Genomic DNA, 227,791 nt, shown 5'->3' with positions numbered 1-227,791 from the left:
AGCGAGCATGAAATACTGATAAGCAAATTAAGCACATGAAATCTCAGTATTATTTGGCCGGATTTGTACCCGCGATAGTCGTTATTTACAAATATCTATCATATATATATAGAGCCGAGATGGCCCAGTGGTTTGAACGCGTGCATCTTAACCGATGATTTCGGGTTCAAACCCAGGCAGGCACCACTGAATTTTCATGTGCTTAATTTGTGTTTATAATTCATCTCGTGCTCGGCGGTGAAGGAAAACATCGTGAGGAAACCTGCATGTGTCTAATTTAAATGAAATTCTGGCACATGTGTATTCCGCCAACCCGCATTGGAGCAGCGTGGTGGAATATGCTCCAAACCTTCTCCTCAGAGGGAGAGAAGGCCTTTATCCCAGCAGTGGGACATTTACGGGCTGCTAATGCTTAAAAAAAATCATATATATAATTGAAAACAGAATAATTTATTTACATAAAGGTTTGTCTACGGATTATTGAAATCCTTAATTTAACATTATAAGTATGTGAATTACTAAATAAATTAATCCGTGTCGTTCTGTTTCTATGTTTAACCACTTTAATTTACTTCCATTTGAATCCAATCTCGTGCTTAATTGTGCTTCACCCACAATCTACTATTGTGAACATAATGACGTAAAATGTAAACTCTACGTGTACGAATACACCTATATATATTTTCAGATATCTTCTTAAATGATTAGATTACCATGCGAGATTTTATAAAACGACCCGAATGGATGTTCAGAAAATGATTACCTTGAAAAGGTCAAACATATAAAGGATTTATACAAATTGTGATTGATGTTAGAAAAGTTCAATTAAGTGTGGAAACGGTCGTGAAAAATGAATACTCGTATTTTCAGTAATGAGCTGGCAGCGGCCGTCTATCTGAACGTCGGTCTCCGGAGGCAGAGAACGATTTGTGGTCAGCGCTACCTCAGTATTAGCAATTATATTAAAACGACACACATGTTCTCATATAACCTAATATTTAACGTGAATTTATTCAATATTTTTTTAGAAAATCGTCAATTATAGAAGAATAAATAAAGTTTCCATGTCCTTCTTGTCCATAATAGTCAAATTTCTATGAGTTATTGAAATGTATTAGTATCTAATTTATCTGTTTATTTATCCATTAAAAAATCCAAAACAAAAATGAATAAAACTACTTTCAAATTTTTTAGATATATGCATGCATGTTAAAAATGGAAATTACCTTGACAAACCGAGAGTTAGCTGTTTTTTCAAGAAATTCTAGTAGCGAGACGAATTTATTATAAAAATGGTTCTGAAAAACATTTCTGTAAGCAACGGTCATTACAATGATCAATTTTTTTACAAATCTTAAAAATTATAAAATCAATAGACTTACTTATAAGATTAGAATCTTATTGATTGTTTAATTAACTTAATGAAGCGTAGCGTAGCGTAGTTAAAAATAAATGAACATCATCATGATGTACATTTATTTTTTTGCAAACATAAGCTGTCTATGAATATGGTACTGATCATTTCGAATTTGTTATGATACGCAGCAGAAGACAAAATAATCTACTCAATAAAATTTTAAAATGATATACAACGCTCCGCCTAAACCAGTGGTTCAAGGTGAAATTTCACAAAGGAATTCCTTATGGAATATATTAGTGAATACTAGGAAATAAATTTTCAAAATTGATCTCCTAATGGGATTTAATATAGGATAAAATTTTGCATGAAAATTCTTTATTTTTGAAATAAATATCAAAAATAAGTTTGAAGAAAATTGTTGTAAGCTTCTATTTATGAGGACTGAAATTGGGGATGAAGATTTGCATAGTAATTAACCTTTTTTCAATATTTGAAAAATGGTGATCGGTATTTGGGCTTCTATTTATGAGTAAATGATCGTTTTTGAAAATCTAACCCTTAAGATTTATTATGAGGATAAAATTTGAAAATATAGCATTCGGTCAGCATTTGGTAATTTTAAGTTTCTGCTTTCTGTTTATTATTAGTAAGAGACAGTTATTTCATTATAAGTAAATATAGTTAAAGAAATTAAAAAAAAAAAAACTAAATAATAAATTTAAAACAACTGCTTTTTACTCTGTGGTAAAATGAGATTGGGTTGGAACAACGAAGATTACCGACTCTAATACTTAAGAAAATTCGGTGATTATCTGACGATTGTTTTCGAGGAGGTATCCCAACGACTACACGGCTAGTGCTAACAGAAATGTGTGTCTCTTCAAAAGTTTCCGTATTATTACATCCAAAACCGTGCGCTTCCAGAGGTGGTTTATGCGTCGCACTTTAAAACTATGTAATGATCTTCCCTCCTCGGTGTTCCCTCTGTATTATAATATATCATTCTTAAAGCGAGGCTTAAGAGGAGTAAATTCCCCAGGCAGCGGCTTGGCTGTATTCTTGACGTTGCTGACGCTCATGGACGACGGTGACCTCTTACCAACATGTGGCCTATTTGCTCGTCACCCTTGATAGGTAATAAAAAAAATAGAGAATCTATAAATCCTTTTGTATTAGTTTCTAAATAATAACTCTTCATGATTTTTTCTTGTTTTATAAATTGTACCTGAGTATAGAGCGTTGTTATATAGAAGAGTCGATTCATCGAGTTGATTGAATGCAAATCATTAAGTAAACAGATATTGTTATTTTCAATTTTACCTTTTTTCCTTTTATATATTTTATTATTGATTAGATATTTCTGGGTGTATTTTTGGTTTCTTATGATGATGAACGGACGCCGTTATATGAGGCTCATAGTCCATCATTTTAAGTGGTATAAATTATATTTGGGTGATTTTAGTGTTTGTTTTATTCGCAAAAGATTCTTTAGATTATATATATTTAAATAAAACAGTACTGTCGTCTGATTATATACTTTAGATATCTCGTTTCTAAGCTTTGTGCGGACCTCTTTGTTAAAGAAACGCTCTCTCTGCTCGTTATTACATTTATTCTAGATTCTAATTCAATTTAAAAAGTATATTTAATAATGAAGTAATCTTTAATTGAGGCATGTAGAAGATTGTTTATGAATACAGGCTATAAATTATAATAAATGAAAATTCAACGATTTTTTGTCTTGATAGCGGAATAAGCGGATAATTAACGTTGAAAGTTTTCAGATTAGACGCTATTAATATATTCCTTTGTACATAAGTAAAATGATATTCACATGTCCACATGACTTTATTCTAGCTTAAGACAGGTTCAGCCGAAGTTCGTGTAATGAATACGTGACTTATCTCCAAGTCGCAGGCTGAAGTGCCGCTGCTCATACTTCGCAAATGCTGCGCGCTTACAGCCCTGAACTGATCCGCTACCAGACACACGACAGGGTATTGTTGAAGTTTTATAAGGATCGCTTACAATCTACTTAGAGTTTATAAATGTAAGACTAGATTTTATTCTTGCGACTTGAATTCAATATTAAAGAAAAATAATTTTAATAAACGAAATTAATTTATGTTTGAAAATAAGTTGCAAGTATTTTAGTTAAATTAATGTTTAAATAGACTTCGTAACATAATATAACTTTTAACGGTTTTAATTTTATTAATATCACGTTGTGGTTTCTGCTTTTAGCGGCGAAATGCATGTTTCAACAGTGGCGGTATCATATGGTTAATGGATTCACATTGAGGAAATAAGACGTCACTCACACGTTTGGTCGGCGCGTGGCGGATGTGTCACATATTGTGTCATATTTAAAACTCAGTTTAGTTGTTATGCTTACTATATCACCAAATTATCACTCACTACATTTTATTATAAAACAAACTGTGCCAGCGAATTCGTGCGCGTTTGAATAAAAAAAAATTGTTGTATTGTTACTCCTCATTACAACAGCTTTTTGTCGGTAAAGGCTCGGCAAAATCGGTCCAGCCGTTCCAGAAATTAGCCGGAACAAAGAGACAGTCAAAAAAAATTGAATTATTTTTTAGTTTTTTTGGTATTTGTTATATAAACTCTACAACTATTTGGAGAATCAAAAAAAAGTACCACTATGATGCAGAAGGTTATCTCCAAAAATATGAATAGAGCCAAAATCGACAAGCAGAACGTTGTCAAATTAATATTTAAAATATTAAATTGTTATAGTCATAACTAAATCTTTAAGAGTAAATACTTAATATATTTTATATGGATGCAGTTCCTAGAAAAACAAGGCGTTACCTAAAAAAAATTGAAGACAGCACTAAGAAAATGGCTTGCACAACGCCATTTACTATTTTAATGAATTTCTTAGGCCTTAACCATTATTCATTAAATTTACGTTCCAAAGTTTAAAAGAACATTTCATTTGTATTTTTATATAGTTTTGTTTTAAGATATACGATAACGTTAATTCTGACAATATTTACTTTATAGAGTTTAATACCATATTGTACTATTATTGTTTTTATCTGAACCGTTACTTTACCGTCTTACTCATAGTTATTTAAAGGAAATATTATTGATCACACTTACATGAGATTGTTAAAAATATAGTTTACTAGATAATTTAAGACTGGAGAAAATTAAATTATTTTATTAAATATATCTTGTTGGTCAATATCGTTAAAGTCATTATCTGGAAATTGTAATATCAAACATCTACCTCAGGGTAAATACCAAATCGCCGACATAAACTAAAAGTCTTTTGCCAACCAGACAAACCCAAAAAAACTCGGAACCCGCGCGTCGGTACACGCCTCGCTGATGATGGTCGAGTCTTGGACCATCGGCGAGGCACCGGCGACCTCAGAGGTCTCTTAGAAACATTTTTGGGGAAGAAAATCACAGGGACACTACTTGATACATTACTGACACATTTTTTTTTTTCAATTTTGTTGGATTTTTTTGATAGGTCTGGCGTCTCTAAACGCACACTGGCACCTGTATTTCAACAGCGCTGTTACTCAACATGATCAATTTCTGGATGAACGATGTCCTGATGTTCCTGTCGCTCCAACTGCTTTTTGTTTTATAATCCGAGACCGGGCACTTCGAAAGTCATAACAAAATTTACAAACTACAAAGACAATGCAAGAAATATGTTTACATCATATTATTTATTGTTGTCGTGGTTAGTTTTACATATGGCAAAATATTCGGTTCTTTCATATGAATGTATTTTTATTATTTTTTTACATAGATTTTAAAGATGATAATGTGCTCTTAATGCAAATAAATTTAATAATTACATCGATACAATAATGTGTCGATCAAATATTTTACATATGACAACTTTATCAAAATATTAATCATGCATACTTATCGTATTTCATATTAAATATGTTAAAATTGTTAACCATGAAAGCGAAGAATAGAATTGTATGTTAACATCACGTTCTCTAGGTAAGTATAGAAATCTGTAATATATTAAAAGTTCAAGACAGAATAGTCTAACATCTTTTTCTGCTCTCTTTGTCAAAAGATTGTCTTTATTTGTTGTAAGATAGTAATTTAATCGCTTTACTATTAAAAATAAGAGTGAAATACATGTTTTTTTTTTATTTTAAACAAATTGAATTGAGTTAGAGTGTAGGTATATATGTAATCTGTATTCAATGTAGAAACGCGTCTGAAATATTACGTCGCACCGCGACAAATATTTCCGACGGTGTAAATATTTACTTGAACAGGAAATCGAAGTCGCTTCACTACGATAAAAGCAGTTCTATTTTCAACTTGTTTCGGAATAGAAGCATAGTTGTTATTTTTTGAAATATAATTATATATTTATGTAATTTTGGTAATATAGATATATTATTTAATTATTATTATTATTTAAAACAAACATTTTTTTTAACAGTGACGTTGAATTTTATTGTCATGTTTAAAAAATCCATGTTCGATTACGTGAGCGAATTCTAACAATGAATGAATCTTAATTGTATAAAATATGCCTAAAAGTATAATTGCCTTGGATATTAAAAACTTTGAGAATGTTAAGCTAAAATATTACCTTATATTACATCAATTACATTTTATTGGGAATAAATTCCGCTAATAGGAAATTATTAAACGAACACTTACAATTCCCGTAACGCAGCTGCTCGCTCTTAAACCTTGGCTTTATGTTACTTAGCGTCTGCGGACTTAATCACAAAGCTACCTTTGAATTTGTTCTAGTTTAAAATAAACGTAGATACTGAATGGAAATTTGCATTTATTCATTATAGTCACAGCAAAAGATACGGATTATACGATTATTAGTATGATACGCTTATCGTTTTAGTTGGATAATTTGTGTGTCTGTTAATGAGATAACAACGTTTATTACATAATTAAACAAATAATAAATTAATATAACATTAAACAGACTTTAAAAATAATTGAAAATGCGAAATGTTAAAATAGTAATTTATCACTTGAAAGAAAGTTCTATAAGAATAATAACCTAGGTATATTCATAAAATCTCTCCTATACCGAGCTACAAGTCAGGAATTTTTTTTGATGACGTCAAATTGTGAACCAGAATTACTTAGCAATTTTATTTAAAAATAAGCAACACAATTCAAATTTAATTAAAAGGCTCACGTTATAATTTAATTTTAAGTATCTACTTAATAATATTTAAAATGACTGACTGATATACAAAGCACAGCCTAAACCAGTTGGTCTAATAACGTAGGTGAGCACTAAAAAGGATTTTTCTTAATCTATTACAGTTTAGCCCTTAAATATTTTTAAAAGTTGATAAAATTTTATATGGAAATCCATCATTGCTGAAACATCAGAAATGATTCTAACAAGAATTAAAAAAAATATAAAATCGTCACCATAGATGGTGACATTGGCTACGAACGTACGTCGTTCTTCTATATTATTATTATGGTAATCGGGTTTTAGACTTCTGTATGAGTTGAAGACAGTATCTTTAATCGTTAATATTTGTATAGAAATTTGTTAGTTTTGATTTTAGGGTTGAAAAAAATTTTTTTTTTTTTATGGCTTTGGTTGGCGGGCGAGCATATGGCTGATGGTAAGTGGTCACCACCGCCCATAGACAAAGGCGCTGTAAGAAATATTAAACATTTCTTACATCACCGATGCGCCACCAACCTTGGGAACTAAGATGTTATGTCCCTAGTGCCTGTGATTACACTGGCTCACTCACCCTTCTAACCGGAACACAACAATACAGTGTACTGTTATTTGGCGGTAGAATATCTGATGAGTGGGTGGTACCTACCCAGACGGGCTTGCACAAAGCCCTACCACCAAGAAAGCCCTACCACCAAGATAAGATTAAGAGCTAAATAAGGGTACGTTTGTGTAGATGTTAGTAATTTATCAAATTAAAGACCTGAAATTTTATATTATTTGACATTAAACGCATAAATTGTTATTTTAAATATTTTGAGAAACAGTTATTTTATAACAGTGTTGTTATTATTAAAATTTGATAATTTATTTATAAAGACCGCTTAGTACAAATTGCTTTAAAATGTAAACTGTCGCCAATAAGTTGTTTTTAATGACAAAATAAGGCGGACTGGCAAGTGAGCCATCTGAATTTCCAATAATCAACATTGCCCAAAAACATTGGCTATGTAAGAAATTTACAACAATTCTTTACATCACCAATGCGCCACACCCTTGGGAACTGACATGTGATGTCCCTTGTGCCTGTAGCTGCACTGGCGCACTTATCTTTGGTCGAATATATGATGTGTGGGTAGTACAAATAATGTGCGCTCTTTAATCACACCGTCTAGGTCTCTATTACCCAGATTTAGAATTATATTGTATATATAAACGTATGCATGGTATACAGAAATTTATGACGTTTGAATAAAAACTATTAAACATAAGTGAAATAGTGCATTGAACCATCTAATCCCTTGCCTACGGCCAACCGTCTATCGTCCATAAAACATTGATCAGATTATGATGTAAATATATTATTTATTGTGTGTTTGTTCTTCAACATAATAAGCGTTTTTTATAGATTCGACAACACTTGCCAGGAGCTGAGATGGCTACGATTATTATTGAAAATTGTTGGTATTTAAATCCTAATTTGGAGTCGGTGCCTGTCAAAGTAATCCAAAGAGAACTAATTTAGATTGATTGATATCATATTTCTTGTTGGTTTTTTAATCTTTCGTGGAAAATAAGCAGCATCGTTTGTGTTAAATAATATGGAATTGAAAACGTTCTTATTTGGAATCAGCTAAATTTAAATGTACGAGTATTATCTTGTATTTATTTTCTATTCGAAAAAAATTATAGATTTTAGGTTTAAACTATTAAATCTATGCTCAAACTATGGCCCTCAGAAACTAATGGCTGAGTCTGCACTTAAGCTTAGGCAATAGGAACTATACACTAAACTAAATGTGTACTCAGGTATATTTTAGATAAAGCGTTACAGTATTTCGATTCGTAAATAAAATTGTTTGAATTTGCTTTCAGTTGCAATTTCATTTTACACATTCACATTTCGAATGCAAATCAAAATTGCACATTCTCGTAATTAAAACTAAAAAAGTTTTAACGAAAAATATATATTTTTTTATATATAACTAATTAAATTTAGGTTTAATAAGCGATATTCAAAATAAGTTATATTATAAAATGACCTACAAGTGAAGGTTAGGTTAAATAAGATAATGGCAATTCGTTGACCAATATAAGGCAACCGCAAAGCGTTCTTCAAAAGAATTAGAACGACGTGCCACTAAAAGGATATAAATCCTTTAAAAGCATGACCGTCGTGGATCTAGGAATCAAAAGAAATAACACTACTAAATTTACAAAAAGTTTTTAAAATAAAAATATATGTACTCTAGATTATCACAGTTAATAATTCGTTCGAGTAGATAATTTTTTGTAACTAATATTTTGCTACAAAAACTCTTTAATAAAAAACCTAATTAGGACAGCTGTTATTAAATTTCAACTCTATATATATTTTTAAATTATTAATCATGTATTTTAGTATAATTATTTTGATACAAGATATGACAGTAAGCGTAGTTTTATCGATCGAATATAAACGAAATTCATAGTAGATAACCTAAATATAAATCAACTTCAACAAAACAATTATATAATAATAAACGGAATATATGGAGTGTAACAAAACATATGTAATACATAGTCTCACAGCATATAGCATAGTATTAATAAAAAGTTGTAAATAATTACAATACTTAAAGTTAAAGTACTTTGCGTCAATCCTTCCCAGTAGAAGGAACATGAGGAAATCCAAGGAGCACCGAGCCAAACTTTATAATCACATATACCTACAGCGGCAAAGTGTTTACGGAGGTCCTCGGGGAGATGTCGGTGCTTAGCCGTCTGTTGTGACGTAAGCAGTCAGTGACGAGGATCGTAGTACGGCGACGTCGATTGGCCGCGAGCAATGACGCTTATCAGCTATATATAGGAATGGTTGTAAGCGGTGCAGTTGGTCGGGGATGCGATGAGGTTGCAAGCTGTAGGTGATTATAATTTTCACTTAAGGGATAGCGTTAAGCCGCGTGTCAGTGTGTTGTCTAACTGTAGTTAAAGTAATAATTAAACAATTGTTTGTATTGCTACGTAAGACGGAATTTGCATCAATCACACTATTAATATGATTGAAACTCTATGACAATTGTCATCTAATATACATGTAAATTAATTGTCTCTCACGACTTCGTTCGGGTAAACAAAGGTACTTACCAATTCTTCCCTTTAAGTTCTAAATATTTAAATGTCCAAAAATCCTTTCGTAGTGGACGTCTACATCGCGCGAAATGAGTGACCAGGAATGATACGTATATGTAATTTACGATCTGGAAATGGATAAATGGATATATGAATAACTTATATCAGATATGGTTACTGATACGATTTTTTTTTCGGATTATCCAATTGTTTCGGATAGTATCAGTTACGAATATAAGATTATTTAGAAATTGTTAAAGATAATATTAACATGTAACAATTAGACTTTATTTGTAGATTATAATATGATATTAGTAGTATAATGTCAGAGAAAAACAAATAACCTTAAAAACAAGGAGCTACTTTAAAAGAAAAAACACTGTTTTGATCGGATTCGGTAACGAGTTCGGGTAGATTTTTATTTCGGATATCCAATAGTTTCGGTTACGATTCGGAGCTCCATATCATTCCAAGTAGTGACTATACTTAAACTGAAGTCGAATAGTGAGGTATTTCCCTTAGATTATTTTATATAGATATACAATTAAATTAATGTATCCTGTATTCAAATCAACAAACACTTATCAAAGCTCTTTCTAGCAGCAATCCCTTTAACGCACAACCACCATTTGTTTACGGGAGGTCCACTCAGATGGGTCGTTGAACAAAGGCTCTGTAGGATCTCTAACTAAACATCAGCCTTTTAGTAACATCGGTTCACGCAAACAAGGTCGTGATCGTGTCACTGTTAGGAATATGTCAAATATTAGTTAAATTTTCTATGTCTACATCACATTATCTTTAATTCTTCTCATCAATGTTGATTCTCACCACTTTTCACATAATTTGTAAGATAAAACTAAAAATATTAAACAATGTTTTATTTTAAATATAATGTACTTATAAAAAATCGTTTTAATATGAAATAATCTATCTATAATCGCAACTAAAGCTAAATTTTAATACACTTGACGTAAACATTACAAATTCAATTATTAATTTAAAAATATATATGTAGTCTGTATGTATTCGTATATTTATTTGTTACATTATACATTACGAATAATAAGAAAATATATGATTTTATTTAAATTTAATAAATTGTTTATGGTGTATAATATGATCGATTGTCATATCCAAAAGTTTATTTAATTTTATACATCTTGTAGGTTATGTCGCGATCACGTGCGACGGGTCCATTCAATTTTTACGTTAGTTTTAACGTAAGACCACACTTCGAAATATTGTAGTGTCATTTGTAATAACAGACATAATTTTAAGTATTGTATGATATTACATATTTTAGAGGGATTATCAACGTTGTTTATAAATAGTAGTTAATTTTGTATTTACCATAATAACAATGTATTATTTTAAAGTAAGTCGATCTAAAAATTCGTATCTTATTCCAAATTATGTCTTTGCCCCATTTGCAGTTATAACACTTGTCCATTAGAAAGTAGAAGTATCCTCGTATTATTGCAAAACTGATGACGGATTGATTTTTTTTGCCCAGAGGATCGGTTGAGTATTAAAAAAAAACAAATTTTTGAATTCACCTGGGTTAATGTTTTTCTTGATGGTAGGGCTATGTGCATCTCCGTCTGATTAGGTACCACCCGCTCATCATATATTCTAACGCCAAACAGCACTACGCAGTGTTGTGTTCTGGTTGGAAGGATGATGAAACATAACATCTTCAAATCCCAAGGTCAGTTTCACATTGACGTGAACATTTGACTTTATCATATCACATTAGTGAATACATAAAGACAATCTTAAATTAGTAACTCATCACGATAAATCAACCAACTATATATATATGTAACTTGAATGTAAATTGTAATTCTGTAACAGTTCACAAACGAGCAATGCATCAGTAAGTACGTCAAGACGATCATTGTCTGTGCCGTGCTATTGTAATATACGCTCACAATCGAATTATCTGTTATATATTGCATGTGAACGCTATCTATAAAGCCTCCTTGCTTTGACGTTTCAAATTATAATATAAAAAGTAAAGCAGAACAAGTATTGAGTATTATAATATTGAGATTCTATAGGTAAGATGCTTAGTCAATATTTTAATTAACCCTTTCCCTGTCCTGCGGATCACTGCGAATGGGTTTAATACTGTTAATATTTCACAATAAGTACTTTTAAATATTTTTTTAATTATGACGGTATTAATAGTCAAATATTGTCCTCAATCTTATTTTATATTAATAATTAATTATATAAAAATAATTACATACCATAGAGAACGTAATTTCTATGTGAATTTAGTATAGAAAATAATTAGTAGGTACTTCCAAGTCAACTGTAATGATAATTTACAACGTTTAAAACGCGTAACATTTTGCTACGTTTTTTTCTCATTAAATAAAAACATCATACGGTGAAGTTTGTAATAAGTTGTAAAGTATCAACTTTCAAAATTACACGTCGACCAATATCATGTTATCTCCGGTCATGGTTTGTTTTAACTAATGATCAAAAGATCTATAATTAATGAAACTACTTATGTTAAAGTATTTTTTTTAAATGTTGTTTTGTCTTCGTTATTTGTAGAAAAACATGTTATTGCAATTTTCGTTTTGCATTGTTTGTAGTTTGCAATGCAATGTAGTTTGAAAAATGATTTTCTTATATATAATTGATAGGTAATTTCTTACAATATAATTGTATGTGAAATGAAGAAGAAAGCTAGAGGGTAAGGATAGTCACATATATAGGTATACATATATAAGGGTATATAGTATTATGAATTATTTTTGTTTAGTCTATTCTTCCCATAGCCATTGACGTTCTAAGAAATATTAATCAATCCCTACTTCGTCATTGTGACACAAAACATGGGAACTACGTTGTTATGTCCCTTGTGCCTCTAGTTAGCTCACCCTTTATACCAGAACACGACAGTACTCAGTATTCCTGGTTGACAGGAGAATATGTAATGTGCTGGTAGCCGGATGGGCTTGCACAAAACCTTTGTTAAATGTTTCATTTGAACAACACTTATTATATGCACATTATCCATGATTAATATCCAAAGTTTAAAAAAATATATCACAAAAAGTTAACACATAAAATTATACTTAAAAATAAAATCTATGATAAATTGAAGGATCCTAAAACTAAGTCCGAATGACTATATCAACTAGATACCGACGGTAGAAATACTAATTGTCGAAGAAAAAGAACGTGCATTTAGTACGCGTCGGAAGTCAAACTTCTTTATAATTAACTTGAAAAGTTACTTATAGTAATAGTTCTGAGTCAAAATAATGAATAAACGACTGCATTAACTACTAATAATTCCTTAATACTATAGCAGTAATTTAAAACAAAAAAGTATCAAATCCTAATACAACCTATTCGGTTTCTAAACCATTTACTTGTTCAAATTTTATTAAACTATAAACTTAAAAAAAATAATATGAAAAATGAATTTTGTAAAAGTGAGCATAAATCAGCGATTATAGGACAGTCATTTAAATAACCCTATTTTAAATTTGGAATAAATATACTTTCTTATATAAAAATTTATATACGCAACAGAATAGAATTGTGTACAGTCTCATACATAAGTTAACAAAGTCAGTGTATTTAATGAATTGAGTCAAACATCTCAGTAACGAGTTGGTATTCTGCTGTTATACTATACTTCGAATTTCTGAACCGTTAAACATGTCTTTGTTATATATCTCCAGCAAAGCTGAAATGCTCATAGTGGTGATACAAGGGGACATAAAGGGACAGGGTGAGAAGATGCAGGTATTTCTTGTACCGTATATTTTCATTAAATACAAGACGTTTACAGCAACGCTTTCACACATATGCAATTAAGATTTGATATTGTCAAACTGCCTACAGAATACTAGGGCATTATATTTAATAAATAATTTTAAATATCAAAGAAACCGATAATATTGACTCAAAATTTGAAATGCAAATTTTATTTGCGTAAATCACTAATGAATGTAATTAATTGTCTTAATAGTAAGTTAATTTGAGGAATAACATTTATAATATAAGTATTTCGTTTGATATTAACTTTATAATAAGTTTATAAATAGCGATATATAATTTATTTGGTTACAATGGTCATAGTAGTTGTTTCTGCTTTATAATTTTGTTCGTCTATAAAACAGATTTACAACTTTGTTATAATTCTCTAATTATAAGGCCGGGGGCTGAATTTTTACATCTACACTTTTGAACTTAGTTACTTCGATCCAGTTTAATTAGTAGATAATTATATGTTATGGGAATCATGATGATTTGCAAATAATAAATGTAGAATAGTTTTTTTTTTTCTATTTTTTGTTTGTAAATGTATAATATATGTATGTACAGTTTTCACAAGCAACTTCTTCTAGAATAGTGCGATATTACATAATGTGATTTTATATATATATAATATATACATACACATAAGGCCCGGTTTTTGAAAAAAAAAAATCTGGTTTTGTAGTTAAGTATCAAATAAAGTTTTACCTAGTATTATTTTTTAATTACTAGTCCGCAGCTTTTATACATCTGTTTGCTATCTATGATTTCATCTTTATTATATAAAGTTCAACTAACGCACACATACAACAAAGAAGCTTGAAAATAAAAAAATAAAAAATAATGCACGAAGAGACAGATAAACCGTCTAATCTCGCTAATTATCCTTTAAAAGAACGTCGCCTAAAATACGTCTGTTTCGGAGCGATATAAAATACTTCAAATGTTCTAATTGCTGGAGTATTTAAGTCGTTTCCCTAAATGATGCATTCGTTGCAAAGAAAAACGAATAAAAACGTCGCAGTGAGCGGGATGCTTTATATGATAAAACAATGGATCCTAAAATTTACACCAAAACTATAGTTCTTTCAATATTTTATATTTTTTATTATTCTTGATATTTACTTAAAATGTCACTTTGCCTCTAGGTTCTTCAAAAACGTTATTGCTAAGGCAAAAACGGAGTACTTTGGCAGAATTGGCGAGAGACTGTTGCCCCTCCTTTCAGGAACACGGGTATTCTGGTCTCTCGCTAAGGCTGTCTTAGGGAATTTCTGTCAGCTTTCTTTTCCAGCACTGCACAGGGAAACTGAGTCAATGGCAACCCGATAGATAGGGCTTCCTGCACACACTCCTCCCTTTTCAGTAAGTAGCACACTATACCCACTATACCTGTACAAGATAGCTTGATCTTTTTGATAGATGTAAATTTTTCTGATCGACATAACTTTTCAATGACAAACATATTATTCTATTACGTTAATGATTTTAAAAATTATAAAAATGTATAAAAAAACACATATAATACAAAAGTTCCTAAAGATTCAAGTGTTATCCGAAAATTTTAAGACTTTTTCTATTATATATTATTGCTTCAAAATAAAATTTAAATAGAAACACTAAAATAATAGACGCTTGTAGAATGTAACATTGGTCGAACGGTAGGGATGCGAGTAACAGGCAGTAACTGTTGCAAATATCGATTACAAAAATCCTTATTAAAGATCATTGTTAAGTAATTGTTACGAGGGGGTCCTTTTGGTTGGGGTCTCTTTGGCTAATGGTTGGGGTGTCTTTAGCTGGTATAACTGTTTTTAGAATAATAAGTTAAAATAAAATTGAATTTTAATTTGAATTACGCATTCCATCGTTCCATCCATTGTTATATATATGTTATATTTTCTATTTCTCATCACTAGCCCGTCTGGCAAAAAGATCAAGCTAATTTGAACAGGGTATAAGTGTTGTGGTTTTGACAAGCAAACAACCAGGAGTTGGTGCATAAAGCGCCAATGTCTATGAGAGGTGGTGACCATCTAGTTGACCATTTATCGATACTTATGACAAATAATTAATATATTTATATGATAGATAATGATGCAACTAAAACTAATTTCTAAACTTGGTTAAGCAATATGCGTTTCTGCTAAAATTAATAAACGAATATTATTTACCCACAAATATGTTCATATAATTTATAGTTCCGTGCAGGTGCATATTTAGAAGATGGTGATATTAAGATTTGATGCCATGTTTATAGTTTTCATGGACAAAGTTTCAGTTTATTACTTTAGTAATATTGATTATTTCAGCAAATACAACGTCAATATGATGCACAAGAAATTAATAGTATGTTGCCCTTTTATCTTTATGTTTTAATTTTGCTATTATGCATTAACGGTGCTACTATCTAATAACTTTTAGTGGTAGATTAGTGAATTACTTCCTATCATAATTATAGGTGTAGTGCCTACTCATATATCAATGGTGGATGCATGGCAAATTAAAATTAAAATGGGGAAGTGCACTTTACCTATAATATACTTTACAAATGACGGTATGGTGAGCCTTCATATGAATATAAATAAATAAATATACAATATAAATTATAACAATAAAAAATAATGTAAATCCACTTCAATGATTCCTACGCGGTAATCTATGAGTTTCATTGAATATTATTGCACTATGGTTGGAATTATTATGTTTTATCATACGAAATATAGGAAATAAATATCATAGGAACGAAAAACGTTTTGCGTGCATTAGGCCGTCTGACGGTCGTGCACTTGAACTGGTATGAGAAACAGTGATTTAATGTAATGATAATCCAGGGTCTAACCCATTGGCTACAGATTTCCTCAGCTTAGACGGATTGACTAGTTATGGGACTTTGATCCTTATTTTTATTATTATTGTTGTAGCATTGGCTACTTTATAAATACCGCAGTTATTACTATGCTATTCGCTGGACTACTATCTAGTTTATTTATAAGACCTGATGAGATACCTGCTGGACTTTAGTTCCAGTTCATATATTATTTAACAAAGTGTTGACGCACTATAAAAATGCACGTCCCATGTTCGATGAAGGTTCACCGATATATGGGAAGCTACACTTGATGGCGGGCGCGGGGCCAACCGCAACCTCTTCCCACTTGTATATTAAAACAGTTAAATATATAAAGATATATCAAGAAGAAAAGGAGCGACATTTTTCAGCCACTCATAAGACGTGTTAATGGAAATGGGACCGGTATTTCATACATCCGATTATTATTATTCAAATTAATTAAACAAAAGATTTATTTTAAAAACCTATTTAAAAGAGAAACCTGGTTTTATTTGACTCCTCTATAGTCGATTGAACTTATAGTCTCTGACGCTCTAAAAGGACACGGTTATTATACAAAATCAACGTGGAATCTTGATATGTCAAATCAAGATTCCAATACAAAAATGTGGCCAACACTAAAAAATAGTTTCAAATCCATCATTGTATTTTAGCTACGAAAAGTGTAGCCGTGCTTATAAACATAATATTCTTTGAACATATTTTGAATTTTATTTCGGTGTGAAACAGTAACGGCTCACTCATACCGAAGGATAAAATAAGACCTAATTATAAATTATTCTATTTTTTATTTAAGTTTATGTTCAAAGGATTCTAAGAGAGTAATATACAAATATAAAATAAACTTAAGATTAGTACTTAATAGGAAAAAATAAGGGAAATGGTCATCTTGCCAAGTGAACTCACAAAATTTGCTGTTATCTCACTGGTGCAGTTCAAGTGCGGTTTGCTAGTTTCACCATTTCACTTATTGCGGTGCCTAGCCTACCTACTCGCATATAAATAAGCGATGGTCGACGGCAATGGTAGTAGAACTTCAACTAGTTTATGATCCCCTTTAATTCTACGTTTTTTTTTTTTAATATATTTTTCATTATTTATTTCTAAATTCATGAAGTTGGCCTGAAGCCATATATAAGCTATAAGCCTGAATACTTGCTATACGCTTTTTTATATGTGTATAAGACATATTCAAAGTAAAGTGTCATAGTAGCTTTCAGTGTTTACTTAAATATAAATCATTGCGTATTTTAGTACCGATAGTTCACATGCTGATAAGCTTATTCGATTTGTTTGTCAGTCTTATTTATGGATAAAATGGGGGATAATTATACAATTATACATTCTTCACGGAATCAGAAAATTTAGTTTGATAAATAAATATTTTTTAAGATCAAACGTCAAAAGTCAACACAATAGAAAGAAAATACGTTATCATAAATATATAAATTTAACGTAACATATAATTAAATTTGTAAGGAATGCTCGACTAATTTTACTTGATTACCATAATTATCATAATTCCATTGCAGTAATCTAGATCGGAAATTATGAGTGATTTAAATAATGAGATTTCAAACAGTGGCTGTTCTATAAAGGTAAAAGTGATTATATTACGCATATGAACATACAAATATCGGATGAATTTCGATTTAGGTATAAACCTGCAATCTAAATTCATGGGTTGATCGTTTGAGCTTCACCGGCGCATTGCTGGTTGATATTTCTAGTGCGATGCACTTTTGGTTACGAAGGATATAACTATTTTAGGCACAACTTCTAAAAATGCATTGGTACCATTACTTAAACATTGTGCAGAGAAAATGTGTTATTATAATTCTATTACTGCTTTTATGGATATCGTTTTGTGGATTGATTTAATTATTAGAAACAATGAAATTTTTAAGGAGGTTCTTATTGACATGTTATGGCGATAATAGTCATAAGAATACGTACTATTATGACCGATACAAGATATATTTAATAACAGTATATATTTTGAAACGGCTGAATTATTTTGAATATTTGTAAACAACAGTGTTTGGTCAAATAATAGCAGCATAAAATATAGTGACAATGAAGTCGCTATCTTGTATGCATGGCGGGAAACTCACGGGTGATTGAGCTGCAGTCGAATGCAAACAGAATGCACTATGCTGCATGATAACGTATGCCACAATGTAACGCAATAACATTTACTCATTTTTTTTTAATGATTGGCTGGCACACAACGCGTTGCACCAACACGTGAGTCTAACAGGATGTAATTTAACATAAAAAATGCTTATGAAACGCGGTTTAATAATACAGGAGGATTTTTTAAAATTGATCTCCTGAAGTTAAATTGGGGATGAAAGTTTGTATGGAACTTTAATATTTTTAAGTTAATTTAAATACGTTTTCCGAATGGACATCCCATCGGATTCACGCCTAATAGCCAAATAAAAAAAGTTTCTACAAATTTAAATTAAATTTTAACGGATTTACTCAATTAACTTCGTTAGTGGGTGATTTGTTAAACCATGATTTCTCCCTCCCTATCATCATTGATTTGACATTAGAAAGAAGAGTATACAACATATAGTTACACAAAGTTAAATAATTTTAACTGAACTTTGATATAGACTTTCAAATTGTTTTAATTTGTTTAATTTTTTTTTTAACACAATGTTGGATATGGTTAAAGTTAGTGCTAAACCGTCGTTTATTTAGTAAACACAAACATGTTTTTAGTTCGGTCAGAAACATTAAGGAAATGCGATTACAACAGAAGCGGAAGTTAGTTAACTTCGGCGGGAGAGTATCCGTGGAGCCTCCGCATTTTGCGGAAAACGCTCTGTTCCATTAAACGAAACGCTAATTTAAAGTTCTATATAAATATTACCACTTTCACAGTTCTATAGGGCTATATATTGTTATGTACGTTACATAGATTTTATTTATATTAGAGTTATTATAAATGTAAATAATAAATTGCTTCATAAATATTTTAAGACAGTGAAATAATCATATCTAGCTTCTTGACATTTACGACCACTTGATTATAAGTAGCACCTTGTAAATATTAACTTCCCACAGTCTGCGCTGTAAGAAATATTAACATTAACATCCTGCACATACCTTTTACGTCAACCTTGGGAGCTAATATATTATGTACCTTATACCTTTACACTGGCTCACGCACTCTCAAACCAGAACACAAAAATACTAAGACATTGTTATTTGGCAGTAAAATATATGATTAGTAGGTGGTGTCAATTTAGACAAGCTTGCACGCGTGCATATTAACCGATGATTTCGGGTTTAAACCCAGGCAGGCACCAATGAATTTTCATGTGCTTAATTTGTGTTTATAATTCATCTCGTGCTCGGCGGTGAAGGAAAACATCGTGAGGAAATCTGCATGTGTCTAATTTCAACGAAATTCTGCCACATGTGTATTCCACCAACCCGCATTGGAGCAGCGTGGTGGAATATGCTCCAAACCTTCTCCTCAAGGGAGAGGAGGCCTTTAGCCCAGCAGTGGGAAATTTACAGGCTGCTAATGCTAATGCTTGCACAAAGTTTTACTATTAAGTAATATACATATAATTATTTTAGTTTCTAACGATTTTTCTCATTTCAAACTGTTATCGAAAATTAGAAGCGTTGAATATTTATTAATGAAATAAAGTCTTATATCGTATATTCATAATATCGTAACAAACAATTGAATACCACTTTCTCCTAAGTTTTTAATCCTATTTATTTATTTTTGTTTGTTCGCTATTGTCGAGAAAAAAACATCAGTTTTTAATAAAAATCGAATCATACAAATTGCAAATTCATATAAATATTTCCATAAATTTTCAATAATTTCTAGTATTGATAATAATTAACTGAACGTTTAGGTCATTAGAGTATAATAATATGAAATATCAAATGCATAAACAGCATTGCATGTGTACTGACTAGTAGATTTGTGATCGATTTGCGGTGTGACGAGCAGGCATCATGCGATGTCACGCGTGCATTTGCTGATACCGAACACGATAACTATCGTATGTTAGATGTAAGGGTGAAAGGAATATCATTTAGCAAATTAAGGGCCGAGTCAGTTGCCAGTATGTATAGAATATTATTTTTAACTAATCATTTAGATAAAAGTTATAATAATAATAAAGAAATAAAAGCGTAAACAAATAATTAAAATAAAATTCGTTTTTTTTTAAGCTTTCATAAGATGGGAATATCGTGCTATTTTTATTTCCATACAGGATTTATAATTTGATTGTATTTTTTTAACATAATATAAAATAATTGTTCAACATTCTGTATGAAAAAAGTAACCATTGGAAAGAAAAATCTACATTCCGAACGGTTTTCCTTTAAATTATTCCAATAAAATTATGATTTAAAAGAGCCTACTCAATTATAATTTATTATGATTTGAAAATAATCTTGGGAGCTGAATCTCCTTCTCTGCATAAGACAATACTGTTATGCTGATGTTATCTACATAACTATACATTTCATTCATTTCATTCACTAAAGAAGGCGCGCCCCTCTATAGTCTTTTCCAACCACGAGAGGACAAAGGCCAAATAAACTGTATTTGATATCGATTGCGGACGACCAATTGGGCCACCTGATGGTAAGTAGTCACCACCACCCATAGAAAATGGCGTTGTGAGAAATATTAACCATTCCTTACATCACCATTGCGCCATCAACCTCGGGGACTAAGATGTTACGTCCCTTGTGCCTGTAGTTACACTGGCTCACTCACCCTTCAAACCGAAACAGAATATAAAACGAGCTATTACAAAGTCCTACCACTGAATAAATCTATGCATTGTTTATCTACATTCCTTCTTCAATTAAAATGGGCTTGCATGAGTAACTAGTGTAAGAACAAATACAGCAATAATATTTGTTAACGAACGCCGATAATAATTTAAAGTCAAGGGGCGCGCGCGCCTTGCGCGAATGAACAGATTTATAAAATGTATGCAAAATTTAACATTACCTTCCGTTTTAAAAATATTATATTTCTTGCTTATTATTCTAGGTAAAAATATATGAGTAGTAGTAAAGAACAGAAAGTAACGTTACAGGTTTCGAAGTAATCCGTAAGTATTTGTAAATTTCGTAAAGTTAGCTTACGATCAGGACCTTAAAAGAGGCTTTATGACATTTTAAGGATTATAATATGATTTTAAAAAATATTGTAGCAAAACTCAAAAGTGACTAAAATAATATGAAATTTTTTAAGATAAATTAAGTCAAGGATACGGAACTTCTTCATAGGGTTTCTGATATCATGTATTGCAAAAGGCAGTACCCGTTCGAACCTTGAAACTTTTCTTAACTGTACGTTTATCTTCTACTGGGTCATATTTAATATATATAATACGAAAAGCTTAAGGACTAAAGTTGCACAATAATACTATTTGGAAAGTATTTTGAGAGGCACATTACTATTATATATTAAACATAAAGTATCTTAGAGATTAAAATCATTATCGTTACTTTAAAATGCGTATTTTTTATACGACAACGACGTTAAGGTTTAAATGAATACATAAAACTTTGTTACACTCTTTTACATAGTTATTCGCGTTTGTAAGGTTTCGTAATCTTTCACTGACAAATCATCTTTTAACCTAACGGACTTATTCCAGAAACCAATAAAGAAACGCGTTTAAATAAATTAATAATATTTTATATTATATAATATATTAAATTTTATATTTATTTATGATACTTGATGATGTAAAGCTTAAGGGAGCATTTAAATGATTTGGCTTAATATCAAAATATTATCTGAACTATTGAGCAAAACTGAACAAACTGTTAATAAGAAACCTGTCTAACAATATCAAATAATCCCAAATTCTCGGAATTCCTTTCAGTCAAAAACACGACTACGTTTACATTGAACGTCAAAAATACTTTTTAATATTAATGAACAAGTAATCCTCTCACGGTTTTTTGTCAAACATAATCACTCTTTTTATTTGTTTTCGGGAAATAATACTTGTCTTATGGATCTAGTGTCTAAGCTATCTTTGTCAAATCAACTCCTTAGTAGTCATTCACTTAGCAGTTCAGGCGATATGCGTAAATAGAAAAACAACATTTTCAAATACCGTTATAGTGATGGCATATTGATGTCTCGTGAAATGCAATTGACATTCAATTATACACGAGGTGAAATTGTCCAGTAGATAGAATGCGTTGGAGTGTCCCGCGTGGAACGCGGAGAGTAATATCTTGATTCGAGAGGTTAGACGAGAACTCTCCCCTCCAGCAACTATGTTGGCAATTCTCCGCATGAAAACTGTGTGGTGGGCCGTATCCTCCTCATGTGAGACCGGCATGGTCTAAATGAAGACGGTGGGACAATGGGAAAAGCCGAACCCGCTCGGTCGAGACATAACATTGGACCCATAGACGCGGGAGGATAATAACAGGGAGAGGTTCGCAGTAATGAGGAGAGTGGGGAGGCCAAGAATACCTTTACCTCCGAGAAGAGCTCCACCAAGCCACTAGAAAAGCACAGTGGGATTATTCTTAGTTCGCATGGTTAGCGGCATGTAAGGAATGGTTAATATATTTTACATTGTTAATGCCTTGGATTGGAAAGTATGATTACTTAAGTAAGTAGATATATTATAACTCGACTAAATATTATATAAGATTTATATAACATAAAGGATTTATAATATGGCTCGTTAAAGACATATATTTTAATCCTATTTCTAAATCCTGTACATGAACAAAGCTTTGAGTGAAACTTTCTAAAGCATCAAAATTTATTATCTACACAATATTAATTTATCATAATATGATTTGCTTTCTTCAAGGAGGCTACTTAATAATGCTTACAATTCAATTCGAAATATATCACTATCATCTCAGTGGTAGAGAACTTACCTTCTTAGTTATGATTGCTGGATTCGATTACCATTAGTTTGAATAAATATTCGAGTTTATAAAATATATATTATATGTATAATCAAATAATCTATTGTCAGAAAACAAAAAAAAAGTGATATAAAAATGACATTGTATTTCAGATGATTAACTTCTGTCTTGATGATCTAGTTACCTAATAAGCAGAGGTATCTTGTAGTATTAGGTTTATGTTGATAAACTCTTAGTGCTACTAATAAGAAGAAGAAGCCCGTATTATGTTAGTTTGCGATGTTTAACACTTTTCAGAACGTAAAGCCTTGATTTTGATAGAACCTTGCATCTGATCTATCCCTGGTCGTATCAGATATTACTCGGGCAAAGTGAAAATGAGTTAATAAAAACAAAAGCACCTCGTTTTTTTACAACGTAGGCAAGTGGACAGAAAATTCGGTATGTGAACACTGCCTACAGAAATTTTAAAGATTTTTTACATCGCCAATGCGTCACCAACCTTGGTAACCAAGTTGTTCCTGTACACTGGTTAACTTACCCCTCAAATTGGAACACAAAAATTTCTGGATTATCACCCAGGTATCGTCCAGACCCATCTAGGTAGACAGGCTCGCTCAAAGCCTTACCACCAATCAAAATACAATTTGTATGCATGTATATATATGAAACTACAATATAGAATAAAGAGTACAAGTATAAATAGTAATCCATAACAGCGCGATTTTTAATATATTTTCTGCCTCGCACAACCGCTCCGTAGAACGAGCTTGCGCCGGCGGTTTTTCCAAACTGATACGACTTGGGGACTTTCTAGAAAAGAGCGTACTCATTCCTTAAAGGCTGGTAACGCACCTGTGAGCCTTCCGGTGTTGCAGATGCCATGGTCGGTTGTAATTACTTTTCATCAGGTGAGCTTGCTCGTTTGCCAACTATATCATTAAAAAAAAAAACATATTTTTCCATACAGTTGTGTACTTGTGAAAGGCAAACTACTCTAGCAAGATGGGCGCTGTTTTGGTGGAAATACAATCTTACATATACAAAATATAGTCAAGAGAAAAAGTATTCTAATATTGTTTTGTGTACTCATGAAAGAGTTGCCGAAGTGAAATGTCAAAATGCGTTAAACTAATAACTTATCAAAAGTGGATCACAATAAAACCTGTTCTTGGTACTTTGCCAAATCTAGTGATATTGAATATGAAGCTCTCTTAAACTCGCATTTTATATGATTATTTTTATTGTGGCTGTAATGTAATAAGTGAGTAGTTTAAAAACTTCGTATTTCTCTTGTCAGTTATCTAATTCATCATGGACCCCAGTATTTTACTATTATTGTTTTTGTATTTTTTTTTATATATATTCGATTTCACAAAAAGGTCGTACATAGTAGGATACAAATTGTTACCTATTTTAGTTACAACTTTTGTGTGTGTTTTGTTAATATAGTTCTTGATTAGTTTTCAATTCGTTCTTTTAGTTGAAAATTTATTAAATTAATATAAAATTTATCTTTATTAATATTTATTATCTTTATATAATTCCTCGGTAAGTTGTTAAATTATGCATATGGATATAGTGTTTTATTTAGCTTTTAATTTTTGAACAGTTGGCTGATCAGACGAATCAATAATTTCAATTCAACATATTTTTATTCATTTATTGTCACTTATTATATATCATAACAATTTATAGTAGCTTTATTTAAGACGACAGTCACATTTTTCTTTTCTTACTCAGCTGGCAGTGACGATAGTTTTCAAAACGTTCCGTCTCTTAATGAATTCTTAATCACATTTATTACAACACACTATTGAAACACACCTAAACATTGCTTATATTAATGCTTTGAGTATTCCTGCTCACTATCCTGATCTTCTCGTGTCACTTGATAATAGAAACCTCTATGCTATTCTTTTTAATGAACCATTTTTCAGCCTAACACAAACAGTAAAAATTTTCGGTGTTATCTTTAATAAACACCTATATTGAGTACCTACCATAAATAAATTACGTTAATAAAAAAATATTCGCTGCCATAGAAGCCTTCTTAGAATATTGATTCGGTTTCTACCCATTCCAACTAAAGTTACTTTAGCACTATGTTTCCCTCTACCGGAAATACCTATTGGCTAAGCTAACATTTTTAACATTAATTTAAGCGTAGAGCAATTAAATAAACTTGAGTGACTGCAAAACCTATGTATACGATTTATATTTGAATAATCCATTTATCCGTATTGCATAAAAAATCTAAGTGACGCTATATACGTCTTGGTCAGGAACAACCACATTTTACCTCTTCTTTTCCATTTTTTTGAATCCAGTCACTCCCTTGTTACTCAGTGCGATTCCAGCTTTGAGTCGGAAATGATGCGATCATTGTTGCCAATATTATTTTTATTTTTGAATTTCAACTTTTCATTTTAAATAATATTAAAAATTAATATAAATGTGTAATATAAATGTTTAACGTTATTGTGTGAACATAAATAATAATTAACAATAGTTAAGGTAAGAATTTCCAAGACTAAAGCTGATACTCGTAGCAACGTCTATAGTTAGATCGTAACGCGGTTTGGAAGGATTTATTTGAATTTCTCATTTAAGAGCACAATTGAAGTTTCGGTCGTAGTATTCCAATAAAACGACGTGAATGCTTCTTTAAACTGACAACAAAGGCTCCGGTATAGTTTCAAGCTCGGTCAGATCGAAAGACGAACTGTTAAGGATTGGTATGATAGCTACAGCAGTCCATTTTATAGAACAGCTAGAGTTTGATCGCGTTTGTATGTGTACTCGTGTGTGTGGGTATGTATTTGTGCTTGTGTAAGTATGTGCTTATATGTCGTTAGTATTATTAATCTTATTTTTTGCTATTTACATATATTTTATCTACAGATGGATTCATTACCCATAAACATTGCCGCTTTAAAAAACGTAACCATTACCTATATCGCCAAAGCGTCCCCAACCTTTGAAACTGTGATGTAATGTCCCTTGTGCTTTTAATTACACTGGTTAACTTACTTTTCACACTGGAACACAACAGTATTTAGTATTGCTGCTTGGTGGTAGAATATATGGTAAGGTATGATGGTACCTATCAAGATGGTCTTGTAAAAAGTTCTATCACTAAGCAAAAGGTATTTGTTTATTGCTGTAATTTTAGTTTAAATATTATATTGGTTTGTAAGTTATAAGATAGCATGTAATGCCTACAAACTGTTTAAAAAAAAAAAACAAATTTTGTAAAAAAGTCTTGAACGAATTGTACAAAACAAATATTCCGTTTATTATTACTCATTCGATTATTCTTTTTTTTAAATAACAAACATTTCTCATATCAGACAGAAAAGTAAAAAAAAAAATACAAACAAATTTTGTAAGTGTTTCGGCGTGGCAGCTTGTTTACACACTGTTCGCTCCGCGGCAACTTCCGGCCGATGCACTGAAATGTTACCGTGAAAATGCTACCGAGTACCCCCAATAGCACGTAATTTGTTTGCTTACGAAACTCGTGTAGTTATTTACTCTGAACTTTGGTTAGTGTGAGAATTAAGACGTGCTCGTGGAATAAGGTTTTAGTTTGTTGATTGTTAGTTGATGCTCATTTATACTGTGTAGATAAATTGACGACAACAATTAATGAATTATATTATGATCGAATCGATATTCGAAAATTCAAGGTTTTGAATCAATAAGTTTAGAAGAATTTAATACTTATTTTCTGTGTTTTATAGAGGAACGGCTGTGTATGTAAATATTTTGTAAATGTATTTTGTTCATGTATGTTGTTCATTTATAAAGATATATCGATGTTTGACTAACTGTTGTGTGAATGGCTACAACTTCATTTTATTAAAATACGAGCCAGTTCATTTAAATTTATAGAATGAATAAAGATGAATACTGTTTCTGAGCGTATTATCCTTTCGATACCATTATCGACTATTATCCTATGATGATAATAGGTAGAACCCCTTAGTAAAAAATACCATAAATATTTAAATTTTCTATAATTTCAATCTCTGAAGAATCGGAAGACGCATGAGAACAAACCTAGTTCAAACATGATTTTTTATTGTTAAATTAACGTGTAATGGTCAGCTTCTTTATAGATATATATTTTTAAAGTAACATGAAATACGGCTGTCCCGGGATGGCCGACAGATGTAATACATCGAAGTTGATGTTTATTGAAAGCATTTATTATTAAAGGAAACCAATAAATATGAATATTTCATTAAACAAAAACGAATCAATATGTGACTCACAAAAGTGAATACAGATCGTCGCTAGAGAGGTATGACGGCCTAAGAGAGTCGTATGTCGTTTGCCGTCACGACATACGCGACGTTCTTACCCTTAAGGTGCACTAATAGTATTTCCCGTTACTTTTACTTTTACTTTCACCACGCCTACCATGCCTATGCTATAAAATTAAAATTCAAGAATTATATATAAAATTTTGTTGTTTATTACTTTTTTATAATAACATTTACTGAAATAATTTAATTAACGAAAACACGGCAACTAGTATAAAGGGGAATATTCATTAAAATATAAAACAATAGACAATAATAACTTGAGGACACTGATTAGTAGTCTTTTTTTTTATTTATCTCTGCTATTTGAGCAGAGTTACGAGTAAAAGTGATGACGCATATACAATAAATGGGTTCAAATTTTAAAAAGTAATGATGTAAATTGTGATGATGATGATATTGAGTAAAAACTAAGTTAAAAAAATACTTAAAAATATTCGTTTAAATTGATGGTATCAGAAGCGTCAACTGCTAAACACAACGTCAAAACATACGTTCTGATGTGACGCGACCACAAAATGGCAACAGCTCTTCTGTTCCCAGCCATAAAATAAAAAAGACCAAAAATTTGGCCAGGCATAATTTAAAAAGTTTTTAATTGTTGCAACCTCGTTGACTTTTACTTTAGCTTCACGTTGACTGAATAAACAAACTCTTAAGTAATAGGCTAAAGTAACCTTAAATCTTTAAGCGTTATTAATATAATTATTACACACGCATACATACATACACGTTAATTGTTATTACATACATTTTAAATGCTTTAAAGTTTTTTGTTGGCATTTTTTGAAATCAGTAATTATCCAATTAAAATAAATTATTATTCTTATTTTATCTGTGCGCCAGAAAAACGCTGTGGACTTATGATTTATTTCCAATAAATATATTGGTATAAAGTAATAAAAAAAATATTGATATATTCTTTATAGTTATAGAGCGTATATTAAGTTACGCTGAAGCCCATCAAGGTCTGTTTGCAATGAATTTGTATTCATATAATATCTGATCAAAAACAACGTAGTATATAAAAAATTAAGTAAAAGATATATTTTTTTATGGTTTACTTTATTAAAATTCGCTTGAAAGCTTTTAAATGATAAAAACGCACGGCCGGGCGCCGCACCGATAATATTATCGGCTGCGTAGTTCGTAAACAAAGTAGTGAGATGCGCTACGCTCAAAGCGCGCTTTAATGAAAACGGTTGGACAGTGCTGTATTATGTGTACGAAAACACCCGTTTATTGACAAACTAAATTTGCAAATTTAAATAAGTTTATACATTTTTTTATCTAGAATTATGTCGACTATACTTTAATTTGTTTTTAAAAATACAACGATTTATCCCGATCTCTCTTACATTTTATGATATTAAATCTATGTTTATTCCGGAAAACTAACATGGGTCACAATAGAATGTAAAATTATAAAGAAACACATGCTATATAAATAGGTCCAAGCCATTCAAGACATTTTTTTAATCTTTTTTAAAAAAAGAATAGTGTGCAATGTGCATACGTTGTTGCAGAGTAAAAGCGCTGGCATGCTTTAAAAGCTTACTCGAAGGAGAAGAAAATTTTAAACAGTACAATACACGACGTAACGTTGCATAATATGGCGCGTGTTCAGCCAAAGTATTCGTTATGGTATTTGCTACACCTAGCCAACCGGGGCATATGTTTCGCGATATGACGCCGAACGTCAGGTGTTCATCCCATGCGATTTAAGCTAGAATCAATTTTATTACAATGAATCTAAGTTACAAAATCAAATGGCATCGTCTGTGCTACATATGTCAGTTTCGTATTAATAAATAGAAAACCCTCCCTCTCCGAACGAGCGCTGCCAACTGTGAAGAGTACTTGAGACTCTGGCTAGAAGATCAGAGCGGCGATATTCGCGGGGCCGGGGGTTAGTTCGCTGCATCCTTTTTGCTCACGGGAGCGCGCGACGCTAGGCGGGCGGGAGGCCCTGGTTCAGCGTCACTCACGTCGACTCGGTCTCCTCGGTCGTGTGTCCGAACCTCTCCTGTCCGTGACGTACGATATCCAAATCCTACCGGTACTAATTTGAGCGTGCCGTTTTCCCGAAGTATCATTTTGAAAATAAATAAACCTCTCATTCATTAAAATAAATTTTCATCGTTTTCATCTCGTTTCCGTTTTTTAACAGTTCATTTCGTAGTTTTAAAATTGATTTTGTTGTGTCTTTAAGATTAAATAAATTGAATAGCTTAACTGTGACTTTCGACTAGACATTTGTGATTGAGAAAAAGAATATTTGGATTATAGGAGAAGTGAAAAGTGTCCCAAGTCAAAGGCGCCAGTTTCAAGTTGCCGATCTCATTTACATCTTTTAAGTAGGTAAGAATTCCTCTTGGTCTGCTTTTTTTAATATCTACCGCTTTAATTTGCGTTTTAAAGATGCAAAGATCCCTGAAGTTTCCAGCAGAAACTTTACTTTGCTCATTATTTGTGTTATTTTTATTTTTATTTATGTGTCGTTTGTTGTTTACGTTTTATCTTCTACTACTAGGATAGTCTATCCTTATTCAATGCAGGCTTGTTTAATTAATAGCTTTAAAATACAAAATTGTATATTTTTATTTGCTTACGAATGTTAAAAATAATTATTAAACAAGGCAAAAAGACGTCATGAAGTTTTTAAAGAACAATAAACATATTATACGTTAGTAATTATTGTTACAAAAAAAATATATAAAAAAAATCTTAATTGTCATATTAATGATAATTTCCAGTAATTTACTTGTCAATAAAGCCAATCCATCGATTAACACTATCGAAGGCGAAGCGCGCCAAAATGACATTGAAATCCTTGATATGACATAAAACCAATTCTCTTAATCGCCCGCTCCACCACAGGCTTGAATGACATGATCGTATCATACATCAAGCATGGAAGCGTATGTTTTCTAAACTGAGGCAAAACTGTATGGTTCCATTTTTAAATATTGTTTCTTTTTTTTAAAATAAATGTTAGATGAAGGTAAGCTAAGTTAGGTGATATTAAGATTTAATATTTTATGTATATATTTAATTTCACCCAACAGTGATAGCAATATCAGCGATAGCTTCTGTTTATTAATAAATGAAAAATACACAAAACGATTTTTTTTTCAAATTCGTATAAATTTTGTTTATTGCTAGTAAGTTGCGATAAACTATTTTTTTTTTGTTGAAATAAATATATTTAAAAATTTTCTCGCTCATCAAAGATTTTCGAATAGAAAAATGAGGTATTGTTTTTCACTATTTTAGTTGTTGTACAAAAAATTTAACTATTTGAAAGCACCAACATTACCACACCGTTTACAAAATTCGCGAAAAGAAAACTTACAGAATACGCTTTCATTGTTTTCATTCCAAATCGAAATAACTTTACTTGCTGACTTTAAAATTTAAAAATATTGATTTAAATTACTTCGTTAACGTTTGCGATATTATTGAAAATACAAATGTAATTAATTATCTAATTATTTATGTCTGATTGTACGATATCTTATCAACCTCTCTCGATTAGAACGTCTAATAGACAAATAAACCCTCAAATCACTGTCTATAAAGATTTGTTATTTTTATTTGGTCTATCTTATAAACAAATAACTAAAAGTTGTAAAAAAATATGGAGAATAGCTCAGTACAATTATAATATTAGAAAAAAAAATTAAGCCCTCAGGAAAAATAAGAGACTACATAAAACGTCGATATTGAAGTCACTCATCAAAGTTTCATTCCAATCGACTGAATGTTTTCGGAACATAGAGGACAAACTTAGGAAGAAAAATCATATTTATTTATTAATACAACATTTATTTCATGAATTTATTATTTAATAAAAGTACCAAGAGCATTAACTGTTTCGTTACAAACTTTTTCTGAAAATACACTTAGTGCGTTGAAAACTTTCTCCCTTACGGTCTTTATGGGTTAAATTATATACGCTCAGGGGCGCAAAAATGGAGACAAATTTTCCTATTGGGACTCTGGGAGCATTGTTGTCGACCTAGAAGCCCTGCTACTGTAGATACTACTTTATCTCATTCATATTTTATACACCATGACGTGCTGAAATTATGTTTTATTCAATTCCAGCAGGGACTCTGATTTTATGCATCTTTGACAGTTTTGTTTAGAGGATTATCGTTCAAAAGATTAAATATGCTTGTGATTGTCAATGTTCAAGTTTATTTATTTGTTATTGATTACTTAGATTTTACATAAGAATCATACATACACATAGTTGTTTAATCATATAATATTTTCGATCATTATATTATTAGTTCAAATCGTTAACAAGTAAATATTGTATTCAATGAATTAATAAACTGTATAAAGCAATAATAAAAAATGTAGTGTTTAAAATATTCATGTCGTTTTGTACGTGTTCACAACCAATGGACAAATACTTATATAAATTTGCAAACGCTTCGCTGTTTAAAGCTGTTTATTAATATATATCTTATAAATAGAATCGTACGCGTGTTCCGAAATACTTGCAACAGACTGCTACTTCACGCGTTGGTATAATTTATTATCACTAAATATGCTTTTAAATTCAATGAATTATTTAAAACCTTCTTAATATGTATAATATAATTAATAAATTACTTAAATTACTTGACGAGATAAAAATGTTTATATTATTTTAATAATTAACACACTTTAAATTATCATTACGATATATATATAACATGGGGTGGCATAATAATTATTATTAAAGCGAATTTAAGTAAACTAAATAATTATTTTTTTATTTTTTATTTAGTAAAAAGGATTAGATTAATTAATGGTAGAATCAGTCTAGTGTATGTTGAGTATGGAGTATTTAAATAATATATTATTTTAATGTGTTTGTTTCGATTTGAGGTTAACTTAAGCTATTATCTGCGCCTGTTGTTGGTTTTAAGTAAAATTTGAAATTAAGATAATTGACGTTTGTTAAATTGTATCGTAATTGTATCTTTACTCTTGATAAATTAAGTAAATATCTTTAATAGCTACTCCTTTAATAAGGATAAGAAGTATGCAGCCAATATACTGTAATATATAATACTCTATAATCTATGATACGTATGAGGTAACTGACAAAAAAATAAAAACGGAGTTTTTTTTTATATTTATATCATTTTCACACATCCATTTTTTTTTTCTTAATATACTTCGAGTAAAACTACCTTATTATATTCAATTGCACTAAAGGAAATGAAAAACACATCTCTTACAGAATCCTAAATAACACAGAACGAAATCCGTTAGTGACATGCTATCATACAGTAAGGATTTTATTACGTATAGAGAGACGTAGTATGTTACCTTATAAAGCAAACATCTAATTCCGAGTAACAGGCGCGACGAGTCCGACAGTACGGTGAAATCCGGTACCTACTGTGAATTGAAAGCCGCAACGCGACTTAATACCTCAGTTTTTATACAACAAGACGCATAGTATGGTTGGCATATTACTCTTGAGTACAATTTTCATTTAGTTTGAAAATGAAGTAAGTCAATTCATATTGGCTACAAAGGTGGCCGCTCTTTGTATTAAGCATAAATTACGATGGAAACATAGTTATGCTGCTTTAGTAATAATAATTATACTGAGATATTCATAATTCATTCAGATATAAAATAACTGTTTGAGAATTGTGAGTGGTAGCCGAGACTAAATTCTGTCATCAGATTTGAATAAAATTGCTATTATTAGAATTATGACGTCATTTATATTAAATTATTGTCTGTTATGATCTTCACTTAAAAGATATACCAAATATATTTTCTTATCTTTTGTAATAAACAAGGGCTGTCTGTTATTTATAATGGACTAAATTTTTCTTAATATTTCGCATCGAAAATTTCGAACTCCTGCTGTTATGGAAATGTGTTTTGATCATCTTTAGATTATTCTGTTTATTATCAAAGTCCAAACAAAATACATCTGAAGAGAGTCTATTGAACTTCTGTACACGAGAAATTTTTCATATCGTTCTCGCTTTGTAAAACCACTCTTCCATAAAGTCAAAGTTTTCATCTCATCAAGTTTGAAGTATGTTATAAAAATGCTTTTATTGCTTTCCGAGCATAAATTTTCAAATGCCATGAATTTTATATCGATCGCGATACTGTTCAGGGAACTTGAGAATCTTGAGGGTCAAGCGGCATTAATACGGGTTTTGTGAGAGCCTTTATTTGTAGGATCCGACGTAATTAGTGGCTTGTGAGGTTCTGAAAACGTTTAGGCATTAACATATTCGCTGACCTTATTAAATATATTTGATTAATCGTTAATACGAATCAAGGTATCATATATTGATATGAAAGTGTTTAATGATTTATGAATATCAAGGGTTGCCTAACATTTTATTGTTTTTAATATATATATATTTGTGTTCGTTGCTCGCTCGTTTTTTATTAATATTATTTTTAATTAAGGAATTTATTTTTTACTTTTTATGTTTTATTAATAAAATATACACTATTAATAGATCCCATGAGACATTGGTGCCTTGTCTATATATGTTAATAAATATTCAGATGAATATCCTTAGACACATAGCTTACCCGTATATTGGAGTCAAATATTATTAACAAAGGAACATAGTAATAAAGAAACTAGCTATTAAATACATGGTTGGAATATATTGTTAAAGTTAAAGGAAACAGCACCAAAGTTTTAACAAAAATTATAAAAAATCATTACAATCCTTTTTTTTTCGAATAATTCTGTCGCCCCTACAAATAAAATACCAAACTAAATAATCTATTAAAGCTAATATAAACTAAAGCTCATCGAATTGGGTTTGAAAGTGTTAAACATATCCAAAATAATTAATGAATTGTGTAAAATAAAAATATAAAATAAGTTATATATTTTTTCTACCAGTACTCGAATAACTGTAAGGGCAGCTTAAGGAAGACGATAGTGTGAATGACCTAGCAAATAACTAGTAAGCCCTAGACAGGTTTACGGAGACAGGCTATAGTTGATTCCGTTATAAAACTGGAACAGTAAATTCATGTGATTGATAAAGAAGTCGTATTAAACGCATTGATTTATGTTAATTAAAGAGGTTTTATATGCCATATGATTTTAAGTTAGTACTGTAATACGAAGAAATTTTATATAAATAATATACGAAAAGATGAGATCACCAGAAAAAAAAAAGTTCAATATTTAACTACTGTTGTTTTAGTATAAAATTTCATGAACTACAATGATCAAGACGTATAAAAAACATGAATATATTTAAATTCAAAGCACTTTGGCTTCGTGTGCTATTACGATACATATAACGCTATACTTATGGTTACGCTATACTTTGTACATTTACCTAGTACATATTTTGTAACTCGAATTAATATACTGTGTAATATTGAGAACAAATCGAGAGATCGTATTGCGCACCAATACATTTTTCACATTAAAATATTTAATTTTAATTAAGTGCAAATGATTTGATTAATGGTTTTATTATTAGTTAAAAGTAACGAATTTTACAGGAGTGCGTCTGTTATTGAAGATGTTTTGTCCCACTGACCGGATTCGACCACTGCGTCCATAATTTAAGTAAATAGTCTCCCCATTTATCTAAGAAGGATAAATGTTAGTACACAATACTGAGCGCAATTTTTGTGTGTACACACACAAAAAAAAACCCGAGTCACAAATTAAGCTTCCGGTACGGCAGTCTGATAAGGCTGAGACGGATCAGGTGCAAGACCAAAGGCTTAAAATTAACAGCCTGTAAATTTCCCACTGTTGGGCTAAGACCTCCTGTCCCTTTGAAGAGAAGGTTTTGAGCATATTCCACCACGCTGCTCCAATGCGGTTTAGTGGATACACATGTGGCAGAATTTCGTTGAAATTAGACACATGCTGGTTTCCTCCCGATGCTTTCCTTCACCGCTGAGCACGAGATGAATTATAAACACGAATTAAGCACATGAAAATTCAGTGGTGCTTGCCTGGGTTTGAGCCCACAATCATCAGTTAAGATGCACGTGTTCTCGGCTCAGCTCCAAAGGCTTACGTGCTCAATACTAATAATGTCTTATATTAATAATAAAACACTCCCATAAATATTTGTAATGTTGTATGATATTATCTTCTTGTTATTATTTAATATTCCGTATTTAAAATAATTGACTTGTCTTCCTTACTAATATTACAATTGCGAATGTTTAGATGAATAGATGTTTGTTACTCAATCACGTCAAAACTTCTGGATCTTAATGGGCTCAAAGATAGATTATCGTCTGGCATAGAATATAGGGATTTCACCCCGAACACCTGTATCCTTCCCCCTAACACGTGTGTGAAGTCGCGAGCAAAAACTAGTATGTTCATACAACAACAACGGTGAGTGTATAATATGAATCATTCTAAACAATACCTATATTTTTCACGTTTCTAGTTTATTGTATTGTTTGAGATATATAATACTTTTATTTTTACATATACATTATCACAACGTATAAATTATTCGTCCTAAGTCTACACGGTCTTACAATCCACTCTTTTCTAAAGAGGGAAGGTTTTGTATCTTAATCCAGCATTCTGTTTCATTGAGTGCAAGTTTACGAGTAAGTAGTCGTTTAAGAATTTCACGGCGTTTTCCTTCACCGCAAATGAATTGTAAACACATTAAGTTGCTGAGTCTGAGATACCTGGATTTGAAGTCGCACTCGATGTTTACAGCAATGTTTTCTATTCCGTAATCCACATCGGGTCTACTTAAGCTATTTGTATTAGAGTCCCTACTAATTACAGTTCACAGGAAATCGGACACGTATCACCCAAAAAAAATATTAATTTATATTTAAATCCTAGTTATTCCTAGTTATAGTTATTCCATATCAGCATCTCATTAGATTTAAATAAAAATAAATAAAAAAATATATTTAAATTGGTTTAAAGAATATTTTATGGTAAAGCTAATCCAATACCAGCTGGTAAAGTACTAGATACTTTTCAGACAACTAAAGTCGGACGTCATCTCACAAGTAATATTATTTCTAACCATATCGTCGTACACTCAAATGATGTCCTTTACGTCTGTTGTGTGTGTTAATTCATTCATTCATTCAAACCGGAACACAATTATACTAAATATTAGTGCTTGGTGTGATGAGTGCGTGGAACCCAGACAAGCTTGCACAAAGCTATACGAAAAGAAAAAAAAAAGAGATCATGACTCTCAACTTCGTCATGAAATACTATAAACTAATATATCTATCTTTTTCTAACATAAGATTAAATTAACAGTTGATATTGTTCTAACAATACCACATTCTGACAACACGGAGCCATATTTGAATGAAGCTTGTTAAAACTTTATCATAACAGCATATAAAAGTTAAACAAAACAAAACTCCAGGACAAAGGTTATTGTTAAGAAGAAGCATAATATAAAATAAATTGGGTAAAAGTTTGAAAAGTAATGCAAGTGGTGACCTCATTAGTTCCAGGTGATAGAACTTATAATATTTTACCTTTGTCGTTTGTGTGAACGCTGCAAAAGAAAGCAAAAACTGGGATTAATAGTTTCATATCCAATATATTTGCACGTATTATACGTGTCATATGTGTTTACTGATAGAAAGAATAATAATTTATTATTAAAATAACAAAAGTGATATCTTCAAAAATGTTAATCTAGTTACTTTAATTTAAATTACTAAGTAATTATTAAGTGTACTGTACATACCTAGACTATCTCTAGACTACATTCTCTGTTTCATTTTATATTATATCATTTATTTATTAAACTATTTGCTTTTACGCTAACTGTTTTGTCTTGGTATGTAATTAATTGGCGCCTTGACAAAAAACTGACTTGTGAAAAAGAGACAAATATATTTAAAAAAACTCACCTGTCAAATACAAAATAATATATGATACATAAGTAGCTAATCGCTTTTTTATACTATAAGCATCAAACTAATATAAACCAGCTAAAAAATAGTACAGATTGACCATTTATATTATATAAATATAGATATATAGTAGGTATTTTCATGTTAGGTAATAACAAATAAACAACTCTGTAAATATTAAAATAGTGCAAAGTAGTTTTGTTTGAAACAAGTACGATTCTTGATAAGATTTGTTTTGAAAATACCTGCGCTAAAAGGATTTTTCTGATGAAAACGTGATTGAAAATAACCATGTTTCCGCATGGGCAAGGCGAATATTGCATTTTCACTCGGATGATGTGTCGACTGCATTTTAAATAACTTAGCGGGTTCAGACCGACGGACGCTCTGTATTGATTTGGGCTATTATCAGAAACTGCAGGCAAGCTATATTGGCATCGCTTTTAATTTTAATTAAAATGATTTGATTCCCGTCAAATTCAATATACTTTAATGAATTTAAAATTTCATAAAGTAAGAATTTCTTTATCAAACAAATTGAAAAAAATATCTATTTATGTTTTAATATAAGTAGTTAATAATGTTTTATTTTTTCGAAAATCTAATTATACAACAGGCATAAAAGGAAAATGATAGAGTAGATAAAAGAGGAACAAAAACTAGTTTTTTTTATTCATCCAGATTCTTTTCCTCAATTTTTTTACCAGGAGTCCCAATTTCATTGAGTATTTTTGCCGGTTGTCAATCTGCTACGCGTGAACGACTCGCTCCTACGTACGCGCCCCGACTTTGCGCTTCACTGCCGTGCCTGGATCGAATTTGCCTCAAAACGTATACGTTATTATCCCGAATATAAAATGTTAGGGATGTTATTATTTTATGAAAATACTATTATTACAATCGCAATGTTTTTTTTTTGTTAAATTAATATAGAATTTATACTTTTAAGGTTATATACATAGTTGACAATTCAATATCGTATATTTGTAACGATTTATAATTCGTGATCATTCTTTTTTTTATATTTCCCGATATTTATTTAAAATGTTGTTTTAAGCAATTTTTTTTGTTATTTTTGTATTATCAGATGTTGTTTATTTTATCAGATTGTTTTTTTTTAAATACACATCTTAATTCCAGTTAAATTATTTATATTAGGTAAACTGTATTTTTTGCAACGCGAATACATTTATAATATTTTGAAGTTGAAAGGTCGAATTCGGTGAAGTTTTTCCGATCCGAAGCAATTTAATCTCTTCATAGAATTCATCATAACTTTACATTTTAATAAAAATACAAATCCACTTTTAGTTTAATTTTGTAAAATCTTATTTAAATATATTTTTATCTGGAAAATTGCTTAAAATAAAGTCGTCTTGTATAAAAGCAAATATATATTTTATTTTAAGTATCATAATATAACTTTATTCCAAATTATTATTTAACGTTAATAAGAAGCATAATTTGTAGCTAAACTCGCGGCGTCGCCCGCATGAAATTCAGTTTGTGACAAATATCCTTCAATAACATACATATAGGTAACCATTCATCTACAACTTTACCCCTTGATGGGTAAAATAAATTTCCTATGTCTATCCTTGAGGTTCAAGATTACTTCGTACCAAATTTCATCACCATTAGCTTAGTGGTTTAGCCTTGAAAGCATAACAGTCAGACAGACAGAGTTAATTTCGTATTTATTTATTATAATGAATGTTTGTCCTCTAGGTTTTTCTAAGCCATTCATCCTATTGGGATGAAACTTTGGTGAGTTTTTTTATACGCCCGTGGAGGTTCCTACCCCAAAAAAAGCAAGACTTTTTTCTTTGTATTTACCTATTACCCCAATTCTACCTGTGCAAATCTGAGATGTGTAGTTAATTTTATAATACTTTTTAGTACTTTTGTCCGAAAGTGAATAAAGCTGTTAAAAATGGAATTTTACTGTTTTTAGTTTTGAACCCGAAAGTCAGTTTAGTATAAAAGTTTACAAAATACTCGAGTGTTCGGGTTATAAAATCTAACAAACTACAGCTTTTATTGAGTAATGCCAGTGATTTCGGTCGTATTCAATGTTTCATTTTTGTTGTGAAAAAAAAAACCTTTTGTATGTATGTTATCTGTTAATTGCTTAGGAATAACGCTAGCTACAATTTTAAATTAAAACAATTGCTGTTATTATATAATAAACTTGTTTCAATACTTTTTTAGATAATCGCTTCGAAAATAAGCCATTATTTCTCGTAAAAAATGGTTATTGTGGGCTATCCCTAAGAGATAGACATCATATACTATCGGGGAGTTTTTTGAAGACCTTTTGAAAGTGTATATTATTTTGATCTATCTCGTAGAGTTCAGTCTAAAATTAGCAGTGTTACTCTACAATATTGTGCATGTATTATACATATAAATCTTCCTCTTGAATCAGTCTATCGATTTTAAAAAACGCATCAAAACGGATCAAAATCCGTTGAGTAATTTTAAAGATCTAAGCATAAGCAGGGCCAGACAGCGGAAAGCGACTTAGTTTTATACTACGTATTGTAATGAAATGTAAAAATGATTGTTGATTTGGTAGTAAAAACTACACGGGGAGCCGGAAGCTGACATAGGATACTTGTTACAGTAAAAAAATATTCGGGGTGAAGTGGGTATAAGTGACATTGAAATACTAGTATCCGTGTATATATTTACATATATAAGTATTTAACCGTTTGTAGATATTTGTTAGTTTTGAGTGCACTTCTTACCCAGAATACGTACACATTTTAATTTATTTCTGGGATTGCCTGAAAGAGGTGATTAATTAGCATTAATACCGCCCATTCTACAGCACAACTATTTATTAGTTCCAAACAATTTCATGTATTGTAGATTTGTTACGTATATATAAAGTTAAAATAATGACTTATCGCATTACTAAGTACTGGTACATCAATCAAACTGGTCTACAAATCAAACTGCAATAAAATAATTATATATGTCACACAAACATCGATTATTCCTGTAATAAGACTTAGGTCTAAAGAAAACAGTCCGTATATGGTATATTTAGGAGGACGCGTCTCGAGGTAGTTCAGTGCAGTAAGAATCTCCGCATGTAAATCTTCATCTGTAAAAATATAAATTAAATTTGATATTTCCTTGGTGGTTGGGCTTTTTCTGGTTGGATGCGACCCACTTCCGCCAAGCAGCAGAACTTGGTATTGTTGTGTTCCGGTTTACGGTGTCAGTGAGTCAGTGGAACTACAGGCAAAGGGACATAACCTAGGTACCAAGGTTGGTGGCGAAACGGAGATGTAAGGAATGATTAATATTTCTTACGGCACCTATGTGTATTCGCGGTGGTGAGCACTTACCATCTTTGTGAGATTTAATAAAAACATAAATAATAGTAATACCTAACCGTATGCTCGATAGGCAAATTTATGGAATAGTGTGGTGGATTGTAATGTTAGTAATGTTAGTAATTCTATCACAAGAAATCAATAGTTTGTATTGCTTGGTTCCGGTTAATTCATTTTAAATGGTGATCAGTCATTGTAATTAGTAAAGTTAAATAAAAACTTTAGGGGTCTGTATCACATTTGACACTTGTAAACAGCAGAACCATCGGTTATATCTGTGATATTCAATGTTTTTTTCACAATATCATCTCGGTAACGGCTCCAAGCCGTAATATAAAGATAATACATTTATAACTGTTGTGATATATTATATCATTCTGTAAATTACTTAATAGTTTTAGAAGACGACAATATTATATTTTCTTTCCATTATCGAATTGATCTTATTGTATAAATATTTTACTTATGTTAACTTTATTGTAAAATACCAAAAGTGGGTAAAAATATTAATTATAGTAATTACAAGTTGTTATATTGATACAAAAGGCTAAGTGAAAACTATTTAATCATTTCGTAGAGATCGTTAATCTGTTCTATAGCACCGAGTGACGTATAATATTTGAAGTTTATTAGGATCTTATAAACTCATTATTATTATAAAGAGACATAATATGCCGCACTTGAATAATAGTTGGTCACACATTCAAAGATCACTTTATGCAATCTGTCACTCGTTGTATAGTTACTAATAAAAAACAACTTACTGTCACAAAGGACCAATTGATACGCCAAAATTTCTTTGATCCTTTCGTATTCGTTTAAAACTAATTCCGCAAATACCGCTGTGTAAGACATCAGGGTGCATCCCGTTACAGCTTCGATAAAAAGAGTCACTTGTATTTTTTGATATCCCTAAAATATTGTTTTATTACAAAAACACAATTCAAATAAAACATTAAATCTTTTAGTTATATAAGCAAAAAAAAAATTCTTACAGTATCTAAAATATGTTTTATGTTTAAATAAAGAAAGATAATAATTTTGACAACATTGACAATTGAACTGACGAAAATCTGAAAATTGAGAAATTATATTTTATTTCTTATAACTAGTATTACATTAATACATATATTATTATCTAAAAAAAATTAAACAATAAAAAATAATTAATTATAACTTCAAAAACTTTATAAACAGATTATATAATACCATTAATTGTATACCGCATTTTCGTCGTAAAACACAGTCCAGTATAAATTTGTAATTGTGAATAATTTTCTTTAGGCTATATATTTTTTTGTCAAATGATGCGTTTTTAGCTTCAGTATTATCGTATAATTTAACCCTTAAGTGTTTTAAACGAGCCCAGTAAAAATTAAAAATTAAATTACTCGTTGTGTAGAACAAGTAATTTGTTATCATAATCATACACAAAACCGAGCCTTCCAACGAGAACAATTCAAACGTTTCCGAATAGTAAAAAGAGAAACATCTCAAAGTAATAATTAACAAATAACCAATCAAATTTGCCTTCATATCTAAATGTTTCATATCAAACTTTCATAAATTGTCAAATATCATTAAATCAGAATAAAAATTCGAACAATATTCTGACCTTGAAAATAACATAAATAAAATATTAAACACTAATTTTGGCGTGGAAATAGTTGTTAATATTGTCATTCGGAACTCCATATGAAAATAAACGATATAAATTAAAAATCCACAATATAAGATACAGTAAAGTCGTGAAATATAACGAAAAATTATCGAACTATAAATATCGCTATAAAAGCCGAATATCAATTTTAACTTTAAGAAATTTCTGTACGTTAATTTTTTTTTCAAATTCATTGATATCCCGTTTGAATATGTTGGATTGATCTCACTGCGATACGTAAACGACATGTATTGTAGAAACCGTATAGCGTTATACTAAATATATAGTTACTTAGGAAATTAAAACGTTACAATCGGCTTACAGTCAGTCATGTTGACATTTAATCATATTGCGGCCCCAGTACCATTAGAATAATAGAATAGCAAAAATATTTGATATTATCACTACTTTATCTTTTTATTGAGCCGAGATCGCCCAGTGGTCAGAACGCCCGATGATTTCGGGTTCAAACCCAGGCAAGCACCACTGAATTTCATGTGCTCAATTTGTATTTATAATTCATCCCGTGCTCAGCTGTGAAGGAAAACATCGTGAGAAAACCTCCATGTGTCTGTACACATGTGGCAACGAAATTTTGCCACATGTGTATTTTACCAACCCGCATTGGAGTAGCGTGGTGGAATTTGCTCCAAACCTTCTTTTTAAAGGGAGAGGAGGCCTTAGCCCAGCAGTGGGAAATTTACAGGCTGCTAATGTAACAAATGTAATGTTTTCTTTTTATAGAATACACATGTTCTCTCTTTTGTTTACATCCATTGAATAATATACATATTTAAACTGAACTTTCGCCGATCGTTTGTTGATGTAGATTTTTCCGCCACGGTTCACGGCACAGTATGCGACGGACTGACACTGGTTCCCTAGTGAATGGCGGTTTTATCGTGGGATGCTAAATGCTTTGTCACATGAGCTCCGTCGTGTCTAGAAATATTTTTTTGCCACGGCCACAGCGGACACTAATGAATCGTAAATATTATTTCTTTATATCTTTTTGTCTTGAATATTTTTGGATCTTGAAATGATAGTGCAATTATAGCCTAAAAGATCGCATTATTGTTACTGGTGACAGAAGGGCTTAATTTCTCATCGATAGAATCTGAACGTTAATTTAAATCTTCTATCGTTCATTCTTATGAAAATAAAAAAATTTAAAGTAAATTAAAATAAACTAACCATGAAGAATGGGAAAGTTATAGTACATATGATATTACCATACAATTTATCGGGGTTGTATTGTAGTTAACGGCATCCAGTATGTTTTTGTAGACATAAGTAATTTTATGTATTATATGTACTTTTTCGAGCATTTGTTGATTTAAGCATTTCGATTGCAACAGCTTCCGTAGGAAGTTCAATCTCGTCCAAAATATGGTGAATATTAAAAAGTTTGTAAGGTAGCTTAGTAGATTGGTCATATATAGTAACATTATTACAATTAAGCCACGTGAAAATGTATGTTCGGTGTCTTGTAACCTCGATATAATTTTAATGAGCATGTTTATTATGAATGTTGTAAAGAAAGTGAAAACGCAAATCAATATTAATGACTTCGAACGAAATTTGATAATTTTACTTAAAACAAGTATGTCCGAATAGAAGTTTAAAAAGGTCTTATCTTGAAAATATAATGAAAAAGTTATATTGCATATAAACTTCATTAAACTCGGTATCATAAATAATACGTTTTCAAATTTGTCAATCTCCAGTAGCGCTATTAGAATATAAACACAATAAACAATACAGTAGAATTTTGATAAAATGCGCAAATATTTTGATGAACTAAAGTCAACATATAAGCCGAAGATAATTTTTAACGTGTAAAGATCTTTTAACGATCTTTTCTTCCAAAACATATTTATTTTGACCCACACTTCTATCGCATACTAGATACAAAGTTGCCATTGCGTTGACAGTAATTTACTTATTCATATGATTTTAGTTTGATTAAAAACTAAAATAATATTGGTAATGTGTTTTGATACAGGATAAAGTATCTATCTACCTCATCTTTTATTGCTTTTATCATTAAATATATGAAATATTTCATGTTCAATTTATTATACCTTTTATAATACCATTACCTTTATAGGTAAAATCTAGAAAAAATATATTTAACCAAAATAAAGGAATCAGCGGCATGTTCTAAGTAAATTGTTTGAGTGATATGGTTCCATCTTCAGCGTCACGCGGGCACGTGCATTGTGTGTGACGCACAGGCATTGAAATAGTTATAACCCTCCAAAGTCTTGTCGTTCATCGTGATTATAAATTCTTACCGAGTAGGTCCACCGCTCGTTACCGCTAGCCGTTGGTGCAGCAAAATGATCCGACCTACGCCCAGGTGGCTAGCCCGGCTTAAGTGCCGAAACCCACTCCTTCGCTCGAGCTAGGATAGCTCCAGCCGTACAGCACCGTACCACAGCTTTCCGCCTCGGTCGCTCTGACCATGCGGGAGTCCCAGTCAAGAGAGGCACGCGAGATGTCTTGGTCCATCCTGATAAAAAAAGGAAGGGTATGATAACTTCTCCCCCGGCCATGATACACACGCAGTGCTAACGGTGTCGAATGCATCTCTGGCGTCGAAAGTTAAGTTGACCACCCCTCGGACGTGTGCTTCATGGGCAAAATGTATAAATAGATTTTTTTAAAGGAAATCCTTTTATTTGGCCAAATTACCCGACTATATGACATTTATGTAAAGAAACAATTAAAAAAAAAAATTACAAACGTCGTATCACTTAGATTTTGCTTTTATAATAGTAAGTAAATCTAAAATAATAGGAAATAAAATATATTTATCTTTAATTCGAATACAGATTTTAAAATACTGTAAAAGAGTTTGGGTATTTTGACGATGGAGGCGTAACGCCCGCGGACATAGTGTATGTAGACTTCAGAGAACAATTTAATAATTAACAAAGTAATTATTCTACACTTTTATTCTTAGCAGTCATGTGACTAGTACCGAACGTAAACTTTTATCTTATTGCAAGAACATCTTACATAACCTAGTATTAGATAAAATTTACCTACCTTCCTCACTTACCTTAGATCTGCTTTTGAATTTATAGTTTGCCCATTTCGCTACGGACATTTATGAAATAGCGAGGCGGCTACGGATGCTTTGTTTCGGAAGTTCTGCATTCATTACTTCAAATAAGGGGCTTACTGCCAAACATTTCGTTCGTTTAAATTTAAATATATTATACATTTTTCTGATTAAAAACAATACAAATAAAAATAACATAAATTACTATTCTTTAATATATATTAATTATGTAATGCGATTAATATAATAATAGAATGGTTAGCAGTAATATTAAGACAAAGTATTAGATGGCGTGATTCAAGGTTATACAGTGTAACGCATGAACTAGATAGAAATATGAAAAACAACTTTCTCTGATGAATCAAATTTTTAATTGCACAAATTCAAAATACAAATAATGTAAAAAAAAAAAATTATAAATATTAATGTCATCTATTTTTATTTACAATCTCTTACACAATTTATTTGTTTTACATCATTGACTTAAACAGAAATTGAAATTGTCTATTGCTCATAAAAATAGATGGCAGTTTATAAATACTAAATATTAAAAATATATTATGCATATTACATTATTGTTTATAATTAAAAAATTTAGAAGCCATTATATGGATTCATAAGTATCTAGCTCCGCATTGAAGAGGTCCACCACCACGTTCTGGCTAATGACAGCGCAAAATAAACTGTTCGTCGTAAACAAACATCCACGCAGACGAAATCGCGGGTATAAACTAGGATGTTCATATAAATAAAGTTTACAATTACGAAAATAAGATTTTAATAATATACACACTTTAAATATCTACTACTTTTGAAATAGAATTGGATAAAACTTAGATTTACATATTTTAGTGAGGTAGTCCTTTCGGTTACATATTAGACTCCCAAGCTTGATTAAAATTTAAAAATGGAACGGGTTCCAGGGTTTTTAATTTCATACAAATGTAAACGTATTTTTCACCCAAAAATAAGAAAAAGAAAACTATATTATATATAAAATCTGTTTGTTTTTAAAGGTTTTTTTATTTTTTATTTATTAACATGGCCGTACACCTAGCTGCACAAACTATGTAACTAATCTCTAAAAAAAATTAAAAAAAAATGGCGTGTCAGTGCCCTTTCATTTCAAAGCATCTACAGAGATAATATTTTATAAAAATCAAATTCCTTGCAATGAATAAGGGCGGCATATACGGTTCAGGGAACGATACACACTTTTGCTTTGAAACTTTATAACAATTTGTTTAATTAACCAAGAACTTAATGTGCGATATTTTAGTCTTGATATTATTTTATTATGACAAATTGAATGAACCTTGATTTTTGTAACAATCTTAAGTTAGTTAAATTATATAATAATACCGTATTTGGAGTAATTTATCGAAGTAGTTGGATATAATTCAGTATTCACATGGAACGACCAACTTAAGGCAAAAAGATTGGATATGCCATCATTATCTATCTACATTAGTTTCTAGACTCATTTGAGATGGAAAATCAGCACTGTTATTTTTTCTGAATTTAACATAAAAGTACCTTGGGATTAGAAGAAAAACGGAATACGAGTAGATCCAGATAAGCATGTAAACATGTGCCTGGAATATGCTGACATCTAGGTCTTAATAGATTAAAAAATAGATCGAGAGTATTACTATTTACTTTCTGATCCCGAGTATTTTTAACATATTCTGTTACTTTTAAGTATTCAGTGATTACATGTCAGTGCAGCAACAATTATTTACATAAATCACAGGCATAAGACGGCCCAATGGTTTAGACATGTGAATCTTAACATGATTTTCAATCATTTTGTGGTCAGCGATGGAAAACACTGTGATGAATTATGTGGCATTTGACCAGCAATGGAATCAGCATTTATATGATCTGTTGTATTTTTAGCATACGTAGTTGGCTATATAAAAGAAATATATAATTAATGATGTATGTTTATAAGGTCGTACATTTATATATACTTTATCGCTTATAGTTGATGTTAGTTATGAACATATAATTAACACATTTGTTTGAAAAACGTAAATCTCACGTTGGTATATCTAAGGTAATAATGGCATTTATGACGGCGGCGCAGAGTTGCTTTACATTATGTCTCATGTGTCTTGATTTGGACGTTTAGCTGTGCGGTTCTGTAACTATTCACTTCAGTTATCACTCGTGAAATATTGACAACCGACTTACGGTAACACGCCATTTTGATACGTGTATCCTATAAATTTTATTATTATTCTAGTGAATGTTGCATATCACTGGCTTTTCAAGCTCGTATTTTGCGATGAGTTTAGAGTTTTTTCTTACAGAATATCTCTACTGCTCAGTTTAGAAACACTGGAAAGCACTCCTTTAATTGCATAGTTATTCTCGAATATTTTTTGTCTGGTTCTCATTTGTTGTAGGTGATATCTTAGAAAAGTAAATATTGTGTTTTACTTCATGTTAGTTAAAAATAAAATAAAGTGAATAAAATATCGCGTGATGAAATTTTTTATGACGTCATAACGTTATCTTGCTTATAAGATAAACTAAATTACACGAATCAGTTGTCAGTGGCATATGTGTTTTGGATTGTGATGGCATCTGCGTTGATACGGGTAGTGTCGGCATGTCATCAAAAGTAAATAAAAAATAAAAAATTTATTACACATGGAAATCTAATACCTAATTGGATCTTTTAATTTGTGGTTTAGAGAATATGCTGTGGATTTTTTATGCGTACTAATACACTTATTTACACACACATACATACATATTTTAAAAAATACTTATAAAGTATGACTATGTATAATTATTACAATACATAAACATTAAAAATTGGATTGGATGGTATTCTCATACCCTCTACTTGCCGTGGAATAACAGCGTTAAACTACTTTATTTTATTTATTTTCTGCAATATTTGGGTAAACATATAATTAAATTTGCATCCTCAAATTTAAGCAATGGGTACGGCATACAATGTTCACATATTAATTTATTAGCTAGTAAAGTGATAACTATATGTATATGTATCAGAGAAATAAAATAATTTAAAAAAAAACTCGGGCTTACTGTTTCGCAACACTAGAGTCGAAATCGCTGGACCATAACAAATTAATTTAGAAATCCTTCACAACAATCCAATTAAAAAAAGGCTATAAATGTTTACGAAATATATTTGGCCAATTAATAACGTTAAATTACGTGTAAAAAATACTTTATAAAGCTTGTTACTCGATAAAAGACTATTGTCTGTAAATTTGTTGATTTTCACACAGGGTTAATAATAAAAATTTAACTGTACACAATTAACATATTTGTATATAAATGTAGAATAAAGTACTAGTTTTCATAAGTCAGCATAAGTTCTTACAATGGACATAATTATTTCTTACAGCGCTATGGGCGCTGGTGCTCGCTTAAAATCAGTTGGTCCAATTACTTGTTCGCCTACCTAAATCATAAAAAATATTTTTTATTTCGATAGAAATATATTATGAACCGATTTACAATTAATTAAATCTTGTAAAATGATGATTTAAACGATTTTATTCTAATTTGAAGAACAGATTATTTCAATGGTCTCCTAATATCCTATTGAGCAAGCATGCAGTGAGAACTTCGATCTTTTTATGAACGATTAAAAGACAAGCATCTTAAGTACCCTTTCTTAAAAGAGAAAACATTTTTTATTTACCTTCAGAAACTCTTATAAATTATGAAAGCGATGGTGAAAGTCCTGATGGTGAATAAAAATGTCTTAATTATTTTCAAGGGCTTAGTGAATTTTACCTGCGAGAAATAAGTTATTTTACCTGAGTAGTTCATTTATTTTAAATATTGCACGTTTTTTATAAAGTTTTTACGTCAAAGGATGGCTAAGTATTTTCACGTCGGTTGAATATAGAAATAAACTTTATTCGAAGCCTAGTTATATATCCATCTACCTACTAAATTTATAAATACCTGTAAAATATATAAATAACCATTAATTGTTGAAAATATAAATAGAATAGGTCATTAAAATTAAAGCTTATACTGGGCGCAGATTCAATTACCTTTAATTGTGGTCTGTGATGACGGTATGAGTTAGGTAGGAGTAAGCTTCAAACTCAAAGATCAGATTATATCAGAAATAATATAGCGTACAGGCGTGTGCTTCAACATAAACTATCAAAAAGAACGTTAAAAGAAGGATAAGAAATCTAATAAATTAGATCCTGACAATGAAATTACGAGCCCCTTTTTACCCGACCCCCTAAAAGTAGAAACAAATTGTTGCCTCCTCATTGTTTGGTAGCCCACTGGTAACACATTTTTTTTTTATGGCATTTGTTGGCGGACTAGCATATGGGCCACCTGATGGTAAGTGGTCACCACCGCCCATAGACAAAGGCGCTATAAGAAATATTAACCATTCCTTACATCACCTATGCGCCACTAACCTTGGAAACTAAGATGTTATGTCCCTTGTGCCTGTGGTTACACTGGCTGGCTGGTTATAACCATTAGAGGAAAATCGAGAAAACCGATAGATATTTTCTAATACTGTATCATAAAAAAAAAAACAATGATAGTGTTTTGTTCAGGCTTGTAACGCCAGGGCAACTAACTCAGCAGTTATTCTAACGCCAATAAACGATGCATTGCTGTGTTACGGCTCGGATAAGTGAGTCAATGTAATTAGGGGCACAAGGAATGTAACATCTAAGATCCTCTTAGTCGACCGAGCTTTGACTGTATTAAGAATGGTTATTAGGTCGTTTACAATGTAGTCTATGAGCAGAGGGTTACTATTAGAAGATATTAATTAGTGTTTTTGTTTATATATATGTAATATATGTAATTTATTGTAATTGTATTATAATGAAGAAATAGAAACTAACAAACTGATCCATCATAACAGGAATTCGTGATAGCTTAGCATCGGTTAGTCTAAATATTCCCGACAATATTGTAACCATTGACCGATCACTTCACACAACCTGTCAGTCGTTATATTTTTGTATTGATAAAGAAATCTGCCGTCACAAAGAATCAATTGATCAAATAAACTGTTTTTCGTTTTAGCGAGTTCGTTCAATCTGCAAATACCGCTAGATTTGACGTTAGAATGGCTCCCAATATAAAAAAAAAAACGAGTAATGCACGTGTTGTAATCCATAAAAAACTAATCTCATATAAAATCCCATTTAAATTTTGTTGTTAATTAAAAATAAAAAGGACTTAACTCGTATTCACATACATGAGTAATGTACGAGTATTTTCATAGCATACGCACTTTGAAAATATTGTCGATTACGTTGGTAAAAAATTGAAACTTTAATTAAAATCGTATTTACTTCTATACATAATAACATAAGCAGCCTGTAAATTCTCCACTGCTGGGCTAAGGCCTCCTCTCCCTCTGAGGAGAAGGTTTGGAGCATATTCCACCACGCTGTTCCAATGCGGGTTGGTGGAAATTTACTTCTATATTTATATTTATTGCAACAACTTTAGAGATTTACATGGTTTTTAGTTTTTTTAGCAACTAATTTTATTAAGTTTTGAGGTCGAGTTAATAAAGATAGATTAAGATCATATCGAAAATGTATATTAGTCTTATATCAATTCATATACTTTACGATACTAATTACTTATTAACTAGATTTATATAGAAATACAAATCTGATTAACTTTATAGTAACTATCTCATTTAGAAATGTTATATACTTATCCATAGTTTTTAACCAATTCATAAAGACACTTTACTTGGTGGTAGGGCTTTGTGCCAGCCTGTCTGGGTATGTACCACCCACTCAATAGGTATTCGCCTAATCATTAGTACTCAGTATAGTTGTGTTCCGGTTTGAAGGGTGAGTGAGCCAGTGTAACTTCAGACACAAGGGACGTAACATCTTAGTTCCCAAGGTTGGTGGCGCATTGCTGATGTAAGGAATGGTTAATATTTCTTACAACGCCATTGTCTATGCGTAATGGTGACCATTTACAATCAGGTGGCCCGCCTACCGATATCATAAAAAAAGACAATTTACTAGACGTTTATTTTATAAGAGACAATAATTTACTTATACTACGTATTTTATAGCAGAACCTCACCGAATAACGAGTAAGCCCAGAAACGATCGCCCTCATTGCTTAATTTTCCTAGTATCTACACTCTGGTGTTCTGGATTGAACAGAAACAACGCGAGGAAATCGAAATGATCTAAAATACATTGGGAATGTTGTGTTCCTTCCTATAAAGAAATTCCTCAGCTGTATAACATTTACATACACAATTTGAAAACATTTATCTGTTTATTGCACATAGACGTTAGATATACTATGTACTCCTACATTATGAAATAATTTCAATATTGTCAAAGTAGTGTATTGCTTTGACGACGAAGGCGTACTGTCGTCGAACAGGTTTGTCTAAAATTTGTTCATTTCAAATATTTATAAAAGGTATTCATACTCATTCCTTGGTCTAGACTTTAATTTTTGTTAGTAAAATATTACTATTTAATTATCTTCTCTAATTGTGTATACAGATTATGTATACATATTTGAATTGCGAAACGATAATATTTTTTCCTAGGATTATTTATATTTAAAAAAAGTCATGTAATGATATAACATTTGTAATGAAAGTGATAGATACAACTACGTCGAGTAACTTCAGCTAAGTAGCCAGTGTAGCTCAACTTTACTAACGACAATCTTATCCTCGCAGTTTCCCGCGTATCACAACGCTACATAGAAAGCCCTTTTATAGGTCGTCGACCTACCGCCATTCATAACCTATGCAATTGGATACGGTCCCAAGAAGTGATCTAAATAAAATATTAGCCATGGAAACTGCAGAGTTACTGGATGTTTACTAATGTATGTTTTTACAAAATATTATATTGTAATATCTAGTTAAATCATTTTCATACATGTGGAGCCTTCCTATTTTCTTAATTAAAATAAAATTGTTTTTTACAAAGGAAGTAAAAACATATTTTAAATGTTAACTTTGACTCAAAAATATTTTTTTTATTGCGTTAAAGAAAATTTTATTATTGTTATTATAATATTAACAATGCGTAACTACTGAGTTTCTTTAGGTTTTCTCGGTTAATACATTCTGATAGTATTACTTCAGAAACTTGAAGCGAATAAATAAATAAAATGTATATCGTATAAATGTAATCGTATACGACATTTCGTTAAAATTAGAATAAAAGATTTTGTTTAACCGAAATATTATAATAAAACGATGTTTAAATACAGCGCCTTTCCCAATCGCTAATATTTTTTATTAAAACATAATTTTAATATAATGTCAAGTTTAATCATAATTGCTGGTTTTGAAATAGAAGTGGATGTGAAAATTAGATTTACATATTTTAGTGAGATGGCCCTTCCACACACAGACAGGTTACATACTAGATATTTTAATAGCATACTTTAATTACCAAGATTAAATATTAAAGACGGGTTCGTCATTTTGTAATTACGAGACAAAAAGTCACTTCATTAAAGTCTGATCCTTATTATTTTTATTTCACTAGTCTGTGCAGAATACTTTAGTCGACGAAATATTATCTTCATTCTTTATTGTATTGTATAATATTTTTTAATATCAAAACATATACATCCTGTAAATTTTCCACTTCTGGGTTAAGACTTCTCCCTTTAAGGAGAAGGTTAGGAGCATAATCCACCACGCTGCTCCAATGCAGGTTGCCGAATTCACATGTAGCAGAATTTCGTTTAAGTTAGACTCATGCAGGTTTTCTCACGATGTTTTTCTTCACCGCCGAGCACGAGATGAATTAAAAACACAAATTTAGCACATGAATATTTAATGTTGCTTGCCTGGGTTTGAGTCCGCAATCATCGCATCTAAACGTACAACCATAAAAAATCATACCCTTTAGCTTATCTTTAACTTGTTCGGCATGCTTCACTTATGTACTTGATAGTTCAATGGTGTTATGCTATCCATAAGTGGCAGGTTTGATCCTGATCTTTGGTCTATTGTTTTCCCTCTTTCCATAACGCTCGAATAGAAGGGAAATATGAGTAATGAGTTGACAGAAAGTAAATGATGTAGCGAATACACATCCGTATTCATTCACTATTTTACTAAAAATTTAATGTTACTGGATTGCTTCTAAGACGTTTCGCTGTCTCTTTCGCGCACTCTTGACAATTTGTCTCCAATCTTTTCAGTTCTTCTTGCACACTTTTATTGCTGAAGTTATAGTAGCTTGTATAGTAATAGATATAGTATTACTAAACGTGTCCAGTTCAATTACAAAATCTGGCCCAAAATATTATGAAACAAATGACAATATTTCTTCATTTTGATTAAAGCATTATTCATGGAAAGTATACCAATCACATGTCCAGATTTTTCAAATACCTATTTTACGGTATATTATGCGTCAGAGAAAAAAAATATTGGACCACTTCGAGACCTATTTGTATTGAATATATTTTAAATAGTCCAAATTGATAGAACCGCTTCAGAACATATACAAAAAGAATAAGCGTGGTGGTAATAAAACCATGGATTTGCTATTAAGGAAATAAACACAGGGCCGACAGCGGCACGGGGTAACTTTACATCATGTCTCATGTGTCGTGTGTCGTGTGTGTAGATGCTCAGTTTCACTCTGGAAATGTAATATTTACATTAAAACTAATGATTCTCGCCCCGGGCTTTAGAAACAACGTAAAGCACTCCTGCAAATTGCGTAGTTATTCTCGAAAGAACTTTTATTAGTTCGCAGAAGATATTTTAGAATTCTTCGAAATTAATTCTTTAGAAATGATATTGATCGAAGGCTATTAGAGTATTAGTTTTGATCGTATTTATCGTGTGCAGAGCGTAATGTATTAAGTGTACTCGAATAACATCTGTACATTAAGCATATTAATATATTTATATTAAGCAGATAAGAAGAAGCATTAGTGCGTTTTTTTTACAACTCATTTCGTAATCGAAAGAAATATTGCGTAGAAACGTGTATATCGGAGGATTATCACGATTGTAATTTTCTTTCGCATCAGACATGATCGACTTATGAGAGTAGGAAGTAACACAAACACAATAATTTGTTTATAATTTAATTTGTTTCATAATAATCACAATAATAGCCGCAATAATTTAATCTCATGTCTTTAATTAGAAAGTAAGGTGTTCAGCGCAGCGGAAACGTTCCGTCGGAGGAATGCGAGTTCACCCAACGCTTGTCGACTGACGAGAACTGTGTCTGTCGACTTTGGGCTGGCCCCGACGTTCCGTTACTGGGAACTGCCCCGCCATCTACCGGCCAACGATATATAAGCCATGGCATGATGATGATGACAATGTCCTCCTGACCTTTTTCAGTACGGGAGTCTGTCTCAAGAAAAAGCCTTCTGAGCAAGATATTAAACACGGGAGATCAAAACAGATACGATCAGAATGTATTTAACATTACGAAAAACCGTTTACGTGCTTTCTGAAGCACGTGTGTAAACACTGCCTACTTCCAGACTCCTGTCTGCTACAGAGAATTTCTCAACATAAAAACCAAATATAATTTGCTTGGAATCTTGAACCCTGAACCTCTGGATATGCGACCTAATAAGTTACCCACTATATCAACGGGGCAGTCATTAATAGCGCCTGTGGCCAGTACGGGTGTATATATACATAGTAGTTAAATTAACATCAAATTGTATGTTAAATTTGCTTGTTCATTCAAAGAGACTGTAAGATAAGTTTAATTAATTTATTAGATTAGATAAAGATTATTTGCTTAATTTTCTAAATTAATAAGAAAAAAGTTATTATTATTATACGTATTGCATATACTGAGACCTTAAAAATAAAAAAGTTTTTAATGTCCCACTCCTGGGGTCGGGTACATTTAAGTACTGTCCCTTTTTTATTTTATTTATGTAATATAGTTGTCGCCTGCTTATTTGTTCGCGTTTCAGATGCTGGTCGTTAGGTATTAAGTATAAGCCTTTGTCCTTTCTTGGGGTTCAAGCTTACGTTATACCAAATCTCATCGAATTCGGAAAAGTTGTATGGCCGTGATAGACAGACAGACAGAGTTTTGCATTTATAATATTAGTATAGATATGTAGATAAATGGACACTTTATTTTATTTGAACTTTAATCAGATCAGACGGCTTTTCAGCTTATTTGAACGTCAATGTGGAAATTAAAGATAAAAGCCAATAATTATTATTTATTTTTGATTGCTGCTTTTAAACGATTGCTCTATAATACCAGATTATTATTATTGACATGAAATTGAATACTTTTATTGTATAGTTGATATTGTATTTATAGTTTATTATAATATCACTTTATTTACTTAGGCTTACGTAAATGACTGATTGTAGTTTTTAGCAAACACGGCCAAATGAGCTATTTGATTGTACCTTTCAGTGCCAGTAACTGGCATAAACCAGTCCTTAAAGTTATTACCAGATGTTAGAAAAATTCGTCGGTATGTACAAATAATAAGATATGGGAAAATCCTTGTACTATACCAATAATTTTATTTAAATATTTATTCTAATTGAAATTGTTCGAAGGTAGGGTGTTCGTGTACGAGGAAATACCACTAAATTATAAATTTGTATTGAACTATATTTTTATAGGACTGGTCAAAAATGGAGTGTTCATGTGATTATGTCAATTTGTTTATAATAATCAAAAAGCATTCTTTTGTTTTGTTATTCATGTGCATATTGATGTTTTATAAAACATTTGTTAAATAAAAGAGTAGAGTTTTTAAGCATATAAATAAACTCATTCAAATTTTACCGTAAACTAAAGAGTTTACGGAATAATTGAATGAGTTTGTAAAAATACTTAACATAAATATTTTATGTTTTGTAAAGTATATTTATATTAAATTGAATACAACACAGACGGACATCCGGCACTAATGTTTGCAATATTCATTTCATAATGGACGCTTGATTTTCCGAGTTAAATAACAGACAATTCGACGTCGTATCACCGACACGCATGTTTAATAAAATTATAATTATTATGTGGCATACGCAGTGTACGAATAATTAATCGTGGCGATATATTTTTCTACTAATGCTACTATTATTTAAAAATATTGACTGATTTCAGCGGCGGTTCTTTACATTGACATAAAATATTTGTAAACATTTACAAAAGCTATTTACTATGTGGGATACTGTTCAAGCCCTTATGGGTAGCTACCAACTTCTCTTCGTATATATCGCCGCCAACCAGTAATACTTAAAATTGATGTGTTAAATACAAGGGATATAACATCTTAGCAAACAAGGTTGGTGGCGTATTACATCGCAATGTAAGAAATGGTTAATGTTTCTTACAGCGCTTATGTCTATGGGTGGTGGTGGACCACTTACCATCGGTTGGCCCATATAATTGTCCGCTTACCTGTATCATAAAAAAGCAAACGGAAATAACACGGGATTGATTGATTAGATATAATAAATGAGTGTAATGCTGGGAGCATTACACTTATATTAAATAAAGAGTTTTGAATTTAAATTTAAATAATACTTGTATCTTGTATCCTATTGTATCTGTATTGTACGTTACGTCGTGTCCCGAATATTGGATTTCAGAGTATAACCAAAAAAACTGTCTCCTTATTTAACATGCCCACAAACGAGGGTAGAGGAATGGCAACTCGAAAACAATAAACCGAATATAAGAATTTAATGAGCCGTCAGTTCCGTCCATTGGGATCGATCAACGCGTAACGTCAATTTTTTACGTTGAATATTTTAAGAATTACGAATTTTAAGTGCATGTAAAAATAATACGTTTTTTAAGCTGGTCATAAAGGTTTAACGCATGTGATCTCGTTGTCTACGTACATACCCTTTTAACACTTTCACTGTTACAATATTTGATTAGAAATTGAAATATCTTAATATAATATGATTTCGAAACATTAGCTGGAATTTTTATTGGTTTTTCCAGTTCGACTTTTTTATAATACAACTTTGCTATTTGTATGTATAATATGTGTCTATTAAACGTTTTGGTCAACAATCGAAGCCCAACTCCATCATATTATACTAAATTACCTACTTTGTAAGCGAAGCATTAATCAATAGAGTATGATTAATGAAAGCCAGCGCACGATCCTGATCGCTTGATGGATTAGCACCCCATATGGGTGATGATAATTTTCTGAGTGCTACCACCTGCGGCCGTCTATTCTCTAAATTCATTCGATATTATCAAATAATATTTGCAACGTCGATATCGCGAAACGTACATGTTTCGAAATATTCGAGATAGTTAACAAATATTAGCAAACTATCGCTGAAAAGTTTTCGGATCATTTCAACGAATGTTGTTCTATCGGTTACTTATACAGAATATTTTGTAGCATCAGTAAACCAATCAACAGCAATGCTTATGATTTACCATTAGATATATAAGCTGATGCTACTTACTATATATGTATGTATCAGGTTCATTTCGTTCAAATACTAGCTTATGTGACTGCAGGTCAAATATCTGATCGGACCAATAAAATTAATTATAAAATAAAACAAATATCACGATCACGATCATAATTATAATTAAAAAGCCAAAAAGGTATTATCTCCATTATGAATTTTCCTATTGTTATACAAAACAAGATAACTGAATTATAGTACGTCCACGAACAATTAATAGCTTGTCATATTATATAATTTTCTTGATGATACGTCGATTTATAGATGAATAATGGTTTGTGTAAGTGATTAGTCTGCTGTGGTATATTAATTGTTTATTTTCGTATTTATGTGTTAATTATGAAAAAGTCTTGATATAATTTGGCCATTTTCGTTTTATATCATTGCGAAATAACCACTTACAGCTGATATTCGGTATAATCTGGTTTTTTGCATATGGGAACTTCTTCGTACCAATAGTATGTGTAAATTGCGATCATTTGGTTACTAGGACACATTTTTGATCCATGTTTAATATACTATATAATTAGAATGTTGCCAGAAAATTAAATATAAATTGTATTAATTTTTGTATTGTATTGATATATGTCTATTAATACAAGAAATAAGAATAAAGTTGTATCCCCTACTTTCCGTTTGCATACGGTAAAGAGAACGTTTTTGGGCAATGGTAAACGCATATATAATAAGACACCGGGAAATGTTACCAATTTACCATTTACAAAATTTAAAAAGCTTATTTAGACTAAATTAATAAAAAAATCTAATTATTCATTAAAAGAGTACTTTTGAGAAAAAACGCCTGGATTTAGCTCGGGTTCCATCACAGGACACTAATTATTATAAAAAAACAGCAATGTAAATCTGTTTATTTGATAAGAGCAACTATGCGAATTTCTTGCCGTTTCTTCTCGCTGGAGGCTGCTTTCCGAAACGGTGTTAGTATTTTAATATCGACGATTCAAAAAGGCTTCGTTGTGAAGTATACTTGAATAAAATTGATTTAATTTGCTTTGTTTTGATGTCAAATAATTTGACTGATATCTTGAAGTATGAACGTTAGTCATTGTTCTTTATTGCATCACTAAAATATAACTAAGACAGTATTTAAATAATTCTTAAATCCCTTAAGATTTCGATAAGAAATGTGTTGCTTTAGATTTTTATAAATACTACAAAATTTAAATAATGAACAACTGTTTTTACTTTGTTAGGAAATATAATTCATGAAAAACATTGCCAGTCTAATAAACGTCTTTATTCCAAATTTACTGGAAAACATTTTATAAAGGCTATGGTATCATTGACAATAAATTTTCGCGTCAATCATAATACAATCTATACATAAAAAAATTCTTTCAGTTTCATGATTTCACCAACAAAATATAATTACGAAATTGAAATTAAAACTTTTCTTTATTTAACCCCTTCAGGAAATTATTTTAAAACCATGCACGTACTTTTTCGTGTTTTATAAAAGAAGTAATATGAAGTATCGTAGTTGTGAGCACAATTATATTTTTTGTAAACGAGATCAAAACATCAATTTTCATATTTCTTATTGCATACACAATCTTTAAATTATTTGATCGCAGTAGGTAGAATCTATAATTACCACACTAATCAAGTAAAAGTAGAAAGTAAAGCTTACTTTCTTAGCGGCTGTCTTCGTCATTCAGAAATCGAGTCGATTTATTTATGGTAGGGTTTTGTGCAAGCCCGTCTGGATAGGTACCACCAATTTATCGGAAATTCTACCGCCAAACAGCAGTACTAAGTATGGTTATGTTCCGGTTTGAAGGGTAATCCAGTGTAAAAACAGGCACAAGGGACATAAGATCTTAGCTCCCAAGGTTGGTGGTGCATTGGCGGTATGAGGAATTATTAATATTTCTTATAGCGCCATTATCTATGGGCGGTGGTGACCACTTAACATCAGGCGTCCCATAAGTCGGTCCGCCCACCTATATAATAAAAAAATAATAATAATCGACTCACTACTTCATACTTTCAGATCCAGTGTCGGCTTGTTGCTGATATTTCAGTTAACATGTTATTTTATCAGGACAAGAGTTTATACCTATATTCACCGGTTTCTTAACAAATACAGTATCAAAAATGCCTTCAAGGCCATGTGCTTACCTCCATTGAATCATCATATCAGTATCAGTCAAAATATTATCTATTCATCGAGTTTTTTTTCCAATAAACAAACCGTCACATTAAGCACACACGTGAACGAATTTATTAGGCTTCATTGCTATTTAATATGTCTACCCAAAAACAGTTACATTTAAATATATTTCATAAGAAATGATAGAATACATAAATCACGAACGGATTACGAAGCAAGGCTTTCAGAACAAATTCTTTATTTGATATTAAAAGCTTTTTGTTGTTATTTTCCCTTACGAGATTGCTTTAGAAATCTGTTGATGCGACCCTGATATTGGATCTTTTTGCCCGTTCAAAGTATCTAGCGCCGTTAGGTCTTACCGCGGTAGAGATTGGCAACCCCCAAATCCTTACAAATCCCACCTACAAAAAGAAGCCTTTTGCTTTCGAAAAAAAACATAATCGTATCAAACGTTGGATAGTGTGTTGTTAGGTTCCGTATCTTAAGATTTCATTTTCCACGAAAGTTACAATTCAAAGTTTTATAAATGTACAATATAAAATATCAAGAATGTTTCCTTTTTGTGACAATGTATTGTTATAATTTACAAATATTATTATTATTACATAAGAGGAGTAATACTTTAGACAGTTGACATTTATTTGTCAGTCGATATCCAGTAAAACACATTTAAAATATTGTTTTTGAAAGTTTCACGTATACAAATGCAAGAAACGGTAAACTGTAAAACTATGAATCATCTAAGTACATAGCCGTGTGTTTTAGGTTTACAGATTCGTATACTCTTCATTATAAATATTTGTCGATACATTAATTTGAATAAAAGAGCGGCAAACAATCTCTCGCAACACAATATCTTTAAGTTGTAATTTACAAATTCAACATTTTTACTTTAATTAAAATATCCAATTACGTTGAAGTTTAAATTCATACGAGAATAAAAGATGTGTATGAACACATTTTTATTGAAAAACCTTGGTTTTTCGCAGTCGTACATGACAAGTGTTCTCGCTAGTACGAATATAATTGGAATGAACCATCTACACTAGCCGCTCGACCGGGAACAAAGACGACACTACAAATACAAGCGTTAAGTAGTCAAAGCACTGCCTTCGTTTAGTTAATGTTGCCTGTATTTTTAACTGGATATATTGCATAGAAAAGCTGTCACGTGGACTAAATATACATTCGTTTTTAGCCATTGCGTTATATATTTTGGGTATGACGTCACGTACAATAATAATATGTACTTCCCTGGATTTTCGACTCTCCTCTCTCAAAATCAATCAATACGCACGCCTGGTGGAATTTTTACGTATTATTTTTTATTTTTTTCTTAATTTTCATTCCCTATAACAATGTACGGTTCCAAGTCACCGAGCCCTTGAGGTGGGGGAATTCCATAGTTAACTAGTACGTTATGATCAACAATATATTTGTAAAGTGAAGTGATTGATTACAAAAAAGCAGGATCTAACTGATGAAATTCATAAGGCTATCTAACTCATTTCAAAAGATAGTATTTGTCTTTGAATGTGGTCTACATTTAGGTAAACATATGGGTGCAACGACCTGAAATATAATGATAAAATATATAATATAAATAATTTTACACGTGCCAAATAAATTTAACTTCTTAATCAATAAAATATGTAAATTTTTAAAATATGTATATGTAAAAATAGTCGAAAAGTTGCTTAAAATGTTAATAATTATGTTTGTTTTCATTTTTTTAAGTCTAAAATACAAAACTAGTTACATTGGTGGTAGAGTTTTGCGCAAGCCCTTCTGATTAGGTACCACCCACTCGTCAGATATTCTACCGCCAAACAACCGTACTCAGTATTGTTGTGTTCCGGTGTGGAGGGTGAGTGCGCCAGTGTAACTAGGGGTACAAGGGACATAACATTTTAGTTCCCACGGTTGGTGGCTCATAGGCGATGTAAGGAATGGTTAATATTTCGTACAGCGCCATTGTCTATCAGCATTGGTGACCAATATGCTCATCCGCCAACATATGCCATAAAAAAAAACATGTTTACTTACTCGACTTCACCCGAGGAGGACAGAATATAAAACCATGAAGCTAAAATGATAATTTTTGTGACTTTTGTTGGAGAATTAATTTTATTTGTATTGAATGTTAGGGGTGTCATTTAAAAAACTAGTATAATTAAGTTAGTTAGATTTTTTAGTTTTTGTATGTTTTACATATATTTGACTAAACGCTTTGCCGCCTTCCTTTAATACATTGAAAATTGTTGAATTTAGCGTTAGCAGGTGGCATTTTCCTTTGTTCACTATCAATTTCCCTCCGCTTAGCTAGCTTTTAGTTATTTTTTAAGAAATAAATTTTATAACGATAATAAAACATGGTTTCGACTGCCGAGATGGTTCAGTATAAAAGACATCCATCTTAATCGTTGCAGTTTTTAAACCGAGCGAGTGCCTTCGATTTTCATGAGGTGAGGAAACAGCGTATGCTTGTTTTAAGCAACACGAATACCACAAACAGGAACGGAGTAAGTTGCAAGCTTTGTCCTTGTCAGAAGATGAGTTGGAAGTCCAGTAGTGCATTTCAGAGCTATTACTCTTAGGTATTTTTTAAACTAAACATATATAATGCACTTAGACATAAGTCGTTTTTTTCTAAAAGGAAACATAGCGTCGTAAGTACATTGTATCGTTTGATGAGAGAACGTTTTATAACGACGCTTAGCACCGACGAACGTTACGTCGTATACTCCATTGTTTCTGGATGTAAGTCGACGGTGGATGGATGCTGATTGTTGACAAACATTGAAATATTGTGTTTTAAACAAAAGCTCGTATATTCTCGCATGAATGCCAAGAACTTTCTTATTAGTTGTCTTAATATGTTTTTTTTTTCTTAGTATAGTCGTAAGTTGTATTTTTATTTACGTTAGATACGTATTCATTTATTTATTTGTATAAAGTAACAGCCTGTGAATATCTTTGTGAATATCACTTTTATTTCTGCTTTTGTGTCAAGTCTCGTTTCCCATTGAGGAAAGTATTTTAGGCTTAATCCACTACGTTGTTGTTGTCGGTGGATGAGGGTTTGTAGTGGTGTGGTAGCAATCACTCCAAAACATTCGGTGAGTACGAGATAAATTATTAATAAATGCAAATTCAGCACCTGTAAGTTCAGTAGTGCTTGGGTTTCAATCCATAATCTTCTTATAAGATCCCCGTGTAAGTCCTGGATCACCTGACCTTCAGCTCACATTCGATTTACAGTTTTTTATACGCCAATTACAACCAAAACAATTATATCCCATTCCATTGCGTAATTATTTTGTGTCTGTGTGTGTGTGTGTGTTTTTTTTTTAAATAAGTACCATACTTGACATTATATTTATTGTAATGTTTCTATTTTATGTATACTATTTATTGGTTCTCGTAAATTTTGCATATAAATAAATATATACTCCACAAATGAACTAACGTGAACTCAACGGACGGATAAAATTTTACATTGAATACTCGGATCCGATTAACACTTGGCTTTTAGTTTAAAACGGGTTTTAAGTGAAACAAGTTCTGGCAAATACTCTCTGATGTCCGGGCGTCTGTATTTCAGTAACGTTATTGCTTTTACAGCGAATGAAAAACGTCGGACTTCATAAAACGTTGGTAGGAAGCACTTAGTTTAATAACAACTATATTTGTTTTGAAAACCGTTTTGTAATCTGCTTAACAGAACTATTCTTTAACCAAATAAATGTCACCACGTCAATAATTTTACTTCATATATAAAAACTATAAAGCTATACTTCGAACAGTTTGTTGAAATCACTTAACGCTCTCATATAGGTAACTCGGTTTCCCCCAAGAGTCCGGGGTACCTTTCTGAATATTTCTATGTAAGAAAAAATATGAAACACAAATTGCCCGTTATATTGGAAGCAATATATTTAAAATAAGTGTAAAAATTATTGACGGCTTTCTATCTTGCTGGATTTATTATAAGCTAACTACTTATCCCGGCTTCACGCATTCAAGGATAAAGGTACAAATAAAATAACATATTAAATATTGATTAACATATAATTATTGACGTGACAAAGCTTCCAGATTTCATAGATTTAAGATACCTTTTTATTTTTGTTTACTAAGTTTTATTTTATAGGTAAATGTAAAAAAAAAAAACAATTTAAAAAATATCTTTAATAACGAACCGTCTGTTTATCATTGTAAACATTAATTACGAGGCGACCATTACAGTTTAGTTTAATAAATTGTTGCGATGATATTCTGTATTAATAAATAGAATACCGTCAATCTCTTAACGAAGATTATTATGAGACGAATACAAATTAATAAAGTAGCGAGTATGGCAAAATAAATAAAAACTCATTTTAAAGTGAAACGCAAAATAATAATTTTGAAAGAGAAAGCTTTTAAACGTGCATATCAAACAAGTTGTGGTAAAGAGATTTGTGAAGGGATTTTTAAAACTCTGATTTCGGCTCAAGGGGAAAAGTTTAAAATAAGTATTTTCTCTATATTAATAAACAAAACTTTTTTTCATACATTTAAGAATATATAGCAGACATTTAAAAATAGAATCTGTAGTAAAAAGCATAAAAACGTGTACGACTCCGTTTTAGTCCGTATATTTAAAGGGACTAAAATCAGACTTAAACACATTACGAAGCGTGATTAGCTCAAAAGGAAAACTAATTTAATTAACATTTCATGAACAGATAATATAAACGCAACGCGGCACAAATTACATTGTTAATGTGCGTTATTATGTGGTCAGGTGCTAAAAGCACTTGTTTGTAATGGTGTACTGGACACGGGGCTCTAGTTTAATTTTGTAAATGCTATCAGTACGTGGACCTTAGAATATAATTGTGAGAAGAAGTGTCGAGACAATTTAAGGCTTGGATTTATTTGTTTATTAAAATTAAATTAATTTTATTTAAATGTACAATATTGAAGTTATTTATTGCATATACTAATATATAACACAGCGCTATGTTAAATACAAATAGAAGTATAATATATCTAAGAGTTAATTAATTAATATAATATTGCGACTATTATGCTGTTTAGAAATAGAAACATGTAGGACGTAAAAATACTAAAAGCTTGGACAAGAAGTCTTTGAAGAGAAGCACTCGTTTTTTTCGCTAAAAAGATAAAATCTATAATTAATATTATAAATACGAATGTAACTCTGTCTGTTACCTCTTCACGCTTAAACCGCTGAACCGAATTAGATGAAATTTGATATGGGGACAGATTGAGTCTCGAGGAATAAACAAAGGACACTTTTTTAAATTCACCCATCAAGCGGGTAAAATGTTGGTGGTAGTTGTACAGGTAGTGTTTTATAAATTTCGTACCTTGTAAAGTAAAACCTATATTTGTATAAACACCATCAATAGCGTTTGTAATTTAGCTAAAATAAAATTATCTTTGTTTGTAGTGAGCTAAATAAGCCAAAACAGCTTTTTACTTATACCTTAGAACTACCGTAACGTTCTTCATGTCACTTCCACTGATCTCCGATCTGTCGCCGCCACATGCTACGAGACTACTGCATGACGCAGTGTTGACCTGCAAACAAGCTATAAAGGCGACTAATTAAGCGACTGGCATACATTTCAAGCATCAAAATTAACCAATAATCCCTTCCAACTACCAATCAAGTGCAATTACGATGTTTCAATAATTTTACTCCGTAAAAAATGAATGGAAAATTAACCTTCATGTACGTCGCGGTTATTTACTTATTACATTTTAGTTTTGTCTCAATACATTAAGAGTGCTTATTCCAATTGCCGCTTCTCAGTATCTGTCATTTTTAAGTTTGTGTGCATGAAACTGCGCAAGCGTGTATAAACACGAATATTATAGTCAAACTAATCTGTATAAAGCATCGTGATGTTACATTATTTTTTCCGTATAAAATAACTACGAGTTTTAATTTTAATTCTATAGAAAATATAATGATATTCGAATCATAAGTATTTATTCGGTTATCGATGTAATTTTGTAGAAATTACAATTAACAGTTTGAAGCTTAATATTGTTCATTTATCCTGGTTTTCATTCGTTTATTCATCAAAAATGACATAGGAATACTTATTTTTCTGTGTACTGTTTACAGAAATAACTCATTTTTATAGGTGAAAAAGCGTTCAATTTACATTGAAATGTAGACATTTTTAAAAACATAAATTTTTCTCAAATAATTTGTCAAATATCGGTAATGTTTGTTGAGGATTTATTCTATATATTCTATTAAAAAGAGAATAAATCAATCTCACAATCCCTTTAAAAAGTCTTGTGAATCAGGCTTCTTCATATACGTGTGATACTATTGTACAATTATGATTGTATCAAATGTGAATTACAATTTATAAAATTGTTTGACCGCTTCAGCTTCAGCCGATTTAGTATGAAGAGTTTTATAAAGTTAGAAATCTCAAGTCAGAAATCGGTTTAATGACAGCCTTTAGCGTCAACTTTGAAAGTTTTCCCCGCGCTGTAATATTGGTGAAAATTTGAATGCAAATCGATCGTTTGTAAAGAAGATTGTTACGATTCACAAGAGAGTTTAGTATCGGAAAAACCGTTGTCAATTGTAAATTTTATTGTTAGCAAAATTGCAAGAGAGTACCATAAATAGTTAAATAGTATTTTCATCGAGATAAAGTTTGGCGTTAGGACCCCATTAAGTTTTCCTCGGGGATGTGCAAGTCTTGTGGCTGTCAGCGCAAAGTAAAATATAAATGAAATGGACAATTTATATTGAAATTATCTTAATGTTCCAAGCAAGATTAAGAAACCCTTAAGTTTATGGTATTGAATATTAATTACAGTATAATATTTCAACAAACAAAGAAAGATTCTGAATTATATCTTTATTTAATTCTAGCTTCGATTAGATTACATGTAATACATACAATGCACATGGAGTGCATGGAACATTATAATGAAGCAAAAAAATTAATACAAATAAAAGCAAATACATGCCACTGTGTGTTGTTATTAACAATTTGTAAAAACGTCAAAAACTAATAATACAATTGACATTAAAAGATGGGTCGTTTTGCATAAGATTATTTATACCTGGTATAAATAATCTTACAAAATCTGAGTGATACCGTTAATAATTCTTATTATTTTTATGAAAATAAACTGAAAATGAAGTAAAAAATAATGTGTCATTTTGATGTTATCCCAAAAGTATTTCGTGTAGCATGATACTTTAAGAGAGTAATTCGAGGCGCACGGTAATTGATTCAAAAATTGTTTGTTTAAATTTAAGGGAAAGCCGCAAGCTACGGAAGCGTCTGTTTATAAAAGTTTAACTTTTTTTTTAAATGAAAAATTGTATAACAGTAAAGGCTGAATAAAAATATTACGTAGAATTAAAATTATTGCACAAAGTAATACTCATAGGGCTTAGGAGTTATTGAAGTGATAGGCAACCACAGAGCAGGGATTTTTTGACACTTAACTCGTAAAGAGGGTTAAAAAGGTTTGTATAAGACAATTAACAAAATATGCTTGCAATACTGCGGTTTACCGTAATTTTAATATATAATTTTATACATTTTCAAATATCTCCAATTGATGAAGCCATCAGAAAATGTATTGTTTTTTTAGAATGAATTATGTATAAGATGTACATATGTATCTTTTTGTTTGATTTCGTTTCTTTCCCTTGTATATTCTGAAATGAAAATGGAGGTTTTTCCTGCAACCTAATTTGAACCGAGTCCTAATTCAATGTAGCAGTTTTATGGGCTGCACTAAAAATAAAAAAAATGATGTTTTACCTATAGCATATTGAATTTATATTTTTATTGTTTAGTAAATGTATAAAAAATTGTTGAAAATTTTTCGTTGGCTTTTCGCCAAATTAAGATACTTTTGTATTACGTATAAAACCTTTTAATAAAAAGGCAATTGAATATTTTTTATATAACGTTATTTTTGAAGTCTTTTTTTATCGCGTCAAGGACGAGTAGGCCCTTTTAAATTATTAAATTTACTTTAAAAATTTTACAATTTCGTTTCTATTTTGTGTTCGAAATATTTCTTATATTTTTATACTGTCGATCATCTTCCCCTCTGCTCAATGATTGATACTTTTAGGATAGGATACTTAATTACTACTTAATTTAGGATGGGATCAATTAACAGTGTTATATATTTTTTTAATAAAAATGTTAATTTGTTTAAATACCAAATATGTATACCACATTACAAATTATTCGATATTATAGGAAAGTGGACTTAGTAGCCTAAGTTGAAGATTGTCACATATAATTGTGTTGACTGTAATATCTCCTGCGCAGTTGGCTAGCGCAGTCTTTGGGATTGGCTGCCGTGACCAGTTTCGGATTCGGTCCGGAATAAATTATTTCGTATTATTTATTGATCAACTTTAAAACCAAAACACGGATCTCAATTCGCCTGTTTTCTATCATTTTTAATCACTTTTTTCTTTGACTATATGTGTGCATTGAAGTAAGCGATTGCAAATAAAATAAAATAAAGTATTATAATAAACAATTACTTGTGATGATTGGTTATATACACGTACATAACGTATTATACTTCCGAAGTTTTCAATTTATTCATACGCGCCGTGTTCATTGAATCCGAGTAATTAAAATCATTTCTATTTGAAGCGAGTTGCGACCAGAGGTGTTTGACGAACGTGGTATTCAGTAAATTAAAATTGTTTTGAAGATTACTCTCCTGTCATGAAAATGTAGCGAGCTCTTATTTTTATTATTACAATTTCGTTCATGAATAATATTTTTAAAATGAATAGGCAACCAACCACGTTCAGTACAACCATATTTTGTCTACGCGATAATTGATCTACTTATTGCCTTAATGACTGATGATGTTAATGGTGTGGTATTAAAATAAAAATACACAAATAAATAAGAAACCAATACGTAAATATGAAATCAAACAAATCAAACAACAACGATACACGTCACGCACACTAATGTCGTTTACCGTCACGGTATACGAGTCTCACAACAGAAAACATACCAATACATTAAGAACACGTGTGAAGACACACGCCTCTTTACAATTTTACGATAACGACCCTCATAGTATGTGTAACGAATATCCTTTAGTTGTAATGTCTTAATAAGATGTCAGTCTATTAGGTAAATTGGTCTGTTAATAAAACTACCTTGGACCCAACATTTATACAAATACTAGCTGTTTTACACGTCTTTTATATTTTAGTATGAAATAGGAATGTATAATCAAATAAAAAGATGATATAATAATTATAAGCATCTCTTTAAGTAATACTGTTTGTTATTTTGGTTGATGTTTATGGTTATTGCTTCGTTCCTTAAGTCGTAGAATGAAGTAATATAGCCTTTTATGTAACCTTTCTCGATAAACGGGCTGATGTTAAAATGTTTTTATCAAATCGGAATGTCATTTTTAGATTAGTCATTTGAATATAAGATATGACCCTAAGTAGTAATGATTAATTATTACAAAATGAAAATCGAATTTGGATTTTTATTTATATTTATTCAATTGTGTAAAATAAATTATTTCATTGAGCTCTTTCAAGCTAATTTTTACTATACTATTAATAAGTAAAGTTTTTTTTTTTATAATTACTTTTTTCAAAACTACCTTTCATTAAAATTGAAGTAGAAATGTGACTAACTTTAATATTAAATGAAAGAAATATTACACCAAAGTGTACCGCATTGCTGCTTCATAAACCTCTTTATTTATTTAATACGACGTATATTCGGATGTTTTAAAGTAATTACGCTAACACATTAATTTAAGGTACACATTTATACACACAAGTTTTTGATCCGTTTCACATCAAATAGAATATGCTTTATTGTATACAAAAGGAGTAAGGAAAACATACATTTATAAACAAATAATAAAAAAATTATATGTACGAAAGGCGACCTTATCACTAAGAGAGCGATCTCTTCCAGACGACCTTTGGGTAAAGGACAGGAGATTTATAAAGCGGTATGTACAGTTCGAAGAAGTATGTATATATATTTATATTTATACAACAGTACACATATATATATAAATAAATATTTATATTTTTTATTATTACAAATAATAATTCATGATCAGTTATGGGATCTGCGATGTTATTTCCACTGGCTCATTTATTATTTTAAGCTGACGAGTAAGTACATACTAAAAATATAATATAATAATTTTAATAAAAAAAAGGATTTTTATTGTAATCTTATACGTTGATTATTATTCATATCACAAGTTTGCCCCTAATAAAAAACTTTATCCCTTATATGATGATATAAAATTTTATGTAATTTTCACTAAAAATAGGAGAGAATTGTTTTGAAAAAAAAAATCAGACATTTAATTTAAAGAGAATCTCTTACATTTTGTTTAATTTTGCCATGTTTAGGCATAAAAAGTTAAGCTCGGTTCACTGATTACAGATAGGTACAGCAACAAACAGACAATATACAGAGCTACTTTTGTAATAATAATATGAATACAAATAAACTAAATAAAAATAAGTATTATTAAAAAAAAAGTATTTATTGATAGTATTAGCTTTATAGTCTAATGAATTGATATAAGGCTGTATGATCCGGTCTTAAGTTTCAGATTAGTATTCGGCCAATAAAAAAAGTTTTTGGATTTTTATATAGTTAAAATCTCATTAGCAGCCCAAAGTCAGAAATGCTAACGATCCCGTGTCTCTGAAAACATGTAAAATATCATATTATTTATGTATTGATCGATCATTAAAATACGTCCTGCGAGCTATTCTCTCTTGATGGCTGTCATGACTAAAGTCGGTCATGAGGAAATCAATTTATGATATGTACCATATCATACAAACTCACTGAACATAATGATGTTTATTAAGATAAGACTGAAACAAAACCAATAAAAATATTTTCAAATCACAATTTTTTATACGAACAATTTAAGTGTCCTTTTAAATGAAAATTTATGTTGGAAATTTGGAGTGAGGCAAAAGCGATATATATCCAGTATAAAGAGATCCGGGTCCGAGGATGATGAACTCCAAAGAGCGCGGGCGATTACATAGTGAATATGTTAAATATTTATCACCTTGATTAGCATTCTTTATGATCTCACTCAGTAAACTAGAAACATTTTCCTGCATATTACACAAGGTTTGCGATTGGCTAAAATTTTTACGTCTACACCATTGAAAGGACTTTTTCATCCTGAAAAGATATTTATATTGAAGTTTTAACGAGGGATATTCAAATATTCGCTTTAAAACATAACCCGCCTTAACTATTCTGATAAAGATTTTGAATAACGTTTAATATTGTTGAATTCGGTGAATAGAACGTAAATTTCAATGTTGGAATATTTCTTTCTTCTACCGCTTTAGTTGGAAGTATACTGTTTAGATCTCTCAAATACCTTTGAATATTTTGTTTACGATATTGTGATTTTGCTATTTCAATATATTCGAGTTTCTAAAAGCTTGACATTCTCAGACGAGGTTACAAATATAGAGTTTATCCAATAAATTTCTTAATATATATATTAGCCGGACGTACGACTTTACCAGCGCGAAATTTAAAAAAAATTCGCTATTGCACATAAACCCTAACCCCCTATTTTACCATCTCCAGGAGTGAATTAAAAAAGGTATCTTGGAAATCAAACTATCGTCGTACCAAATTTCATCTAAATTAGTTCTGAAGTTTAAGCGTGAAGAGGTAACAGACAGTTTCTTTCGCATTTATAATAATAGTGTAAACAGCCAATATAAATGTACACTGTATTATTCAGAAAAAAAAATATTTTCATCTCCATTTTATACTTATTTAAGAGCTGATCAGTCTCCCGTAACATTGGAGAAATAAGTTATGACAAGGCAGCGTTAAGTCGTGTTTTAAACTGACAAGCTTTCAGAGACCCTTAGACTTACACTTAAATAGATGAAGTCTTCGACTTTATCTAAAACTATTAATTGTACTAAAAATATATATTTGTCGATAAAAATCAGTGGATAAATAATATTTATTTTATACTATTATAATCAATCGTTCTAGACGATTTTTTTTATTTTCATATTTAATTTAATTAATATCTTTCCAAGATATAAAATTGCGAAAAATATACAAAATTTATGATATAAATAAAATGTTAGTAAGAGTTTATATGAATTGCGTTCGGAACCTTAACTGCGTTAAATATTACAAATAAACTATTTTGCGTATTATAACACTGTTACACTCTTAATATAATTATGAAGATTAAGCATTATATGTGTATATATGTGTATATATGTAATACATATATTGTACTCACAGTCAGTTGTTGGTTTGCGGTTGCGGTTGAAACCACAGGCTATCGGGCGGAATACGTTCATGTTCGTGTGTAAACACGACTTAGGTAACTTAATATGTATATGTTACGCGGACTTTCTAATAATTGCGAAATATCTGCACTCAATAAAACAATCAGAACACAATAAATTATATTTTTCTGCTGTCTAAATAAGTTCCGTCTGTTTTTTTTTTTTAAATCGTAATAAATAACGTAAAAAACTGTTATTTTTTAAAAACATTTAAAAAAAAACATGCTTTTCTCGGTGCAATACAAAGAAATGATCCTGTTTAGTGCGCTATCACATAAAACCATCGATATTACTAAATAATTGTATTATTATTAAACTTGAACAATAGTAGCTGCTTGTATATTTTTTACATATTACTTTATACATTATTCACAAATGACGATAAAATAATGAATCTAAAGAAGAACTCAAAACGTTTTACTTTAGTTAATCTTATCATGGATCATGTCGAACTCACTAAGAACTCACGAAATATGTAAGTTTCACTTAGATACTTAATTTCAAGATAATTTTTTTACATATCTCATAATAAATTATTACCTGCTACCAGCTTTTGTTTCTTCAAGGTTATCTTTAATTTCTAAGACATATTTTTATAAGCGATTTTACTAATAGGTACCACCAGATATTACACCATAGATTATTGTTATTTGGGTGTAATATCTTATCTATGGCTTATAGAGTGTTCGAGCCAGTAAAACTAGAGGCACATAAGATATAGCATCTTAGTCCCCGTCGGTGGCGCGTTGGCTACGTAAGGAATGGTTAATATTTTTTAAAGCGCCAATATTTTCGGACGCTGGTGACAACTTACCACGAGGTGACCCAAGTGACATTCCGCCTACGTATATGAAAAAAAATCCTGTATTAAATAAAATACAATGCGGTTGATAAAATGCTACGTGGTTCGTTTTACACTTTTCTTAAAAGCATTATATCAGATTTCGACTCAATATCCCCTTGAATCCAACTTCAAACAAACTGAAGAGGTTTTGAATTTCATTACCTCAGTATACTTTGTTATTGGATTTCACGAAACTGACTACAAAGATTGAACGAACGCTCCTTTGTTTTTTCTCAAAAATATATTTCAATTAAATATTAATACGTACCTTGTTAGAACTATTCTTTATTAGAACTTCATATTATATTATGGACGAGTTGGCGTACGACTTCATTACGTCTATTTGGTTATAAAACTGTCATAAGGGTCATTGTCGAACACGTTTTTCTTGCAATGCGTCCGTTGGATATTTTTTTTTATTCATAATGATAGAAATACGTAATAATATTTAAAAATGTATTAATTCAGAACGAAATATAACTCATACAGTTTCCATTAATATAAATGAAACAGACAAAAAGTATAATTCTAATGTTATTTTAAAAACAATTGTATTTTAAATATTTTATTTATATTTGAATTCCGAACTTATAATTAAATTTTATCTACAGATGAAATTAAATAACGAACATCCTGAGAAAACGTCATTTTGTATTAAGAGTTTATTCAAATTTTTTATTTCAATTATGTTGCATTCAAGCCGTCAAGCGTTATCGTTTTTATTTGTTGGAATGAACATAACCGATATATAATAGAAAACATAATAACTCGATACATAATATAAGAATAAATAATTCATTCGAAAAGTGAAGGAGTAAAATAAAACTAACCAAAATAACGAAAACAAAATAATTATGATAAATAATAAAAAAAATAGTCCACCTATATTGTTCAAGATTTCTCATTTTCCATTAGACACATACATAACATATGACAACAAAAACAAATATTATTTAATAACAACATTTTTTTTAATTTAATTTAATTCATTTTATAACGATTTACGTTTGCAAACTACTATAAGTTTCTACTCACTATAAAATACTATACTTGTATGTAGAAGCTAGCTTTTTACGCAAAATTACATTATTATAGTTCATAATACGGACACGTTATTATAATTAATGTTGAGACACTAATGGAACCATTACGCTTGCTCATTTTAGAGGTTTCTTTCGAAACAACGGAAGAACAACGGCATTGTTAGCTTGATCAAAACTAACACCTTTCGTGTGAATTCAGTTACAGAATCTACTTATTACTAACATTACAATGATGAAATCAAATGAAGGCAAAGATGGTAAATCGTAAAATTATTGATTTCTTATAGAATGTAACGTGACGTTAGCTATGATCTAAAAATTTAACGGAGAGACATAATATTAATTACAGTTAATTTCTGTTGGCAGGATTTAAGACATTATTATACAAGCGGAGCAAAAAGAATTTAGAAAATTATCATAGACCTGGATGGTCCAGTAGTCTTTAAGACTACGTATTCCGAGGCTTTAAAAAAACTCTACAATTGTATATATTGATTGAGTTTTTTTCAAAAAAATTCTTTGTCGTGGCCCGAAGATATCAGTGATATACTCTTGGCCTTAGATTTCGCCTAAGTCCCATTGGATCATGACTTTATGGGAATATTTTACGCTATTTAAAAAGTGATATATAGCATTTTTATTATATGATCAACAATATTTGGAGAAATATTTTATAGGAACCACAGGCACCTAATTACAGTTATTATACTAAAACAAAATTTCATTATATTAAAATGTCATTAATAGAATTTTATCGATTCCTCAAATTTAGAATCAATACCAATGACGTTTTTATCTGACTATAATCTGATAATTAAAAATATTGCCATTCTTTCTTGTGTCGTTTAAATAAAATAAAATTCTAAAAATCAATAAAAATTTCTTTCAGATTTGGTAACTATTCCGTTTTTAATAAGCTTCGGAACTAATAACTCACTTGATCCTTAGGGAATTACGCTGTTCTGCAACATGCGTATAAAATTAGAAACTAGAGTCTCGCCCGGCTTTGCACGGGTGCAATTTATTAATAGAGAAAAATATATGACATTAATATAATTAATAGAAACATCAGTTAAACATAAAAAGTAATATGTATTTTTCGTTATTGCTTTGTAATAGTAGAGCTGTATTTTATGTATTCAAACAAACTGCGTGTTCACGAGCAAATATGTAATTGCCTCTTTTAAACTCAGTACTAAACCAAAATTGCTTTTTCAACTTGACATTTTAAGAAAAATATATCGCTAGTTCCTTTTACATAACGTGTATTTTAAAAATTGGAAGCTGTAATGTGAATGGTAGAAAAACTACCACGTGTCTCTTTAATCCTAATTCCTATTTAATATGTTAACGACGCTAAGCTATACTTTCATATACATTGATGACCCAGATCAACCTTTATCATTTGTTTACGACATGATTAAATTAAAAGGGCTCACGGTATTTTCCTTCTCAGAGGATTAATTATCCATTTATATGTAATGTTGTAGAAAACTAAAATATTATTCACAAAATTTATTTTACGAAGAGTCAATTTATATTGTGCATTGTATATAAAATATTTCACATATTATTTTATAGTCGTGATTATGATATGTCAGCATAAGGATGCTCGGGGGATTATTAATTTTTAGTGACGATCCTGCGGTGAATTCATCCAAGTTTTATTGGAAAGCTGAATAGCCTTTCAAATGGTGATACAAAAGAGATTCTGAACAAGTAGGCAGAATTCATCTGCGTCAAACATCAAAGAATTTTCAGATGTATGAAATAACGAATTTCCTTTTTATTTCATACGTAAAATATATATATTTTTTTATTCATAAATTTTAAAGGATGCTCAATTCGAAATTAATCAGTGTAATTACTTTAAATAACAACGATTTTATTTTGTTAAATATATTAATATTTTTATTTACAGGTTATTTTATAAAAGTTTGACAGCAAAATTATCTTCACAAGGTACTTTAAACAAGGACTTCAAACAATAATAATATAGACTAGGATTAGTCGAGATTTAATGTTAATTGAAATGTTAAGAATTTGCTTAACGAAATTTCGTCTCTTATTTAAATATATATAGCACGTAAAATTCAAATAATATTAAGCATGTTTGGAAGGTTGGGAAATTTGCTTAATTTTTACTTCAATTCAAATAAGAATTTCAGTATGAGTGCGCCCTTTATTTAGAAAAAAAAAATATTATAATTTCTGTCAGAGCTTTTCTATGAGCGTTACGAAAATTACGACTTATTTATATAAAGAGTATATATGTGTTAAATATTGCCAACATACACTAATAGAATGAACAAATATGTCTTTATTTTTTATTTATATGTTTCGTATATATGTTATGTAATAAACAAAAAAGGGAGCGTTGTAGCATAAGTTACTCCTTATTACATCAGCTTTCTGCCAGTGACAGTCCCGTCAAAATCGGTCCAGCCGTTCCAGAGATTAGTCGCCGGAACAAACAGATAGACAGACAAAAATTGGATTTTTTTATAATAGATATATGTAACGTGTACAAATACATATACATTTAGTAAAAAGCGGTTATTTTATTATTACAAACAGACACTAAAATTTCATTATATGTATATAGATATAGATTAGCTACGGTTTACTGTGTTCGCTATTTTATTTAAAAAAATATCTTTCAATCAAATGATTTGATTTTTTGTAAATAGAATATTACAATTCTTTAAATAATAGTATGTTTTATAAAGTTTAATAACAAAGAATTCAAAATGTACACTAAGTTAATAAAGCAACGGAAGTTCCGCGGACATTGGTTTTGATCTCTTGAGACATTCGCCCTCGCACTGTATTTAAACTTGTGGTTAAATTAATTATTGCTTATAAGTTTTGTTTGTTGTATCGCAGTAAACATAGCTTAGATAAGAATATGTCATTTTATTCTTAATAATATTGAAAATAGTAATTACTAGCGTCACAATATGAAACTTTTGTTAAAAAATTATTGATTTAAAAAAATATAATAAAATGGACAGATTTTCATATCATTCAAAAATTTTATAGTATCTAATATTCTACGGAGATATATCTTTTTCTCAGAATGACGTTATTATGTCATTTTTTATAAAATACAGTGCAGAGGCACAAAAGGAGTGCCTATCCGGTATAGGAACGGATTTAATAAGACCATTTTAGATTTTTGTAACAGTATATTTGATTTTCTTTTAAATTGAACTTTATATTTTTTTCATTGAGTTCTTGGAACGAGTATCAAATTTACGCAGGTACATGTATGAGTGAGTTCGGTAATAGAATATTAAACTAGACGCTAGGAAGCATGAAACTGTTCCTACGTCGTGAATTGGATCATATTATTGAATAAGTGCACCACGACATACTACGTCGGCTTCAAACGAAGATGTAAGGCATTACTAGAAACGATAGCTACTGTAATATTGTCGTTTACACTTTCGATACTTCTAATATTATACTATTAAATATACACAAAAATGCTTTGATAATATTATATTATTGTCATATTAACATAATTATAATTGATTAATTTATGTATAAGCTCCAAATATTTTATTCACGAATTCTATATACCTAATTTGTGATTCCAAAATTGTCAAACATCACTTTTAATTACTTAAATTGAATATACTTCTGGAATACTATTAAATCTTAAAAAAATAAATAGCGTAATAGATATACTTTATTATGACAAAAAATACAATTTATATTTTTGAACAATAGTGTTGAACAAACATACAATTAAACAAATGACAATAATACTCAATACACTAAAATTTATTTGTATTATGAGTACATTGGTTAGACTAAGAGCGTTTTCATATTATCCGATCCGAGTTCGGTGTCGGACGACGATAGCTGACAGCTGATAGTCACCATTTCGCCATATGCTATTTTCACATATGTCCGACAAAATCATTCTGATTCCGCCATTTCCATATCTTCGTGCATAGCAGACCATAATAGAAAACTTTATTTACTGTGTCTATTATATTTGAAACGCAAAAAAAGATCTGTACAAAGAAAGTATTGGTTACATCCCATTGTGGAAGCTAGGTATTCAGAGGGAGCATTTCATGCTCTTTGTAGCAAATTATAAAACACACCCAAAACAAAAATGCACGTATAGCACACTTACAAAAAATATCGTCCGACAGTTTACGGGCATCCGATGGTGCCGCCAATACATCGGTGTCGGTTCAGATATCGGATCGGACAATATGAAAGACAGATACACATATGTCATAAATTTTACTTCCTCCGATATCGGATTGGCGCCCGAAACTGATGTCGGATTGGATAATGTGAAAACCCACTAAGCCACACTGATAGACATTGTTTGATCCGATTGTATTAAAAAAAATTTATTCCTGCGAATTTGCTATCTAAATCATTAAAAAAAAAACAAATAATAAAATATCAGCTTTAAACTATAAAAATGCCAATTATTTTCTTTATAATATTGTTTGAAGTTTCGCTTATGTGTGCTCCAACTATGGCATTTTTTAAATTTTATTTATGTCTTTTATTCATATTCAAAATTGTTTTAGTAGTATTATTGAATACTAATTCAATTATATGCTTTTTAAAAGCAACGTTTTGCTATATCACAAAGATAAAATATATAATGCGTAAGCTTCATAAAAATCATTAATATTTCAGACACAAATAGTATTAATATTACGCTTAGGAATTGTGTTCTTAGGAGAGCCTAAGCTTGAACTGTTTCAGTAAGTCCCTGGAGAGATAATGTTATTCATTAATTAGTAACATAACATATTATAAATGCGACGGTAATTCTGTCAGTTACCTCTTCACGCTTAAACAGCTGGATCGATTTAGATGAAATTCGTTCTGGAAATAGTTTGAGTCTCGGGGAAGTATGTAAGTAATGGCTTTGACTTTTGTAACTTACGCCTCGAGCACACAAACCTTCACCTCACATTTTACCAATGTGGGGTGAGTATAAGTAAAATTTTATAAATTTTGAGAGGGTAAAACCGCAGCTTCACCTTTTTTTATATAATATAACAATTGTATATATTTGTTATAGTATATGTTGAGGCGTATGTTGTGATATTGATGTTAGTGTATCGTGTAACTTTTAAACGATTTGACCGATCGAGTCATATTCATACAGTATATTTGTTTAATGGGACGATGGTTCACAGCCATGGGAGAATCTGATGGGTGACATTTGTATCATCATGTAATTATGTTTTAGTCAAATTAATATAACAACTATCTCATTAGAGTTCCTTTAAAGGAAAAAAAGTACCTGTATAAAATAATTTCGTGACGTTTTTCTGTTTCTCTGTCTGTTTGTCCATCAAGACTTTTTCCCAGGAACGCTTTGAGGTATAAAGTTGAAATTAATATCAAATATTTAAGTCTGCGGTCCATTAGAGCTGTGAAATCATGAAATTTGGCAAGAAGCAAGTATTTCGTAGCACAAGTGTTGGATAAAGTCCGAAAATCTTAAGTTTGCTGTTACATCAGTGTCTGATATAATATTCGAGATACACATATCAGTTTGGTACGGAACCCACAATGCCAATCAACCTCGCTTGGTTATTTTCTAAGATGTTATTTAAAAAGTTAAAAGATGGAACGATATAAACAAAAGAAGTTGCGAGGGAAGACTATTTATTGCAATATTTGGTTTGTTAAATGACTTTAAAATATATTTAATAATTACAAAAGTAGTAGTAGTACTTATTTGTCAAGGTACATTAAATTTTGATTAATATTAAATTTATTTTATGACTTAAAGAAACTAAAGAAGTGAGTTAATATATTTGCAATTAAAATGATAAACAATAAAAAAGATGAAGATTATGTGTATCAAAACAGAGCAGCACCATAAATTATTGTTCTTGTGGTACGTTACGTATTTTAGACATAGAATTTTAATAATTGATTTACTTAATATCATATCGTGACTAAAACTTGAAAATATTTCTTTATGTCTGACATAAATAACAATATTATAAAACAATAATAATTAACCAATGGATACTCACTTAAGAAATGCATAAATTACCGTTTTTTCTACAAAACCAATTATAATAGTTATTCCTACATTTTTTGGATATTATTAATGTAGTGAATATTTTTAGTGATCGTATAATAAGTCTAGTAAATAATTTAGATTATGATAAAATCTAAACTTCTTACCATGTACTTCATATTTAGCTAAAACTGATCATTTTGCTACATATCTATTCCAGTGATATATCATCTGTGTTCAAGTAACTTTGTTAGGAGCCAGGATGGTTTGTAGGACATAAGGATTTCATGATTTGATGCAGCGTTCTCGACATCTGTCTGAAATTTAAATGCTTACAAAACAGTGAGAATCAAAATATTTACTTTGTTTGAAATCATTAATAATGTTTATATTTAAATATTATTAATCTGGCGTTTACGTTTCAATTTATTCTTAAAGAGATATAGATATAGATACCTTGAATAGAAAAAAATAGTTGATTATTTGTGCTTACAAGCCATTATAAATCTGGTTGAAATAAATTGATAAATGTAGGCCATATTATTATTAAATAATAAATATAATAGAAAAATTAAATACTAATTAAATGAAATATTTTTTCTCATAAATACGATTCGTTAATTATATAGGTAATATTATTATTTAAATAATATTTATGAAAGGACTAATGGTTCTTTGCCTGTTAGAATTGAAAAATCAATTTCTGATTAATCAGCCATTGAAATTATTAGACTAACATAAGAAACAAAGCTTATACAAAATTGTTTCTTCAATTCGGTCTGATTGAAACATTAGCAACAGCTCTGTAATCCAGAAACTTGCGATTTTTACTATTTAATCGAAACAGTATAAAAGTACAGCAGAGATGAATCAGTGGCTAGAAGATGAATCTTAATGTGTATAATAAATAGTGAATATTAACCAAATATTGCGGGCTCAAATCTGGATGAAATTCTACCTCATAGTGTATCCACCAACCAACATTGGAGTATAAACAAAAACTCATAAAATAAAAACCTTAGCACAGCAGTGGGATTTTTAAATAACTCTTGTTTTACAGCCATAAATGAGTCTTTCATAATATTAGAACCAGTAAAATTCGCAAATCTTTTCTTTCTTAAATTTAAACTATACTTTAGTTAACTATGTAATATTATATACTAATATGTACATAATATTAATTATTAAAACTAACATGCATATTATTTCAACGATCATGCTCTCACTAATAAACCTCAATATCCCATTTCAACATTAATTACAAGCCCTTTACGAGAGCACTTGGCTTGATAAACCCTGATGTAGATATTTCATATGTTTTGATTTAATGATTTATTATAACATGACTTAGGTTGTGAATTACTTTGATAATTATTAAATAGTTAATCTATAGTCCGGGGCCAGATTAATTCTACAAATTTCATATTACTTGGTCTGATTAACATTGACCTAGTATGACTTATTTAAGTATTTTTCAGTTTGTTGAGTGATAATATTTATGTTATAAAAATAATAGAAAAAAAACGTGACCGTCACGGGACGCTCGGCAAATTTGTTACTTCGAAATTAATGACAACTGATTTCTATCAGAATTTGCAATTAAAAAAATAAAAAAGGAATATAGATAAAGCATACAGATAAACATTTATAAAGTAAGTATATCTTTCTCATTATTATAACAATATATCCGCGCCATACGTGTGCGTAGCCAGTATAGAGTATACTGTTATAATAATATAATAATTAATTTAATCACTGGTGTACATACGTGTGGGGTTGGCGGATAGAACACGACGGCATAAGAGAGTGTACCTTTTGCCATCACATACGAGTCGGCCTTACCCAAGACCGCCAAAATATATTTCATATCAAAAATGTTTTCTTTTTGCTTGTATTTAAATAAAAATAGTTTTAACATAGAAAAAAATATTTGCGATTATATATTACTCTTTTCATTGAGTTATCTCTTGTGCACTGAATATCATAGTATAGATAAAGTTAAACTGTTTAATTATTCGCTTTATGGTCCTCCCCAGTCTCGAATGCGCTTCTCCCAAAGACTCGAAAATGCTTTCAAACGGAGAGTCTGAAATTATGATATTATAAGAGATAATAACGTTATGACGTATTATATATTTCATATACTTACAAAATGTTGAATATATAACTTTGAAATCATTAAAAGATTTTATGTTTCTGCAATAATAAATTCTCTTTCTTTTAAGATTATCTGTAATAAAATTTAACTTCTTTTTTGTTTTGTTTTTTTACAGAGCAATAAAATATAAAATAATTGTGATCGGTTAATCTGTTTTTTTAAGCCAATATAAAAATGTTATAAGCCCAAATAAAAAAAAAATTAGGTTAAGCGAAAAATGTTTTGAAATGCGTATTAATGCTGATGACCTATTTTTACAATACACGTCAATTACTGCAATAATAATTTGGTTCTTTTTGTTTTTATATAATTTATTTTCTTTAATTTTTAATATAAAATGTTTTCGTTATTATAGGCGTTAGGTACGGCAGAAGCTTCGAAATAATGATATAAAGCTTTTTCCTATTATAATTGTAATTAATGTTTACGTAATAAAGCGTAATTTCAGTATAGTACCGTCGAATGTACACAGTTATTATGCTAATTAGTTATTTCGTTTCCATTTTCTAACGAATGTTAATTTAAAATTATCTTTGATTAAAAAATAGAAAACGGCAATAGAAGAACTTTTATTTGATAACAGCTTTAGCATATCGTCGTATATTTTATATTTATAAAAAGGCCGCAGATCGTGATGTTTTGCGTTCAAACCCCTGGTCGGACTGATAAAAAGTTATTGATTTTTTTTATCGAAAAAATATTAGTAACAGCCTGAATTGGAGTCTGAATGTTGGAAGTGTGTACACTCTCCCATGCCTTTGGTGCTGCGCCTAAACTCTTTCCGGTCACGTCGGAATTGCCGTCCCATCGGTTTATGACAGTGAAAGAATAGAGGGAGTACCTATGTTTGCGCACACGCACACTATAAGATATTCTGCGTAGTTGGAAGGTTTTGAGATTGGCTGCCTCTGGCCGAAATCGGTCAAACCGGCATAATTTATAATGAAAAAATTATAATAGTACTTTTGTGTGTTTACGCCGGTTTAAATCGTTTAAACGATTATGTCATCAATGTCATCAATAACCTCTGGTGTAACTGACATATTAATTTGTCTATTAAAACTTCTGGAAATTGTACTATAGAAAAGTTCTTCGAGCCATTTCAAATCCAATTTCCCCTTTAAAGAAAATGATCCGGCAGGATTGTAGTCATTTTAAAAGACCAATTCGAATGTCTTAAAATGTGGTGCGTAACACTTAACGTATTTCACGTAATAGGGGACGTTTCTTTTTCGTTTCACATTTTTTTTAATAACTTTTTAGACTGCAATTTTCAAGAACCACGTTCTCAAAGCACATGATATTAATCTGATTCTAAAATACTATTTATTTTGTCAATTTTGTAAGAATAAAACATTATGAATATCAGTATGATTTGAATCCTAAAATTCTGAAACGGTCATCTCGCTTGCTTCTTATTGTGTCACTGTTATCTTGTTACTACGTTTACAAAATTCTATAAATTTATTGTCTTTATTTCTTGCGTCTTAAGCGGGATTTAGATCTATATTTACTAGGGGTTTATCAATAGCATCGGGTAAAAAAAATACACTAAAGAAATAAATTGTAAATAATTACTAAATATGTAAAATAAATTACGTTAAAAATATTTCTCACTTTCAGTGATGTTGTCTTACTTAACCGTTTTGAGTTCACGTACGTGTAAATCTTTGTGCAAACGGCATTATACTGAGTGCATGAACAAGACGAGTAGAGTGTCATGTCAACTACTCGAATACTAAAAGACGTAATATTCAAAATAAACGAAATATGAACGTTAGAAATCGCGTCGGGTCAATATGACTCCGTGTTAAGAAGCTTGTTCAATTACGTGGTCTGCGCGCATTCCAGTCCAAGTAAAACTTTTTTTTTAAAAAAGCGACAGTATCTATTGTTTTTTTTTGATTTTGATAAAACAATTACATTAAATTAATTTAAGTAATATGTATTTAAAAAAAATATACCATACATTAAAATTAAAATTATCATTTTTTTAATTAAAAGTGACAGCTTCAGGGTACATAAATGATCACCTATGGCAATGAGGTTCGTTATGCGTAATGTATCAACAGAGAACTTTGTTATTGTATTATTGATAAATATAAATGGCGGTATAATCTAGAATACATTCATATTACCAGTATAGTGCTTTTTGTTTCCTAAATAAATATTCATATCAATATAGTATCTAGTAGGGAAGCTGTCTCGACTCCATACGGGTAAAATAAGAAATTTATTTTGTTATTGTTTTGTTCGTTAAAAAAATTCCAGCAACCCGCAGCCGTACGGGTTCAATCTCAACAATTTAATCAATCAAACATACACAAAATAAATAAATATCGAAACCGGCCCAGCACTTTAGGAGGAGTACAATGAACTTTTATATATAATACACAGAAGAATTATATAATCTATAGTTTTTAATATTTATTAATAGATAAAATTGGTTATTATAAATGTACTTTAGAAGATAGACATTTGATATAGCAGAAAAGACTTTGCAAACTAACATTTCAACCTAAAGCGCGAGTGAAGCTGCGGCCTGAAACTAGTAGGTTTATTTAGCCGAACAGAACTAATATACTGTTTCAAATGTATATAGCATCTTGCCCTCTGGTTTTAATGATTTCCTAACTTATTAGACTAGCTAGAAATAATGTTTTGATCCTAAACTCGATGCCCTAACAAATGCTAGCAAACGAGGGCAATCTAACTTATTTATACCCATTTGAGTTTGCATCAGTGAACAAAATTAGGGATTGCTGTTGCCGTGCGGTTATGTTTGTGTATGACTATTTTATATACGTACGTCTGACTTTGACCGGGGCCGCAACAACATAACCACATTGAAATACTTTGAATGAAACAAAAAATCTTTGATTATTTATAAGTAGATACACGACGTAAAAATTGTGGCCAACTGTTGGGCACCAAGTACACGCACACTAGTAAAATAGTATGACGTTTGACGAGTATCAAGCGGAGGTGTCACGCACATCGAGATAATCAAGTTGACTCATTACAACTAAATTATTTTGTATTGCGACACTCTGTCTAGATATATAAATAATAAATAATAAAGAAACAACAGGTTATTATTTTCAGTGATAACTTTTATACATAACGTTCCGTTTATAATGTATACATATAAATAAATCTTTGTCTTATATTTTTGTACAGTATCGTTGGTTTGCCCCAGCGTTTAGTTTATGAGCACTAAGCCGAGCGCCGACATATGTCGCTGAGCTGTAACGTATGCTATTAATTTTAAATGAACCGACCTGCATGCGGATACGGTAACGCAGGAAGCATTCCAATGTATCGCACTATTTTCGCCTACGTGCTGAGAAAACTAAACATTTTTCCTGCTAGAATATAATAAACAACCACTAAACTGAAAATTTGTACCATTAACAAAATTTACATTTCAGTACAGCGAGTGTAACTAGAAAAGTACATAACTGGGCTTTATTTTTATGTATAATGTCTTTGCCGGTCTTGATTGATGATGCAATAAAGAGGAATGCTTTATACTTCTTGTAGTGGTATTGTCTGTGAGTAAAGGTGTTTGATTGCATTGCGTGGCCCATCTGTTCGTCAGACTTCTTGAAATGAATAAAATATATTATAACGCTTTGTACAGTGGTTGTTTGACTTACGGCATATTATGTAATTTTACTAACAGATTCAAATTGTAAGTCTAATAAAAAAAAATGTTTTTGTTTTTTTTTTTTATTTCACTACTCTCTAAACGATAAGGTGTTGCCACTTTAAGCTGTGGTCATATTTTTAATAAAAAATAAATAAACTTTAAAACACAATTAATTAATATAATTTCCAATTTTTTTTTTTCTTGTAAGCATATCTTTATTGTGCACAAGTCTAATGAAGGAAATGTCAAACCTGACAAAAACCGAACAATACCGCAAGCAAAAGCTGCTAACTATAAAGTTTTCGATGTTATACAATTTTTTTAATTGGCTTGTTAAGTTTCACTGAAACAAGGCTACAGGCTGAGAGAGACTTATAAAAGATATTTACTTTGTAATATTTCTATTATATTCGTCGCTATTCAATATCAACGAGATTTATAGAAACATCCTTAATACAAAACAATTCAAATAACGTCAGCTGCAAACTCGCATGAAATATTCGAAAACAATGTTGCCATTACAAAATAATACAATTAAATTGAAACAGTCTCAAAGGTCACAGAAGGCAGTGTTAGTAATTCTACTCCCTAGATTTCAATCCTTATACGATAGGATTTACCCAATCACACTTGGCTCAGTAATAAATAAGTTGCCGTTTTATGTATCGAAAATTGTTCCCTTTATTCACGCACTAGAGCTCTACGTTCGCAGATTTTATGTCGACTTCCTCAAATGCTAATAGAGGGTGTTTTCTTTGAAATCTATTGAGAAGAAAGTAAAATGATTTTTTTTTTATATACGCGACGAAATTGGATTTGTTTGACCTCAGTTGTATTTCTTCGATAAGCATTTTTTTCAAAATGAAGTGTGTTTGGGTATTTCGGTAAAGCCATTTGCGTGTATTTTTATAATGAAATCCTTACTTTACTATTCGACATAACATTTCAATGAGGTAAAATGTTTATAAGTCTTTTATTAAAAGTACAGGAACGTTGCAAATTAGTAGACATATATGCAGATAAAGAGTATAACAATTGAGAGATTGTTAAAAAATAAAACAAAACAACCTCGTTACAAGCTTACAATATTGAGCCGACTGTCTGCCATATTAGTGCCATCACACAGCTCATGTTTTCAATCAAACCTACTAATTAATTATTTTTAAATACAGATACATATTTTTTTAATTTCTATTCGCTTCTAAATTTATATAAATATACTACGTTATGTTAATGTAATACATATTACCATATATACATGTGTGCTAGTAGTAAACATAACAATAAGGACTTCAACGCTAACAAATGTCAAAGGCTTATATTAACACTGCACATAGAACGTACATGTATGTAGTTATACCTTATGCGCCGGATCCCTTTATTTGTCAATCAAATTATATGTGAGAGAAGCATCGGTTTACGCCTAATCCCGTGTAATATTGTGATAGAAACCGCCATCTAAGTTAATTTGCTTGTTTCTCAAACGGATCAGAACATCTGATGATGACTAGATATAATTTGTATGTTAATTACTCTCACGCTTAGCGGAAAATGTTTAACACTATTGATAATAATGCATAGAATTCTGTCAAAAAGATTAAATGCTTAATGATGCGTGCTTGATTGCGTTTGAAATAACGAACTGTTTTTATGCAGTATTTGAAAATACATTTGAATTTATATTTTAACATAAAATCGCAGTTAATTAAAAAAAAAATATAAAAAGAATTTTTGTAAATAGTTATTGCCTCAGCCACAATAAAAATTTTACCTCTAAAATATTAGCTAAATAAAACTTTTTACCGACATGGCTTACGTTGTTTTATAAGTCTTAAAAACAGTTTAAAAATCTTTTTCGTAGGTATCCAGGGATTTGTTATTAAATCTACCCAAATGAAACTGATTAATGAGTTTTCCTAATAACTTTTCCGCCATTATGGCTTAATCTGGCAAGGTAATGGTATAATAACTCTGGTTTTGTACGCGTTATTATTTATGAAATAAAATATGTATTTGAATTGAATTATTAAATCAATTATTGAAATACATTAATAAAATAAAATATACTTCAATAAATAAATGTTTTTTTCTTATTCACTCGTAGTTTAGGACTTCCAAAAACAACTTACAACAGCGTACTTAAAGGCTGATTAATTGAACGAAATAAAATAAAGAACAGTAGTATATTTAGGACCCCTATATTCCCTATCATATTATTAATTTACATGTATATAATAAGCTTAAAGAGCTCATACAAACTGTTAAATCAGCTTATGGCAGCAATGAACTGCAGCTCAAACTTGTAAGTTAGGGTAACTTAGTTCATAACTTGGATGTTAGGTCTTCAAAGCCGAGGACGTATTTACATTCAGTCGTCACACGCTTGACTTGTTTTACTTTCTTACTTTCATATGGGGTTGAAAACAAATGATAGATGCTTAACGATTCTGTACGCTATTTTCAAAATTTTTGGTATGTTTTAAATATATTGTATTCATTTTGTATTTAAATTGACATAATTCTATTTTAATATGTATCTGTAGATTTTTATTTTAATAACTCTTTAATGATTTAAAATCAGCGCCTTTATAAACTTTCTGTTACAAAAATAAGAATCGTTTGAATCATAATAATTTACATTGCAATGAAAAACGTTGTTTGCAAAGAAAATATAAATAGCGCACTCGGTTGTAAATAAATTGATTTTATTGTATCTCATTTTTGCTTGTTAGCTACGTTTCATTGCCCGACAAAATAGGGATTTGTTTCGTAGTAATTTATTGGTCATTCATTTACAATTGAATAAACACTCGGCGGAAAAATCAGACACTACTTCCAACTCCACCTTTCTGTATTTTCAGATCCGTTAAATTATGAAATTATTATTCATGCACTTTATTATTTCAACATCACCCCTTGAGTCCGTATTTTCTTTTTATTACAGAAGCATATTGATTAATTCAACTTCTGTATGTTAAATCAAACCATCTTAACTTAACTTATAACTATTTAATGAAAATGTACGCAACATTCAATGCTCGTATAAGTACTGTTTTCCAATTAAAAAAAAAAAAAAATACGGCTTTAAAAAGTTAAAAACAAATTTCATCATTCCTAACTCACCATGAAATATAAATAAATATATTTTACATATTTTATACGGATCTTTGTGTTTCTATATAAATATATATGATATTTTTAATTAGTTAGATTTGTTTGTTGTTTTAATTATCACTGAATATTTGCCGGGTGAAATCGCTTGACCTCAAAATTGTTAGAGATATTGTTTGTTTCTCTCGAGAGGGCATGCCGAGAACAAAGCTTTTTTGTAAACAACCTGCGATGGGAGCAGGTAATGAATATGCCAGAACAAAAAGTCGAATGCGGGGCCTCATTAACCATTCAGCTGTTGTAGTTGCCTTAAAAATCAGTTACAAAAGTCGAATGAATAACTATGTAATACAATTTCCACGCTAACTATGAATTTACATTGCATTTACACGGTTCAATTCATTATCAAGCCAAATTTGCGAACCTATGTTTGAAGAGCGTTTGTTTAAGCGGAAAAAATACCTTTCATGCCAGCACTCGTTGATGCTAAAAGAGAGTTCAGACCTCCCGTCCCCTATAACAGAGACTAGAAATGTCTGCAGGTTCTAATAATAACAACAGACAGACCAGCTCTGTCATTCGTTGGTCGTCCATTTGTAACTGCAACGATTACGGCGATCAATGAATCGTCTCACACTCTGCCAGAGTTCTGAGCTGGTCCAACAATATACGGAACCAGTGATCCCAAGAATATATCATAGCAGAAGAATGTTTCCTTCATACTCAAAAGAATATAAAGAAGAAGTATTTTAAGAATGTACAACGCTTATACAATGACTTTCATATACTCCAAGCAGGCAGTTTTGTACATCTTTATTTGTAACGTATACTTAAAAAAGTAAAGTAAAGTAACAACTAAAGTAAGGCCTTTCCTTTTAAAGAGAAGTTTTGAAACTTATTCCATCTCTCTCTCTCACCCAATGGGGTTTGTGGCAAATTTACATAAGCTATATCCATATTGAGTTTAATAAGCATAACTTAGCTACTAAGCATAACGTAAACAGTCAAACAACCAAAGTCACAGTATATATTGCGATGGTAATGCTAACAACTACTAAATATTTGATATTACAAGAGAAAAAAATGTTCTTCATAAGTTATCAGCTATAATGCAATTTAAATAACAACGCTAATTGAATTACAGACTTCAGTAGACTTGGAAACTTTTATTCAGTCGCTAAGAGATAATCACTGCTTTGTAAAATTGTCCCTTTAAAGCTGAAAAAAATCGGATGGCAGCTAATTAGGCGTTTATTTTTTAAATATTCACCATTGTTTGGATAATTGTCTCTTGAAGCGCGATTAATTGGTATTAATTAAGATTCAAACGGTATTATTGTCCCGATGGAGCATGATACGACTGTAAGATGCGGACTTCTTTATTAATTATTATTTTTGGATGAAAATCCAACTAAGTTAATCTGTCAAAGCAGTTACTTATTATATATATACTTGGTGGTGGTAGGATTCTGAGCAAGCTCCTCACTGATGAGGGGGTGGTACCACTGTTTGGCGGGAGAATATCTGAATATTCTCCCGCCAAACAGTAGTACTCAGTATTGTTGTCGGTTTGAAGAGTGAGTAAGCCAGTGTAAATACAGGCACATGGGACATAACATCTTAGTTCGCAAGGTTGGTGGTGAATTGGCGATGTAAGGAATGGTTAACCTTTCTTACAGCGGCATTATCTATCGCAGTGGTGACCACTATCAGGTTGTCCATTATCCCGTTCGCATAACTATATCATAAAAAAATAAATCATATCAGATTTCCAAGTTAATTCTAAAGTCCATATACTATTGAGTATTGGATTATTTAATTTACCTAGCTGACTATGAAATTCTAAGTTTGGATTCTAGCTTGGGCTAGAATTATTTGATTTTTCTATAACTGAATTCGCAGTGACAGTTGGAGTTAATCAAAAGCTAACGGTATTACACTCCTGTGCCTCGGAGCGGAACGTAAAGTTTGAGGTCCCATGTCTGATTTCTCTTCCATTGTGTCGGATTGCTGTTCCACCCAATTACATGAGTAAGAGAATAGAGAGTGCGTCGGCATGTATGATTTTTATTATGTATGGTGCCTGCATTATTTCATATTAAGATTACTTAGTAATACTTTTATAATTTTATGCTTATGGACAACCCTAATAATATAAATTTATTTATTTGGAATAATTAGTGTTCTCTTTTCAAATTGATAAAAAAACAATATTCAATAAATAAGATAAACCACATACTTTAAATTCAATTCTTTAAGTTATTTTGCGGCATTCATATAAAAACAAAACAAATTATTTTTTAAATCGAGGTCGGTATATCTTACTCAAGCGAATTTCACCGTAGGCCTGAATAAAGGAAATCCTTCTGTATTTTTAAATACATAATTATGTTAACGATACGCAAACATTGTGTAATTTTTAAATAAATTATCATTTTGATATAAATTTAGAAAATATTTTGTTTTGATTTCATATAATATTGTAATATAATTACCAGGGCACAAGGTCCTCTAAGAGCTTTTCATGCGTTTATTCTTGTGTTTATAATTCTCTCGTGCTCGGCTGCGGTCCAATTAATTAACAATACACAGATTTTAACTTCACAACATGAATTTAAATGTAAGCAAACATCATTGAGTTTTTAATTCCATCGGAGCAAAAACGTCGAAAGAAAATCTAAGAAACGTATAATTGACGATTCGCTGTGGATTAATGTCTTAATTGAGGTTCGTACCCTTCTACTTAATGTCAGAACATAACGACTAACAAAGTGATTTTATCGATCTATTATTGGATTATTATTTATTTAATAGGTTAGTGGTCACCACCCATAGACGTTTGCACGGTAAGAAATATTAACCATTCCTTACATAACACTAATGCACCCCTAACCTAGGGAGCTAAGATGCTTACTCACTCTCTAAACTGGAACACAGTAATACTGAGCACTGCTGATTGGCGGCAAAATATCTGCTAGGTTGGTGATACTACCAAGCTTGCTCAAATATCTACCACCAAGCGTTAGGTAGTACCAAGTATTTTTTACCCATGATAATTTTTATACATATTTCATATAAGACTTTGATTATGAGAAGATAATAAAAAAACAAATAACAATAAACTAGTAAAATAAAAGGCTGACGTAAGACATATGCCTATCTGCCTCGTAAAAGCATCGGGTTAGTGCGAGAGGGTCGCAACCGTACATTGAGCCTTATGCAAATGTAACGATAACACGCCTTTAGGGTCAATAAACTGTTACCTACTCACTTTTACGACATGATAAATATTTTTCCGATATTATATGACCTACTCACACTAGTTTATATCGTAAGTTAAGATATTCACTGTATTTTTTTTTTTTGTTATAGATTGGAACCAGAACCAGCGAAATTCTTAAGGTACGTGTTACACTTACGTCTTACAACATGTCAAAAAAAATGAGACTCCATACCTTTCATACACTAAAAACGAAAACCATATAACCAATTTTTTGTTGTAAGCATTAAAAAAGTAGTAAAGAAAATTATAAATTATATTTCCTGACATAAGCTATCCTGTATAATAATTTTATTTGAACTCTCCCCTTCATTCGGGTGTGTGTAAAGGTGTGACGAATAAACAACCTTTCTCATTTATAAAATTAGTGCGATTTAGATAAAACATTCAGCTAAGAACATTTACCTCCATAAAATTATATAAAAATATACATTATTTATCTTTGAAAATAATATTATATTTATATATGTGTTGGGTACTAAGGACTAACCTAGTATTTCACTCGTGAAATGTCGATAACCGATTTACGGCCATATGACATGTTCATGGTTGTTTCATTGATTTTAATCTTTTAAATGGTATAATTTTATCAATATCACTTTCCGACATTTCACGATCATGTTCTGCAATGCGTTTTAAGTTAATATTCAACAGAATAACTCAACTCATATGGACATAATATATAACCAAACATAATGTATTATTTTTATCACACAGAGTTTATTATTATAAATAATATATACACATGTCAATGTCTTGTAAATTATTATTATATATATAATTACACCTTATATAAATAAATACACGTTTTACAATAGTAGTTTATCAACTTAAAACCCTGATTCTTCTTTTTGGAAAATATCTCTGGATCTATATCTAAATATCTCTTTTTGGATAATATTTCAAACTAATTATTATTATAATTAATTATAATAATAATTAGTTTGAAATGTTGACGATGATATAATTTTTTGTAATGTATAAATTAAAATCGTGCAATGTAAATTCTTATCTTAAATTAAATATTATACAATAAACTAAAAAAATATCTCTATTTCTGTTAAATACCAAGTGTAGCTCTTTTGTAATTTTTTCGTTTTAATTATACAATTCGCGCAGGAATTTTTCTTCATTGTAAGATTTAATTAAGTCATTCATAATCTCTGCTTCAATAAAAAGAGACTTTGCTAAATCAAGGTGGGTCAAGCGTTGACAGAATTTTTAATATAATATCCCTTCATTAAAAAACAAGGTTGTTTTTAATTTTTTAAAATCACACACAGTTTTATGTTTCGAATGTACACACAAGCAAGCAGCGCTGATTAAACAATAACATTAATTTCACCATTTCATGAAATAATACAAATATGCCTTATAACTGAATTTTACATATTTCAACGAAAAATATTATTTTAAATTATCTTTTCATCATTTTAATTAACAATAAAGTTTTTACAACTATTATTTATAAGCATTCTAATTTAATTTATTTGATACTAGTCTCGAAAGAGAGACTGAACCTTATTTAAAATATATCTATTCCATTTATATACGATTTACTAATGATGCACATGTAGACTGAGGTATCATCGCTAAGTTGGAAGTATTAAAGTATGACCAAAGTTGTCTCATTTTATTAGGCACTAGATGAAAACCCGGCTTCGCTCGGGTTAAATAAATAAAACTAAAAGAATATGGTTCATAATTTACTATTTTTTTACAAACGTTTTTATTATCAAACATTAATGAAAACTAACATTAATCATTCTTTACGCAGCTTTCTGAACGCACCCGTAAACGTCAAATGTGGTCGTCCATTGAACTCATTTTTTCATTTCATTGAATTTCACGTATTTAATATCCAAATTTCTCGATTTTACGAATTTTGCGATTATATGTTATCGACCTGTGGTGGAATATGCTCCAAACCTTCTCCTCAAAGGGAGAGGAGGCCTTAGCCCAGCAGTGGGAAATTTACAGGCTGCGAATGTTATCGATTAAAAAAATATTATTTTTTAACGATCTATAATTGTGGATGGGTTTCGATCGGGTCTATGTAGACATGCACGATATATTTATATGGATATTCCGCCTAAACATTATATTTATAGAAATTTGGAGAAAAAATATAAATTAAAAAATATATTAAATCCAGCTTTTATTTAAGCATGTAGTTAAATAAGTACTTGTATGGTCTCGAACACCAACAGTTGCGGTGTAAGAATTTTAAAATATCTAAGAATTGAATTTTAATTATATTTACACTTATAATTAACAGTATTTAAAACGGGTTATTTACCATGCTTTTTATTTTTACTACCACTGTCACTGAAAGTGTGACCACCACAGATAGTGGTAGCCAGTAGCCAGTTTACGCGGCAAACGTACGAGAAGGGAGGTAGTCTTCTAATGTCGTCAACATCTACCCGCAAACGTCAGTCTCTTGAACAAGACATTCGTAGATAATGTCGAAATATCGAGCTCCACCAAATAAAAATAAAAAACATGGTAAATATCCCTTTTTAAATACTGTTAGTAATAAAAATAACCATGTTAATTTAAAATCTTATATTTACACTTATAGTTCAAATAGTACAATAACAATATTATTTTGTGTTTTAAGTAAAAATAATCAATTTTCTTTTCATACGCATATTTTTCGGGAAATAGAACCCGAAATAAATTAAGGCTAAAAATTTTATTTATTTTAATTTTATTTAATTAGATTACTATACGATTCAAACTTTTACTCCGAGATGTAAAAATATATATTTATGCACACCAAGTTGCTAATTATATTATTGTAAAACGATATTTTGCTTTTGATGAAGCAGAATTAAGACAATTCTTAACGCCAGTGAATTAGAGTTAATCGCACAAATTGTTTGAGACTATTTAATACTATGTAACATACGTGAAGGTAATACAGCGTAGTTGAATTGCCGGTGATAGATAGTTAAATCACTTATGGCTGACTTAATACCTTACGGAGTTGGAGAACAAGCAACTTGGGCAGCCAATTACACATGATCATGAACAATGTGCATTTACAACAATATGGGAGTTTTATTTAATTACGGCTGATTATTATTTATTTCGAAAAGATTATTTTTTGTATATTATTCGTGTACTCTATTTAGGAAACTGAGTTATAACACGTAATTTTTTCATATCAATGTCTTGGCATTGTTTTATATTTCACAAGCATTCGAATCTCTTTGGAATATTTTTGAGTCTCTAAAATATCTTTTAAAGCCCGCTAAAGAATCAATCTATACACATATGTCAGTCTTAGTAAATAAAAATGTTTATTTAGATAATTGGAAATATTTGAACGATAACTTTTACTGGATTTGTTCGTAGAATGTAAATGCTTATGATAGTTATTACTTAGGAGTTATAACTATACTCTTTGAAATTGGACGCTTCTATTGTTTAGTAATACTACGTGATTGAAGGAACGCACTCGGAACCACGTGGGATGTGCTGTAAAGGTTTATCAGCAATGAAATGGACGTAGACGTCGCGTTACTATTCGTTAACATTCATAAAAATATCTCGGAGTTTCACCTCAATTTAATCGTAACCTAATTCAATTTTAATAACAAACCTTAATATAATCTTTTTTTTTCCTTTTTATGTCTTATTAACCTTTGTTAACTGGTCAATTTCGGGAGAAATTGTTTTTCATCCATTTAATTAACAAAAAAAGAGACTGACAGGATTTAGAAAAAAAGGCTTTCTACTTTTGAACTTCAATATTTCCACTATATATATTTTTTAAATAACGATTACATGAAAAATCATTTTTTTAATATAACATTTTTCAGTAAATTAATGTCACGTTATGTTACTTTAATATGACGATTCAATAGTTTTATGAGCTTACTTGAATAAAGAATATTTTTATTTTGTTTCAATTTTTATTCATTGGACTAAGCATTCCTCAATTTTTATTTTAACCCAAACAAACTAAAGCACCATTCATTTCAGAAGCATCTGAAATTTGAAGTAATCGTTTGATCGAATCCAATATTTAATAAAATAGCACAATATCACATCGATTGAAGTTTTAATTTTAATAAATTTGCTCTAAGCGTAATAGAAAAAATCATTTATTTTTTTAATTTACCTAATCCGTCTTAGTGAGATCTGAGCTGACTAGTACGTAGCGAGGACAAACGCCCCAATATTGCGAATACGCTTGAGTGAAGACTTTTAATTAAACCAGTACCGGTGGGTACGATAGGTCACGTGTAAATAATTTATACACTTAAACAATTATAAGCCTTATTGCAAAGAACTAAGATATAAAATGTTACCTATGTATTTTATTTCGACGACTGTTTAATCGAATTTATTCAAGTAATGATGGTATTTATTCTTGTTTACATAGTAAATCAATATAATATCGTTATCATTTATAGATGAACAAGATTTCTTTATACATTTTTGCAGTGGACAAGTATAAATAATTGTTATAAGTATTAAAACGCATTAAAATATCCTCCAGGTGAAATTTAGCAGCTGGGTTTATCCAAATAATCCCCCGTGAAAAAATCTTTAGCAGTTGATTATATTAACGTTGGAAATTTTTGTACTATATAAAACAATCGAATGTTTGGGAGGCTATCACTAAATAGCACACCAACTATTCAACGAAACATGTGTCCGGTACACATGTTTCGTTGAATAGTTTGCATGGTGTGTGAGCCATGGTGTGTGTCATAAGAGGCGCAAGGCGCATCTTGTTCTCGTGGTTATCGGCACAAGAATTGATTTGTATATTTTTTTTGTGAAAGTGACTATACCATTTATATTGTTGTTGATGATGTGATGTCGTCCTAACTGATTTTGGAGAGACTAGTTCACAAGTGAATGCGTAAACAGTGTACTCTCTCATTAGAGAGCACACCTCTGGGACATTTCTCGCCCTCATAATCCGATGGAACCCCAACACACACAATAATTAACTTAAATTAAATTAACGTTAATATTATTTTTTTATTTAAAAGCAGATGGACGTGCTTATTGAACACTTGACGGTAAGCCACCACTACTCATAGACATTGGCTAAGAAATATTAAACATTTCTTATAACACACGCCACCAAACCAACCTTTGGAGCTGAGATGTTATATCTCTTTGTGCCTGCAGTTACACTGGCTGACGAAATGGGTCGTACCTACCTAAATGGGCTATCACCAAATAACATTTTATTAGTACATTTATTTTATTAGTGCACATTGTACACGTGTAACTGTGACTACTTACAATAATTGCTGAAATAAAAGGTAATCACATCTCGTATTCCGTATGCATGATATCGGAGCTACATTTGCAGATAATTCCAAGTCGGTCCGAGAGGATCCCTTGACCTTTTGATGGTTTTAGGTCCGACGTGACTCTAATACATATCTTAATAAGTTTGACCTGATGCATGTCGGCGAAACATAAATATATGTAACGAGATAATTTATAAACTGATTGAAGGATAAATCTGAAGGATTAATATTTGTAAAGAGCGTTAGAAAACTGAAATTAAATATAATATAAGAGTAAGAAAAGCTAAAATCATATAAGCAAGTATATATTATTAATACACAGATGCTAGATAACGCAACATTACAAAAAAGCGTACTTACTAGGTATATCATGCAAAATTATTTACCTTTTTTAATTGATATGCATTTTTTAATTATTAATTTACTTAACTCCTCTACGGCGCAATTTACAACTAGCAACTCTTTAATCGGATGTTTTTGAAATGTGTGCGTAGAGGTAATAAAATATACAGGAAAATATTTAAAGTAAAAAGTGTAAAATATTTAAAACTATTATTTATTTATAAATCTATAAGTTATAGTATAAACTAATTTTGTTGAGCTTTATTTTTAATAGTTTTATTAAAATATATAAAATTTAATAAAATTTGACACACATAAATTATATTATGCAAATAAAAACCTATATTCAACTTTGTTCAAAATGCTGAAACTTATTCGTTGTATTTTTATGAAATAAACATTCGTTGTTAAAAATAAATCCAAGGAATAACCTTGCACCGCAATGATTGATTGATATTACATATTTTTGTAACATTATACTCTAATCCTGAAATATTGTTTCCCCAGGGAAACGGGAATCTGTTATTGTTTGAACAAAAACAAAAGTTTCAAACTAGATTGACGTTAAGTGATATTCTGTTATTATCCCATTGACTTTCTCCCTCAACATTGCTATAATACATATCAGACTAATTCCGAAGTTACAGGTAACCTTATAACTTTTTTATATTTCCGGAATAAGTAATATCGGTTAATTTTCCGAATGGAAGTTAGTGGTCCGATTTTGCAGGGCATATGTTTATAAATTTTGATGATCTTTGAGGTTCTCAGAGTTTGATTTTGTGATTCTTTAGAAAGCCCGTTTATATCTCTTACTATGTGAGTACGGCTGTTTTTAATTTGTTTTTTTATTAATTTCACATTGCCTTTTTAATATTCAAGTGTTGATTCACTATTTGATAGTAAGGCAGCCTCACAAATGGGTCACCTAATGGTAAGCGATCACAACAAAAGTTGACACTGTATGAAATGTACAACATCCCCTTCCATCAATGCGCAACCAAACCTGGGAACTAATATGTTACGTCACTTGTAGTACTGTCATGTTTAAACCAAAACACGATAACACGAAGTATTGCTTCTTGTTACAGGAATATTGAGTAGATACCTTCACAGATGAGCACAGAGCTCTACCACAACTTGAAATAGAACTTTACACGAAAACGACAAATCTATCGCCTATGTTTATAGCAAATAGTAATCTAATAGTAATCTTGACTCCTATAGCTTAATATTACTATGGTAAATTTTATTGAGAACCATCGAATAATATGTTTAATGTACACAGTGCTCAAATAACATAATGCAGATATTTAAAAAAATGTTAAATAAGGCTGACATATATATTAGTATTGAAAAATAAAGCAAAGAAATCGCGAATAAAGTAAAAACATCATTGGACGTTCAACGTATATTTAAAAGTATTCATAATGTATTATATGAATTCTCAATTCAACAGAAATAAGATTAGTCCAATAGCAGTAGTCCCACAAAATATTAGTTTCACAGATAAAATTTGATTTTTACATGAATATTAGGCGCAGTTATTAGATTTCCTCGCCGTCCCTATATATATATTTTTTTTCAAGTACGTATTACGAAAAGGTTTCGCAATGATTTTAGCGGATATTGAATTCGGAAACAATTTCACGTGTATCGTATTAACACGGTATATAGTCTCAACATCTTCCTGGAGGCTTTGGGGGTATGTTGATACTTTTTATCTTATCACCTTTAAGTAAATAAAAATATATATGATGTCTACAAAATTAAACTTAATATATATCGGAGTAATGAAATGAAGTAAATCGTTCTCGAATTAAGTTTTTTTTTAAATCTAACATTAACAGTCTGTAAATTTTGGTTTGAAGCATATTCCACCACGATGCTCCAATGCGGGTTGGTGGATACACATTTGACCGAATTTCGTTAAAATTAGACACGTGCAGCTTTCCTCACCACCGCTCCTCCACCGCCGAGCACGAGATGAATTATGAACATATTAAGCACATGAAAATTCAGCGGTACTTGCCTGGGTTTGAACCCGCATTCCAGTTTTAGATGCACGCGTTATAACCACTGGGCCATTTCGGCTCTTTTTTATAATGTAATGAATATAACAATACATAAATCATATTTTCCACATTATGATATATTTTTTAAATTAAAGACTGAAAGAAATATTAGGAAAAAAAGTGAATTCATGAATCATATAATTTAGGGAGAGTTTCCTTCCCTTCTGTTTAAAACACAAGATTGATTGAAGAACTGAATACCTCCAAATAGCGCCGCCACGTTTCCTTATACAAAAACTGCAACAAACTCGAATCAAGTACTTTTATCTCAACATCATATTAGAAATATCAAAACTTAAACAATGTGAAATATAGTATGATGCAATATAATTATTTTTTGAGATAATTGTAAATGATAATAGTAATCATAATTTTATCCTCGTAAGGGATTATAATAATATTCATCATTTTATCTAATGATGGTTTTCGGCCAGCCACGGCGGCCTTTTTAAGAGCAACTAGCAAACTGCGCGAGTCATACTACAGTAAACCAGCGTATGCGCAAAAACAGCTGTTATCCTTATTTTCCAGTAAAAAAAAAACTGGTTAGTTTAGGCATGAAAAACTAAATTGCAAAATTAGTCATTAGTTCTATCGTCATGTACATTTTTTAAATTACAATACAATAAGTTTTACTGAAAAGTCCAATAACATTGCAATAATATTTAATAAATAAATGTTATCAGTCTCCTTATAAAATTATAAAATGCGATCCGAACTTTGTCAAATCAGTGTAATTGAATTTCTAGAATATAAAGCAATAGTTTTAACATCTTACAAACAAATATTGATATAGGGGTTACTGTCGCGTATATAACGGTTTACCAATTTACGGAACACAAAAAACTTACTTGTATCGGAGTGCGAGCAAATTGGCAATGCTTTTCAGATCATTAAGCTGCTTACTGCAATGTTTGGTAGGATTTTATACTCTCAGAAAATACTTCTTCGAATTTCGATCACGGTACCATAGTTTAGTGCGGTCACGAGTCATAATTTTTGCGGAGATTCGTAGTTTTGTTCAGGAATTAGAAATTTAACTTTTAGTATAATTAACTTTATTTTTTTTTTAATATCTATTTATTTTATTAATTTGATTTTTCACATTGTGTTTTATAACAATAAAAAAAAATTAAAATCACGCAAAGTAGACAAAATGTATATACATAGTTTAAGGATGATTTTTTATTACCTTTAGACAAACTCTATAAGATAAAAATAGTTTACAATATTTGAAAATAAGGCGACTAGAAAACAATAACGTATATAACTATAATAAACAGATAAAAATATTTTCATACGTTTTATAAATACATATGTATGTACTTATAATTAATTTTTAATTTAATTTCATTCAGCATAATTCTTAGTTAAGTATCAATTGATTAATCCTTAATTTTATGTAAATAATTTCAGAGTTAAACTATAAAATCCTATAAACAAGCAAATGAAAATCAGTATACAACACTTCGCTTAAAATAAAAACAAGAGAAATAAACTACTAAAAGCACAACAGTACAAGCCATAGTACTTCCCAGCAAAGCCAGTAATCGGCTCTGTTTCGCATCTAACGGCGATTTTCTTTATTTTTACCGTGAATTAATTGAAAAATGTGCATAATATTCATACGGTACTAAATGCCTTTATTTTAATTAATATTCGAGTAATACTTTGTGCGCAAGTAGGACATACCCACTTTTATGATATCAATTTTAACTGTACTTGCCAATATATTCTAAAATGAATGTTTATTATATTTTGAATTTACATTGCTTACAAATTAATATATATAAAATAAGTTATTTTATGAAAAAAAAAAAAACAAAATATGAGAAACGAAATATTATTATAGTCCGCCTGGATTAGGTAATATTATCTCTCATATTTAATTATCATATCGAAAATGACCAGAGAATATAAACACTTTATTTTATCTATACAAGGTGTATTCAAGCTCATGAATCAAGGCTATGAATTAAATGTAACTTACGCAACGTGCGTATGTACGACTATCCTATTCCTAAATCACGTTCTTTCATATGCCATAACTAAAGATAATGTATACAGTATTTACTACACAGTAGGATCTTAAATTACGCTCCACTTAAAACACGTCCTAACTCTGTCCTTGCGCTCTCGCAACAGATCATGCAGACGGCCAATTAGCCATTTGCAGGACGCCATTTTGGTGGGGGCGAAATTCAAACACTTAACCAACTTCGGTAATCGAATGATCGAATGAACGAACGTCCTCATGGACCGTTTACCATATAATCAACAACATTTTATAGAAATTGTAATATGTGCTATGAATAAAATGAAGTAAATAAATAAAATTAATAAATGCCTTTAAAGTGTAAAAACCTCCTAAGCTTTAATCTTAAAGAGAAGGTTAGGAGTTTATTCTATCACGCCTTTCCAGTACGCATTAGAAGACACGCATATTGTGGGATTATTTTACCCGTCCAAACTCGTTTCCTCAAAACACGAAATGAATTATTAACACAAATAGAATGAAGTATGATTACTTTCCCTTTACTTTGCAATGCAAAGCAATCCATTGCAAATAAAATATTGTTTCTTTAACTAAAAAAACAAAAGAAGTTCGTAACCAACACTTAAAATATGAAACCTAAATATACTGTATTCCGTCGTCTAAAGTCACAACACTAACAAGAAACTCGTACAAACGCATACCTAACTCGAGGTTGTAGTCTAACTTTCCAGTGTCAGTAGTAATGGAAGGACCAAGGGCACTTGACCTCTTCGTCTTCACTTTCCACAAAGACGTTAGAGTGACCGAAACGTCGCTTTTAAATGTTAAAATTGGAGCTTAAATTATAGAAGTGCTTTTTATAATTCATAATCGGAAGTTGAAATCTTGATATATTGAGACAAGTTATCTCACTAGAATCTTATTAAAATTGAGATTTATATCAGAATCATTAATTGTTAAGTTACCTCTATATTCTTTAATTAAAAAAACAATATTGCTGAATTGTCTGTACCAATTTCACATGTACATATACAGAATATCTCATGTACCTGATGTACATATGAGACTGTATTATTAGCCCGATGGGTAAAAAATATGCATATATAAATAATAAATGTTCAAATAAGTGAATTGGCTTCAAGATACGGGAATGAATAAAAACAAAAATTTTACACGTAATAGTCTCTCTGAATTTATGAAAAGTTACAAAGTTAATATACGAAATACCGAAATGAAATACACCTTGAGGACTTGTCTCGTGATGTTACGCTTAAATAAAATATTAATATTGTTTGTATCCCAAGCGGGTCAGGTGCCAGCGAAAATGTAGCTCGAAATGTTGAACATATAATATAATATGCAATGCCCCGGTATATAATTTTCGGCATCACTTGACAAAAAACACTGCCTTTATTGCTTACATTTAATAAACTAAATATAACGTTATAATTTATAAACCTAAATTCGGAGACAGAAAGAGAAAAAAAATACCTTTTTATTATTGTATATCTCACTAACAGTTTTAACAAATATCATTTCTTTTTTCTTTATTATTTCGGTATATTTTTGGGTAAGTTCTATGCGATCTGGATGTGAATTATTTATGTACATACATTAAGCATGGAACATTATTACATTTTCTTCCGTGTCAGAATCGTAAATGTAACGGCAGTAACAAAACAAAGTATGGTTGCTTGCACCTAGTCCTTCCCGCATTCATTTAGATAATGGCCCATGAGTCCAAAGTTCCCGCAAATGTTAATTAAGATTGATCTGACAGACCATTGACGTTTTAGCAGTTAACGCTGCTATTCGAAACCATTATACTTTATAAAGGTATATTTTTGATATTAGGACAGTACAGGATTAAAAAAGTGAATTAGTTCGGAATATTTTTTCTTAAATCAAAAGTGAAGCAAAGTAATTAAGGATCAATATCATTACATAGTATAAAATAAAGGCGCTTACCGCTTGCTGTCCCTGTGTATGCTTAGATCTTTAAAATTACACAACGGATTTTAATGCGGTTTTTTATAATAAATAGATTGATTCAAGAGGTAGGTTTATATGTATAACACATGTACAATATAGTAGAGAAACACTGATAATTTTAGAGGTTTCTAAAGTGATGTCGTAAATAAACACATTTTTTGCGCTTACATTGCAAATGCTGGCTGAAATATTGTACACCTTAAAAAGATCTCCTAAAAAGTCCGCAATGGTATATGTCTATCTCTTAGCGATAACCCACAATAACCATTTTTTATCCTTTATTTTCTACGAGAAATAATGGCTTATTTTGGAAGTGATCCTTATCTAATTAAGTACCTTAAATTAATACTAATAGCCATATTGATCTATATTAAATGCACAATGTATGGCTTCATATATTTCAATATAGATCAATATGGTACAGCATGTAATTTAAATGAATATTTTCGAAGATTTGCAACGCGACAGAGACATAGCGTGTTGTATTATCTAACAGTTGAAAACATTCTGTAGTATATTTAGTATCAGCATTGCATCCGTGCAAAGTCGGCGCAGGTCCCTAGTTGTTAATAAAGATAGATTTGCTAAATAGTAAAAATTATGTAATCGTACATCCATACAACATTTATTTCTTTACAAAATAATATTATATTAGTAAGCATACATTAAGTTTAGAAGACTAATTGGATTAATAATAATGTTTACGTATTACTGCTTTTTTAATGTAATTGGTAGGCGGACCAGCAAATGGGCCATATGACGTTAAGTGGTCACCACTGGCCATAGATATTGAATCTGTTAGAAAACACCGAGGTTGTTTTAACACTAAGATGGAATTTCCGACGTGCCTGTAGTCACTACACGGGATCACTCACCCTTCAAACCGGACCACAACAATACCAAGAATTGCTACTTGACGGCACAATATCTGATGAGAGTACCTACTGGTTATATACATGTATATTATTATCTGAACATTTCAAAACTCTGGACAATGTTCCACCGAGAAGAACATAAAAATCAGCAGTTACCCTTAAATACTAATTTTTCAACAAATTTTAATGTTGTTCATTCATTTTTTTTAAATTGATTGTGGAAATTATTTAATAATAATTATATGATTATTATGTAGTCGAGAATAATTATTCTTGTCTACAAACATTTTGTTTTTATATAATCTGTAAAATTATGAAAGTAGGAATAAAAAAAAATGCGTTTAGGTATTTTATTATAAAATCAAAATTAAGTACGAAGAATAGTTATACAGGAGAGAAGTTTAGACAGCCATAATATTTCACACAAAACGTTACGAAGGTTGCTTAATAAAGTGTCACATGGAAGTCAAAACATGAGAACCGCCGTAAAGTTGTCGTAAACTGGTAGATATTTCATATTCACCGCAGCAAACAAGTCATTAATACGTGTCAAAGGTGCCTGAAAGGTGTACTAACAGCGGTCGAAAACACTACTTTGTAATTACAAGGAATACGTTAGGAATCTTATCAGACGTGAATATTTCCTTGAATCAACTCAGAGAAATCGTCAGCGAAATGTTCAGTTATACAATTTATTTGTTATATCTTCTAAATTTTGCTTTAATATTATTTATAATTCGACGATGTGTATGTGTCATTTTTATCAATTTTTATTTGGATTTAGATTTTTATCTAAAAAATGTTCAGCGCAGTAGCTTTTTTTTTATGGCATTGGTTGGCGGACGAGCATATGGGCCACCTGATGGTAAGTGGTCACCACCGCCCATAGACAAAGCCGCTGTAAGAAATATTAACCATTCCTTACATCACCTATGCGCCACCAACCTTGGGAACTAAGATGTTATGTCCCTTGTGCCTGTGATTACACTGGCTCACTCACCCTTCTAACCGGAACACAATACAGTTTACTGTTATTTGGCGGTAGAATATCTGATGAGTGGGTGGTACCTACCCAGACGGGCTTGCACAAAGCCCTACCACCAAGTAAAGCTTCGGTATTTTATGTCATTTGTTTTTTTAATCATTAATTATTCGTCCTTATTATCTCAGTGCTACCTATTTAAGTGAAGCGTGGACAGTACACGCAAAAAAAAACTCAAATAAAAAAGGTAATGGATGTCGAAACATACAAACTAACGGAAAAAAAGATCGCTTGGATATTTTACGAGGAAAACTTTGCCATAAGATCAGATAAACGCAAATAAACAAAAAATGGAACGATGGATCTAAAAATCTATTTTGAAATTCAGACAGATTTTTCAAACTAAATGTCAACTAGTAAAGATTGTATCACAGTGAAATTTCAGGACGCAGGAAGTTATCCAGTAGGTACTCGTCAAACTATTTTAATCAGGCTTTCCTGGAATGTCAATGCGCTTGGAATAATATTATAACCTTAATCTTGAAAAGTAAGTCAAAACGTAACAACTACAAATCTTCGAGTTTACTTTCTCACATTTATAAACATGTATTTTAGATGAAAGTCAGCCAGTCGGGAAAGCCAGCTTCCCTCGCAGTTTCTCCACAATTGACCATATTCATACCGTGAAACAGCTGATGCAGAAAAGTTAAAAATACCGCCCTTTGTATTTAGCTTTCGTGGATTACGAGAAAGTATTCGAGCATGGTGAACGCTCGCATTCTCCATTCGATCGATGTACAATATAAAGTTGTGCCACAAGAGGTATATATAACGGATACAATATAAATCAAATTACGCACACTAACAAACCGATAGAGTGAGATATAATTTCGATGAAGTTCTTTTTACTGAATGTTAACAAGATGTCCTTAAAGAGCATGCAATATTTACATTAACAATATAGATTTTCAAATGTTGCACCCACAGAAGTTTTCTGTTTTTTTTTAATTTAATTTCGAAACACTGTCTGTTTTAAGCAGCTAATCAAACAATGATCAATGATATGACCAAAAAGTTCGATTGATATTTAAAAAATCACAAAGGCAATAGGGTTATTAAGACATTAAGCTGTAGGAACGGTATCACTAAACTACACATACAACCACTCAGTCGGTATACAACAACACAAAGTATAGATGTTGAACCGTAAAATACAAGTAACTAATGAACATGAGGGTACCCATCCAGACAGACAGACATACATTACCTTACAACGAAACCTATAAGTGCATTTACTTGAAGATTGCGTAGTTTAACAATCTAAAAACTTTGAAAAAGATTGGACTAAACTAAAGAAAAATTGGAAACTTTTGCATTGATAACATGCATTGATTTTTTAGCATCAGCAGCCCGTAAATGTCCCACTGCTGGGATAAAGGCCTCCTCTCCCTTTGAGGAGAAGGTTTGGAGCATATTCCACCACGCTGCTCCAATGCGGGTTGGCGGAATACACATGTGGCAGAATTTCGTTGAAATTAGACACATGCAGGTTTCCTAACGATGTTTTCCTTCACCGCCGAGCACGAGATGAATTATAAACACAAATTAAGCACATGAAATTTTAGTGGTGCCTGCCTGGGTTTGAACCCGAAATCATCGGTTAAGATGCACGCGTTCTAACCACTGGGCCATCTCGGCTCGCGTTGATTTTGCGTTTCTTTAATTGACCTAAGTTGGCAACTTCATACATTATTTTCTTCTGTGGTCACGCACTATGACTACAAAAAGTCTATGTCAATTCGCAGTATATTCAAGTTTTTTATCACTTTACTGTGCGGATATAATACTATACTATTTAATATTTAGATCCTTTATAAGTTGAATATAAAGTTTTATTTTACATATATTAATATATTATCATAATACTCGATAACATAATAATCGATTACGATATTTGTTTGTGTATAAAAGACAGCTAATTGATAATAGCAAAAGCTTATACTCTGCATATAAATAATTTTCATTTTGAAATATTTTACCACAGCATGTAATGACAATAGCATTATCGAATACACTGAGAGAACAAATTAAGCGAACTTCGTTGATTAATTAACATTTCATTGTATATTAATATAAACGGACACATTTGTCGTACATAATTCATCTCAAAAAATATTTTTTTATTTAATATACTTTTAACATACCTACGTTATTGATTAGCGGCAAATAATAGCTACTTATTTTGTTGGCGGTTCTATACAGTAAACATTATCCAGTATATATTATTATTATTTCAATCCAGTTTTTACTTTCAATTTGTAAAAAAGAGTCGAATTGAATAAACTATTTTAATTGCATTTAATTAAATAACCTTTTTACCTAAATTCAAATAAGTAATAGTTTTTTTTTTCTCATTTTATGCAGTCGCTCTATGTTCCAAATATATTTTAACCTAGTTCCACGCAAAAATATACGCTAAAGTTTTACATACTTTAATCTAGTGACGATATAGTTTAGTATAGATATTAAACAATATTCGCTATAGCGTAAAAAAGTTTATGTAAAGTTAATTATATAATATTAAAATATATTTTGCGAGAAAATTCATTTTTATACTTATTCCATGTTTTCTATTGCTCACTGAGTCGTACAAAGTACATAGACATAGAGTAGAGTTTTCTATAGATATATAAATCTAAGTACTGTAATAATTCTACAACAGGATCCCAGAAAGCGTTCAAAATGCTTCTGTTGCGAAATTTAAAAAAATTGTTAAGGAAGGTTACTATACAATTAGTGAGTTTATGTTTGATAGCACACCTTGGGAATGAAACGATCGCCTCCTGACTGTTTCTACTCATATACAATTATGTATATAATTAATTTAACGTAAAAAAAAAAGTCCCGCTGAGTTTCTTTCGCCGGTTCTTCTCAGGTCAGGGTGTTTTCTTTTTCCGAACCGGTGGTAGTGTTTAACTTGACAATCAATAAGAAAGTGTAATACTTCTATATTGAATAAAGGAATTTGAGTTTGAGTTTGAGTTTGAATTATATATTGTCACGCGACACCAACTATCATTTAACCAAATTTCGGTTCGATCCATTAATTGGATTCCGTGAAAGACGTGCAGAGGATTGTCTTTGCACGCCTAAGGAAATATGTTTAAATTTGCTTAAAATATTTTAATAATCAGGATCATGCTCTACAATAGAAATATATTCAGAATGTTGAGTATTATTATATAATATTTGAGTTATTATTCATAACTCCATATTGAATTAAATACAACACTGCTACAAAGCAAAATGATTAATAATGAAATGGATACTTAATTTTTAATAGAGGGTTCATTCATTTTTTGTTTGGGAAAAGAAGGTTTGTTTGGAATTGTTTTACTTGGTAAAAAATAACATTTAATATAATATATAAAATTTAGTTATTCAATAGGACTTAGGCTCGGGTCACAAGGCTGTGCTTGAGATACAAACAAATCGACCGTAAATATATACACAACCAATTACTTATAAACTCTCATAATAATATTTATTCAGTGTAGACGAGATTCTTATTTTTATTTTTTAAAATAAGAATATCGTAAAGGATTATAGGATAATAATAAAAGAGAACTGCTTATAACGGAGGTGCACTTTTTTGTATTGACAATCTACCTCTTTGAAAGTGCTAATTACACAATCTAGTGGACCAACTATTCTGACACTTCACAAAGAGAGAAGGATTATCAAGCTTTGCAAAACTCACGATAGATTTTATTGTTTATTCAATCGCGATGGTTGAAAGTTATTATATTAATATTGAGGGTAATTCAAAAAAGATTATTCCATTTTTAAACTAGATGTAGGAATAACTAAAAAGTTACTACGCTTATTCTTAAAATTAACCTTATCTGTGCTAATAAGTAATTATTATTATATTTCGACTTATAACTTTAAATTTACTTTCACTTAGTTGTGGTGCGTCATGCAGGATATCTAGCACACACTCATTACATATTTAACATTATATAAACATTTCACTCCCTTACTCAAACACTAGGTGTTTACACATTTGTACAAAAATTATAAGAGCGCTAAATTCACGCTGTTGTCAGTAGTCTGAATTTAATGCAAATTAAACTCCAAAGCGCAGTTACATAAAAAATATTATGTACTAAAATCTTCTCCGAAGCTCGCAGCAACTTCTGGTATAAGTTATATGTATATTGATTTAGTAGTTTTTTCAGTTAGTCGTTACAAGGTTTCTATATGAAGACACATGTATGACTGTCTTTTAATAAAATGAATAATTATTTTATCAAAGTCTGTTCTTAATCAATACTTGAAAGACATCTCATCTTTGAGATAAATACGCAATTGAAATATTAACACAAGAGTCGTAAAAAAGATGATAAAGATACATTCTAACATCATCTATATACTAAACTTAACTATAATAAACTTTAATATAAAAAGTAAAGATAAAATAATTCAGTACATTTTTTTCCTTCTCTCTTCGGTCAACAAGTTTTTTTTTTAATTGCTATTGGAGAGCGTTGGTGTTGTCAATTTAATTCAATAATGATAAACTTCATGGTAATGTAGCAACTACCTACGATTTCTTCATCTTTTAGGCTTCCGAAAACTACAAAGTAAATTATAAACTTAACGAAATCCAAACTCTGAAACTGTTACCAACTGATTATTAGTTAATAAAAGTCATATACGCTACGTATTTGAAATTTAATATAACTTAAATTTAATAAAATTATATTTTAAGAAAGTCTTCTGGGATAGATACGAAGTGCTCGCATGAATAGCTGATTTTATTGAAAATGATAATAGCTTTAATATTTAGTAAACATAAAATATTATAGCACATATAAATTTTAGGCAAAATTTATCACAAATAAAATAACAAAAACTAACCCCATATGAATTTCATAAATATAATGTGTGTGATGTATTTTTACAATACATTTTGGTATGTTAATTCAAAATAATGAATCAAATAATTTTGATCTTACGCAAAACATATTCCGAATCATCAGCAAGCAAACTATTTGTATAAAATATCCTTATTCTAAGTTTTTAGAAAATATATCTAAAAACTTTCATAAGCACATAAATTTTCTTATTAACAATAAAACAACAAACAACAAACCAAATAGCCTAGAAAACAAAACTATCAAACAAACGCCAAATGAAATGGGTACGTATTACTTATGAGTTATATATTACTCGAATTAAAGCGAACTTTGAACAATTGAGAAACAAAATTTATAAACTTATTCCTTATTCAATTTGTTTTATCGTTATATTATTAAATTAAAAGGAACAGAATGAATGAAAATAATTGGAATAAACGTATAGAATTCGAACAAAAGACGTCCAAACAAAATACCTAATTTATACACGATCAACAAACTTATAAAAATTGATTTAGCAATTCTGTTGAAGTTTTAATTACAATCCGACTGCCGTCAATTGTTTGCGATTCGCAACTACCGCATCAATCATAATACCTACAGAATTTCAATTATTCGTTAGATTTACTTTGAAAATATTAATTTTTTTTAATTTCAATAGATCCTTTTGATATGAAATTGGTTGGATTACTATTCTCATCACCCACTTTTAAGTTTCAAAATTAAATTGAATCTATTCCTTAATTCCTGCTGATTAAACTGGACAAATTTTAATTAAGTACTGCTCAAGTGCAATTAATAAATTGCATAAGCATTACAAGGAAATTTATATTTATTGCCGAATATCATCGTACAGGGTATTTTTGACTAATACAGAATTATTTTCGAAACCTCCTACCATGTTTATATTTATTTAATTGTTTTGTACCGATTGATACAAATCACGTCCTAACGTTTTTAGCGTCTATATTTAGTACTATACTATATATTATATACTAATAGTCACCGAAAACGTAGTATAAGCTGTCGTGATGACAAAATTGTATTTAAATTTAAAGATATCTCGCAATAACGAATTAATTCGCAAATTCTTTAAAATAATTTGTGAGAGGCGTCTGAGAGCTAAAAAAGCATTCGCTTGGGTCTGATGCGATCGCCGTCCCATCGAACTATTATAACGCATCAGTGTTTACGTACACCATATGTGTCCACTGTAATATATTCTGAGCAAATAAGATAGCCGAAACCCCGGAGACGCCAAGTAGACCTTAAGAAAGTGGCTGCACCCGACTGGACCCTAAAGGCAGAGAACCTAGAGTTTAGGCGTACCTTGGAAGAATACTTCAGCTGGAGACTAATGAAATACATAAAAATAATGGTGATATTAGTCTACGAGATAGACCGATTCCCATAGTAAAGGGACAATATATTTATTATACTATTTTCTATAGGGAATAACGGGTAGAGGAACGCTTTGGTTCAACCTAATTATGGCAAACATTAATAATGAAGTAAAAGTGGTAATTTTGTAAATAGCCAACATGTTGGCAGCCATGAAACTCAGTTGGCACTTACTCATATCTCTTACTTTGAAAAATAGAATCTCGAAAGGTTTTACTTTAAAACGGGTAATTAAATGTTACAAATTCTCCAAAGCATTGTAAAATGTTTTGCAAAGCTTGCTTCGCTGTAGTAAACGGCACATAATATAAGATTTGGCGAAATTCCCACGAAATTTGATCTTCCTCGAAAATCCCAGGGATTTGACTTCCACCGGAGTAAAGCTGATAACAGCTACTAATATACAACTGCACAAAACAAGGATTATTTTATGGGCTACATACATTCACTTTCCTGTTCAATTTAATAACAACACGAAAATTGTATCTAATGTAGATATTTTCTTCCTACTAAACGAAAAACTTTAACCCGATAAAAAATATCGAGATGGAATTTTGTATATTATAAGACATAAAAAAAAAAAATACTGTATTACTACTAGTAAAGCTAAACCTACTATTGAAGGTAAATCCCGTAACTGTTCCATCATTGGACAGGCAGACCTTTTCTTTCTTATTACAAGAAGATACACGCATGGCAGAATTTTATTTGATAATTGATTTCCTTATGACTTTTTACAAATAGTACACGAAGTTTATTATGAACACAATTGAAAGTCAGTGATACTCACCCAAATTCTATATTTGAATTTAGAAGATCGCAATATTCGTTTAATATCCACATTCTGTAATCACGATATATATAAAACAGGAAGCAGACACTTCTTAGGAATATCTTGTTTTTATTATGAACAAACTTTAATTAAATTGCTGATTAAATTTAGTTAATTTAATTTTATACGATATGTATAGAGTATTACAAATATTTAACCTATTTTCTCATCTTACAGGTAAGATTCTGAACGCGAAAGTTTTGACAAGATTCTTCGAGGAATAGAGGGTGCAAGTTCAGTAATACAAATTTTGTTGCTTACTTATATTAACCTCAGATCAAGATACATGCAATTTTATAGCTATAGACTCTATACTAGTAATGATTAATTGAAGTATGAACTCAATTTAACAAACGTATATAATATATATTGTACTACGAATTTCTTTAAAATTATATTCATCAACTTTTTTAGTATTCATTTTAATCTTAATTTAGTATCGTGAATGATTATCAAAATCACTCGCATACTTGTAATGAATAGTACACTCTTGTGTAATTGTTATTGAAGTGATAATGTGAAAATTAGACGTAACAAAAAAAATACAAAATGCAAAATTGTGAGCTATTTAGTAACCAGAAAATTAAATACTTTAGAAAAAAATATACTTTTATATTTTTTTCAATTACTAATTTACATAACATTATTGTTAGTATATAAATTTGAAACCCTTATTTTAATATATATCTGACATCGTATTTGACATACAAATAATAATTTATCACGATAGGTGAATATTTCTCGCGACAAAATTGAATGAAAAAGAATTTGTGTACAAAGTGAGCAGATAATCGAAGCTGTTGAATATTTCAAACAGGCGGGACGTGATAAAATCATCATGTAAAATATCTATGTTACATTCCGTACAATTGTTTACCTTTACTTTTTTAATTCATATTGAGCCTTGAAAAAATCAATTGAAAATGTTTCTTGATCATAATTTATATTAAAATTGTGTATTTGTAAAATTAACAATACATATGCTTGCTTTGCTAATTTCGTGGTTTTAGTGATATTTCGAAAATCATAAATACATAAATTAAATTCTTAACAGTTGAAACCATTTCCGTTTCTGAACTTAAAATAACAATATTAAAACAAAAGACAACGAAATATATATGACAGCAATGACATACCCCCGATTCTATGATATCAGCTTATTAACGGACGAAGCTATAGTCCAAATAATTTGACAGAATACTTTTATTTTGACAGCTTTATAGAAAAGTATGGATTATAAGCCAAATGTGAAATAATGAACGCATTAATATATGTATGAACAATATAGGGAGTACTAAACACGCTTGCTACGCGCCTAACAGCAGAATAATTTCAAAATATACCGTTACCGTCTCCCGTCAAAATATCGTCTGCGTATGTTAAGGTTGTGTGACTTGGATTCACTAAATACACACCTGTGTGAGTGAACCAGGTTATTGATTCATGGCGGTTGGATTTATGCCTACCCTCTTTCTCTTAATCAAAACTACGTCAGAGGGACAGAGACAAGCTTGATTTAATATCACAGCAACCATCAATATATCTGAATTGTTTGAAAACAATAACATTATTTCCTTTAAAATTTAAATTAATATTACAGTTTCACAGATATCACATGACTTAGTTAAGTGACTTCAAGCAAAGCTATAAATCGTTCTTTGATTTAGTGTGAAGAGTTCTGAAGCGACAAAGCAATCGCTGTGCTGCGTAAATAGTCTAAACGAGTAATTAGTTCGCTGTACGTTCAAGTAAACTGGAGTTACACCTCACTAATGAAGCGCTCTTAAGTTCAACTGGAGACAATTTTAGTTTTATTTGTTATTTAGAAAGTTACTTAAATGAAAAGACAATTCTTAGACAATTTATTACTTTTCACTAAAATAAAAAAAAAGTAAAACGTCTTCTGTCAACCTTATATTTAAATTCGTTTTAAAACGTATCGCAGTAAAACCATAAACCATAAGAATACGTAAATTTATTATTAAATTATCCACAAATGATTTTTGTACTTTAATATATTGAAATTGGTATACCGAGAGCCGATATTCAGTTGTCTTTCCAACGGCAGTAAAATCCTAAGAGTTATAACCTATCGTAATGAGAAAGTTTCATATAAATCGAAATGAAAGTTTTTGAGTGATTTCATCCGTGCGTCCGCGTCACCCTCAGCCCTAGTATCTCTCATCGTTCGCGTAGATTGTTTACTGTTATGCTCCTTATATTACAGATACGAATAATATTAATCATGGAATTTGATGGATATCTCGCGAATTTGTGTAAAGCCAGCTTATTACTAACAATGGGATTGCGTGATGTATTTTTCAAAGGGTGACAAATGAAGAAAATTCATCTAATTCATTTATAATGCTTAACTAACAATCTATGTCAGCCAGAGAGTTTTAATAGTCACAAACTATATTCACCAGATCAGATATTTTTTTCTATATTCAACAATATTCAAAAATTCAATGAGATAAAAGTTTTTAACGGAACCATTTTATTTCTACAATTTAAAATGTATATATACCTACTTAAACGTTAAATCTTTAATGTATTTGTTGAAAAAAGATGCTTATATCAAACTGGTACTGTATGAATTTTCTTACACCATCACTGAGCTGCAAACCATGTAGAGTCGTACATATTCCGTCTCTTTTGTCGGAAACACTTTCTCATACACCATAAACCATAACACATAATTTTGTATAGGTTTTCAAGTGATGTTTTGTTGTTTCCGATTGTCTGGAAGTTAAGGCTTTCTACATAGGGCAGTAGAATAATAGTTTGTCAAACTATTATTGGTAGATCTGATGTATGGAAAGGTAAAACTTGTAATACAGATCAAGACAGGTCGGCACAAGGCCTATAAAGACCAATAAATACCACCAATTTCTAGTAAGACGTATTTTCTGAATTAGCCTTTGATTTTTCTATAATACAATTCCAGACACTGAAATAACATGTAATATAATAACACTCGCACAATAATTGTGTAAAAGATTTTCTTATTTTACTAGTATTCAATCAAAGTAAATTCAAAACGTCAAAACCGTCGACTAGAATAAAGTGCATAAAATCGTCTGGTATATATAATTGTTTATATGTATATAAACAATTAAAAAACGTTTATACGTTTGAAGTGCAATGTTGCTTTATTTATAACCTCTCATACTGTCTCTAACAAAAACTTATCAAACAAAATTATGTTAACTAGCGTTAGTTCAGTATTCGAAATTTTCACCAAAAATAATTAAGAGTTACAGCCTGTAAATGTGTCACTGTTGGGTTAAAACATAAGAAAATCGGTCCCTAAACAGAGAAGAAAAAAATACTATACTGTTTTGTCTCAGTCTGTTTATAAATAGACAAATTGCAAACAATTCAAATCATATCACCTTTTAATTTCAGGCTTTCGTTATATTTTCGAGTTGTATTTCTCATGTTAATAATTCATAAAATATTAGCAACAATGCCGGTTACATTTCACTCTCGTAAGTTCTGGAGAGAATTAAATTTTCATGAAATTACTTTGGAACTTTTCCACTCTCAATAGCGCCAAACTCAATTTCGAAAGGCATAGTTCGAAATATATCCTTCGTGTTTTAATAACCGATACGTTAAGCTCCTTATGAATTTATAAACGATGGTTTAAGTAAATTTCTGACACATATTTAATTAAATAAAAATAAAAAATGTGATCTCAATATTGTAGATATTGTAATGTATAATATCTTACAATCATGTAAACTTCGTCTTAAGAGAGGTCGTCTGTCACCAATCTCCGGGTTTGTTTACACTTCGATCTTTTGTTTATCAAACGAACATAATATAAATCAAAATTATATAGCATAAGGAACAAAAAAGGTTGTACTATGTACATATTTCTGTTTTCTAATGAGGTATCAGGAAATCCGATCTGCTTTCTAATCGCTGGCTTGGCTTTAGGATTTCAAAATAAAATATGTGGCTCAGTACATATCTTCGTACCTATCTTCGTAACTTGTACTATAAGCACTTACTGTCAATAAATCAGACGCAATACCCATTTTAATGTGAACATATATATATATATATATATATATAGTAATTTGTAATTCCGTATTGACCCTTATATATAAAAAATACTGCAGTTAATCAAGCCAATAACACTATTTTAACTTACTAAATTTATATGTAACGCACACAATGAGGAGACCCTTAGGTTACATTAGGATTGACGATCTAGCTACACATGGATGGTTTGAATCTTGAAATAGCTCTGAATTAATTTATTATATGAACTGAATTATTAAGAAAAATAACACTACAAATAAAACTGAAAATTGTCTTTTTTCAGTTCATATTCTTAATTCACAAAAAAGTAAGATGAAGACGAGTGGCTGAGCTAGGTGTAGTTTTTTAATTTAAATTCGGCTCTATTGGGTCATTTTTTTCTAAACTTGAATCATTTTAATTGGTTTTGATCATTTTTACTTTCGCTTAACTATATGTCAGTCCCATAATTACGAATAGTCTAACGACAACTCACATTACGTCTCAAGCTATTGAGCCAAGTAGGCTTCAGGCCAAGGAAACATACATACATTACAAAATATAACCCTCCTTCGAGGGCAGGCTGGTAAGCCATATTTTTGTATTTCATATTATTGTAAAGATTTGTTTACTAATTTAGCTTATAAAAATAACTAGATAAGATTTAAGACAGACATATTTCGGTCATACGTCTCATTTTGAATCGCTCATGCCAACTTAATATGTTAGCTCCGTTATCCGAGTGTCAGAATTCAAAATGAACCGGATCTGTAAATGGACTATTAGCTATGTTTGTATACCCGAGTCGAGTCCGCCTGTAGCCAGACCTACGAATTTAGCTCGCCAGAATTGCCTTAATAATTCAACAGTGCAATGCTTTTACAAAACCTGTCGGCGTCAATCCTAATTTAGCAGCATCTATCGACTCGCTTCTGGAAAGTGTCGCTAGACAATCGTAATGGAACTCTCCTGTACCAAATTTAGTGAATTTGTTAGGGCACTGTTATGTGTTTATAAAAGCGTTCTCATTTTGCATTTTACTCTATTTCGATCAATGGTCAATTTTGTATAAATATCAATTTGAGTTTGGAAGTTTTCATTCTAATTATAAATAACATTTAAGCTAATCAAGTTTTCTATTAATAGATGCGACGTATAATATCGACTAGGCGCTTGACATTTTGGCAGATGTACAAATATTACGCGCCTTTGCGCCTTTGATGTATGGCGTCTTATTAACTGTTTTAATATTTATAATTTATTTTCATTAAAACTGTAACAATTTACTTAAACTCATAGCAACACTTAATATTTAATTTTAACGAATACTGGCAACAACGACAGTAATAAATATATACTTTTAATAAATTAATTTTACAGCAACAGTACACAGCAATACACAATATATATGTTTCGGTTGGAGGTGTGAGTGAGCCAGTGTAACTATAGTCACAAGGGATATGAGAAATGATTAATATTTCTTACAGTACCGATGTCTATGGTACATTTGCTATTTTCAATGTTATAATTGTACCATTAGCAACACGCAATTCCCGAATTCGCCAATTTAATAATTTCTCCGTAATGATTCTCAACATATCAGATTAATGCCGATAGGGTTGTTTAGGCAGTAAAAGGGATGAAAGGGCCCCGAGGCAATGAGGGGTTGAAACATGAATTTCAACGTACACAACATTCGCATAAATGGTTTTTTATTTCAAAAACGTCTAAGTCATAGTAAGTCAAACTTCGTTTTGTTTCATAATAAAAACGTCATATTTGTTAATCCAACTCATCAGAACAGACTAAAATTATTATTCAAAAGTAAACAGATATTTTCAATTCAGACGAAAGTAAAAGTTACTCACTAGGTATTGTATTATAAATAAAATTTATAGATGTTAAATAATATATCATTTTAATATAATTCGCACATCTCTTCGTGCGTTAACAAGACATTTACAATTCAATTTCTTAGTATAGACATGTGGATATCACACATTCTAAAAGCAACAGCATTCTGTCATATGCTTATAACTTCGCAGAGACATCTTTTCAAAGCCTTCATAGTCTCGTTCAGAGCGTGAATACTGAAAGACAATATTCCAGTATCGCTATACCTACATACACTCAACTTCAGACGGATAAAATAACTTAGGGTTTATTCCATTATATTATATTAATTATGAGATAAAAACGATAAAAGTATTATACGATTCGCGTTTCGAGCTAAACGATCTATTGTTCTGTTACCGAACAGACTATTTCTTTTATTCACACATTTTTCGTCTTAATGATAAGATATTAATAATTAAACAAGTATAAATCTACTTGAAAATATACTTAGGTAAAGCTAATAAAAAGAAATGGTTAAGTTTTACATAAGACATTTAAACAATCCATGAATAAATTGTCAAATATGATTTTTCGGAGAAGATAAGTAGAAAAAATCAGAAAAAATAAAAATCTTACCGAACAATACATAATAAAATACTTTATAAATCAAGGCAATGTATACAATTTGAGTATCGAAATTATTTTAACATAAAATGTTATATTTATTTTTATTATATTAATACTAAATCCTATTTATTATAAATCCTTTCACTGTTTTTCCGAACCTCTCTGATCAAATAAACTATACGAAAATGGAAAAATAATACAGGTGTAAGCTACTCGTAACATCGTTGTAGTTTCAATATCATTTTCTCCGCGCCTTTGTCTTTTTTCCATACTACTAGTACTCATACTAATATCATAAAGAAGTGGGATATTATATTTATATCATAGAGAATTAAGTTTTGCTTGTTTCTTGTGGATTTACGCTAAAGTTACTATTCGATTGATGTGAAAATTCATTTTATGATCATTTATATTTTTAAAAATATTATAGGCTACATATATTTATAGAAATATACCTCATTATGTCAATGTAGCTGTAGAGAAAATTGTCGGTCTAAGCGGTTAACCGGCGAACGCTGCCAAAACTATAATAGATACACGAAATGTTTCTATTGTAAGATTTCTTCAAAATGTCAGAAAAGTACGTGAAAATATATCTTATATATTAATATCTTAAATATAGATTATTCACAGTCTAATTTTTTAGGCAATCAATAATTATCAAATAATAAAAATACTAATTTCGATCTTACAATTTGAAAAATATCTTGTACTAAATTTTAAGCTTAAAGGTGCACTAGCAAAATTGATAATATTGACGGAAGTCAAGTCAAATAATATTCAACTAAATTAGATTTTGAAAAGTAATTAAAAAAAAATGTAAAATGTGGGACAGCCGTTGGGAACGAAGTTGTTTTTATAGAATATTTAATTTAATAATATTTTGTACAATATATAAGACGAGAAAAAAATTAACTTGTTTTAAAAAAAATCCATGTGTATTAAAATAATAACAAAAATAATAATGTAATAGAAAGAGACGAAGTAATACATGCAAAGGTCGCATGGAGGGCCCAACGCTTTTTTCTTACGTGACGATTTCTCCCAGTTTTACTATAAGTCGCGCAGAAGAACTTCGTTGTAACAAATTGTATCAAAGCAGAAAAAGATTGTACTGAAATAGGCCAAAGCTGATATTGAGAGCAGATCGAATCGCATCCAAACCTCAAAAAATGTCCACTCCATCGAAGCCATTGTCCAAGCAATCCATTAAAATGCAATAACAATTATTATTTTAATCAATATTATATAGCCGAGTATTTATCTAATTAAAACATGAGGAAACCAATTTTGATCCACGATCAGAACGTTTTAATATATACTAATATATGGCACACAATATTTGCTGACAGATTTGCTTATTTACACATAATCCATTCGGTTTTATTTCAATTTCAAAGGAAAACGTATTCAACGAAAATGTAATAAAATGTTAATTTCCTTTGCTTGTCGAGCTATATTGTGTTTTTTTACAACATTTATAACCTTCGAATATCAGTTGAACAGTTGCCATGACTTGAATATACAATCGAATCTAATTAACTTAATCATGGAGTCGTAATTAAAATTTTATAGTGATCTATTTATGTATGTTTAGTATATAAATAATTATAATAAAAGATTAAAGAGTATATGCCTTACCCTACCTGCTCTGTTTGCCCCGAGTTGTAATGAGCGCAAAATTAATCCAACACGCTCAAGTGGTGACTGTCCTGAACATGGATATGCAAGGAGAAATCACCGGTGACACCTTTCTGGGGTACATGGACCAAATTCTGCAACATTCTGTTTTATTTTATGGGAAGGAGGAGTAATCCTCTGGGACTCACATAACGAGCGTGATAGCTTAGATACTACTGTACGCTGATGTCAGAGAGTGGTACTTTCCCAAGCGTGCCGACCGATTCAGTACCAACCCAAACGTGGTAGTACCTTTGGATTGCAACTGAATCGGTCGGTAGTTGCAAACTCGTAGTATGCAACGCGGTACTACCACTAGAATCTAGGTGACTGTTGTACCTGAAACATAGGTTTTTACAGTTACGAAAAAAAAAATAACTTTACGTTCTAGTGTAGAGAGTATCTTCTGTTAGCGAGCACGCTTTATTTTATACTTTATTAATAAATTGTAACGATGGATTTTGTTGATAACCAACAATATACTTTTGTATTGTTATCCGAGTTGTTGTTGTGCGATTGGGATAATTCTTCTAGCTTTAAAATGGGCATTCAGTAATAAAATTTATGGACTCTGTACAAAAGCCCTGAAATAATATACAAAGCAACCAACTATACGAATCAGACATACATAACCCAAATTTTAGCTGGATTCGAATGTAGTATGTATTTTGGTCCTTACCGATATTATTTTTGTATGTATGGATGTTTGATAATTTTTCAGGCAAAAATTACTGAACGGATTTTAATGAAACTTTACAATAATATATTTTTTACATCAGAATAATACATAGGCTATAATTTATAAAGATATTGTGTGAATAATACCTGACAACCAACCCCTAAAACGTGATCGAAGCCGCGGTCAAAAACTAGTATTATATAAATTAGATGTTAGTAAGTAATTACTATCTTTGAAATAGTTATAAATATCTTAATTTTTATAAAATGCAGTACCAAGTCTATACACACTTTAATAAGTAGGTATATTAGTAATGTAGATTATATGTATAATAAGTGCATACTAAATAAATTAAATTAGACTACTACTGGAAAAGGCATTGTTCATATGATCACTGAAGCGCTAAATAATTATTTTATTAAGAAATTATTAATTATACAGATACATAGGTCGTGACTCGTGTCGTAGGCAGGTCGTTATTATGTCTGTACTTCGTTCGTACGAGTACTGATATGTCACTAAATAATAGAAAGATCTCATCTTATAACCCAACATTGACCTAATAAAATCCTAATATTACATTTATTCCAAATATTTACTTTTATAAAACGTAGTACCGTTTCGACCCTTAACCTTAAGCTAATAATAAAATAGGATTGTGGTTGAAGATGTTTCATAACACAGATTAAAAATCGACGTTTTAATACGAATGAACATTACAAATAATTTAACCTACCTAAACATTTTTAGGGAATAATGTAGTTATTCAATACAATTTTATTTCAAAAGATGATCCCTTATCTTTTTTTTTTCTTGAATTAAAGAAGCTATATGATAAGAAACGATCTGCGATAAGATCAAAAGACCGCTCCATGAGATATCCCTTGAAATGTTTGCGTACGCACTTTTATAAGTAACTACTTACTTACAAAGCATAAGCTGGCATTTTCAATTACCTGAACTCGACCGAGGGTGAGAGGCGACCGCTTATTACAGCGCCGTGATTGTGTCAACATTGTAGATGATTTAAGTCCGTATTCATAATGACGAAAAAGCGTATGACAATGAACGTTTTGCTTTCACACTCTACCCTATTACAAGCAATACGAGAAATGGAGTGAATTAAAAAAAATCCTTATTTATTACTGATCGAACTAGAAATCCTTTAATAACATAATATTTTCCAAGTAGATAATTTGAAACAAATTTATATAATTTTCCGTTGGAGACAAACCTTTTATATGTCATAGATTTGTAATATATTCTCTAAGCTAAACTGTAAATTTGACGCAAAAGTAAAAAAAAAAGATTCTTTATATGAATTAAAATCCACCATTGTTCTCAGCAGTGAAATAAATGATATTCATTTAAGATTTAAACTATTAAGGATATAGTTAATTAGTTAAGCTTGATTACCACTAGGGTAGGATTCTAATATTTTTATATACAACTTAATATGTAGAAAAGGAAATAGTGTATAATTTCTTTTATAGAATTAGGTACAATATTTTACCAAAGACCCACATATCTAGGCTGGAAACAGCTGGAAACTATATCAATTGTGTAATGTATAAGTTTCTCAAACCGCATAACCAAAACCACATGTTTGTAAGACTAGTAGTGATATTTATTGCGAACTTATTAACTTCATACTTCCTAACACGTAAATTTAACTAATTATATTTCTTAATCATTTCATTAAAATTACCTGTTCTTTTTTTATTACGGCAACAGAACTCACACAGATAATTTAAAAAATGCTTTTGGAGATTAAACGATTATCATGAATTAAATGCAAAGGTACCACCGGTTTGGAAAGTAGATTCTACCTTTTGCCACTATATAATTTATATAGTTTACGTCGCAATATTATTCTCATTAATGGATTAAAAACATAAATATACTTATTAATTATTTTCTTGATAAGCACTATTTTCATATTCTTTATCAAATAATATATGTCGGGATAGGGCACTATTTTTATTATAAAGAAAAAATATATAAAAAAAGTAAGGCGATGTTTTGACTAATATATTTTCTAAGGATTCCTCATAAACCATTGCGTCATAGTGCAATGGTTTACAGGCCACAAACCGATGTAAAAATTGATCGATCGATCCTTACCCCTTGGGCTTTTGTCGTTCTCACTAATAACACAGCTTATAAGGAGGAGTAATTAGTACTATTAGTAAATCCCTAATTAATTTGGGGCATTACTACTATACTTTATAAAAAAAAAAAATATATAATAAGTACATTTTGTACGAGCTGTAATATAGTCTGTTGTTTTCAAACTCACACGATCATGCAAAAGCTAAGATTAGTGTCAGTGTAGGTACGTAATAATTTGACAGCAAATATCACTTCTAACAAATACAAATGTCTTATTATTTTACAAATATAGTGACTAACTCACGTTAGTCGGCTTAAGAGTGGAATTAACCTTGTTAATAATGTTATAATTTTTTATGGAGAAAGTTATTGACGAATTAATACTTTCAATTAATAGTAATTTTGAAAAAAAAAAGATATTATACGTTTTTTCTATGCTCAATGATTAATGTACTAAGTTAGAAAAAATGATTAATTTATTAAACTTACTAAGCATTCAGTTCCTACCAGTTTTAATATTAAGTTTTAAAATTAAAGTTAGTTATTTTTATTTCGTATTTTATGCACTATACATATAATATTGGATAATATATATCTCACTATATAGTATGCTGATCAAAATTACGTATTTCATTTAAAAAATTCTAAAATAATTCCTTTTGACGTTTAATATTGTTCATGACGCGATAAATTTTGATAAGCGCTTTCGCTTTACATATAAAAAGTTCGAAATGATGTAAGCCTTGTGATGTTGTGTATTTTTATTTAATTTTTACCAATAGACTGATTGATTTATGAGCAAGTTTTATGTTATATTTCAAATTAGCTAATGTGAGATATTCATTGTAAATTAAGTAAAAAAACGTGCGGTCTCGGACTCTTTAGAGCTCGCTCTATTTAAACTAATAATATTAAATGTAAATAATCGAGGGTGAAATTATCTACTCAAATAGCTCTTAGGAAAGTCCGCGCCATTTTATTTTATCTACTTAGCGCTAGTTACTTCTAAGACTTGTTGCACTGATACTACAACTGCATGTATAAAAAGTATATGTTATCCAATGCCTACGGGATCTTATTATTTTTATTACTTATGCACATAAACAGCCTTTCATAAAATAAAGCGTCGGAGAGGGGCATGAAGACATGAGATACTGTCATACCGTTTGCAATCAAACATTCGCGCCGGCCTGTCCCCCAAGGTCAAGCCAAAAGATATTCCACATGAAAAAACACGACTTTTATACAATTTTATAATTGAGTAATTTTCTTTTCATTAAATTCTTAACATAAAAATACTATACAATTCGTTATCTTCCATACATACATATAATTAATGATTTTTACTAAATGCATATATATATATACACGGTACATATACCAAAATGATATTTTCTACAATTTTTGTCCTTCCGTTTGTTCCTGCTAATCTCTGGAAAGGCTCGAACGATTGACGGGACTTTCACTGGCAAATAGCTGATATAATAAGGAGTAATTTAGGCTACTTTTATTTTAGTAGCGTGCACAAAATAATAATAAAGTAAACGCAGCAATGTCCAAATACTGTCCGCTGTACGCGCACTCTGCCGTCATATCGGGTACTTACTACCAACGACTTAAATATCACAAAAGCTGCCTAATATATAATTAATAAGTTATAGTAAAATCTGCGAACAGAACTTTTTTGTTAAATTCAAACGCGCACGAAGTCGCGGGTACTGCTAGTATTTAATCAACGTAACCTATTCAAGTTTCAAATATAATGAAGTCACAAAGAACTGACATAAGCTGAAAGTTAGCAAACACATTTCAAACGTTACGGCATCCGATCCGATTGTTTTGCCCATAAACTACGAAGCGAACGTATAAAACGCTATTCTTCTATACAGAAAACTTGAAAATATATTTGTAACTCGATCAGTTGCTTAACTTTGGAATAGGAATCCGTTATTTTATTTGTATCGTTCCAAATTTCTGTTTATATCAAACATTATACTTTATCAAAACTTACATAACATGTTCTCGTTGCGAGGCATAAATTAATAGAATATTTTTATTGCAGATTAAAAATGCAGTGGTCCTTACCACTGGGGTAAAGACGATTGTATTTTAATCGATAGTAGCAGGTTCAAACCATTGCAGCTCAAATGGATTTACATGTGATTAATCGATTAATGTGTCGAGTCATAATTTGTAATCCACATTCGAGAAACGTGGTGGCATAAGCTCCTTACCTTATCCTCAAGTAGAAAGTAAGCATTAGTCCATCAGTGGGATATTTACGAGCTGATATTTAATTTTTCAAATTATAATTGTTTAAGTAAATACTTTTTGGTTTTCAAATCAGTTCAATCGTTTTTATTTCATTGTGTCACAAACATCCTCACACACAACATTACATTTTTATAAAAATTTTAGTATAATAACAGATTAGCTTGTTGTCAAATTATTCATAGTACAGCATCGTAGTAGTTATACGTATATGTTAATTCCTGCACATTGTAATTAGTTAAATATTATTTGAGAGCACACGTTAAAGACTTACGTGCGGCTTATTTCAGACGATACGTGCATAATTTTAAAACTCTATTCTCGTTAAAACGTTAAGAAAATTGAAAGTTCTTTGAAACTAATTAGAAATAGTTACAAAGTTGTTTATCCATGTGTAAGAATAAAGATCTATGCATATACGTCGACCTACTCTAAAATTATATATTCCAGGTGCGCTTTTTATACACTATATATCAAGAGGTATTTTATTCTAATATACATGTTTTTTTTTTATATTCACATATAGTAAAGGCTTTGTCGCATTTTTGTAGTCATGTCTGTTTATTATGATAGTAACTTGAAAATAAAATAGAGCAATTAAAATAAATATATCACTTAACCAATTCGAAAAGATTGTAATAAATCTATCCACTAAATTATTAAATGTACAGAAAACTTCTGATTCCTCTACGGTTACAGGTTAAGTTTGTAATAAAAATAGGGTTTAAATGTATTGTTAATCGCTGTATGTGATTTATATCACAGGTGATAAAATATCGAATGCCAACTAGTAAAAATCATTGGCCGGTTACAATACCTTGGCACTGTTCCTGTTGTTCTTGGTATTTAATGACACCACATTAATTACAATAAATAATAAAATAACTAGTTTATTTTTAGATAAACGAATACCTTCACGTTGTGTAATATAGACAAATTATAACAAAACTCACTACCATAGTACTAACCTACCTACAACATACAAAGGCAAAAAGTTTAATAACTTAAAAATTCGAAGATTTGACATTCAATATTTCTTTTAACAGTTCATTACAGAATATTTTATTTGAATATAAATTAAAATGTGTGGAATTTTAATATCGATTTAAAAAAACTTCTTTCTTGGTCTTTCTGATAATTATTTTCTTTAGAAAAAAAAATATAAATAATAATATGTCGAAATATTTTTAAATTTTGAAATTAACAAAATCGAAGATCGAGCAGGACATCGCAGCGTTTACAGTCGTTTATTTCTGTATTATTAATTTTGTTGTTATACAACAATTTCATAAACAATTATGCCATTAATTTCTAACGTAAAATTGTAAATAGCAAGCTGCGTAAATTGAACGGACAATATCATTACGCGATGTCACTCCGGTACATATACGTTAGCCCGTGGAACGTTGACTGCGAATTAATATCGTTTTGGCAGTTTGCACTACATGCGCAGTTACTTATATTTACAATCTTAATAATACGCTCAAGTACTTTACAATATGTCATGAGAAATATGTTATTTGGTTCAATTATATTGTAAGCTGTGTACGTGTCCACTTAAACAAATTACACCGCAACTGAAAGTAGTCTTTGATAAAGTAGCATAGGAATATTTAATATATCGTTGCTAGTGAAAGGTATACAGTTTTCTTGTAAATTTATATGGCCTAATCGCTACGCTGTGAACACCTATTATCGTCGTAAGCTGGGAATATGCACATCTCATTAAAATATGCTTTAGTTTCTATTTTTATTATTACCTAACTTTGCCTCGCAGATTCACTCGCATTTAAATTTATTTTTGTATTTCATACATGTATGATGACAATTTTCTATATTGGCTGAAGTTTGTGATAGTATTCCACTTTTTAAGGGTCGTAGTTAAGTTTATGTAATTGCATATAATAGCCATCAACCCGCATTGGAGCAGCATGGTGGAATATGCTCCGAACCTTCTCCTCAGAAGAAGAGGAAGAAATTTACAGAAATTATATACATTACATTGCATTGCATTACATTATAAAATCCGTTAAGCTGATAATATTTCTTTTTAAATTGATTGACATTGCCATTAATTTTACTGATGAATGTTTAAATAAAAACCAATTTGTCATTAAACTAAGACAATTCATAAAAACGGAAGTCATATTTCCATCCTTTCATGATATTTTATATTTTGACACCACTCTTAAAAATATATTTCCTACAGAGAATAAGCTTTTATTTGAAACACCTTACTTCTCTTTGAGAAGAACGACTCTCGTTCGTTTTATTTGAATTCTCTTTCAACTGTTTTAAAAGAAAACGTTACCATAACAGATCTCTGTCAAAGGGATCTTTTATATACAAGCACCAATGTCATTATGAGTGGTAAAGATTTCTTATAGTTATATAATATGTAATATATAATCTTCAGCCGCCATCTTACATATTATAGACAGACAAAAAGGGGATTTAGTTCAAATTGACGTTCTATAATATTGATATCAAATTCAAGGATTGCCTGTAAGGCAAGTAATAAAATTAACAATTAGCGGTTTAAATTTAGACATTGATTTTAATGGGCTTGTGTCCTGGAGTTCACCAGTCAGTTTTTCATGTGGTTAATAAATTGATTTTATAGTGATTAGTTATCGGAACTAATTTAAAACGACATGTTCATGATTGTTACTCTTCTACCATTGTATGTATATATGTTATGAATTGAGAGAGAAGTGCCTTTAGCCAGTTGTTATATTAATTTACAATAAGAGCAAGACAACATACTCTTTTCATCTAAATATCTGTTTAATTTAACTTCATAGTATTTAAATATTCAAAAGAAGTTCAAATAAAATTCCAACAATATCATTTAGATATGTCTTCATCGTCTTGATAACAATATTATGTTTTCTTTGTTGCAAATTTGCTCTCGATCTCGAATAAACAACCCTAGTCGTTGTAATAAATATTTTAAATATGATGAAGACAAATGATCAGGTTAATGATGACTGAGGCTCGAAATAACTAAGTTTACGATGTCCCATTTACAACGTACATTTTCGTCATTTAATATTTTATTCCCACAAAATATTTCCGACTGCTATGGGCGCTTGGCATTTTATACTCCAGCTGCGATAGGTTGAAATGCGAGCAAGCGGAAATGAGGGCACTTTAGTGCGCGAATATTTTAAACTTTTACGGGATGCAACTAATTAACAAATGCAGGTATTCAGCCATGTTCGACTCATTTAAATTTGCATAACCTGATATTGATTTGAAGTTTTATAGTACTTTCCATAGTTTTGGCACTAAACAATTTCCATTTATTAATTATGGCTACTAGGTAAAAACAGGATGAAGAAAATACTTTGATATGCTATATTCTTTCATTAATTTAGGTGTAACAGAAATATATCAACGCTATCGTATACTGTTGGTTGATATCGTGTAAAAAAATATTAAGAATGACTAACAGCGCCAATTTATGGCGGAAAAAATGAATTAGTTTCAAGTTTATAGTCTTTTTCAATTATAAAAACATTTATCAAATCCGTCTTAAAATAAAGTTCTTGCTTGATATAAATAATAACTTTGAAAACGCTCGAATATCAAAGAAATATCTAACAGCTAAATTTTATGATGGGTCTATTTTTAAAATAAAATCAGAGACAATAACGGCAGAGAAAGATCAATAGCTCTCACGTAATAGCCTCTTTCCAGACGAAATAAAATTAGACCAAACAATACCGGGCATAAGAGAGATTCTTTCTATTAAAAGCTTTTCTACGTTTAAAGGTACGTCTGTAAAATACAATACAGAAAATAGACTTAATTGTTAATCTCAATTTACCTTTTCAAAAAAAAAATCCTTTTACAATTAGATTCTATTTTGTAAATATTCTATAGTTTATTATTTATATTATCGATTATAAAAACGAGAAAAAAAAACAAGCGAGCTTGACAGTAGTCTCAACATTATATAAAATCTGAGATCTCATCTTGTTAATGCAACACTAACATTATATGCACTCGGAAAATTAATTCGTATCATTTGAAGGCCAACTCAAGCAGTGCGCGCCATTGGTCAAAATAGCGCGCGCTTTGCGATTCCTGTTACGCATTTTCGTCCCTTTTCACGAAATCAGTCCGACGGATTACGTGAAAGCGAGAGGAAAGATGCTTTTCTTCTCGCTTTCACGCATCCAATAGAACAATGATCGCAAATTACAACAAGAATATTGTCAAGTTCAGCTTACTTCATTTACAGCCAAAGAACGCTCTTCTTACGTCAGGGTCGCATACATCGCCTATTAAGCCAACATTTTCGCATTTTTATCGCGATTAGCTTCGCTTGCGCGGCCACACTTCAATCAAACACCGAGCACAATAAGTACAACGCAAGTATAATTTCGATATGGATCATTTATGTATCGGTAACATTTAAATTTATCATTTAGTTAAATGTATCGATAACATTTTATACCTTCTTAGTAAATATACTCGCGACTTCGCTATAAACCATACGACAATGCAATGTGGGCATGCACATTTGCCGTAGAACTAAGCCAAATTTTTCTCGCATTAATATTATATGCCCTGGGCACTACTTAGAGGTCACGATAAATCGGTAATAAACATACATACATTATTTGCTATAATCATACAAAATATTTTAGCATTCGCGTTTACTTCTTAAACATATATACGATGCGTGGGACAAAACCACTAAATGCTATTGGACTACTGTATGATTTTTCTAGAGCATTCGATTATGTAGATCATGAAACTCAATTGACATGAAATTCAAGATTCATATAAGCTCAAACATTACGGTGTCAAAGGCTTTGATCTCATTGTTTCATATTTAAGTCAATTTCCAACTAGACTACATAAATAATAAAGTTTTCTAGATCAGTGTTATAATTAGGTGTTCCACAAGGATAAATTCTGGTCCTTTTCTATTTTTACTATATATAAATGACCTTTCTATGTTAAAGGTATTTCGATTTATATATTTTTTAAATAAACATTAATAAATAAGACATATTATTCAATACTTACGATTCATATATCTTGTACCTATAACTGTACAGGCTCATTATTCAAAAAATATAGCAAAACTTGCACTAAGCTCTAGTACTAAATAAAAATTACCACTACCTAAAAAGCTTATTAAAAAAAGGAAAGCATAGTAATCCACATAGAAGAAGCAGTTTATTACTAAAGTACGTTTACTTTAAATTATACAAGTATTTTTATAAGGTATTGGATTTCTTGCCAAGAATTAATGTATCATGTTCGTTTCTAAAACTTATTTTACAAAATAATATTTATTCAAAAGTTCATTCATCCGAAGCGTCTCACGCTAAAGCGTAATTTGCGGTTACACGAGAGACTAGTTGTCTCAGACTACAAATAATACTCAGTCTTCAGGTTTATTGTAAGTGCAGATGTCATACTAACACAATACGTTGTGATTTTAAACGATATTTAATATTTTAACTTAGTGAAAGGATACATCGTGAACAAAAGGTCTTAAGGTTAGCTTAATAATTTGTACAATTGCCGAATTTTAAAATTGAGCACAATATCGTATATTGTTGTAACTATAATGATTGATTCATATCATAATTGATACATATTGGTTTTATGATTTATTTTAAATATTTGCAAATAAATAAGAATAACGTTTAACGAAAAACAATTTTATTCTTTTCTTAGATTATTTTATACAGTCCGAGAATGTAAAATGTTAGTCCAAGTACAATGATTTAATACGATCATACAATGTAGAATACAAACAAAGAGTTTACTCGCCGGTCCTTTCTTTTAAAAGCCGAGAGAAAATATTTTTATCTCGACAACAAGAAAAATGTTATGTTCCATAAAATGATTACCTTAACTACAACGTACCGTTAGGAGTTCTGTTACAAAATTACATATAGTTTTATGTTGTTTATGCACTAAATATATAATAAAATGAGTGTGATGATTATGTCCTTTCGACTAATTTCGACCAATCGTTTCGGCTGAGATTGCGCGGGTAACTGCGCCGGAGATATGATAAAGCACAAACGGAATTTCTTGTTCTATCATTGTCATAGTCTGATGTGACAGCAATCAGACAATTGGAGAGAGACACAGCTTTAACTGTTTTCTGATGAACTGTATCGGCTCTTTTGAATTCCTCAACTACGGGCAGCTTCTGAAAAAAAAACAAATAAATATCACTGACCCATATAACAATTGGCCAATTTTAGTTCAAATAAAAATATAATTCAATTATTTGTTTCGAGTACTTTTTTAACGACATTTTACATCCGTTTTTATTGCAACATCTATCGTAAAAATTGCAAAAAACAGAACGGCTAATTTATAATTTCAGTTTAATATTTAGGCACTTGATAGAATTTATGGAAATTGTATGAAAACAAACAATTATTCAAGAATAATAATAGATTTTTATCATCAATATGATCGAACTAACAAAATATTGCCTATTTGACATAAATAATAATAATAATTAAATATCAATTTCATAATAAATCAAATCAATCATTGAAAATGTCACTTTAAATGATGAAATAGTCGCTATTACCCCTTTGACAGAGTAAATTTTTCTAAAAAGTATTTATATGGGATCAGCTGTTTGGTGAAGTACAAAGTAATGATATTAAATAACATCAAAGGAATATCTTGATATGACATTCCTGTGATAAAACGTGATCGTAACGGATATTACAAACGTCAGACGTCAAACCAATCTTGAACATCAATGACGTCGTAAACTTAGAAATATTATTTTGAAAAAAAATAAAATGCTGTTATTTTTAATTAAACACTACAATGCAGATATTAAATATTTCATTATTAATTAAATAAAACGTATTTAATATCGTCTAATCACTGTATTCATTGATTCAATAATCGTACACCACAATAATATCAAAGGATTACAATAATTCATCTCGATTAAGAGTAAATGGGTTTGCAAGCAACCATCGCATTCGAGAAGCTTGTCAAAACATAACGACTCGCGTTGCCATGACACTTACAACTCCATTCGGGGTGACCCGCTCTTATAAGTAAATCAGCCATCAAACATTATTGCCAACTACTCGATTAATTAATTGTCCAAATCAACAACTAAAGTAACCACGCTCCGATATATATATTTCAACGTCAATGTGCGGTGGTGACTACATACCATCAGGTGACCCATTTTCCAACCACCTATTACATAAAAAATAGTGCACAGAAAAACCGTAAAAATTGCCTAATAGTAATGGGTTTCCCACCTATAACTTTAAAAAAAACGCTACAATTTTCACACCATTTATTGCATATATTTTTGTAGTAGTTTTAGTAACTTCGTGTAAAAATCCATCTCTTTAACAGGAGGAAAGGTATTTATTAGTATAAAGTGTAGGAAATTTATAGTTAGTTGCTATTTATTTACATCGTTTATAAGCTATTTGCACCGAAGTTCGTTTCAACTAAAAAAAAGGTAGACTTTAGAACAAGAGAAGGCGAAGTCTTAATTTAACGGCAGGAATAGCACTAGTATTTTCACAATAACAGAGTAGAATCAAAACTTTATCTAATTTCCAAACTGTTTAGAATAAATACAACGTTCAATTAAAAGCGATAATTCTTTAACCAATAATTCTCATAAAGCACCGAAGATCTTGAAATCAGACGCAATTTACATTTTACAGTTTATGTTAAGAAATATACTTTATTCAACATAGCTGGCATCTATATAGCTATTATTGACTAACACTGACTTACATTTTCTCTATATGGGAACGTCATTTAACATAACAATTATTATATAGGGTTTTTTTTGTATATATATTTTTTAATGTAGAAGTGTTAATACTGTGTAGATATTTAATTTGGGATTTTTTACCGTACGTGTTTTTGACTCATGTTATGGTATTTTCCATTACATATGGAATGTTTTTTTCTTTCATTTAATACTGTTCATGAATTAATCACTGAATGTTAAAGTAAAAGATATCCTTTTGAAATCAATTTATAAAAATGTATTTATTAAACAACAAGCAACTATTTCAAGTAGTATCTTGCGAAGTTTTCCTTTACTCCTGAGTGCGTACAAATTGAAGATTGAATTTGCATCTGAATATTTTCTTACACTTCAATTTTCCACACTGTTTACTTCATGTATTTTAGATCTTAGCAACTTGGTCCAATCGAAGGTTCCAAGCGAGACGAGGAGGCTGAGAAGTAATGCATTCTCCATAATGTAGATATGCCCTTATCAGCTAATGAGCAAAAGCGAACTATTTTACGGTATACATAGTTACTATCACTTCAAACAAGGATAGACTAGTACAAGCATACTCTGTAACTGGTAGCCTATTACGGTTCAAATTTGCTGTATTTACGAGTATGTATCCAGCTTTATTACAAGCCTTGTGTAGACATATTTTAGCAAAATATGTGAGTTTTTTTAGATGAGAATATCAAAAGTTTTTAATCATCTACATAGAATTATATCATGTATATTATTTTATACTACTTATAGTATATTTTTAGTAGTATAAAATAATAGTAAATAATAATGGTATAGTAGAGTAAGTTTTCAAATATAATACAAATTAATAACTACGACAATTATTCAAATCGTTATTAATTGATTTCTAAAATCTTAAAGTATAATTTTGTAAGGTTGTAAGTGATATTACTATAATAATGATTAACATCAGTAACACTGGCGCTATTCGATCACAAAAGTCGTCGCTCTAAATACGAAAGTACATGTTCAATAATAGACTATGAATTTCTAAAACTATTTCTGTGACTCGTCGTTGCCAGCTGGCGGGGCGGGAGGGTGTCGTCTAAAAGCACCGGCTATATTATTGCCAAAATAATAACGTAGAGTAGACAACAGTACACCGTCTTCCCTCGTTAGGGCTGCGCTCACACAAAATTTACGGGCAAATAAAAGATCTCTTTCCGTCCCGTGAACGCGACTTAAGAGAAAATTAAGACCTACAACTCTTTGCATTATTTATTTAGAGTAGAATTCGAAGCAAAGTTTAGTTCCGAGAAAATTCTTAACAGCTATTTTTATTACGACGTACATAATTATACATACAAAATAGTAATTTACGGTTTTATCTATAGAAATTATTACAGACAAACTAAGTTTCATGCAAAATTGCAGTATATTGAGATATTATTAGAATTTAAAGATTAAATAAAAAAATATTAAGCATTCATAGTACAGACAATTATTAAGCCTAAGAGTAAATATATATATATAACAATTTAACATCATAAATTAAATATTAAGTGACCACCGACTGAAAAACAAGATACCTAGAGTATTAACAAAGGTTAAACAATACTCTGAAATAATTATTTTATCCGCATGAAAATCAACAAATACTAATTAAACCATTTTTATTCGTATATATGATATGTTATCAAGTGATTCGTAACATTTATAAATGAGTTATAAAGACGTTAATAAGCATCATGGTGACGAACGTATGTATTAACGTAGTAGACTTGTCTCTTAGCAGTTGCTCGTGTTACTAAACGTGAGACAGACATTTATGCATCTATAACCCTTCAATTGTAGCGTTGAAACAGCTTGTTATATTTTATTTACAAGCCGGCTAGGCGATCGCTGTTTTCATATGTGACACTATTGAAATTGCAAACCGTAATCAATTCCTTTACCTGATATTATTTATTCATATTGTTAATAGTTTCACCGCAATATGTATGATTGCTGCGGTTTTTTTAGTTGATTTTTTTTTCTGGTTTTTACTCCTTATACGTCTCTGCTTGATATATACCGGTTCTGGGTTGATACTATCGAATAAAATGTGATCTTTAAAATGTTTATGTTATTTGTCGAGGTGTGCTTACAAGAATTACAATTTGTAAGTGTCAATTGGATGGAATAAAATATTGAAAGTAGGGACAAATCAAGAATTAAAAATTACAAAAAATATTTTCGGAGCGACTCTACATTGCAAAGTGAAGGCTCCTAAATTTTTACTCTATGTAACATTACATGTTATACATATACTAGCAATATATAGTAGATGTTGTCTTACCGATTGAATGCTATTGAAATTGAAGTGCCATCTATATAGTGCCATCTAGTGACCAGTTAGAATAAAGTGATGACTATTAAAACCTAATCCATTACAATACAAATGTATCTGCCAGCTGTCATGATAATTGTTCAGAAGATGTCCAAGTATATTTATCTCAAGACATACACAACATTATTTTTTCATATACTCTTGTAATAAATACTTCATTAAGTAACGTTATGAAAACGAGAAAATTTAGATTGATGAAATAGAAATGAATATTTAACGTGTACCGTCTTCACGCGAAGGCTTTGTGTATTTGGCACATTTGAAATACACATGTTGCGTAAATGTATGTAGGAACACATACATAATATTCAGTAGCAATTAATTTAATTTCTTAACATGTTAAGCGAAGTTGACGTATCTAATTAGAATTTTGACCTTATTAATGGGTGAGAGCTACGAAGTCACAAAAACATTATCGCCATCTCTTTCTTCGAATTTATGGAATCAATATACATGTTTTTTATCAGTATTATTAACTATAAAAGTTAAATCAATTTTACCACCAACTATATATGATTTTAATTTTAAGATTTTAATCAAAATTACAAAGTCATAAATGTTATTTAACGACTAATCAATGAAATTAAACTTTTCGTTACATTTTTCCCATACTTTCGAAATCGGGTAATTCAAGTTATTTAACTATAAAGTATACGTATATGCTGTCTCTGACTTTTGACGTATGCAAATGTGTCATATAAAGTTTTTGTGTATCTCATATAGTTTTGGCACAGTTTGTTTCGAAAGCGCTTAGAGTCTGGACCGACAATATACTCTACGACTTCGTCAGAGTATTTATTTATAACAGCAAAAATATGCAACATATTGACATACAATGTAAACAATGTCCATGGTCGTTTTATACTAAAATAATCTGTTAGTTTAATTTAAAATTGGAATATATTTTACGTGCAAAAGGGAAAAAACAAATGACCTCTATTATATTAGTAAATAGATCGTTCCCTTTACTGACTAAGTTAGTAACGAATTTACAGTATAAATTAATAGGTTTGTGATACGGCTGATCTGAAACAAGTGTGTATCTACAAATAGCTTATGTTAAAGTCACAAATTTAAACACCCTGCATATCTACGTGGACGTAATATTCCCGGCTGACTGCAATGTCACAATATTAAGTCATAACCCTAGATCGTGTATTATAATTAAATGGTCAAAGCCGCCTAAAGCTTAATCGCTAGGCAGGTGCACATGACACGCATCGCAATCTATTTATTGCCTTAACTTTGATGAGACCGACGCTTTGTGACCGATTACGTTGCCCGGTACACCACTAGATCGAAATGGTATGCGTTTGTTCTTTGTTAGTTAAATTGTTTATTTCAATGAATATATTTTAATGTGAATTAAGAACAATATAAGTTATAGTTCAAAAGTGAAGTGTATGACGTTATTGTATATCGTACCTATTTAGAAACAATAAATTAACATAAAGCAGATGCAATGAATGCAGGTGTTTTGTAGATATTAGCATATTTCGCTGCGCGTCAAAAATACTGAGTTCAATTGTATTCCGAAACAACGTTAGTCGGTATTTTTGTTTTCATTAATTCATTGTTATTCATATAATGTATCGTTAAATAAGATTTTATTTCCAAATAGTCCCAGTATTTTGCTACTGTTAATTTGGCTTTTATAATAAACTTTTTATAAATTTTAAAATAATATAATTATATTTTAAAATAGTATAATTTTTAAAATATTCAAGGTTTTTATTCAAATTGTTTATTATTAAATTTGATCCAAGATTGTGTTTATGTTCGCTGACATTTCTATCTTTTCTGAGTGTGGGAGACGACCTTTGGCTGTTCGTCGATCTATTTAAAATCACTTAGGCTTACTAATTTTAATAACGATAACTTTATAAACTTTGCAGTGGATTTAACAAAATACTTCATAAAAAAATATGGTTTATTTTATCGTACTGCGGTTCTAGGGCAGAAATGGCACATCTTCAAATCGACCTCACTAAGCAAACACATGTGTACTTATATATTGAATTTCTAGGTATGTGGTGACGTTAAACGAGAGTTGACGCACCTCATTCCCCGACTTCGCTTGTCAGGCGCAAAATGGAGCGGTGCTGAGCCTTTTGTACTTGTAGGCTTTGTAAAGTAAGCTTCCTACCGACGCATCTGTGCGATGATGAAACTTGCCAGACACCGCTTTTAAGCTCGCTTTATGTCTCGAATTAAAACTTTACAGGAGGAAATTAAACGTCGGAAAAATGTCCCTTGTGACATTCGTCATATCTGTTTCAAAGATACGTTAGACGTTGTTAGACGTTGTTTTATAATATATTTTGAATTTTATTTCAGATACAATAAAACTCATTTCTCTCGCATGGGATTTCCCTGATTCATAATACAATGTTTATAGTTTAATTTTAATTTTTTTTAATGCTGTTAAAATGATTGTAGAAAATAACAAATCGTTATATTATTGTTAAAGAGAAATTTAGGTGAGGAAAATGTCAAGATCGTTAAAATATATAATGGTTTTATTTTTTTCAAATATATACGCCATTACAGTGCCTTTAATTGAACAACATGTAATATTTCTTAAAATACTCTAATTTATATTACACATTACTTAATGAGTTACTCGGTTACAAATTAACGAGTAACGATCTTGTACTTTCTTCCAAACTTTAGAAGAAAATAACGTAACATTAAAAAAGATATAATTATATATTTTTATTTAATTATATAATTTGTGTTTATAATTCATCTCGTGCTCGGCGGTGAAGGAAAACATCGTGAGGAAACCTGCATGTGTATTTCACCAACCCGCATTGGACCAGCGTGGTGGAATATGCTCCAAACCTTCTCCTCAAAGGGAGAGGAGGCCTTTAGCCCAACAGTGGGAAATTTACAGGCTGCTAATGCTAATTATATATTACCAACACGGTATTCATTGTATATTAGTGATATGACCCGACTTGGCTCATACTAACAACTAAGACTTTTGATGTCATTAAATCACCAATATATTTATTATCTACTAAAGTAATTGCCTGTAAATATCCCACAGCTAGGACTTTTGGAGCCAAATATTGGAGCTTATTCCACTACGCTGCTCGAATGTGGATTGGCGGATATATATCGGAATGTTAGTGAAATTAGACACATTTAGTTGTCTCTGTCTCGTTTTCCTTCACCATCAATCGCGAGATGAATTATGAACACAAATTAAGCATATGAAAAATTTATGTGTACCTGGATACCCACAATCATCGGTTAAAATTAACTACACAGCCGTAATTAAATTTAATAGAATCTATGTGTCATTATATTAACATATATTATTATTATTCTACAAAGAAATAACACTTGAAAAATTCACGCCATTTTAACGTATGCACAAAGTCAAATAAAATTCGTTATTATAAAATTTCAGCAGTGTTTTTTCAGATGTTATATACTTTGCAGTTTGTTAACGCATACATATATCATTGCATAATTATAAAAATTATTTAAAAGCTTAACTTATCATAAGCATGTATATCTTAAATGCTCAGAAATAAAAATTAAGCATGTGTCTATTCATTAGAAGTTTTTTATTTCTTTTATTAGTAAGCATTGATAAAAAATACGGATCATAATTTGTGTCAAATATTATGAGTTATTTGCTTATCGTCTACATCTAAACTGTAAAAAAAAATAGATAATGGGGGTCTAGGTAATATAAATTTATTTATTAAGCATAATGTGTATGAGTATGTATTGTTCCTGTCATTCAATCTTGTCAGTCTCTAAGTCGAATTCGCAGTAAACATTTACTAGCACACAGTTTGTAACACGACTTACAATTTAGGCAAAAAAAATCATGATATAGAAATACTCTGATCGAAGACACGGTGGCTTATCTCATGGTGTAGCCATCTATGCATGAAATATTATAACGGACACGTGTGTTCCGAACACGGATACTATCTCTACCTTTCAATAGACACAACCGTAGAGTCTAGTACACAAGAGTTTGAGTTCTGATAACGAAATTCAAAAACTAAAATAAACTTGAGTTGAGGATTTGAACCCAACATCTTACGATCTGCAGTCCTAAAAATTAACCACGAAGCCAACGAGACATAACAAACATAATAATAAACTAATAAACATTTGCGCCACTTAAGTCGAAAACAGAGTAATTATACTTAGAATTAATTTAAAAATAATAAGATTATTTTTTTCTGCGAGATACAATAAATTTTCATTAACTAAACAGTCCGTTTTTCTTTTCTTCCTTTCTAATTCGAATACCTCTAAAACTCGTTAAAAGTTTTCAGTACAGATGAACTTTCCAGTTAGTGTCAATTATTTGGCTTGAACCGCTACCGTAATTACCGAAGTCCGTAACGTTTAAGAATCGTTGAACGTTGTTGAATCGTAAGGAGTCATGACAGCAACAATACATCTTGCAAACTTTAAACAGGTACTTTGCAACGGTAAAAACAAATAAAGCGAAAAGATTTAAGCCCAAACGTTTAATACAAAAATTTGATTCAATAAAAGCAAGATAAATATCAATAAATATAACGAAATAATTTATTTATTTACTCATTGTACGATCAATGTAAATATAACCTTAACCTCTTTATAATTTTATTACCTCCTTGTAAACTGGTTTGCTTTTATTCTGAGTCTTTCTATTCAAACTACTGATTTTTCTTCCGTTTTAAGATTACATCTATTGTTCCGTCAGTCGGAGAATCACGTTTCAAGCAATTCACCTCCGTGTAACCCGGCTAGGGTAACCTGAGTTGGACCGTCTCCGGTTTATAAAACGATTTAGTTTATTTCAGCCGCGTTAGAAAGAGGAACTCTGTACTTGATCATTCGAATAGATGACACCAAGAGGTTGAGATAAAAACAATTCCGTTCTAAGTGTGATGCGGAAACGACTATGATATTTTTTTTTTCTAAAAAATAGTAAACGTATGTGATATAATTTTAAATTATATACACAAAATGACATAATCTGTAATATCAATACATATATATTTATAATAAAACATTGGAATACTGTATTAAATATACAAGAGGCTTTTTTGCCGTTCACGTTAAATGAATTGTAACTATAGATAGGACCGCTCTTTATTTTTGATTTCATATTCGTATAACAAAAAAATTGTTTTATATTTTATAAATGGCATTGAGAATTTAATGAAATGACCTATTTTTTTCCCTCCAACTTAAATAAGTTACGACAAATATTGACCTATATTATACTATATTTGGTATCGTACCATCCAAAGTGAGCCTCCTCACATACCTTGGTTTACCAGACACAAAATAAACAGGTTATATATACAGCTCAAAATTATAAAATCATAACAAAAAATATATGCTGTCTCAGTCTCAACTCGTAAGTAAATTGTTGTTGTTAAATTATATTGATACTTTATACTATAAATAAAGAATTAATTTTACGAAAAGATACTCAAATAAGTATAATGGTTGTGTGCGTGTACATTACACAGTACATTAGCGTAGTAATGTGTATAGTTTTAATTTTATTAACTATTATTAACACCAACCGGTAACGCAGGTAACTTAGGTTGCAACCCCGAGTTACCAAGAAATATTGTTCTAACTACATTGTTATTAATTTCGTATTCAAATATTATCTCTGTGGGTTAACTTGCCATTGTAATGTTATGCTAGTAATATCTGTCAACCCCCTAACATCTCCTAAATTATTTTGCATTAGGATTTATACATTAGCAGCCCGTAAATGTCCCACTGCTGGGATAAAGGCCTCCTCTCCCTTTGAGGAGAAGGTTTGGAGCATATTCCACCACGCTGCTCCAATGCGGGTTGGCGGAATACACATGTGGCTGAATTTCGTTGAAATTAGACACATGCAGGTTTCCTCACGATGTTTTCCTTCACCGCCGAGCACGAGATGAATTATAAACACAAATTAAGCACATGAAATTTCAGTGGTGCCTGCCTGGGTTTGAACCCGAAATCATCGGTTAAGATGCACGCGTTCTAACCACTGGGCCATCTCGACTCCCACTGGGCCATCTCGACTCATATCACAGGATTTATACGAATATCATTTATTATTCGATGGCAAGGGTTAAGTTATAAATTGTGATATATTTTTCTTCAACTCGAAAACAATCAATAGTATTTTTATCCACTTCAATGCTAATTTTAATAAAATAGTCATAAAATATTTTAGATTATAAATATGATCTCATCTGAAGGTTATATTAGTAAATTATCAGGAACAGAATCTATACTAATATTATAAATCCGAATATAACTCTATCTGTTACCTTTTTACACTGAAACCGCTGACCTGATTTAGATGAAGTTTGGAATGGAGATAGTTTAAGTCCTGGTGAAGGACAGAGCCTACCTTTGCTACTTTTTCACACCTTGAATGTAAAATAAGGGTTACGTTTTTATAAATTTAGCGCGTGTAAAGCCACAGGTTCAGCTATTTGTATAGTCGACTTTTAACTGCGATCAAACCTTTTTATTCTGCCCGGCGCTTCAAGAGAGTTGGATCTGTTATCACAAGGTGCCTGTGATCGTCGCGCGCCTTTTGACACTGCACGAGTTTCTGCATCGACCTCCATTCCACTTTTATTTTCTAATGTCAGTTCACATGGAAGATAATATAAGATAATAGCAAAAGCAGCGAAACTAAAAACTTTTTTTTAAAATTAATAATAAATATCCTTTTCCACGATAAAACAAAATTCATTTGAATCCATAGTTGTAGATAGCAAGTAGTGCTCGTACGTTTATTCTGATATATTGTAATAATAACTCTGCAAATACAGCTCAAACTGAAATTTACTAAATACAAATACTATCAAATTATTTATTTGATGAATATTCTATGAAATTTTAAACAAAGTTATCGTTTATTTTGTTTCAATTTTTATGATTATTATTGAGCCTTTTAAATCTCGAACTTACATACAAAATGTTTTTAGAGATATCTGTTATAGTTATAGCAGCATACGTATATTGCCCGGTTATCATTGAGAAAAGATACACATCAATGGGACTACAAGTTTTTGTGTACAGAAATAAAGAAACAAATCATGATAGAATTAGTATGTTATCTACCTGCATACTTTTATAGGCAGCTTGTCCTGTTTTATATTTCATTCATCTTAAAATATTTACGTTATATTATAGGATCGAAGGTCTTTATTAAAGTAATGTCTTATTTAATTCACTATAATAGTTCTATAAAAATATAAACTTCATTAAACGACTCGACTTAACTCACACTTCATAATCTAAAACCATTGAGTGTGACCAGGACAAAAAACTATTTACCAAAACTAATAATACAATTATCATTATATACTTTATCATTATAAAATTATGGAAGCCCTAAGAATTTATAACTTTTAAAATATTAGTCATATCATATGACGCAATACTTTCTTAGTAACATCCTTAATAGTTCTGTCAGATGCACAAAAAGTAAAATAAATGTTACCAAGAGTCAGTCGTGGTCCGCAAATAGACTATAAAGTAAAGCTAAGTGATTTGTCGTGTCGTGGTCAATTGTGGTCCGTTCTTATGCTTCAGAGTTCACACTTTTTAGATAAATTAAATGTATAGTATTCTACTGACTAAGATAAACGAGCACAGTACAGCATTATATGATTAGGTTTTATATTCTAAGATGTGTGTATAAAGGTAATAAGGAAACTGACCGATGGCTTTATTACGGTCTTAATGAAGCCTTTTATTGCTATGGCTTCATAGCAAAAACAACGAAGCCTCAGAAGTCTGCACTATATATTTATATTATGTTGCCTGTTTCGTTATTCTATCAAATAAACATACATAAGATAATATTTTGGAATAGAATAATATATATACCTATTGCTTATATTATATGTGTGTATATAGAATGTTAATCTCAATACAATTCAGAAAATATTCTTTATTCGACGGTTAATTGGCTGAGCAGTTACTGCTTTAGGCTGCTAGGCTCAATCTCTGATAATAATAAATATATTTATAAGGGCCATCGAGTACAAAGGCTATTCTTGTATTTTTTTATCGATTATGAAGCTTAGAATATTTATACACATTTGTAACTTCTTATTTAGTCCTGATCATACAGACTGAGTGACAATAAAAATAACTTTGTTTCGTGTAATTAGCATAGCTACGAAACCTTACAATAGGCGTAGCGCGACACGCACTTGACCGATTTTTTATATTATAACAATTGCAGCAACCATTTTATACAGTACCTTTATTCTGGAACGAAACCACCATAAACTGAAAAAAATATGCTTATATTTATAACTTAATATTTAAGATTTTGATAGAACACATTGTTAGCGTCAGTTCGTTCTCTATTCTAGTAAAGCAAACAAAGAAAACGGATAATTAAATTCAAAGCGTTTTTAATGAACTTCAACCGTCCCGTAATTGGACTTTATTATAATATAACTTAGTTTTCACTGTTAAATAATTCAAGCAAAATAACAAATACGAAATTCGGTAAAAAATATCACTATAATATATGTGCATACTTTTTTATTTATTACGTCGATTAAATGTTGTATTTAATATACGATATGACGACGATGTGTCTTTAATCAATTAAATGACCTATTTCAATAAGGATCAAATCAAGAGTTAAATCGTAAATAAATATTTAACGAAAACAAATAGAATTTTCTGTACAGCTAACATCAAAGCTATCTCAAAGGCGCCTGCTTCGCATATAAATTGACGAATTTGCCTCCATTTACACCTTCATGTCACCCAGGCAGACAAACTTCGTTAGTAATTTATAATCGCTTCACTTTATACGCGTTGATGCTTTCAATATAACTGAAATTTCAATTAGTAAGCCTACGAATGTTATGTCTTTATTATGGTTGGAACGACATCATTTCTATCTCAGATTATAAAAAAACAAAAGCCAAATGGAGCGCCTGGAACATTAAAGTTAAGCAACAAAAGCGAATAGCGAGATAATAGAAGCGAAAAGCGTGCTCGGCGGTGAAGGAAAACATCGTGAGGAAACCTGCATGTGTCTTATTCCAACGAAATTCTGCCACGTGTGTATTCCTCCAACCCGCTTTGGAGCAGCGTGATGGAATATGCTCTAAGCCTTCTCCTCAAAGGGAGAAGAGGCCTTAGCCCAGCAGTGGAAAATATACAGACTGTTAATTTAATGTAAATACTAATATGTCATAATACTGTGGTAATACTTCTGTGGAAACAACACTGGAGTAATAGACACAGAAAGATATAGAGCTTATATCTCATAGTTTACTTCGGTATAGCAATAAAAAAATATAATCTTTTGACATTCAACTGAGCCGTTTCCAGTTCAGTTTTAAGCTATTATGTAAAAACAATATTATGAGTATCTTGAATATAATACAATTTATACGTATGGATTAGAGTTTAATTTTAACAAATCGATGATTTTGACCGATGACGACAACGGCGGACGTGTCATAGGAGATCGACTATCAACGTAAGGGAATGTAAATACATGTGAACACTATTCTTCTTATTACATATATATCTCTTCTTATTTAAACTCATAATCCAATGGAATAATAATCCAAATATATTTCAGCTACACGACTCACCGTTCACCGAGGCACGGAAGCGTAAACATAGCCAACTCCCAAACTCAGACTACAACTACTGAAAACATCTTGACAGAAAATTCAATAATATTTTGTAATTCCAGCGAATCGAACACGACTCACAACGAAATAATAATATTTACATAAAAAAAAATTACAATTTTAATAATGATACTATATATTTAGATAATTATATATCAGGATAAGGGCTCTCGATGTGTAGTAAAAGTTGTAATGAATTGAAGCGCCCATTCAATGGTTCGTAGTTAGTTCTAACTTCCTACAGATTTAGTCTGAAGTTTCAAATCAGCTCATAAAGTACCTGTAGGCTAAGCAATTCAATGAGTTTAAATTGAAATTTAGCAAACGTACCTATGTCTCTAATTCGACTCGAGTCTCATTTTACCTAAACACATCAAAGACAAGGTTTTGTTTTAATAAATAACATTAGTGTTATCTCTTTGATAAGAATCAAGTTAATTTTAACACATTAACCAAAGAAAAATAAACTGTAATATAATAATAAATTGTAAATATAAAATAAAATAAGACATAAATAAACGGTATCGGTCGTTTTAAATTTGTAGAAAACGTGTTCAAGTAGCAAATCGTGCTGGCTCATAATAAGATGGTTCCGTCAAAGCGGCCTTCGAAAATCGCCATATTTTTTGTTATCTAATCATTATGCCCTACCTGTTTCTTCGTCGAGTGTGTGTTGGAGTATCTGTTCAAATTTATTCATAAAGAATTATGCTTACTTGTCACCACTCTAGACATCAAGGTTGCCTGCCTGTGCGGTTGAAAATCCAGTTCGCGTATACAACAAAATAATTCGGATAATGTCCTTCCCATTCAATAATTATTTAATTTTTTGTCCGTATAACACTTTTTTGGCTGTCTATCTTAAAAAAAACTTCAATTGTTTTATAGATAAGCGGAAATGTAGTTTAATGAAACAATTAAAATTCTATTTTAAGATACTATTCAATATTTCGATTAACCGATAGAGATTTCAATTTCCTTTAGTCACGTGCACGGGGATATCAGATCAAGCGGTTGGCTTAGTCGGTAATGAGCGGGCGGATGGCAATTTTGCTAGATGGGCTTTTGGTTACCTACTCCATTTTGTTTTTACACCAACGTTCTTTTAATATGAACCTTCTTAGGCGTCATCAAGAACATTAAAATGATATTTTACCTTATAAAGTATTTAATAAAAGGGCGGCATATATTGTTTGATGTGTCATTGCTTGCATTATACGACGCGACGTACGTGGGAGTAAGTTATGTTCATTAATAATTAACAAGTTTTTATTTAAGTTTTAAGTGTCCAAATAAAAAAAATCTGTTGCCAACATTGAAAAATTGTTAAATAATATCATATATCGTGATAATTAATAAAATAATATTTGGTAAAAGTTAACATAATTTACTGCGCGGCGCGCCGTCTCTCGGGACCAAAGTTAACCTGTTTAACCATGCATCAAACATTATTTTATTCAGAAACAGGAAACATTGGAGGCTACGTTATAGGTAAAAGTACACCTGCAGTACATTAAGCAAAGTACTGGAGCGGTGCGCAGAAATTGAATTTGAAAAATATCACCGATGTGAGCCTTGGAAACATTCCATGGCCGAACACTCTCGCAAAAATCAATTACGTAAGGTACATTTGAAGTATTCAGAGAGACTATTGTTAGCTCATGTGCAATCCAAAAAATGCGAACTCTAATTAGTATTCGTTATTGGATGATACGTCATTTATCATTTTCTAGCATTCACTTTCATCATATCAGTCACTATACGAACTTAAGTTAATATTCGTGTTTCTTTGTATTGATGTTGCACCAATTATTGTCTTAAATGACCATATTATTACATTAAAACTTAATGTTAGTTGCAAATTCAAGAGAACTGTGAACAAATTGCTGCCCAACAAATATTGTTACTTCTTGAATGCGAAATATGCCAAGAAACTTGTGGTACCTGAAATTCCCGTAACCAGGGTTTCATGTTAGAATATACGTTCGTACAATATGGCGAATATTTGTATAATATATATTGTCAACTGTAATAGTTGTTTTATAGGAGCTTAGTACAAGCCGTTCACTTCTTGGCTAATTGTCAAACAAACTCATAATCGACGTTCCCTAATTGCAGGGCTTCGAAGACGATTAAATACTCTGGATTTGATTTATTCTTATCCGATCAAAAATTTCAACTTTAATAAATATTTTGATAGCGAATATGTTCTGTAGGTAATCTGTTGTACGGTAAAAAATGTTTGAAATTATTTTTTTTCTTTCGTCTGCCAGTTAATGCCTCGTGAACATGTCGATACACATCAAGATATAAATCACGTTAGTGATAACGCTATTTCGAAAGTGATTTTGGGTGATATGAAAAAAAAAACTGGGGTAACTGTAGTGAGGGATGTACAGGAATGACGGATTGACACAAGTAGCTAATAAATCAAGCAATGTCGGGTTGTAAATACTTGTGACTCCATGCTTATTGCCTACAAAATATCATGTTGGTGCAGATTGGGTTGTACACAAAACTGTCACATGTGTTGATATATAAAAGGTGTCCAAGCTCATTGACATTCATGTTTTCAGTTAAGTAATCCTATTTCATTGTTTTTGACTTAAGTTTTTATTTCCTTTCTCAGTTTAGTTTCTTTTCTTTGTATTATTTGATTGTTTTTAAAAATGTTTAACCGTTTACTCTAATTTTATTTTCGTTATCGTTTGTTATTTAGTTTAGCTTGTCAATCAAAGTATACTTCTGGCAAAATGGATAAGCTTTGGTATTCTTGAGTTCTATCTAGACTTATGCGCTTAAATTATTTTTTATATAGCTTGCTCAATAAAACCTTCATGATCATATGAAGTACCAAGAAAACTTTTTTTTTTTCAAACAATTATAATGTAAAAATAACTATCATCATCTTGTAAGTCTAAAGAGTTTACGCTTGAAGTAACAAGTTGAATTATGGTGGAAACTTGGTGAATGTTTTTGGCAAGTGAAACAAAGCACAAAATAAGAATTAGGGGAAATGATCCCCGTTTTCGGAGCAAGCGTTGCGTTGCGGAAACACCATGACACAAAGAAGGAAATTACTCTCACGGTAATAACTTGAACGAAAACTTATTTCTCTTAAATTTACCAGATAATATTATAATGTTTAAAGATTTACAAGTTTCTTTTGTGATCATTCTAAACCTAATTTATTTTCTCAAAGTTTTTTTTATATGTTTGTTAGACTTAGACGTAAACTTTTATTACATTTTCTATTTATTTGTTAGTCTTCTTAGTTTTCTTCATAAACAATGAAACAAATATATATTTATTTATAAAGTAGATTTTCTCTCATATACATAAAAAAACTGTTTATCCAAAAATTTATTTGTGAATAATTAAAAATTGTTTATTTTACTTTACTGAATTATCAACTAGAATAAATCGAATAATTAAAACCCAAACACTGGAAGCTATTCAAAATATAATACCTCAAAATTAGAGATTTAATTAAACTGTCATGAAATTATGTTTACTCATACAAAAAGGTAGGCCCTTGCTCGCAGTGAGTGGCCGTATTAATTTTCAGAAAACGCGCCGTGATTAAAACTCCCTGGCGTTAAAATTTTATAATAATTTCGTCTAAGTTACTCTTCACACTCTTCAATACACGGTTGGTAATTTCTTAATGTATAATAATTTGTACGGCAATTTCTTTGTTAAATTACGGAAGAAATTCAAAAATTTCAAGTGGCTCCTTTGTCGATAAATAGTATCCGATAATACAATACAAAACGTCATTAATAAACGTAAGATTATTTATTAAACAATGCAAAAAAGAGAAATGTAATTTACAAAATTTTATTGATGATTTTACAATTAGGTTACATTATTTGACTACAATAAAATACTTTAACATATATTTAATGTTAGTCATTTGAAATAACAAACTTATCCCTTATCTCTCATCACAACTTCTCGCTTAATGTTTACGTGTTCGATAATCTATAGAAGATAGAATGCACCAATGTGAAAATTAAAAAAAAATGACAAATTTATTGAATCTAATATTTAAGTGTTTCGATAATTAAATGTTAAGTTGCGACATCATCAAATTTTATTCAAATTCGTTACGAAATAAAGCGGAACTCAGAAAGATTTCATTTTGGTAAAATGTTATTCTGAAAACTCATTATTGCTCTAACCGACCGAGCAATCTTATTAATCTTCGCCTTTGAAATTGAAAATCTTGAATGTTATGAATCAATTAACACGTGGCCGCTTTAGCGAACGAAATACCAGTGAAACGAAGAGTTTAATGAAACGGCTAAATAAATTTAAATGAACTACTTTTTTTAAGTAACGTAAGAAATACTTTTCGAATGTTAAATAGCTAAAGAGGTTTTATACTTAGTTGCATAAAGACAATGCGATAAAGCTTCCACCAGGAGTCATTCTGTAAAATTAATTCAAAGTACCTCTATTATTCTTTTCATGTAGCCGAGCCGATAAATAAAGTAAATGCTGCAAATACATATAAATCTTCGCAAGCAACATAGTTTTATTTAAAGTATTCCAATTAATTGAAACGATAAAACGGTTTTATCCATTACAATTTTATTTTTTTGATCGTGATACAATATTTTTCTTCATACTTAAACTGCCTTAATAAAATACAATACTACGATTATTAGGAACCAAGCTTTTTTAATTTGTTTTGCCGATTCACGTTCAAACTATAAAACCCTTGAATATATCTTCAATAATATTTTAGTTTATAGTTTCAAGGTGGATCTTTTGGTCCGAGGCCATACTTACTTACTTTAAAAGCGAACGCTTGATAAAAAATTATTCCATGGTTAGAAGCTAATAAAATAGATACATAATTATACGAACTTATTAATTTGTAAAATACAAAACAACGAAAATAACGTAAAATAACGTATTAAAAAAAATGGAGCTCTGTATATTAAAAACTACGTGAAAAAAATTGCTTCCACCTGGTTCTCTCTCAAAACTGAATTTAAATTATGTCACTCCTGTTCTTGCATTATTCTTATTATGCAGCCAGCAAAGAAAATGGACGTTGTAAATAGAGATAGTAAATAATAAAAGGTCGGAGAATATTTTTCAGAGCAATATTAATTTAATAAAACAACAATATATCGTCCAGAGAGACTCTCAACTGTTATTAATATAAATATGTTCTTAGAATAAAATAAACCCCTTATTTCATTCTATGTAACCACTTATTTATGTCCAAGCATAAACAAATTACGTGAATAAACGTACATTAATATGATCACAGTTGTATAGCAAAATAATTAAAATATCAAGCTGGGTTGATATCAGTATGATATGCAATGAAAATGGCAACTGAAATCTATTATTATTTAACATTGTTTTAAGGTGTTAATTAATGCTGCGTCTACACGTACATACAATTGAATATCCAACAAAGTCGAATGAACCCTACCGCAAATGCTTGCAAAATATCATTCACATATTGGCCAATATTGACATACAATTTCATTCGTAACGCTTTATTTGTAGCAATAGCGGATTTTTTTAATAAAAACAGTTCAAGCGACAGTTTGGATTACATACATCGGAACGGCTTATATTATATGCGTAATTATGTCGAATAATATATAATTGTTAGTTACGTATTCGTCATTGCAACGAGTCAATTCTGTAAATACATTAGTAAAAACAAAAAATTCTAAACACTTGCCTTTTATGACTTATATTCCTTGTATTTATTTGTACATATATGTTTGTATAGTAGTAAAATTATTTTACTTATCTAGAAATAATGTATACTGCTATATCGTTAGCTTTTAACATAATATCAAAGAACTATTTTTTTTATAAGAACGTTAAAGTATGCAAGAATGATTTTCAATAGTAATCTAATTTACAATGATGTTAAAGTTTTTAAGGTAACGTATTCAACTGAATACTTCTTCTGAATATTGCTACGAAATGAACTCATCGCGTCGAAGTAACTTTATGAAACTCATATCAGATTTTTCAAAGCGAGAACGCGTTTGACTAAATGAACGTAAAACAAATTTTTCATTGCATAAACGAAATAAAAACTTTGAACCGATCCGTTTGAAAGTTTCTGAATACAGATACCTTAATCTCTTTTGTCTCTTTGTGATTAAAATTATACCGGGCGAGGGCAAAGAGCTTGAAACGAGACCTCCAACTTATGCGTCGTAGTTTGAAAACAGGTTCGAAGGCACAAAATAAACAGACTCGGTGCAAGCTAATGTAAAAACTTCTGGCGGCAACAGTGTATTGCTTTGCTTCCAAAACATCACGGATCGAGTACACTCAGACATTATTCAGCCGTGAGCGTTCATTGTTGACTACACAATATTACTTCATTACGAAACTTCTCAACGAGAAAAAATAATAATAAACCTATTACATTTTCATAATCGGTTCTAAATAAAAATATATTGGCAGTTATAGGGCCTGCTTATAGAAGTGAAAACTTAGAACGTTTAGTATTTAAATTTGAAATTACATGATGTCAATTAAAAATTCAAATAATAACCAAATGAAAACATAAGGTATACGCAGCACTAATGTTACATAATACGTCAGCTGTATAGCTACAGATATACTGCTATTAAGCATGTCGGTGACGCGAACACACCAGATTTCAGCCATCCAAAAAGCGTCTAACGCGCACAGAATACGGTCTCTGCGCATGCGCCGGTCATGAACATATCGGTGACGCGATCCCATAAGATTTTCCCTTCACTTCAGTAATTTTGATATAATTTATAATATCTGTCAATAACTTTCTGTTCTTCTTACATCACTACTCATTATTTGAAAAAATAAATGCAACTTTACTGTTGAACATCGATAGTATTTTTAATTTGTTGATTTCCAGGATATTCGAGTTATAGATTTAAACATAAACGATCAGATTACATTGAGTACGGTATTTAATTAAACCGACACCAGCTACAGCGTTCATTAAGAAGAATTTTATCCTGCAGTTGAGATCTTAAGGGGCTTCTTTTTACCGCTTTGCTAATAAGTTCTGTTTTCAAAGCTCTTTTTACTTTGTATGTATTCATTTCTGTAAAATGAATATGCAAGACATTTTGTATTGTCTTTTGGATAGCGGCCAACGGTTCGCGAGTCGGTAATATTTTTTAAATTCAATTTCGGTGAAGCCACAGGGCTCTATACAGTCGGCTTAATGTGCACCTGGTGAACGCTTAAATGAGATACGACAGAACTACTTACATATTTATGTTTGAATATATTAAACGTATTTTTTTCCTTTATATAACATTATTAATTATTAAGTTTGTTGTAAATATTTTGAATCAAATCCATTAGATATCGTATTATAGAAATTAATCTATAAAATTTGAAAATATAAGATTTTCATACATCTGTCGAAATAATCACTAGTTTAACTTTATAGATTGTATGGCTTTAAGTTAATCATTAAAAAAAAAGTATCTATGATAAATATATATTCTACGAGTTACTGGAATACGCTTGTATTAAAATCTTCTCATAAAATGAACGTACTGGGTCAATTTCCAACACTAATACATTCATAATCCCTTAATAAAAAACTTCATTACCGCTTACCCAGCAGCGAAATATTTAACTCAATTTTTATTAAAAATGTAAATAAATAAGCGGAGCGTACAAACAAAATTAACTCAAAGATGCAAATTTTATATTAATACAACATTACGGACGGATTACTACTATTTGCACATAATTATATTTTAGTTGTGTATATAAGTATATCATCTTAAAGTTACGTTTAATATTTCGCTGTTCGTATGTGGTATTTTGGTTTCTAAAATATATAATTTTATCTGAAATTTGTTTTTTGACGCTTATTGACGGTAATACTTAAATTGTATTTTATTAACTCTATGATGGAGTTTATACAGTAGAAACACTTGATATCCAGCTTCATGCTTAATGCAGATTAAATGCGTGATTTGAATAAAAAAATTGGGTAGTGCAAATTTTTACAAAATATAAACAAACAAAACATAAAACAATTTACGTATAAAGAAAAATAGAAAAAAAATACTCAATCATAAAACAATAATATATATTTAAATTTGTAAATTGTTTTCTTAATAAAAATGCTTAAACAAACATCGCAAGTTCGTTTCTAGCAGACACAATATTTCTCTTAATATTTCTCAATATTTCAACCAGAGTCTGCGAATTTATACTCAAAAAGTTTTATTCCTCTTTCTGTCTCTCGAAACATTAATTTACGTGGATCTTTTACGTTGGGTACTTCTGTTTTGTGAGTTTTTCTTAGAAATCTTTGGTAAACTTTTGGTTTCATACACTATTAAAATTACTTAGGGGATTGACTTTAATCAAAAGGATACCGGTAATAGCGTGTCTGATGTAGCTTATGTTAGTTCACAATGGCCTTTTAAAAAGACGTTCTTTATAAAATAAAATGACTGTTGTTCAGATTACAAATTACCTAACTACAAAGATCAACACATTCAAAGTTAATGATTACGTTTGTGCGTTAAGTTTCCAAAGCAAATTATAAGCTTTAGTAAATAACATAATATTCGTCTTGCCGTATACAATTTATTTGTAGTATAGTGTAATAAGCAGCAGACAAACTTAACATATTTTTGATTCGCCATCCGCCTGCCTTCAACTGCTCAAGTCAGGTCTTCAATTGCTTTTATTCCTATCTCATCGTCAATCGGGTTATAAAAGTGCTAATGATTTCAATTAACTGATGCGTTTAACAAAAGTTCATTCAGTCTATTCTAGCGACATCCACGTGCTGTGATTCACTTAGTGAGTAAGTTTAATATGTTCAAACTATTCATCTCATACTTAATAAATTAAAGTACAAAGTCGGAATATAATTATTTCGTTACGATAATTTTTTAATAAGCTTACTTTAATCGATTATTTTCATGAGTCAAATAAAAAATACATTTTACTTTTAAAGCTAATTGATAAATTAAAAATTTATAGAACCAACGCAAACAAGTCACTGAATAAAATTTGAAATTCTTGAGTTTTATTTACTCGCGACTGATTCTAAACATTTTTTTAAGTAAAATAATTTATATGGAATACAAAATTATTATAATTATAAATTGGTCTTCTCAGTAGAATGGTGCTTTAATATTTATTATAGAACCTACCCATAATGTAAATTACAAGTTGTTGTCGCGGCTTTGTTCGCATTTTAGAGATTAGTCGATTAGTCGTCGTCGATTAGGTATTGGACATAAAAAAGTTCCTTTAAGTTTAAGCTTGATTCGTACCAAATTTCAAATTCACTTGGTAGATTTAGTCGTGAGATAACAGACAGACAAACAAACAGACAGAGAGAGTTACTTTTGCGTCTGTATATAAATTATCCCAGCCAAAGAATCATAAAATCGTTTCTATTATTTCTGATAATATCACGAATATGCAATAATACGGAGCAAATAAAAAACTTTATTTTTTTTAAGTCGGTTGAAGGTGAAGAACAAAGTTATAAAGCATCACAGCTATTGTATGACGATAAAGTGTCACCCTTCTTTTTTTTTTTAATCTGCATAATATAATTACAGAGGAAATGACAGTGATATGTGATTCATCTTATAAGCTGCGTCGCATCACGACAAAATTTAAATTAGATTTTTGTATTTTGTAAAGTAATTGCTTTTCTTACATTATATAATAAAATAAATAAGATTATCTATGTTTATATGAACAACTTCTCGAAATATAATTATACTTCTAGAACTTGTACTTTATACCTCGTAACAATAATTATATCAAATAGTATAATGTTATCCAAAAAAAAAGCGACTAATTTTAAAATATTTTAAAAAGTTACTTCGACATAATACGTTATAAAACAAACAAAAAACGAGGTTAATAACCAAAAGAAAGTATTTTTTTCATTCTGTAACATAGCAGTTTTATATTCACGTCATAATAACAATCCTATAAGGAGGCGCTTGGAGGTCGTCGCATCGTGAAAGCCGCGTTAATTACGACTTTTCTCGCAACCCGCTAGTTAAAAAATAAACTATCCAGACCGCCAGCCTCTATTACATAGTTTAATGTACTTTAATCCGCACCAGGTAAACGAGTTGGTGGAAGTTCCGTTGTTCTCATTACTGGTGGCCCCCGACGGTTGAATGATACTCGCAATTGAAATTTACTTCTCACATTTTTCACGATTAATAAAATCATATTTTCATATAATGAATTGTATATAACCAGTTTAAACGTAACGAATTTAATTAAATGTAAAAGTTTTGTGCAAATTAATCTTTAAGGCCTTGATAGATGGAAGCTTATTGAAATTATATAAAATGTAATATTCATAAATCCACTTATTGAATTCGGTTTGATCTAAACAAAATAATTAAATTTGTTCTTTGAATGTAAACATGAAAGATTGACGGAGTCCGCCACTTATAAAGACATGAACATAAATTTCAGCGATGTAATTTCACAGAAATAAGTTATGTGACAGATTTGTTCCATTCATCCAACTAAATATATTGTCATTGAAAAAATCAAATGTTATTTTTTTATTGAATGGTGTAGATTATTGTTAAGAGAGCGTTTTCTCCCTAACTTTCATACGCCATTTATTCCGAGTTTCTGTTTGCGTTTCACTCCAATACCGGGGCCATTCGTCTAGAAAGTTTATTTACCTGACGTTTCAAACGAACACACAGGTAATAACAAGAACATACGACTAATTTTCATATATATATTCAGAAATTATATATTGAGTTATAGAAACATCAATCAATATCATCCAGCGATACCATACCAGCAATAAAAAAAAAATAATGCCGTATTTTTTTTTTATAATATTTGTTTAGGGCTAGTAGTTTAACAACAGAGCACCACTAATTATTATCACTGAGAGTGCCATCGAAACAGTACGTCTATCGTTCAAACTTAAACAATCCTAACAGTGCTCTCCACTCAAACGACGGCAATCTCGTGACCCAATCAAGACCACTTAATCGAGATCTTTATCTTGAACCACTTTGGCACAACAATATCACAATAAAACAGTACAATAGACTTTTGGATATTGGTACAAGTTTGTATTGTAATTATAATTATGTAAATTCGTTCTACATAACCCTATCAAAGAGGTTTACATATAAGATGATTATATTATCATCATCGGACAATCTCCTTTGAATTAACATTTTATAGTGTACAAATACAGAGTGTATTCTTTATATCCTACTGGCATAATCCAAAGTCCAAAAGGTAGGTTAACTATCACGAGCAGAAAGCGTTCAAGTATAATACCAACGTGTTTTCCGAGGTTGGAAGTGTAAACAGTACCATAGTCCAATCTAAAGAATGAGAATTCCTTGACAGAAAGATATAAAAATAAATAGATCTGCCTTATAAGCTAGTTACTTAATTAACTAGGCAGTTAGAGTAAAACGTTAATTAATTATATTTAACGAAGCATTCAACGTTGATAAGGAGATAACGTCGAGGACAAAGTTAGAAAGAAAATTGGAATCTGCAGTTATAATAATGAATTATTTTATTTGTTAACTGTGTACTAAATATGTACGAAGAAAATTTAGAAAATATATATTTTTTTAAAACTGTTTCGATATAAAATATCGTTTTAATGATGTACTTGATTCTTATGCGATTTAATGCGGGTACATATTTAGATCGGATCTGCATTCATTACAATTTTATCATGACTAAAATGTTCAGATCCTAACATGCTCGTTGATTATGCATCTATAGCTTCCTCGTTGTACATGTTGTGGTCAAATATAATTTAATGAGCACACATAGCCTAAGTTACTGGTAAATATATCAATGAATAGAGCATTCTTTTAGATATCAATCTAAATCTTCATCTTCTTCTGTGCTTTTTCTCATTTCATTTGGAGTCGGCCTCCTTGTTCTGAGGCGCCTAGACCGTCTTATCTTGGTTTGTCTGGTAGAAGATCTGAGCCTCGTTCTTAGTATTTTAAATCGTCTGTCTAGCACGCGGCTTGCGGCTGTCCACTTTTCTCGTATGTATGTTTGCTCGCTTCTTCTAAAGTATAATATGGCTTTTTAAATACAACTAAATCCTCATTTAACCTTGTTGTAAGGACAACAAGGTTAAGATCCTCAGAACACTTATAAAAATAACTAATATTTATACTGAAACTGCTTTCATTCAAAATTATTGTATATAAAAAGTGTCCCACTGCTGGGCTAAGGCCTCCTCTCCATTTTAGGGAGAATGTTTGGAGCCTGCGCCACCACGCTACTCCAAAGCGGTTTGGTGGATACACATGTGGCATAATCCATCACCAACACAAAATAAGCACATGAAAATTGTGGTGTTTGCCTGGGTTTGAACACACGATCATCAGCTAAGATGAACACAATCTAACTACTGACCCATCTTCGCTCTCAAATTAATTAATTAATGTAAAATTATTTCATATTCAACGAAAATTATTGTATGTACATGAGATTAGAGTGAGAAGCATTTAAACATTTGACGACCTCCGTGGTCGCCACTCCGAGGTCCCGGGTTCGATTCCCGGCCGAGTCGATGTAGAAAAAATTCATTAGTTTTCTATGTTGTCTTGGGTCTGGGTGTTTGTGGTACCGTCGTTACTTCTGATTTCTATAACACAAGTGCTTTAGCTACTTACATTGGGATCAGAGTAATGTATGTGATGTTGTCCAATATTTAAACATATATATTTTTTTAAAGTGAATACAATACTTCTATCCACAGATTTATTTTAACTATTATATATTTAATAACTTTATGTAAAATTTATATCTAATGCGAAGTAAATAATTACATTATTATTAAAAAAAAACACTTAATATAAATTTATTACATTTTACTCGTTAACATTTTACCAATGCTAGCAGAAATAATACTAATATTCTAGTTTATTAATAATATAGCATAACACTAATCAATTATATGTTAACACAAATTATTGAAATAAAATCACCTATGAAGTTTCGATCGAAGTATTCATAAAAAAAAAATCCAGTATTTACGTACGTCGCATAGTTTTACTATAAAAAAAAAAAACAAACACTTAAACTTTTAGGAAAATTAAACGTCAATCAAATGCCAAAGGATCTTTGTTCGGTGAATGAAACAAAAATGGATTTTGGAATTAAACCGTCCGTTATCAATTTCGCATTCATAGGTATTTTTTAAAACAGAATTTTAAAAAAGCATATTCTAGTTTTTTTTTTATGAATGTTGCAATGGTATAACAGCGTTCTACGTTAATAAATTGCTACTAGTATTATTAACTTTTTGATTAATATTTTAAGGCACAACATAATGACATTCAGGGATCAATTCTAAGCAATGTTTATTTAGGACACAAACTTCTCTTCAACCAAAGCGTCGCTCCAATTATTTGTACTTTACCCGACAAGGTCGAACACTAGACATTTTTAGTGTAAAGGACACTGAATAACATTAATGCTGACACATATATTTTAAGCGTAAGTTTACAATTCTGTCTTCTCGCTGACTCTTAATGCTAAAATATGGCGAGATAATCAATACTCCTTGACTACATTTACTCAATGAGAGATTCAAGCAAAACATCGATAAAAGAAAATGTTTGTTTTGATTCACATGTCACAAGGGAATTAGCCTCTGCTCTGCTTGGTGACGCTGTAAAGGCCACTATGGCCAAAAGCTACTGACAATTCGAAAGCATTATATGCAAAGGAATTCCCAATGTTTTCATTTACATTTTTCAAAATTGCCATTACATGCAAAGCCGTCAAATAATCCAAAGACACACTTCCTGTCAAAACATAATAATAGCTCTTTTTATGAATTTAGCCGTTCCATTCCAGCCATTGAAGTGAAATAGCTTGAATATTTTCGATTCGTTCTTTTCGTTCTGTTCGTTCTCGTTCATTAATTAATGTAATATGTTATTCAACAATGATTTCTTTATCGTATTTTCCACATTTTTCATTGTTTACCAATTTCTAATGAATATTTTCAAACGTCAAAGTACAAGATAAATATTAGGAAAACTGTTTTTCAATTATGTTTACGAGCTATCTTTTTTTTCTCTTCTCGGTTTATTTTTGTCAATGTACCTTCTTTGTTTACATTTTCGGTGTGGTCTGTACCAGCAGCCACCATTAAATGAACGTAAACGAAAATGCCTGTAGCTTTATAGAAACTCACCCTTAAATAAATTTTACAAGCATACCATTATACATTATAACATAGCGTAATTTTTCGCGTATTTAATTATGATAACTAAAAATAAATTTAACTGGAGATCTAAGAACAATTTTGACATGTCTGCTGTTTTAATTTTTGAATACAGTTTATATTGAATTGTTTTAAATTATTAATATAAAGTTATTATTGCTAGGAGGGTAAACTATTAAAGTCAAATACTTAGTAATATCACTGTTGCAATAGTTTTCATTTTTCAAAAACAGTTTGTATTGCAGATGGTAACGATGGCGACAAATCGCGTAGCATCCTGTTGATGCACTGGTGACAATTTGTGGATCATTATCATATCCGTTTATCCGTGACTAAAGAATCAAAATGTACACTACACATATGTAAATACACAGGGAGCAAGTGGTTTATTGATTTGTTATTGTAGCTATGGTAAAACGTTAGTATTTTACCAGATTCCAATAATCAATATAATTCCGCCCAACTATTAGATAAGTTTTTTACGTAATGCAAAAATTAGAAATTATAGTTTAAGAACAACATAATAATATTTATAATTCTTATACGAAAATAGTTTATTTAAAATGATTTTCATGTATGTTTTTATTCGAAACATATTTTAAATACATAAATATTGTTCTTAGATACGTAAATAACTCCTTCTGATCTCGAGTGCGTAACGTTGGTACAAAGAAATACATCAGAATTCACTTGTAAAACGGAAAATGAAACAGAGGACAAATATTATGCATTTACCTATTTGAAGGAAACCTGAACCTCAAAGAGGGGCTTAGGCTTTTTTATACCTAACACCTGACGACCAACCTAAAATGTGAGTGAACCCGCAGACGATAACTAGTAGCTTATATACTGCATGAATGCAGTAGGGCAGAAAAGGATTTTGGCATTCCATATCGATTGGAATATCTTTTACACAAGCGGCGTTGGGCACTTACGAGGTGGCCCATTTGCTCGTCTGCCTACCTTTGTGATTAAAAAGTAACCTGGTATTACTTTCTGAAATTTCGAAAACAATATTTTTTTTTTATACCTAAGTTTGGTTCAGCCACATTATTAACATAGGTGGAATTAAATTATATGTATGCTTTTGATGTCACATAATTTGTTATATATTGGGATTTTTTTATTAAGTTTATTAAATCGGTAAAGATAGTCGGCCAATATTGATTTATGCAAAGTAAAGGTACATTTTCGCTGGAAAACGTTCGACGCCTCTATCATGTGCGATAGTACTTAATCAAAACTTCAATTAAATTTCCATACTGCCTTTCGTTATACAGCTGTATTGGGGATATTGCACAAATTAACACACTAATTTTAATTAATATACTATTAACTAAGCAGTATTATCAAACATTTTTATCGATTATTTAATAATCATTTCTTTTAAGCTGTTTTTATTACAGAAATAACAAAAAGGCACGTATCATATTAGGCGTAATTGGTCACAAATACGTCATGGTATTATCAAAAGAAATATTCCTCATATTCTCAATACGCTAACCAACCCATGGAATTTAAATGTTAGGTCTATTTTTCTGCAATTATATGTTCAATATTCTCATTCATCTTTCAAAACATTTTACATTAGCAGCCTGTAAATTTCCCACTGCTGGGCTAAGGCCTCCTCTCCCTTTGAGGAGAAGGTTTGGAGCATATTCCACCACTCTGCTCCAATGCGGGTTGGTGGAATACGTATGTGGCAGAATTTCGTTGAAATTAGACCTTCTGTTTTCCTTCACCGCCGAGCACAAGATGAATTATAAACACAAATTAAGCACATGAAATTCAGTAGTGCTTTGTCTGGGCTTGAACCCGAAGTCATTGGTTAAGATGCACGCGTTCTAACCTCTGGGCCATCTTCCCATCATCCTTCAAAAAGGTACACGATAATAGAATGTTGATGTAATGTTATGAAACAATTAGCGTGAGTGTACTAAGTATAAAGCCTTGAGTAGATAACTCCACTGGCAGATACATTTTATTAACAATCTCATTTTGAAAGAGCACCTGATGTTGAATAAAACAAAGGATCTGACAGGTGAACAAGAACCAAACACAATTCACCGAAGAAATCTCCGAACGCTCTATTGGTGTGGGTGCAAACACTCGATGTAAGAGTGGTTTGCTTAGGACCCTCGATCGTAGAACAGACAGCCGGATTACGTATTGAACGAGCTATCGTGACATTGTGGACATGATAACATGATATTTTCACTAAAAACCGTCAAAAATAACATGACATCTATTCGATAGTAAATAAATTATATTTTCTTTTTAGATATTCGTAACAATCGTGTTTTTTTCGCTTCTTACATTAATTAAATTTAGTAAGTTGTAAATATCTCTGTTTAAAATAGAATTGTTTATTAATATTGAACTGTTTATTAAACTTCCAACTAACAGCCACTTAGTAAAATGGCTTAAGTGTTGGCTATGACATAAATACGCTAAACATAAACCACAGTATTTATTACAAGTATAAATAAAACAATACTAAAAAACATAATATTAAAAATATTAAAGCAAATATTTTTTTATTAAATGAAATAAAAAATGGTTCAAAAGGATAACAAAAGAACAAGTATGATATAAAAACAAATTTCGTGTATTTAATATTAGTTTCAGGAACGTCAAAGTTGTACGATACTTGCTTAAGCGAAAACATTTGTTATTCATATTAGCAAAACGAATAGAAATATCTCAATGATTTCTCAAGATTTCGAGATCTTTCGAAAATTTGACTCAAATGTAAACCAACTAATAGACAAGTCCCTCACGGAAGTCTCAAATCTCGGTAGAGCTATACATATTTACCTTATTAAAATGTTAAAAAGACAAACTAAAAAATGTATAACTATATATTTTTTTACATAGAATTAATCAATACTTAGTCAGCTATGTACAGTCTTCGTGAGTTCGGCTTACTTGAAAAATCGTCGTCCTATCATTGTATAAAGGAGAACAGTAAAAACCGATATACTCCTTAAATAAGAGTTAAATAACTCTTAGGATACTTTTATTTCAAATTTCTTTACGATCGATGTAGTAGACCAACACTTTTACGAGTAATTTCGCATTTATAATAGTAGTCCTTTTTGCACTACATATTAGCAATTTTATATTGCGGCCTTTATATGTTGCAGATTTAAGAGGAAATTCGCATTTGAAATATATAACTTTTATTATGTTTTATTTCCTGGAATGCTGTAGACGTTCGACTGCTCGCGTTTGTTGTTCTGCGAATCAATTTCCATTATATTATCTATATTTCCTCACGTTATTGAGCCTATAACAGTTTTGTTTACGGTAACGTTTTTAAGATAATATTTTCGTGCACGAACATTCATTTAAGTTACTCACAGATAATATGTAGTTAGTTAATTTTAAAATTTTGCGGCCATTCAATAAAGTATATAGCCCTGTACTTAAAACTGATAAATCACTTACTTAATTAGAAAATTTTTTTGAAATTATTATATGAAAGTCTTTTTTGAGGTTTTTTTCTAGTTCAGAGATATTTCAGGATAAATGTCTAATTTTTAATTTTAATACACATGTGCCAGTATTTCGTTGAAATTAGACACATGCAGGTTTCTTCACGATGTTTTACTCCACCGCCGAGCTCGAGATGAATTATAAACACAAATTAAGTACATGAAAATTCAGTGGTGCCTGCCTTTTTTGAACCGGAAATCATCGGTTAAGATGCGCGCGGTCTAACCACTCGGCCATCTAGGCTTTCTTTCTAATTTGATAAGTTCAAAACCAAAAATTAATCTTTAGGCTCTACAAAAAATAAATATGTATTTTATTTTGAGCCTTGCTTCGCTTACATTTATATACACCAACCCGCATTAGATCAGCGTGATGGAATAAGATTTAAACCTTATCCTCAAAAGGAAAGGAGGCCTTAGCCCAGCAATGAGATATTTCCAAAATGACTTACTTCTTACTTTAAAATATATCGTAGATGATTATTAAAACAAAACCATTACGGAATCCTCGCTATTTAATTTTAAAATAAGTTTTTGAGTTGAGTAATCAATATAAATTAAGGAAAATTTTGTTCATTCTCGTCCCTATTAATGATTATTTTGAATTTTCATAGCGCTGTATACAACTTTGAGAATTGATTGACATTATCGTGATGTCGTGAAATATTCTCTGCGGGAAATTAGGGAAATTATATAAATATAACCTAATTATAGTATTGTCTACCGCAATTTTTATTTAATATACAAGAATTATATTATCAATAGTAAATAAGAATGGTTATTGGTCAGCATCAGATCTAACTTCGATGAGAAACCTTTGTTCCTAACTAAAATCAGGGATCTATTTTATATTTTTAAGCTAGAATAGCGAAGCCCCGTCGAACAATTTATTATTAGTTTAGATTCCCGACCGCAATACCAACAGCGGAAAACTTCACCTCCTAATTGGTTTGTAAATTATCATTTTTGTGGTTTCGTACTATAGGTATTACATTTAATTAAATTGAATGTAATGCTTAAGTATTATATAATTATTCATGCTTTGAACCATATTAGTGTAATTGTTAGGTCGGAAAATGTAATTAGAATCGATTTCAGGCAAACAAATGAGGTGGATTCTTTACCTTTTTCTAATTTAGCGTTTATTTCATTCCAGATATTAAACAAGGCGTGCTTCAAACAACAATTCACTTCTAAATTTGAAAAGGTACGTATGTTTTTTTCGTAGAATTTATAAAAAGTACTTTTAATAAGAAATTCCGTGAAGTTATCTTTAATCTTATCGAACGTATGTATTTTTGCCAAGAATATATATAAAAAACGCTTAAGCCAAAATTGTTTGTTTAAAAAAGTTAGTAACATAATTTATTATAAAATTCATCAATCTATCATGATTTAAGCTTAATTCATTTTATGTAAAATTAACTATAACGAAATGTTATGAATATTAAAGTTTGTATATTTGACAGTAATTTGTGATGGAATGGAATAGGGTTCCAACTTTTTAAAATTATTTTTAGAAAACATGTTTTTTTTTTTGCCAATTTTTTTTTGTAAAATTCTGTCCTAGGTTAATGTAGAGTATTCCGTCAGTATATCATTAATAGTAAATTTGACGATTAAAGTAGATTACCGTAGCGCATTTATAAGAAAATTAAATTCGACAAAACTGACATAAAACCTATTATAAAGTATTATAAAAACAGCACGCTTACTTGTATCCCCTACATAAAGAGGAATGGAGGGGTACGCCAGTGAATACATCGGAATACCCACTAAAATACCAACGGTACCCACGTCATCTCTTCGCAAGACGTTGCAGAATCACGCATGCCATCTAAACTCCCCGACGGTCGAAAAGAATTACTGCACATACTCCTCGCTTATTAAATGCATAAGTAGATGTTTCATCTTTAAAACTGAAGAATTTACAGAAACGTTTCATTCCTTAATTATTCCCAAGAAATACACATTTTACACAACTACATATGTAATATTAACAAAGGTGTCCCTGGCAGTATAAGCACGCTTCGTACCAGATTTCATCAAAATCGGTTCAATATTTTATTCCTAGAAGCTTAATTGACAAACAGACAGAGTTAATTGCGCATTCATAACATTAGTATAGATAACACAGTTCACTTAATATACAGGCGGCCGAACTTCATAATTATAATAGAGAATTACTTTAATTTGAGTTGGAATCATCAGCATACAAATCACCACTATCACGATTCGTAATCGAAGGTAATGAAAAAGAAGCTACTCTTTAGTAAATCATTTTTGATGTTTTCAAAAATAAAAATACTTACATTATATATCATGAGAGTCAACACCAATTAATTTAAAGCTGTTTTCATATCGAAATTCGGCCGTGGTGAAAGAGATTAGAAGTAGAGCAAACAGCTGTACATATTTTCCAAAGTAACGAAGTGTTTATCTGCTAATATTTTAACTCTAGGCTGAAATTTCTTGAAATAATGACCTGATACCAACTTATTAGTCGGCTCAGCATTTTTTGTATGCAGTCAAAACGGCCTCTGAGCTGATAACCTGATTAATATTGAACTTTCGTCAACCGACTATGACTTCGTCTATCAGTTTTACGTACATTAATCACACGTTTTTATAGAGACTCTGTATTCAGATTTAAATAAAAAGTGTTTGCTATCCTTGAAACAAATCACCGATTTTCCACACCATGACCTGGTGCAAGCCTAACCAAAAAAATCACAGAAAAAATATAAAAAAAATTAACATGAAGCAAGGACTCCTCTATATTCACAGTCACGATTTCAACGAGTCTGTACTAAAAACCGCAACCTGTTTAATTGGCGTTAAAATAACGATGTGACTGAATTATAGCTCTGTAATAAATAATATTTTTTTTTTAACATCCGTTCGTCAAATCATTTAATATTTTGAGGCTTTAATGTGTGCAGTCACTGAATCGAATATTGATACAATGAAAATGGAAATATTGTTATATGGTATGTTTTACGTATTTTGTGTTTATTCATGATAGGAATATACTGTATAAGCGATATACATGATTGTATGGAGTCGTCGTTTCAACCAATAATTATAATATCTCATGAATATATGTAGTCTGTACGATATTTCCACTGAGAACAGTCTTAGCCATTACGTATTTTTCGTTTCTCACCTAGTGTGGCATACACTCAACAACGACAACTGATATTAGAATTGTTTGATAGTGTACTGGTCCTTAGCGTTATTAATGCACAACGAAAGTAATTCGTTCTTAGTTTCGACTTTTTTTAATTACAGTTACATTGAGCACATCATGAAAGTTTTCAATATAAAAGGAGGAACTATGAAGAAGCTTTAAGATAAGATTTCCTTCAGAACGTAGATCGCGGGAATAAGTGCTAATAAGGAATTCAAAACAGCGCTTAAGATACAAACAACTAGTATCTAAAATAATACAATAAAGAAAAGCTGTTATCTTTAACAGGACGTTGTTGTCAAAATATGTAAATTACTACTGTAATTGCTCTTACACATACAAACCACTGAACCAAATTTAAGAACTTTGGTTCGAAGAAAACTTAAACTCGAAGGAGGATATATGTTTATAACTTAAACCTGACAACTAACCCACAAACGCGACTGTAGACGCGGGCGACAACTAGTTATATATGAATGTTACTAGACGTACAATTTATGCTACATTCAAAAATTAGACATTTTATTCTGAATAAAAGTAATTCTCCAATTATTTATTAAAAAAGAGTAGATGTTTGCTCTCTAATTTTGTAGTACAAACATTTTCAAAGGGCTTATCGATTTAATTTATTTTTATAAGAAATTTTCTTTTCGTGTCTCTTTTATATTATCATCAAAACTGCGCGTATAAATAATAAAAGACTTTTAAAAACTGGGAGGCGTCATAACTTATTTCTGTAGTATTTCTCATTATTTAATAAAACAATCCAGATTTGCAACGTGTGCACTTACCTACTTAAAAAATCATATTTACTGCGACAGACGATATATACTTTGACGTCTAACAGGCATTTCCTATACCTTGAGGTAAAAGAAAGAGGATATATATATAAATAATAGAAGTACGTTATAAATACTATGTAATATTTCTAGAAGTACTTTGAACAACGTCAATTCTCAGAGGCAGATTTGAACATACTAAACAACAACAAGCTAACAATTGACAACGGAGCACTAATGAGGTGAAAAACGAGGTTTTTAATGTTACTTGTTTTATGAATATATTGTATTGTGTAGTATTACTAATATAATACTGCTACATAATGAAATCTATACTTTTATTATAAATGCGAACTCTATGTCTGTCTGCCCGTTGCTCTTTCACCGCTACTTACTGAACGCAATTGTTAAGTACCATTTACCATTTCTTTTGTTTTTTATTTATTTTTCTCATTCAAACTAAATGTTTCGTACTCATTGGTTTATTTTATTTAGTCGTAACGAAATTTTAGAATAGTTACACATCGTAAAGTTGAACACAGTACGGATCTCATATTAAACAAGAAATATCGATCAGTTTCAACCAAACTCTAGTGAGAGACCGATTTTAATTAGTTGAACGTTCCCTTTACACAATTCAACTATTTTAATAAATATACATCCATTGCGATCGGAGCTGGGTCACTTCACACGCGTTGCAATTTCCAATTAATAAATAAAATAAAAAAGTCGATTATATAAAATTTGTTTGTACTTTTTTTTTTAATAAAATCATTGTAACTTTGTATTCGTCTATTTGAGTGGATAATGAAGACCAATTTAAAATACTCTAAAATTCTCTAGTCTCTAAGTCTTATCAGACATATTTTTTTTACAGGATTACAGTTTTCACTATTTGATTATTTGTTTATAACATATAAAAATATATTGTTTAAATAAAAGTTCTCGTTGACATTAAACAATATTAATATTTATGTATGAGAACCGTTTTGACTTTGATTTAGGACCAGTATCGTCAGCAAACAAACATTTTTTACACTGCTCCCTGATGTCGTATCTAGGTGAAATATTCTGCTATCAATCCTGAACTGTTAGCAATATTTTAAAGCAAACACTATTAAAAAGTCTGTAGTACCCAAAACTAGCTTTTACTGGAAGGTGCTTTAAATCTAAAAATAACTTAGAATATTACTATAATTTAAAGTACCATTCGCCGTTCCTTTAATAATGTCCTCCTCAGTTATTTTGAGCCAGTTGTTGGAGCGCGAGCATTTTAACCGATGATTGCGGGTTCAAGTCCATGCAACCACTAACTTCAACTTTCACGTGCTTAACTTATGTTTATAATTCATCAACTGCCACATGTGTATACACCGCGTTGTTGCTGCGTGGTGGATTTATCTCCAAACCTTCTCCTCAAAGGAAGAGGAAGAACTTAGCCCAGCTGTAGGCCTCTTACAGGCTTTTATAGTATAGTTATATTAAATTATTTTTATTATATTATTATTTCATTCAAGAATTTTAAAAAATTGTTTAAATATACTTAATTAAAATAAATGAAATTTGGGATAGAGTACATAGTCTAAAGTAAAACGCAGTGCCTATAACCATAACCAATTTTTTGGAACAAAAGAAAAAAAAATAACCGAAACAAACAACCTACCACTAGTTCAAACATTGAACTATCAAGTTAAAATATTTAAATAAATATGGTAGTTACCGTAATGCATGAAAAAATTGTGACCGCAAATCGTGTATAAATCACTTTCGAATAACACTCATAATACTCAGGAAGATTTCCCTAGCCGCCGCCACTATTAATCTTTCACATCTTACTTATTCAGTAAAATAATGATTCATGTGAATTCCGCACAACATTTTTCGAATAGAAATAGTAAATTTTTGCTTTAAAAAATTTATTACCCGTAAGGACTTAAATCAAATAGGAAATATATATTTTTTTGTTATCTAATGTAATGATTTCAAAACATCATACTTTTTTAAAAAATAAAATGACACGATATTTTCTTGGATTTAACTGAGATCAAACATAACAGCCCTTTGAGTACACCCGATAATATCAGTTCCTATTACGAATATAGCTAATAAGCGTAAAATAAAATAAAATTGTGTTTGGGTGCATGTTAGTGTGCACTTTAGTTAGGACACTGCCATAATATTTTCTTTAAAATCTAGACAGAAGAAAATTATACATCTAAAAAATTCTCAATATCTCATCTCTTATAAAATCAATCCAAAAACTTAAAAGTCATTTAACAAAATTGGAATTTGTTTTAACATCACCAAATGGATAAAAATAATTTGAGTATTTTTTAGGCAAATTCAATTAAACTAAAATTTTGAATTCCTTAAGTTTTGAAATATAAATCTAGTTTAAATAAAGCATTCATTTATCTATAAAATACTGATAATCTTTCAGAATTCACAAAAAATATCAAATGACCATAATAAACAAATAAGGTAAATCAAAAAAAAAAAAACAAATTCATATTACAAAAAAACAACAAAATACAAAACAAACTACGTGAATTCATCGGAATGCTGTTGACACGGACGTTTGGGATAATCTCATCGAAAGATTTGATTTTCCGCTAAATTTGATAGAAGTAATGAAACACTCCCTCGGGTGTCAGTTCGATCCGACTCGACAGAATGTGGGACACTGGATTGTTAAATTATAAAAAAGAAGCAAAACAAAATACCCTACACTAGTTTTGTTTAATCTTTTGTAGCTTATTTAATTATATTAATAAATAATGTCAAAAATTTCTCGATATATATCTTAACTATAATGTGTATTAAGTTGTGTCTAAGTCAAGTTGTGTGAGTCAGGTTTATAAAACCAATTTCAAATACGTTTAAATGTGAAAAAATAAACAAGAAAAACAAATCACATTATTTAACAACAAATAAATATATAATAGAAAAGCGGCCAAGTGCGAGTCGGACTCGCTCATGAAGGGTTCCGTAGCAGCAAGTAACAAGGTTTATGTTTATGATTTTTTTTTTGTATATATTTGAGTTGATTAAATGAAAGATAAATTGCGGTTTAAGATTTATGAAATTAAAAAAAAAAATACTTACTAGATCTCGTTCATACCAATTTTGGGTGGAAGTTTACATGGTAATGTAAATCACATATTTTTTTAAATTTTATTATTCCCTTATTTTAGAAGTTACAGGGGACACATTTTACGGCTTTGGAAGTGTCTCTCGCGTAAACTATTCAGTAGAGAAAAAAAAATGTTAGAAACCTCGTTATCGTTTTCGAAGGTCTATCCATAGATACACGTATGATTTTGATGAAAACTTTTATTTTGTGATTTTCAGTTCTAAGTATGGGGAACCCCAAAATTTATTGGTTTCTTTTCCATTTTTGTGTGAAAATCTTAATGTGGTTCACAGAATACATCTACTTACCAAGTTTCAGGAGTATAGTTCTTATAGTTTTGGAAGAAAATGACTGTCACATACGGACGGATAGACAGACAGACATGCCGAATCTATAAGGGTTTCGTTTTTTGCCATTTTGCTACGGAACCCTAAAAACTAAAATCATACTACGGAAAAATCGCGCTCTTAAAATTATAACGGCTTACACAATTATCGAGTTAATTCAATTAAAGCAGTGAGCAAGATTTATTTATATATATATTTTAATGTGCTGATTAAGTTTTTTATTAGATACCCAACACAGCAAATTTAATTCTTTTGTGCACATTAATCTTATGTCCTCTAGAGATGTAGACTTAAATAAATAAAAAATATTAATTTCACTCTAAATTAACGTTACCTCATTTGTGGAATTGTGATAAATAGTTTAGACGGAATGCATACTTGCTTACATTTATTCCTGCTGAAATCATATACCCAACATTGTCCAATAACCATCATTTTTACATACATATATTTCCAAATCCCTTAACTCTTATACATGTGTCATTTTAGTTAAAAGAAAAATTATGTGTCGTAACTCACGTCACAGTCTTTTCATCGAGTTTCAAATCACAACGATTCTTATGAAGTTTCACGTCAAAAATCTTTACGATTTTTAAATCACAAATTCTTATTAATGGTGGAATGTAGAGTGGCAGTTATTATTCAAATAAAATAAAGCGATTATAATAAAATAAAACACTATATTATTATATATAACTTAAAATACACAACCTTTTCCCGATTATGTTTTTTTTTATTAAAAACAAACAAAAATATAACCACACCGATCAATATTTGATAAATGCTTTAAAAATTTACAGAAAAAAAATATTTTACTTGATAGATTTGATTACAATTTTGTCTCTAGTATAGATAAATTTCCCTAAATTCCTTCGTCTTAGATTCGACAATGTGTTTCGTTAGCACATTCCTCTTATTCAATTTGCTAGCGAATCTGTTCCGCCAACCCTATTATCTCTTATGCGAAGATTTATTTGATTATACTATGGCGTTTGAAGTCACTGACGTTTTATAATTTAAAACATTTTCATGATATACTTGAATATTTAAAAGCACATGTTGCCGGAGCGGGGTATTATTTGAAAATATATTAACATGCTTATTTAAGAATAAATCTCAAATTCATAAATAGAATAGATACAATTTACTAAGTGAATAAACATTATGATCACTAAAATCAACAAGCTAATCTATCAGACATTATGTACATAAATAAATATAATTTGTACGCGTTTTACGGTCCAAAGGCAGTCTAATTATTAGTAATATGACAAGCACGACTGTTTAAATTTTGATTTAAAAAAACGATCTTTAAATAATCGCTGTTTACCTTGCAATCGAAGTACCATTAAATCGAGATTATTGGATCACTACATAACAAGTTTCCTGCAAGCGACTAGTCCTTCCTATAATAGGTACACTTAACGTGAGCACTGGACACTCTTCTCGGTAAATATTTGCTCAATAATTGCACGTCCACGATGACGTCTGTAGAATAAATATTCCCTCCCCTAGAGGAATGTACGGATGAGGTACAGATGGCTCCGTTGGCAATTTCTTTCACCGTGATATAGACTTTATCACTAGTGTGACAAGGATAACAGGTAAATGCGAGGCTTACTGTACAAGATACCTTACGCTCGAAGCATCTCTTTATTGAACGAAATTATGCCTCATTGCTTTGTTTATGCATAACTGGCGAGATTCTCGGAGTTTTTTTGTTTACCGTCGTCATTATCTATATGGGAGCATTTGAAAAGTACAGTAGATATTTATTTAGTACGAATCTTTTGTAGATTTTGATGTTTTAAGTCATAAATCATACATTTGTACATGACCAGGTTTCGCCCGCGGTTTCGCTCGCATTTAAGTGTTAGGTAAAAAAAGTAGCCTACGTCCTTCCTTGGAGTTCAAGCTTGCTTCAGTTAGAAAGAGTTACTTTCACATTCATAACATTTGTATAGATCATTTAAAGAAGAACCCATGTTCCACAACTATTAGCACTATTGCCAGTTCCAATTTAACAATAATAAAAATGAAGTTAACTAAAACTAAAAGTCTTATGCACTATTTTTTTTTGTATATTATTCTGTAAAATCGTCGTCGTATTATAAGCCTTACGAGTAGCTCAAATAAGTGTGTCTTTATTAACCCTCAGAAGAGAGTATATACCTTTTCTCATCGTATTCCAATTGAATTTCTTATTTCATAATACCGACTTATATTTCCTGATTGAGTATAACCCACTTTACTTTCTAACTTAACCCATATATCGTCTCCATTTACATAAAGAATGAATAAAAAGTTACGTAGCATAAGAACCTTACAAGGCAATTTTCGATTTTTTAGAAGTGCTACTTCCAAAGAAAATGGCATCAACTTATCTATGACAATTGTTTGAGGCAGTGGCCTAAGCAATTACTGACTCCTTCGTTAGCGATCGCTGGTTTGAACCCCACTGAGACAAATGTTTGTATTAGGAATATGGATGTTTGTTATGGTTTTGGTGTTCGTATTTGTGTTTTACTTGTTTCTGAACCCTTGACACGGTTCCCTAGTCGAGGCGCATGAGAGTTACGAAATTATTAATTATTTAATTCCGCTAACCCAACTCGTTTTATTTACTTTTATAATGTTTATTAAATGATGCGAATGGATAATGTAGAATAAAGCGTTCTTGTAAATCCAATAATCTGGTGATTAGTGTAATTCACTTTTACTATGTTAATACTAGCTGCCCGTCCATAATTCGTACAGGTAAAGTCGGTATTTTATCCCGAGCTATTTTTGAACGTGTGACATATTAACAGTCGCCCACCGATCTATTCGCCCGTACTGTACTAATGCGTAGTACAACACATCTCGCCTATTTATGCATGCGTCTATTTAAATATCTCTTTTTTTTTTAAATACCGTTTCGAATTTCTATTTGTAACAAGTAATATTTATATATACAATGCTAAACAATACAAATAAATGTAAAGTACATTTACCGTTATTTTTTCATTTTATTTTAAACATAAACATAGTCACTGTTCTCTCATACAATATTTTTGCGTATCGATCATATTTATGTCTAACTTTCAGTTTATAAGGTCCTGGAACGACCATTTTCTCAGTGTGTTCTTGTCGTTATACAGACAATGCATTTATGTTATATTGAGGTATAGCAACATTATAATTTGAGATTCAGTTAGGTATTAATTGATGAACAGGAGCCGAGATGGCCCAGTGGTTAGAACGCGTGCATCTTAACCGATGATTTCGGGTTCAAACCCAGGCAGACACCACTGAAATTACATGTGCTTAATTTGTGTTTATAATTCATCTCGTGCTCGGCGGTGAAGGAAAACATCGTGAGGAAACCTGCATGTGTCTAATTTCAACGAAATTCAGCCACATGTGTATTCCGCCAACCCGCATTGGAGCAGCGTGGTGGAATATGCTCCAAACCTTCTCCTTAAAGGGAGAGGAGGCCTTTATCCCAGCAGTGGGACATTTACGGGCTGCTAATGCTAGGTATTAATTTTGCAAATATGTATCGTTTCGATTCGATACATATTTATATCTTGGAAGTTAATAAAACCGACCAAAGATTGATTGAATGTTTTTATCAGTATTGTAAACTTTTCCAATTTAATTTCTTACATTCAAACTCAGGCACCTTTTAAATTTTAATAAAACAACAACGAAAATATATATTTTCAAATTTAAACCTAACCTTTACTTTGGGAACGCAAATGAATGAATAAATGAATGAATTTTTTAAAACGTTTGCTATTACATGACCCAAATCAAAGAATAATGTTTATTTATTAATACAACATGTAGAGTATCTTATATATTTATATGTATGGACATATCTTTATCTATACTCGTACTCAAAAATGGTTTATATATTCTAAAACATAACTTCTGTTTAATAATTAATCTGTAATCTTCATAGTAGAGAAAAGGTCAAATGATTTAAACGTCATTGTTAGCTCTGTAACATAAACTATGAGCGTTTAGTTACGATAATAATAGATGTAAACAATCTTATTAGTAAGGGTTTAGTTTAGCGTTCTAAATTAACTATTTATTTAATTACTAGTACTAATACCACCCACTTATCAGATATTCTACCGCCGATCATCAGTACAATCTCAGTGTTCCGGTTTGAAAGATTAGTGGGCCAGTGTAACTACAGGCACAAATGACATAATATCCCCAAGTTTTCCAAGGTTAGTGACGCATTGGCGACGTAATGAATGGTTAATATTTCATACAGTGCCATTGTCTGGGTGATCACTTATAATCACTTATTATCTGTAAACATAAACAATATTAGTAAATTTTACATCTTTTACGTTTATAAATATTCTGGCATTCATATATATTAAAAAGACTAATTATAAAATACATACCTATTTATTTATTTCAGAAACAATATTTTTTATATAATTACAATCAACTTTATAGATAACAAACACAAACTTCTAACCCCCGTTTTACCCCCTAAGTTTCGTAAAATCCGTCTAGCAGATGTCTACACCCAATAAGGAAAATTTCAAGTTTGTGGGTGTGAGATGATATTCTGAGAATTCGTGATTAATTAGTGAGTGATATTTCGCTTTTATAAATATATAAAATAGTACGTTAATGTATTTAAAAAAAAAAAACCTATTTTAAATAGTTGATTTAAAAGAAGAACATTGTGATGTTAAACCTTTTTAGTGTTTTAAATATTGATGTAAAATAGCTAGAACATTAAGAACTGTTGTATAATATTGAAACGTAATGAACTTGTCCTACTTTACCCTTATCGATGAAATATATCAAGTAAATATTATATACATTGAAATGAATATTTGTAAGATGATTTATTTTGTTCTACCTCTGCTATTGAATTAGACTCTATATTATTGACACACATAAAGGTATCATAGTTTTGTGTAAATGAGTCAGTAACTTCGTAGCTGTCAGTGTGGACGTTAAAGGTGCTATTCAATACAAAACAAACTACGATACAGAACATTTTATCGCTGCAACACGAATGACAGTGACAAGTGCTTCCGTGAGTGTCCGTCGTTATGCTTAACAAAGGCTACCTTACAACCCACTATCGTATTACGACCGTCTTTCGACGCGATTTGTAAAGGTTTCCTGTTTAGTCCCTATTCGATACTGTATCAACTGTCAGCAGTCGACGTCGCGGTAATTGTTTGTGGATTTTCATTTCATAGTAATATATTATTCAATTTTATCGTCAAGGATACTTACTACAAGATACTTTTATTTCAAATTGGCATAGATTAAAGTTTATTAATGAAATTAACTAAAAATCACTATCATATTATTTGAAAATAAATTAAAAACAGTGGAAGGATTTTTTTATACATACAAAAATATTTTTTCAGCTAGAGTCAACTTCAAAGCTTATTGTTCATCATGGAAAACTAAAAGTACTGTTAGTACTTCGTATGGATACTTTAAATTTTATGATGACAAAACTTTTCTCATTGCAACGAATGAAGAAGTTCTTAATTATTCAAATTAGCCGAAACAACAAGCGCGCTTGACCTGACTGAAAATTTATTTGACATTCAATTCACTGCTGTTGTATTGAAATGTATAACTTTAAGACTTAATTTAATCATCGGTGCTATTGAGATAAGTCATTTTTAGCGCTTGACTGAAACAAAAAACGCTAACACAGTATTCGAATTAATATCAATAAAATGAAGTCGTCCTTAAATTGGATTCGCGACACTCACTTATATTATTACTATGATAGAAGTTTATAATTATGAGTAGTTACACTATAAATAAAATACCTGATATATATGCTTTTATGTAATAGGAAGACAGAAAAGCAAATAGACCACATGATGGTAATTGGCACTGTAAGAAATAATGCTCAATGTTACGCCCCATGTACCTGTAGTTACACTGTCTCACTTACCCTTCAAAACTGAACTTAACAATACTAAGTATTGCTATTTCGCGGTAGAATATCTGATGAATGTGTTGTACCTACCCAGATGGGCCTGAACAAAGCCTTACCACCGAGTAACAAATTCATATAAATGTGAGTTAAAAAGTGTAGTTTAGTAAGTTGTGTTATCAGTAGGAACGCTTTTTGTTTACAACAATAAACCAAAACCACCATATAAAATCTACACAGCGACTATGTAATAAAAACATAACCAAACATATTAAGCAATATAAGGTTAAGAAAAGATATAAATTGATTAAACTAATTTAGGTAATTTATCTACACGCACACATATAATATACATTCACACATATTAAACTCATTTATTATACACAGGTACACGGAAATATTAGATGAATTTTGATTACCTAATTAGAATTAAAATGTTGTATATACTACCTTTATTATTGTAAGGAAAAAGCTCGACTTCTGAAGTACACGACATAACACAAGTTAGTTGAGAAGTAATAAGATGTTTATAAATGTTAAGCATAAAATCTTAGTTATTATTATTATTAGATAATAATCATATATAAACAATAAACATTACTATAATGATACATACATTAATCTCGTAAAACCTAAACTATTAAATCTGATAAATTACACACTGCAAAATGCTTATATTTATCACATGAGAACGCATTAAATGTGTGTCATAACTCATTATAATATATTGCAAGAATGTAGTCCAAGAATTTTGGATAGTGACTGCAAGGCAAGAAGCGCTCTTTCTTGAAGCGCCTTACTCGTATATAAATATATTTTGTATATATTATAATATATGATAGATAGATGGTATATAACAAAAAAATATATTCTTAATTTTTGTTCAAATTTTTCAAATATATTAAACGACCACGTGAACGCTTTATTAAGTATGACTTTTTTTTTAACAAAACACGTTCTTTAATATTTTTTTTTATGATTCAAATATTGAAAAATATTGTGGTAAGTACTCGTTCAACATAACAAGTTCATTGCTTCGATAAACGAGTTTTCGTTGCAATTTTTCAACTAACGTAACTTTATTCGATAGTTGCTTGTCGACCGCATTTATGCGTTGCATTTCTGTTCGGGCACGTTTCGGAATATTCTGTAAATTTACGACTTACGAGTTGTTTGACAGGTTCACGAAAATTAAAGGTCGCTATTAATTCCCGAATAGGCTAGGTTGCAAGTGGTCGCTGTCAAAGTTACCTGCCGACCGATCGGCTGACTCTGTCAAACTACTGAAAATTAGTTCCGAAATTGCGATGAAAAGTTTAATTGCTTCTTCAAAGTCAATATGTTCCTGATTCTGTTAGCTTAGCGGAGAAGTCCATATGGAACTAATTTTGACAAAGAGGAAAATTGAATTTGGGTTTAGGAAATGACATGTTACATTGTTGTTTATAAACAAAGTTCAATTTAAATTTTAAGTGATTTTGAAGCTAAGCATATCATACACACAAACCTAACATAACTCAACAATTGATTTTAGTGGGATATTCTGCATTGTCTCATTGTGGTTTGCTTACATGAATTAAGACCGTTTTGTACGATCATACATTCATTCAGAATTTAAATATACAATAAATAACCTTATAATTGGAATACATTAAATTAAAAATGCTATTTTTGTTAACATAAAACTTTTAATGTTATTAAAAAGTTTGGGTATTATTGTATTCTGACTAAATATATTTTTTTTTAAATATCTATATATATCTATACCTATTTAAATATCTTTATATACCTACCCTAGATGGGCTTGCACAAAGCCCTACCACCAAGTAAAGAATATTACTACAAACAGTAAATAAGCCCGCCTGGGCAGGTACCACCCGCTCATCAGATATTCTTTCCCAAACAGCAATATTTAGTATTATTGTGAATGAGCCAGTATAACTGCAGTTACAAGGGACATACCATTACATGGTTATTATTACACACAGCGTCAATGTTAATGGACGGTGGTTACAACTTACCATCGGGTAGCGCAGTTGCCCGTCCTATTACATAAAAAAATAAAACAAAACAACAACTTAAATAAAAAATATTTATATAAACTGTATTATTATATACATAAATAACAAGAATGACAAAGGTCTTCATTTGAATTTCGTCAAAACATCGTATACAAAAGAATCGTCGAGAATTAGTAAAATGAAAATGAATGCTCTAACTAATATTACTATGCTTGTACGTATGTTGCTATATGATTGTTGGGGTGCCATTCTTCTTTTCCACGGTTTTCTCTATCTGATTAATAGTAGTAATATTCGTGCACGCTACGTATGGACCGCAAGAATATTGTTCTCCGTATCCGTTTGTGCTTCAGAACGTAACTCAAACGTTGTCCCATTAATATTTTATTATTAACGGAATATATTTTGTATCGTTATAATGCGGAAATTATTACAACATTTACGATGGAAATTCACCATCAAATAGAATACTAAATTTCAGTATTGCACGGTATTTAATTTTAAAGTTTTGTCGTTCTAAATTGAATATCAATTGTTCCTATTTTAAACAGATTGTCGAAACTTCCAAAACCTACTTAACAACTTTGCTCGAATAAAGGTGTTTTATAAATAACTAAAACTGAACTATTATTCTCGATTTTTCTTAATAGTCATAATCACAGATTGAAGAGAAGTTGTAAGATAGATTTATATACCTCAAAATAATATCACGTTAGTTCATTCTGTCTTCAGTACGAGTTTACTTGGTGGTAGGGTATTGTGCAAGCCCGTCTGGGTAGATACCACCCACTCATCAGATATTCTACCGCCGAACAGCATTACTCTGTATTGTTGTGTTCCGGCTTGAAGGGTGAGTGAGCCAGTGTAACTACAGGCACAAGGGGCATACCATCTTAGTTCCCAAAGTTGGTGGCGCATTGGCGATGTAAGGAATGGTTAATATTTTTTTCAGCACCATTGTCTATGGGCGGTGGTGACCGCTTACCATCAGTTGGCCCTTAAAGTGGCCTCGTCCGCCAACCTATACTATAAAAAGAAAAAATAAACAATATAAAAACCCGAGAAGTTCATCGCATCCTTCCGACGCTGCCCTAATTTCCAATTACACCGGATGCTACGTCAATAGCCATATATAAATGGCAACTACCATTCGTCCGGATTAAACGTGTTTCCGAATTCAACACCGGCTATTGAAAACGATCACCCTGTTGAGAGTATTTATTTAGTGGCCCCGTGGGATAAAACAGGGTTGCGGCGAGCAATAGCTTATGCTACCAATTTGCATCATTAATGTGGCGAGCTTTATAATTGATTTATTATGCAAATCTGAAGGTGTTTTTGTTTTAAAACGGCAAAATGTGTTTTTACATTTTTACAGAATATATTCGTATTTTCTTTTTTTTTAATAACAAAAAATGTATTGCTTGTATTAAAAATAATGCCTTCGTTTTTTTTTACACTGAATAAGCAAAGATAAAAATATATTTATATAACAAACAATAGTCAATACAACTCATAACTACTCTCGTCTAAAATTCTTAAGAAACGTAACAACTAAAGCAACTCTTAACGTCAAATGTATATACCTTGGAGAAAATAACAAAAGTAGAAGGTGGTAGGAGTGAGCCATGCATTTACGTGGCTTACTGAGTGCATTAAAACAAGTTTTAGTTCTCAAGCTACGATAAAAAGAGCCCGAGTAAGATTTCATGCATATTTTCCTATGGCTTTTCACTTTGCGGTGTGAGTTTTTAGATTTCTTCCAAAAGTTCGGATTGAATTAGCATTTATTGTCTATATATTGAATTTACCAGCGCTTTGATAGCAATTTTATTCACCGATTTGGGAATAATGCCAACGAACTTGTTCAGTTTGGCAGTTGGACGAAAATCATTCCTTCTTCCATTGATTTTTATACGAAACTAGCTCATACCCGACATTACCTAGCAATACTTACCTCTTTGTATATATTTTCTACAAACTTAATAAATATGACATTTTAGCAGAAACCTTGGCTTTCAAAATTACTCACCGATAAAATCAAGATGACACAAGCAAAGTTGATTTATATAAATCAAAATAGGCTTATATTTATATTAGCTTGTATATCAATAATATCAAATACATATTGATGTTAAATAATATTATATGCGCCTAACCGTGCAACAGTATTACGGCTTACGTAGACACGCCTGTGTGGGTACCACCCACTCATAAGTTTCTTTACCGCTGAAAATCTATACTTTGTATTGCTGTGTTCTGATTTATTATAAGCGTCATTCATAGTGTATAGGAAGAGTAAACAGAGGCTATGTCTACTTACATCAGTACATAACATTAATTTTTTTGCAGATTTAGTATCTGTGGGCAATGGTCACCACTTACAAGTCAAGTCACACATTTGCTCTTTAGCGATGAAATAAATTAAAATCATATATACAAATAAAGTTTAAGTAAGCTCCAGAATAAAAATAATCAAAATCACAGCCCTGTTTTAATTTATGATTCGACATGCTCACTGATCGGCCTTATGAATATATGAAAGAAATCTATAAAGAATTTGTATGGTAAATTCGTCATTGATTCAGGAATACATCTTGCCTAAAAAGAATTCCTTGAAATGTTATCTATTGATCTTCAAAACAGTTAGGCAATGGGTAGTCCATAGATGTACGTATGTGTTAATACATCTGACTCTTTAATCCTTCACAACATAGATCTTGCATCAAAGACTTGTATATACTTCGGGATGATATAGAATTACACTCAGTAAAGCCGATTTACTACCAAGTAACATTCATGTTATATCAATATTGTATAAAGGATCAACAGCCTAAGCCAGTATCAGAAACACTACAATAAACTTTCACATTTAGTAATTTTATTTTACTGTAAAGACATGTGTCTAGCGTCCGAACCCTTTTTCGACCCTCTTCGGATTTCCGACACTATTGCTTTGCGATGTCTTCATACTTTGTTGTCACAATACTTTTGAATATTTAAAGAGTATAAGTTTACAAAAACGCAATTTGAAAATCTTAGCATATTTAGATAAGACCTTCGAAATAGGAAAACTTTTTTCGTTAATTTATATATATATATATATATTAATAATTCAATTTATTTAAGTAATTGCAGATATATCTATGTATATGTATAAGAAGTCGTTAATGTGAAAGAGTATATGTAATATAAATTTTTGCAGTGATCTTATAGGCCTTCAAATCACTAGTGATTTTCTTTTGCCTTTAATAAATGTGTTTAATAAATACAGTAGCTTACAGCTTATAAGATACTTCATAATATTCTTTCGACCACTTTCATAATTTAATCGATTCTAACAGACAGAATTGTTGGATTTATTTTAGTATGTTAAAATCCATAAAGCTTACAGAGTATGCGAAATAAATTAATATATGAACATACTTGAACACTATCCCTTCCTTTGGGAAAATTCTGTTAAAGAAATAATTTTCTATTTTAAAACAATAAAGTAAGAGTCCGTAAATTGCCCAACGCTGGGCAAAGGCTTAAACTAAATGATGAGAAGGCTTAAAGCTTATTCCACCGCGCTGCCTCAGTTCTCGGGTATAAATGTGACCGAATTTCATTGAACACAATTTATTGTGCAATGTTATAGAATCCTTAGAAGACAGTGTGTATCAGATTTTAATTGTTCACATCACTAATCGAAATGGGTATTATTTGCTTATTTCAAACGTGTTCTTAATGAATACCGTTATTGTGTTCACTTTTTTAAAATAATTTATATAAGCATTATTTATTATAAGAAACAAAATCGATTTTCAAAACTATTTAAGTATGTTTTAATATAGGTATATTAAAAAAAATAATGCTATCAATGCCCCAAATTAATTAAGGAATTACTAATATTCCTATTTAAGGAGGAGTCCTTTTAAGCGTATCACTTGTGTTGTAGTCGGGGCGATAATGGCCCAAGGGGTCAGGATCGATCTGCGATTTTTTACATTGGTAGGTGGCTCGTAAACCATTGCGCTATTGATGCTTAAAAAGTTATTTATAGTTATAATACTAATAGCATGATCCCTTTTGTATGATGCAGTATATAAATGATACATGTGGTTTAAATTATTTTTATGATTTATAAATTTGTTAATGAATATTCTCAAATGATACTAATCAACTACAATACAATAAACCGGAAAACTGTGTGCGCAAGCACATGTTTCCTCCTTTCTGAGAATTTATGGAAAGAAAAAACCAGATAAATTTACTGAACGGGATCCGATCCTGGATTTTATACATAAAACTATACTCTTACCAATAGAACAACGAGGCAGAATTTAAAATAAACTTTAAGAATATTTCAATTATTTATTGTTAAATATTTTTTAAAATATTAGGAAAAATGTTAACATTTTCAAATCCACTGAATGAAATTTGAAGTAAAAAGCTATGACTACATCCTTTCACAGCGTTCGATAGTAGCGATAAAAAATCCATAAACATTTTAGCTTTCGAACAACTAACTCTTTCGTCTCGCCTTTTGTTCATTTTTATTAAAAACTCGCGATGTTTTCACTACACCTACCTTCCTAAGTGAAAAATGTTTCGAACAAATGAATAGCTACATACCTAATGAACAATAACGGAGCTGTTTCTATACATAATGTTTTATGCGATCATTACGAGTAAAACTCGTTATACTCATGATGAAATATGTCGATAAATATATATACACATAAATTCTGTTAAAAATATAGTATACGTTACTGAGTGTATAGATGCGTTGCAAAGACATTCTTGCACACAGTTTGCCTATCTTATGCAAAGAATAGACAAAGTAATATGAATTAATTAAATGTAAAAAAATATCTCATCCAACTATTGATAACAATTCGGCATGTTGATTTACAATAAAAGTTTTTAAGATATGTTCCGAATGTTTTATATTAAGTGATTAAACGATTCACATTTAACTGCCCGTAATTGTTAACTCTGCTCTTGGTGTCTATCATGGGTGTGTATCGTGTGTTGATAGACACCACAACGAAGAACAACACGACGAGTTACATACATCTGTGAAGTGAAGTTCTCCTGACGAATTTCGGCCATGTGTATACAATCACAAAGACTAGTAAACTGCGCAAAAGAATTCATACCATATTCACCATCCACTTATCCTATATTTTACCGCCAAGCAATACTTCGTTTTGTTGTATTCCGATTTGAAGGGTATGCAGTATTATTACATGCCAAGAGACAAAACTGCCGCCACCAACCTTGGAAATTAAGTTGTTATAATTTGGTTTCCTAGGTCGTTGTCGCATTGGCGATATATGGAATGGTTAAAAATTCTTGCCTACATGCCTACAAGCGGTGGTAACCATTTACAATTAGCTGGCAATTTACGCGACCGCCAAGGCAAAATTCAATAAATTTTCATTTGTCTGACCCTGAATATGGCTTCAAGCCATATAAGCTAACCACTAGACCACAGAGGCAGAAATAATATCTATATGACTTATGCAAATACTAGTAAAGCGGTCTGTTACACGGTTTTAATTTATTTTTAGTTTAGTCTTTGTATAGCTTCGTAAAAAACGTGGAAGATGGGAAAATTCTTAATATTAATAATATATTAACTTCTAGCCTAAGCAAGTAAATATCAATCTTGAAATTATTTCGAGACTGAGTTTCTTATTAACAAAGACCGTCTGAAGGCCCGGCGAAATATTACGTTGGCAATCGTACAAAGAAATTTTTAGCAGGCTTTCACGAAAAGGTTCAAGACTTCAAGTGCAGATACAAAGAGTCGAAGGGCAACAGATCGTTGGTGAACGAAAACATATACAGATTACGAAAATTAACTTGAAACATTAATCAAGTAATTTTCTAAGTGAAAATAAGGACAATGTTGTAATAAATTGTTATATAATATCCCTAGGTAAAAAGTCGTCTTTCTGAAGTCTTAAATCATTCGACCTCTTAAATCGTTGTTGCGTAAAATGTAAAAAATTCAAAGCTCTCGTACCCAAAGGTATTCCTAATAGAACTTCTCGGTTTCGTAAACAATCGATCTCAATTTTACAAGTTTTATCCTCTCTCATTCGGACAATACATTTTGTTGAATAATATTTGACTACAGACTAAAAAATTAAGCTGGATTAATTAAATGCTATTTATTTACTAGAAGTATTATTATTAATTTGGATCAAAAATTGTATTTGTGTGCATTTTGTTTTCAGATTAATACATTTTTAATTTCGTGGTTGATGTTATTTTTTACCATAAATTAAAAAGGTACACTAGCCTTTTGTCACTATAATAATTTATTTTTTCAAGTGCATAGTATATGTATTGAGATGTAAAAATGTGTTTAGTATTTATTTATTATAATTTCTATTACAATCTATTTAAATGATAATTTAAATAAATAACATTTATATAATCGTATTATGCAACGACCTGTCATACATATTACATCTTTATTTCTGTATAATTACTTCCGAAAATTCCCAACAAAACAAAACAACGTATATTATTTAAAAATTCAATTAAAGTAAAAGAAACACTGTTATAGAATCGTATAGAGAATAGCATAGCGCCGCGGGCTCTTACTCCAAATTACACGGCCCAGATATTATAAGCCTTTGTCACAATCATATGTTCATTTTATAACAAATGTATTATATTTTATATTCCAACAATATATTTTTGTGCCCTTGCCTTAATTTTATGGTTAAATTTCGAACTTCTATCACAAACATAATTTAGATAGAATGACCTTTGGGTCGGTTTTAGAATTTATTACTTTTAAATAAATAATTAATTAATTTAATTATAATAATATCTATATTACATGAGCGTTTTAATCAATGTCATCCGATAACCTAATAATCGAGTATATACCTACTTATATGGATAAAAGTAGACATTACTACTAAAATATATTATATAAAATATTTCTAAATAGTTCACGTATATTAAAATACTAAAATGAAGCGTTAATCAATCGATTGCTAGTAAACTTGCTATTCAAAGTTTCATTAACAACCATTCAACCGTTGTATCGTGATTGAGTACAAAATGAACTCTGTTGAAAACTAATAGTTCAGTTAACGTCTCTCCGTCGTTGATGAATAGTTTATTTTGTCATTTAAATCCGAGTCATTTAAATATATAAAACATTTCGAAATCATATTCGTATTTAAATGGTGATTATTAAAATTATATTTGTTCGTTAAGAAAAAGGGGTTTGATCATATAAAGGGTATGTTGTAGTCAAACAAAATGCCCTACTTTCTTAATGGATATATTTAAAAAAAATCTTATTCGAAAAACGGGAATAAATAACAAAATAATTGTAGAACGCCCATATTAATCGACAAGGGTATCATTTTTAAAGTAAATTACAACATTAATGATCCACGTTAAAAATTGGTTAATGTGAAACCTTATATTTACACAAATTAATATCTTCCCTTACCCAGTTTAATATATTTTTTCTTTTATTATATAAGTTGGCGGACAAGCAAATGGGCCATATGATAGAAAATGATCACCATCGCCCATAGACAATGGCACTGTAAGAAATGTCGCCAATACGCCACCAACCTTGGAAACCAAGATGTTATGTCCCTTATGCCTTTAGTTACCCTGGCACTCACCCTTCAAACCGGAATGCAACAATACTGAGAACTGCTGTTTTGGCGGTAGAATATTTGATGAGTGGGTCCTACTACCAAGAAAATATATAATAATGCCAGTTAACACATCTTTTAATTAAACTTTTGCCTACATTGTTGCAAGTAACTGTTCTTGGTATTATAAAAAGTAATGTTAATAAGATTCAGTCTCAGGTTTTACGTACGTTGTAAATCAGTCTCATTTAATTTTGGCAGGGATGTCGGCTCATTTCTTTTCCGGACCATTACTACGGATGGAATTAAAGCTATCCCACACTAATTTTAGCTTCACGCATTTGAAATTACTCGACGTCAAAGCCAGAATATGTACAATTACTTCTTAAAAGTAATTATGTGTTTATTAAAAACATAAATATGATAAATTTCATGCGGTTTTTAATTACGTGACATTTTTAAATATAATAATAAAGAAAAGTGAATAAAACTAAAAGAACTCTTTTAGTACCATATAATTATAAAACATAAATCATAAAAAATACAAATGCTTATAAATAAAATCAAACCTCCCCAAACGCATACCATAAAAGTTTTTTGTTTTTGTTTTTTTTTGTTCAAGAAAAATTAAATTCTTTCAATTTCTTTTACGTTCGTTGCGGGTTGTACATTATTGCGAAAAAATTTGGCAAAGTTACAGACTTCATACATAATTCGCATACTGCCTTAGAAGTTAACTCGTAGTTTTGAGAATGTAAAAATTACAAAAGAAATTGTTTAACCGCCTCTAATTGATAAATATTAATTTAAGACGTATGGACTTAATACTATGGAGTTGATACAGCTAGCATAATAGGTAAAAAGAAGTGAAATTGGTTTAATTGATAGCGAGTGTAGTTATATGTTAATTATGATAAATTACCAATTTATATATATTCTACTGATTTTTTAGTTTAAGAAAAACTTTATATGTTGTTTGCAATACTTACGGAAGTGAAAGTATGCAATTCATGTTTGCATTACACTTCATCTATTTAATGTTTAATCTTTTGACTCTATTGCTAAAATAGAAGAGTATTAAAATTAATCAGCCTATCACAATGATTTAATTTTACGGACATAATTTTTTTTTTGTTATATAGGTAGGTGGTCGAGCAACTGGGTAACCTGATGATAAGTGGGTAACCACTTATCGTCAAGGCGGTGGTAACACCGCCACATCACAATACTCAGTACTACTGTTTGGCAGTAGAATATCTGATGAGTGAATGGTACTCAGTGGCCCTATAACCAAGTAAAACAATATAGGAATACAACATATTTTTTTTATGATGTCGGTAAGTGGACGAGCAAATGGGCCACCTGAAGGTAAGTGGTCACGACCGCCCCATTAGACATAGGCGTTGTAAGAAATATTAACCATTCCTTACATCACCAATGCGCCACCAACCTTGGGAACTAAGATGTTTCGCCCCTTGTGCCTGTAGTTACACTGGCTCACTCACCCTTCATCCCGGAACACGACAATACTATGTACTGCTGTTTGGCGGTAGAATATTTGATGAGTGGGTGGTACCTATACCTTGCACAAAGCCCTACCACCAAGTTATACTGTATGTATAACTTGGTGGTAGTATATATACAGTATCTCAAACTATTACTTGCATTAAACTCTTTTAATTCTTATCATAAAAACATTTTAGGTATGTCTTGACCAAGTTAATAGTTTAAACCATAAAAACATAACAGATCACAAAACGAATATGCCACATTGTTATAAATAAAGGTACCTTGGAATCAGAAATGAATACCGGTTATATCTTTACGTTAATATCATTTGACCAACTTACGGTTATTATAAAATCGGATTACTTGCAGTACAATGTTAAGACGACACAGGGGAAATATGTTGAATTTCTAGAAAATTCGGGATCTTTCTACTATCTGGTAAAATTATAGTTGAATCTGTAGATTCATAGGTATTATCTCTTCCTAACTCCCTGTCTTTATATAATATGTATACGTATAAGCACTAAAAAAAAGGTTGTAGAGTTTACGTGCAAGTTTGGGTACTACCAAAAAATCTAAATATACTTTAATCGAGTAAGCTTTTACAAGCACTTTTTCTTTCAATTTCACAAAATTAAGTGAAGCTCCACCGTTTTGGAATGTATTTACCGAGAAGAAACAGCAAGAAATTCGGTAGATACTCTTTTCCAACATACAAAGTTATGTTAGTTAAATACAATTATATATGTAAAAGTTATATCCTGTCTGGAAGTCAACAATATTAGCTCCGCGTTTTTTTATCATCTTGTATTGAATAACATGCTTTTTTTAATTATTTTTTTACAAATGATTTAAATTTATGAAGCGGCAAAGTTAAAAATATCTGCGGAATTTTAGTAAAGAAACGAACGCCTATTCATAACTCATTCTTTCTCAGACCATTACTACTTATTCTACCGCTTAACTGTATTACTTAGTATTTTTATGTTCCGGTCTGTAGAGTGAGTGAGCCAGTGTAATTAAAGGCACAAGGGACGTAACTTCCTAGTTCCCAAGGTTAGTGTTGCATTAGCAATGTAAGGAATGGTTAACATTTCTTACAACGCTGATGTCTATGGGAACTTAACACCAGGTAGCCCAATTACACATTCTACCTATTACAATTGTCAGAATGTCTAAGGTATATCTCGTAAAAGAAATAAAAAAATAACCGGAAAAATTGTAAAATTAATACACGACTATTACGGGACAAATTGAGATGAAATAACCACTTAAAAATATCGTTTTAAAAACTTACTTTTATTAGTATCATATATAATAAACACGAAAGTTTGCAATGGATGTACGAATTTTTGTTACTCTTTAACACTAAAACCAATGACCTGATGAAATTTGGAATAGAGCTTACACCTTATTAACTTTACAAATAGCCTACCTAATAGCCTCACACCCTAGAAACTTTATACGAATAAGGTAACACAAAACGGAAACAAATCTCAACTGCAGTGTAGATATTTCCTTGATAAGATTGAATAAACTTATAATGAATAATAAAATAAACAACAGGAACATAATAAATAAATATTAATAAATATAAATAGTGGACAAAATCACATACATTACTCTGATCCCAATGTAAGTAGCCAAAGCACTTGTGTTATGGAAAATCATGGTTTGTTGTTGATGACAAAAGTAATGAAAAATATTTTTATAATCCTATACAATAAAGTATATAAAATATTTAAAACAATATAATACAAATTTTTATAATATATTTATTTTCCTTTCACTTGAGCCAAGTGGTTCTGGTTTAAAAGCTACCCCATCAGAATTGGTGGGTGACGTGAGAGCCGAAAAATTTTTTTGTTAATGGTATTCATTATACGAGTTCAAACGCAGCTATACCCCGAAAACTGTAATAAAAGCAAGCGTATCAACAGTAGCCTAAATATTATTTCATAAAACATCTATAATATAACGATGTATAAACGTACATAATATGAACTGATATAGTTAGTATATCTAACTATACTGTTCTCTTGTAATATTATAATATCAAGATTGCCTTCCTGTACGATTTGGATCACAGCGACCATTGTCAACTGAGAATAGCTAACTGGGCGGGATATATAATAGTGATCAAGTGTTACGAACATACGTGTACCCTCTATTACCCCTCTCATAATCCGATAGCCCGGTACTCCAACACGACCGGTGAGAGTTCAGCTACGGAATCAACCACGGAGTATTAATTATATATATAGTATAAATTTCATGTCACTGCTCTCGAAAGAATTATTTTATTTTTTTTATTGGCCTGAGTCAGGGTTGAATCAAGATCTATGAGAATCTAAAGTCAAGTTCTCTTGTATACATACATGCAAACTTACATTAGGGTAATTATTCGTTATGCAAGTTTTATACCACAGCGTAAGCTCTTTCTTATTATTACACACTCATAAATATATTGCAGCGTGCGATAAGATTACTTCTTACTACTTCTGTAAGCTTATATTGAACCCTTTTATAACTTCTATCAATATATAAGTTTATTCTACAGAAGATAATTGTTGTGACATCAAAATTACATAATTGATCTTAATTTAAAAAATATATTAGCACTTTATTTGTATCAAATATTTTAATGAAAATACTTCTAAGCTTATCACGTTTTCAAGGTTCAAAGAATTCAAGGCAAATTGTTTTATATTAAATTTTTGTAGTTTATTTTATTATTACACAACCTCGCAAATTATATTAAAACAGTTTTTATATAAATTATTTTCCACGTACCCCATTGGCATAATATTATAAAGGTTATGTAAAGTTTAATAACAGTCCGTGCCCACTGTCCGTCCACTGTCCACCGCGTCCGTGCTGGGCAAAGATAGATCTGTTTTTGAAAATATTTAGAACATACTACAGCTTCTGTGCGAGTTCGGAGACTTAATATATTATACAAGTGACCGAATTTGATCCGACATGCGAGTTCCCTGACAATGTTTTCTCTCACCGCCAAGCACAAGATGAATTAAATTATAAACACAAATGATGCAAACGAAAATGGATTTGAACTCGCGGCTTATGCATAAGGTCCACGTGTCCTATTCATTGAACCATTTCGGCAATATTGTACAAATTGAAATAAATAAAAATAAACTATAGAAATTTAGATAATTTATGCGCGTTACAATATTGTAAAAAGATTAATTGTTAACATTATAATGACCTTATGTTTTATTCCTCAATATACATAACCATTAATATTAAGTTGCTAATGTTTACTTGATTAAAGTGAAAATAATATAGAGTACTTTGATTTTCAAGCATGATCTAATATATGCCTATTACCTAATTATAACTGAAACAAAACATAATTCAAATCTAAAATGATTACTACCACTGTACTTGGAGCTGAAAAGATAGACATTAAATGAATATTCAAAAGTCGTTGTAATAAGCCTCTACGCGTTCTCAATTAAGCGCTGAACATTCCAGATCTCTACAATATCAATATTGGCTCCAATTAAAATATCTTACAGTATCAAAACAGTTACATTCATGGATACTTTTGCTTACTCTTATAATTATTTCCACTTTTAAATTTGTTTATTTTACAATCAATGATAAAACACTTTATACGTCAATATTTATTTTTAAATATAATTGTAGTTATTAACAATTAATAAAAATAACGTAACTCATATCTCGTTGTTAAATTGTTATCATTCGAATTTTACTAAAATCCGGTACTGCTCCACAAACTTTTGCTGCATCCGTTTTAGCGAATATAAGTTATTTAGAGGGTATTAGACGTAAGCAGGGAATGTCATGACAAGTCAGCCGAAGCAATTAAAAGTTGCAATATAGTAAAAAAAATTTAAAAAACATATTGTTAACTTTATCAATTAAATTTCTGTCATATTTACACGTAAATATTATTTGCGTATTAATTTAACGTTGATTTACAATATAATTTTAAGGATTGTTCATGAAATCATTACAATATCGTTCAGCAAATATGATAGTTAGTTACGGAAATTTAATCGTAAGTACATTTTATTTTATTTTGTAAATCTAATTTTAGTTTTACTCTAAATAATTTACAATGTTAACTCTTAAGTGTCTTAGGAAATAATTAGACTGGAACACTTATGAAATCGAGCCATAAACAACAATGTTCAAATAATGGTTAAAAATTAAAGAAAACTATAAACCTACATAGTAACATATTGTTATTAAAAATACAAAGTACTTTATATGACAAAGGACTAAATTCTGAAATGAGAATTGAAAACTATAGTTTAGAAATAATAATAAAAAACGGGCGAAGTCGTGGACTCAACTAACGTATAACCCATTAAACAACCCTTTTTTATTTTATTTTGCAATCAAATTTTGAGCGAAACAATTGACTTCCTGTGATGTCATTTAAAAATTAATATGTTTTATTTATCTTGCCTGGAAAAGTATTTTCTATAGTAAATAAAAAAATACATTCTTTGAATTCTCTTTAAATAATATTAAATCTGTTAGAAAAACGTCATAGCTTTGACATTAAAAGTTAACCTAAACATTGATATTTAGGTACAGACTTACCTTATTGTTGCCACACATCATACACCCACTATTTTATTGATGTATTTTAATTGAAACAATGTATAATTTTTATGTCATTTTATATATATAGCTTCGTAGATTTCGTACTTGACACTCTATAGAAAAAACGATAAAATTTTGCAATACTGTTTCATGACTCTTGACTCATTACGGAGTGGAACTCCATAATAAGGCTCTTTTTACGATCAGCGAAAACCTATACCCCTATAGTGCATAAACTGTAAAAATATTTCGTTAACACATTTTTCATTCTTTTTCATGTTAAATCTTGTTTTTTAGTATTTAAGAGTCCTCTACATATAGCTTATCAGTGATTAATTACGTTATTACTAATATATATATTTTTTAATTATTCCTTAAGGAATTTTGAAGAACATTTTTTCATATTACACAATTCGCCGCAGATCAATTGGAAATACAACAAAATGAAATAACGCTCGTAGCAAATGAAACAAAAACAAACAAATCGCATACCGTCGAACCTTTCCTTGACATAGCAGGGTTTGCGATTTGGCCGAGAAACCAATGAATAATATACCCACTTAAACATCCTCGAGCGATTCAAGCGCTTGATTGGTTTCCGCTTAGGAATTGACTGCATATAGGTTCTAGCATATATTGTGTTGGCTAGGACTGTTCCAGAAATAATTAATAGGCAACGACTCATTTGTTTAAACAGTACATACATTGTTACTAATAATGTAAACGTTAACCATGGGAAACAATTTACCGACATTGCTTGTGATTTAAAAATAAATTCTGCTTTACAAATTTGAAAACTTGTACTAAACATCTCAAATCAACGATATAATAAAAAACAGAAAGGTATATAGATTTAAATCAAAAAGTTTATTATAAATCCAAAATTTTAAGTTTAAAAATCTAACATGATTTGCGTATTTGTTAAACACGTGATACCAATTAAATTTTAAATTTTCAATACATACAAACAGAACTTATTTCATCAACGCCAGAATTTCAGTTTAACATAGATTCATGTAATTCACATAAGATACTTGTAGGTATATAAATAAACAATTACGCATGTAGATTATCGAGTTAGTTTGATAGATAGATTTAGTACAAGCAATCATGTTATTTGGAATATCTGAGATAGGTTCCGCAGTAAACACGGACGGGAATGCGATAGCTCTATGCAACTCTAGCTGCTCACATGGATTCCTGCGGTGAAACAATAGAATGCTGTCCTATAGAACATATTATCTAGTGTGTAATTAAGTAAGCGAAGTATAATGGCGTCGAAGTTCCGGTGTACGATAATCGCATTAAGAGCCAAGTATGATTATTACGGAATGTATATAAATAAATAATAATAAAGGATACCGCAATAATAATAAGTGTTTTCATTTGAATTATTCGCTTAGAAAATTTAAGTTATAAATTGAAAAAATGTTTTTTTTTTTTAATAATAGTATTATTTTTCCTATCATTTTTGTTACAGATCATTCAATATATATTTAACTTATTAAAAACATCCACATCATTTCGTACATTCGTGATTATTTTTATTTATACATATTTAATTCGTTTTTTTTTTTCTCCCCGGTCAAAGCGACCTTACATTTGTTAAGCTTAATTACTATAAGTATATGCATTTTTGTTTTTCATACATCACTATATGTATGGTCAAAGATTGCCTAAATAGATGGAGCATCGTTAGTAAGCTTCACTTTTCATTTTATTTGTTTGGTTAGATAAATAGTACTTTCATTACTATCACGATTGCATATTATTTTTTTAAGATTTATAGAGATCGATAAAAATAAAGTATTTAAGGCCAACAATGAATTTATCATTCTCGTCATTGATTATTTAATTTTAATTTGTAATGAAAGAAACACGTAATTATGATAAAATATATTTATTATATAATTATGACATTGTCATATTCTTATAGATCCGCTTTAAAACGGCACAATGAAAGATATAAAATCCGTTTATTTAAATTGAGAAGTGAGCTATGCTAGTGGATTATTAAGTTAAATTACTTAGAGTTCTGAAGAAAGATGACGCCTATTGTATTAATGCTTTCTTAATTATAGATTACCATCTCATTCTTCTACAGTTCAGATAAAAATTCAATTTAAGTCCACGATTTTTATATATCAATAGCATTTTAAGAATTCCGCGGATTGGACTTATGATATTATATCCCTTTCCCGTGTAAAAGAAATGAAAGATATTATACCTCAAAAAATCCCACATACTATGTTATCAAAATATGCAAATTAATAATATCTTAAAAATCAGTATGTTGCTTTATGCGATGACTTTCAAAATATAACAATTAATCTAACCCAACGTAATTTTTTAATTTGAAAATATTTGACTAATCAATAAACATTATATTAAGTAGAATTGCTACATAGGTACGAGTATAATATGTAGACAAGCTAAAACTTTACTCATTAATTATATTAGACAAGTTAAATTTCATAATAAGTAGGTAAAGCACTTGTGTAATGTAAAATCAGAAGTAACGACGGTACCACAAATACCCAGACCCAAGACAACATAGAAAACTAATGAACTTTTTCTACATCGATTAGGCCGGGAATCGAACCCGAGACCTCGGAATGGCGTACCCATGAAAACCGGTGTACACACTACTCGACCACGGAGGTCGTCAAGGTGTAATATAATTGGAGGAAATAATCATAGATCAGGACGATTTTTACATGCCTGTCACAATTACTAAAGTAAAACTGTAGCATAGGTATAACAAAAAAAAAGTATCAGAAATATAATGTTTTGTTTTTCCAAAATATATGCGATTTAATTTGTTACAAAATTTAACGTCCATAAATGTAACAAGAAATCGGAATATATTATAATATTAAAGAAAAGAAAAATTGTAGAATATACAATTATCATTGTTTGCTAAACCCTCTAAAATAAGATATACCTTTAGATAATTTATATATTCAAAGAATAGAATGTATTTTTAACGACGATATTATATTGTTTTAGTTTTGAACGGGATCAAACGAGCGGGATTTAAATGTAAGTATCAATTTTTTTTTTTAATAAATGTTAAAATAATTATTTACAATTTTAAAAATGATAAAACCAATCACTAGTTTTGAATGGTGTTAATATATTATTATAAACAATTACCTATAACAAAGGAATTTATACAAAAAAACTCGTTAAAACTTTATGTCAAAGTTTTGGTTAACATATATAGTATTTATTGCTTTTGTGATAGTTATTATTTACTGAAATAATTTACGTTTAAATGATAACTTGAAATAACAATTCATAATTTAAACCCTTACGACAGGTTGCATTAGAAGCTTCACGTGAAATATGGAAATTTCGCTATGAGTAATACGTTGTCAGTTTATTTGACCGCTATCATATGACTACAATGTTTTCAACAAAATCCCACATAACTTTCGTTGTATTAAATTCTTACACTATTATTCATAAAATATTATATTATAAATTACTTTCCTTTTTAATTATCTTTACCTTGTATGTATACAGCTATTATATACCTTTTTAAAATAAGAAGGTATAAACAAATTAAAATCAATTTAAAAAAAAATGTTGTTATTTTGAGGCTTAGTGTTATTGCTTAACGAATATATCCAATGTAATGCGAAATAATATATACATATTTTTTATTCTTGTATTTTAATGAACTAAATAAACTTTAAACATACCTCTGAGTCATAATAGGTATGTTTACTAAAACATCAACCAAATTTGAAAAAACGATTGAAATTAATACTGCAGTATCGTAACCAAGTTCCGATAAAGGAATAATTTTAAAATTTTCTACTTTCTAATCCCTCTATTCTGATGAAACCTGAAAAATTCAAAAGGGTACGCAAACTAATTGATTCCGTTTCGCTCCAATGTTAAATTGAGAGTCACCAACAATAATAACCTTTTGTATGGCCGATGCCCGGCTGTTCTGGCACGGCGACGGCAATTCATTCTGTATAAATTTATCATATGTCATCACGATGTGGACACAGTAGACCGCTGAATACGCAACGTGACCAAAATTATTTTTGAGGACGAGTTTAATCCTAGAATTAATTATCTACGACGATGTTCACTAATCTTGTGTGTATTGTTTAAATAATTTCTTTAGAGATTTAGGTTCTCTTTCGGTTTTGTCCGTCTCATTATTATACCTACATAATGATTACGACTAATATCCATATAATATATACTTAAGTATCTGATATTCAATAGGTTTAAGTGGATAGGTACTAACTCAGTTTTGTCCAATAATGGGTAATTCCACTTGTTCTGTATTAATCCAATAAGAGGATTATCGAATATGAAATATTATTACTATAATATTATTGGCTTACAGATAAGATAACTCAAATTTCGAAGCAATAAATATAAAATAACTATTTTCTTGACTTCATAAGTTTCACTTTATACTTACGAACTTTATTTGAAACAAGGAACCGTTATTTTAGTTAAAGTTTAAAATAACAAGTTAGTCCATATAATTTAAGTGAGAAAATTACGTATATTTTAATATAAAATATGTATACAAATACTTATATGGTAAGTAATTCTGTATGCTGAAATAATTGAATGATAAAGTTTTATCGTAATATTTGAAAAAAAAATCGTTGTCTTCTATTAAGAAATACACCATATATCGCAATAATATTTAAAAAAAAAAAAAAAATTCCTTACCCTTTTATTACAATAAGCCATACTTAACTAAAAATGCTTCTACATTCAACTAAATAGAAAACTCAATTTTGGATATTATTTTTACGTTTAACGCAATATTAGCTAAGAATATGCAGAAAAAAACATACGTTAAGTAAATAAACACTAAAAGAAATGAATTTAAAGATTATACATTAATGATATGAAACATTTCAATAAGTAAAATCAATGCAAAATACTCAAAAATTAATTAAACGCAAAGCTACCACCCGTACAAACTCCGTATTCCTATACAGTTATTGTTGAGATCGTCATAATAATTTTATTGAGTAAATTTTACGATGCGATGAGGAACCAGTATTATTGAGAGCGAAATATTACTCCATGAAAACCTTAAAAACGATTTGATACGGCATCTAGTTAAATACACTAGTTTCCTAATAAAAATTAAACAATGAATCACAAATAAATGTGATTATATTGTATCGAATAAAATAGAAATAATATATGCTCAGAGTTATATATTCGAATTCCAAAGGACAATTTCTAATTTTATAAAACATTTTTAGTCGATTCTTTATTGTTTATGTAAATTAACTTATACGCATATAATTAACTTCCATTCATTAAATATGTATATAAATACGTATCTATATATAATATATTGTTCTTATTACAACCCGTTATCTAATAGAGTCAGTCACAAGTAATTAAAGTGGTTATTGTTAATAAACGGGTCCTCCAACAATCTACATATTCTGACTTTGTTAACTAAACCCTCCAGAGACATCACTACCTAACTCTTGTTTTGATTTGCAGTGATTTCCTTAAGAATACCATGAGTTAATTTAATAATATTGTGATGACAAGCTTAAATTTAAACCAGGGTAACGATAATTAAATTAGTCGTTTTCAATATATAACACGGTAAAAAAATAGTTATTTTATGTTGTTATTGCTAATCATAATCCTATGTAAACTAGAAGAACAGAGTCTACCACTACTAATAAAAAGTTTTTCTTTTTAACCTTTGCTGTTAAATTTTAGCAGACCGCCTAGATGGGTATATAGTTAATTGTAAATTATTTTGAGTAAAAACTAGAAATAAAATTAAATACCTAATTGCTTGAATTGTGTCAGTCATAATGGGAATATATTTATATAAGACTAGTAAGATTTTAGTTAAAAAATAATATTTTATTATAGGTACACGAAGGAAAAATGTTGGTGATAAGTTTTTTTTTATTAAAACGAACTTAACTACATTAAATAACTTATCTTCCTAGACCATTGTTTGTTTTCAACTTATCTAACAAATACAGTATAAAGCTGTCCATTAGTGTACACTCGGCAAAAATATGCTTCATTTTAACCGGTGTTTACACGACGATTTCATCCGCTGTGCTTCTTAAATGGATCTTACTGGTTAGAGAACGAACAAAAAAATGCTTCACGCTTTAAGATTGATTTAATTTGAATCGTTGATACTGTATATTAACTTCAAATAGTCAGACATACTTTCAAAAACCCTTCCACCAAGTGAAATTCTAGTATTGAATATATAGAAAATATATAGAGTGATTTATGTATAACTAGCTGTGCCCGCGACTTCGTGCGCGTTGTTTGAATTTAAGTTATTTGGATATTGTAGCGTGATTTTATTTTTATTCGATATATAATTCTAACTAAAATAAAAGTAGCCTAAGTTACTCCTTATTACATCTGCTATAGGCCAGTGAAAGTCCCGTCGAAATCGGTTCAGCCGTTCCAGAGATTAGCCGGAACAAACAGACAGACAGAAAGACAGACAAAATATATGCATTTAGTAAAAATGGGTTATTTTAATATTACAAACAGACACTCCAATTTTATTATATGTATAGATTGATCATGGGCAAAATATATTAACAACCAATAATATTATTATATTCAACTTAGCGCTAATTTTCTTTGGATCAGGTGTAGTGGCTATTTTATACGTATTATTAAGAGTTAATAAGCACTTCCACTCAAGACACTCATAATCGATAACAGCGCAGATTTAACACCGGAAGCGCTAATGGGAACAAAAAATATTTTACACAAAAACTGTGAAACATTACATACATTGCACGATATTTTTTGACATATAATATTAATTTAGAGTAATTAAAAAGATCATGTTCTATTTACATTAGCAACCTGTAAATTTCCCACTGCTGGGCTAAAGACCTACTCTGCCTTTGAGGAGAAGGTTTGGAGCATATTCCACCACGCTGCTCTAATGCGTGTTTGTGGAATCCAATGCGAATTGATGGTTACATTAGATTAATTACACTTCTACGTAACTAAAGACTGAGAAATATTTCTAAAAAAATATTTTGATAACTGCATTACAACTGCGCTTTTAATTAAAAAAGGTTTTAATAAGTTTAATAATAAAGTATGCCTTTCCATTCAAATAAAAAAAAAGTAATTTCAAAATCTCATAAAGTAAGATGACATTCTTTACAAAGATTTTATTTTCAAGGTATATTAAATAAAATCGTCCTGCGCGCAAGTCGAGTTTTGCAGAGGTATTCTTGATTTAAGTTAAAGCGTATAAATTAAATAATCTAGAATGAAACTGCTGCTACCCATGGGAACTTACAGGATTCGGGAAAATAAATAAATGACATTCCAATGTTGCCAATGTATATTATTTGTGACCCTTATTTTATTATTGGTACTTCTCTTTCTTGAACTTTACAAAACAAAAATATTTTTTACATTTAGTGCTTATCCTTTCCCAATAAATCAAGTCAGCAAAAATTGGTTAATGCAAAATTCTATGTGTATAAAAATAATTAATAAAATATAGGTAGGTAATAAAACTCATCTTCATTTTAATAACTCCACTGAATAATATTGTATTGATATCTACTTCAATTGAGAACGCTGATTTTATGTTGTCGTGGACTAGACTAGGACTGGAAAATCCTCATTTATACCTAAAACACATTAGGTTGAGTAAACTGTTAAAGTCAAGTGTAATACTTGACTTTAACAGTTTACTGTAAAAGACTAATTTACAAGTAATACTTGATATATTTCGATACAAAAACGAGCCAGCACTGTGGACATGGCACCAAATGGCGTACAGATCTTTAGAAACAAATACAATTTATTTAAATTCGTTGTTACTTTCATTTCTAACGAAATACCTGTCCGTCTCGGCTTCATATATCTAAAATAAGGATTTTATCCCGAGATATTTATTCGACTATGCCTACCTTTTATTTCATTTTTCATTTCAAGCAGTGGAATTCTTCAGGAAGGTACCTAAACGTAGGTTCTAACGTAGAACCGGTTTATGTAAGATTCTTAACTAATATCACTAATACAAATAATGCACTAATGCAATAAACGTCTTCGGCACGGATTGAATAGGCTACGGGATCGTATCGATATAAGATAGTTTTTTTTTTAATTTTTTCGCATATCGTTCATTGTCATTTTACACCAGAGAAATTGTTTTAACCAAGCCTCTGTCATATACGATACTTTATTTCAATAAATTCCTGCTACCAGTAACCAAATAGAAAAGCCAAGCCTATCATACAATAGGAAAACAATTTTCGCAAATCAAGGTAACAAAGACAAAGCAAGACTTAATAATTCAAGAAATTGGTTAATAACAAAAAGCATATACATATATATAAAAGCTACCTCCAATTGTCTGAGAGAATATTAAACCTTAATTTTATTAGTAATATTTTACAACCGAACCTTACCGTACATTATACAATTATATATATAAATAAGCGAATAAGTGGTAAAGTTTTTTTTTCCATAAAACTAAAAATCACATTTTTGTACTTTAAGCAGAGATTAACATATTACATTAGAAAAGGTGGTTTATCAATCATCAAATTTTAAATGTTCAATTAACATATGGCGGGACTTTGTAAAAGTATATGAGATGAAGAAAATGACAGTTCTTGAGCGTTCTTGAGCGTTAGCATAATATAATTTCTGAACAATAATTATTTATCAAACTCTAGTATACCAAAGGGTCACAATAATTATATAATGTAATTGTAGGTGTTTGTAAATAGTATGTATTAAAATGCACATATTATTTCTTGGGACTTTTAGTACTAATAATATAATAAATATTTTTATAAATAATAATCATATCACTTGAATAATTAAATCTCTTAAATAGCTCTCAGCTACTGCAAATGACGATAAATATCCACACTAATTAAAAAGTAACAACATCTCGTGAATCAGCAATGAGAGTATCGGACACGGCTCAAAAAGGCTGCTTCTCATTCTGATCTTGTTCAGATTAAAAGTACAAACTACCTTTCATTCTGCAATCTAAGCTACAGCATTATAATATCAAATAACGAGTTAAAGCGAAACATTAGTATAATTTGAGAAGAAAGAAAATCTTTACAACTTTAATTATTTTAGGCATTTGCAAGATTTAATTAATTAATTATGTTCCTAACTTAGATTGTACACATTAAAACTTAGGACTAGTATCGTTATTTAAAAAGATTAGTGTTGTTTTTGGCTTAAATAAATATATCATTAAACCCTGGTCTTTATACATCAACGAAGAAAATTTAATACTATAAATAAATTTACATAATCATATCATATAACCAAAACAAAGGTCTACTTTAACAAAATAGCTACGATAAAATTGTATTGCTCACTTATAATATAAGTCTCGTGAGGCAATGTATGGAATACCTTAGTAGCGCTGCAATCGCCACCGTAATCTTTGTCATTGGAAATAAACTCATTGGCTGCTGTCATATCGTCGCCATACGCCACAGATTCAATACTAAAGTAGCTAGCATTCAAGTCAAGCAAAAGCAAAACAATTCTCGTTGTCTATGACAACTACAAGCTTCACATAGACGCGTCATCTGCGTCGAATTTTATTATTTTTATAATTTAGTAATGTGATTAAGAAAATTGTGATAAGTGTGATTTTATACAAATCTTCGTGATAATATTAGTGTTAAGATTTGTTATGTTATCTTTGTTCTTCGGAATAAACTACGAGGTAAGAAAGCTGCGAAGTCAGTGTCGTCAAGATTTGTTTAGAATTTGCGGGATCGATAACCCGGTCGGCTAGCCATGAGGCGCGACGCTGAGGTTATGTTGCGAGTTGCGAACCAGTATCCGAGTTCAAGTAACGGTCCCGCGGACCAGAGCGAGCCGACTCGTATTACAGCCGCAAAATCCGGTCGGACTTAGGACAAGTTAGTTTATAATAGCGTCTAGATCCTCATTAGCCGCCCTCATTCCGTTACGCTTGCCACAGATAATCACTGTAAATAAATACTTCGGTATTTAGCTTCGCTTCAAAACGAGGAGTATTTCCTATGCCCCGAACCTTTAGCGCTCGAAACCTTTGGATATTCCTTATGAGATGTGCGCCTGTTTTCCAGCTTACCCTGCCTGCAGTGCGTGCCAAGAGCCCCAGAGTCCCAGCCATTAGATTGAGTGGAGTGTCCCCTGCCCACACGTAGCCCTGTACGCAGCCAAAATTCCGCGAGATACAACGGACACCTCCTCCAGCATGGATCTGGAGAAAGCCCCCACTCTCCATGAAGAAGACTCCAAAGTTACCCTCACTATCAGATTGATTATGCAGGGGAAGGTAAGAATGTTTGCACTAAACATAATAACAAATACTGGGTGTTTTCACATAAATTCTATTTGCATTCTCTGTGAAAGTGTGCACTTTACCTTCTTCTATATTCCCTTATCTTTATAATAACATGAGGCTATTTATAGATTAGACTTTTAACTTACATTCACTCTTAAGTGATGTATAATAGTTTTACTTCCTTCCAATAAAATATTGTATGCTTACCACACAATGGAAGTCATATAATAATCATTTTAATCAAATTTTTGTGCTTTAAAATAAATAAAGAAAACATAAGCAATAGTATAAGAAAAATTGAACATTACATAAATAATAAAATAATATAAATACAATAATTGTCTTTTAAATGAGTTGTATGACTCTAAAGTATGTTAATCTTACATGACATTGATATTTAAATCCTGTTAGAAAACAGGCACTTGTATGGATGCCTAACACAATATCCTCTTTATATATTACCTTGCTTGCTTAGAATAGGTTTTTGTAGCTATTTAAAGAAATTATCTTACTTTAATCATTAAGCTGTTCCTATTATTACATAACTGTAAAAGTATACTATTACATGCTTTTACTTTCCAATAATTGTTTAGAAAGTGTTTATATCAATTGTACAATCAGAAGTCAATGCAAATAACCTTAACCGAGTTAGTTAACATTAATTCAATCAAGAGCAATTAATCTGAGATGGTCCTTCATTAATTTAGCATTCGATTATAAACAATATTTAGATGTATCAATTCAAAAATAATATGATTATATCCATATATATCCATCAAACATGCTTATCAACATGCTAATGCCTATTAATTAAAATCCAAAACCAAAGGAAGTGACTCATAAAATTATGGTACCTTATTTTGATCGTATTAAAATTACCAACAAATTGATTTCTATCAAATATTCATGTATTATAGGAGTATTTATTAATGGAATTAAAAAATTACAAATAATGTTTCATAGTGGATGTTGATTGTTTTATTAATAACTTTAACATAGCATAAAAGACAAAGGAAGATCATATTATTGTCACTTATATATATCTCTTAAGAAATGTGTTTCATTTTGTTTGCAAAATATCATAAAAAAAAATGACAAATTAATATTTGTTTATTGTAATGAACAATCTATATGATATGAAAATTCCTGTGTTGTTGACAAAGAAAATTAATTCCCCTGTGAAATAATTATTTAAAATGTGAATTTATAAATAAGCGTTTGCAATATAAATGGATATAATTGAAAGTAGAAAACTACAAAACACTTCAAGGAAATATTTTTATTGTGCTCATAAGCCGTAGCTGAATAGTTTCTAATTAAATACTTAAATGTGTCTCAGCCGTGAAATGTATTGATGTGAACGTCTACCTATGTGATATGTCTAGTATCCAGTTTTAATTGGCTGTAATCCAATATAAAGTATACCTGGCATCTTGCCAGCTATTGGCACTCTCCCTGTTCATCAAACATGTCGATTTGTATCTTTTTCTAATTGAAATAATGTAAGTGATATTCACCATTCAGAGCCCTTTCTTTTATTTCTTCTCTTTCATGTCTGTTTAGTTTTTTAAATTAAAATCGTGATTCACTTAAATTGCATGCATACAGTTTATATTTAGTAGCGAGTCTTATTGCCTATTTTACATTACAACTCCACACACTTGTAAATATGTATCTTCATTATGTCAACAAGACTCACAAACAAAGCACAGCTTGACCTTGTTTGTGAGCTCAATATATATTTGCATGTTTGCATTAAAATGTATAATAATTTAGCTTGAATAAACTGCATAATGTTTAAATGTAAAGTTCTTTGAACTGATAAATACTTTCGCCATCAATCCCACTTCTATTTGCGTCTTTTAAGATGTATTACTTGAGAGGCTAGACTGACGCATGTGCATTGTTCACATACTACAGAAGTCAACTAGCGTTGCTGCCAGGAACAAACCGGAGTTACGTCGCCGACACTCTAAAACTGTCATTGTGCATCCCTGATACTATTATTGCTGTAAAGAATTGCTGTGCTGCATCTATTAATGGATACCAGACAGGAAATCTTTTGTACGATATAAATCTTCGTGCAGTTGCATTAATTATGCGTGAGCTTGTTGCACAATACTTGCCAATGCTAACTGCATTAATAACTGAATATCTAAATTTATAGTTCTTTAAGCGAAATATAATATCATATTTTAAACTATTTTTTTTTATTATCATATAGGAGGTTGGCAGCATCATTGGAAAAAAAGGCGAAATTGTTAAAAGATTTAGAGAAGAGGTGAGCAAAACAAATACTTTTTATATTTAACTATTTTTGACTTTAAACATTTGATAGCATTTTAATTCAAATTAAAATATATATTTAAACAAAAAGACCTATTTAATTATACCTATAAATATTACTTTTATAATTAACTCAATATAAACATCTGGATTTAATGTAATAACAGCCACTTTTAAGCAAAATTTAAAAAATATACTTTGATAATGATTTTGTTGCAACTTTTTTTTCAGTCTGGAGCTAAAATCAATATATCAGATGGATCATGTCCAGAGCGAATTGTTACAGTCACTGGCAACACGAGTGCTATATTCAAAGCTTTCACACTCATCTGCAAGAAGTTTGAAGAGGTTTGTATATAAATGTTTTAATATAATAAATGTGTAAAACAATGAACGGAATGAACTCCTAATACATATTATCATAGAATATGCATTAAGAGTTCTTTATTCTTATGAAAATTTATTATTATGTATAATAAACATATAATAAACAATTAAATTATGAAGGAAAATTAGATATAGAGGATTGATTTATTGATAATAATCAAAGTTAAATAAATATAAGATTAAATCATAATAAACAACTATTAATCCCAATAAAGTATAATAACAATTTTATATCATAACATATTACAAATTATAACTATATTTCTTTCATGCACTGTTCTTATGTATATGAATGGTTTTTCGAAAAAAAAAATAAAGTTTTTACTTATAAAAAACTTACAATTACAAAACATTATCAATCATTCTCAATAAATGAAAACGTAATTAAGGAGTCATTAGTTGATTGATTGAATTAATATAATAATATTTTCTCAGTATCTCACGTCAACAATAAACAAATAGAATCGTACTCAAGGGTTCACAAAAAATAATTTAGACTCAAAATAAAATCTTTTTAATGGAAACTTTATAATTATGGCAAATAATTATAATTTTCGTCGATTCCTCTATCAGTTCTGGGTTGTCTTACGACAACTTTGATCATCCGTAAGTAATGTATTAAATAAGCATATAGAGGAATTAAGTTTTGACTATTAGAAAAGTTCAATAGTTAAAGTCAAAGTCTGAACGAGCGATATCGTCTCCGTATCGCTCACGCAACCCTCGCCGTCCTGGCGGCTGCGGCACCTCGGTGGCTCCGCCGGCTGAGAGCCCGTACACGTTGCAGTGGTGCTCGCAGTTCAACGAGGGCGGCGGCGGCGGCTCGCGCGCGCCCATCACGCTGCGGCTCATCGTGCCCGCGTCGCAGTGCGGCTCGCTCATCGGCAAGGGCGGCTCCAAGATCAAGGAGATCCGTGACGTCACGGGCGCCAACATACAGGTACCGCCCGTCCGCTCGCTTGTCGCGCTGCCAACTTCTTGGCTCGCGGCCGCTGCTATGAATTTGTACTGTTGACATAAACTCACACCCGATTCGAATCGATTCGAAGCCACCCCCTAAACAGACGACTTCCCGAGATACCGACAAGATATTTGTGTCCATTTTTGGATATAAATATCTTGTCGGACATACTATATTATAAATTCGAAAGCAACTCTGTCTGTCCGCCACATTTTCATACCGATTAACTTAATCAATTTCTGTGAAATTTGCTACGAATTGAGATTGACATTTTTCACCCTTTAAGTAATAATAAGCATAAATAGTTGTAAACTAAACTAGTTTAGTTTAGAACTAATTTTTTTTATAAATGTAACCTTTGCACATTTATCTATCTAATTAAATTTACGCTAAGTTAAAAATACTAAGAAATTTAATATTATTGAATTTTATGTCCAAAAATAACAAAATCTTGTGATTGTTATAACATTGAATCCATCATAAATTTTTAAAAGCACTATACTCTCTTACTAGGTCAATCTAGTCGAATAGTACATTCCGATTTAGTGGTTAAGTTTCACAATATAAAATAACTTATTACTGTCTGTAATAAAACTTTATGATATATATTACAAATTTGTAATATTTATATCACTTTTTAACTACTATATTAAAGACAAAACTTCATTTTATTAAAGGTTGCAAGTGAGATGCTTCCAAACTCAACTGAGAGAGCGGTGACGATCAGTGGCACATGCGACGCCATAACACAGTGCATTTATCACATTTGCTGTGTTATGCTCGAGGTGAGTTCAAATATATATAATACATAAATACTGCTGACTACACATTTACTTACATGTAGTATATCTTAATGGTTTTTGTAAAATTCCTATTTAGCAAATGCTACCGATGCATGTATTCATCTACACAGTGTAATCTAACCTAAATAAATTCATATAAGTTGTTTTTGTATTCAGAGTCCACCAAAAGGTGCAACAATTCCATACAGACCAAAGCCAAACGTCGCAGGACCTGTCATACTAGCTGGCGGTCAAGCCTACACAATACAGGGAAATTACGCCGTACCGGCGCAAGATGTAAGTTGAATTCATTTATACAAAATTATGATGATGGCAAAATTATTAAATCGTGGAGACCAATTCGGCAAGAACCACTTAGACAAATACATCTCATGCTCGTCGGTGAAGGAAAAAATCATGACGAAACCTACACGTATTATACGAAAATTTATCACATGTGCAGTGACGTGAAATGAGCTCTAATCCTTCTTAAAAAGGGAGAGGCCCACTGGGCCCGCATTTACAGGATGTTACTTTATATTATTATGTGGTTTTCAGAAGGATTACATAATTTTAAGATTGGTACTAAGAAAGAGATATATACACTCATTTCAAAATTTTATGTAAAACACCTTTGAAGTTTTGATTTTCACATCTATGTATGAATAATAAAATACCAATAAATATAAGTCTATAATATATTTTTTTGTATTAAACAGTTTTCTAGTGAAAATGATATATATCTAAATATATATATATATATAAATCCTTATCATTAATTATTGTAGCCTGTACCAACAAAAGCTAAAGGAATATATATTTAAATACGGAATATACTATGTATGTATCCGTCGTCTCGTATGACTTGCTTTGGCACTCCACTGACTCCAAAAACAACTAATTATTTATAAATATTTCAAAAATATACCTATTATTTTAAACTTTTACCTAAATATATTAAAATATTTGACATTTTAAATAAGCATTTAATTATATACTTTAAATATGTTCAGCCATTGTAAAAGAGCGCCCCGTCTGCCACTCTGGGTCTTTAAAAAAAAAAAAACAAATGTTTTATTTCCTAGTTCTCACCACTTCTTTGCTACTTAAGTTGATTTTTCCTTGAAATTTAAACGGGTTTACTAGAAAGGTGTAGGAAGAATACGGTCGAATTGAGAACGTCCGTTTCTTTGTTGTTGTGTAATACACATAGATAGTCGTTTCAGTATCAGTATCACTCAGACTTTTTTGCATATCGTTTGAAAAAATAATTACGTTTAATGGAGGACTAAATACAATCATTATTTTAATGAAAAATGTAAAATAAATATTTAATAACCCCAACTAGCATATTGCAAATAATTTAAATTTTTATCTATGTTAGTCGCTGGTAGTAATTTATTTTGAGCCTCTATAGCTAAGAGCCACTAGCGTCTTCCACGAAAAGGTTTTAACATCAAGCAATATAATTCTTATACAATTTACATACCTATATGAATTGTCAAAAATCAAGTTACTTGCACTAAAATGTTAATATTTTGATCTGACTTTTGATAGATAAGATTTATTCATCCATCTAATCACCTTGGCAAACTGATTTTCCTTTGCATATGCATAATTTGTATTTATAAATACACCTCGTGGATAAAATATACCATTATTTAATTTAAACTTATGTAAAAATAGTTATATATCTGTTCAATTTAAACAAAATATAATTTCAATATTTATTAATTAATTATTTTGCATAAAATAACAGGATAGTATTGACAACACACCTAATTTAATAAACGTGGGAGTTTTTCAAAATTGACCTCGGTATAGTCGTGTATGTGTACAATGTATATATTTCTCTATGTAAAATCTGTTCAATATAACATGGTTATTAACTTTGAATACAAAAACGCGATTTTTAAGGCATTTTCAGTCTGTAGAACCAACTTTCGCCGGCGATTATTCAGACTTGAGAACTTTCAAAAAAATTATCTACACCTTTTTAATGACCGGCAACGCCAAGTGCGTTCAGAATTCCAAGGGTGATGGTAGTCATGTTCTATCAGGTCAGGCCATATGCTCGTAAAGCCATCGATACCACATAAAAAACGCAAGCACTTTAATCCCATAAGGCACATTCGTTTTTGTTGCCCTCAAGGTATGTAAACCTTCAAAATAAGAAAAATTAAATTAATGATGAATTGAAAATAGTTCACGAAAATGAATAACTAACAAAATAATATTGGCTCGTTCTAAACTATTTTAACAATTTATTATTTCATATCCTTCAAAAACTTAAATACAAACAGGACAAACGTTAAAAAAAAAAAAAAAAAAAAAAAAAAAAAAAAAAAAAAAAAAAAAAAAAAAAAAAAAAAACAAATAATAAACGCCTTTTATCATTAAGTATTTAGTCGAACATTCATTAAAAAATCCACTACCACAGATATATAAATTAGTACTGAGTAGATATATAAACTGAGTATTTACACTTTAGTTTGAGTGTTTAGTAGTGAGTATTTACATTTACACTTTATTAAAGGATGAAAGAGGTCGTAAGTATCATATTTAGTGTCCAGCATCATAATTTCAGCGAAGACAATGATGGAATTTCCTAATTAACGTAAATGTGTTAGAACCCATAAATAAACGAGTAGTAAAAATACAAGAGAAGGTCCAAAAGATCGGCGACTGGAGGGGAAGGATGGTTGTAATTTTTAGGTAACATGGTAATTGGGAACTCATTTAAATTACATCGTGTACTGAAGCGGATTTTTTTTGACTATTCAGACCTTATTATAAAAATGTATACTTTATATATTCATTCCTAGAATGACTATACATACATATATAAACAATATTACTCTCTACATCCATATTTTTATTATTCTGTATCAAAGCAAACCTTTGTAGGTAAATATGTAACTAATTCTACTAAATAACAGAGAGTGTAAGGCGCTGTCACAGACTGATGACTGTGCACAGGTCTCCTAGTTCGGTTACAGATGCTATCATTTTTTTAAAACCTAAGTAAACTCATTAAGCGTTAAGAAAATTCTCATGTTCTCGTCTCATTTTTAAAATTAAGAATAATTATTATATATTTATATTATTTTTTCACTGCTCTCGTTTAATCGCGGCTTTTTTCGTTGTTGCGGTATTTTGCCAAACAAAAATAGTCAGGGCTACCTAATACTATATTATTATCTTTTAACATCTTGACTCATACGTTGTCAAGTAATGGTTTAACAAATAATATGATGAATTTTTCATAATAGAAAAACAAATATATTTCATCAAATGCAACTGCAAATTGGTGACGCTTAACTCTAACCACCTATTTGAGCTGTATGATGAGAATCCTACAAGGCCTTTGAACTGGATTGTGATTGGATACTGATTTGAGTTTGAAAAACATCGACCTAAATCAAAAAAATAATGTTTATCACCTTCTATGAATTTTATGGTGTCAGCATTCAGGGATTGGAAGATTTTTAATAGTTGTAAAAAAGAAAAACGTGTAATGAAAGCATAATATTTTCTTTGTGAGTATAATGCTTGCATATTTACAAGGGTAAAGTGTAGAATTGTCCCCAAAGTGAAAACAAAGACAAGAAGACTATTTTGAAACGCTCAGAGAGTAATACCAAAAAAAATAAAAGTTTTTTAAAAGAGTGTTTAGAATACCAGTATTCTCTGTCTCTAAAATTAGTACGCCAGCCTACTAATTTTTATGAATTTGAAAAAATTGAATAGGAAATTTGGTTTGTACTTTGATTTTCTTTTTGTCTCCATAAATTACTCTTGGTCTTACATAAACTATTTAGTAAAAATTCGAACGTGCAAGAAACCAACAATACAAAATAATATATCTAGCAAGACATTAGAAGATATTGTCGAGAGCTAGCCCAGGCTAAGACATGTTAGGACGTGTGTGGTAGTGTGGGTATGTGACGGGTGTGGTGTGGCAGGCGGTGTGCGCGCCCGTGTTCCCCGTGCTGGAGATGAAGCCGCCCCTGGTGGGCGCGCTGCCTCCCGCGCACCTGCTGCCGCCGCTGCACGAACACCACCTTGTGAGTGACCGCCGCCCGACCTCATAGAGCCCCGATAACCCTTACCACTTCTTGACTCTTCCGATCTCTATGCTCTCTTTACTGTGATCGCGGGGCGGGATACTCGTCAGCAGAATTGATATCGTTGGAATTTTGGTGAATTTTATAAAAGAAGAAAAAGAAATTGGCGAATAAACAAAACCACTTAATTCGAAAATTTTAAAACTTATTTATCATGAAAACAATAATATTGTTGGTTTAAAAAAATTAATGTACATATATATTTTAATGATTAAAAGTTATTGTTCACTTTCAAAATCATCAAATTCTCGTAAATTATTAATCTTTAAAAATAATCTTAATTGAACTGTATATACATGATTATTTAACACGTCAAGCATACGGACAACTGGCGATATGCTATTTCTCTATGAGGTTGAGTGGGATAAGGAGTGAATTTATGTGATTGGTGCTGCCCCATATACCCCAAGTTGGCTTAGATGTCTTTCCATTATCCCCGTAGTCGTTAATAACTAAATGCGAATGAAGTAGTTGTCCCAATGGTGTGGAATGGTCTCATTTATTAATTTATTTTGCGCTGATACCCTATGCTTTGCTAGGAAGTACATGATATCCAATACCTGGCTTCAAAATGATGCACGTTAACCTGACCCCTATTGTTAGTGTGTAATATTTAACAGTCGTAATAGTAGTTATCCTACCATTTTTTTCAGCACAATTGTACATTCAATCATTATGTAGAAAATATATTCGTAGATACTATTCGTAATATATCAAGCTTTATCTGTTTGTTTTCTGGCATCGCCGAGACGAGCTTTAAGTTTTAAACATTCACTTGCATTAAGATGGCGCAAATGATTTTTTCAACGTTCCTATATGTGCACCTGTCCTTACTTAGCCTTTACCACGCCTTGACCGATTTTATTTTTGTAATACGTTATAATTCAATGATTAACCGCCGTGAAGTGCATGTTATACATGACACTATTTGTTCAGTTATAGAATTCAAAATGAACTTGTCCTCCTCCCAATTTTGGCAATGCATTTTTTCACGGGCAGCACCACTCGAAACTCACAACGTGGTGGACTTTCGAGCAAAGAGAATTCGCATTGCCTGTTTTTTCACTTAAATTTTTAATATGAATTGTTCGAGAAAACAATAATCTGTTTTTCTACTTTATCACATAAATCAAACTTGCAGAGTTAATGCGAATTTTCTTTGGAACAATATTTATTACTCTAAAAACTATTTTTTACCCAGGCAACCCTTTCCAGCGATCCCATCCTCATCATATCAACGGAGATGAAAACAAGCAGCTGGAGCTTGAAAACATTATATTGTATCTATTGCTCAATCGTTCAACAAGATAAACTTATAATTTATTAATTTTCAGATGGGTGGGCTAGCTAAGTCACCGCTAGCAGGATTAGCTGCTCTCGGACTTGGAGGTCTCGGACCAGCGAATACTGGCGGTCTTAATCCAGCAGGTAAATACTATAAACTCAATTGGAAGGAAGATCAGTCCTTTGGTCTTGCAAAAACTGACTCCGGCTGATTCTTAAATTTCGAAGGGGGTAATGTATTCTCTTGGTGCTTTTGCATGGGCTCACTTTGGCTCAACTTCAACACGATGAACCCACATCTCAATCCCAAATTTGGCGTAAGATGAAGATCTTCACTATCACGCGTACTACCACTTTTTAGAATAAAAAGTGGTAGTACGCGTCAATTTGCGGTAGCTTTTAACGTTCACAACACCTATATTGCACTAACATTTTTTTTTCAAACCAAGATCTCATCACTAGGGATCCCCAAACTTGTGCTTTGAACTATTCAGATAGCTGTTTGTCTGTCATGTTGTCTTTATTATAACAGTGAGATTTATCTCATTCACATATTACGGAAATCATACTTAAATAATGTAAACGAAAATAACGCGTATCGTAACAAAAGTCACAGTACGATCGCTCGCCAGTTCTGTAACCGAGTGTGCCCGCAGCGCTGGCGGCGCTGGCCGGCTCGCAGCTGCGCACGTCCAACCAGACGCGCAACACGCCCGCCACCAACCAGCAGTCGCACGAGATGACGGTGCCCAACGAGCTCATCGGCTGCATCATTGGCAAGGTCGGTCGCACTCTCGCCTTGTAATTGAGATCATTTTTATTCGTAAATCATCATTTTGTTAGATGGTTATTTTTATCAACCGCTGTTGTGTTTTTAAGCTAATGTAAAGAATGCCGATATCTGTCCGTATTTTTTTTGTTGGTGTATTATAGTATCGGTAAACATGATGCATACATTTTTAGGGGGGCACCAAAATCGCAGAAATTCGCCAAATCTCAGGCGCAATGATCCGGATATCGAATTGTGAGGAGCGCGAGGGTGGGAGCACCGACCGCACCATCACGATCTCCGGCAACCCTGACTCCGTCGCTCTGGCCCAGTATCTCATCAATATGAGGCAAGTCTTTTAATATTATTTAAACTAACGAATCCTCTAAAATATCCCTACTTATGCCCCACGAACAAATTGTAACCCATTCGTCCAAAACGTTATGCCTAGCCCACCTTTAAGCAACAGTTTATTTGTCATCCCCTGACATTCCTTTGATTTGTCTCTACCTATTATTGAGGCGTTTCGATGACCGAATTAATTTGAACGTTACACTTCGGATATGCGCATCTATTGTACAAATTAAAAAGTATTGCCTGGTTTCCGAAGTACTTTAATCGGTAGTTTTTCGTTTCGATAGAGTTATAAATTCGATAACTTTTGAAAGTAGATTTCCGATTAATGCAATGTAGTATAATCTCCGTTTAAACTAAGGTTTATTTAACTGACCAATGTGTGCTCGTAATCGGTTCCATAACTTTATTTGACGTTTCATTTTGTAACAAACTACATCAAGTGTATTTTTGTTAATAATACCATAACGAATACGATACGAATACATTTTCCCTAATTCGAAAGTATTCTGTGTTTAATTCCAATGTACTTTGAAACTTAAGCCGAAGGAGAAACTATTTCAAAATGATTACAGAGAGAATATTACAATACAAAATTTATTAATTTTTAATAACACCCGTGAAACTTTGACCGTGCATTTAAATATTTTTCTTTTATAAATATATGAGTAAAGTAATATACAGTGAAAAAAAAACCGCGCAAGCGCATAACTGTTTCGTATTTGGAAAATATGAATTATAAACTAGTATTAAGCGAAATGTGTCCGTATACACAGACCCATTGGAAGTTACTAGACGTTTATCTTTTACAAAACTTCGGTTAACTAATAGCTAGTGACCATTGGACATGGACCTTCACAAAACCGGGTTTCATTCTATTTATCAACATTCCATGAATCATATGCCTTAAATTCTAACACTCGGTGATGATTAACCGTAAATTTATAAATTAAACCGTAATAAATTGTTTGTATATACTAATATTTAAAAAGATTATTTAGTAAATTAAAGTTTAACTTATTTATTTTTAGAACGTAATTAAACCTATGAAATACTAATTTTCAATTATAATATTAATTATTATCAACGTTTATTGTTCTAACTAAAATTATACATTTAGAGACTATGTAATTTTAGGACGTTCGCTTGTAGAAATAATTTAGTGTGCGCATAAATACCTCCACATCGTACATCGTACTCGTACCCGTACTCGGTCACATCGGTCGCGGGAATATCACGAAAGCACACGGACCCCACCGGTCAGTCGCCGGTCGCGCCCGGTCCGCCGGCATCGAGACGTCTCAGGTTGTCGCCTGGCCCTTTACAAGAGTCCTGTCCCGCCCCCGCAGTGTGGAGCTACAGAAGGCGAATCTGGAGGGTAGCGCGTCGGGTGCGGGCGGCAGCGGCTCGAGCCCGCTGGCGTCCGCCATCCCGCTCGCGCAGCTGCTCAGCAAGAGCGGCGCGCTGGGCGCGCTGAGCTCGCTGTCGGCGCTGGGCGGGCTGTCGGACCTGCTGGCGGGCGCGGCGCCGCCCGTGCAGACCACGGGCGTGCACCGCTCGCACAAGTCCTTCGCGCGCCGCGCCGACGACGAGCCGCCCTCCAAGACCTCCAAGGAGCGCAATAAATACAGCCCCTACTAGGCGCCTCGATGTCGCTTTGGCTCCCGCCGGATCGATTTCTTTCCCTCGTATCCCTCTCCCGTTCTGGGGTTGACATCGCTCGTCCAAAGAATATCGATATCGATTCGAGAAAGTCTCCGGGCGCGCTTTCTTCGTAGTCGGTCCCGTTTTTTTTGTTTTAAGAACGATTTCGTCTAAGGCTCGGATCGCTCATCTGTGACTGTCGTATTAGGAATCGATGAAATATACTTTATATGTTTTAGAAATGTATTATTTAAAGCGAGTTCGTAGTGGGTCACGTTTGTATGAGTGTGAGTTAATTACGTCGCTGTTTTTGTGTGACGCACTGTGAATCTCGTTGTCGGTGTAAAATTTTAAAAGACTGTTACGTCTACTTAAAGTATACACAGGTTGAAAAGTAGTAACGGGGAAACATTCGATGACAACCCGTCGTAGCATAACTCGTCACCAGTTGCACACAAAGAACTATTAACGATTCTTAGCTTATTCGCGTTACAAACTCAGTAACTATTCATTGATTCAATTTATTCAAAATATAACGTTTCACTAATGATTAATGATATTAAATATTGTTTAACTTTTCTACAAATTCGTCAATATATTCTACATTCCCATCAAACGATAATATTTAGTAACATGAACAGTCATGTCAGTATAATGAGCTTGTATCGTTTACTTGTAATGATTATCTTGTAGTGTAGATCAAATGGAGGTGAAAAAATATATTGACTTCAAATTGGCACTTAGATTAGATGTTGGATTTGTATCATAAAAGTGCATCCATGTTGTAGTTCTTCAAACTGCACGTTCATACGCACGCGCATAAAAAGACAACGTATTTCTGCTTTTAATGAAATGTTTGAAATTTTAAATAATCATTATTTCAGTTTTTAAACGAAACATTTAGTAAATAATGAAACTGGTTCTGAATTCCCAATTCCATCGACCCAAGATCACAATCCAGCCGTATACTTTACAAGCGACTGCTGTTTGTGCTTACGTACATTCGCTGTCTTTGTCTTATAAAAACGAATGAGAACCAAAATCGAGGCAACTAGTGAAATTTAACGACGCGTTTTAGAGTTATGTATAAAAATGATAGCATAGCTAATATTTTTATACCGTCGGTAGTCATTTAAAAATAGAATTTAGGTTAGATCTAATCTTTAGATTCGTTCTACTAAAATTATAGTTTTCGTCGCGTCGTTGTCTCTTATTTTTCATGGCCATTATCGTTTTTTTTTTTTTTGTATTGTCGAAGGGCAATGTTACCCACTTTTATTACTTTTCAATCTGACGGTTTAACTTTGTAGATTTTTTTGCATATTTATTACTTTTAAGCCCTGGTTTATATTAGTATAAACAAATGTAATATTAATTTTTATAAAATCTATTTTCATATTTTATGTCTTAAAATATTTTTTCAATAACTTGTGACGAAAATTCCAAATTTTACATTTGTTAAATCGCTTTTATTTTGACAAATATTTTCAATCGATGCTACGTAAATAATTTTTAAATCTATTTATTTGAATTACACTCAAAGCAATAGTCATCTAACGATAACTAGGAATGTGACAATAGTAGAAATACGTAGAAGCTTAAAGGCTGTAGGTATACAGAGTGCTTCGCGTTTAAACGATTGTATAGAAGTCTAATGTAATACAGATACAGGGTGTCTAGCGAAGACATCAAACCATACTTCAAATACTGGAAGTTATTTGTTCGTAAGTCCTTTGTGTTCCAAATCGCTGGTACCAAAATCAGATTATTAACGAAAAACTTTAATTGTTTTGTATATTAATCCTGCATTGATAATTAAACTGAAGTATAGTTTGATGGCGATAGATGAGTTTTAACTCTGTATATTTTTTTAATTAACTTAGATTGTCGATAATAAGGTTAAAATGTACGAGGATAACGGCTAACTGCTGGAGTTTTATCAATATAACGAAATATTATCGGTTTATGTTTTATTTATATATCAAACCACTTTCATTATATTGTACGTTTAATATTTCTCTTTCACAGCAATAATAGTATTTTATAAAAGTAACTTGTGAAAACTTGTCATCAGTTAAGGAGTTAGGTTAGTTATTGTAGTATGGAATGTTTTGTACTTCACATTGTAAAGGAGAGTTAGTTTAGAATCTGAAAGTAGATAATGATGAGGATAATAATAACTACGTTTTACCTTTACAATATCTCGTTAGTTAGGGCGAACATAAAATCGAGGTCCAATTCGAATGTTTTAAAGTTAGATATAGTTCCAGGTGGAAAGCAGATTATTTGCCTGTCAATATAATTTTATTCGTAATTTAAAATCATGTTAACTATAAGATAATAGACATTTTCTTTTCAGGAATCGTATTATTCGCTAGTATTGTTAAGAAAAAGTGTTAAGAACTTACTTAATAAAATCATAACAAAATGTGTCGTTTTCCTTGCCCCATGCCATACCGGTATTTGTCTAATGTGTTTTCGTGTCAGGTACAGATAAATATTTTATTACGGTCTGAAATACAAAGCTTCCTCAAGACCCACGCCACTTCCCTGTCTACTCAGACACTTAATATTCCTGTGATACCTGAAAGCTGACATTCGGTCCAACGTGTACCTTCATCCTACAGCTCACCGGATCATCCAATATCCTGGTAAGATGTTTCTTTCCCTACATTTTAATTTTTCTCCTAGTTTTTCCACATATACGGACGAGACGCCCGTCGTCGACTAATCGTACCGACGAAATTCCTCATTGCTTCCAAATCCAATTTACCGTAACAGTAATGCAGTAGGCCCGTGTAAGCGCGAGACTGAGCCGCTCCCTCCGTTGCAGGATCACGATGGAGACGGCGGGGCTGCCGCTGCCCGGCTACCACTACATCGCGCCCAACCACATCGTCAAGGCGCCGATCCATTGAATGGGGCTCCGTGGCCAGACTTCCAGCATTGCAACCAAGTTCTACAACACCGACCGCTACTACATCCAACCGCAATACGGGAATCTGGCTCCGATGTACTTCTTCAAATAAAATAAAAACATTTCGACCAAACGATCGGGAAACGAGAGGGAAAGCGATCGGCGAATAGCTGAATGTATGTTTACATTTGTTACGAGTTTATAAGTATTTTAGATATTCTTATATTTATTCTCCAATGTTTGATTGATTGGAGTTCACCCGTCGGTCGTGTGATCGATTGTCGAGAGAGTGGTAGTAATTCGGCACTCGAATGATGAAAACTAATTAAAGGACTGAAATTTTGAATATTTATTCGGTCCGTGAACAGTGCACGACGATAAATATGAGGAGCGCATAATAGAAATCTATAATTTTTTGCCTTTGTTCACTGTTCAGGGAATAAGATTTCCGACGTCGGGAGTGACTAAGCTGATCGAATTTACTACGGATTTAAGCGGTCAAATAATTCTATATTCGGTTGGATCTTTCATTATTTATGATCGGTAGAGTACTGATCGGAAATAAACAAATGTTCGAAATTATTTAATCGAGCGTCGGCGTACATTAGATGTAGATGCGTTACAATCGACCTCGGATCTGCTGACGTAGCTTAGCGTTAGACTAGCGAACAGAGTGAGAGGGTTAAAGACAATATTTGTAAATAACATAATCGTAATTACCTGGAAAATTAGGTGTTACAGTAAGCACTCTTACATTCTTGCGTTTAATGGCAATTTTGTTCCAAAAATCGTATGTTATTGATTACTTGAACTGCACCGAGAAACATTTTTGTTTGGAGGTGCGACCGGTTGTTTCGGAAGTCATTTTAATTGAAAGATAGTTCGGACGCTCTTGACATTATGATAAATTGTTTTTTTCTTGCGATTTTTGATATATTCTACTCGTACAAAATTGTCATTAATAGCCAGTTTGTAAGTTTTACAAGGTCCGTCGTGCGAACGCGATGTGGCTTTACGAAACCGATGGGATCAAATCCTTTAAGAAACTTACATTAACAGAGAAACGGTGGCGAACTGAAACATTCAGTATATTATATTTTAAAATATCGTCTATTATCACAAAAAAGACGTTAGATGTAAAATAGTGTTACTAAATGTGATAGTCTTCTAATTTATTTAACATTTGAAGAATTCTAACATAAACACCTCGTGTACATCGGCAACAGCGTTTTAAGTCGAATAAATAATATTGGTCCAGGGATCAAAGCCAAAGATTGTTGAATTTGTTTAACATTATGAATGTTGTGGATTTATTGCTAAATTATTCTGAATGTAGTTACAATTTAGTGAATTAAGAACAGTTTATTTCGATTACTTTATTACCCTCTCCAGACTGCTCATGATATTTAGTCTTAGATTGAGATTTTAGATAGTCTGTGGTAAGAAACATAAAAAAGAAAAATGAAAAAAAAAAGTTTAGGTTTAACTAGACTAAGGTAAGTATAGGACCAGTGTATTAAGATGCTTTCCAGTAAAGTATTTTTGATCTTTTAGAAAGAAATAGTGCCACATTATAAAATATTTTGTGCCAAAATACATGCAACAATGCCAATAATAAACAGTCAAGTTAATATATAAAAAGTAACACTCGATATTCGAAACTATTGGGTATCTTAAAAATTGAAACACGTTAATTTAAACCACCAATAACATTATTTTGCACCCTAGAGTAAGACCACTTTCACAGTTAGGATAAAGAATCTTCAAACATATCCCTAACGTATCCCTTATGTCTTCCCTTCCAGTATTTAATTGTGAATTTTTGAACTTTAGTGCCAAATATCTATATACAATGATTTTAATTATTATGTGTTTGTGACGTTCTTAAAATTATTATAATTACAATTAATAATATTTTTAGTACTAGTCAAATTGGTCTGATAAAAAAAGACAAAACGTTATTTAATAAATTCTAGTCAAAATTATTGTTTGGATTGGTTATTTTTTTATTTTATACTGTATTTTATTTAACTATACTTGTGTATGTCGATGAAAAATATAAAAATATGTTTGCGTGCTCTCACTTAAAGTATTTTATCTTAGCAATAAAAATAATAAACTCAATTATTTATATAAAAAATATATACAAATAAGACAATGTATAGAGCTTTTTAACTTTAAGTAACACGCAGGTATAGTAGATTATAATCTATACAAATAACTCGGTAACGTTAAAAGAGTTACTAGAGAGAGAAAGGTAATTCTATAGCTGTGATGTACGATTGAAGAAGCACTTTTGTGCTGCATGCTACGTCATTTTAAACTGAAGAGGTGTCGGAGGGCATGTGAATAGTTCTAGAGGACGCTTCGTAGCGAGGTCACGTGGTCACAGAACGTAGGACGTCGCTAATGTAATTCGATGAGCGGCGATTTATTATTTACGTGGCATGCTATTAATGGCAATTGTAACGCAGATACTTTCTGATAAAGAAGTATTTATTAGTCTATTGGTGTTGTTGAATTATACATTTAGTACAGTGACATTTAAAAATATTACTTATGTACTATTTTCGAGTATATAAATAATTTGCAATACTTTGAAAACATCCAATATTGTAATCGTATTATCTTAGGTATTATTGTTACTGTTATTTTGATTTGCTCAATTATTTAAATGTTTATATAAGCTAGATCTGAAGTAATCGTGTTAGTTTTGTTGGAATTTAATTGTAGCTTAAATATTTAATGCGACGCTAAAATGTCCGTCGTCTTCGGATGTGTGCAAGAATTTTCCACTAGGAAAACAAGAAGACAACATCCATGTCTATGTCTACTTTGTCTCTTTATATAAATTATTAAATATGCGTAATGAACACTTCTAATGTTATTATACAGATCAGTGTCGTGAATTAATATTTTAGGGTACGCATAATATTTACATTTTTAAATGTACCCCCCAATAATCCAGCCAAAGGATAAAAAATTTATTAGTTATTTTATTAAAATCTCTGTTTAAAAAATTATTTGCATGTTTTTGTTGAAAAATTATACGCAATATGTTTTAAAAAAATCATAAAATTTCGTGCCTTCTTATTTCTTTTTATATTTGCTTCGTTTCGATATGTATGACTTAATTATTAGCCTTTTATAGACAGGGTCAAACTGCGCTGTAAAATAGTGTAATTAAAATCAATTTTAGCAAATATTTACTAAATGTAATAGTAAATTTTTATTCGTGTTAGCACCTGAATTTTTTATTGTTATTGCACCTTTTTGGAACTCCCTCTTAAGAATTTGTGACTATTAGTACAAGATGAAATTAATATCACTTGAAAAGTTTTTAAAAATTGGTATGAAACGCATTCATTCCTCTTAGACTGCGAAGTTTTGAAAGAAAATTTGTAATGTTGCCGCGTAAAATATGATGAAAGTAATTTCGAAATCTCTAAAGGTTTCCGATGATTGGGTAAAAAGGGTTGTGTAGTTTGTTGTGCTTATACAATATTCAACTCAATATAAATATTCGCTTAATTCTTCAACCACACACTTCAATTTGGAGTTGCAAATCTCGATTTATGATATTGTAGAATACCAGGGTAAATAATAATAATTTTAGTCGATATAAGTTTACTTCACAAACGAGTTTAAAATCACTATACAAATAATTCTAAAGCTTATCTTTATCTGTTGTAAAATTTTGAGAATATTTAAGAAATGTACTTAGAATCTTATCTTGTCTTTGTGAAATAAGAATAATTAATTAAATTGTATAATTTTAAAAAGCATAATTGACGTGGTATACGAATGATTGACGAGTCTAGAGTGGGCTGCGCCATTTTTTAATTCGTTTAGCAATAAAGTCATTCGTACTTTGACTGAGTATAGTTAAGATCTATATCAGAACAATAACTAATAACAAAATATCTGTCAATCTCTTTTACAATTTTTATAAGCATTTAAATTATTTAATTATAACCTTTTTGATCAACATTGTGGCTATCTCAATGATCATATCTCCAAAAACTTCTTTGCAAATAAACGTCACACCCATTTTTATAATATATTAATCTATATTATATGTGGTGTTCAAATTCTAAAATAATTGATGTATTACAATTTATAGTGATGCAATTAAATGAGCTCTGAAAGGTTCTGTCTATATTTAAGTGTCATTAATTTTTAATTATTTTAATCGATAAAGCAATAATTACTTAATTATTTTACATAATAAAAAAAAAATGTTTTATTATCCTTGTATGGCTCATACATGAAATATATTGTATGTTTATGAAAAAATAAGAGTAATGTAATATATTTTTGAATACTTATACTAGTTACTTAACTTGATTCTGTTCTACCGTCAACGTTTGTTCAAAAGACAGAGCCTTCAGTTAATGTAGGTACTTAATCATTTATGTTTTTGCAAATCTTTAGTGGTACTATAGATAGGTGACACGTAGATCGAACAGTTAGATTTTCACTTGTCATATCTTTCAAATATCAATGTAATTGTCAACATATCTAATCGTTTTGTGAATTGAATTGATTAATGTTAATATAAATGTTGTACGTACGGTTACAGTATACTGTCATTATGGTTAGTTTCGATATAATTAATGTTTGTTTTCATTATGTTTATTCAATAAAGTGTGTAAATAAAATAAATCTCTTTTTATTGACGAATCCTTGTTTTATCATAGTTATAGTATTTTGGTAATTATTTAGTATCGAGCCATCTACAATGAGACTGTTATTTTTTTTATAATTTGTATGTCTTGTTGAGCTTAAAAAACCGTGTGTGTGTGCGTGCCTTTGATAAATTTGCATTACTTTTTTGAAATCGTGGTAAATTGATACAAAACCGACTCATGACTCTGTGATCATATCAGTGTGGTGATTTTGCAGGACACCGAATTCAGCCTCAACGTAGGTGCGGTGCGATAATAAATATTTACCGACACCTCTATAATAAAAATGTTTATTATTTCAAATATATTCTAAAATACTGGAATGTACTCTGTCTTGACCGGCCAAGGGTCCAGATGTAAACAAACCAGAGGTTGACCAAGCTTGAAAGCAAGGTGAAACCACAAATAAATAGGTACCGCAGCATGAGCTTGTACCATTAGTACGCATAAGCTTACCTTGTACCAGTAGTATACCGGAAATTTTGTTTCCTGAGTGTATTTCTTCAATTAATCATCATTATGTTGAAGGAATTTCTCGTTTGGTGGCATATAATCTTAAACAAGTAAAACAAAAACTATTGTTATGAACCTTGTCGATTATAGGATCTTTTTTTGGATGCAATGCCATTGGCAAATCCCCTGGTTAACAAATGGAAACAACGCGATTAACATCTTAAAATTGAGTCATCAACCATTAGGACTACCTAGATCATGTATCTTTTGTTTACCAGTTATTATAAACCTCGAGAAATAATTGTCAATATTAGACCTACGTAGCAAAAATAAATAAGCACTATACTTCTCGTCAACTTCACTTAGCATACTTACCTGCTGACTATATTCAAATATACTAATCCTATTAATATAAAAGATTTAATTTGTGATAGATTTTGGTTTCAAGAATGCTATTTACTATATTAACTTGACAAAGTAAATAAATTATATTTCGTAAAATCCATAAATTTTCTTAAGATTGAAATAATTTTTTCTTGATAACGTTTTTGATTACGGATTCACTTATTTCATCTCCTGAACATTTAGATATACAAGGCAACACTCAACAAAAGATACAGCTTTGAAGTTTGAAAACATTTTTTAGTCTGACAGTATTCACAGGTAATTTACAGGTATTTTATAATCTAAGGCCTATGAGAGTAACATGAAACACTAATTAAAAAGATATGTAGATGAGAAGCCTCTACCTCATATGAGCCGAGATGGCCCAGTGGTTAGAACGCGTGCATCTTAACCGATGATTTCGGGTTCAAACCCAGGCCACCACTGAAATTTCATGTACTTAATTTGTGTTTATAATTCATGCTCGGCGGTGAAGGAAAACATCGTGAGGAAACCTGCATGTGTCTAATTTCAACGAAATTCTGCCACATGTGTATTCCGCCAACCCGCATTGGAGCAGCGTGGTGGAATATGCTCCAAACCTTCTCCTCAAAGGAAGAGGAGGCCTTTATCCCAGCAGTGGGACATTTACGGGCTGCTAATGCTAATGCTCTACCTCATACACAAGAAGCCCCATTCTGATTTCGTATCTGAAAAATCAGACGAACAAAAATCATTGGATTTATACGATACGTTCATGTCTGTTCCTGTGGTCTACTGTTTAATAGCATAAAATGAATACATATTTTCATCTTTGTCCTATGATATTTAAATATAGTGTAAGGTAACCGATACGAAATTTGCCTTAATTTATAATTTCGACTTTACTTATAATACTTTGAGTTGTGTAGAATCGATGGAATTATGATTACCTACGTGGTAGGTTCCATAAGACCTTGATATATCAAATGATATACTTATTCGAACAACATTTTCAATTTCTTCATTATTATGTAGGTAATATACAATGTTACAATACTTGTTAATTCGTTTAATATTTTCATATTAATAAACGAGTAAGAATTACAAACGAACCTAAATGTAATATGACTTGTTTTAATCCTTTTCAATACAAACATTATAATTATTCAAATTTTGATTGCCACCAAAATTCATTGTTGACTAAGAGTCAATCTCCTGCACAACAATACCCGCCTGAAAAAGTGGATACCATTATTATCGCGTTAAGCCAATAGTATATTATTTACTATTTATTGCACATTCATATTATTTTGATGACTACTATTATACTACCTACCAAAACATAGCGTTTTACTACAATCACTAGTATTGAAGCAATTAATCAAGGCACCAATCAAACTGTAAGAAACTACTATTCTTATTTAATTTTAAACATTATAATGTAGCATCACAACAACATCGTTAATTTTGATAGAAACATTTTGATACAAACACAAGTACCTAGTAAGGTTTACCTTGGCACCCTTATGGGTTTTTAGTATTCAATAATAAATGATGTTAAAATATCTACTTAGGAGGATTATATTCTCGCAGTATACCCTATATGTTATAGAATATATAACTTATATTTCCGTACTAATTTATATAAATACCATCATCAGGTGGTCCATTTGCATGTCTTTCTTCCATTTAAAATTAATTTAAAACATATGTTTTATCAAAATATTAAAATCCTAGTCATGCTCAAAGTTTGAATAATGTGTGTTAGTATATTATACGTTCTAAATAATCAAAGTAATTTAGATATATAAAATATATTTAGATCATATTCTTCGAAATTATGTAATAATTAGTTGAACCCCAGATGGGATTTTTGGGATTGGTAAAATTTCAGGAGCAAACCAACTTTAAAATACTAGAGTTTTCTCTGGCTATGCCTTCTTTTTTACCTTTTGGTCCCGACGATAAGTTAGTTTCGCGTAATCAGTATTCTTATCTCTTTGGAATATTAGTACATATACTAATATTCCAAAGAGGTAAAATTTGTTTCGTTGTATGTACGGGGTAATTTCTGGAACAAATGAACCAAGTATAAAATAAATTGCACATAGCTGTTTTAGTATTTTCAAAGTCTATATAAATAGTATGATACCGAATCGTTATCTGACTGTACTTCTTCTTAATCAATCAACGGATTTTGAACTAAATATTTTTAATAGAAAGAGCGATAATCGAGGAAGAAGACATCATTTGTAAATATTTTGTATAATAAGGCTGAACTATGACGATGTTTTCTTCAAAAAACAATATTAAATAAGGTTACATAGCTAACTTAGGCTAAACTTAAAGATATAGATCAAACAGAAATACATCATCATAATATAATTTAAATAACGTAATTAATATTTATTTATGAAGTGTACTTCTAATTTTCTTTATTAATATATTTCGCATATGCAAAGCCAGGGCAGGTCGCTAGTCGTAAATATGAACTGTTCAATTCTAATTTTCGTATATTTATTTAATTCTCCAACATTAATTTTCATCCCCTATATCACCTGCTTAGTAGGTGAATTATCAATAATAATCCTTTGTTCGTTCTCACATATATTGTAAAGGAATCTTCAGTGCGAAATGGTATACTGGAAGGACGACCAGCTTAGGCAATAAAAACATCGCCTGTTTAGTTAATAAGTATAATACTTACATAAATATAGTCATTACAGCCCGCCCCTCCCTACTATATCCTAAATATATTACGTCAAATCTCTTACAAAACCCGTGTCGTATTTTATAGTAAACTCGTAAGTATTTTAATCCGTAATAATCAAAAAGTCAAAAATTAGTGAAGCTTCCGCAAAAATTCATATAATGTAATACACAATATACATTCCACATATATTTAGAATGACGTCAACTTACATGACACACATAATATATTAAAAGTTGGCATAAGACTATAGACTTTTTGATCGCATGTCTACGCTTACCATTAAGATATTGAAAATTCAATTGAAAGCCAAGTCCAATAAATATATTTCAAACCTTAGAAGTCATATAGGCCTGTTATAAGGCTGTAGTTACTAGAATAAGGTAAGTAAATTATATGCATAGCATAAGTATAACACGCGACGGATCGATCTCGAACATTATTTCCAGTTTAAACAATTTTATTTATTTATTGAAAGTTAAAATGTAACTCC

General features: G+C 30.7%; 1 protein-coding gene across 10 annotated transcripts; it reads left to right on the top strand.

Annotated features, from left to right (window-relative positions):
- The first annotated feature begins 29,446 nt into the window (after positions 1-29,446).
- On the top strand, positions 29,447-221,028 carry LOC125065490 (poly(rC)-binding protein 3). Of its 10 annotated transcripts, XM_047673121.1 has the most exons (16): positions 29,447-29,610; positions 29,841-29,912; positions 92,710-92,739; positions 165,253-165,303; positions 196,238-196,270; positions 203,350-203,561; positions 205,795-205,851; positions 206,088-206,204; positions 207,031-207,183; positions 207,882-207,989; positions 208,164-208,283; positions 211,952-212,053; positions 213,448-213,541; positions 214,054-214,178; positions 214,361-214,515; positions 215,870-216,343. In XM_047673121.1, the coding sequence occupies exons 6-16, from the start codon at positions 203,481-203,483 to the stop codon at positions 216,159-216,161; spliced, it is 1,404 nt and encodes a 467-aa protein (XP_047529077.1). In that variant the 5' UTR covers positions 29,447-29,610; positions 29,841-29,912; positions 92,710-92,739; positions 165,253-165,303; positions 196,238-196,270; positions 203,350-203,480; the 3' UTR covers positions 216,162-216,343. The 10 variants fall into 10 exon arrangements, with proteins under 10 accessions (XP_047529077.1, XP_047529076.1, XP_047529080.1 ...); XM_047673120.1 differs by having other exon boundaries at positions 29,447-29,908; XM_047673124.1 differs by having other exon boundaries at positions 29,447-29,912; positions 207,043-207,183.
- Positions 221,029-227,791: the final 6,763 nt, after the last annotated feature.

Source organism: Vanessa atalanta, chromosome 7, assembly GCF_905147765.1.
Source record: "Vanessa atalanta chromosome 7, ilVanAtal1.2, whole genome shotgun sequence".
NCBI lineage: Eukaryota > Metazoa > Arthropoda > Insecta > Lepidoptera > Nymphalidae > Vanessa > Vanessa atalanta.
This window is presented reverse-complemented; position numbering and strand designations above follow the sequence as displayed.

What these genes read in the sequence shown, in the direction of transcription:
- LOC125065490 (XM_047673121.1), top strand. Translation starts at nt 203,481, where the DNA reads ATGGATCTGGAGAAAGCCCCCACTCTCCATGAAGAAGACTCCAAAGTT. An exon ending in GATTGATTATGCAGGGGAAG is followed by an intron (nt 203,562 to 205,794) that starts GTAAGAATGTTT and finishes ATTATCATATAG; the next exon opens with GAGGTTGGCAGCATCATTGG. An exon ending in TCGGCTGCATCATTGGCAAG is followed by an intron (nt 214,179 to 214,360) that starts GTCGGTCGCACT and finishes ATACATTTTTAG; the next exon opens with GGGGGCACCAAAATCGCAGA.